Consider the following 288,358-nt stretch of genomic DNA (forward strand, 5'->3'; position numbering starts at 1 on the left):
GATGGTAGGAGATCTATTGTTCCAATTACCTTCCTGATACCTTTACTAGTTTTTTTTGCCCTGGTAGTACCTTGGCACCATGGGTCTATGATGACTCTCTGTCTACTTTCCTGAGGTGTCATGGTGATCTCTTCACTCTCTAAGTATAGGTTGGGCTACTGTGTCCTAAACTTGAAGCCTAAAGTCATAGACTTAGAACTAGAAAAGATTATAATAGCCATGTAGTCCAAACTTTTCATTTTACAGATGAGGGAACTAAGGCCAGAGTGGTTAAATGATTTGCCCAAGTTCACACAGGTAGTAAGTAACAGAGATAGATTTGAACCCCAGTTGTCTGAGTCCAAATTCAGTATTCTTTCCACTGAACCATACTGCTTCTCCACTTTGGCTGTACAAGGTTAAGCCCCTGACTTGGTTTTCTTCTCCCTCTACAACCAGAGTTCTTAACTTCTTTTGGTCATGGACCCCTTTGGCAATCTGGTGAAACCTACAGACTGTTTCTCAGAAAAAAATGCTTTTAAATGTGTAAGGTAAAATACATTAGAGTACAAAGCAAACCTATTATACTGACATACAGTCATCAAAATATTAAAAAAGAAAACCAAGTTCGTGGACACCAGGTTAAGAATCCTTGGTCTACACCCTCTCATACTCTTCTCTTGATAAGAGTATTATTCATGTCCTCAGCTCCAAATCTGTCCCCTAAATACCTAACTCCAGCCTTGATCTTTCTTCTGAGCACCAAAGCTGTATTTCCAGCTTCCTGATAGATATTTCTACCTGAATGTACTGCAATGCCACCAAATCAATTAATCATTTCCATGCCTTGTCCTCAAAACAACCTGGCCCCACAGCCCAATACTCAGACCTGTCAGGGGCACCATCATTCTCTCAGTTTGAAACCTTGGTGTCATCTTTGACTCATTCTTCTCCTTCATTCCTTATATTAAGTCCTATAGGTTTTTACTTTCAAAATGTCTCTCAGATCCATCTCAGCTGCCAGATTAATCTTTCATCATGTCATTACCTGTTTTTAAAAAAAAAACAAAACTTTCAGTCATTTCCCATTCCATGTAAGAAAAAGCCCAAGCAATTTTGCCTGGTAATCAAGCTCCACCCCTCCCACCCCTGATCTGGCCTCCTCCATTTATCCAAACTCATCTCCCACTACTATCTACATGTGTCCTTTGTGTGAACACATGTTGAACTCTCCTTTATGTGTGTTCTCCCCATATTAAAATGTGAACTTCTTGAGATCTGCTCTCTGCTTTTCTATTTGTAACTCCAGTACTTAGTACAGTATTAAGTGCTTAACAAATGCTTATTCACTCATTCATTCATTATTCCTTCATTTGTTTGTTTGTTAGTTCACTCTTTCATCCACTTCAACCAGGCTGATCTCATTGTCTCTATAGTCAATATGCTTATACAGATAAAGAACGCTCCACATGTATAACAAGGCCCTCTGTGTGTAGGATTTTGTCTTTGTGTAGCTTCAAGGGAGACAGCATAGACATCCCTAGCCTCTTCTCCCCCTACTCTTCTCCAAGGGAGACTTTTCCTTCTGCCAGGAGGGGAAGCAGAAAGTTGGGGCTAGAGACCATTCTGCTCTCCTTAGAGAGAGGAGTACCAGGCTAGAAGTCTATCTAGCTGATTTTTATATTTTGTTAGTTCAGGGAGGGCTTTTTAAACTTTTTCCACCTGTGACCCCTTTTTGCCAGAGTAATTTTTATGTGGCCCTGGGTATATGAGTATATAAAATAGGAATACAAATCAAACATTTACTGATAAGAAATCATAAAGAAATTCATTTAAAAACAATTCTTTAGCATACATATAATTTCACCATTTATTAAAGATGAAAGCAAATTTGTATTCTAATGAGATGGCTCTACTTGTTTACTTTTACATAAAGAATTAAATCTTGTCAGAATATTTGATGCTGCAGGATGTAGAGCAACTTCAATGTTTTTCAGAGTTGATCAATATTTTCATTTTATAATTGTCAGTGCTGAGAGCGTTGCTTTGCATAAATGCATAGTACAAAATGGCAGAAGTACAGTTAGGGCCATTTCAGAAATTGTTGGAAATTCTCTTCTAATCCTAAGCCAAAATTCATTTAACAATTTTTTTAGGAAACTCAGTTTTAAACCTATGTCACTTGATAAGTTGGCAAATTCTTCTTGACCTTTTAATGGCAGATGACTAATGTTTTTAAATTCAATTGAGTATGGTTTATGAACCCAACTTAGTTCTTTAGAATCAAAATTTGAAGGGAAGTGTTTCTGAAACTATGTCTCCAGGCACTTCAGATAATCAATTATAATTCTTACAATTAAATCTTTGGGAAGGTTATTTTCAATTATAAAATTATCTGTAGCTATAAACATTGCTAAAGAACAATTTTCCACCCTATTCTTCCATATGTTAACTTTTTTAGTAAAACTTTCAATTTCATCTTTTAACATAAGTATGTTACAATTTTTTCCTTGAAGTGACATGTTTAAATCATTGAGTTTTTAGAATGGTTTTAGAAAACATCATTTTGAAAGGCATAAGTCATTATGAAAAAATTACATAATCAGATTTCTGTTCAGTCAAAAATATAACATCATCTTTCAATTTCAATAATCTGTTTGAACTTTACCCTCTTGGGAGCCACCTTACCTCTACATGTAGTAATAAGCTTTTATAATCAGAGTCTATGTCTTTGCAAAAGTTCGGGAGAAAAAAAAAACGACTGGTAAGGGCATGGCTTTTAATGAAGTTAATGATTTTGATAGTATCACAAATCACAACATCTAACTCTGGTGATTTTTTTTTTGGCTACAAGTGCTTTCCTTGGATCATTCAGTGAGTAAAAGTAATATGCTCATTGCCACCAGCTTTAATTCTTGCTACAAATCCAACATTCTCACCCATTGTTTCTGTATAGCGTCTGTACCGACTCCAATGCAATTTTCCCATTGTAAACCTTCATTTGTGAAAAATTAATTGACTTTAAGATATATATATCTTCCCCTCTTGTGTATCCTTCCAAAGGGTGACAAAAAATAACTCCTCCTGTATGCTTCCTTCATAAGTATATCTTACATAAAGTAAAAACTGTGCTATGCTAGAAATATCAGTTGTTTCATCTAACTGAATTGCAAACTAATTCCCTTAAGCCTGGGAATAAGCTGCTGGAATTGGTCCTTACTAATTTCAGAAATTCTTTTAGAAACAGTATCATTCAGTAAAGGAATTTTATGAATTTCATCCCCACACTTTTTCCCATGAACTATTACTGATATTTTAATGGCAGCAGGTAATATGAGACCTTCCCGTATTGTGTAAGTCTTTGTAGTTTTTGCAATTAAATAAGAAATTTCATAAGATGCGAGTAAATACTTTGTGTTGACAGTAACAAATTTTTCAGAACATTATTTTTCTTTATTTGAAGATTTTAAAAGTCATTTAAAATATTCCTTTTGTTTATTGCAGTTTGCTGCAAACTTGGTATTAAGATGTCGTTTTAGTTTGTCTGGTTTCATGTCCTCTGCAGCCAAAACTTCTTTACACATTAAGCAAAGAGGCTTTTCCACACCATCACATTATTAGAAACAAATCCGTATTGCAAAAATGATGCAACATATTTGCTTTTTTTTGGTCAATTTAGATGTACTACAACCTGGTAGTGAAGACTCTGCCATATCATCATTAGTATTTTTACTTCTTTTGTCTAAATTTAGCCACTTATTCATAACTGAAAAATATTTTGTCCTAAAATATAAATAAATATTTCTAATAATTTCTCAAATAAATACTAGCTTTAGTTTATGAAATTACATTTGTTTGTGCTTAATTTTAAAAATTGATGTTCACACTTAACATACATATACAGCTGTGATGGTGGAGAAATATTATTAAAGAACTTTTGTCTTTACTTGCTGTAATTAAATACACATTTCTGTAAAAGGAGAAAACAGCGATTTTTAAAATCAAATGTTCTAATACAATACAATCCAAAGATATACTAATGTGATACTTACATACTGAGGAATGACAGTAGGAAAATATTAACAGTCTTTATTTTCTGTAATTAAACTCATGTTTCCGTAAGAGCAGAAAATTTTGTATGTACAGTTAAAATGTTGCAATTTATAACATGTAATAGTCTGGAATATGAGCTGAGGTGTTTCTGGCACCATTCATTGGCACCGCATGGTATGATGGCATGCACAATGCAAAGTGCGCATGTTGTACGTTCAGAACCAAGGCTTCAGTTAAGTCACACAATGCAACATGGACAAGTGTTGCCAGAAACACTTTAACATCATTACACTTTCGATTTTGAATTAATTTTTGGTCATTGTGCATTCAGAAACCTTTTACTGTTGCCAAATTTTTCATGACCCCCACATTCAGTTACATGATCCCATACAGGGTTGCAACGCATAGTTTCAGAACCACTGGTCTAGGGGATACGATCAGGTTCCATTTATTTTACTTTTGATCACTTTGTAATCTCTAGGGGTAAGGGGAACCCCAAGCTCTATACCCAAGACTTCTCCCCTTTCCCACCTAATACCAGTTTAACAATGAACACGCATAGCAAATACTAAAGACACTCATTTATCCAAATCATAGAAAAACCAAAATCAGAGAAAGTATACATAGGAGGACATATACCAGACAATACAGAGCGAGGGAGTACTCTTATTGGGAGAAAGATAACTCATTCAACCAGGACAGATTGTCCTTAATCTCACCCAAAGGGAATACTCACTGAAGTCTCTAGAATAGGAAGGTGGTGATAAGCACATTATGGAGACTGCCAATTCCTCTCATGTTGTCCTGGAGTCTTTCCCTTCAGAACATAAAGTGGGGTTGACCTCTTCCCTCTTCCCTCTTAAAGCTAGAAGCCAGGAACATCTGAACGATGAGTCCTGAAAGGGGAATTGACTGAAAACTGAAGCTCTTGCCTACCAGCAAATCTGACCCTTCCCTCACACAGATCAGGGCCTTCATCCTCATCAATAAAAAGAGAGTCCCATATCAATGGGCTTTGGAATAGTTACACTTATCTTATTATCTTTGGTCATGCTGTTCCTCCTTGCTTCAAACATTCTCCCCCTTTGCAAAGTTTATATATCCTTCAAAGCTCCATGTAAGTCCCGTTTCTTTGGTGAAGCTTGACTCTTCCAGCCTATGGTGATATCTCTCTTCTGATCTAATAGCACTTGCTGTCTGTACTACACATATGCATATTCAATTCATATGCTATCTTATATTGTTATTTAAATGTATTTTGTATATCTTGTCTGTTTAATAAAACTATATACAATTATCCTTCCACATCATGACTTTTCCCATTGCAGTTTTGATATATCACGGGTTGGCATAAGAAATTAAATGGGAATTTTTTTTAGAATTTTGTGGAAGCTGCAGATGACACAGAAAAAGTTTAGAAACTCAGAAATGCATAAAATATATGTGTAGTATTATATAAAATCAATATATTTTACTTTATCAGACTTCTCTGGTACAAAGGGAAGGTCAAAAAATTTTAAGTGGATTTTCCAGATTGCAGAGGTGCCTCAGCCATATCCCCCATCCCAAAGTGAAAGAGATAACTGTAATTTTTTTTAAGGCGAGGAGGACAAAACACTATTGGAGGGGAGGTGGTAAAGGGAAACCAAAAATAGCAGCATCTTTGCCCTCAAGGTGCTTATAATCAACTGAGAATGACAGCATAGGGCGGGGGAAGATAGGGAGGTAGGGGAATGAGGGAGATGTGTTCTGAACACAGATAACTATAATACAGGGTAGAATGTGATGATGACAAAGTAGAGATACAGGTAAGGTCCTCTAATAAGTTAGAAGAGGAAATATTCACTTTCCACTGGGATGATCAGGGAAGATTCCATGGAAGAAGTGGCATCTAGTCTGGGTCTCATAACACTCTAGTATGGAATTGAATTGAAATCAATAGCAAACCTAATGACACACAAGAATATTTAATGTAAAGTCATTGAGTATTCTTTCAAAAATATGTATTGAGCATCTATTCTATACAGGGAATGGCTCATAGAGCAATCATATAGGATCCCAGCTTTCATTTCTATCAGTTTCTTTAGTTCAAAGCAAAGATGAAATGCAATTCTTCATGAGTCAACGGCAACCATGTCTTTAGCATGATGGCACAGTGGATAGAGTGCTGGACCTGGAGTCAGGAAGACTTGAGTTCAAATCTGGCCTCAGGCACTTACTAGCTGTGTGACCCTGGACAAATCACTTAACTCTGTTTACCTCAGTTTCCTTATTTGTAAAATCAGATGGAGAAGGAAATGGCAAACCATTCCAGTATCTTTGCCAAAACAAAACAAAACAAAAAACCCCAAATGGGGTCATGAAGAGTTGGACATGACTGAAAAGACTTGCAGCTAGGTTCAAATTTAGGTTCAAACCTCATCCCTAAGACATGTGACTGTGGATGTTACTTCCTTCTCTGAGCCTCAGTTTCTTCATTTGTAAAATGGCAACAATAACATGTGTGCTGCCTATCTCACAGAAACCTGGAATTAGAACATAAATGTGAGTTGTTATCCTATGTACATTTCGTAATTGGAAAAACTAGCCATAAGCTACTACTTGGTTGGCCTCTATCATTCCTTCTTCTAAAGAGGCAGAGGCAGAGGCAGAGGCAGAAGTAGCTAGCCCTGGATTTGGAGTCAGGAAGCATTTACCCCAGAAATTCTAGCTCAAAATGAGCAGAACCAAGAGAACATTGTACACAGTGACATCAATATCATTCAAAGAATGGTTGTGAATGAGTTCACAATAAGTTATTCTGAGTACTATAAACACTCAAATCAACTATGAAGGACCTATGAAGGAAGATACTACCTATCTCCAGAGAAAGAACTGATAAATAGAATATACATAGTATGGTTTTTCATCTGTTTATAAATCAGTGTCAAATGGTGCAGGGTGCGGAGGGAAGGAGGAAGGCAGACAGTTCAGAACTTAAGATGTAACAAAAATAAATTAATACAAGAAAAATAAAATGAATTAACATTAATTTTTTTTTTACTAGTTCTCTGACCCACCCTGGAGAAGTCTCTTAACCTCTTCCAGCCTCAGCTTCACAATCTGTAAAATGAGTAATAATTGAACCTACTTCATAGGATTCTTATGGTTATCCAGGATAAAATGCTTTGCAAACATTAAAGTACTAAATAAATGGTAGTTATCACTATTATTATTTAAAAAGAAATTAGCCCTAGGAGTTTGATGACTGATTACATATGGTCACTTCATTTTGCTATTCTATTTAAACTACAAATGAATAGTTCAAGCAAACTCCCAAGGTGACATTAAAGATGAATTTCAGTTAGACCTTCTTTCCAGTTGATGCAAACTCAGTGAAAGAGTTTCTGGAGTGGGCAATGTCTAGGTGCTCAGACAGGTTCTGAGCCTCCCTCTGTTATTCATTGGTTTGTTATATGACCTTGACCAAGGTACCTACTTCTTGGTCCTCATCTCTAAAATGGAGGGGGGCTGGACTGAGTGGTCCCCAAGGAACCCCTCAGCCGTATGATTCTAAGTCCAAGTATTTCAAGTGCTTAGGGGAAGAAGAATCTTTTAGGCCAATATTCATGGTGCTAGCTTCTTACAGTTGGAGGGTTTGCATTTGGCTCACTTCTGAGCTGAAATTTTTGCCTTGGGCATTTAATGAGTGACGTGATTTGAGCTTTTAAGTCTAGGACCTGTGCCTTCTCTGACTTCTCATAGCCGTTCAACACTCTGGCAAGTAGCTAGTCAATTTGGAATTCTGAGCGTGAAGGAGCAAGATTAATTCAATTGGGTAGAGCTGTCCCCCTCCTCTCTGCCCCATGATAGTTAAAGTTTCTCTTCCAAACCTATTCTGGGTCAGACTCTTCCTTAGAAGAATATCAACCAGAAATTTCACCTTTTCAACCCATAGGCATATAAATGTATATTCACTCTCCTACCCTCCCTCCTTCCCTTTACCTCTTTCTCTTTTCCTCAGAAGTAGGAAGAAAGGTTAAACTCATGCTTTTTAAATAACTGAAGAAAATGATAAATTTTAATGAGAAATTAGTGAAATTCAGTGCAATATTTGGAATACAGAGATAATTTTCTATAACTATAGAAAGAACTACAATCCTGCCAAGCTTGTTGGACTTTGTATTAATGAGACTGCAACACATCTACTCTGATTAAGGGTTCAACAGTTTTTCCACCCAGGGATTTTTATTATCATTGGCCAATTGGGATTCCTGACAGGTTGAACCCTGCAAAATAAACACACAATTTTGCTCAAAAGATAAAGGCATTTAATTGGACATATTCAAGCAGAGTGGGTAGGGCCTATTTCACATTTTTTGGTTTTTTGTTTACATCCTTGAAACTTACCACAATAGCTGGTACATTGCAGGCATTTAATAAATGAGTATTGCTTGACTGATCATCTAAATCAAGGGTTCTTAACCAGAGGTACATGGAGTTCCAAGGGGTCTGTGGGTAGATTTAAGGGGGTCTGTGAACTTGGATGGAAAAAAATAAAATCTTTGTTTTAACTGAAAGTTACTATTTCCTTCACTTATTTTAAAAAAAATCCAGGAAGACATAATTCTGAACAGGGACTCATAGGCTTCACCAGACATCATACACAAAAAAGATTAAGAACCCTTGATTTAAATAAAGCTTGAATAGGCATTAAGGAAATGCTTGTGAATGATAGGGATGAATGCTTTCCCAATTTTCATGATCTACTCAACATTATGTGATAGGGAAGTGGGAAGAAATCACCCATCCCTCTGGCTTTTTTTTTTCTAACATGACAACTCTCATTATTTCCCAGGGTTCTGTTCCCCTTATCCTCTTTTTTTTTTTAAGTAGAAAATCAATTTCTTCATTTATAGTAGGGGAATAAACATATCCAAGTGCTCATCATGTCAGCACTCCAGAGCATCTCCTTCTTGGTAGCACTTGGCCCTTAACCAGAAAGATGATCTGTGCCACCCTTCCCTTCCATTGGGAAGGGGTCAAGTTCCCTCCAGAAGTATAGCAAGGGATTCAGGCCCGATAGGAAGGCTCCCATGAACCAAGAGTTGGGAGAGGCTGGTTTCTGTGGCTTTTTCCTACCCTTGGTTCTGCCAGAGCTGGAACATGGTGAAGACTCCCATGATGGTGGTGGGGTGGTCTTCTATCATTTCTAGTTAGTGCAGCTGAAGGCCCAGATACATTATGCCTAGTTTCCACAATTCTTGCTCCACATTCTGGGCCAACTTCATCTGCTTCTTTTCCCTCACCACTAGCTCACCTGATCTCACTTGTGCTTTGGTCTGTTTAAGAAGGCTAAACCTCCCCCTTATCCTCTTAACTCTAATCCTGAGCCTCACTCTCATGATAGCAATAAGCCAACTTTTTCTAGATCTCATCTGTTTTACCCTTCAAATTCTAAAAGTGAAGAAAGAGAATACCCCAGGAATGGGGAACAGCCTGGGCAAAGGCCTGGAGAGAGAAAATGGGGGCTTGTGGTATATGAGGAACAAGAAGTCCTGTTTAACTAGGTTATAAAATTCATGAAGGAGAATAATATACAATGAGACTGGAGAGATAGTTTGGGGACAGAATTTTGAATGTCTTTAAATGACAAAGAAAGGAATTTTTATTTGATTCTAGAGGTAATAGGAAGCCATTGGAGCTGTGTGGATTTCTTCAACGCAGAAGTAAGAGAGTTAATAGGTAATATTCCTTCCTCATTGATACACAAAAAGTTAAAACAATTTTGACTTATCACAGCCATTACTATATAGTCAGCTAATAATAAATTTGTTGGGTGATTAGCTTTTGGTATGGTTTGGGGGACCTTTTATGTTGCCCAGCATGCCTATAATATACTTTCTCACCTTTGCCTCTTGGAAACCTTAATTTCCTTTAGTTAGTCAATTGACAAGCATTTAATAAGATATTACTATGTGTAAGACACTGTGCTGCTAATTGCTGGGGATATAGAAGGAAAAACATGGCCCTTGCCCACTAGGAACTTGCATTCTAATAGGAGAAACAACATGAAAATAATTGTACATATAAGATTTATACAGTACAAATAGAAGGCCATATCAGAAGGAAACTGGTACTAGTAAAGGGCCTCTTGCAGGAGGTGGAATCTGGGCTGAGTTTGGAAGGAAGTCAGGTCAAGAGGGGGATCATTCCAGACATGGGGGTAGCCAGAGAGTATGGAAATGTAGTGTCATGTTCAAGGAATATCAAGGCCATCATCTCTGCATTGTAGAGTATGTAGAGGATCAGCTCAAATGCCACCACTTCTGGGAAGTCTTTCCTGATTTCCCCAACTGTTAGTACTCTCCCTAGTACCCTCCCCAAAATTATTTTATATTTATTTGTACATATTTTGACAGAGGCTTGCACTTATCTGTGTACATATGGTTTCCCTCTAGTAAAATGTAAGGTCCTTGAAAGCTGGAATTCTTTAGTTTTTTTTTCTTTGTATACCCAGAGTCTCACATACAGTATATGCCTAAGAAATGCTTGTTGAATTGATTTCAATTGAATCGCATAGCATAAGTCTTCATTCATATTTAAAGATGAAGTTAGTTCCACATTTAGTTAGTTGTCTAGCCAGCATAGAGAGTCATAGTGAAATGATGGCGTGAGTACTGGAAAGGAAATCAGAAGACGTGCATTCTAGAATTTCTCCCATTACAAATTCATTGTATGAGCTTGAACAAGTAACCTCTCTTTATGGGCCCCAGTTTCCCTATCTGTGCAATGAGGAGTTTGAAATCATTGATTTCTAAGGTTCCTTCCAGCTCTAACATTCTATGAGTCATCTATTTGATGGAGACAAAAATGATCAAAAAGAAATTAATGTAATAGGAGATTTTAATAGATGATTGGGATTGTACCTGCATAAAATTAATAATCAACTAACCAAAAAATCGTTAAGTGTTATGATTTTTCAGATCTATCCTCAGTGTTGTATAAAAGGCCTGGCCGGTTAGCCAGACAGAGCTAGGAATCAATTCATCAACCAGCAAGCATTTATTAAGTACTTTCTGTGTGCCAGGAAGAATGTGCCAAACTTTGGGGATTTCAAGAATAGCAAATGCACAATCCTTGATCTCAACAAATTCCCCTTCTAATGGGGGAAACAATATGAAAACAATCATGTACAAATAAAATACATACAAAGTAAATGAAAGGCAATTTTGAAGGAAAGGCACCAGCAGTGGGGAGGACTGTTGAAAGGCTTCCTGAAGAAGGTGGAATTTGAGCTGAGTCTTGGCAGAAGCAAGGGAAAAGTTCAAAAAGAGTCAAAAGTGAGAAGGGAAAATATCTCATGCATGGGATGCAACCAATGAAAGCTACATTAGGAGATGGAGTGCTGTGTTTGAAGAACTACAAGGAGGCTAATATCTCTCAACTATAGAATCAGTTTTTGTTGTTGTTGTTGAGTCATTTCAGTTGTGTCTAACTCTTTGTGATCCCATTTTGGATTTTCTTGACAAAGATGCTGAAGTAGTTTGCCATTTCCTTCTCTGGCTCATTTTATGGATGAGGAAACTGGGCCAACAGAGTTAGGTAAGTTGCCCAAAATCACATAGCCAGTAAGTATCTGAGGTTGGATTTGAACTCATGAAGATGAGTCTTCCTGATTCCAAACCCAGTGCTCTACAACATTGAGCCACTTAGTTGCCCTACAGAATCAGTAGAGAGGAATAAATTATCAGAAGGCTAGGAAGGTTTGTTGGGGCCAGGCATGTGAAGGGCTTTAAATGCCAAATAGAAGATTTTATATTTGATCCTGGAGGTAACAGGGAAATAATGGAGTTTATCTAGTGGGAGACTGCGGATGGTGAGAGAACCATCTGACTACCATATCTTTCCCCCAAAATGACCTCATGCCCCTCAAGTTTGCCTTGCCTGCTCCTATTGGGTCTGTCAAAATTAAGTAAAAAGCTTTATTTGAGATAAACAAGCTTCAGGATGTTATTTCCCAGAGGTACTTACAGAAAACAGAAAACACAAAGTCATGTTGGAGGGGAGGAAAGAAAGCTTTTTAATCTGCTAGGCTGCTATTGGCTTTGAGGACCTGAGATGGAATGGATCTAATTTGTCGTTTTGGTTGATATGCACAAGAACTGGTGGTAGAGAACAATAAAAACCCTGGGGGTGAGACGTGACTCCCTGTTTATACTGAAATGAGGATTATTCTAACATGGCACTGCTCTCATCAAGAAAGACAGGTACTCCCTACTCTTCCAGTTCCTTTACCTACTTCAAGTCTTTGGCCTGGAAGGAAACTCCATAATATTTGGCTGGAAGTTTTGAGTTCCAAGCATGGTGTTGTGGCCTGGGTGGAGGTTCTCAATTCAAATGGTCTCATGTGGAATCAAAGGATCACAGATCCAGAGCTAGAAGGCATCTCAAAGGCCATCTAGTCTAACTGCCTCATTTGACAGATCAGAAAACTGAGGCCCAAGAACATTAAGTGACTCACCCAAAGAAACACAGGTAATAGATCTTAAAGGTGAAATTTGAACACAAATCATCTGAGCCACAATCAGTGCTCTTTTTTTGATGCAATAGATCCCAAAGTCTAAGTGGAGTTTCTCTGTGATCTTTAACCAGGAGAGAAGCAACGAAGAAGCCAGTCCAATGGGGCTACATATAGGAGTTCTACTGTTGGTAAAGCCAGTTGAAGGTGAACATAACCATCAAGGTTTTTATTTCCATTAAATTATTGTAAAAAAAAAAAGTTAACAGGATGAAAGCTGATCAGAGGAGTGGAAAACAAATCTGGGATTTTCAATCTTCCCACAGGAATATTAATAATACCTTTCTTTCAAATGGTACTTCCTAGTCTATATAATCATTTCAGTTCATTGTCTCCTTTGCTCCTCACAACATCCTCTTGAGGCAGTCAGGGCAGGTGTTAATCTAGCCATATTACAAAGACATGAAGCTACGGCTCTGAGCAATTCAGTGGACTTTCCGAGGTCGTGTGCCAAATACATGATGAAACTGAAACTAGAACTCAGAATGCCTGACTTCCAGTCCAGTGTTTCTCACTCTACCGTGCTCACATCTGAACCCAGTAGAACGAGAGGGGCTGCAGATTTTTCAGGCACACACAAGAGTAAGAGGTTCATCATCTTGGCTGAGAATTCTGAAGATGCCAACACATTTTCCCTTGTGACAAATCTACAGTTCATTTCTTTTTCTTCCCCCCCCCATTTCTCTCCCTCTCCCTCTCTTTTTAGCAACTTCAGAATATCTCTCTATGAGGTGAGAAAGAAATGTAGCATGATGTTAGCCAGGGTTAACGTAAGGCAGTTCTAGAAATATAGGCCTGCAAATGTCACCAGTATGTGTTAAGTGGAAAATCCTTGGAGTTAAAAACACACAGTCTTGAAATGTGTGGAGGTAAAAAGAGAATTTTCACTTTCTAGAAGAAAAATCACCCTAGTGTGGAATATGTAACTTTGTCCATGAGAAGATTCGAAGTTTGTCACCATTTATATTATTACCATGATACCAGGGAATGAAATATTATCTTCTCCCTGTATCATATTTCTGCACCATCATCATACTCAACAGCACCTGCTAAAAGCACCATTAGCTACTTTTTATAGAATAAATGTATGTTCTAGACTTTAAGACCCATATGGATGTGTCCTCTCCAGTAGGCTAGATGTAATCTTCCTTAAAAGCTGCAGGAGGATTAAATTACTTTTAAGGATCTGCCCTTTTCTGATTATTTTAAGAATGAAGCAACATAAAGTCTCAAAGCCTTCATCTAATATCAATTCCTTATACATAGTCTTCCCATAAGACAAATATTGATGGACCTGGGCAATTAGTGGTGAAGACAGTTAGGTGGGCTAGTGAATAGATTTCTGGACTTGGAGTCAGGAAAGCATAAGTTCAAATTCTGTCTCAGACACTTACTAGCTCCTTGAGTCTGGGCAAGTAAATAAATTAATCTCTCTCACTCTGTTTCCTTATCTATAAAGTTAGCATAATAATGGCATCTACCTCACAAGGTGATTGTGAAGATCCAGGGAGATTCTGTTGCCAATCTGCAAGTGTTATGTAAATGCTAGTCATTATTAAAAATGGTAACCTAACCTGTACCATGACCAAATACCATCCATCAGCCTTGCCAGATTCAGAGGATAATTTGCTGAAGACGTTTATAAAGGGAGGGACTCCTGGGACCAATAAGGGTGGGATGGGAGGAATGTTTAGTAGTGATGATATGTTTCATTATTCTCTGTTCAGGGAGCAAATGACTGTGCAGAGGAGTGAGTGTACCTCCTGGTTTCAGGAGGAATGCATTGTACCTCTCTGCCTTTGATATGCCTTTGATGTTAACTGGCTAATTCATGTTGGAGACATGTAAGCTGGTTAAATGATATTTAGGAAATAGACTAGATGGAGATTTATGAGCAACAGGAATAGGGAAAACTCCCTATCCCCTCAGTATTACCCCTAGATCTCTAAAGGGAGAACTAGCAGTCATCCTTTGATGATATAACTTGACAGTGTGAGAAGTAGTAGTAAGGAGAGTAAGATCAGAGCATGCACTCCATATATATTTAGCATTCACTTATACTTGAATATATTGTTTACCCTAATAGAAGGTAAGCTTCTTGAAAGAAGTTTCTTTTTTTTTTCTGTATCCTCAATACCTAGCATAGTATGTGGAACATAACACTTAACGATTGTCATTGAATCAATGAATGAATCCATTCTCAGTCAAGAATCCCTTATACAGTATCACTGAAAAGTGATCTGACTTTTACTTTAATATTTTCATGGACACGAACATCACCATCCCATGACGTGTTTCCAGCCTTTCTTATTTTTAGAAAGTTCTTCTTTAGGTTGAGCTGAAATCTGGCTCCCTGTAAATCTTCCTCTGTGTAATAACCACCCAGCGGATATAGTTCTGCCATATGTCTACAGATTGTACAACATTGGTCTACCCCTCCCTCCATTTGACTGCTTCTCAAATCTTTGAAGACTGAGAGTATACTCCACTTTAGACTCCTATAGTCTAAAACACCCCCAGTTCTTAGAATTGTGGAACAACAGAATCTCAGAACTGGAAGGGACTCCAGTGATCATCAAATCCAAGTCACCTGAGCATAACTTTCCTACATTGTAGACTGGATAAGTGTTCATCTAGCTTCCGCTTAAAGACTTCTGGTTATGGGAGAACTCATGACTTCCAAAGGAAGCCCATTTCAATTTGGGACAGATGTCACAATTTGGAAGTTTTTCTCATATTCAATCCAAATCTGCCCCTCTCTCTGTTACTCCTAGTCCTTCCCTTTTAGAAGAAACAAAAATTATACAACTGTTTTTCATGACAGATTTTCAAGTCCTTGAAGACTTGAGACAGATGTTACACCCCCTTCCCCTTACCAAGTCTTCTCTTCTCCTAACTAAACATCCCAAATTTCTTCATTTTTCACTTCTGTTTTAAATCTGCTTGCCATCCTGGAGTCTTCTGGATACCCTTCAGCTTGTCGATATCCTTTTAAAATGTGACAACCCAAACTAAACTCAAAACTCCTTCAGTTGTGGGCTCCCTAGGGAAGAGAATAATGGGACTAGCTTCCCTCCTTCTAGAAACTGTGAAACTACTAATGTAGCTCAAGATCACATAGTTTTTTAGTGGCCGTGTCACACTGTTGACTCATACTGAGCTTGTAGTTAACTAGAACACGTAGATCTTTTCCGTGTGACATCAGACAAGGAGTTTACCAGGAAAATATATATTGTCTAGGCTTATCTTCCTTAATTTATGACTATTACTGTTCATCATTTGAACCCAAATGTGGGCTTTAATATTGACACCTACACTGCAATAGGTATTTCTTCCAATAGTGCAGAACTCAATGCCTTCATGCCTTCTCATTCTGGACAAATTCTTGTCCATGTTCTTCCACTGATCCTTCTGAAGAAGATCTTTCTAGCATTTTTTATGACCTCTTAACATGGTATGGGTAACAATGCCAAACTTGGATGGTCTATTACTTTTGATATACATGGCCCTCTCCTTTTCCTATCATAGGTTTCTTCTATACTATATCTTACGCCATTTAATGCCTGCAGGTCACTCTTGGAAATATGTTGAAGCCTGCATGTATCCAACATGTATTTCATCCCTGCCTTCTGAGTCTCCTTGAAGTTTGGATTTTTTTTAGCAGTTGTGTATTCAAAGATTCAAAATCATTTTGAAGCTAACAAAGGAATAATATTTATATTAAAAATTTGGGGGTTTGCATTGCGGAGCAGCTTGAAGATCATGGAGGAAGCGCTGTGAAACTTCCCAAATACAATCTAGCCTAGTCTTCATTCAATACTAGGTTCAACTCATTGTCTTTGTGTAGTTACTGTCCAAGATATGTGTTCTGATGTACTAACTCAGTGGATTGGTCATCCAACCACATGTCATCATCTAGACATTAACCATCCATTTTTTTCCTGTTTGTACTTTTGGCTGGTATTTTTTGAATAATAATGCATCTATTGAGGAAGACCTGAAATGTCCTGAAATTTAATACAAACATCACAATGATACCTGCAAAGAGAAACATCTGAGATGCTCACAAAGTACATAGGGCATATCTCTCCTATTCTGATCTTTCATAGGTTATCCTTCGTAGTAATGATGATAACCTTTGGTCAGAATATATCTCCCTGTCTTGTGCCTGGTTTGACTAGAATAGCTGCAGGGTCATTGAATGGTTATATCTGTTGGAAACTATTTCAAGGATTCTAATATCATATTAATATATACATGTACTCCTTTTTTGAGGGAATGTCTTTTTTTTGCATTTTTTCTCCACTGAGTCAAATATTTCATCATCATCATCATAATAAAAATAATAATAGTAATAATTTTAAAAGCCCACACGCAGCAGTTTTGTATTCTCCTTAACTTTTAGTCAATTGTGTGACAGTAAAGATGTGGTCAATTCAATTCAACAAACATTTCTTAAGCATCTGCCATATTCAATGCACTATCAACATAAATATAAATGAAAATATTCCCTGTCTTCATGGAGCCAAAATTCTATTGCCAGGATGTTTCATGTACAAAAATAAAAAATGTAAAAGCTATTTTGATATGTTAGATTAAATCATTTATCTTTTTATATTTTCATCAAAGTTTATATCTATATCTATTTATATCTATAGGTAACATTTATATAGTGTTTACTATGTGCCAAGCACTGAACTGTCTTTTAAAATTATTATCTTATTTAATCTTCATAACATCCCTGGGAGATAAGTAAGAAATCCCCATCTGGGTTTTTCTTGGCAAAGATACTAGAATGGCTTACTACTTCCTTCTCCCGCTCATTTTACAAATAAGGAAACTGAGACAAACAGTTAAGTGATCTGCCCAGAGTCACACAGACAGTAAGTATCTGATGCCAGATTTGAACTCAGGTCTTCCTGATTCCAGGCCTGGTGTTCGATCCACTGTACCACTTACATACCAAGTGTTATTAATAGCTCCATTTTACAGATGAGGAAACAGACCAACAGAGGCTAAGTGATTTGCCTAGGATCACCTAGCTAGTAAATGCCTGAGGTAAAATTTGAACTCAGGTGTCCCTGACTCTAGGTCCATAATTCTATCCACTGTGCCACTGGTTGCCCCCAACTTGTGTAAATATTCTTTGCCTGCTTCCAATCTAACCATGTGTGGAGGTTTTGTGAAGCTACTTTTGGCCTTTAGTCATAAAGGATTGGTCCAGTGTGGTGACAAAGAGTCTTCTGGTTACCTGGAGAGCCAGAGGACTGATGACTTATGAGTTGCTAAGCTGGAATTGAGTGTGCTTTCAGAAAGAATGGTCTGACCTTCCACTGGCCCTTTTGTACTTTTTCTTCCTGGTGGCAAGTAAGGCAAGAAATGCTCTGAGCTGCCTGTTGAGGAAGTGGCAGAAAGCTTCATCATCTCACCTAGCTGCCACATATCCACATGCATTTGTCTCTTTCTCTTGTATTCATCCTTGTTCTCAGATAAACCACTATTTAGAGATAGAATTGACCGGGTTATGGCCTTGTGAAGGTCAAAAAAGTTGGGAAGAACCGCCAAAGGTACTCTGAACAATGGGAGTTATTATTAGAGCCCTTCAGAGGTGGGAATAGTGGATAATGGAAGAAATGCCTACGGATGAATGCAGACAGCCAGCAAACTAAACATGGCAGCAACTTCAGGGATTTGACCCTTGAAGAGAGTTGGCCAACTATGGACTCTAGAAAGTTACTGATACTTGAATATCAGCAGAGAGCTACACCTAAGGGAAACTGTGGGGACTCCACAAAGAGGAAAAAACCTCCAAAACTTCCAGGGCCAAGAGTCAAGAGATGCTCCACGACCATGCAAGTTCTCTACATGTTTATCCCTGCTTTTTCATTTTTAGTTTAAGCCTACTGTCCTCAGGGACATTGTATCTGTAAAGAAAAAGAGTGTTCCCAAATTGGAGGGAATCCTTTGAAATAATTTGTTTTCTCTTTTCTAAAAGCTAATAGAATTCTACTGGTTGATAGAGGATAGGGAACATGCCATATGGAGGCTCAGGAGCTATCGTGCTAAGAACTTTAACTTCTCATGGTGATGCCATGAACCTTTTGGGTGAGTAGTATTCACCCACCATCTGGGGACCAAATTCATCAGGGTAAATGGGAGTTAGGAATTATTGACAATGACCTTTTATTACCATTTTTGGAGTAATAATAACATCCTTATTTTCCCATTCTTTGAGTATCTTTCCTTCCCTGAAATAACTTTTTAAGTTAACTCTCAATATTTTCAGAAATGGAATGCCTCCAGTGTGAATTTCTTTGGTGTGTACTTATTCTGCTATACTTCATCTTCCTAACTTTGTTTCTTTTGTGTCCATTCCACATTCTCATTCAGTATATCAGGGATTATGGTATTCAGATTCACAAAAGGAAGTTCATTTTAGCCAACATGCTGAGTGAGTAAATCCCTGAGAGATACACAAAATAGGAAAGCAAAATTGGGATGTAAGAGGGTGAGGGCAGAGTAGCCAAGCTATTTATGTTATTTTTGGAATTAATCTATTCCTCTAAACTTTAAATATAGATTCTTAGAGGCACCAAGGATGGCTGGGACATCTAAAATATTTGAACATATATAGTTGGAAGTGAGCTGACATAACAAATTTCCAATGCCACCCAGAGGCTCTCTATAGATATAGCACCCCAAGCAGCTACTTCAAGACATACACCTTTGGTATTAGAAAAGGGGTTTGGATTTTGTTGGCTCAGAGTGGGTGTGAATAGTGATTGTTTCTTAAAAAGGCAAGGTCTTGCTCTGTATCTGGGGCCGTCTCCAGTCATCCTTATCTATGTTTGCCACTGGACCCAGACGGCTCTGGAGGAGAGAGTGAGGCTGGTGACTTTGCACAGCCCTCCCTCACTTAAATCCAATTCATGTGCAAGTCAAGACATCACCTTCCTGATGTCATTGGTCCTCTTTGAGAATGAAGGAGAAACAACAACACCCTTTGGGACCCACATTGTTCTGTGTTGGGGCAAAAGTATTTCCTATATAACAAAATATTCATTATAGCATTTAGTGTTAGCAAAAACCAAATAAAATAAAACAAAAACTGGATAGAAAATGAGGCCCATTGATTGAGGACTAGATAAACAAAGTTGGGTTCAAGTATAAGAAACTATTATTATTCTACAAGAAATAACAAATATGCGGAATTTAAAGAAACATGAGATTTCTATGAAATGATGTAGTATGAAGCAAACAGAATGAAGAGAAGAATATATGCAAAACTAGAATAACTTAAATGTTAACAACAGTAAGGGGAATTGATAAGGAAGTACACTTTTTCTCTCTCAAAAGAGAGGTGGGGACTAAGAATGTGAAATGTGGTAAACACTATCAGATGCAGTTTGTTATTTTGGATTTACTTAAATGTTTTTCTTTGTTTCAAAACACCAGAACAAAGCACCTTTTTCTGGCCACTGCTGTTCTGTATGTGTTGTCTTTCCCTATTAGAATGTAAGTTCTTTGTGGGAAGGGACTGTCTCACTTTTATGCTTAGCACAGTATAAACACTTAATAATTATATTTCATTTGTTCATTAATTCCAAAGAAGGGATCAATGTATGTATGTGTCCAGGGAGCAGGGACTAAAAAGGGAAATGATTTTGATGTAAAAAAAAAAAGATAGAGACAATATTACTTTTAAGAAAAGACATGTAAAGAAGGTACAAACAAGGATGGGTAACAAGGGATGGATTCAAAAATATGGCATTCCTGCCTGGACTGTACTTCTGACTCTGTACAAGACTTGGTCTACTGTGCTATAGAAATATCTCCATCCTAGAATTTCACTACATCCTGGACTCCTGCTCATGTTAGAAGTACCTTCCATCCCTGTGACTTGTCCTTCTGATTAGTTCCTCCCAGAATTTCTGTCTTAAGCTGAAAGTCCAGGCCAACCATGTCTTCATTTCTCTCCAGGCTGCACTCCTGATTCTCCAGTAGTAGACTTTGTCTACTATGTCCCTGCTCCTAGCACCTTCACACACTACCCCACTTTCAGTTCCTTTTAATGTGTTATCTTTGTCCATTATGAGGTAAGCTCCTTGAGGGCAGGAGCTATCTTTACTTCTGCTTGTATTTGTATTCCTAATGCTTAAGAAAGTACCTGAAATATAGTAAATGCTTAATAAATGCTGTTACTTGCTTGCTTGGTGCTTTAAGACCAAGTTAGGAGTAGGAGAACTAAAGCTCAAAATTATCTGAGACTGGCAAAAAGAACATAAAAATAACCAAAAGGTAGTTTTGGTGGAGCTACTGAACTTATTTTGTGTCTCTTTTCACCACTAAGGGGAACGACCTTTGACATGGAAAAGAGAAGAAAAAATAGCTAAGAGGGAGTGAAAACTCCAGAAAAATTGGGAGACGATTAAGAGAATACTTAGTTGTCCTTGATGAGTTCAAGAGAACAGGCTCAGATCCACTGAATCCAGAATCCTGAAAGAATTCAGGGTATGTTTTTTGAGCTGGCTTTGGACACATGTCCCTATTTTCATGAGTAGAGTGTGTATGTATACTATAGGCCAGTGAGCTTCAATTCAATTCCAAATAACATCAGGAAAGATGTTAAATGTAAGGTGAACACCAGTACCACGGAACATAGCTTGAGGGTAATATAAGGAGTCTCTATTGTTGGCAATGTGTTCCGTACTCTTTTGTTTATACATCTAACATTATATAGATTGTATCAAGTCCCAGAATATTATAAAATCTCTTTTGAAAAATACATTTATAGCACTGAAAGATTCTATCAATATTAAAAATCAGATTGGACAAAAATATGTATTGCCCAGAGCATAACATGTAGCTAAATGGGCAGCCCATTGAATTAGTCCACGACTGTGTGTATACATGTTCATGTGTATATCATGCATGCATGTTTATATCATGTTATATATGTGTATGTATATAAACATACGCATCTGCCTATCTATTTCTATGTGTAAAAGAGATATGATGAGATGGAATCAGAATTGAGTAGAAAAAGGTTACACTTAGGATGCGGAGCAGAACCCCTAAGTATCTCAATAGCCTATCACTTAACATTTCTGGGCCTGTTTCCTCATCTGTAAAATGAAAGGGTTGGTTTCCAAGATTCCATCCCACTCTAGAACTATGTTCCTGTGAAACTGTCTCTCTCCTGTGCTAAATCTGCCCAGAATGCAAAGGCTTTAGTCTTCTTGCTCCTGGTCAGGGAGAGAATGGAGCTATAGCCTCAAAGTTTTCCTGGGGTAAAGAGGACATGGCTCAAGTTGCAATGAGACCAGGCAAACAAGGGTGTTGAATTAAGCCAGAGGACTTCAAGCAACTGAATTGAGGGGTCTAGACAAGAGGTAGGAAAACAAATTTTGCAGGGATTGTCCAAAGTCAGGGAATTCAGCTGGGAGTCACAGTGAACATAATATGAAGGTCAGCATCTGTGTTTTTGACAGTTTGTCTCATGCAATGTTTTTACCTGAGATAGCATCTTCTAAAGCAATAACATTCTAGTTGTGCCCCCTACTTGCTTTATGGGACCCCTAACATCCCTGATAGGCTTAAGGAAAGGAGAAGCAAAAGAGACAACCAAAAAGTGTAATATCCCTAGAGTCAAAAAAAAGTATGGGGATGAGGGAAGCAGAGGCTCCCTGTTAGAGACATAACTAGGGTAAGGCCAGCAGAGCTTTGAGTCAGAGTGGTGAACTGAAGGAGGAGCCTTTCTTCTCGTGCCAATTCCCTACTCAGGGGAAGGGAGGGAGACTCTAGGTTCTTGGTAGGTTGCATTTGGGAAAAGGCTGGTAAAGGAGACCACTAGAGGAAAGTCGATCCTATAGACCAGGTGTGGCCTAGAGCAGAGTGATAAGAAAATTCCAGGGCAGCCTGCAGACAAACTTCACAGTAGTGTCTTCAACACCTTCTTCTGTGATGGAAGGGGTTCTTTAGAGGCTCTAGTCTTAGAGGAACAAGGGCTGGGCAGCTAGCAAGGGATTTTTTTCCCCATACCACATTATAATCTAGTGAGAAGAATAGAACGGCCATATATTTGCAGGGCAGCTAGGTGCCACAGTGGATAGACTCATCTTCCTGCCTTCAAATCCAGTCTCAGACACTTATTAGCTGTATGATTCTGGGCAACTCACTTAAGTCTGTTTGCCTCAGTTTCCTCATCTGTAAAATGAGCTGGAGAAGAAAACAGCAAACCACTCCAGTGTCTTTGCCAAGAAAACTCCAAATGGGGTCACAAAGACATGACTGAAATGACTGAACAATGTTTGCTACAGGATTGGTAGTAGTCTGGGAAGTGATTGCCCAGACCACAATCCCAGATCCCTTCAACTGAATTGAAGAGAGACACTAGAATTCTTAGTTATTGCTCTGTTCTGTGAATTCTCCTGGCATATACTGCTTGCACCTGCTTGCAGAGCAGTCCAACAAAACACAGACTCTTCTGCTTTTCTGTTGATGTGTACTGATATTGCCAACTTGTTGGCTATTCACATCTGATGGAAAAACCTGGGTGAAGAAAGAATCCTCCACCGCAACACCACTCCATCTTTCCAAACCTAAATGCTCGGCCCGGTTCGGGGTACGAGTACCTGCAGACATCTTTCTCCGTCTTCCCCCTGCACAAACCTTGAGAGGTGGGGCAGTCCAAAACCTCCCAGTCTTGTTGTTAAGTCATTTTTTCAGTCCTGTCCAACTCTTTGTGACCTCATTTGGGATTTTCTTGACAGAAAATACTGGAGCGGTTTACCATTTCCTTCTCTAGCTCATTTTATAGATGAGAAACTGAGGCAAACAAAGTTAAATGACTTTTCCAGGGTCACAAGCTAGTAAATGTCTGAGGCCATATTTGAACTCACAAAGGGGAGTCTTCCTGACTCCAGCACTCTACCCATGGCACCACACAGCTGTCCAGAACCTCCCATAGCCAGAGGATAAATGACCCCTTTCTTAGAAGACATTGTGGGCTCCAGCAGAAAGATCTCTGAACTGGGTTTAGATTCTCACTCAGCTATGCTCTGAGCACTTGACTTTCTTCATCTGTAACATGAAGGGGGTTGGTTTACACAATCTTCAAGTTCCCTCCTCACTCTAAGATTCTAGGATTCCATCATAGTTGGAGTTTCCATTCTCCACAATTGTATATCTGTTTGATCCCCACCACTGTGCGTGCTCGATCCCCATCATTCACTTTGACAATTTTACAAATGCCACCAGTCAACCCTTGTCAACTCTGTGCCAATTTAGAAAAAAAAAACCAACCCCTAAAATAGCTTTATTTCCCATTTTTCAATAAAAGCAAAGCAGTTTTTTTTTTCAAAAATAAACCTCATCCTATTTTTTTTAAAAGTGGGTTAGATGGAGATTAGAGCTGAGGGGATGTTATAAGTCAGTTCACACGTCCCTGAATCCAGGCTGCCTGCCTAAATTGAAACCAGAAGGGTAAGTGATTCTGTGCTCTCTCCGTTTGGGGATTGCTACTGTTCCCCTCCACCCAAAGACAATGGCCCCAAAGGGCTTCATCATAACTCCAAGCCCAGCCTTTTCTTCCTCCCCCTCCATATCACCTATGTAATGCAAAGCATGGTTCAAGGGAGCGTTCCCCTTCCGCCTCCCCCTTCACCCCCATCTTAGTTTTGTTCTTTGCAGCATCAGTGACAGACCTGCAAGGATTAGATGGAGACAATCTCTGTAATCTACTGGTAAGATGAAAATCTTTTCCCTTCATCCTGGAGCTGTGGTGGCAGTGATTAAATAGAGGGAGGGAGAACTGCAGCTTTTGGGGTTCTTAGCCCCACTCCATTCCACCCTGTTTAAAAATACATTTTAGACCCCACATGTTTCTTTCTTTATTAGGGGTATTCCAGACCCTCCCCACCAAAGCCCAGAGAGTTTGGGAAAAGCACACTGAACTACCAGCTTTTGCCTTATAAGGTGGACTTGGTACTTGAAAGTGGCTAATGAGGTGGAAAGAATCTCCCTTTGTGTCCAAGACATTCTTGGGGGGATTCACTTCTCCAGAGGACTCTTTGACAAGAGTCTACTTATCTCCAAATTTGGGGATTTTTAAGCCCCTGACATTTAGAACTAATAAGCAAGCTGATTTGTTTTGCATGTGGTCAGATCACTAATTAAGTTGCCTGGCAGAAGAGAGAGCAGGCTGGTAAAGGCCTGGAGCTAACCATGCAGAAAATTTGCCTCTCATTGGCAGCAGAAAATGCCTGGAAATCAGTAAACTCTCTTCCTCTGTCATGGTAGTAGACTGGCTTACTGGCACTGCCTTGGAAGAGGGGATCCAACAGAAAAGAATGAGGGGGGACCCAAGCTTTGCTAGGCTCATGGGAGAAAGCATTTAGCAAACGTTTGGACTCTATCTTGCATATTTAGCCATTTGGCAGAGATGCGGTTTCAGGCTGGCTCCTACTCATTCTGGAATGCTTTTCTCCAAGAATAAGAAGGGATTTATGTGAAAAAAATGAAGGTCTTCCTTCAGGCAATAGAGCATAGAGTCAAGCTCCCAGGGCTAAGGAAGCCTTAAAGGTCTTCCAGTATGACCTCTTTGACCCATGTTAGTTACCCCTTCAAAATACCCCCAACAACTACTTTTGCTTGAACACTTCCAGTGACAGGGCTCTCACTGCTTCATAAAGCCCACTATCCCAACCTAGAAGAGCTCTAATTATTAGGATATTTGGTTTTATATTGAGCCAAAACCTGTCTTCATGTAACTTTTTTCCATTGTACCCATTATGTTTCTTCTAGCACCTCTAAGTCCATTTTTTCTTCCATTGACAATCTTTCAACTATTTGGTGATAGCAATCATGCATTTGCTTATTTGTGAATGTGTTTTATCTTTCCAGTAGAATGAAAGTCCCTTGGGGGCAGGCATCACTCATTTTTTTTTCTTTGTGTCCATCCCTAGAACTCAGCACAGTACCTTGCCTATAGTAAGCATTTAATAATTATTGCATTAAATTAAGTGTCACAACAATCCTCGGAGGTAGATATTATTATTATCTACATTTTAAAGATGAGGAAAGTGAGGCTCAAATGGGGTTAAATAGCTAGCTAATGGTCACACAACTAATACATGTCAGAGGTAAGAGTTGAGCTCAGATCTTCTGGACTGCAGGTCTAGCATTCTATTCATTATGTTACAGAGCAATGGAAGCTTGCTTGTGACATAATGCCAAGCTTTGATCAGGGGAGCCCAAATTCGTTTGAAAAGAGTCATGTGGAAAGGGACATATCTGTGCACCACAGTAAAAGGATGATGATAGGACAACAGAAGGAACCAAAAAGTGATAGGACAATAGATTTAGAGCCAGGGGAGTCCTCAGGAGTCCAGCCGTCTCATTTTACAGAAGAGAAAATGAGGGCCCAGAGAAGTTGTAACTTGCTCAAAGTCATATAGTTAATAAGTCACCAATGTTGGTGTCAAGGCAATTAAGAATAAGAGTGTGGAGCAGTGTCAGATTATGGCACTCAGTTGCAAAGGTCTGTGGGCTTTAAAATTAGGGCCTGAAGACCTCGATGTCTCAGGAGGAGCTCTATTGAAGGCAGCCATAATTAGTATGAGTCAACTGAGAGCTTTGTCCTAGGGCGCCAACATCTGGTGGAGTTTACTCCTTCCTCCAGTGGTGACTACCTCACCTCTTCATATGTCATCACCTTTATCATCTCCAGAACCCCTTTCCAAGGGCTTCCTCCCTCCTACCTCACATCCCTACCTGGGTGCCATGCTTTTGAGAGGAAGAGCCACACCTCTCTTGCTAAGATTATACTTGTAGTCAGAATGTCTGTATTGGCATAGCCTTGCCCTTTTCCCCTGCCAGTCAACTGAATTTTCCCTAGGCACAAGAATCCCTAGTTACTGCTCTGGATTCAGATGGTAATGCTTCTCCTCTTCCTTCTTTCAAACAAAGGAAACTATTAGGGCCAGTGGTGGACAGTCATCCAGTCTATTTGGGAGTTTCTTCTCAAACCCTCTTCCTAAGTCATGTTTGGTGTGTATGTGTGTGTGTATGTGTGTTGTAAGTAGCATTGTGCATAGGTAAATTCTTGAGGGCATTATACTTTTACTTGTTTTCAAGTCTAACATTTAGTTAATTAATATAATATATACCCTGTCATTTTGCCTAAAACTCCACCATTGGGGATTTATTCCTTTATATTGTCCATCTTAAAATAAAGGCTATTGCAGTGGAATCCTATAGTGGTCATGAATACTTCCAACACAGTCCTACTCTTACTGTAATACCAGATGATGCTGGATTCTCAAAGGGTCAATGAGCACAAACTCTGGAAGGTCCTGCCAAGTTGGAAAGACTTTGATCATAACATGGAGATGGACTATAAGAGTGTTTTCCAAGAATCAGTTTAACTCAGTTGGAGAGCACCACCATTAGGTTGGCTGTGGGGTGATGACTTTGACAACAGTAACTCTCAAAGACTATTTCCCAAGATGGAGAGCATCTTGGATCTACATTGGTAGTGGGATTTTTCACATTAAAGGAATCAGGAATTCTTGAACTATTAAAATATAGTGGGGGCAATACAGTTTCAAACTCCCCAGCACATGCGTGATATTTTTGGGTACTTGACTGTCTTCCAGTCCCATTTCCCTCTTTAAATGGTGAAGGAATCTACTTTGGGTGTTTTGAATGTTTTCTTACCCCAACTGGTCCAAGTGAGACTCACAATTGCTATGGTAGGGAGGGGTTAACGATATATTGAGCTTCTAAACACATGGGATAGGTTGATATGGATAGGAAGCTATGCTTTCTATGTGAACTAGAACACTTGAAAGCTGTTTCTTCCCTGGTTAGTGTTATTATTGGCAGGGGATTCTAACTGATTCTTCCTATGGTTATCCCATTACAAAAAAGGGTGAGTGTAATCAATGACCTACCATGCAAAAGAAGCTTGCTGTCTCCAAGCCACCTTTATAGTTTTACTTGGCCATAATTCTGTTTTGCATTTATATCTCTCATCACTTCCTAATATCACTTTTCTTGGTCCCCCGCTATACTAAAGCCTCCATCATCTGTGTGGCAGGGGAGAAGACAGAATGAGAGGGAATTTATAAGGAACAATCTACAAATAATCCTGTTTTTTTTTAATTAACTGGACTAGTGATTTCATTGATATAGGGAGTTTCCAGTGAGGAATGCCTTCTACCAATGTGGGTCTGCATCTCAGGAGCTTAAGAGGATAAATAACTTGCCCAGGGTCACTCAGCCAGTTATGTATCAAAGGTAGGACTTTTACCACTATTCCTGATGCTGAGGACAACTCTCTATCCACTCTGCAATATTATCTGTCACATGCTCTCAACCCCCCCCCTTTTTTTTACACATTGAAAAACAAGCTAATTGGTCATAGGCTGTTGGTGGTCATTAATGAATGAAATTGTATTGGGTTCTCTCAGAAGCCAATTGCAGTGTGTATTAACATATCTCTGGACAGAATTTCTTTAAATAAACTAACATTTAGCTTATGGAAGTTTGGGAGAACGAGGTGCTGTGAATTCTTGCATTCCAGGGTCAAATTGATTGAACAGAAAGAAATATTTTCCTAAAATCTGAGCTTTTCTAAAATGTGGTAAATTCAATAATTCTATGATAGGAATTGTTCAGAGGCTGGATGACTGACTCCCAGTGTGTGTGTGTGTGTGTGTGTGTGTATGTGTGTGTGTGTCTGTGTGTATGTGACTTGAAGACTTCCAATTCTGAGATGCTAAGATTGTCTGATTCTACCAATTTACTAGCTCTTGCTTTGGGCAGCATTAATCCTCCTTGGCTTTTGTCTATAACAGGGACTATATGTGGGCATGCTCTGAGACACATTTAGCAAGTCACCAGGGAAAATCAGTGCATGTCATTAGTAATTGTCATTAGTAACTGTTTTTTTCACTAATTGGTAGCCTGTTCAGTCATTGGGTCTGTAATATACACATTGCTCTTGTCACTGCTGGGTTGGGAGTAAGAGGTGGTCCCTGGCCTAGGCAGCAGGGTGCCTTTTCCTAAGGGTGCTCCCTTTATAAGTATAATCAGCTTTGAATTTCCCCTTTACTCCCTGGCAGCAGGCATCATTTGCTTAGGCATAGGGAGGAGGGAGGGGGCTGCCAGGAAGGCAGACAATCTTTCAATGCCCTAGTGTAGAAGCCCTGCATGAGAGTTTCTGGTCTTAATTCTTTAATTAGAAGCTTATTGGAGGCAGGGGAATGAGTCCATGAGCCAGAGCTATTTTGAACTTTTCATTCCATTATTAAAAAGGGGGATGGGAGTAAATGTGGCTTAGAAGATAATGTAATGACTGTAGTCAGTGAAGAGATGAATGTGAGGCAAAAGGAGGACTCGGGGCGGGGGAACACCTCCAGAATTAGGGGAAAGGGCCACATGTGAGCCTGAGCTTGTGTTTTGTAAATGTGTGGCTGATGAAATTGTTAAAGCTTTTCTCCAATCTCATCAAGGCGAAAAGAATGTCAGATAAGTAAGTTGGGATCTAATGAATTATCTGATGCTTATTCCCTGCATGACCTTGGGGCAAGACACTTACAATTCTTGGGCGTCAGTTTCCTCACTTGCAAAATGATAGGGTTAGACTGGATGGCCTGGGCTCTCAGAGCCTATCCTGATGCTCTGATCTGATGTCTGAGATCCTTCACTGAAGTCCTGTGACAAGGCTTTATTTGTGGTGCAGCAATGAGCCTGGTCTCTCAAAGGCTATGTCCTCCCTCCTCACTTTAATCTCTTGTAATCCACAACTCCATTCAGGACTCAGCTCAAATGACACCTTCTACCTAGTGCCTTTCCTGACCACCCCCAACTCCAACAAATATGCATACTTTTCTCTCCTAATAATAATAGTGAGTATTCATATAGTGCTTTGAGGTTTGGAAAGCACTTTATGAATATCTCATTTTATGCTCACAACAACCCTAGGAGATAGGTGTTGTTATTATCCCCATTTTATAAGTGAGGAAACTGAGGCAGACAGAGTGACTTGTCCAGGGTCACACAGTAAATTTCTGTGGCAGGATTTGAACTCAGCTTTCCTGACTCCAGGTTCAGTGCTCTATGTAGTTGCCTTGATAACACTTTGTATGAATTTGTGTGAATTTATCTTCCCCAGTAGAACTCAAGGGCTCCTCAAGGGCTGGAATTATTTTACTTTTTGCTTTTGTATTCCCATCATCGAGCACAGTGCCTGAAATATTGTTGTTGTTATGTTCAGTTGTTTCAGTCATGTCCAGTTCTTGGTGACCCCATTTGGAGTTTTTTTGACATAGATACTAGAGTGGTTTGCCATTTTCTTCTCCAGCTCATTTTACAGTTGAGGAACTGAGGCAAAGCAGGTTAAATGACTTGCCCAAAGTCACACAGCTAGTAAGTCTCTGAGGCCAGATTTGAACTCAGGTCTTCCTGCAGGCTTGGCACTTTATCCACTGTGCCACCTAGCTGCCCTGCCTGAAATATAGTAGGGGCTTAATCAATGCTTGTTGAATTGAATTGAGTTGAATTATTCCTGGAGACCACAAGCTCTAGAAGGTCCCATGAACGTAGGCTTGACAACACACTGTGCATGTATCACCCAACAGCCAGTCTAGCTAAGTAGAGAGGCTTCTAAGAATGCTGAATACTAGGTAATTGATTTGTTTTGTGTTTCTGTTTTTTTTTTTAACCACAACATTCCCTAAAAATAATCCACTAAGGAAAAGAGGAGTTGTGATCTGAGTTAGAGAAAGAATTCACAGGATGAAGTATTAAAACATGTCCAAAGCACTGTTGTCATCACAGATGGGTGGAGCTCAGCATACAGTGTAGGAAAAGCAAAGCTAAAGAGTAATAATGTATCTATCTGTATATGTATCTGGCAGGGTCAGGAGAGAGGCTGCTCTAATTCCAACGAGTAGTGCCAGGTATAGAAAGAACTAGTGTAGGTTCTAGATTTAGAGCTGATAGGGAGGGACCTGGGAGGCATTCTATTCCCATCTCATTATTTTACAGAAGAGGACACTGAGGCTCAGAGAGGTTAGATGATATACTTTGCCTCAACTCTCTCCCCACTCCAGTCCATCTTCCACTTGGCTATTCAACCAATCTTACTAAATTTAACACGGGTCTGACCTGGCCACATTACTCCTCTATTCAATGAACGCCAGTGGCTCCCTATTACCTCAAGGATCAGATATAAAATCCTCCAGAAATCAAAGCCCTGCACAGCCTGGCCCCCTCCTCCCATCTCAGTCTTGTGCTTTCCCACATACTCTGTGATCTAGTAGCCTTGGCCTCTGTTCCTCCAAGAAGACACTCAATCTCTTTTCACTGGCTGTCCCCTATGATCAGTATTCTCTCTCTTCTTATCTCCATCTCCCGACTTCTCTGGCTTCCTTAAGCATTCCAGCTAAATTCTCAGCTTCTACAAGAAATTTTTCTCAATCCTCCTTAATACCAGTGCCTTTCTTCTATGTGACTTATAGGTGGAACACAGCACCTCGTAGGAATGATTAGCTCAATTTATTCTGTATGTATCTTATTTGTACACAGTCATTTGCATAGTGTCCCCCATTAGACTGTGAGCCTCTTGAGAGTAGAGACTATTTTCTCCCTTTCTTTGGATCCCCAGTGCTTGGCATAATGCCGGGCACATAGCAGGTTGTTGACTTGGCTTGACTTGATTTGCTTAAGGTCAAAAAGCAGGAAAGTAAGTAGTAGAGCCTTCAAACTAAGGTCCAATGATCAAAAGATGTTGGTGGCCATTAGTGAATGAAATTGTGTGTGATTCTCATACCAGATTTGGTTCCTCTGCACCAAGCTGTCACCCCAGAGGAGAGGGGAAAAAAAAGCAATTCATCAAGTTATCACAGTTTGATGGAAAAAACATCAAACTCCCATTCTGCTGACTCTGGGTTTATTGAGCATGCTTCTGAGCTGCAATTTGGTCTTTTGAGTGAACCTGCTCATAAGGAAGGAGTGTCCTATACAAAAATTAAACAAAATAAAACGAACAAAAATCGATCTCCTTCCAGTAATCCTACAAGATATATCTACTACTATAAATTAAGAAGTCGGTGTTCTCATTTATTAAGCAAAATGTTGGTGAGATAGGGTAGTGTTATTTAGTTTTTAAGACCCTGATAATTCATAAAACAGAAAAGTTTTACTTAAAAAGTTGAGGACCAAAATCTGGACCTGTAGTGATGTTATCAGCGGTTGCTGCAGTTTGTAGTTCATAGGAGGACACTAACATGATAGGGCTGCCTGCAGCAAGCAAATAAAGCAAGGAGAAACAGGCTTTACATTGCTGGCATTTATGAGACTGGACCTAAGGATATTGCTTATGCGGGTCTTGGAAGACAAATGGAGTGGGAGACAGATGGGACTTGGTTGCAGTGGAACAATGTCCCTGAGAGCAAAGGATGGGATGGGCTTGTCCAAGCGGCTTTTTCGTTGTACTTGTGGGTTTATTTCCCCTGTGGTGTGATTATTCCTCTGATAAAGGGTCTTGGATATCAGTTCTTGCTGCTGAACTGTCTGAGGTCTTGACCATAGAGAACATCAAAGGGAACTAGTATGATCAATCTGTGCCACAAAATCAGCAAAGTTTTCATTCTTTGGCAGATCTAGAGATGTTCCCTCTCCCTTAGGACAATCCATATTAAAGACTGCTAGCACTGCTGCTCCCTAATAATTGACCCCAGCACATCACCCCTGAGCAGCAATCTAGCAATCTGATTCACCTCTGTCTTTTTTCTCTCCATCTCTGTTTTCCCCCCTTTCTCTCCTTTCTCTGTCTTGTCTATCCACCTATCTTTTCCCATTCCTCTCTCCCTACTGTCTTCCTTAAGATTGAGACACGTTCTTCCCTTCCACCGCTACTGGTTGTAATAGCACCTCTTCCGGGGTGAATAAGGGAGGAAAAAAAACCCAGTGGTCAGTTTTGTCAGGAGTGGTTCCAACTTCCCTCTCCTAAGGTAAACCAATAGAAGATTTTCCTACATGGTGCTGTGTTCCACTTACATGTCACAATCTCTACTCAATTGATTGGGAACACCAGGATTCATAGCCCAACCAAGTTTTCTTCTTGCCCTTGGCAAATGATTAAATGTAATCTAGGGAAGACAACGATACTAGTTATTCATTATTTAATTTTATGCCTGTGGCTTAGTGCATTTTGTTATATATAACATACAATACTTCTCATGTAAGCTACATAAGGGTAGAGATCATGTCTAACGTATATTTTCTGATGACATAAAGACATGATTCTATGTAATATGTATAATATATAATGCATATTATATGTGATAATATAATGTAAAATATATTATGATATAAATTACATTACATTATAAAATATATCTTATATGTATAAAAGATCATGTCTTATGTAGTATTTGTATATCCATCACTACATCTGGCAGAGGGCTGGGAACAGGGCAGCCTCCTAATTGGTCCCTCTGACTTTAAATTTGATTTATGTATTTTTTTGTTTAGACTGGGTCTCCCTATCTCTTCTAGGCTGGAAGAACAGGGGCCCACTCTGATTGGCACAGGAGCTTTCACTGGCTCTGTTTTCTGACCTAGGTTCATTCTCTCCTTCTTAGGCAATTTGGTGGCCCCCTGTTCCTGGGGGCTCACCACATTGATGCCGAACTTAGTGTGGATACTAGATTAGCTTAGCCCACTGCAGTTCAGAATTCCTGAACTCAACGTCTCTGCTAGTCTCACACTCCCCAGAAGCCGGAATTTCAGGTATGTGCCACCACTCTGACTTAAAGTGATTTTCCTAAAGTACAGATCTGACTATGTCCCTTCCTTGCTCAAAAAAAACCTCTTATTACCTCGAGGACCAAATGCAAACTTCTCTGTTTAGCATTTAAAGCCCTTTACAACTTGGCTCCAACCCATCCTTCTATCCTTAGATACATTATTCTCCACCACGTATTCTTTGGACCAGTCAAACTGGCCTTCCCAATGTTCCTCACACATGACATGCCATCTCTCATAAATACATTCCCTCTGACTCTTAGAATCCCTATTTTTCTTCAATGCTCGGGTCTTGCCTGAGGTTTTTCTTGATCCCTCCAGCTGCTAGTGTTTGCCTCTGAAAAATACCTCATTTTCATTTTGCTTATATTTGCGTGTGCATCTGTTGCTTTCTCTCGTAGAATACATGCTCCTTGAGGGCTGGGACTTTTCACATTTGTCTTGGTATCCCTAGAGCCAAGGACAGGGACTGACACATTTTAGGTACTTAATAAGTGTTCATTGGTTGATTATTGATTGGTAGGCATCCAATTAGAAACACTTATTGATGGATTGATTTATACCTAACTATATGGAGAGATGGTAAGATGTGCTAGATTCAAAAACTGGCCTTGTCCCCCACTTTTAGCTTTGTGATATAGGGTCAGTCACCTCTCCTAGCCTCAATTTCCCCATGTGTCATATGGGAGTAATAATATCTGCACCAGTTTTCTAAATAGAACTATTGAGGGGATCAAATTGGATCATGCAGGCAGAGCATACTGTAACCATAAATTACTATATAAATGTCAGTTATTCTGATTAGATGTGATCTTGATTCTCTGTTTTTCAAAAGTCACTATGTAAATTATTTCATTGTATCCTTGGCAATTCCGTGTGGCCCCTCTCCTGCAGATGAGGCAGCTATTTCTAGGAGAAGTGAAGTGAGTTATCCAAGATTACAAAACAAGAGAGTCACAGATGAAGCTTTAGAAAAGAGGTCTCTTTATTCCAAGGACTCTTTCCTTTAGACCAAGCTGCCTCTGGGTTATTAACTGAGCTAAGTGTTTGCAAATATGGAGATTCGCTCAAATATATCAACTCATTCTATCAATAATATATGATCAGCAACACCAATTTACAATGCAATAATACACAGGATGAGTCATTTGTTTTCTCTTTACATTTTTAAATAAAGCCTGTCTTTTTCCATCAATAGAGATACATTATGTGAGTGGGGGAGGAAAAGCAGACTTGTGCAGTATAAAGAAGACTGAACTGGGAGTCAGGAGACATGGCCTCTTGGCTCACTTGGTTACTAACTAGCTGGGTGACTTTGAGTCTGTCACTCACCCTTGCTATGAAATGAGAAGGTTGGACTAGATAATTACAAAAGATTCTACATTCTAAAGTCCCCCCCCCGCCCTAATATTCCATATTCTGCATTACAAAGTCCCTTCTAGCTCCAACATTCTAAGTTCTAAAATCCCACCCCAGCCCTGGAATTCTATAGTTCTCTCCTGAAGCCCTTTCCAGTCTATTAGTCAAGGAATCTGTGATCTTATCAATACTGGTATTTCTTATAATGATACCAATTATAGCCCACCCATGCCTACCCAGCCTAAACCTTCAGTTAAATTACAAACAAACAAACATGGAAATAGACGAAATCTATTCTTTTTATGCTCACTGTTTTAAAAAGTCTTAGCTTTCCCATCCTTACTTGCTACTTAAAACCTTATTTCTGGAAGTTGCGTTGGTCAAATTGGCAATGTGACTTCTGGGCACCCTATACTGTTGCTTTTGTCTCTGTAACTGGTAATGTCTCTTCAGACTGCTCTCCACCACTGAAAGAAATAACAATAACAATAATAGATAACATTTATATAGTGATCACTATGTACTAGGTGCTATGCTAAGCACTTTGCAATTATTTTCTCATTTAAGCCTCACAACAACCGCGAGAGGTAGATGCTATCATTGTGCTTGTTTTACTGATGAGAAAACTGAGCCAAACAGAAGTTATGTGACTTTCCTAAAGTTGTATATAGTTAGTGACTGTCTGAGGCTAGATTTGAACTCAGGTCTTCTAGACTGTAAACCCAGATTCACTATACTACCTAATTGCCCCATGATGAAAATGAAAAAGTTCCCATTTTGGGGATTTCTACACTCTTTAGGAGCAGCTAGGTGGTATAGTGGAGTCAAGAAGGACCTGAGTTCAAAGCTGGACTCAGACGCTTAGTAGCTGTGTGACCCTGGGCAAATCATTTAACCCTGCTTGCATCAGTTTCCTTACCTATAAAACGAGCTGAAGAAGGAAATAGCAAAGCACACCAGTATCTTTGCCAAGAAAATTCCAAAATGGGGTCGCAAAGAGTCAGATACAACTGAAAGGACTGAACAACAAACAAGACATTCATCCCTTCCTGTCCCTTTCTCCTTACTACCAGTCCCTCCCCTTACTGAAATGGACAAATTGCTGCTTACTGCATTACCTCTCTCATTTCTAATCTATTTAAGGAACTAAATTCTATTTTCCTCCTCTCCCCTCCTCACGGCACTCTGAACCAAATACCAATGAGTCACTACTCCTCTCCTACTCCCAAGACAACATGGGGCCGATGCAGCCAACAGAGTCTTCTTAAATAGGAGACCTTTGGCAGAAAAATTAAGTCCTGCAGAGTGGATGCTTTTGGAACATGGATTCTGGCCGTTGACACCCTCTGCATGCCAGTTGTGAGAATGACATTTAGGATACAGCCAAGCGTGTGAAAACTGAATTCCCACAATCAGTCACACCCTCATGACAAGTGAGCAGGAGAAAATCCTTTTTCTGTCCAGGCTTGCAACTCAAGGATCATCCACAATTCTAGACCATAGATTACTTGTACAAGATCAGCCTGTGCTGTGCTTTCTCTAGAGCAGTTTTGGCATTTTGGAGTCCTCATCTGGGAATACTTAATTGACGCTTTTTGAACCCCTGCCATAGAAGAGGCGCTATATTTGATGCACTAAATCATGGCACCTAGGGTCAGAAAGCTTTGTAAAAGGTCATTTGGCCAGTCCTTCTAAGTCTCTGATGGAATTCCACGTGACTTATTGCTGACAGACGGACGTCTTGCTTTTTGGGTGTCTTACACATTAAGATAGATTGTCTGTGGCTGTATCTATTGAATGCCAACAAAACAGACCACATCCTGGTAAAACAGTCCATATGTTTTGCAGCTATGCTGACCTGATCAATACAGATTGGCCCCCACTGGCTCCAGTAGAAATAAAATGTCACAGGGAAGTCATATCATCACCTGATGATGATGACAACAATGAGGATGGTGATGATAGCTCATATTGATATAGTGATCTAAGGTTTGCAAAGTTCTTTTCATACATCATCTCATTTAATCCATATAACAATTCTATATGGTAGATGCTGTTGTTATTCCTATTTTACAGATGAGGAAACTGCAGCTCAAAGTGGCAAAGTAAATTACCCAGCTGGTAAGAGTTTGAGGCAGAATTTGAACCCAGGTCTTCCTGACTCCAAGTACAGTGCTCAATGAAATTCTTAGATACTGAGTTGTGTCATGGAGAGATTTATAGGAATTTCTCATGTTCTTGCTGGTGAATTGACTATACACACACACACACACACACACACATAAAGACCATGGGGGTTTAAGGTTTAGGGTTATTTTAACTGGAAATGAAAAGACTCAGAGATTGTTAGAGGTGGATGGGAACTTAGAGGTCATCAAATTCAACCCTGTGTTTATACAAAGGAAGAAATCAAGACCTAGACATGGTAAGGCCTAGGTAAGACCTGGAGATGATGCCGCAATGCCACAATGCCATAATAGAGTAATGGCTGACCAGGACTAGAACTCAGGCCTGAGTCCTATTCTGGTGCCCATTTTGTCAATTCAGTGAGCTTTTATTAAGCACCTACAGTGGATTGGGGGCTGTGCTAGGAGCTGGGACACAAAGAAAAAGAAAATTGGATCTGCTCTCAAGGAGCTTTTGTTCTACTGAAAGATCCTACATGTACACAGATAAGTAAACATTAAGGCTTTTTCAAAAAAACATGACTTATTATTTTATTAGTATAAGCAAGGAGGGCTAGTAAATGTTTAATGACCAGCTCTCTGGGGAAAAAAATGTATATGACATACTTTTAAATTTAATCTGTGTTATCAACATTTTCTCCATCGCTTTCTTGATTCTAGGGGCAGTCAACAACAACAATAAAAACCAAGCCCTGATTTCTAGCATTTGCTGATTTCTGAGGTATAAATGTTCACGATGAAAGTTTAACAATTGACTTTAGCATATCCTTGAACATAGGGGACTTCCTGGTTAGGGAAATTCCCTCTATCACTGCAGATCTGCAACTGTTCTCCAACTGTGTGTTAAAGAACATATGCCTTTGGTTCTGAGAGGTCAAGCGAAGCCCAGGGTCACACAGACAGTGTTTGTCAGAAGTAGGACAGTAGCCACTGTTCCTGACATTGAGGCAAGGTCTACATCCACTCTACCATGTTTCCTCTCTGTAAAAAGTTAAACAAAGTCATTTCAAGAGGGAGAGAATACTACCAACTGGGAGGCTCAAAAAACATTTTCTGTGGGAGGTGGTAACTGAGCTATGCTTTAAAGTAGGCTAGGGTGTCTGTGAAGCAGAGGTGAAGAGAAAGTACTTTCCAAGCATGGGGGACCAACTGTGCAAAAACACAGAGGTGGGAGATGTCATGAATAGGGAAAAGCTAGCCTGTCAGGCTGGCTGAGTCCAAGGAGGCTGATATTCCCAGACCATATAAGTGACAAAGCTCCTGGGCTGATGCAGGTACACGACATCTGATTCATTCTCCCTGTGTAGTTGGTAAGACTGGCCACATGGTTCAATTCTTACAGGATTAAAAAAACATAGAGGCAGTTTGCAGGCTACAGAATCAAAACGTGCTGAATGACATACACATTAGAAATAGAAAATTGGATTAGCAGTGACATTTTGGCCCTGAGGCTTTTTTAGGCTGTGGAAATAAATTCTAACCTTGATCTATTCTACTCAGAACCTGACGAAGACATCAAGGCTAAAATATTGCCTCTAATCTTGTTTGTTATTTCCAACATGTATTTTATTGGCTCTTTTTCCTCCTCCAGGACAGGACCATGTGTATCTCTTGACAGACATTTTCTGCTGTTTCTATTATAACTCCACATCTAAAGCTTTACTGTGTACTTGCGTGAGCTGCCCCCAAGTGCATTGTGGGTGGCAGAAGACAAGTGTGACTGCTGAATGGAGCACCTTGCTTCAGTTCTTTTTTTTTTTTTTTTTGGTTATTCCTGCCCTGTTCTAGGGCTGCAAGCAGGACTTTTACACTTATAGCACAACAAGAATTTAAATTAACAAGTGAGTAATTAGATGGGAGGAGCTTCAGATGGGGACCCAGGTATCTATGGATGGATCAATGCCTCCAAATAACCCAGTGTGGTTGTCCTTCTCTGCCTTATCTTCAACCTGCCTTGCCCAATGCATGCACATCGCCTTAGTACTGTTTTACTTGGAAACAAGGAAACTCTACCTACCCCTCTGTCTCTTAGAATCCCTTACTTCCTTCAGGACTCAGCTAGGTGGTGCCAAATGAGTTTGGGACCAGTCTAGAAGATCTGCCTCAGCCATTTTCTTAGCTGTGTGATGCTAGGCAGATTACTTGACCTCTCAGCCTCAGTTTCCTCATCTATAAAATGGGAGTAATAATAGCACCAACCTTGAAGAGTTGTTATGAATCAAATAAGATAAAGCATGCAAAGTACTTTGCAAATCTTAAAGTGCTACATAAGTGCTGGCTCTTATTATTTATTAAGCACCTACTATATGCCCGACACTCCTAGGGGCCAGGGGTACAAAGAAAGCCCAAAACAACATTCTATTAATTAAAATGTTAACATTCTCATTAAGGAGATAACATACAAACAAATAAGTAGACACCAGATGACATTTCTCAACTAAATTGTATTTCTCTCTCAGTCCTAGCCCAGTAGCTGTATGAATTAATAACTGCATAATAAATGTTTGCTGATTTTAAAGACTACAGACCTCTGATCAATTCAATGACAAGCCATTAATTCAGAAGTCTGAAGACTAAACATGCCATTCGCCTCCTACCAGAAAGGTGATGAACTTAAAAGGCAGAAGGACATACACTTTTGAGTATACCCAATGTGAGAATTTATCTTGCTGGACCACTCATGTTTGTAATAAGGGTTTTGTTTTGCATTTTGTTGTTGCTGAAGCAGGAGGGGGTGGTAGGAGGGACAGTTTCAATTAATAAAAAATAATTTAAAAATTAATGTTTCTTGATTAAATAAAGGATCCTTTTCCCCTTAAGGAACCTATAATATGGTTGAGAAGATGTACATGTAGAAAACAATGAGCCAACCAGACAAGACAGCTTATGACCAAATGCTAGCTAATGTGCTAAGGGAGTTAACAAAAGAGAAGATTCATTAAATCTGAGTGACAACAGCAATTTACATTGATACAACACTTTATAGTTACCAGGTACTTTTATATATTAACCTATTTCATCCTTATAACAACTCTGAGATTGAGCACAAGTATTTTACAGATGAGGAAATCGAGGTTAAATGGCCAGCTTAGGAATGCACAGCAAGTTAGTTGCAGAGCTCAGACTTGTACCTTAGGCTTCTGACTCTACCACTTCCTCCATTACCCCCATATTACTTCTGCCTCATGCTATCTGGGTAGCCAGAGAAGGCTTCTTGGAGAAGGTAGGGCTTAAGCTGGATTTGAAGGATGTGTAGAGGGGACTTGGGGTTGGGTGTCATAATTCTCACTCTCTGCATTAGGAAAGCCAGGATTTAAGGGGAATTACAAGTTAAGCCTTCTTGTGTAGATTGTCTGAAGAGGTGAATGTTGAAGCCTAAGCTGGGTTGAGGGCTAAGAGTGGTTTGAAGTCTGCTTCGTTGAGTGTTGTCTAGTTTAGTTTGAGATCGTTTCTTTCTCCTTGGGTCTTACTGGTGCTCTACATAAAGAAAATAATTCTTTAAGGCACACTATACCATAAGTATAGCAAAAATGGGGGATGTGTGAAGTTATTAGGTTCCAAAGTCAGCTGGAAGGGAAAATGACAAATATTCCTATTATCCCTTGAAGTTCATCAGCTGCCACTTCCATGCCCAGTATCCTACAGCTGCTTCTCTCCCTCTCTCTTCTCTCCTTCTACCTGTGGGAGAAGGCCTCGATTTGGGTGGGAGTGGGATGGGGAGGGGGGATGCTGCAAGACCAGAAGGCATCCAGCAACGTTGGCAAGTTTGGCTATGAAGGCCTTTCCCAATTGATAGCCCCACATATCAGAGAAATTGCAGCCAGATCTATGGGGGGATGGCTTATGGAAGATCTACATCCTGTCTGACATGGCTGGCTGGTGTTGAGTACACAACTCTATACTGCAGTACAATCATACTTTTACAAATGGAAGGGATCTCTGAGGCTATCTACTCTAATCCCTCATTTTACAGAGGAGGCTCAGAGAGGGTAAATGACTTTCTTGAGGCTAAACAGATTGTAAGTACCAAAGGCAGAATTTCAGGTCATTCAAAACAAGGGCTCTCTTTACTGAACCATAGGACCTTTCTAATATATATGTACATTCCTCTGTGATTCTGTTTCTTTGCAAAGCAGGTTTAGTTGAATTCATGTAAATTAAAAATACATGTGATGGAACTCCACTGTACCAGGATGACTTTCAGCCCAAACCCCATTGATAAGCCCCAAAGAATTGATACATTGGATAGCTCTCCTTTCTACTTAAATTTGTCCCCAAAGGGAGTTCTCCAAACAAGTGGTTCAAATTCAAATAGAAATGGGGACCACTAATCCACACATTATGATCCCCAGAGGCCATGTATTGACTTAGTTTTAAAATGTAATGTTGTCTAAATTTGGTTATATTTTTATTTATTTATTAAATATTTCCCAATTACATTTTAATTTGGTTTTTTGGATATGCTCAGGAGTGTTGTTGGTCACATGCTGCCTTTGAGCTGAGTGTTTGCATCTCTACTCCAAATCACCTTTCCTTTCCTCCCTCTAACTCTCAAACATAACAACAAAAACCTCTTTTTTTTTTCTTTGCCCCTAAAGAGCTCCAGAAGTATAGGATAATTAGGAGGGGACAGTAATCTACTTTCTCTTTCTCCAACCCCCTCCACTTCCCAGAGGATGAGTCTTTAGGATCTTCCTACACACAAAAGGAAGAATTGAGCACATACTATTATTTAATCTGTGTAATATTGCAGAATCATGAAATCCCAGAGCTTAAAAGGAAGCTTATTTTATAAAAGAGGAAACCAAGGTCCAATGACATAATGTCTTGCTCAAGTCCCCCAGCTATTGGCTGGCACAGTTGAGACCAGAATGTGGGCTATGTCATTTTATGACTGTGAACACATCAATAAGCTTTTTGGGACTATTATTCCTCTTTTCTAGGCAAGATACTGACAAGACTAAATTTTGATAATTTTTTTTGAAAGTAAGAATTGGTTGGTGATAATGAATGAGGAAGAATCCTGAAAGAAAATAGCCATGTTGAGCATGCAGGACATAGTCAGACATGTGTTCCAGACTTCAAGGAAGCTGTTTTGAAAAACAGTCAAATAAGAGGAACTAGTTTCAAGTCTCAGCTCTCCCACTTACTACTTGTGACCCTGGGCAAGTCATTTAAGCCCTCTGGCTCTCAGTTTCTTCATTTATAAAATAAGAGGGTTGGACAAGTAGTTTCTAAGATCTCTTCTAGCTCTCTCTATATGATTCTATGCTCTTATTAGTGAGAGAAGCATGGCATAGTGGACTGAGAGCTTGTCTCAAAGCCAGGAAGACCTGGGTTCAAGTCCCATTTCTGACACATACTGCCTATGCAACCTTAGGCAAGTCTTTAATCTCTGAGTGGTATAGATGTAAGCAAAAACTTCCTGAAAATTAGAGCTCTCCCAAACTGAAAGGACTGCCTCTAGAGTCCCCATCATGTAAGGTCTTCCACTTTGGCTAGATGACCACTTATCAGGTATGCTATATGGGGGTTTCCTGTCCTCTTAGAAGTTACAACAGATGTCATCTTATATCCCTTTCAACTCTGAGAATCAGTGGTGGAGAAAACATAGCCTGTAGAAGAGAAAGGATAGGGAAGATAATAATTTTCTTCAAGAACCATCATATGGAATACTTGCTCTGAGAAGCTCCACAGGGTAGACGAGGTTGCTAAAATGGTAGGGCTGTGATGTTGATATAGTTTGCCTAGATTTTAACAAAGCATTTGACAAAGTCTCTCATACTATGCTTGTGGAAAGATTATCTCTCTGACACTAACTGTAAGACCTTGGGCAAGTCACTTAATCTGCTTGCCTCAGTTTTCTTGACAGTAAAATGGCGATAATAATAGAAACTACCCATCCATCCATCCATCCATCCATCCATCCATCCACCCATTGACCCACTCATCTGTCCACCTACTTCACCCACCCACCCATCCTTCACCCACCCATTATCTATCTATCTATCTATCTATCTATCTATCTATCTATCTATCCATCCATCCATCCATCTATCCATCCATCTATCTATCTATCAAATTGTTAAACTCTTATTCTGTGTCAGCCACTGAGCTAAGTGCTAGGAATATAAACATAAGCAAAAATAAAGACAATTTCTGCTCTAGAGGAGTTTATTCTAATTTAAGGGGGAGAAAACACATAAAAGGGAGCTGGAAATGGGGGGATAGGAGAATATTGGGGAGAAGAGTCAAAAAGCCCAGAGAGTCAGGAGCAGAGTTGGGCTAGAAATGAGCATGGCTGGCTGGAGCATTTGCTCAAATGGAGAGTTTGGTTAGGAACTCAGAGAAGGGGGCTATGAGGGTAGAGACAAAGATGTGGATGAGTTAATCATACAATTATCATTTAATTATTAACATTGATTAAATTGTTTTAAAAATCAATTAAAATATTAATAATGATTAAGTTATCATTTAATCATGTAATAATACATTTATTAGATTCAGAACTGGTTAAATAGCAATGCCCAAAGAGAAGCCATTAAAGGTTCAATGCCATCTTAGAAGGAGATAGTCATGGAGAGCCCCAGGGATCTGGGCTTGGGCCCATGCTGTTAAACATTTTTTTTTCATCTGTAACTTGAATAAAGATACTTATCAAGTTGGCAGACTTCACAAAGTTGGGAGAGCTAACTAGGGTGCCAGATAAAAGTTCCAGGACTGAAAAAAGTCTGGACAAACAAAACATTGGGCTGAGTTGAATAAGATGAATTTTACACAAAATACTTATAGGAAAAGCATGATCTCATCGTTACGGATTCAGCTGCTCTCTTCAATGATGGGGCTTCCTTCCCATTTCCCCTCTCCCCAAGCCTTCCTTAGCTGTGTGACTCCTTCCAAGTCCTCTCATCAGTTCCCCACAGGGGATCCAGCTAATGTGCTACAGTTGGGGGAGGGGTGCCTTCTTGAATTTCTCCTAAAATATCAAATAGAGCAGTGTGGTATATGTATCCATTGGTTATGCCTCATTTTCACCCTGGGACCAGTTCATCTTTCTTTTTGATCACAAATTTATTTGATAATAATACTGATATCTAGCATTTATAGAGACTTTGAGGTTTGCAGAACACTTTACTAATTTATCATTTCCTTTGGCTTTGAGCTAGGTGCTATTATGAACCTAATTTTTCAGATGTGGAAATTGAAGCTGACAGAAGTTAAGTGACTTGCTCAAGGTCACATAGCCAGTAAGTATATAAGACAGGATTTGAAATAAGGTCTTCTTGACTGAATGCAGTGCATTAGCCACTCAAAATTTACTTAGAAGCTCTTTATTTTTTTATGTATTGTAGCTGGCTCACATTTCTACACATCTTTATGTAATGAGGAGGTGAAGGTGGGGTTAGTACTAGATGACCTCTAAGGTCCCTTTCCACTTTACTATCTATTATTTTATGGTTCTGTGATTGTAAGACTATGTAATACACTGAATACAAGTTCATCCTGATAGTGGGAAGTCTGTGAAGCAATATAAAATTTAGTGCTGGGGTCCCAAAAGAGTTAATGTAGCTTTGAATGGTGCCCACCATTGGCGCTAGGATGGATTGAGGTCTAAGGAGATCCTAGAACTGTGTACAACCTGGAGATACAGCAAATTGTAATGAAAGTAAAGCTACTTTGGAGTGAGTCAGCACAAGGCTCACATAGCTCTGCTTTTAATTGCTGTTTCCTTCTTAAACTACAATGTAAAGAAATTGGCTCTTCTGATCAAAGTACGATTGATTGATACATGAGATTTTTCACCTTAATTCAAGAGGCAAATTCTGATAACAAACACCTTAGAGTATGAGAACTCATCTCCTCAACTTGCATCTCTGCCTTCCCCGGCAAATCCCAACCACCAGTTTTTCTTCTTCCCCACCCCCAGCTAGATGGGTCATATCCAGTCCTCAGGGGGAAGGGGATTCCATTCCATTGTCAGCTTCATAATGGAATTGAGACTTGAACTTGGACTATACGTAAAGAATAGGCAGGGTTTGGCTCAGTGGAGGAGGAACAGATGAAGGGAACATGTACAAATCTATAGTGATTACTTTAAAGTATGTGTGAGCATGATTTGTAACAAATTGGTAGGTAAACTGGAGTAGTGGTAAATTGATATATTATCTATACAGTCATTCATGCCTTTTGGAAAATCAGTGCTATGGAAACCTGAACAGACACTATAGCAATATGGATATAAGCTAATATTAAAGGAAACCAAAGATCTGGCCAGCAAAGGGGCCCATCAGTGAGCAGTTCATCCTCATTCCTCAGTCTAATGACACTTGCCAAGGCCAATTCATTAAATAAGGACTCTTTGGCAAAGATGGCTCAAAGATTGTTTAACAATTCATGGAATCACAGGATGTTAGATCTGGATAGCTCTTTAAAAATCATCTTGTCCAGCCTCCTCATTTTACAGGGGAAGGAAAAAAAAACCAAAAGAGACTAAATGTTTCAGCTAAGGTCATGTAGGAGTAGCTAGTGACAAGGCCAGGACCAGAACCAGTCTCCCATATCCTAGGGCAGGGTTTTAGAAGTCACCATGCTACTCCTAGGACCTCATTATTACCTCTGGAGGGATCTTTCTAGGTTGATAAATTGGTACTGTTTCCCACTTCCATTAGTTCAAAGCATCAAAGCAGCTTTTCCACTTTCACTATGTCTCTGGAAATTTAGTAAAGGAGAGGTACTCTCCCATTGTACAGAGGAGGACATTGGCATATTGAGAACTGCAATAATTCCTCTATTGCTAAAGTTATGGCTTTCCCTGATCAGAGTAGAAGCTGGTACCTGACATCCTGCAGACAGACAAACTATGAACTCTCGACACAACCCACTGCTCCCTCCTCTGTCCTCTCCTTTCATCTGACACTTACCCAGGGGAAAAAATTATAGGTTTTATCACGTCTCCTCCATTGGCAAGTTAATAAATTCCCTGAAATGAGCTATGACCTTTCAGCTAATCATATCCTGAGAAAGGAGTTGGGGGTGGGGGAGGGAGATGGATTAGGGTGAGGCAGAAGCTGATGGAAGTAAATTATCCAGTTTTTTTCCCCCCCAGTAGCAGCGTTTCCCTGCAGTGGTGCCAGCCTTCTATTAGCACCACGGCCAAGGCCCAACAGTACCATGTGAGCAGGGAAGTGCTAGAAAGCTGTTGTTTGTGTGAAATGGGGTGTAAACTGCAAACATGTTAGTGAGGTGGAGGCGGGGAGGAGGGAGAGAGGGAGGGGGAGAGCCAAAAGCAAAGGACAGAAGGCAAAACGACCCATTTAGGGAGAATTCTTCCCTCTGCAAGTGGGAAACTCTGGAGGAGTTTCTCCATCTTTATTTATACAATATCAGCTAATGTTGCCAATCGCATGCCATGTGTTTGCTGCCGAGGCTCTGTCAGCACATGGAGGTAATAAAGTGGCTGAAAATGGAAAAGCCCGCTTGTCTGTGGCTTGGCTTTGGCAGTCTGTCACTGCACAGGCTGGATGCTCATGACTGATGAGACTGTTTCCTTTTCTCCCAACACCTTTCCCATCAGCGGAGATGATAAGTGGCAAGAGATGAACTGCAGAGTCATTCTTTTCTTTTCACCAGTAAAGACAAAATGGCAGGGTGGCCGCCAAACATTCCAGGGTATCCTGGGAAGGGAGAGAACCATTGGCCAGGTTTGTGGGGGGAAAGGCTTATTGACCCTGCCTGACTCACCCACCTGCCCATCTGCTTGTCTCCTGGCTTGTCTGTCTGTCTGAAAGACTGTCTTCTGCTTGTCTTTCTGATGTTCTGCCTGTTTGTTTGCCTGACTTCCAGGCTAACCACTAGTTTACCTGACTACTTGTCTACCTGTCTGATGTTTTGCTTGACACCTCGTCTTTCTGTCCAGATTCCAGCCTAATTGTTCTTATACCTGCTTGCCTGATCTATTTGTTTTGCCCATCTGATCTTGTACCTGACTTCCCATCCCACTATCCCTCTTCCTACTGCCCATAAGCTTGTTTTCCTATTTGCCTTGACTGTCTGTCTGATTTCCTAACTATCTATTTATCTGCCTGTATGACTTCCTCTCTGTGCACTTGCTTCCTGATTTCCTGTCTACCTGCTTACCTCCTGACTTCCTATCTACCTATCTGCCTCATGTCTTCCTGTTTATCTGCTTGCCTCTCTACCTTGCCTGTCCTGTCAACCTAATTGTTTGATTTATTTGGTGCCTATCTGCCTTTCTAAATGCCCGCTTGCTTTTCTGCCTATCTGCCCAAATAACTACCTGAATGTCTAATTGACTTGTGCTGACTAATTGCTTCATTGTCTGCCTTCCTTTCAATCATGACTGTACATATGGGCCCCTCTGTATGGTAGGCCTAGGTCTCTGAAGTAGCCTTGAGAAATGAAGATTTCAGCTTTAAGGAGAAAGTCTCAAGTGAGCACTTGGATTCCCTGAAAGGACTTTTCCCTGTAGAGCTCTATAGACTGAGACTGATCTGTAAAAACTAAATGTGAATGCTGTCTTCAAGACTCTGAGGAAAGAAGCAGGCCAGCATGAGGAGACAGACTCCGCGTGGGAGGAGTATACATCTAAACCCTAAGATTGGAATGCATTAAATTCCCCAAAATGGTGATTCCATTTTGGGGGCTCTAAAAAACCACTCTGCATCCTAGGACCATAGCTAACATCCCTGAGCATTGGCTTAGAAAGTTGGTTCTTGGGCCTAAAGCAGGTGCAGGAAAGGTGCTCCAAAATTGTGTGTGTGTGTGTGTGTGTGTGTATTCACATGTACTTAGAGAGACAGAGTTACCTTTTCCTCAAAATACAAATTGAAGCCTGGATGGAAAGTTATCTGGATGATTCTATCTAGATATCAAAGACATAATGTTTCCTGTGTTCCTATTCACATATTTAAAAAAAACAAACGAACAATTTTTTAAATGGCCCATGGGTAGTATGCAATATATGGTTTTCAGAAAAGACCTTGAAAATCCTAAGATTTAGTGCTGGAAGTGACCTTAGATATTATCCAGATATCAATTCTTCTCAATTTTATCAATGAAGAAACTGAATCGAGAGTTTTAGTGATTTGCCCAGGGGTGCATAGGTACTAAGTAGGATATATATTATTTATATTGGATGTACTGGGATGTATATTATTTTAATAGCCACATGGGCTGGGTCTAGAATTCTAGGCTGGCAAGTAAATTATCAATAGATATGTATATTTGTGTATATATTAACATGGTTATGTGTGCAAGTGCATGTATATATTCCTTTCTGTGTCTGAATATTCCTGTGTGCATGGTTTGGCTAATGTCTACAGTTTCCACTAGCTAAAAGAAAAATTAATCAGGAGATTTTCCCATCCTGAATGATAATGGCCAAACTCTGTAGCCAGAGTTAGAAATCTCACCTGGATTTAGCTATTTTGGATTCTGACCAACTGCAATCATAAAAAAAAAAAAGATTGAAGAACAAAGTAAGGATGTGTCTATATGGGGCAACTGAGGACTTCTTTCATCATCTTTGAATTTTCCTTCTTAGATAGAGGACAATTAAGAACCTCTGTTGGGAGTATCAATCAGAGTGAACAAAGCCCCCTCCCTCTTTTTTCCACTGCCCTCCTCATTTGCATTTTTTAGAATGGAGATGGTGGCAGCGACACAGTTCTGATGGCCATAGCTGGTACTTTGGATTCCACTAGGGGAAGGGCAGGCTGCAAACAATGAGACATGAACTATGGCTACTTCTAACTGGTTAATGCCAGAAATAGCCAGCACCATAACTGATAGTGTTAGAAATATCTATGAGCTGTTAGAGTTGTGAAATCAGACATGCCATATACCCAAAATTGTTTTCTTGCCTAGCAGTGATCACATGATTTAATTCTTTCAACAAGCATTTATTAAACACCTGTTGGGTAGTCAGTACTATGAGAGACACAAAGTCCCTGTCACTGAATAGTTTGTAATCTCATTATAGAAATGAAAATAGCACAGAGGAAAAGTTAAATAATAATACTATTCAGGAATTAGGCACTAAGGCAAGGACTAAATGAATTAGGAGGAGGAAACAGACAATATGAGCAGTAGTGGTTAGGGAAGTCTTCATGGAAGAAGGGTGATCAAGACATGGCTCCTTAAAGTAGCAAATGAAATGAAAATGAGTGATTTTTTTTCCTCCACCACTTTTCAATGTATCACAACATGGTCTGGTCCCTGTCTGTGTCCTGGGGGCAAGTGTCCACATAAATGTCTCTCATTTGACATTTGCATATGGAGCCTGGACCATCTCATCTCCTGATTTTCCAAAGCATGAAGGAATCCTGGGATCATTGCATTTTGGGCAATACCTTAGTGATTATTTAATCTAAATAACCACATTTGATTAATGAAGAAATTGAGGTCCAGGAAGGTTATGTGATTTATTTGAGATTAAATAGTCACTCTAGAGACTAGTCCTGAGAAGAGCTAAGGCACCTGATTTGCAGGCTCTTTTTACCTGTCCCCTCCCCACAGCTTCCCATTTTTACTCCGAGAATTGTAATCAAATCAATACTACCATTTCCTTTGAAAGACTGGGTCATTGGGATGCCCTATTGTTCAATTTTGTTGTTCAGTTGTTTTCAGTTGTGTTGACTCTTCATCATCCCATTTGGGATTTTTGTTTTTTTGCAAAGATACTGGAGAGGTTTGCCATTTCCCTCTCCAGCTCATTTTACAGATGAGGAAACTGAGGCAAACAGAATTAAATGACTTGCCCAGGGTTACACATCTACTTGGCACACATTTAATTGACTGAAAAAATTGATTGACTATATGACTTAGTTCCTGATCTCTTCACATTCTTAGATACTTTCCTCTGGGCTTTCTCTAACTTATCAATTTCCCTCTTAATATATAGTGCCCAGAATGAGAAACAGCAATTCTGGCAAGAGCTGAGCAGAGAAGAATATACTTGATTATCACCTCCTTTGTGCCTACCTTAAATCCCTTCCTAGGGTATTTACTAGCCCTAGGTAGTAATCACCACCCTAATATAAGTAGATTCCACAATTAAAATGCAAACTCCTTGAGGGTAGGGACTTTGCCTCTTTTGTATTTGGGTCCCCATCTTTTAGCACAGCTCTAAGTAAGCACTTAAATGCTTCTCAATCTAATAGTAAATCCAGTGCTCTCTCCTCCATATTGTTATGTATTGTCCACAAAATGGCTTTCTATCCCTCCCTTAAACTCTGCCCAACCCAACTCACATGCATGAAAGTGCACACAGAAGCACGTGTGCCTGCACGTGGGCACGCACACACACACACACACACACACACACATCCCTCCAAAGGCTCATGTTGAGAAGAGAGGAGATCATCTTCTCCTTCACAATAGCCCATTTCCTAGATTGTTGTTGCTTGTCCTTCATTCTCCAAGAGGACGTGACATCAGGAAGGTGATGCCATGACATGCAAGTGTGCAAAGTCACCAGCCTCACTTTCTCCTCTGGAGCCATCTGGGTGCAGTGGCAAGATATAGAACAGGATGATTGTTGATGACCCCAGATACAGTGGGATCCCTTAGCCTTTTTAAGCTAAGGTCTTTTCCAGGTCTCAGTTTGACTGAGGCAATGCCCATTGAGTGATTAAAGCTAGGTAAGAAATGAGGCAAAGAATGGCTTCTTTTACCTAGTCAAAAAAAATCAATCAATCATCATCTACATATAGCCAGCTTGAAGCATAACCCTGGGCACTTTCATCTGGCTTTCATCCATTGTATATCATAATGTCCCAAGTTACAGGTATGACATTGTAAAGATTATTTTTTTTTAATTTCAAAATACCTGGCTAACACTGACATTGACCAGAACATAGGTTATGGATTTGGCTAAGATAGACAAATGTGTAAGATCAAAAACAGATGTGTAATTCTATGGAATTTAGCACAGTTATAACTCCGTCTTCCATCTCTGTATCTTTGTGTTGGCTGTCTCTCGTTCCTGGAATGCTCTGGTCCATTACTTCTCCCTTGTCTGCCTGGTTTCCTGCAAGGCTTAATTCAAGTCTCACCTTGTTCTGGATCTTTCCCAGGTTTCCCATCCCTACCCACCCCAAAGCGTTAATGCCTTTGCCTTTCCTATTACCTTTATCTACTCTGTATATATCTTTTATAGTTATTAATATGGTTTCTCCCTTCTTTAAAATTGTTTTTTTTTGCTTTGCTTCAAATACTCAGCATTTAGCCCAGTACCTGGAACATAGTAAGCACTAAATAAATGTTTGTTGACTGTTTTTTAAATGCACAGTGAATACTAGATAAAAAGCCTGTGAAGTGAAGCCTTCTAAATTAATAGATGTTACAAGCAGTAGCCAGACCATCTTTGATTACCAAGGCTCTATTCTGTAGGGTCCTGATTCTAGGTGATAAGCATATTGGGTGTGACTACTTTAAAAGTAATTTTCCTTATCCAGATCCATGATGCTGATGAAGAGAAGAGAGGAATGGGCACCAGGTCAGGTTCGCAGAATAATGGCATGAGAAAGTGGGTTAAGGGACTTCCCTGGGATTGCAAGTAATCCACAATAGATAGTATTAGCAATGGACATTTTTTTCCTTGGAGATACATGGTAAAAAAAGAAAAAAAAAGAAAAGAAAAGAAAAGAAAAGAAAAGAAAAGAAAAGAAAAGACAATTAAAATTTAATAGCATATCAAAGAAGTTGGGAATAAAAGGGAAAAATGAGTAATGGTAGGAAAAAAAATAAATCAACAAGCTTTCAGTAAGCCCTTCTTATGTGTCAAGCACTATGATAAGCACTGGGGATACAAAGAGAAAAAAATATTCCCTGCCTGAAGGGTGCTTATCTTCTAATGGTGGTGGCAACATATGCCTATATGTCATATATGTGATAAATGTAGAATAAATAGAAGATGACTATAGAGACAAAAGCATTAATAAATAGCTAGATAGATGGGAAAAGTCAAGTCAAGTGAACAAGCATTTCTTAAGAGCTTACTATGTGCCATGCACTCTGCTAAGCGCTAGAATACAATTATGAACATAAAGATACTTCCTGCTTCCAAAACAACTGTATTCTAATGGGAGAAGACAACACAGAAAAGGTATCTGAAAAGGGGATGGGAGTTTGAAACTTCCTGCTGGGGGTATGGTAGAAAAAAAGTCCTGTGAGTCAGCAGGGCATCTGGGGAGGAAGTAAGACACAGTTGGCCTACGACTCTTCCTTAAAGGTGGAGGTTCTAGGGGGAACTAATCAATCAGAGGAAGACCTGCAGGAGTGGAGGGTACTTCCAATGTGAGAAGTAGTCCAGGAGTGCAATGAGCTTCTAGAATAAGGAGGTTTCTACGGCATGGTAGAAAGTCTGGTGGAGATGAACCAGCAATGTCACCCAGAAAAGAAAGACCTCTGGAGGAGGTGGTGTTTGATCCAATCTTAAAGGAAGTGATGGAGTCAATAAGATAGATAGTGATTAGGAGGAAGAGCATTCCTGGCATGAGGGACAACCAGTAAAAAGTCACAATGATGGGAGAGAGAACATTGAATGGGGGGAGTTACAAAGAAGTCAATATGGCAGGATTGTAGAGAAAGAACTGGAAACAAAGTAGGTGCCCATTGATGGCTAAGCAAATAAAAGTCACATAGCTAGCTGGCTACTTGTTCATCTTTCATTCTCAAAGAAGACCCATGACATTAGGAAGGTGATGTCTTGACTTGCAAGTGAATTGGATTTAAATGAGGCAGGGCTGTGCGAAGTTACCAGCCTCAATCACTTCTCCAGAGTCATTGTAGTCCAGTGGCAAGACACAGGTCAGGATGACTGGCAATTACCCTGGATTAGCTGGGTATGTAGACAGGATCAGAAAGCAAGGGGCTTTCACTGCCAACTCAGTACTAAGATGAGGAACCTAAAAAACAGAACTATTCATTGATTTGCTGTAGGTCATATGGGTGGTAATAGAATGCAGCAGAATATTATTGTGCAGTAAGTAACAATGAACATGAAGATTACAGAGAAGTCTGGGAAGGCATGAACTAAAACTAAGTAAGCAGAATCAGGAAAACAATACGGACAGTGAGGACAACCTATGTCAATGGGAAGAATGACAGCAGCAAAAAATGCAAACTGGGGCTGTGAATTTACAGTGCCTAAGCCTGGCTCCAATGAAGAAGTATAAAAATGTCATATGAGAATTCGTTGAAAGAAATGAACATGTTTAACCTTGAGAAGAGAAGACTTAGAAAGGACATGATAGCTGCCTCCAAGTGTCTGGAGGACTGCCCTGTAGAAGACATATTTGATTTGTTCTGTTTGTCCCCAGAGATGGAACCAGGTATAATCATTGCCCCCAATTCTTTTCAGCAAGCTTTAAATTTCCCATCCCAATCCCTACTACAGTATCAATGTCTCCCTTCTAAGGCCCTCTCCTCTCTAGCAAAATCTGCTCTCTAGAAAGTGTCCAATAAATGTCTGAAAATAAAAGCAAAGAATAAGATGAAATTCAGAGAATAACCAAATAACAGAATTTTTGAGTTGGAAGGGATATCAGTGGTCATCTTGCTCAACCCTTACCCAAAAGGATTCCTTACAGGAAACATGGGACATATGGTCTTCCCATCTCATATAGGTACTTGGTTATAAAGACGGGACCTGAAAGCAGGGAGTTCTCACAGCCAGTTCAGTACTCAGATGAGGAACCTAAGGACCAGAGTTATTTAGTGATTTGTCATGGGTCACACAGGTAGTGTGGTAGAGTTGGGATTTAAACTTCATTTCTCTGGTTACAGATTACAGCAGCAACCAACAATGGTAACAACCATTAATAGAGTGCTTTAAGGTTTACAAAGCTGTGCTCTTTTCACTGTACCATGCTGAAATCCACCTTTTGGGTACTAAATTTCCTGGATTACCATCATCTCAGCTGCCCTTCTCAGAAAGGGGATGTTTGAGAATAGATATCACTTCTCCACTGACCAAGGAAGTCCTGAATATTGACCCTAGAGGACGGGACTGGGACAGTAATACCATGCCAGCGATGCACATGATTATCTTTGATCACCTGACATGCCTTGCATCTATGTTCATAAATTCAGTGTTAAAAATGGAAAAAAAACTTATCAGGTAGGGAATTATGAGTAATAATTATATATATTATATAGACATATATATGGAGAAAGAAAAGACAGAGATCTGTCACCGTATCATGGTATGATTTCACCTGTTTAACTTCATAATTTTAACAATTAAAAGGAGGCTGAAGGAGTAGCAAGCTTATGGAGTGCAAATTATTGAATGGATATATTAAAACTTCTCTCACAACCTGTGGATCATCAATGCTTTAGTACTCCCTCACCATTTTGTTGGATGAATTTCACGGCTATGGGAAGGTGCCAGATTGGCAATGTGAGGAGCTATCATCTGGTCCTCTAATGCCCAGCTCTCTCCTTGGTCCTGATAGGGCTGGATCTGGAATCTAGAGGGCATAGAATGCTGTGACACATAGGGGAGCAGACATAATTTCTTAATATACTTCAGAGCAAATGGGAAGCTAAGCCCAAGCATTCCCATGGCCTCTTTCTACCCTATGGCCCTCCATGTTTTCCCTAGAATCAGAGGGTTGTAGATCTTGAGTTGCCAGTGACCCCAGACGCAATTTATTCCCATTCCCTCATCCCATAGATGTTGAAATTGAGGCCCAAAGTCACACACATAGTGAATGCTAAAAATAGGATTTCAACCTGTTGACCATTTAACTTTTTGTTTTCTACTGGGAAGATAGGGAGTCACTGAAGATTCTGATGCAGGGGAGCAAACCGAACAGTTTAGTAAAATTATCCTGACAGTTATTCTCCTTATTATGTACTTTCCCAGAATGACTGTACTACTTTGTTGTCAGGAAAACTAGATTCAATAGGATTCAATTCAGTAATAATTTACTAAGCACCTACTATGTGCCGAGCACTGTGCTAAGCATCAGATTATGACTCAGTTCTATGCAATTTCAGATTTATATCATACTGAGAGGCGATGTGACAGTGGAAAGAGCAGTGGATTTAGAATCAGAAGACTCAGGCTTGAGTTCTACAGTCCTCAGTTTTCTCATCTGTAAAATAATCTGGTTGGACTTAATGATCTCTAAGGTCCCCTCCAACTCATGATCCTATGATCTTGGGGAAAATATGTCAGTCAAGAGGGCCTCCCTACTATGGAGCTTTCTCAGTCTTTCCACTGTTTATAGGTTTAATGTCCTGTCTGCATTTTAAAAATTCTAACCAGGCTCTGTTGTGAATCCCTGCCCTTCCTATTTAGTTTTGTTGATTCACTACCTGCCTAACCCACTCCCAGTCTGCCTAGTGCTGTCCTCATTCAACAATTCCCTCTCTTAGTGCCCCTCTTTGGCTTACTTCTTCTACTAACTTCTCACCAGAGTTCCTGGTTATCCCCCCAACTGTGAGCGGCTGCAAATACCCCAGCCACTCATTGAGGCTACTGCTGCCCTCTGCTGGTTTTGCTGCATCCTACTACAACACCTCATGTGTTTCTGTCTCCAGTCACAGGGCAATATAGAATCTGGGTAAATTTCCTTCTAATTATTTGTCCACTAAATGTAAATTCAGCCACAAAATGAGTTTTGAGGTTCTTAAGTATACTGCAGTTTACTTTCAGACTCATATCCAGCATAGTTAACAGCAGAAATTTCTGTATTCAGGAGAACGGGAAACTGAAAATTGTCTTTAATTTTAATAATTAGGAATAACCATTTCTTCTCTTACTGATTCAATAATTATGCCCCAAACTTACCTTTTATATTTAGATTTCTACCAAGGACTCATATCACCAGCATGAACTAAAACCAGAAAAGGATAAAATAGGAACCTTTTGGTTTTAAAAAAAAATTTATTATTATGAACCTTTGCAAATAAATATATAGTGCTCATGTAAATAAACATATGCTATATGTCATGGTCTTTTCAACAATGCCCACGTGTGAAGGAAATAACATTAAGTAGTGTCAACATCAAGCACAAATGAGAATTATAAATAAGGTCAAATTGTCAGTAAACCCTTGTTTTTCATAGACAAGTTCAATTCCTTAATGCATATTGAATCATACTAGTTTATGCTGACATGAAAACTAGGTTAAGCTAGCCTAATTATCATTTTCAAAAACTATTCCCTGATATCTGTTACATATATGACACAGTAATCTACACATATCAAACTACAGGTATCTATGAACACATATATACACATACACATATGGCTTTTGTTACTCTATACTCTCATCTCTCCTTCTACATCTCTTATTACGCTTCCTCAGTTTCATTTCCTAGATCCTATGTGTTTTAAGCCTTCTCTTCTGTCTTTATACTATTTCTATTATGCCTAATATTTCAATGGTTGCCTTTGTAATCCCTGTCCCAAAGCCCACTGATATGGGATTCTCTTCTTATTAGTGGAGGTGAATGCCCTGTCCTGAATTAGGGGTAGGGTAGAGTTGGGAGAGGCCAAGATCCTGGGAAGCCTTCAGTCAGGGAAGGACATTCATCTCTACCCATAAGGGGAGAGTCCCATACCAATGGGCTTCGGGACAGGAGTTACACCTTTATAAGGTTGACTCTGAAATCTAAAAATCTTGACCTACTATTTCTTCTCACCATGTTCCCAGCAACAGAAAGTAAAAAAAAAAAGATGGAGTCCTATTCAGTTCACCCTTTTTGCTTTTCTTTCCACATGTAGTCACCGAGTCCTGTTGATTTTGCCGCCAGAATCTCTTTTATATCCCCCACACCTACAACTTAATTTTTCTTCAGCTACCTCAGCCTGAAAATGGAAAGAACTGTCATTAGCTCTTGAGGCAGCTAGGTGTTGCAGTATATATAGCTCTGAGCCTAGAATCAGGCAAACCTGAGTTAAACCTCAAACAAATACTAGCTGTGTGACCCTAGGTAAGTCACTTAACAGTTGTCTGCTTCAGTTTCCTCAACTGTAAAATGGGGATCATAATAGTGCTCATCCCTCAGGGTTGTTGTGAGGATCAAATGAGGTAATATTTGTAAAGTTGTCTTGGCACATAGTAGGTGCTTAATAAGTGCTTATTTCTTCCCTTTTCCCTTCCATTCTTGCCTAAACTCAAACATTAGCCTTGACCAGCTCTCTCTGATTCAGATCTCTTCCCTTGTCCCAGTCCTCGAAGTTAAAAATGTACTTGATTGGCCAACAATACATCCTAGGCCAAGTCCCACTGATCATTGTTTGGGCCCTGATTGGCTCAGAGTGAATGTAAACAGCATTTTGGCTGTTTTGGCCAGAAACCCTGAGAGTCTTTCCCTCCCAGATTGATTTTTTGTTTTGATTAGGTAAAGAGGCTTCTTTGCCTCATTTCTTACCTAGCCTTAATCACTGAATGGGCCTTGCCTCAGTCAAAGTGACCTGGGAAAGACCTTAGCTTAAAAAAGGCCAAGGTGTTCCACTATATTTGGGGCCATCTCCAGTCATCCTGTTCTATATCTTGCCATTGGACCCAGATGGTTCCAGAGGAGAAAGTGAGGCTGGTGATTTTGCACAGCCCTCCCTCCCTTAAATCCAATTCATTTGCATGTCATGGCATCACCTCCCTGATGTCATGGTCCTCTTCGAGAATGAAGGACAAACAACAACCTCCAAGTTAAGCACTTATCCCACTGCAAGCTTTCCTGTCTCTATGCCTTCCTCATATAATTGTATCCTTGGCATGGTTTCTTCCTCTACAAATCTTATCCCCACCTCAAAGCCCAGTTATAATATCACATTTGTGGGTGTGATCTCTACCTTCTCTGAACTCCCTTTATACCTGGTTTGTCTGAAGTTCTTTATAATTAGGGCAGCCAAAACACTGTAACAATCACCAGGCTGGCCATCTGAATAAAAATGAATTGCTTTGCTTTCAAATCTCTTCTCTATATAACTTGAGGCAAGACAGCAGTTCTATGAGCCTCAGACTTCTCATCTGTAAAATAAGCATAATAATAATAAGTGGACAATTGAATGAGAAAATGTAGGATCAAATATTTGATGCCAAAAAACACATTAGAGGTTATCTAGTTCCTGAGCATGGATCAACTCTTTGGTATCTCTGATATAACTTCATTTCAAAGATGAAGCCCAGAGAGGTTAGAGAAGAAATGACTTGTCCAAGGTCATGAGTAGTAGATGACAGAACCAGAATTTGAAATGAAGTCCTCCAGTGCTGGAATCAATGTTCTTTCCAATGTACCAACTATTTTTGATAAAGGAAGTAAAGTGTTTTGGAAGCAGAAACTACATAGGTAGATATATACACATGTATACATACACACATACATATATGTGTATATATCTTCTATAATTATTTTGTACATGTATTTCTTCTTTTACTAGATTGTAAGCTTTTTGAAGACAGTAACTAAATCTTTGAATCTCCTGAACCAAGCATAGTGTCTGCACATAGTAGGTACTTAATGAAGGAACAATAATAGCAATAGCTAGCTTTTTATAGCTAAAATATTTTATTCCATTTTGGTTTTAGTAGTATTTCATTTTTTCCCAATTACATATCAGGACAATTTTTAGCATTCATTTTTACAAGATTTTGAGCTCCAAATTTTTCTCCCTCCCTCTCCCTTCCCCTCTTCCTAAAATGGTAGGCAATTTCACATAGGTTATGCATGTAAATAGCTAGCATTTTTATATCACTTTAAGGTTTGCAAAGGGCTTTACAAATATTAACTGATTTTTATTGTTAAAAACAATTCTGAGATGTAGGTGTCATTGTTATCCCCTTTACACAGATAAGGAAACTCAGGCAGCCAAAGACTAAGTGACTTGCTCAAGGTTAAGTGTCTGAGGCAGGATCTGAATGCAAGTCTTTCTTGCTCCAGGTTAAACACTATCTACTTTACTGCCTAGCAGGAATGAGAAAGCTGTTAGACTGATACAGTGAAAAGAAGCAATTAGGGCAACCAAGGTATTATAACAGTCACTGAACTGGCCAGCAGAATGGAATTGAATTCAATTGCCTTCAAAATACCATTCTTCCCTCTACTAGCTGCATAACTTAAAGCAAGACACTTCAGATCTAGGAGTTAACACGGGAAACCTAGGTTCAAATTCTTTCTCTGCAAGCTTTCTAATTATTTGATTTTGGATAAGTCACTTAACTTTACCTCTATTTCCTAATCTGTAAAATGGGTGGCCTCTGCTAGATGGTCTCTGAGGTCTTTTCTAGCTCTGCATCAGGGCTTCTTAACCTTTGTTTCTCCATGTCAGTCACCAAGCATTTATTAACTGATTACTATATGCCAAGCACTGTGCTAAGCACTGGCAACAAAACTACAGGTAGAAAAACAGTCTCTGGCATCAAAGAGCTTACATTCTAGTGAGGGAAGACAACATATAAAGGAAGCTGAAAAGAATGAAGGGGTATATAGTACAAAGATAACCAGCACTGAGCCATCACATAGAGAATCAGGGTGCCCTCATTAAACGGCAGTTCTAGCATAAGCCATCCAATCAGGGGGAAAGGGATGAGGAGAAAGGGTATTTCTGGCTAAAAAAGGCCTGAGGCAAACGCCAGGGATCTGGTTTCCTGAAATTTGTGGGAAAGTTCAAGGACCCCCTTTTAAGGGTCCCATTGCCACATCAGCCCCATCACTTCCATTGTGTGAATTCTGGGTTGTTTTGGGGTTTTTTTTTTGTTTTGGTTGGGCAATGCGGGTTAAGTGACTTGCCCAGGGTCACACAGCTAGTAAGTGTTATGTGTCTGAGGTCAGATTTGAATTCAGGTCCTCCTGATTCCCGGCCCGGTGCTCTATCCACTGCACTGCCTAGCTGCCCCCTCCATTGTGTGAATTTCAAGGCTGGAATGAACTTCCAGGATGAAGAAGTTTCTGAGTTATGGCAGAGAAAATTCAAGTACAGCCTGGAGAAGAATGAAAACTCAATTGGCTTGTGTGTCTTCCTTAAATGGAGGTTTAGGGAGTAGCTCTGTGTTTCATAGACTCCTTTAGCAGTCTGGTGAAGCATATGGACCTCTTCTTAGAATCATACTTTTATGCATAAAATAAAACACATAGGATTATAAAGGAAACCATATTATATTGAATTACATTGAAATAGAGTTAATCAAATATTTATCAAGCAAGTTCATAGGTCTCAGGTTAAGAACCTGTGCCTAGATCTTTGTTCCTATAAAGAAAGGAAGGAATATGTTACATAGGATACGCTTGTACATAGGCTCTTGTTTTAGTGTTCAATTCTATTTGACCAGGTATATTGTCTTGCATGTTTCTAGACTGAATATAAATTAATTTCAAAAAACATTTCCGAGATTTCAGCATCCTCTTTAATTATGGTTTTATCTTTGTGACCACTGGCACCCATCCTAAGTTGCTTTCATTGTAAAATGTAGATGTCCTCTCCTTCCCCCAGGGGAGACCAAAATTCCCAATGGCTGTTTTTATTTATTTGGCCTCCAGCCCCACTGTCTCAGCAAAGAAAAAAGCACCTTCCTGGACCTAGCTAATAGAAAGATTGAGGCTATCGCAGGTTAAATGCAGAAGGAAGAGATACCAGGAAAGGCTGTAAGTCAGCACTATATTGTGTGGGAATGGTAATTTGCTCTCATTCTGCAAGCCTTTCTGAACATAGCGTCCTCCTTAGAATTCTTCCGCGAAGCATTCTGACCCATGCTGGATTCTCAAATGACTGGTACCCCGGGGTCACCACCAAGAGATGAGAGGACCAGCATCTGACATTTCTAGGCATGAGAACTGGTTCCTTGGAATGCATTCCCGCCGCTAGGGGGCTCCCCTTTGAAACAGACGAGACAAGCTTTTATTAATTTTGGGGGGCGGGCGGGGGAACAGTGTCTGGGACCTCAGTTCTCGGTTCAGTAGCGAGAGGGTATAAAGTTGTGTATGAATGAGTATGAGGATGTTAGTGCCTCCGCGTGAGGATGTGATAGCGTGAGTGTGGACGTCATAAAGTGTGAGACAGTCTTGAATATGTATGTGTGTGTGTGTGTGTGTGAGTGAGTGTGCGTGAGTGTGCGTGATTCAGTGTCTGAGAGCTGATGTGTGGCTCAGATATTCGCACAGGAAACTGATCCTAATTTATTAATGATCACCGAGCTTCCACATTTAGCCTTATCCAGACTCACCAAAAAACACATAACAGAATAGCGACGGGTTTGTTGGATGGGACGTGCTTGTGTCCCTGGAGGGTTTGTCTGTGTGTCTGTCCTGGGAACGTGTCTTCGTGAGAGGGCTGCGTGTCTTCTCTGAGTGTTAGAATCAAGTGTGTGCGTGTCCCTATTCTGCCTGTCCTGTTTTCTCTTATGTCAGATGGATTCGTATGTGTGTTTGTTGGAGCATTAGTATTGTGTGTAACCTTCTTAGGATGTGCGATAGTTGAGTAGGTGTGTAGGTGAGTAGGCGTATATCCTGCTTGGGTGTGTATTTGTCTGTATTCCTGTCGGAGTGTGTATGTGTGTGGGTGTCTGTGCTGGGCGCTTGCCTCGTTGAGGGGTGTGTGTGTGTGTGCGCGCGCGCGAGTGTGTGTGTGTGTGTGTGTGTATGCTTGTGTGATGTTCAGCTCCTGGCTTTCGGGGAGAGGGCGGGGGTGCGGGGGGAGAGGATGGAACCTCCTTGCGGGGCGGGGGTGGCTGTCCCATCCTGGGAGGGCAGGCTGGGTTTGTGGGCTAGTTCTATGTGTGCGTGCAGAGCCTCGGGCGCCTTCCCTCCGCCCTACCCGGCCCAGCCCCGCCCGTGGGTCCTGGGGAGCAAGGGGCGGGGAAGGGCTCCCCACGGAGCGCACCGGCCAAGCAGGGATTCCCGCTGGGGCGCACTGAGGAGCTCCAAGGCACGGACGGAGGCTTCTGGGTGGGGGCTGGAGGGTGAAGGGGAGCAGAGCTGCTCGTGGTTCCCCAGAGAAGTCCAGGGTTCATGGGAGAAGGGGCCCCAGTCCCTGTTGGCGGGGCGCGGGCTCCAGGGACCCGGGCCGCTGACGTCAGGCTGCCCCTTTAAATAGAGCCAGCAGCGCGTTCAGCTCGGCATTTCCCGGGGAGCCAGTGAGCCGGCGCCGCCGCAGCCGGTGGCCGCCAGCAGCTGCCGCCAGCGCCGGGATTTTACGCCCCTACCCGACCCGGATTACCCGTTTGCGCTTCCCTGGCCCTTGGGCTCCTCAAGCACTGAAAGAGATGAAGGTTTAAGACTCTAGACTGGGGGCGGGTCCTGGGCAACGCGGGACGGGGATGCCTGAGCCGGGACACTCTGGGAGCCTCCCCAACTCCCGGTAGCCTCTTCTCCTAAGACTAGGAGATGCGGGAAGAGCCGCCGCCTGGTCCCAGAGCTGCCGCCGCCGCCGGGAGTCCCGGGCAGCCGGGCATGGTGGGCGCGCAGGCTGGCATCGCCCCGCGAAGAGGGCGACCTCGACGCCCAGCCCGCAACTGTTGCTCCCCAGTTGGGGTCGCGCCTCCCATGCCCCAGCAGGTCCGGAGCAATCCCGCCGGCACCCCCCAGGAAACCATGCCCCCTGCTCCGGGCCCATGGAGACATGGCCTGTAGAGTCCTTGGCTGGGGCAGTGCCACCTCCCCCCCGGCTGACGCGCAGGTTCCTCTTCATCTTCACGCTCTCTCTGTCCTGCACTTACCTGTGTTACAGCCTTCTCTTCTGCTGCGACAGCCTCATGCAAAGCCGTGGCCTCGGGGAGCACCGCTGCCTCCTCATCCGGAACGTGGGAGGCAAGAAACTTCTCCAGAAGTCCCCTTACTGCAGCCTAGAGGGGCCGGCGCCCAGCGCTGCCTCCCCTGGAGCCCCCGCCCTCAGTTCCGCGCCCGCACCCGCTCCTCGCCTGGCCTCCACCAACCATTCCAGCACCCCGAAGCTGGGCACGAAGAGGCTCCCTCAGGCCATCATCGTGGGTGTGAAGAAAGGGGGCACCCGAGCGGTACTGGAGTTTATTCGAGTACACCCCGACGTACGGGCTGTGGGCACTGAGCCCCACTTCTTTGATCGAAACTACGACCGGGGTCTAGACTGGTACAGGTAAGTAGAGCTTTATCCGTTTCCTTAGGGTTTTGTAGGGGTGAGACTGGCTCGTCAGGAGAGAGCTCTGCAGCCCACAGCCCTCGGGCCCCAGGCAGCTACTGTCTCGGTCCCTGAGTGTCTTGTGTCCCCCATTTCTCCTCCACTGAGAGGGAACCGCCCTCCCTGGCTGTGTGCGTTCTGGAGAGTCGAGAATACTTGTTAGTCTCTGCTCCCATCTGGTCGGAGTATTTTCATCAGCGCCCCGCCAGTGGCAGACAGGATTGAGTGGGCCCGATTGAGGGGAAAGGGAAGAAAGTGGCAGCCGGGTGTTGGATCGCAAGAGGCACAGACGTGGGTTCTTTGCCGCCTCTGCAGTAAGTGAAGCAGCCAGGATGGGGAACTCTGCAGGATGTCAATGGTTAATGGTATTAGCCATGGACTGAGATTCCAGGGCTTAGTGGCTTTCACAGTAAGTGTAGACTATGTGGTATCTTTCGCCCCCATCTCCCACCCCACACCCTGCCCCCAGTCTTTCTGTGTGTTTCTAGACATCCAGAGAGGTTTGGGAGTTTATTTCCATCCCCATCAACCTTCCTCACCCGGTTCCCTGGGGCTGGATGTCACTCCTCCCAGCAGATAGTGCTCTACTTTTAATTATGGTAGCAGCCCCCACTGGTGATGCTGAAGAAATTCGTGGGGTGGCTGGGGCTCCTGACGGTCTTTGAGCACAGAAGATTGTTTTGCTGAACTCCTGGTGGTGGGTCTACAAAAGGAACCGCTGGAGCCAGCGTCTGGAGAAGGGTCTCTGGGGGAGCTCATCAGGGTGATCTGGAAACTACACTATTAAAAAGTAAGAGCACCCTGTACCCCTAGGAGCTCAGAGTAATGCTGCTAAGGGGTTGCTGAGATTCCTGGGACTAAGGTGTTTGTGTGTGGGGGTGGGTAGGAGGGGAGGTTTGAGGCTTCCTTAGACTTGGGTTTTAGGAAGCCTCAATGGTGGAAATTGAACAGGCTCTCTGGATTCAAGGGGTAGGTAGCTCTCCCAGACTGTCAGCAGAAGCTGGGATCTTTAAGGATTGGGGGTTCCTGGGGCTGGCCCCAGGGAAATAGGTAACTCCAGACTGGCACCAATCCTTTTCATGCAGTACACCCCAAGAAACAGGACCAGGTTTTTTCTCATCAAATCCCAGCCATATTTCCATATTCCTACCTCCACCAGAAACAGACAAGCCAAAATGAAAACTGAACTAGTAGCCTATGAACTCCATTTTGAAGTCAGTCAATGCCCAATGGGCCCTCAGCTCTGGAGGTCAATGAGTGAGATCAGGCATAGAACTGAAGGTGAGAATTCTGGAGTTGAAGGGGGCCTCAGAGGTCATTTACTTCAACACATTTTTGTTTTGAGCAGGTATCTCCTTTATCATATCCTTGATCCATTTTTGCTGGAAGACTTCCAATAATGGAGAATTCACTACCTCTTTATCTCTTCCATTCTACTTTTGGACAGCTCCAATTGTTAGGAAGTTGTTTCCCCCCCTTATGTTTAGTTAGGCAGCAGCTCTCCAAGGTGGCATTGACAACCCTGCAGAGCCCCATCTGTTGTTCCCAGGAATCTGCCCATCTGCCTGAACAATTAAGAACCTTCCTTCAGCCTTCCGTGGTGGCAGTCACTGTCTTCCAGCCTCCTGAAGTCAAGGTCCAGGCTCCTGGTATCCCTTAGGGAGGTTTCTGGCTCTCTCTTTCAGAAACTTCAAGAATCAGGGTTTGGCCAACTTCCTTCCCCATCTTCCTTCAGTCAGCCACTAAGCATATATATATTCCTCACTTTCTTTCTATTCTAAAGAGAAGTGTCATAAGTCACTTCTAAGACTTATTTCCAAGGAAAATCCTGCGACTTCTAAGACATTTTTTGGGTTCCAAGCTTTATTTCATATTCCTGAATGCTTTGCTCTAGCAAAGGTTATCAGGCTAATATTGAATCAGCCTATTTCATGAGACTGGAATTCTAACCATTAAAATCACCCCTAAGGGATCTTCTGGAATATGTGGATTGTATCTGGGTTAACGCATTATTTTTGCTAGAAGAAGTAACATGTTAGATAATAGCAGGTAAGAAGTTCATATGTATTGCTTATTATGGGCAGACGGAAAAGGCCTATGATTGGTACTCGATTGATGTAGAAGTTTGTATTGTAAATAAATGCTTTACCCAGTTGCAGTAGTGGTGCATATAGTCTTCGAGGCATAATAGAAAGAATGTGCTGGGCTGGATGACAAGAGACGTGAGTTTTAGTCCTACTCTACCATTAACTAGCTTTATTTCCTTAGGCATAAACTTCATCTCTCTAGAACTCATGATATCATAGAATAACATAGTAGGCAGTTAACTATTTGTTGAATAACATTAAATAGAATCTAAGTTCCATGAGGACAGGGATGAGTTTGTTTTTACTTTTGAATCCCCAGCAAACTAGCATGATAACTGTTTGATGATTAATTGAATTTAATAGATTGAATAGCATATTGGAACTGACAGGAGACCTGAATGACTGCTTAGTCCAATTGTTTTATTTCATAGATGTGGAATGTGAGCTGCAGAGATCTCAAGTGACATATCCAAGGGTAGCCAGTTAGAGGTAGAACCAGAATTAGAATCTGGTGACCTGTTTCCCCATGTATTGATCTTTAGATTAGCCTCACTCAGTTTCTTCATCTGCTAAAAGAGGAATTTGGGCTAGATGGTCTTTTCAGTCTCTAACAGTTATTCCATGACTCAATAAGGACATTGGAAATTGGAGTGAGGGAGTTTGTTAGGGTTGGCTTTGCCAAGAACCAGCTTTGCCAACTCTGATATTTAGCTGTACCCTGGTTCAACAAATCAGTGTCACCAGACTCTTCTCTGTCCTCTGAAGGAAAAAAAAGACACATTTCTACCTGGGGGTAGGTAAAGTAAGAAAGCTGAGAAGTGATTTCTGCACAAGTTGGGAAATATTTGGACCAAATGCCCCCTAGGATCCATTGCAATTCTGAGATTAATGTGAAGTAGGGAGCAAAATGGTATAACTCTCCCTCTGTCTCCCCCAAGACATACCTTACCCCATTTCCAAACCAGAGTATGGAGAATGAGGGTAGTCATGAGACTAGAGTAAGGTTTTGGGATTAGTGGAAATCTCATTCAGAGGTCAAAATTGATAAGCTAAAGGGAAGGGACTGCCAGATTGTAACCCTGAGCTAATCTGTTTCTTCTTAACTGTGTGGATGTGCAACAATGCCCTAGGTTTGGGAGAAAGGCATTGGGTTGGTCACTAGTGCTCCTTAGTATATATTGGCTATAACCAGCTCCCTGGTGGAGGCTAGGGCTTCCTTGATGGAGTAACCAATAAATGGTTGTGAAGCATACTGCAAATGCAGAATAACAATAATCAAGGGTTACAGGCTCTTTATTACCCTCTGCTCTTACTCCAAACATAGAGCCTCCTAGGAACCATACAATACCCATACACCAAGAGAGGAAGAAACGAGGTTTCTTTTTTACCTCCAGACCAGAAGCCCCTCTCCTTCCCTCCCTTCCTCCCTCCTTCCTTCCTTTTCCCTCCTCTCCTCTCCTCTCCTCTCCTCTCCTCTCCTCTCCTCTCCTCTCCTCTCCTCTCCTCTCCTCTCCTCTCCTCTCCTCTCCTCTCCTCTCCTCTCTTCTCCTCTTCTCTCCTTCCTTCTTCTGTCCCTCTCTCCCTCCTTTTCCTTCCTTCCTTCCTTCCTTCCTTCCTTCCTTCCTTCCTTCCTTCCTTCCTTCCTTCCTTCCTTCCTTCCTTCCTTCTTGTCATTTGGAGTTGGCTCATTTTTATTTTTAACCTTGGCATACATGAGTTTTAGCTTGCTAACTGTGAACCTTGGGTATGGGGGCAGTGTGTTTTTTTTTTCAAATTGCATTTTGATTCTGTTAAAATCTCAGCTGATTAACACTGTGGTGGTGGTCGTGGTTGCTATTTCTTTCTTGTCTCCTTTCTTTCTCTTTTGGGCATTAATTGCTCCCACCTACCAAATGACTCTCCATAGAAAGGATTGGGGGAACTCATCTCCTACTAGTACAACCTTTGTAGGAAGTGACCCCACACATACCTTGATGATTGATTATGTCAGGTGGGCCAGGCACCCTGGGATCAGGCATTCTGAGAAAAATAATAACAACAGGTCTGATACTGTTACCGACTTTCAGTTCATTCCATTTCAAACTTAAACTCCTCAAAACTGTAAGTTGTAGTTGTACCACATGCAATAATACCTAACATTTCTATGATTATTTACAATTTTCAAAATACTTTGAAATTAATTATCTCATTAATTCAACAACTTTAGAATAGGAGGTCTCTCCCTGACTGCAAATTGGTAGCTCAGCTAGGACTAGGTCCAGGTTTCATCTCTGACATTTACTGCTTTTGTGGCCCTAGGCAAATCACTTGGCTTGTCTAAGCTCCAGCTGCCTCATCTATGAAATGGGAATACTTCTCACCCAAGGGGAGGTTATTGTGAGGAAAGCTCTTTGTAAACCTTTAAAGAGATAGCCACATATCAACATGATTAGTCTTATTACCTTCCAAATTACTGTACACTTACCCTTTGTATTTATTCTCTTTATCATTCTGTATATGCATATATATTCTGTTATCTCCCCTGTTGGAATATAAGCTTCAGGAGAGTAGGGAATGTTTCATAATATGTACTATGAGGGCCTAGCACAGGCCTGGCACTTAGTAGGTACTTAATAAGTAGCTGTTGATTGATTGGATAACTTTTCACCAGGGAGAAGTTGGGTAGGGAAATCTATGAAATGAGGGGGAAATTTTCACTTTCAGCACAATAGATAAACTCCTCTATTCTCTGAATAATCAGGGTAAATGAGGCCTGACATGCCTGAAATTTGGACGTGAGGTTTAGGAATTAGTGAAAATCCTATTCAGAAGCCAAGATGATAAGCCAAGGGGAAGGGGCTTCAAGGTTGCAACCCTTAACTCGTCTACTTTTCTTAATTGTGTGTATGTATGGACATGAATAATGCCTGAGTATAAGCCATTTGCCCTGAAACTAAAAGAATTGACTCTTACCTTCCATAAATCTAGAACCTTGGATATCCAGAATGGCAGAACATTCCTTTTTTTAGTGCTGTGGGATGTGATCTCCCTTCTTGGAATAAGAAGGAATGTTTTAGATTTTCAAAGAATCATATATGGACTTGGAAAATTGTAGTCTTGGTAAAAGGGATGTTAGAGGTCATAAAGTCCAACTCCTCCTCCCTAGTTTGACAGACTATGTGATTGAGTCCTAGAAAGATGAAGGGATTTGCCCAAGGTCACAAAGATAATAAGAAGCAGATAGGGATTTGAATCCAAGTCCTTTGATTTCAAATTCTTTTAATAATCTTCAGCGTTTCAATATCCCATTGACATGAGTTTCCAGGAAAAGTTACCTGGCATTCCTCCCTTAAGTGGAAACTTCCAGGTTTTTCTTTTTTTGGGGTGGAGGTGGTAGGCAGTTGGGTTAGAGCTGGAGATAAGGGAAAGGTCTGTGGGAGGATTCTGGGATAGGGCAAAGAGTTGCTGGTATTAGCCAAGTAGCACTCCTAGTTCCTATCCTCATGTCTCTTTCTTTTGTATTTATTTGGATTCATCTGTATCTCTCAGTAGACTGTAAACTTCTTGAGGACAAGCATGATTTCATTTTTGTCTTTGTATTTTCAGTGCTTAGCACAGTACATAGTAGCTACTTAATAAACACTTGTTGAATGAATCTCTAGACTTATATTAATTCAATGTAAGATTGAGATTGGAATAGAAAATCCCATGGCAAGGTATGAGTAGGAAAGAAGCCCTGGGGTATAGTGGTAAGAAAGAGAGATTTGGATTAAGAGGATCCAAGTTAAAATTCTACTTCAGCCAGTGTGGTTATCACCTGTATGACCTTGGCTAAGTCACTTAACTTATCTTGGCCTCATTCTTTAAAATAAAGGGATTGGACTCTTCTTAAACTGTGGGTCATGACCCCATATGGGGTCGTTTAAGAAGTTTAAGAAGTGTTGAAAGGGTCCTGAGCAGAAAAAGTTTAAGAAGCTCTGGACTAAATGACCCCCTCATGTCTCTTGCAGCCCTAAGTTTATGACTCATGAGGCTGTGATAAGCATCATAGGCAGTGAAAATAACACTGTTCTGGGAGTCCCAGAACCTGGGTTCTAGTCCTCACTCTACTCGGATTGTATAACCACTAGCAGGTCATTTCACGTCTCCAAGACTCAGTTTCCTTATCTGTCATATGAAAATAATGTCCCACCACTGTGAAGATGAAATGAAAGAACAGGTGTAAATATGCTTTGAAAGGTATCATGCTATATTATATCTCTGTTTAAGTAAAGGCTGCCCAGGGTCTCCGGTGGGATGAGCTATGTGCTGCCGTGTAGTTTTTGGCTTTTTTTCGGTGAGGCAATTGGGATTAAGTGACTTGCCCAGAGTCACACAGCTAGTGAGTGCCTGAGGCCAGACAGGTCCTCCTGGCTCAGGGTGGGTGCTCTATCCATTGCGCCACCTAGCTGCCCCTGCCCTGTAGTTTTAAGGGTCTTAAGAAGCCCACCAAACTCAGGCTGCCCAAATTACTATAAGATTTGGCTTATTTTCATGGAGAATCTCACCTTTGATGACATTTTGCAGGACAGGGTTACAATATACGAATGAGATAAGGATAATAGGTGACAATTGGCTCAGCTTGGTATGATGTCACAATATCAAAAGATGAGTGTGTTCTGTAACTCTTGGAATCTGGCTTTACTGTTCAGGTTATTTATTATTTGTTGAGCACCAGTGGTGTTCTTGGGGCTACATAAAATGTCGAAGACACAGTCCCTGCCCCAGGGGCCTACAGTCTAAGTAAGAGAGACAATAAAAGGCGCAATAAAAGGTCCATTACATTATCCAGCTTGTTTAAATCAAGAAATCAAACTGTAAAAACATGGCTGATCTCCAGTAAATCAAAACTTTACCCAATAATAAACCCAGAGGCAGAAGAAAAGAGGACCATCTGCATGGAGGCTTTAATGCAAAACACTTTTCTCATAATTTTTTTTATGCACTGTTAAATATCTGAAACTCAGAGACTGAGCCAGGCCTGCTGTGCACAGATGTGCACGCAAGCACACACAATTACAGATGTGAGCACATATGTGGAAGTGTAGCCTTATACAGACACACCTGGCCTTTTTTTTTTCTTGACCCCCACCTCTCTGGGCTCTGAATGAAAAGAATGAGTTCATAAATCCACTATCAGCCTTGTAAGTTCTCAGTCACCCAGGCAGCATCCAGGAGATATGACAGTTATTTCCAGCATGTATACAGTCATTGTAATGCAATGTGGAAAATTAATTATGGGTGAGCAGAGCTGTCATAGCCCAGGGAGGCTTCCCTGAAGGGTTAGCTTGGCTGCTTTCTCTGCTGCCTTCCTGAGTGGCCAGTGCTGAATCCTTGATAGGAATGGCTAGAGAGCTGTAATTCAGGAGTATGGGAGATGAAGGATGTGTTCTTTAATAGATGTTGGTGTTTGATTTAGGAGTGAGGCCTACTTGTCTTACAGGAAGAGCCCTGAAGGTGTGCCTCCCAGAAATGGGGTCAGGCCTAATGAGAATGAACACCTAACTGTAGCTAGCTATGGGAGGGATTCAGAGTGATTTTCTGCCCAGGTTTTTCCTCTTGCTGGGATCTGACAAACCCTCCCAGGTAAAGCAGTACTTCTGTCTTTCCTCATAGGTACAACCTTGGGCAAACTATTTAACTTGGTCCCAGTTTTCTGATCTGTGAAACTAAAGGAGATGGATTAGATAATCTCTATAGTCCCTTTCCAGCCTCTAAATTTACGACATATAGAACAGTCAGTTAGCAAACCTTTATTAAGCATCAACTATGTACCTACCAGTCACTATGTTGGGGATACAAAGAAGGCCAAAAACAGTCCCTGTTCTCAATAAGCTCGCAGTCTAATGGAGAGGTAACATGCAAGCAACTATTTACAAGCCAGACATTTACAGGATAAACTGGACATAATCAACAGAGGGAAGGCATTAGCATTAAAGGAGATCAGAAAAAGGCTTCTTCTAGCCAGTGAGATTTTAGCTGGGACCTAAAGGAAGCCAAGGTGTTTAGGAGATGGAGATGAGCAGGGAAAGTATTTCATTCCCTCTCTCAGGGAATGCTATCCCCACCATTCTCAGTGGACCTTCCTTTTCAATTGTAGGCTATTTTTACTATGTTTAATGTAGGGCATGGCACATAGTAGGCATTTGATCTCTTGTTGACTCATAGATGTATTCTTTTTTATTATTTCTGATTGAGAGGAATGGAAATTATTATTATTAAATTCTGGTCCTATGAATTGGTTGGTTCTGGGGTGTGGGACCTCGGTAATTACAGTTTCCCCAGGGTGGCAACAAAATTTCTGGTCACTCCAGAAGAATCAGTTTAAAGTTAAGCATCTTCAGGGTGGGTCCTCCCTTAGTCTGGAGGACGTGAAGTCTTTCTGTCTTCTCTAGAGACAATTTTTGCTGAGGATCCTGTTCAGCTGCCATGATATACTGATGGATTGGACTAATGGTTTAATGGGCTTTGTAGTCTGAAGGCAGTTTGGATAGGTGGGGGAAAGCCATCAGCAAGTTGGAAATACCATTATGCTTCATAACTAATTTTTATCTGTCTAAGCTGCAGAGCCATGGAATGTGTTTAACATTACACTGGCAGGGTCTGCTTTGGCAGATTGACAGGAAAGGGGATGAGGCAAAGTATTTTCAGGCAGTTTTTTTTTTAGAGGGAATCAGATTAGCAGCACTTCCTGGGAGGGCTTAGAATTTAGAACCACTGTGGATTTTTCAAATCATGGATTGTTCTTATTTTATTATGACTAAAAATTAAAAAATAATCCCTTTTACCTAAGTCCTACTCTTAATAATCACCACTTCCCCAGGCTGGGCAACTGAACCCTATGCCTGGGCTTAGAAAATAAGTCCTTAACCAAGACCTTGGAGGTAGGCCTGAGTAGTTGAAGGCTATGGCAGGGGGGTGAAAGTTTTGAAAGGTCTTAGCAAGCTAGAAAATCTTCTAGTCTGAGGCTGGAAGGGATCATAGAGAATGTTTAGTCTAACTCCTTTATGTTACAGATTCAAGAATTGAGGCTCAGAGGAATTAATTGATTTGTCCAAGGTGATGAAGAAAGAGTAAGTGATACAGTTACAGGTTGTCCGATGCTAAGTTGAGGTCTTTTCCTCTATACCAAGGGTTCTTAACCTGAGGTCTGAGAACTTACTGTTTCTTTTTCTCTAAATCAACAACTGCATTTCAATTTAATTAGCTGGAAATATTAGACATTTTATCGTATGCATTTAAAAACATTATTCTGACAAGGAGTCTATAGGCTTCATCAGATTGCCCAAAGGGTCCATGACATAAAAAGGTCAGAACTTCTACCCATGAAGACCACTTATTACAATATATCCTTGAAGATCTGAAATATTTTAATACTTTTCTTTTGTATTTCAAAATTTTTACATCTCTTATTTCATTTGATCCTCAGAAATCTCCTGTGAAATAGTGAATTTATTATCATTTTCCACGTTTTGGATATGAAGAATCTGATGATGCAACTAGGTGGTATAGTGAGAGGCCTTGACCTCAAGTCAGGAAGACCTAATATTTACCTCCTGTGTGACCCTGAGCAAATCACTTAAATTCTGTTGGCTTTAGTTTGCCCAAGTGTAAAATGGTGGTAATAATATCTACCTTACAGGATTGCTGCCAGGATCAAATGAAATAATATTTGAAAAGTGCTTTACAACCCTTCAGGTGATAGATAAATACTATTGATGATGATAAACAAACATAATAGGTGACTTGTTGAAGGTCATACAACTTGACGAAGCCTGGGAAGACCCAAACCCAGTTCTTACCTATACCCAAATTAGAATGATACAGGCATTTTTTGGATTTTCTATTACATCAAGACTAGTGTTAACTAAGCTTAGAGATATTCGCTGGGGAAAGTTAGCCACCAGACACTTAGAAAAACCAGCAGATGATTTTTTAACCCTATGTATCCTACAAGCCATTATCAAACGTCTACCATATAGTAGGCACTGTGCTAAGGACTGGAGATCCCAAGACAAAAAGGAAATGGTCTCTTTCCTGAAGGAGCTGACATTCCATTAGGAAGAAACAACATATGAAAGTGAATCCAATCTAATTTCTTGTGATCAGTATGGGCAGTAGCTACTGAAGAGACCAGAATAGTCCTCCTCTGCGGAAAGTAGTACTTAAGCTAAGACTTGGAGCGATCTAGGGATTTTAAGAGACAGAGATGAAGAAGGAGTGCATTCCTGACTTGGAGAACAGACTGTGCAAAAGCCCAGAGAAAAGATCCCACCGCATTTGCTCCTGTTTTCCTTTCATCGTCAAGATCTCAGAAACTGAGAATCCCGTTTGTCAAATCGGGGTTTGCCCTGTTAGAGAGTTCTGTTAGTAAGAACTATTAGTGCCGGCGCATGCCTGATGCACTGCATCTTCTGAGCAGTAGGGGGAGCTTTGTTTCCACTTTCCTTTGGGGTTTTCCCAGGTAACACCATTTGAATAAATACAATTGTGTATTTTCAGCTCATCAGATTCTTTTTTAATACAGTAATTAATGGGAAGGATACTTTGATACCCCAGAACTGGGAGGGGAAGCTGATGTTTTTCTCTTGTAAGTCCCTTAGTTGAAATGATGTTGGCAAGGTAAATGAGCTCTCCATTCAAAAGCAATGACTCCCCTGCTTTCCACCTTCTTTTAATTGAAGCAAAGCAGTGGGTGTCTGCAATTGCAGAATATCATCGTGCTAATCTTTGATTGGGCAGATAATTATCAAAACTGATAATGGTCTGATTTAGTTCCAGCTCTGAATAATGACTATCCTGGGCCTGTTTAGATATCAGTGGTACAAGCCCAATAAGTCCCAGATAAAAGCTGAGCATGAAAGGTATGGGGCTCCTTGGCATGCATAAAGCTGGCTGGCTGGCTGCTGCTGCTGCTGCTGCTGCTGTTGTCACTGCTGCTACTACTTCTGCCATGGAGGTTCTAATTATAGAGATGGAGGTAATGAAATAGGAGTGTCCTGGGATGAAAGAGCTTTGGGGATCGAGGGAAGGAATGAAGGTATTCATTCCAGGGTAACTGGAGGAACAGAAAGGTTACAATGGAGTGAATCTGCTAATGAGAGAGAGAGAGAGAGGGAGAGAGAGAGAGAGAGAGAGAGAGAGAGAGAGAGAGAGAGGGAGAGAGAGAGAGAGAGAGAGTAGGTGAATGCCAGGGAAATGCTCTGCATAGAAAGAACAAATAACATAGGTAGTTACTAGTCACTATACTTTCCCTGTATTTTGGGAAGATGTCTGGGCTGGTGAATTCAATATTTAAGGCTCATGGTAAAGTGGCCAAGCTCAAAGAGGAAAGGCTAGTTCTAGATCCATAGAATAAACTATCTTTTTCACCAGCCACTCTTCGTGTTTATCACTAAGGAGACTGTTTTTTCGAGAGACTCAGGATGCTTCATTATAAACCACCACCACTACTGGAAAAATGCTCCCCCTCCTAACTTTTGTCTCATAGAATCCCTGACTTCATTTAAGACTCACCTCAAACCTCACGTCCTACAGAAGGCCTTTCCCAGATACTCCTAAATGTTCATGCCTTCCTCTATAAGTCTACCTTCCATCTATTCTACAGGGTATCCCAAAAGGCTTTTGTTCACTCATTTTAGTCATGTCTGACTCTTCGCACCCCCGTGTAGGATTCCTTGGCAAAGATACTGGAATGGTTTGCCATTTCCTTCTCCAGCTCATTTTATACATGAGAAACTGAGGCATATAGGGGAAAGTGAGTTGCCCAGGATCACATAGCTAGTAAGTATCTGAGACCAGATTTGAATTCAGAAAGAGGAGTCTTCCTGACTTTAGGCTCAGCACTCTATCCAATGTGCCAGTAAAACTTTAAACTTTACCAAGACTTTTAGGACATCAAAACTATTAGCACTAGAGCTTAAAACTACAATGAGACTTTTGGGACATCCTGTATATTTATCTTGTATGTAACAGTTTATATATTGTTTGTCTTCTCCACTGACAATATAAGCTCCTTGAGGCTAAGGATAGCTTTTGCTTTTTTCTTGTATTTCTCTGCATTTAGCACAATGCCTGGTACACAGTAAATGCTAAATAAATGAAAGTGAGGATAGATTAGGGACAGTCTCTTTATGCTCAAATACTTTACTAGATCTGTGATGTGATTATCATAGGTTATTGCTTCCAAAAAGCAGATTACAACCCAGCCATGGCTGCTCAGACTCTGCAGCTCTTGCCCAAATCTTCCCATTGATCAATAACAGGGGATCCACTCAATGTACTGGGTGACTTCTTTGCTTCCTTTTTACACTTTGAGGATACCAGTGGAACACATGGGATGTCCATTGACTTTTGCTCTAATCACATACTTTATGCGGGTCTTCTACCTTCTCAGGCATTGTCTCTCAAAGCTTGGTGACTGACTGGTGGGCAGACTTAAGGTTCAAACTCTTAAGGTTTGAAATTGCGTATGAAGACACCCATCACATATAACAATGAAGGTTTCTAATAGTATTTTATTTTTTCCAATTACATGTCAAGATAATTCTCAACATTCACTTTTATAAGATTTTGAGTTTGAATTTTTTTCTCTCTCCCTCTCCTCCCCCCTCCCCAAGATGGCAAGCAATTTGATATAAGATATATATACATATACACACACACACACACACACACACACACACACAATCATGTTAAACATATTTCCACAGCAATGAAGTTTTCTTTTCTTCATGAATGGCTCCAGACCTTGTAAGGAGTATTAGGCTGCTTTCTAACCAACAGGCTTTTAGAGAAAGTACTGGCTCAGTTGAGGGAGATAGGTTCCTTTCCCCAGAGCCCACCAGTCTTATATGAATTAGGTAAGATCTCTATGCTCTCTCTCCCCTTTTCACTCTCATAAGATAAACATGAAGGTGCCTGAATTGAAGACATTACTTCAATGGAGCTGCTCATTTTTTTTTCTTCTTCTAAGCAGTAGTGACTCTTGTTCATCATCCCTTCTTCTTCTGAGATAATCTGGCCCCAAATATTTCTAAACTTCCCAATGCTGCCGCTGAGAGCCGGGGAAGACATTGTGGTGTGGCAGCATCTTTATTTATTTATTTATTTTGCATCATGTTTCTGCTTTGATGGTTCTAATGCAGATATGAAATCATCTAATAACTTACATTTTGCCTGAGTGAGGTTGCTAAAGTGGAGGCAGCAGCATTTCCCAGGATCAATCCCCATCTCAGAAGTGGTTGGTTAAGCCCTCTGTCGGCTCTTGCCGCTTCCAGCTGAAACAGTGTGGGATCTGAATTATTAATTCCGTGACAAATGAGTTAAGTCATTGCAAAGCCCTGTAGCTGCAGAACTCCTCATTTAGCTTATTTCCCCCAAAACTTTCTGAGCCAAACAGCAGCTCAAACATCTCCATTAACCTGAAATTCACCACTAAAGTGTTGGAATCTCTGGATATCACTGTCATTATACTTAGGGTGGGGAGGGAAGGTAAGAGATAAAGGGAGAGAGAAACATAGGAAATGGTGGCTTCAATCAATGGCTTGTCTCCCAAGGACCAAAGGTAAGACTTAAATCAACCCAGGAGGGATTCATGTGATGTCCATTGTATAAAGAAGATCATAGATTTAGAGTTGGAAGGAGCTATAGAGGTCACATTCCCTTTGTTTTACTGATAAAGATAAAGCAATGGAGGGCCACAAAAGTTAAGTGACTGGCCCAAGGTCACACAGATGAGGAGGGACAGAACCATAACAATACTAAAGAATGAGGTTGGCAGCATCTCAGAGAGAAGAAAAGTCTGGGCAGAGAACTGTTCCCAGAACTTCCCATGTTACAGTTAGGTCCTCTTTCTCCTTAGAGAAGGGGGTCCCCTGTTCCAATGACCATACCTGCAGGATCTCTTCTATCTTGTAAGATACAAAGGTTTCACACTTAAATCAAACAATGGCATCAGTTGAGAAACACAGCCTGACTAGATTTCTTTGTTCTTCAGATGCAGAAGGGAGCAACTTTGCTATTTGATTTTTTTAAGTGGACACATTGTGATATAAATGTAGATATAAAAAAAATGCATACGCACACAAAAAAGAAACACAGCCTTTATCTGCAAAACTCCAGAATTATGGATAGATTAGATAGAAAGATAAACCATTAGGCAGATAGATAGATAGATAGATAGATAGATAGATAGATAGATAGATGGATGGATAGATAGTTAAAAGATTTAAGGGCTTACTCCATGCCAAGCACTATGTCAGGTGTTATGGCTACAAATACAAACAAGATGCCCCTTCCCCTCCAGCATCTACATTCTAAAGGGAGAAGATACATACATGGGGTGTTAGAAAGAGAGGGGCTCTAACCATACCTATCAGGGATTCAGCTACTGTCCACTCAGGAACACAGAGGAGAAAGCAGCTAACCTAACCCTTCAGGGAAGTTCCTCATGGTCTATCAGAGCTCTGCTCACCTATAATTGGTTTGGGCAGACTTAAATTAATTCAGTGTACAAGCAAGCAAGTTTGGGAATAGGACTTGAACATTAGTGTTCTCTGCCCCAGTCAGGGATATGAATGCTCTTGGCTGGGAGGAGAGCCAGGGAAGTAGGGGGAAGCCTGTGAAAGCTGATTCTAAACCTGGTTCCTCTGAAAGGCAAGAGACAATGCCAACAACAGAAACTATCTTTTGTCTTCTTTCCTAGTTATCTGTAAGGGAAGCTTGGTCACCTTGGAGCTGTTGAAGGTTGTCCTAAAGTGAGTAAGGCCTTCTCCTGCTCAGTTCTCCCTCTCTGTCTCCCTTATTCATCATAAAGGTCCTTCCAACCCTAATTCTGGCCAAGTTGAGGGCCTCCAGTAGCAGCTTCTTTTCTCCTTTCTCACTCTGATCTTATTATTTTCTGTTCTATGAATTCATCTTTATAGAACTTACTGGCTCTATGACCCTGGTAAAGTCACTTAATTCATCTGTGCCTCATTTTCCTCATCTGTAAAATGTCTGGCCTAGACTTTGATAACCTCTAGAGTCCCTTTCATATCTAAATCTATTATTTATGATCTATGTTCTATGACAACTTGGAAGGAAAGTTCTGACTAGACAATACTGGGTTGGAGTCCCCCATTTTGGGGATCTGTGAGGAGATAGAATGGTTTTCCTATATCTCACCCCATCTCCTGCAAATGAACTTCCTGGAACTGGCTCCCTCTAGTAGGGTTCTTGATGTATTTTGGTGTCATTGACCCTGCCTTGGAAGTCTGGTGAAGCCTATGGACCCATTCTCACAATAATTCCTTTTAATAGCTAACATTTATATGGTAATTTAGGGTTTGTAAAGTATCTTATAAATATTATCTCATTTTATCTTCACAACAACTCAAGGAGGTAGGTGCTATTATTATTCCTGTCTTGTAGATGAAGAAACTGAGGCAGGAGAGGTTAAATACTTGTCTAGGGTTGCACAGATTCTAAGTATCTGAGACTAGATTTGAACTTAGGTCTTCTTCACTTGACTCCTTGATTCTATCCCTTAAGCTCAAGGCATAATTAAATGGGGAAACTGGAATAGAATAGAGGTACTTCAAAGTAGAATCATAAATAATTGAGGGGAATGTTAGATTTTAGTTAGAGGTTAGTGGAAAATAAAGATGCAATTTTGTCCTTATTCAAGTTCATGGCCTCCTTGAAATCTCTCTGGGGTTCCTGCACTCCAAGTTAAACTCCTCTAACCTTTAAAACTTGGGTCACTTTACCCATTTCACAACACTACCAATGCCTGGAACCCAATCTTGCCTACATCTGGGATGGGGGAATGTAAGGAGCCCTAGGCTCCTGGTTCAACGGTTCTGTCTAATGGCTCACCCTGCTTTAACTTTGGGCACTGTTATCAGGAACCATACTCTGGCCTTCTGAACCTGTGACCAAGACCCAGCCTTATAACCCAGTTCCAGTAATTGAGTTCCTTTCTTGTCCTCCAGTGCCCAAGTTCCTGTCATGTTTTCATATGGAGTCAAGGACTTGCTTTCAAATCCTAGCTCTATCACTTACTGTGTGGCCTTGGGCAAGTCATTTAACCTATCTGTGCCTCAGTTTCCTCATTTGTAAATTAAAGGCCTTGGAAACTCTACCTCTAAGGTCCTTCCAGCTCTGAATCTATGCTCTAAGATCTTAGTTCTCTGAGAGTGTGCTCTTGCTTTGCCCTACCAGTTCCCTTGGTCTTAGCCCTAAACCCCAATTCTCTTATCTGGGTCCCCATTATTTGTTGCCAGACTTTCCTAATTCTGATTGTCAAAGTGTCTTCTTTGTCCCAATATTTGGGAGTCTGTAAGCAAGTTTGCCTTCCACTCTCCATCTGGGTTCTTTATGATTTTAGAGTTTCATCAGGTCCCTTACTAGTTTTTCTCTTTTCAGAGTGAAGAGTCCCAATCTTTTTAGTCTGGCCTCCATTTTATTATCTGCTCCTAGGGCCTCTCATAATCCCTTGATCAGGTTTTCAGACTGTCTGGTTTTCAGGCTGCAGCCATCCCTCTTCTGGCTCTTCCCACCGCCATCTGAGCCCAGTTATTCCCCTTTCCTTGCTTCTACTCTACACCCTCTCTTCTACCAGTCTATGGGCTGGAAAGATCTCCCCTCCCTAATGGCTTTAACTGAGCATACAGAAGGAGCTGCACTAGAGCATGGGCCTATATGCAGGCCTGAGCCCCCGGCTCTCGCCAGGACTCTTCAAGTTTGGGGTTTAGTTAAATAATAGTCATTAATGAACATCTGCCATGTGAGGAGCCTTGGTCTGGGCAGTCATGATGTGTGTGTGTGTGTGTGTGTGTGTGTGTGTGTGTGTGTGTACTGTGCACACATGCTTATGTGTACCTGCTTGGGATGGGGAAGGGTGCCTTACTCCCACTCCATCAAGCCCAGAGACTCAAGGGATGTACTGTGGGAAGACCTGACTGTCCTCCCCGACTCAGCTTTTAAAGGTCAAATATAGACCAGCTTCTCTCAGGAGCCATTTATGATTCTGTCCTTCATAAATCTGTCCAAACTCTTTAAAAATCAATTTATATTTCCTGCCATGTCACCTATTGTGGTAATGAGTGCCATGGGTTTATCACCCACTCTACAAAGGAGCACTTCCTGTCATTTTTCCTAAGCTGACCTTCCTCAGCTTTCTAAGGGTGCCCTTTCTCCTATCTCCTACTAATTGGAGGCACTCTAAACAAGTGACTATTCATCTGCTTCATGTTGTATCCAGGCTCTTCTCTACTGTGATTTCATAGTTTGATAATGGCTGCTCTCAAATTTCAACTTTTCAGGGTGAAAATCCCAATTTTTAAAGTCTACCCTCCTATGGCAAGCCACTTCCCCCTTCTTATTTTCTTGAAGAAATGTTATTTTAAGGGAAATATTTTAAAATTATATATTTTATATGAAGAAAAGCGCTAAAATGATATGGGTTTTGGAAAACAGTTGAAGGCACCGGATGTTTAACCTGAAAAAGAAAATGTTGGGAAGGGGACATCAGTGTTGTCTTTAAATATTTGCTGGACTTTAATAGTGATGGAGGGAGTAGGTATTTTCTGTTGTTCCAAGGGCTAGAACTAGGACCAGTAGTTAGTCCTTTCCTCCCCAACCCCAGTCTCCCAAATTACTTTGCATTTTCTTTGTGTCTGTTTTATTGACTTATCTGTGCACATGTTGTTTTCTCTTGGTAGAATATAAGCTCCTTGAGGGCATGCACTATCTTAGTACCCCCAATACCTGACACACTGCTTGGCATATAATATACATTAAGAAATGTTGCTCATTGTTATTGGGAAGACCTGGAATCAAATCCTGCCTCCGACACCTAGTTCTGTGAACATGTAGAAGTCACATTCTCTCTGAGCTTCAGTTTCCTCATCTCTAAACTTAGGATACCACTACTGGTACTACTACTACTGCTAGTACTACTACTACTACTACTACTACTACTACTACTACTACTACTACTACTACTACCTGTAGTGCCAATCTTGAGGCTATGAAACCCAAATGAGATGGATATGAGTGCTATAATGTGGTATGTAAAGTGTTACATTTTGCAAGTAGTTAAATAAAGTACTTGATAAGCTCAAAAATAAAAAGAAAAATGTTTGCTAGATCCATTTAAATCACAATGCCAGATTTCTTCTTAATGTAAGGGAGAACTTCCTAAAATGGAACAGGTTGTTTTGCAAGTTAGTTAGCTCCCTATCACTGCAAGTATTCCATAAGAGTCTAGATGACCACCCATTAGGAGTATGGTCACTTGTAGGGGATTTTCACACTTAAAGGGGAAATTGGACTAGATGACCTTCTAAAGTCCCTTCAATGAAGCAATTGACATCATTTATTAGGCATCTACTATGTGCCAGGCACTGTGTTAGGTGTTGGGGATACAAAACCAAAAATGAAATCATCCCTGCCCTCAAAAAGCTTACATTCTATCTAAAGGAGAAAACATGTACATATAAATATGTACCAAACAAATGCATTTTTTTTTTTGGTCAAGGAAAAGCACTAGGAGATGGAGGGGGTCAGGACAGGCTTCATGTAGACCTCTTAGGTTCCTTCCAAATTTGAGATTCTCTGATTCTATAATTCTGCCTTCCTGCCACTGAATCTATGGATATTAACTATATTAAGGTTCTTCTTTGCTACCAAGTACAAAAATTCTCCTCAGTGGATTATTTAGACTTCTGCTATAGGTATAGAAGTGTTTATGTAACTTTGTTTGTCTCTGCCTCTGTCTCTATGTGTTTCTCTGTTTCTGTCTCTTTCTCTCCTCTCCTCTCCTCTCTTACCTTCCCACTTTCCCCTTACTTTCCCTCCCTTCCCTTTCTCTCTCTCCATCTGTTCTTTCTCTCTCTGTCTGTCTTTCTCCGTCTCTCTGTCTGCTTCTGTATGTCTGTCTCTGTCTGTCTCTGTCTCTATCTCTGTCTTTCTCTGTCTCTGTCTCTCTGTCTCTATCTCTCTCTGTTTGCTTCTGTCTGTCTCTGTCTCTGTCTTTCTCTGTCTCTTTGTCTCCTCTCTCTGTTTCTCTCTCTCTCTCTCTCTCTCTCTCTCTCTCTCTCTCTCTCTCTCTCTCTCTCTCTCTCTCTCTCTCCTTTCCCTCTTCCCAGAATTAGAATTGGAAAGGATTTTAGAGGGCATGTAGCCTAACCTCCTCATTTTACAGATGATTAAAATGCAGCCCAGAGAGAAGAACTTACTTAACTCAAAGCCACTCAGCTAATAAGTAGCAGAGCTGGGGGATTTGAACCCAGGGCTTCCGATTCTAGACCCAGGGCTATTCCTACTTGTGAATGGCCTCAATTCTACCTGAGTGTTACTTTTTTGGAGCCGGGACTCTTTTACCACATTCCTTCACATCTTTAGTCTTCCAGTTTACTTTGTACCATAACTTGACCCCACCTAGAGACAAGGGTGAGTAGAACTTGAAATGAATGAATGAATAAATGAAATGAAATACATTACATGCTTACTGTGTGTAAGGCATTGTGCTAAGTGATGTGGACACAAATAGAAAAATAAGACAATCCCTGCCCTCAAGGAGCTCCTATTCTAATGGGGGTGGCAATTCTCCATGTGGATGGTTTCAGCTGCTAATGAGAAGGAAAGACCTTCTAGTTCTTAGGGTGTAGTGACAGAGCAGATGACAATGCCTTGACTTTAATGTTAAGAATCATTTCCATCTTTGAGGTTGAAGCATTCTCCACTTCCAATGACTTTGATAGCAAGAATGTTCTTTTGTGGGTCTTCAGGGCTAGCTCACCTGCAGAAGCTTTTCCCCAGGATGTATCTCTACATCCTCTCAAGGGTGAGGGCTGGCCTGGAAGAAGGAGCAGGAGACCAGGAGGGGATGGTGTTGACACTTGGGCTCTTGGGCTTACCTGCCCATTGGTAGCAATTGGTCAGCAGTTGGTGTTAGGGGTGAAACTATTCTGACTGCTTTCCTCAATTATGACTGGCATAGGGCAAGCTTCAAAGCAGATCCATTGTTTGGGAATGGGATGCTTTTCCCAAGGCTCTTGACTTCAGGGTCCTGGGCTATCTTCAGTGTTGTCTCAAGGGAAGTATTGGTGGTGGTTTGACTTGCCTGATACACACTATCTCATGTCTTTCTGTCAGGGTACCTAGCAGGCTTGATAGGCCAGAATCTGGCTGCTTTCCACAGTGGGGTTGGTTCACAGTATCTGCAGCCGGACAGTACCAGCAGGCAGAGGCCCATAAATTGTTAATATGGAGCCATGGGTCAAAGTGGCTAGAAATTAACCGATATTCTCAGGAGTGCTAGAGAGCCTTATCCTTTTGGCCAGCAAAGGCCAGCAACCATGTGGGCATTGGGCTTAAGAAAGCATGGGATAGTGGAAAGAGCACCGAATTTGGAGTCAGGGGACCTGGTTCAAATTCCAGTTTTGCTCCTTGCTAACTCTGTGACCTTGGGCAAATCACATAAGTAATTGAGGCCTCAGTTTCCTCATCTATAAAATGAAGGGGCTTGGGGCAGCTAGGTGGTGCAGTGGATAGAGTACCGGCCTTAGATTCGGGAGGACCTGAGTTCAAATTCGGCCCCAGACACATAACACTTACTCACTGTGTGACCCTGGGCAAAGTCACTTAACCCCATTGCCTAGCTAAAAAAATAAAAATTAAAAATTAAAAAAAAGTAAAATGAAGGGGCTGGACTAAATAATTTCCAAAGCTCCCTCCAGCTCTAAATCTATGATTCTAATTCCAGGTGAAATTAGGAAGTCCCACGCTGACAACGTGAAAATATGCAGAACAGGGATATTGAGTCTGGAAGCCTAGGACCCTCTATTACCCTCATCATCCATCTGCCTGACTGCCCCACCTGTCCTTTCTGAGCTGCCCAGTCTGGCCCTAGCCACACTTCTCCTCTATGTCTGGGGAGCTACTGGGCACCTACAGGCAGACTCAATTCAATCATGCCTTCTTTTGAAGCATGACTTTGTTCTCTGAGGTCTAGGAGTTCTCTTTCTTGAGCAAGCATAGGAACTCCCCAGAATCACTCAGGAAGATCACTAGGTCACAGAGCATGAGACTGGACCCACCCCATTCCTTTGTGGTTCCTATGGAAACCAGGCTCTGGCCCCAACGTGGTGGTCTGGGCCTGTGCTCAGATCAATGTGTAGAGATAGCGGGCAGCACCATGTTTAATTAGTGCAGATAAAACAGTTCAATGCCACTTTCTCTCCATAGCCTTGTTTGGGTGCCAAGCTATAAGAGCAGAGGGCATGAAAATATAAAATGCTGAATTGATTTTAGCCTCCTAAAGTGGTGCAATTAAAAAACGCTGTTGGATGAGTTTTGTAACCTCAGCAGCGCGATAAGCTCCTATTTTCTTTGCCCACAGACCCCCAGAAGTCAATATGAGATTTGGTGTTGACACCCATATCCTGGAAAGCAATTGTGAGACCCAGGTAGCCAGCATCTTCTATTTTCTTCATTTATGGACCCATCACAAACTGGAAGCAGTTTAGGGATTTGGTAGAGGGATACTCCCAATGACATAGCTGCCTGAGCCAGGGTGAATTTTAGTAAACTCTTCCATTTTGATCTTCTTGTAACATGGTTCTGATCATATCACTCCCTCCCTCAAGAAATGTTGGTGGCTCCCTACTTTCTTTAGGATAAAATCTACACTTTGTGGAAAATATGCACTATTTGGCATCTAAAGTCCTTTGCACTATGGTCCCAGGCTACTTTTCTATTATTTTTTTATTTTTGCACTTTATTTCTCTTCATACACTCTTGTGTTCTAGCCAAGTTGCTTTATTTGCTTTCCTCATCCATCACTTTCCTCTTCCTGGTTCTGTGCCCTTGTATAGGCTCTCTGTCCTCTCATGTTTAGGATGTACTAATTCCTTACCTCCACCTTAGAATCCCTAACTCAGGTGCCACGTCCTACATAAGATCTTTCCTGTTCCCTTCTAGCTGTTAGTTCCCTCTTCTTGGAAATTACTTTGAATATGTGGTGTGTGTGTGTGTGTGTTGTGTGTGTGTGTGTGTGTGTGTGTGTTTTTATCCTCACTTATCTGTGTTTATAAATACCCTTCCCAATAGAATATAAGCTCCTTAAGGGCAGGGACTGTTTTGCTTTTGTCTGCATATCATTAGTGCCTAGTTTAGAGCTTGGTCCATAGTAAGTGCTTAATTAAATGATTATTAAATGAATGAATTTGGTTTGGAAAAGGGACATTTGGAGAAAACATCTTTAATGAGTTTACCATGATTTTTGTGGATGTGAGGTTCCTGTTTCAGGGACAACCAAGCTATTTGAGAGTCTGGTGGTCTTGTGAGTTGCTGAGCCCGTAAGAAAAAAGCAATTACCATTTAGCACAGCATCTAGCCAGACACCTTTGAGGGTGCTGAGGCCATAGTGACTATCTGTCTTTGATAATCCTTGTCAAAAAACAGTAGCTGCCCTTGAGGTTTGTCCTGGATTCATTTTTTTTTTTTGCCCCAGGGTCACCAATCTCCTCAATAGGGGAACTAGGGTCCCCAGTGTTTCATTCTAACCCCACCTCGGATTGCTGAGGAATAATTCTGTTTTTGCTCTAGTCCAAAGGGTCCTACCTAACAAAGGGGAAGGAAATAAAAAAGGTACTTGGAGTACAAATGTGAATCAGGTAGGGAAGAGAGCTTTATTCCCACTTAGAAAAGGGAATGCTAAACAATAAAGAATCATAGAATAATGACAATCAGTTGAGAAGCTAGTATTTAAGCCTCATTGGATAGGTATATCAGGGTGACTAATAGCTGTTTTTAACATTTTACCTCCATTGAGAATAGCCCAGTTGGTTAAGTGGGCTCTTTCTTTCCAATGGATAGATGCTCTCTCTCTCTCTCTCTCTCTCTCTCTCTCTCTCTCTCTCTCTCTCTCTCTCTCTCTCTCTCTCTCTCTCTCTCTCTCTCTCCCTCCCTCCCTCTCCCTCTCTCTCTCTCTCTCTCCCTCCCTCCCTCCCTCTCCCTCTCTCTCTCTCTCTCTCCCTCCCTCTCTCCCTCTCCCTCTCTCTCTCTCTCTCTCTCTCTCTCTCTCTCTCTCTCTCTCTCTCTCTCTCTCTCTCTCTCTCCCTCCCCTCCCTTAAATTCTCTCTCTTCTCTTTCCTTCCCCTTTCCTTCCCCCTTCCCTTCCCCTTCCCTTCCTTTCCTTTCCCTCTTCCTTCTCCTTCCACCCCTCTCTTCTCCCTCTCCCTCCCCTTTTCCTTTTCTTCTCCCTCTCCCTTCCCTTCCTCTCCTCTCCCTCTCCCTCTTCCTTTTGCTTTCCTTTTCCTTTTCCTCTCCTTCTCCCTTCCTTTCTCCTCCCTTTTCTGACTTTCTAACTCCTCAGCTGATCTGCCTTTTCTGCTATTGCCACTGCAACTGTTCCAATAGCTTATAGCCTATAGCTTGAGTGCTCTGGAAGAGGAAGACACCAGCTGCATTTTGAGATCTAGCAAGGCCCACTGCCAAGAAAAGAAGACAAACTGGAGGTGGACCTATCCCAGACACCAGCCTGCCCAGGAGACCTCAGCTTGTGGCCATGACAAGGGAAATGAATTCCTCTACCTGATCCTGTAGAGCTCAGTTTCATCCTTACATTTCAAATGTGCCATGAAGAAGAGGGCCCAGAGGTGGCTTTTAGTATATACAAGGAGTTTTGGCTCATCATCCAATTAAGAGTTATCATGACTAAAAGGAAACAGAGGATATAGGCACCTGCTCTGAATTGGGAGGGGAGAGAAAGGATGGAGAAGGTGGAAAGGACTGTTCTATCACATATCCCCAAAGGGATGTTACAACAGTATTTGGTAATAGTTGAGGGACTCCTCAGGCAAGTTTTCTGAGGAAAGCTCACTTCTTAGCCAATTTAAAAGGTAAGCCACTTCTCCTTAGAGCTGCCAGGCCAGCCTCTGCTTCCTTAAGTGTTATGAAGATGCAGCCTATTATTCTACCAAGTATGAAATTCTGCTTGATGCCTGGAGGAAACTTCAGAGCCCATGGCTTCCCTTGTAAACATGCAGGGTGGTCTTGGCTGATTCTTCCTGGATTGAAGCCTGGATCTCATAACTAGCAACTCCATAACTCAAAATGGGGCCAATTCCTACAATACACAGCCAGAGACTTGTCCTTCCATAAGATATCACCAGCAATTTGAGGGTAGGGAGCCATAGCTCCTCCTCTCCCACCTTTTCTGAGCTACTGCTAACCCAGAATCAAGAGAGGGAATCAAAAATGACAGTGTGGTATGGTAGAAAGAGTGCTGGATTTGAAATGGGGAGATCTAGGTTTGAATTCTAATTGATTCACTTAACAGCTGTGTGACCTCAGGCAAGTTACTTAACCTCTGTGGGCCTATCAGGGGTTGAACTAGATGACCTCCAAGACCCCTTTCAGTCTATGATCCGATGTTCTTCTTTTTGGCTTTCCAAAATCAGATGATGATTCATGTGGTGACCATTTTTTCCAATGATCCCCTATTATCTCTCACATCCCCTGCTTCTTACATTGCTTATCTTTTGCAATGATAATCAGCTTCATCTGGTGATGGAAAGGTCTACCTGAGGCTGCCAATGCCAAAAACCCAACCCAAGGGAATATGATTGCATTTTTCACTCAAGACTCTCCACAACACAGTCCTAATCCTACCCACCTTTCCAGACCTATTTCATATTAGTCCCCTTCAGATACCTTAGGTTCAAGTTAATTTGGACTGGCACTCTCCCATCTCTGTATATTTGTACAGATTGTCACTAGTATCTGAAGAATGATATTCCATTTTCAATCGCCTTTGCATACGTTGGCTACTGCCAATGCCTGGAAAGCACTCCCTCCTCACTCCTGATTCTGAGAATCTCTAGTTTCCATCAAAGATCAGCTCAGTTACTATCTCTTACATGAAGCCTATCTTAACTTATCCTGACTCACTTGTTAGTTGCCTTCCTCCTGAAATTAGTTCATATTTACTTTGTATTACCTCATTTGATATTTGGTATTTACTTCTCTGTAAATTTATTTCTCTATTAGAGTGTGAGTTCCCTGAGGACAGGGTCTATTTTGTTTTTTTGGTCTTTGTATGCCTAGTATCTACCATAGTCCCTGGCACATAGTAGACACAATTAATGCTTCTTGAATGAATGGTGACCAATGCCACCCCTAGCCCTCCACAGGTGTTGAGAGTGATAATGATCTAAATTCCCCTGTACATCAGAGAAAGGCATGACACCTATCCCATCCAGTACTGAACGGACCCTGCCAAGCTCTGAGTCTTCCAAGATGGGGAGTACACAATGCAGGCGTTTTGTAGGATGTGTTAGCCATTCTTAGTCAGGTGGGGAGGAGGGTCTTGAAAAGACTCAGGAAGTCTCTTTGCCCTCACACCACCCAATCTATTCTCCTTTGTCTTTGCCTTCTTTAGTATCTCTACTTATACCCTCTGCCCTCCACGAGGCACTGTGCCTTTTATTGTCCCCACAGGCAGTTAAATTTGTTTTTTGGGAAACACTTCTAAAAAGGCACTCCTGCCTCTTGATGGGTATTTCTCCCTCTTTCCCCTCTCTGGGTTTTCCTTGACTTAGACACCATGAGTATTTGTAACTTCTATAACATTAGGACAAATAGATAGCTCATCATCTTTGGCAGGCTTTTAATTAGGAAATAATTGTGGCAGCTGTGGCTTATTATGTGATTTAAATTTTTTAAAATGGACATTAATTTTTTGGATGCATAGGATCATGCTTAACAAGGTGGAGTCATGAAGTAAGGGGAGCAGCCAAGCACCAGCTGCCTCTGCATAGCAATCTCCACTTGCTGAGGGCCCTCAGGTCTGCTTTACTCCCTGCTAAGTTAGTATCTCTGACATGTAGTTATCGTGCTCACACTAGCCCTCTGCCTGAAGCTCCATCAGTTGCAAAGTTAGCCAGGCTCAGTAAGACAAGGACGTCAAAGAACCTGCAGACCTCTCTTAGATCAGTCACTGTGTGACAAATGCGTGGTGACTCTAGAACAGCATCTGAAGATGAAAGGGACTTTAGAGGTCTTTGAGCTCGGCTTTCTGCCCCATGCCCAAATCGCTTTCGTAGCTTCTTTGATGGATGTTCATCCAAACTATACCTGAATGCTTCCCGTAACAGAGAGCTCAGTGCCTCGAAGGACGTTTATTCCATTTCTGGAAAATCTAATTGTTAAAAAGGTCTTCTTCAGAGTGGATTAAAATGGGACTTCCTGTAATTCCCATTCATTGATCCTACTTCTGCTAGCTCTAGCTACACAAATACAAACAAATGCAATCCATATTTCATATGGTAGTACTTCAGATATCTGATGGGACATTCTAGCTCTGGTCAGAAAGACTTGCTTCTTCAATAAACAAGGGGAAAAGAGAGGGGGAGGGGGGAAGGAGAGAGAAGACAAAAGAAAGAAGAGAAGAGAGACAGAAAGACAGAGGGAGGGAGGGAGAGAGCAAGAGAGAAGACAAAAAAAAGAAGAACTTTTAGTGAATCAGTAAGTATTAAGTGCATGTGTGTCAGGCCCTACTGACAGTGGCAAAGCCAAGAACTTCAATCTCTGGCTCAGATTCTCTGACTCCAGATTCAATGCATTTTTTTATGAGCACCACTGTTCCTGGAGTATTGCACTAGTCTCCTAACTGGTATCTCAGACCATTGTCTCTCACCTTTCTCTTCTATTCCATACCCTGATGCTTGATGAATCTTCTAAATGCATTGTTCAGATCACATAACCCCCCTTGCTCAAAAGCTCTTAGCGCTTTCGTATTATCTGCCATATCAAGTTTAAACACCTTAGCCTGAAACCCCAGTCTTACCTTAGATGTCTCTTCTGTACCGTAGCCTACAGTGAAACTAGGTGATTTGATGAGAGTCAGAGTGCACCAGAAAACTTAGGTTCAAATCCCAGTTCTACCATTTACTGTGCGACTCTGGGCAAATCACTCCATTTCTCTAAGCCTCAGATGTAAAATGAAGAGATTGGGCTACATGACCTTAAAGATTCTTTCCATGTCTGAATATATGACTCAGTGTCCTCTGAACATATTTTCCTACCTCCATGCCTTTGGGGTTTTTCGCATGAATATTTTTCTTTTTATTTTAGACATATGGTAAAATTTAAGTACGTAATAATAAAATAAAAACAAACATTATAAACTTAAATATAAAATAAGAAAAAAGAACAAAAAAAATGTCATGTGCACAGCAGAACATAAGAGAGGATTCAAATTATATAGTAATAACTTTCCATTTCAAGAAAGCCTACATATTAAGTACTGTTTATTATGTTGAAAGTTGTCCATCTTTTCTTTGCTTCCTTGTAGGTTTTCTTTTGTTCTCTGCTGTACACTCACACCTTTGTTTATACTCATTTTCATGCCTGGCGCATTTACTATCCTCTCCATTTCTGCCTTTCAAAATGTTATTGTCTCCCTTTCTACCCTTCCACAAAGAAATTAATAGAAAGGGAAACTAGAAAACCAGTGAAGTAGTTAAGTGAAGGGAAGAAGAAATAAATAGGAAGGATTGTAATCAGGCAGAAGGAATCATCATTTTGTAAAGAGTCCGAAGGTCGTATGCTCACATTTATAATAAGGGCATGTCCCTCAAACCCTTAACAAAACCTTGCAATTTTAATAAGGAGAGGACATGATCTCAGTTGTGGGTATAACATAAAGATGACAGTGACAAGCCATGCTCTTCATCCACCCCAAGTCCCTGCCCCAGCATTAGAGAGCCATATGAATTCCTGCCGGACCAGCTGAAACATCAGAGCCAATAGCAGAAGACATCCTGAATCTTCTCGCTTGCCGCCTGGTATTTCACGGAGCAGCTCAGTGCCAAGTTCAGGCTGTGTCTTTCATCTATGCCTGAGGGTGATCAGATTTAAAGCTTAGAGGAACCTTACATGGTGATTACAACCCCATAATTTTACAGATAAGGAAACTTTGACTAAAGAGTCGAGTGACTTATCCACAGTCACACAGCTAGTATGTATCCAAGTCCTTTCTGACTCCAGGTCCAGCACTTTATCCACTGTAGCACTTAGATACCCAATATATGATTTGACACATCTGCATAGATCCAGTTGTGTGGTGATCCTATGGGAAAAGCTCACTTTTTTCCCCTCTATGCTGTGGCAGCAAGTCAAGAAGTCAAGAATGGGTGACCCCTTGGGGAGAAAGGGTTTAAAATTTATCCCACATAATTAATAGAAATCTCTAAAGTGAGGACCCTGAACCCTGTTGAGTCTTTTAAAGTACTTGTACTTTAGAATCTTCCTGTAATCCCCTTGGAATATGGTCACATCTGAGCCTTCCTTTAGCAGAAGCAGAAGACTTCACTTGTGTAGTCACAAAATGGTAGGAGTGCCTTGATCACTGTAGCTGTATTTCAGGGAAGGTGGAGAAGGGAAAGGAGGGTGATCCTTTAACTCACAAGAGTATGGTTAATTCTTTTGAATCACAAAAACAGACAAAGCATTCATGACATATTGTCTCAAACGAGCATCCTTCTTTATAGCTCACTCTGGGAGTTTCATAGCTGGACTGTCTGTGCCAGAGTCATAGCCAAGGAGAAGAGTGATGAGGAACTATTGATCTGGGATCTTTGGATTCTGTGCCTCATGACAGATTGCTCCAGGGAAGGGGACAAAGAAGTGTCAAAGGAGTGAAAGGGAAGGAGCAACAGAAAACGGAACAAGAGAGAGGAGGTTATATATGAGGTTGGCAGGGAAAGACCTGAAAATGCAGGTCTTGGAAATGATGAAATGGAGAGGATGGTTTGTTCAGCTCTTAGATTCAATGTGAGGAGGATTTTGGAGAGATCCTACCTGTGGGAGTGGTGGTCATTGCAGGGATTTCTTTTATCTACTAAGGATATTTCTGCTAGATCCTGCTGATGCCAGAAGAGGCAAGACTTTGGGACATCTCTGCTTCCCTGGGGAATATTCTTTCAATCATTCAGGTTCATACCCTAGAAGTCATCTTCAACTCTTCACTCTCCCTCATTATCTCCACCCCAATGTCCAATTAACTGTTAAGTCTTATCTTTTCCCCTCTTCAATATCCATTAGTTCAGCTTCTCATCACACCTCCTCATCACCTAGACTATCTCTGCATCCAGTTTCTCTCCTCTCCATTCCACCTTCCACAGAAATAGCAAACTTTTACTCCTATAGTACACATCTGACCATGTCACTCCTCTGCTAAAGAAACTTCAGTAATTTCCCATTACATTTAAATTAATATAGAAATACCTTTGCTTGGCATTAAAATATTTATATCTTTTGTTTTAACTTACCGTTTCTCTGATGTTTCTCCCTTGTAACATTATCATAGCCATGGTATATGTAGTTTCATTGGTTCTACTTACTTCACTATGCATCAGTTCATACAAGTCTTCCTAATACTCTAAATTCCTCATATTCATTGTTTCTTATGTTGCAATATTCCATTATATTCATAATAAAAAAGAATTACAAAAAAAGAATAAAAAAAAACAAGGAAAAAAAGCAGTTCAGCAAAATTAGTTTACACCAACCAAGTCCAAAGTTATATGCAGTGTTCCACAGCCATAGTTACCCACCTCTGAAAAGAAAGGAGGGAGGTACATCTTCTCCTGTCTTCTTTGAGGCCAGGTTACATTTATTTTTTTTTAATTGTTGTTACTACTTCAGTTTACATTTCTGTGATCACTTCACATATTGTTTCTCTGGTTCTGCTTACTTTACTTTTTATCGAATCTTTTGGGACTTTCCATGATTTCCAAGACATCCTGCTTTCATTCCTGTAAATGATTTTTCCTATTCATTGTTTCTTACAGTGTCTGTTTGTTATTAAAGTCCTTCACAATCTGTTTCCTTTCTTTCCAGGCTTATCACCCTCCTCTTTGGAAAGTCTCTCAGCCACATGGTCCTGTTTGCCTTATGTACATTGTCCTCATATACAACACCGCATCTTCCTGTGCATTTGCATAGACTGTACATCCCCTTTACCTTCCCCTTGCCAGCTATAGCCTGGAATCTTCTCTCTTCTCCCCTCCATTTCTCAGAACTCTCACTACTCTTCAAAGTTCATCTCAAGATCTACCTCATTCAACAATGCCTTTCCTGATTTCCCCACTTATTAGCACCTCTGCCAAATCACTTTGTAATTATTTTATAGAAATCTGGCATTTACTAATCTGTGAGTATGTTACACACTCTGATCTCTGAATATAAGCTTCTCGAAGGCAGGGACTGATTTAATTTTCTTTATTCCCTATGGACTTATCCAATGCCTGGCACATAGTAGATGCTTAATAAATGCTTCTTTATTGATTGGTTTCCCCTTGATGAACTGTACTGCCTAGCTGCAGTACTTGATCAAGACCACACTATCTCCCTATTGCAGCACATAGTAGGTGCTTAATGAAAATCAGCATTGTGATAATGCCTAGAGCATTGGACCTGGAGACAGCAGACATGTATTTGAATCCTGTCTCAGGCACTTACTAGCTATGGGGTCATGGGTAAGTCACTTAATCTCTCTGACTGAACCTAAGTTCCCTCATCTGTAAAATGAGGATGATAATGCATGTGGGGAAGTCCTGTGCAAACCTCAAAGCACTTTATAAATGAACACTTGTTATCATTAATTTTTACCAATGTAAGCTTAGGGAGAGGAGAATAAAGGACATGGGGGGAGCTGGGGGAAAATATTTTTACCAATAGGGGAGCATGTGGATGCAATATGAGCAAGACATCTTGCTTTCACTACTGTAGGTGATTTATGAAGAAGCTGTGTTCCTAAAAAGTATATCAAAGTTTATATGTTAAGTTCAATCTTACACAAATTAGGAGAATTTGGTATTTCAAGTAATCCTATCCAAATGCTTTGATTAAAGGAACTTATTGCTGTATATATATCCCCAAGTATTCAAAGGCAGAAAGAAAGGTCTCACATATACCAAAATATAAATATCAGTACTTTTGTGGTAGCAAAATAGTGGGAACAAAGTTAGTGGCCATTGTTTGGGGAATGGCCGAACAAGTTGTGGTTCTGAATATAATAGAATATTGCAACGTAAGAAATTATGAATATGAGGAATTTAGAGTATCAGGAAGACTTGTATGAACTGATGCATAGTGAAGTAAGTAGAACCAATGAAACTATATATACCATGGGTATGATAGCATAGACAAAAAAACCCCAATAAAATAAAGGCAAACACTATATAATAACAAGTCTTTGGCCCAGAGAAGAGATGAGGAAATATACTATTTAAATTCCATTGGGGCACTGTGGATGTCAAATGTTGTATGCATCATATGTGGTTCCTGAATTGCTACTTTATGAGAGAAGGCTTACTGATCTCTCTGTGTGTGTGTGTGTGTGTGTGTGTGTGTGTGTGTGTTACATCCAGAAATGGCTCTCATTTAAAAACAAAGTCCATCGATAAAACTTTAAAAAAGCAATCTTCTAGTGAATTCCACTTTAAAGTAGGTAATTCTCTCCCCCACCCCACCCTGATTTATCACTTTTGGAAATACTGATTTTTTCACACATTGGGCTGGCTAAAAGGGAGAAGAAAACTATACCTTTTTATATGAATGAGGCTGTGAATATTCTTTTCTGGAGTTTTTATCTTAAACCTAGAAACCATCCAGAGATGGTTCCATTTCCCAAATTTGCTAAAGATTTTGATCTAAGCATGAAGGAGGCTTCAGTATCTGCAAGATAAATTCTTATGTGCATATGTCCTTGGGAATGGACATTCTCTGAGACACTCCATTACTGCTCCTATATGCTGCACATTAGGAACAGTGAATGGCACAAGAATAGGTAAGGCCAGGACCATAGACAGAGGCCATTGGCTGTGTGGGGTAGGACTTGCTGAGGAGGTTAAAATATTTGGGATTCCTGGGTCAGGTTCAGCACTGGGTTCAATTTCATTCATTTTAATTCAACAAACATTTCATAAGTACCTACTCACACTGTGCTAGGTCCTGGGTGCACAGATGAAATTTGCATAATCCTAGCACAAAATATGAGTGTGGTTGTGGTTTGTGTGTGTGTGTGTGTGTGTGTGTGTGTGTGTGATAATTAAGTGCAATATAAAGTACAATGTGACAAGAAAACTGAGGCCCAGAGAGTTTAAGTCACTTGCCCAAGTTTACACAGATAGCAAGCTGCAGGGCTGGGATTTGAACACAGGACCTCTGAATCCAAATCCAGTACTCTTTCCACCATACCCTAATGGAAAAATGAATGTAATATTATTTAAGGTTAAATATTTCAGTTCCTCAACCAATCCTTGCATAACATGGTTTTCAGGCTCAACACTTTCCTGAGTATATTTCTCTGGATTCTCTGCAGTTTGGTAATGTCTTTCAATTTTGGATCCCAGAACCGGGAACATTGCTTCAAATGTGGTCTAATCAGCACCGAGAACATAATCACTGCTTCACTTTTTATTCATCCATTGCTTATGATTATGTCTGTCTGTCTGTTCCTTACTCTCTGTCTCCCTGGCATGCTGTCACCTCTCTATGGCTGACTAATCCCACCAGATCCCCCTCACCCCACATTTGTGCAATCTTTATTTTCTTTTTTGGCTGACATATCATGCACTCATTGAACTTGCAGTTCATTCTAAATTTCAGGTTTTTTTCTGCATGAGCTGTTGTATATCTATGTGTCCCTATTCTGTGCTTGTACAGTCCATGTTTTAAACCTAAGTAAAGGACTTTACATTTATTAATTTTAGATTTCATCTCATTACATTGTGGGGTGGATAGAGTGCTGCACCTGAAATCATGAAGACTCATCTTCCTGAGTTCTAATCTGGCCTCAGGCACTTACTAGCTGTGTGACCCTTGGCAAGTCACTTAACCCTGTTTGCCTCAGTTCCTCATTTGTTAAAAAAAAAAAATGAGCTGGAGGAGAAATGGCAGACCACTCTAGTATCTTTGCCAAGAAAACACCAAATAGTGTCAGGGAAGAGTTGGACATGACTGAAATGACTGAACAGCATTATATTACATCTAATCAATGTTCCTTTTTGATTATCCACTTATCTCTAAAAAAGCCCTTTTTTATAGCTGTTAACATTCATAGCCAAATTTACCTCATCCTAGGTTTCACTCTTCCTGACATTATTAGTAGATTCAGCCCAATATTTTAGCCTGTTGAATTTGTTTTAGATTGTTATTTTATCATCCAGTTTATTATATCTCAGCTTTGTGAGATTTGCTGAGCACATTTTCTATGCCCCAATCCAAATAATTAGTAAAAAATATGGAATCGGACAGTGTCATAGATACTTGAGGTACTTCCTGAAAGATAACCCTATATTAATCCAGTAATAACCACTTTGGTGGTAAGACATTCACCTTCATGTACTGTTTTTCAGTCTGTACCTCTCCAATTTATTCACAGGAGACTTTTTCAAATGCCTTGCTGAAATTCAGGTATACTATACGTGTTACATTCCTCTGATCAGGCAGCTTAGTAAGTGTATTGAAAAGGAAAATTAGGTTAGTCTGGCTTGATTTGTTCTTAATGAACCCATGCTGTCCCAAAGTGAATGCCACTTCCCTTTCCAAGAGCTCACAAACTATTTCCTTGATAGTGAGTTGTAGAATTTTGCCAGGAATCAAGTCAAGTTTTCTGATCTATAGTTTGAAAAATCCTCTTCTTATTTTTTAAAATTGGGATATATTTGGGTTTATTTTCTATTCTTTGATTTGAAGGTTCTATTTTAAGAAAATTGCCCAGGCCAGCTATACTCACTCCTTTATTCTTCTCTGGACTTCTTTTCTGACTCTCCAGACATTGAAAGGTTGTCCTTTCGGCTCCCTCAACTTTTTAACCTCATTTTATGTGATGTATTCCTGCATTAGATTGTAAATTCTTTGAGGACAGAGACTACCTTTCATTTTGCTTTTATTTGTATTGCTAGCACTTAATACAGTGCCTAGAACATAGGAAGTACTTAATAAATGCTCTTGACTTGATTTGTCCTGCTGCACCTCCCCCGATTCTAACCCTGCTATACCTTCTCCGTGATTTAAAAAAATAAACAAAAAAATTATTGACCAGGGCTTATTAATCCCAGCCACAAATCCTGCCCTACCCCATAATATCCTGGGATTTAGTTCATACTAGCCTGATGCTTTGTAGTCATTGAGGGCAGGAGGGTATTCTCTTACCACCTCCTCCTTTATTTGGCTTTCAATTTCCTATTAATTGAATTTGTTTGATACTTACAATCATGAGGATGATATCCTTTGGTAGAGAAGCCAAATAGAAGTTAAATACTTCTACCTACTCTCTGTCATTCCTTCTTATGTATTCCAAGCAATAGTCCTCTTTGATGTTCCACTTGCCTCTAAAAAAGCCCTTTTTTATTGCAGTTGTATTCATAGCAAGATTTATCTCATTCTAGGCTTTACTATTCCTGACATTATCCTTACAAGACTGTGCCACTTTTCTACTTTTTTTCCTCTGTTTTCTTCCATGACTTTCATCTTTTCTATATTTTCTCTTTAACATCTCAGTTGGTCAATGAATTTCCTTTGATGCTGAATCATTCTCTTTGGAATGCTCCCTTTTTTCTGCCTGATTGGAATCGTTTGTGCTTATGGCATGAGAAATTTATCCTATTGCACATCCCGTCCTTCTTTTGCTAACTTCTCCTGGTCAGTCTTAGCCTGTGGGATCCTACTTATCCTTTCTTTGAATTCTTTGAAATCTGGTCTCTCAAAAATCTTGAATGGAGTAGTTACATCTTCCTAATGTTCCAGTCACTTCTACTACAGCTTCCAGCTACTCCTTATTGGTCCTAACTGTGTCCAGAATAGGCAGCCCTCTGGTTTTTTTTCCCCTTTATCTTTAAAAAGCAAGTTAAACACTTTTTTGTTCCTATGCTTTTTAGTAAAGTGGGACCTCTAGTCAATGTATAGGTAACTGAAGTTTCCTTTCCCCCACCCCATCATTGCTATATAGTTCCCTTGTGCCAGCTTTGTGATCTGTTTCTAGAACTCCCTGTCCATTTCCTCCTTCTAGCACAGTGGTCTGGAATATACTTTCACTCTCTTCTTTCTCCTTTCATTGATCGCCACACTCTTCTAATGCTTCTCCCCTCCAGTTAATAGATTTTTATGAAAAGAATATATCTTCTAGGTATACAATGCTATCCCACTATTCCTTTGTACCTATTCTGTTCCTTCTGAATAAGGAATAACAACCTTTCATTGACACATTCCAGTTGTGGGGAATACTCACGTGTGCACATGCATAAACACACACACACACACACACACACACACAGAGTCTCTGCCATGCTTCTGAGATTGAATTTTACTCATTGCATTAAGATTTATCATTTGATTTATTATCTATGCTCTCTGCCACTCTCAGTGATATCAGGTCTAGCAGTCATACATGGGCCATTTTCTCCCTTCCTATACATTTGAAGTTTAAAGCTCTTTAGATCAGGTTCTTAAATCTCCAGGCAAATATTCCTGACACATCCCTAACTAAGAGCCCACCACTCCTGTATTTCAAATCCTGGCCCAGAAAGCTAATTCCCTTCCTCTGATAGCATCTTCTTAAGCAAGCCTTCATTTCCCACATCCTCCCTTCTCTCCTAAAATGCCTACCTTTATTTAACATCAACAATGAAAAAACTACCTATGCCTCTCAGGTTTTCATTTTTCTGACTAAGGACATCATGAGAAGGAAACTGGATAGAATGGAAAATTTGATTAAGACATGGTCTCTGCTCTCACAGTTTTTTATTGTATAATGGAAGGGGTTGAGGTGAGGGGATATGACACACATAAACATATAAGCTATAATACAAATTAATCCATGATGTATGTTAGGAGATACAGTCTTTTTTGTTTTTGAGGCAATTGGGGTGAAGTGACTTGCCCCAAGTCACATAGCTAGTAAGTTTCTGAGGGCACATTTGAACTCAGGTCTTCCTGACTCCAGGGTGGGTGCTATATCCACTATACCACCTAGCTGCCCCCTAGGAGATACATTTTTGCTGAAAAGGCAGATGACAGCTCATGAGATTAACATTGCTGTTCACCCTTAGTTTTCAAAGAGGACCAATGACAGCATGGCCTCTAGAATTGGGTAAAATGTACCTCTCAACCTCAGGAAGTGTACAGGGATGATCAGTGAAGGAGAAAAACCTCATGTTTTTGTTACTTGCAAGGGAGGATGGGAAGGTTGGGAGTGGGAATAATCTCTTAAGTCTAGAAGAAGAGGAGAGAATTAAGAGGAGAGTTAAGGGACAGAAGAATTTTAGTTGAGGAAAATTAGAACATAAAATTTGGGCAAGAAACTTAGACTAAAGAAAGATATAGACTCAGGGTATGGTAGTGAAATCCAGTAAGTGAAATCCACCAAGATTGAATTCTCACTTTCTCCAGGGTACATGCAATTACCTAAGCAGTAAGTAGTTTTCCCCCATCTTTAGTGCAGAATCTGTAGAGCAGGAAAGGAATCTCTGGGGCTTCCTAGGAGACTTTTTAAGTTTTGCAGGTAGGTTGGTAAGGAGGGCAGGAATTGAAGTTGCATTCCCTAGAATGCAACTATAACCAATTCCTTGCCCCATCCTCTCAGCAATGGCAGTGGATGCAGTATCCAACAACTAATTTTTTTTTCTTTCTTTTAAAAATTTCATTTGTTATTTATTTATTTTAAACATTCATTTATTTTTAAATTTTGAGTTCCAGATTCTCTCCCTCCCTCTCACCCTTCCCCCACCCACTGAGAAGACAAACAATATGATATCAATTATACATGTGAAATCCTGCAAAACGTATTTACATATTAACCCTATCAGAGAAAACAAAAAAGTGAGAAAATAGAACTTCAGTTTGCACTCATTTCATCAGTTCTCTCTCTGGAGGTGGATAGCATGGTTTTTTTCTTAATAAATCCTTCGGAATTGTCTTGGATCATTGTATTGATCAGAGTAGCCAAGTCTTTCACAGTTGACCATCATTACAACATTGCCAGCAGCCAATCTTCATACCGCCACCTTGAGACCAGACTTGGGAAGAGTTCTTTCCCTCTCATCTCAAGTGTCTTTGTTGCTTGTTCTCTAGTTAAAGTTACATATCTTGCCAAGTTTTCTTGACCCAGGATTCATTCTTTTACTCTTCTGACCAGAATAAACAAACAGGTTTACCTTGGGGTCCTCTGAGACATGAAGCAAAATACTACCCACAAAGAATCATCAAATCCTACAACAGGAAGGAACCTAGCTTTCTCCTTTTAGAATTGATCTGTTAGCCATTACATATTAGGAACTTACTTTTCTCCCACAATTCTAGCTTTGCAAACATCCCACCAGTGCCTATTTCTGACCTTAATCAATTAATCAGCAAGCATTTATCAAGTAGCTACTACTTTCTGTGAGCTATTATGTTAGGCTCTGGGGATATGAAGACATTTTTTGTTGTTCATTCGTTTTAGTTGTGTCCGACTCTTTGTGACCCCTTTTGGGGTTTTCTTGGCAAAGATACTGGAGCGGTTTGCCATTTTGTTCTTTATGAAGACAATAGCTAGCATTTACAATAGCTAAACAATATTTAGACAAAACATGGAGCAATGTGTGCCATCAAAGAGCATTCTGTTGGGAGGAGATGATAGATACATACGTAAGTATATATCCTATATACTCAGAATAAATAAATACAAGGCATTTGGCAGTAGAGGGCACTTAGCAGCTGGAGGAATCATGAGAGGAAAAGTTTTTTCATTTCAGCTTCCATATCAATGAGGCTGAAATAGCTTGGAGTGGGGGGCAGGAGATGACTTCGAAAATTGCACATGTCATTTTGTTTTCTTTTCAGGGTTGCACAGCTTCTTTCATCTAGTCAGGTGGACACACTCACCACTAGACTTGTTCATAGTATGGGAAACTCATGGACAGAATCAAATAGCCATTTCCAAATCATACTGCCTGTATTTTGGCCAGCCACTTTCTGGAATGTGGACTTTGCCCCCTGGCACCCTGAGCTCTGATAGGTGAGCCTTCACCTTATTTTGTCCCAGACCAGGCCTCCAAGCTATTTCCTAGCCATTTCCAAACTATGGTGCTGTGTTTGTACCTCCTCCTTCTTCTAGCTCCCCTTTTCATGTATTCCCCATTAGAATGCTAGTTCCTTGCATGCAGAGACTGTCTTATTTGTATTTGTATCCCCAGTTTTTGTTTTTGTTTTTTAGCATGTTGCCTGGCACATAGCAAGGCTTAATCAATGTATTTTTCATTCATTTAATCAGGTAGTTAAGCAATAAAATCACCTTATCCTCTGAGGACATCTTTCTGTTCATACCCCGAGGCAGATGAAGGTGCCTGTATATGACATGTTAGCTGGGAGGGAAAGATGGAAGGAATGTTGAGCAAGGATTATGCACATTAATACGTAGATGGCAAAGCCTGCATGGAGTACCAGAGCTGCCAACTCCAGAGATTAGAGTTTGCAGTGCAGTTGAGTTAGGGAAAATGTGGTATAACAAGATGGCATCATTATCAGTTTTGGAATCTCTGCCCTGGCAGATTCAGCACCAGCTTTTGGGATATCAGGTTCAAGTTCACCCTCCAGAGAGTGTTTTTTATAGGTTTGACATCAAAGGGCAGAGAGCATGTGACTCTTTAATGTGCAGGCATTATCAGGGCTGCAGGGTGCTGGCGGGTAGATTATCAGGAAATGAATAATTCAGAAAATGGGAAAGTGGCCTGAAGAATAAACTGTTTCCTATGGTAGGGCAAGGCAGGGCAGAAAAGAGTAGAACATGCTTAATCTGTTATAGATCCTGTGATTCAAGTACACAGGAGACAGGCCTCTCAAGATCATGTCTCTCTGCAACCAGGTTTCCACTCATAGAGCTTCTCCAAAGGACTCACTTCTGTTATCAAAGTTGATTCTACCCAGAACAAAGTAGGTAGTTATGTGCCTGTTGTGACTCAAAGGACTTTACAGATCCCCCTTACCCCAAATTATCATTGGTACCAGCCATTTCTAGAACCAGAAATCCCATCATTAGAAATGAATTGCTTTGGATCAAGGCATTGGTGGTCCTCTGAAAATGAAAACAAATTATGAGGAGTTAACCACAGAATTGGGTATACCCTTAACCATGAATGTGTTAGGTAGAATGTGAATTCCTTGAGAGTGGTGATTGTCTCAATTGTATTTGTATTTCTAGCACCCAGCACAATGCCTGGCATAGTAGACACTTAAAGGCTTGTTGATTGATTGGATGCACTGGAATTAGCAAAGGATTTACTAGAGAATCTGCATGGAAAGGCATGCTTTTATAATCCCATGTCTCAGCAATAGGAAGGTGCTAGAGGGCTTACGGTTTATTTTTGGGAGGGGTGGGACTCAAAGTTTGGGAGTCCACATATAAAGTGTCTTCCAACTGTGCCTCATGCTCCCCCATCTTGGAACAAAGCTGTAGGAGTGTGAATTCAGACCCCACCCATGACCCAATTGTTACAATCATTTGCTGCTTTGGGGGTGAGTCTCAGACCCATTATCTATTCCTAACTTTAAGGACCCAGAGGCAGACAACATCCATTGCCAAAAGGACTCATAACCTGATGGGGGCATAATGATTTAGTAAAAAGTGTATTGGACTTAGAATCAAAGGACACCTGCATTCAAATCTTGCCTCTAACTCTTACTAGCTATGTGATTTTTGGAATATCATCTAACCTCTGACCCTCAATTTTTTGTAAATAGAGATAACATCTGTAACCTTGGATCATTGTATCTCTGAGAATAGCTAAGTCGTTCACAGCTGATCATCACACAATATTCTCTTACTGTGTACAATGTTCCCCTGGTTCTGCTCACTTCACTTTGCATTAGTTCATGTAAGGCTTTCCAGGTTCTTCTGAAATTATCCTGCTCATCATTTCTTATAGCACAATAATATTGCATGACAATCAAATACCACACTGGATTACTATGGCTATTTATTACTATGTCTTGTAGGACACTTGTAGGACACACTCCTGATCTATTCCACTGATCCACCACTCTATTTCTTAGCCAGTTGTTGTTTTGATGATTACTTCTTTATAATGTAGCATGAGACTTGGTATAATTAGGCTGCCTTCCTTCACATTTTTTTTCATTAATTCCCTTGATATTCTTACCCTCTATTCTTCCAGATGAATTCTGTTATTTTTTTCTAGCTCTATAAAATAATTTTTGGTAGTTTGACTGGTATGGTGCTGAATAAGTAAATCAATTTAAGTAGAATTGTCATTTTTATTATAGTGGTTCAGCCTACCCATAAGCAATTGTTGTTTTTTTCCAATTGTTTAGATTTGACTTTATTTCAGTGAAAGGCATTTTGTAATTGTGTTCATATAGTTCCTAGGTTTGTCTTGGCAGGTAGAATCCCAAGCATTTTATATTGTCTACAGTTACTTTAAATGAAATTTCTCTCTCCATCTCTTGCTGCTGGACTTTGTGGGTCATATATAGAAATGCTGAAGTTGTTAATTATTTCAACTAGTGTTTTAGTTGATTCTCTAGGATTCTCTAAGTGTGCCATCATATTTTCTGCAAAAAGTGACAGTTTTGTTTCCTCATTGCCTATTTAAATTCCTCCAATTTCTTTGTTATCTTTAATTGCTATAGCTAGCATTTGTAGTACAATATTGAATAATAGCGGTGATAATGGGCACTCTTGCTTCACCCCTGATCTTGCTGGGAGGGCTTCTAGCTTATCCCCATGACAGGTAATACTTGCTAATGGTTTTACACAGATGCTACCTATCATTTTGAGGAAATCTCCATTTATTCCTATGCTGTCTGGTGTTTTTAGTAAGAAAGGGTGTCATATTTTGTCAAAAGCCTTTTCTGAATCTATTGAGATAATCATGTGATTTCTGTTGGTTTTGTTATTGATATAGTCAATTATGCTGTTAGTTTTCCTAATATTGAACCAGTCCTGTATTCCTGGTATAAATCTCCCCTGATCCTAGTGTATGATCCTTGTGATATTTTGCTGTAATCTCCTTGCTAGTATTTTATTTAGAATTTTAGCATCAATATTATTAGGGAAATTGGCCTATAGTTTTATTTCTCTGTTTTTTTTCTTCTTGGTTTAGATATCAACACCACATTTGTGTCATAAAAGGAACTTGGTAGGACTCCTTCTTTTGTTATTTTCCCAAATAGTTTCTATAGTATTGGAATTAATTGTTCTTTAAATGTTTGGTGGAATTCACCTGTGAATACATCTGGCCTTGGGGATTTTTTTCTTAGGGAGTCCACTGATGGCTTGTTTAATTTCTTTTTCTAAGATGAGATTATTTAAGTATTTGATTTCCTGTTCTGTTAATCTGGGCATTGGTGTTTTTGTAAGTATTCATCCATTCCATTTGGGTTGTCACATTTATTGGCATATCATTTAGAAAATAGCTCCTAATAATTGCTTTAATTTCATCTTCATAGGTGGTGAATTTTCCCTTTTCCCTTTTGATATTAGTAATTTGGTTTTCTTCTTCCTTTTTTTTTGAAATCAAATTAATCAATAGTTTATCTATTTTTTTCATAAAACCAGCTCTTACTCTTATTTATTAGTTCAATTTTTTTTTTGCTTTCAATTATCTTAAGTTATCTTTCGATTTTCAGGATTTCCAATTTGGTTTTTAATTGTAGATTTTTAATTTATTGTTTTTCTGGGTTTTTTTTTTAGTTGTATGTCCAATTTATTGATCTGATCTTCCTCTGTTTTACTGATGTAAACGTTTAGAGATATAATTTCCCCCCTACATACTGTTTTCACTGCATCTCACAAATTTTGGTATGTTTTCTCATGGTTGTCATTCTCTTTAATGAACAATTTAATGTTTTTAATCAGTGAACAAACATTTATTAAGGGCTTACTATGTGCTAGGCACTATGTTAAAGTGCAAGGATATTAAGAAAGACAAATACAGTTCATGTCCTCAAGAAGTTCACATTCTAATGGGAGAGACAACATGCAAACAAGTATATTTGTACAAGATATGTACAGTGTAAATTGGAAGTAATTTCAGAGGGAAGGCACTAACATCAAAGGGACCATGACAGACCTCTTGCAGAAGGTGGGATTTGAACTGAGTCTAGAAGGAAGCCAGAGAAGTCAAAAGTTGGCCATGAGAATGGAGACTATTCTAGGTATGGGGGACAGCCAGTGAAAATGCACAATCAAGAGATGGAGTGTCATGTGTGAGGAAGAACAAGAAGGCCAATGTTGTTTAATCATAGAGTATGAGAAGAGAAATAAAGTGTAAAGACTGGAAAGATAGGAAGCAGCCAGGTTTTGAAGGACTTTAAAAGCCAAACTACATTTTATATTTGATCTTGGAGGAGGAAGCACTGGAGTTTTATAGATATCTGTCCTCTAGAAGCATCATTAGTTATTGCATTTAATCTGAATTTTACTGTCTTTTGATGCTGTCTTCATTTCCACTATCACAAGTTATTGTTCATTTTGTTCTTTTGGTTCTGCTGTCTTCATTCTACATTAGTTTATATAATTCTTCCCATATTTCTCTAAGTTTTTCATATTCATTATGACCAATCATATTCTATAACATTTAGACCCACAACTTATTCAGCACTTCCACAATACAGTCTCTAATTTGAACCTCATAATTATAATAATAGAAATAAAGACTTCACAAATATTATTTAATTTTTTCTGTGAGGTTGATAGTGCAATATTATCATTATCCTCATTTGACAAATGAGAAACAGAGAAGTTAAGTTCAAGGTCACATAGCTAATAACACCTACTTTGTTTCTATTCTTTTTGTATAGTTGCTGTCATTAATATTTTGATATCTAAGACCTTTCTTTCTGTTGTTGACTTCTGATGACTTTTGCATAATTCTCCTCCTACTTTGGACCTCCCTGTACTATTTGACACTGTTGAACACCACCTTCTTCTGTATACTCTCTTGGCTTCTGTGACACTGCTCTGTTGTTGTTCTTGTCCTTCTTTTCTGGGGATTTTCTGCCTACTAAATGAATATATATACGCCAAAATTATGTCCTATGTCCTTATCTCTTGCTTGTATATGCATTTGTATTACTAGGAAGTAGCATAATTCCTGGTCCACAGTAAGTATTTAGTAAATGACTGCTTCTCCCTCCTCTATGCTTCCTCTTTTTCTTTTCCCTCCCCTCTATCTCATTCTCTTTGCAGCTCCATCCCCATCTCTCTGTCTTCTGAGAGTTTAATCACCTTTCCCCATGACAGTGTTTCGGGCACTCAAAGAAAGCTTTCGTATCCTTAGGTATAGAATAGCATTAAAGCTTTTGCTGGTGACTATGGGGAATGCCCCATGGTTCCCCTCCTGTGGGATGAAATGACCTTCACCCTTATTCTATAAAATCATCTTCCTTCTGGAACACATGGCCATTCTCAGTTGTGCTTGAAACCATAATAGAAAACTCTAAAAAGGGTACAAATTGGAGTTTCTCAGGAATAGTGAGAGTGTAGTGTCCTATTGGAAGGGAAGAGGCCCAAGGGATCCAGCACCTGTGGAGCATATTAGCAGAAGTAAAACTGAAGGAGAATCAGGGAGGGTTATCTCTGATACTCTGAAGAACCTGTAATATCTAGTTTATAAGAGTTTGAGTCATAATTTTAAGATCTTTGGACTTTACCCCTCTGTTCACTCTTGGTTGAGGAGACATGGAAGGACTTTGTTAACACTAAAAGCACAGTAGTGAAAGGAGAAAACAGGTATGAATTATGGATCTATATTTGGGCTGAGGAAGGTGAACATTTCCCAATGGTGTCATCAGAGAATTGAATTTACTTGGAGTTAAGGAATGAGTTAAGTCAGGACCACTGCAGTTGGTTTTTGCACAAGGTATGGACTGTGTACTTACAATGATAGAACTCCTTGTGTTTTGTGACAAGAAGGATAAAACCCAGAGGGGAAAGCAGATGAGGCAGTGTCTCAATCCTTTTTGCAGGGAAGTGAAACTCTGAAGTTTCTGGGAACAAAGAGGTTAAACCCAAAATAGCCTTCCCGACAACTAGGAGGTGAAACCTGAAATTGTCTCATTTCAGTTGTCCAAGTGTGAAGGGATCAGGTCATAGATTACAGGAATAGCTGCAACAATTGAGAGGCAATATGGTTCAGTAGATAGAGTGATGAACCTGAAGTCAGTAAGATCTGCCTGGTTTGGAATCCTTTTTATTTCTCAGGCTAGTAGTATGACCTTGGATAATTTTCACTTCACTTATTTGAGATTAGTTTTATCATCTATAAAATGGGAACAATACCTGTGGTTCCTACCCTAAATACTTGTTGAGAAAATATAAGGTGCTTTGTAAACCTAAGTAACAAAACTTCATATAGGATAGAGAAGAATAAAAAACCAAACTCCAAAGTTTAAAGATGTGTTCATTTTGGGTCACTGGAAAAAGGAGGACTTTATTGATAGACACATGGGACTTGGGAAGGTGAATGTGTGTGTGTGTGTGTGGTGTGTGTGTGTGTGTGTGTGTGTTACAGGGAAGATAATGAGTTTGATTTTGGATATGATGAATTTGAAGTGCTGGTAAGATATCCAGGTGAAAACATTAAGCTACAAATGTGAAGGTTTCACATATAAATCTGGAAATTTTCACCCTTAGCTGTAGCCATGAAAATAGATGAGAATGGGGTAGCTAGGTGGCACAGTGGATAGAGCACCAGTCCTGAAATCAGGAGGCCCTGAGTTCAAATCCAGCATCAGACCAAACACTTGACACTTAACTGCTGTATGACCCTGGGCAAGTCACTTAACCCCAAAAGATGAGATCCTCAGGAGATAAGTACAGAGCAAAGAGCAGGGGGCTGAGGACTAAGTCTTGAAGAAAATACATATTTAGAAATTGGGGAGGGAAAGGAGTCAGTAGAGACTAATGTAATCATTAGAGATGTAGTTTTGTTGTTAAGTCATTTCAATCATGTCTGACTCTTCATGATCCCACTGTGGTTTTCTTGGTAAAGATACTGCAGTGTTTACCCATTTTCTTCTCCAGCTCATTTCACAGATAAGGAATTGAACCAAACAGGGTTAAGCGACTTGCCCAGGGTCATACAACTAGTAAGTGTTTGAGGCCATATTTGAACTCAGGAAAGTGAGTCTTCCCGACTCCAGGCCTATCGCTCTATTTACCATGCCACCTAGCTGCCCAGAGAAGTAGTAGAAGAACTAGAAGGTGAAGTGGCAAAAGAATATTTTTCAGTAGATTTTTGGTGGTCAACAACATTGAACACTGCAGAGACATCAGGAGGGATGAAGAATGAGAAAAGGCTTTTGGACAGTGATTAGGCAGTTAATATTGGGTGAGTTGGTAGAGTAGGATATCAGGAGAAAGCTGATGATGGAAGCCAACTTGTAGATATCAAAGACGTAGAAGCAGCAGCCCCTTTCTCTGAGTATTTCTTTCCTCCCAGAACCTCCATTTTAAGGAAGGTGCTCAGGCCTTCATTCCACCCTGGGCTTTATTCCTTACTCTCAGGACTTTCTCTACCATGCCTTTGTGTGAATACCACCTCCCTTCCCCTCCCCTCTTGCCTCTATATATTGTCATAAACACAATTACAGATATCTGTCTTTTGTATATTGCTTTTCCTGATTAGAATGCAAGCTCTTGAGGGCAGGGACTGTATTTCTTTCTGCTTGTTTTTGTATTCTCAGCACTTAGTTCAGTGCTTAGCATATATATTAGGGGTTTCATGAGTCCTTGTTGATTTGACTTGCATAGACCCCAACTTTAGACTTTTTGTCAGCAAAAGGAAGAAGTTTGGTGGTAGATAATGTGCCTTTCCAATATACAACTACTAAAGTGATTCTGTGATCTCATCAATTGGAAAGTTTTTTTTCAAAGATAGAGCTCCCATCCCGTCTATGCCTGCCAATCCATGGCAATCTCCATCCATGTCCTCTTAAACTTCAGCACAGGCAATCCACCCAATGTGCTGGAAGCCTTCCTCGTTTTGATCATTATTGTGAGGGTGCCAGTAGAGCACTTTAATCATCCACCTACCATCCCTAGCTGCTACATGGCCAACCCATCTTCTCTTCTTATCATTGTTATTTAATGAAGTCCTTTCCTCATCTTCTTTGGAATTTCTCATTGGTTTTAGCCTCCACACATACTCACTATGTATCCTTTTCATTTCCTTCTGTGTGATGTTCATTTTAGTTCTTCTGAGGTATAGGCCTGTAAAATGATTATTCTTATATGATAAATTTAAACTTCACATTTCACAAAATCATTCTTCCCATCACTGCTCCCCATCCGCACATATATTTGCACAGATTCCTTCCTTCCTTCCTTCTTTTCTCCCTCCCTTCCTTCCTAACTTCCTTCTTCCTTAGACCCTTTGAGAATTTTCTTCTAAGAGACCTTCCCATGGATGGGTTTTTTTTTAATTAAAGCTGTCTTTTAACCATTTCAATGATTTAAAACATAGAGGAAATGGATTAATGCATTTCTTTCAGAATCTTATGGTTCACAATGAAAGAAGTATTTGTAAAAAAAAAATAACATATGCTTAGCTTTCGGCCAAATCCCAAACATTTGACAAAATTTAACAGACACAAGAGTCGTGTCGCTAGATTCCTTTATTCCTAATTGAAACTTCCAAGTCTTTGGCTTTCCACTGGGGAAAGCTCTTCAGATGACAAAATTGTTGATAATATCTCAAACATCAATAATTGAATCTAAAAGACATTTTCCTAATCGATTATTTTTTTCAACTGATTTAGATTAAAGAGTAAGAAAATATAATCTACTATTTAGCCCAAAAGCTCCATCTGCTTCTTCTGTGACTTCTGGAGGCTGGAGCCCAATTATGGCTGCTTTATCAATTTTTAATAATCTACTCATGATAATGCAAACACAGGGCATGATTATACCAACATCAACTTCTGTTTCAGTGCTTCCATTTCCATTTATAATTAATAAGTCACTCAGAGCCCCTGAGAGGAACAAAAGGAGGCCTAGAGATATGGGAGATTCTTGGTGATGCATATGTAGTTTTCACATAAAGTGAAAAGAAAAGTCATTCATATAACATGAAAACCACACATTCATATATTCATAGCCCACTCCTAACTTCTAAGACTTAAGTTGCTTTCTTCCCTGGTAGTAGAAGAAGGAAAATCCTCATCACTACACTCAAACAAGAGTAGTTCTCATTAGTAGCTGTGACCCTTCTCATTCTGACCAACTGGATCTGGTACCCAGGTTCCTTCCTGTTAGCCAGAAACAGACACAAATGGGCAAGTCAACTACTTAGGGGTCTAGGGATAGGAACATAGGGCATATTTTCCCATCTTGTATTAATAGTAGATAAGCAAACCCACAATAGAAAAATTGGGTGAGGGATCTCAGAAACTCAAGGTAAGGAATTCTGAAGTTTATGTGATTCTGTTCAAACACTTTAACTAGGAAATCACAGAGTTCTGGCTCTGAAGTAATTTGTGTCGGTTTTCCTGAAACAAGTGGTTAGATCAGAGCACCAGTCACTGGAGGTCTCTAAAATGCTGGTTCTTATAGGCAAATACCTAATTGGTTCCAACAGCTTTTCTACCTCTGCCCCATGTGTTAGATAGTCAGCTCCACTTATTGTCATTATGTGTGGTGGGTATGTTTTTGTTTGTTTGTTTTTTCTTTTAAATTTTTGACTGTAAGTGGATTTATTTACCTGCTATGAGCATGTGCAAACTGAAAATTTAGGATCTTTCCAATTTGCAGACTTTGAAAAGCTCAAGCTTCCAAGACACTCTTTTCATAGTTAAACACCTTAAAGCAAAATGACTCACAACTTGCCTCCCAAGCAGTGGTTAACTAGCCCCTCACAGCTCAAACCAAAAGCAACCACTAACACTAACAGCAACTCAGGCACACTGTGTTTAGAATAAATAATAAATTAGACATGCCTAGCATGGTAAAAACAACAGTTTGAGAATTGGTACATGTCTTCATTTTGATGAGCTGAAGTCAGGTGCTTTCTGGAACAACCTCTGCTCTGTAAGTCCTACCCCAACTCTGTGTTCTTCGTTGTGTCCTATCTTCAAGCTTCTGGCCAACAATACCTGGGCATGGGTTCCTTCTTTCATAAGAACCATACAAGGGCTACTTGCCAAGCCTCGCTTTTCAAGTGTTTCCTTATAGAAATGTGACATAGTGTAGGGAAAAGGGACATGGAGTCAGGACATGTGGATTCAAACTCCACCTTTGTTACTCATTAGCAACAGTGGACTTAGACAAGTCATTTAACTTCTTGTCTTCCTCATATGTTAAAAAAAAGAGAGATGATAATAATGCTTGCACTGTGAACCTCATAGAGTTATTTTGGGATTCAAGTAAAATAATGTACGCAAAGTACAAAAATATATGTAAACTGTAAAGTGCTTTATAGAAACATGGATCATTATTGGTGTCTTGAATCTGTTTGCTTTGGTAGAAACTGAGGTAGCAGAAAATCTTCAGGTGCTTGATCATTTACTCAGATGTTTGGTCATTTCCATTGCTTTGCCCCTTCATTTCCTGGCTCTTTACTCGTTACATGACCATTTGACCATATACTTAGCTTTGCTCCTCTCAGTTCCTGATAGTTGGTGGCACCAGGACTTATACAGTGAGGGAGTGAGGGAGGTTTAGATCATAATTAAGGTAGGCAGTGTCCTATGTCAGACTTCTTGGCAGGACAGAGGCCCAGTAAGTATCAGGAGGACACAAATACCATTTTGGCCAAAACAGATAGACTAGTAGCATAGTGCAAGTGAACAGACAAGGTATATTAATTGAGATTTAGGACAAAACAGGTGGTCTCATACAGGGTGCAAGTTTTAAGTGCATATGCTATGTTTAGGATATGGGAGTTTGTCCTGGCCAGTGGGTCGTAGATCAAAAATAGATATTGTGTATGAAAGCTAGGTTTAGAATCCAGGAATTTGGAGCAGATAGGAATGAATATAAGGGAAGCTAGGTAGTGCAGTGGATAGAAGTCCTGAAGTCAGGAAGATTCATCTTTGTGAGTTCAAATCTGACCTCAGGACACTTGCTTGCTATGTGACCCTGGGCAAGTCACTTAACCCTGTTTGCCTCAGTTTCCTCATCTGTAAAATGAGCTGGAGAAGGAAATGGAAAACCACTCTAGCATCTTTTACAAAAAAAAAAAAGGGGGGATCAGGACACAGTTGAAATGACTGAAAAACAACAAAAGGTATGAGTGTACAGACAGCAGAAGTCAAATGAGATAAATCAAAGAGTACCAATTAAGCACCCGCTATGGTCTGGACACTAAGCATACAAGAACAAAGAATGAAACAATCCCTAGTTGTAAGGAACTCACATTCTGAAGAGGGAGAGAAATACACATGTAAATATATACAGCATAAATGTAAAAGTGAATAAATGTAACTATATGCAAAGTAGTTAAATACAAGTAATTTGAGAGGAAGGGTACTAGCAGTTGGGAGGGGAAATCAGAAAAGGCCTAGTGTAGAAGGTGGTTACTTGCACCATATCATATAGGAAGTGAGATTTCATGAGATGAAAATAAGGAGAGAATGCATTGCAGGAAAGCATAACAGCCAGTGAAAGGATATCAAGACAGATGGAGTTTTGTGTGTGAGGAACCGAGAGAAGATCTGTTTTGGCTTGTGACGCATGAAAAGCCTGAGAGACATAATTTCTGGGTAATTCATCATTTTATTAATTATGACTAGTGAATAATTTAAAAAGGATGGTCATTTGGCTTTCTCTCATAAACCAAAGATAAATCTTGGGGCCTCTGAATGTTTAAAAAACCTTTGGAAAAGGGGGTATACCTGAGGGTAGAAATCAACTCTGCTTAATAGTGAGTGAAGGAGTGGACATATGAATGAAAAGAGCATGACCTAATCATAAGACTTAGCCTCTTCCAGCAATCAGGACAAAAGAATACATTTCTATCCAGACCTTGCTGGTTGGTTTTCCCCTTCATAAGCTAAGTTACACTAAATTCTAATGGAAGATTCCAAGGACAGATAGGGACTTATTTCCTAAGGGCAATAGCCTGCTTAGACTGGGTTCTGTTTGCAAGGTCTCCTAGTTGCCTGGAGTCCCACCTGAAATCAAAAAGCATGTACCCTGAGAATTTGGGCAATCTCATCTATCAGCAATGTCCTTCAGATGCTGGCTGAATAACCTTCAAAGGGCTGATTTTTGAATGAGGGAATAGAAAAGGAAAATCTTCAACTCAATTAATAATTGGTCATTAATGTAAGAGAGAAATAATCACTTCTTTCAGGCTAGATTACAGAGTACAGGAAGGGGGGTAATGTCCAATGAGACTGGAAAGGTAGGTTGAGGCCACTTGTATCAAGCTTTAATGAAATAGGCAAATTGGAATCTGAGCTGGACAAGACTGCAAAGCAGGGCAAGAAGAATGCATGATTCAACTACAGATTGACTCTAAAGGTCCAAGACATCAGCAAAGGCAATGGCTATTTGAAAGATAGCCAAAGATCAAATTGCTGAGTATAGGAAATCAAGGACCAAGAAGACAGGGAGATTGCAATCCAGAGAGAGAAGGAAGCAGGGATTATGAACCAAAGGCTGAGTAGGTGACTAAGCGTACAGCACTAGCCAGGTTGACTTTTCATGATGAATCAAGTTTCTCTGAATTAGGGGCTCCTTGTCCTGTGCTGGACTGGATGCCCAGATGGAGGGGGGAACCATTCCCTCTGGTAGGGACAAGCTGATGAACCTGAACATAGTAGAAAAGAGAAAGGAGCAGACCAGGCTGTCACCAATATTAATAGACTTGGTTTTGCCTTGATTTTAAACCTTATACTTTGTTTTGTCCTCTGGTGTTTCAGTCTTCCTATTTCTAGTTGCCTAGCTAACATCTAACACATCTTCCTTGCTTTTAGTTAGGAACAGCTTGAGAAATTCTTTCCCAGAGGCCTTACCCATGTTATTTTTTCTTCCTTCCTTCCTTCCTTCCTTCCTTCCTTCCTTCCTTCCTTCCTTCCTTCCTTCCTTCCTTCCTTCTTTCTGCTAGGCAATGGGGGTGAAGTGACTTGCCCAGGGTCACACAGCTAGTAAGTGTCAAGTGTCTGAGGCCAGATTTAAACTTAGGTCCTCCTGACTCCAGGGCCAGAGTTCTATCCACTGTGCCACCTAGTTGCCCCTACCCATGTTATTTTCACCAAAGTCTCTTGATGACCATTTCAACGGTCTTAAACATTCATAGGAAATAGAACAATTTCTCCTAAAATTCTTCAAAATAAAATGGGAAAGTGCAATCTTTGTTGTTTGTGCTTCATTTCCGACTGCTCTGCCTAATCCTGACCTGTCCACCTTCTCTGACCTCCAGTAATTACCTATCTGTAACAATCTTGAAATTTTTATCCATCCTTCTTAAATTCATCCAATAAGTAGAAACTTGGATCATCTTTCCCAGTCCTATTTAACAGTGAATATTCTCAAATCATTCCCATCTACATGGTCCAGGGAGACAAATGCTAAGTCACATGGGGGTATTTGGAGTATTTAATTTTCCTGCTCTTTTTTTTTTTAATCTTCCTTCTAGGAAACAACAGTGTAGGCAGAGGAAGTGGACATTAAGAACAAAATGATATTAGCTTTATTCACTTCAGGTAATTACCACCAACAAAAACAATAGGCAGCTGTACTAAAGGGCAAGATTGTGAAATTATGAAACAATGAATGGTCTCCACAAGAGAAAAGTAAGAGACGAGTCTGATCACAGTGGTCACATCACAAAAAAGGACTCCTGAGCCATTTTCTAAATGTTCTACTTGACTTTTTAAAGAAAGTTTATCTTGTGACCATTTTGGACAACTTTTTAGCACATTAGCCAAGCTATATTTCTTTTGGCAAGCAGCCTTTGTCCTTCCCAGAGAGGCAATCCAAAGCCTGCATATGCTACTGAAGTCTAGGAAATTGGTCCCATTGACATGCATTGACAGTTTCCAGTTCCCGTTCACAGCTTTGCCCCTTGCTTGATCAAAAGCCTTTTGAGTTTTAAATTTCTCTGTGGAACAGAGTTAATAACCCAAAGAAGTACAGGCATCATTATTTGGAGCATCTGCTGATGCCTTCCCTTTAATCTATTACCAATTCAAGAGTCAATAGGTTTTCCTGTTGAGGGAAGTATATCCTTTAGGGATAGAAGAAAGGACCACAGCTCCTATTTCAAGGTCATAAAGTCTAATTGTGATACACCCCTAATTCCCTGAAGCATTATGATCATCCCTGTGGCCATGGAAGCAATTCTTCACCCGCTTCAGGAATATTTTAAAATGTTTTGTCTGGAGGAGACATAGTACTCAGTGTCTCCAGACCATCTTCTATAAGACTTCTCCATTTAGGCCTATGGATTTAGGATGGAGAAGATACAATCCTGCTGCAGAATCTTCCCTTTGTACTTTAGCCATCCCTCTAATCTAGACACTGATTGGGCAGTGCCACAAAGGTCTGAGCTAGTTTTTCACGAACTTCAGCTTTCTCCAGTTGGAATCAAAGTCTCTCTTGCAATTAGTTGACTCAATCATCCCAATCCAAGAGTCCAAAATGTGCCAACATTGGCTGGATTTGGGTATTTCCCTGAGGCCTTACCCATGTTATTCTTTCTTTCTTTCTTTCTTTTTCTTTCTTTCTTTCTTTCTTTCTTTCTTTCTTTCTTTCTTTCTTTCTCTTTCTTTCTTTCTTTCTTTCTTTCTTTCTTTCTTTCTCTTCTCTCTTTCTTTCTCTCTTCTTTCTCTCTCTTTCTTTCTCTCTTCTCTCTCTTTTTTCTTTCTTCTTTCTTTCTTTCTTTCTTTCTTTCTTCTTTCTTCTTTCTTTTCTTCTTTCTTCTTTTTTCTTTCTTTCTTTCTTGGCTAGGCAATGTGAAGTGACTTGCCCAGGGTCACACAGCTAGTAAGTGTCTATAAATTATGTGCCCTCAAAGGTTTGTTATAGTTGATGAATAAAAGGTCTAAGAAACTCCAGCACTAGGCTTGAAGTCATGAGATAGGGCATGGTCCAACGAGCAGCATATTTCTTTAGAAAACTGATTTAAAAGTGAGCCAGAATCCATTCATTTAGGAATTCTTTGGACATTAGTCCAAAATCACAAATCTTGACTATATGTGTATGTGTGTATGTATGTATGTATGTATGTATGTATGTGTGCGTGTGTGTGTATATATACATATATACATATATACACACACATACACACATATATACATATACATATATATCCACACAAATATAATAAAATGTACATATGCACACATATTTAAGTATATACATAATAAGCAGGTTATATACATATATATGTAGAAATAGATATAGAATAAGCCAATTATATGCACATGTGTATATATAATCTGCTTATTCTATATCTATTTCTATATGTGTGTATACACACACACATTTATATATAACACGCGTATGAAATTTGCTTAATCTATAATTATTCATCTACTTTTAGGTAGGACCAGACCTGTGAGATTATTGTTATAAGGGTACAAGGAGGTCCCAGTGAAGAAATTTCCTCTACCACTGGTAGAGGTACCCCATCGGCTGAATTCTGGTTCTGCCATTTTTACTGCCTCTGTGACCTCAGGTACATTATTTAACTTCTCTGGATCTTAGTTTTCTCACCTTTAATGTAAAACAGTTGGGCTAGATAACTTCTAGGTCCCTCAGGAGGCTAAATCTATCATTCCATGGTTCTTGAACTGACTGATTGGTTATTGCCTTAGGGAGAAGCTTTAAATAATGGCTTTATAGGTTACCCCTTCCAGAGAATATATTCCTTCAATGCCTTAACCTAACAGAGAATTTTTGAATCAGAAAATACAAGTTGGGGGTGGGGGGATGGCTTGTACATGTATTCTAACCTCTTTGTTTTATAAATGAGGAAACTGAGGCCCAGGGAAGTGACATGACTTTCCTAAGGTCACAAATCAAATTAATTGCACAGCCAGTGCTAGAACCTAGGTCCCCAGAAGCTTAATCCTAGGCTCTTTCCATTACATGACATAATTTCAGCTACTTAATCAGATCTTCCAGGGGAGATTTTTAAAAGGAAAGAATGTCTTCTTTTTAAATTAACATCCCCTTTAAACCACACTGCAGATATGAAAGCTACTAATTTAATTAGATTGACTGAACTGATAAGTTGTGTAAGTGTCTTGTTGATTTAATATGGTACAAGTACATGGTATTGAATGGGAATTCATTATGGCTGCTCATGTGTGGGACACTCTTTATAATAACTCTAAGTGAGTCACTGGGACTGGTCACAAATATGAATTTCTCACTTAAAAAATAGTATTTTATTTTTTTCCAATTATATATAAAGGCAATTTTTAATATTCATTTTAAAAAAATGAGTTCCAAATTTTCTCTCTCCCTTCTTCCCCCTTCCTTCCCTAAAAGGTAAGAATTTTAGATAGCTTATACATATGCAATAATGTAAAGCATATTTCCGTATTAGTCACGTTGTGAAAAAAGAAACAGACCAAAAGGAAGAAAACACGAAAAGATAAAGAAAGTGAAAATAGTATGCTTTGATTTATATTCAGACTCCATCAGTTCTTTCTCTGAAGGTAGATAGTGTTTTCCATCATGAGCCTTTTGGAATTGTATTGGATTATTGTATTGCTGAAAGGATCTAAGTCAATTATAGTTGGTCATTGCACAATGTTGCTGTTACTGTATACAGTGTTCTTCTGGTTCTACTTACTTCACTTTGCATCAGTTTATGTAAGTCTTTCCAAGTTTTTCTGAAATTTGCATGCTCATCTTTTTTACCTTTGTCATGACTGATCTCTTATGTGGTCAAGGCAAATGCAAAATGTTCCATACTCTCCTAGGAAGTGGAATCTAACAAAGTACTGGGAACTGGGTAATTAGGAGGACATTGTTAATATGTGGCTGAAATCCAGACTTTTCATCCCACTTCTGGATAAGAAAAAATATAAATCAAAAGTGTTATTTCCTACCCTTCAAATTAATAAACATTTATCAGTCCTCTACAGTGTAAAAGGTATTATTCCAGATGGTGTGGGATATAGAGGTAAAACATTATCTTGCCCTCAGAAAGCTTGAATAATTTAACTCTTTGGGCAAATGATGCAGAGATAGAATAATTGTAATGCAAATTAGAACGTGGTAAGTTCATGAGAGGCACAGACAAAAATGCTGTGAGACATGTGAAAATGGAGAGAGATCATGCCTCTGCAACTTACTACCTGGACCTTGGATAAGTCACTTTAACTGTAATTAGCCTCAGTTTCCCCCTCTGTAAAATGAGAAGGTAGAACCAGATGGCCTCAAAGGTCCCTTTTAGCTCTAGATCAGTGCTCTAACTGGAAGCATATAGCAAGGCTTCTTGGAGGAGGTGACATCTATGGTAAGCCTTGAAGGATGGTTAGAATTTTAACATAATAAGGTAGATACAAGTACCAGAAAATCCCAGATTAGGAAGTAGTTTGAGCAAAGTCACAGAGACAGGAAAGGATAAGAAGAGGGCCAGTAGAAACTGTCCGGTATACTGCTTATACTTATCATGTAATAATGAGGAGAATAAGAAAAGCTTAATTCCCCAAATTACTGCTCTCTATCACTTTCAGATTAACTGCCCTTGTTTCAAAAATCACTATTAGAAACTGGTAATCAGAAGCTTTTCTCTCCTGTGAATGGTCTTATTGACCTGTTGATCATATTCCTTCATCTCCACCAGGGTAGGATTTGGATGACCTGTGTTCCCCATTTATTTATCATACTGCCCATTCAACCAAGCACTGGTGTAGATTCCCAGAGCTAAGACCCAAAGGGGCTCCTAAGTTGTAGTACAGGGCTCTGGGTCAGCTTTTGTTGAATCTCAGAATAATTGGATGCAGTAAGATTTCAAAGCTACAAGAAAAATAGGGCTTACAAATATGTGACATGTTATTTGTATGTAAATAAGTTAGAGAATGCAAAGTTGGAAAATATCATTTTGAAGTCAACCGCAATTAAATTTCCAATCCATCCCTAAGCCTGTTTAGTCCCTAACATCCACTATTCACCTGAAGATGAATGTGTTGATGATGAAGCCCCACCTTGCCATTCCAGGTGTTGATTTATTTCCCTATTTGGAGGTGATTGTGTTGCTTCAGCATTCTGAGGAGCTCTGAGCTGGGGGAGTCTCCTTAAATAGCAACCCCTTGTCTCCTGGCTGTAATTTATTCAGCAGTTATTTGGTATTTTTCATAATTGATTAGAACCTGTAATTTCATTTTTTAAATACGTAGGCCTATTACCTCTTGTAATGAAACTGTAACAAACCTGAAGATGGGTCATTAATGAAACAGCAGTTTTACGAGGTGCCACCGATATATCCTACTCGGAAATCACTTATAAATGCTGCCCCTCACTGATTTATGGTGGAACCTGTTTGTGATAGAGAGATAAAAGCAGTGAGGCCCACAATGAAATTAGCATTTTCCTGACAGATATTAAACAATGGGAACTGTAATCAGAATTTATATTGTCTAAAGAGCAATGAGGAAGCCTAGGGAATCTGGAAGCAATAGTGAGGCAAATTAATGTTTGCCTCCTAATGAGAACTCAATTGAGTCTGGGTCAGGTGACCAGTGAAGATGAGGGTCACATAGTCTCTAGATTTGCCATCTAGGTCAAGATGGTTTAAACACAATAGACAAGGCAAGAGTAAGTGAGATCTGGCAGGCTAGGTTCATCATCTTAAATCCTAGAATCAGGAGGAGAATGAATGAGTGAACTAAAAAAGCATTTATGAACACTTGCCATGTGCCAGGCTTTGTGCTAGGGTAAAGAAGCACAGTCTTTACTGATTCAAGAAGTGCCTGGGGAAGTCTATAAGGCAGTGTCAATGCTAAAGACTAAACACAGCAGATGTCTAAGGAGGCTGTAGTCATAACAGCCAGTCATTGTTCTGGTGGCTGCCAAAGAACCTCTGCTTTTAATATGGAGCAATTCAGCACCATAGACAGCACTACTGAATTAAGAGGGCCCCAATGGTCTCTATCTGAGCTCTCTCACCATTAATAATTCTCTAGTGAGAACACCTTTTTTGTACGGATGAAGAGGACACAACATTCAAATATCCTGGGACTTTGTCACTTTTTGAATAGTGAGATCTCAAAAATCTTTTGTAGTTATGGATGAAAGAGATCATCTGAGGTCATCTAGTACCAATCTGAGAGCCAGGAGGTAAAGTGATTTTAGGTATGGCATTGGTGTACAATCATGGCTACAGGCCATTGAACTATGGGAGCAGGAATGGAGCAGCTGCTGCTGGTAGCTCTAACGATTACATCAGTCTCTCTTCCACTCTGAGGCTGCCTATGGGCAGCATATAAAAGCAGTGAGAGCTTGGATCTCTAGGCTGATGTTTCCTAAATTTACTATGTCTGTAGATCTGATTGTATTGGAAGGAGGGAGAGCAAGAGAGCCAGATGAGACCTCTTTGTGATGAGGAAGTATAGCTCTATGAAGTCTGGCCACCTTGGGGTATTTCCCTGGTGTGTTTGTGTTTGCATTTTCCCTGTTGTGTATGTCCTTGAGAAAAATCATGTGTTTTGCGCTGTGCTGGAAAGCTAATTGAAGTCTTAGGGACCAAGTATAGTAAGGGGTCAATTGATGTTTTTGTGACACAAGGTCAGCAACAGCTGCATTTTTGGCAATACCTTCTGAGCATTTCTTTCCTTATTCTCTTGCCTATGTCTGTATCAGAGGTCGTAGATCCCTGACATTATGTGTCAGGTAATCATTACAGGTAGGGGGTTCATAGGATGATAGATTTATAACTAAAAGAACCTTAAAGGTCATCAAGTCATGACCCATCTATCACTCTGTCTTCTTTTTTCTTCCTTTATTTTTTTAAAGCAATATAAATCCCCAATGGGAAAGCAGAAGTTCAGGTAAGTACACTTTTTAGGTTCTTAGTGATAAAATCTCGGAAGATCTCAGCCTTGAGCCAATTACGGTATGGCTAAGATTTTTCTAGGATGGGACTGGGAACTCACCATTTGGAAAGTACCCAAGCTGGGTCTGCCATTCACAGTCATTGATTGAACTGAGATTGAATATCCAGGAACAGAATGTGGAGCTAGAACTGGATCAGTCATACTGTCTGGAGAAAGCAAACTGAGAAAGAATTTGAAAACAGGGAAGGAAATGCATCATCAGGGGCAGGTGGGTGTACCTCACTCTGTGGTCATGCTGACCACATGACAGGTGAGGCACAAGCCAGGGTGATTCCTAAAGGATAGATTTGTCCATGTGAAAGCCAAATACCAGTGGCCTCTAGTACTTGTGCCTTGCACATAGGAGCAATTTGACAAATATTTAATTTAATGTTTGCAAAATTTGGGTCTTCCCAGACTATCCCATGCTAGGATAAATGTAAAACTAAGATTCGTTGGAATTTTATTGCCCTTGGTTTGTGGATCATCTGTGCGAGTCAATTTAATGTGATAAGCGTAGTTATCATAGAAATAGAAAAGCTCCCTCTCTCTCCACTGCTTCTTTCTCTCTCTGTCTGTAAGCACCAGAAATCTTCACTGCGAAAGCCCCTGTTTCAGATTGTTAGTAGTAAAGTCCTGCAAAATCTTTGACCCTGGAATTGGAAAAGGAATATTTGCTGTCCAACAGAGCCTACATGTCAGAGAGTCACTTGATGGTCCAGTTTGGCAAGAGGGAACACAACCCAGTTAAGCAGAACATGTTCCCAGTATCATATTTGAGGTTTGGACCAGGACTCCCCCTTAGGAGCAGATCTGGACTGGGTCTGGCATGTGGTTTGGCATCTGAATAATGAAGAACAGAGATCTGGGCTAAGTCTAGACAAGAGAGGCAAGTGCAGGGGCATACACAGTAACATTTCTTAGAGCAAGCAGGCTAGGGAAGAGGTCAGAGATAGGGAAGTGAATTGGTTCAGATATGCGGACAGGCTATGGTCAAGATGGGAAAAAATCAACAGAGGCAGTAACTAGATCAAAGTCAAAGATAATATCTAGGATTCTTCTTAAAGGGATAATTCACATACATGGAAACTGTTACCAAGTATCACTTAGCACTGTTCCTTGCACATATTAAGTGCTTAATCAATGTTTTTTGTATTTTTTTTTTAGTTGGGCCTTTCTGGATAGCCCCACCTCAGGGTGTTCAGCCCTAACTTGAAATGTGGGGAAGAATATCTAGATGTACTGAACCATCTGCTTCTCCTCCTTAGATCCAGGGTTCTGTCTCAGGTGGTAGCGCTGTATTCTTAGGGTAGTTTAGGAACCCCCAAGTTCCTATTGTCAGCCACTGTCTAATTCATCAGCTGGGACATGGTACTTGCTTCAAGACATTAAACTAAAACTTTGACAGATATCATAACAATTATTATATTTTTCTGGGGGGAAAAGCCCTTCTTTGGTAACTGGTTGACCAAAATTGCCTATTTCTAGTTGGAAATTTGGCCCAGCATCCAGAAGGAAATGGCATATTTAAAATAGATTGGAGTGTTTGTGGGACATTAGTATTGTGATATCCAATTGGTGGTCTCTTGTCTCTGAGATTCTTAGCAATAAGGGCTTCTCTGTGTGTGTGTGTGTGTGTGTGTGTGTGTGTTTATCTTCAAAATCTGGCACAGTTACCTGAAAGATGATAGGTAGTTGATAAATATGTGTTGATTTTTATTGAATTGAGACTTCTAAAGTATCTATTGTCCGTGAAGAAATCCTGGAAATGCTTTAACAGGGAACTGGATATTAATAAGTGAGTTATTGTCTACTGGAGAGCTTAGCCTTTCCATAACCTTACAAAGAAGAACAGCTACACATACTCCAAAGGAAAGGCCATGCACTGCAGACAGTGCTGCTCTGAACAGAGAGGCTTCAACACCATCACCAGCAGTTGTAGCAGAACAGTATAGCTGGCTAGTTCAATAATGAGGCAGTAGATAGCGCCAAGCTCTAAGCCTCAAAATTCAAGTCCTAACCAAAGCAACTATGTTATCAAAGCTATTTCAGGAAAAAGAAGGGAATTGTGGGGGTCTTTAGAATTGGTTAAATTGCACACTTTTGTACCCTTTGGCAGTTTAGACTATCTTATCTGCAGAACAAGAGTAAGACCTGGATGAACCTTTGGGGTTTAGGAAGGACACTACTACATTGTTTGGGCTTCCCAAGGAGACATTTCTCTTAGTCTGTGTTCTTTCATGCCCTTGTGGGGAAGTATAAGGTTGAGGGAGGAGAGAGAGAGAGAGAGAGAGAGAGAGAGAGAGAGAGAGAGAGAGAGACAGAGAGAGAGACAGAGAGAGAGAAAGAATTCTGTTTTGCATGGTACTTAGAACTGATTTCAAAATTCTTGACATAGGTTGACAAAACTAAATGTTACATGTATGCTCTCAAAACAATACCTTTCATGTGATGAGGGAGATGCCTCAAAATAAGAAATGTGTTCTCATCATAGACTCAGGCCTTGCCAGAATGCTGACACTTTGCCACAAAAGGTGCCAAATGGTGCCAACTACTGCAATTAAATACTTGTCAACATGTGCCAAGAATTTTAACATCAGCTCTTGGTACCATCAAATTTCTCCAGGAGATTCACTGGATATTCAATGAATTAAGATGAATGAGTATCCTAGGGTGATCTTTGTTTATGTAAGACAACCTCCTTCCCCACTGAGTGGTAGAGTTGCTTTAGCAGGGCAGCCTTTTCTTTCACCTTTAGCTGAGTTGACCTTGGGGGATACTGTTCTCATTGTTGGAGCTGGCCATGTAACTACTGTCATTAGGGCCAATTTTCTGCACAACTGAGTTTGAAAAGGCTTTCATGTTTGGGCCATCCATGAATGATTCTGTCTTAGAGATATACAGTCCCAAATTCCGGGTTATAATGGAATAGTCTAGGGATGAATGTTACCTGGAAAGTCTACAAGGCACTGTCAGGGGTCAATAGGGAAGTGTTCTTTGTAGATATGGTCATAAAAGACAGGATATCTTTAGAGCAGCACAGGCCTACCTAAAAAGTCCCACTCTATCTTGCCAGTTCCACTGAATTTTAAAGGGCTTTCTTCTAACAAGACTACACTGTCAGTGTATCCTCTGATAGGGTTACTTTCTCTGATTGACAAGGTAAAGAGGCATCTGGATGTCTTGAATACTCAAGTACTCATTTAGTGGTAGGCTTCTGGCCCACCACAGAGACTGTGACACTCCAGGTGGAGAGACAGAGAGACCTTATATAGCTATGTCCTAACTTGGCAACCTCCTCCTCTCTTGGGGTAAGGTCATCTCCCACCACATAGGATATATAGATAGAGGTAGGAAAAACTTCCAAACTTCAGAAAGATAAACCTGGTATCCTTGATTATAGAATTATTTTTCTGGAGTTAGGATAAAGAATGGGTGCCTATTATAACCACAATTGAATGACTTTTTATGCAGTCCTCTAAGGAGAAAGAAGTGTCCTGGGAAATTACTTGTCCTAGGTTGAGCTCAGCTGAAGAGACAGAGCCTTGCTCCTGGGATAAGAGGTCCTGGATACTGATAGGATTGCTCTTGCTCCAGGTGTTTTCTTTGGATATATAAGTTTGTAGCACTATGAGAAAGAGCATTGCCTCCACTTCTGGGAGGACCTGATCTCATTTCCTGCCTCTATCACGCTGCCTGTATGATATTGGTCAGGGGATTTCATTTTCCCTGGTCCTCAGTTTCCTCACCTGTAAATTTAGAAGATTTGATTCTGTGACCTCTGAAGTTCCTTTTAGACATAAATCTATGATTTTATAGTCCTATAAAAAGGCTCTGACTTCCTTGAACTGAAAGACAGCCACTCTTTGCATGGGAGTCATCCCTGAACTCACAGAAGTAACCTGTTATTAGCTATTAGGTTCTGAATTACCTCTGACTTTTGTCTGCTCTGGGAAACTAATTTCAATGTTGGTAACAAACCAAAAATATTTTTTGTACATTGTTGATGATTCTATTACCACTAGTTATAATTGACTAACTTACAGGCCTACAAATTGAAATTTTGTAGTATTCATTCTCAAGTGACGTTTATCAGGAGGATGCAGCAATCCTAACATAATTGACTCACACTCATGTTCTCTATGTATGCTCCTTCTAACTACCCTAAAAATTATAAAGTTCTTAGGAGTTACACGTATCATCTTCACATATAGGAATGTAAATAGTTTAATTTTATTAAGGCCCTTATGATTTGTCTTTCATGTTTACCTTTTTATGCTTCTCTTGAGTCTTGTGTTTGAAAGTCAAATTTTCTATTCAGCTATGGTGTTTTCATCAAGAATGTTTGAAAGTCCTCTCTTTCATTAAATATCCATTTTCCTCCTGAAGGATTACACTCAGTTTTGCTTGGTATATTATTCTTGGTTGTAATTCTAGCTCCTTTGCCTTCCAGAATATCATATTCCAAGCCCTCTGCTCCTTTAATGTAGAAGCTGCTAAAGCTTGTGTGACCCTGACTGTGGCTCAATGGTCTTTGTTTCTTTCTCGTTACTTGTAATATTTTCTTTTTGACCTGGGAGCTCTGGAATTGTCTTTATGTTCCTAGTTTTTGTTTTGGGATCTCTTTCAGGAGGTGATCAGTGGAGTCTTTCCATTTCTATTTTACCCTCTGGATCTAAGATGTTGAGGCAATTTTCCTTTGTAATTTCTTGAAATATGATGTCCAGACTCTTTTTCTATCATGACTTTCAAGCAGTCTAATAATGCTTAAATTATGTGTCTTCAATCTATTTTCCAAGTCAATTGTTTTTCTGAGGAAATATTTCACATTTTCTTCTATTTTGTTTCTTCTTTTGACTTTATTATACTGTTTCTTGATGCCTCATGGGGTCATTAGCTTCCACTTGTCCAATTCTAGTTTTTAAGGAATTTTTTTCTATGGTTAGTTTGGTATATCTTTTTCCATTTGCCCAATTCTGCTTTTTTTTGTCAGTTTCTTTTTTTCCAATTCTGCTTTTTAAGGAGTCCTTTTCTTCAGTGAGTTTTTATTCCTCTGTTACCATTTGGTCAATTGTGCTTTTAAGGTATTGTTTTCTACAGTATTTTTGTGCCTTTTTGCCAAGCTATTAATTGTCTTTTCTTAATTTTCATGTATCATTCTCATTCCACCCCACACCCCAATTTCTCCTCTGCCACTCTTATCCCTTTCTTTAATTCTTCCAGGTATTTTTGTTGTTGGGCTTGTTTTCAATTTTCATTTTTCTTGGGACTTGTTTTCACATTGTTTTCTTTTGAGCTTGTTTCCTGATTTTCCCTGACACCATAGTAACTTTTTGTGGTCAGGTTCTTTTTTGTTGTTGTTTGCTCATTTTCCCAGCCTATCTCTTAATTTTTAACCATATGTTAAAGTTGGGCTCTGCTCATTTGGGTAGGGGGAGGCACTGTGCCAAGCTTCAGACTTTTTGTGCTATTGTTTTCAGAGTTAGTTTTGCAGGTTTGCAAGTTTTACTACTTCCAAGGTGGGGTTATCCTGGGAGAGGTGTGGTCACTGCTCTCTTGGTATTTAGCCAAGAAGGGTCCCTGCTCCCCATCAACCACAAACACTAGCATTTTTTCTCAGCCCTGGAGCTATGATCAGGGACTCAGCTCCCTTGTGACCAATCACAAACATTCCTCTCCACCCTGGAACTGTGACCCAGAACTGCATATGGGCAATGGAATTGCCAAACAGTACCCAGTCCTACTCCCAGTGTCAGCATAGACTCCCATATTTACCTGTGTTCTGTAACCTCATTCTGATCATTTGTGCAATCCTCTTGCTATTTCCAGGCTGAGAGCTCCCAAAACTGCTGCTTGTTGTCACAGTAGCCTTCAAGGCCCATCTCTAGTGTTGCTTCTGTGTGCACTCTGGGCCAGCCCCTACCCCCACGTCATAGACTTTTTCTGCTGACCTAAGTTATCTTGGGCTGGAACAATGTCTTTATCTTTTGTTGGCTATGCTGATTGAGAATTTAATTTGATCTGTTCATTTAAAGTTGTTTGGGAGGGAATGTTGGGAGAGTTCATCTGGGTTGCTGCCTCTACTCTGCCCATATGGGTGCCAATGATGCATGTTTTTGAACATAGTCTACTAAGACATGAAAGAACTGCAATCTTCACCTATGGAAGGTGTATCCACACCAATGCTTTCATTGAAATATTGAATTAAGTAGCAAATTTGAACAAAATGGTAAGATCAAAAAATCCTCATTTAGTTCAAATCCCTGTGTTAAGAGTACCCAAAATACTGATCCTGAGGAATTCTTGCTGGACAACTGGGCATTTCTTCTCTTTAGATTCAATTTAACAAGTATTTATTAAGCATCTACACTTTGCTAAGCACTGAGGGTACAAAGGTTTGAAAAAAAAGATATAGATCCTGCCCCTAAGGATCTTACAGTCTTAATGAACTGTCAAAGTAATTATTCCCTCTGTTTGACACACTGATTCTTCTCTATCTGTTACCTTGATGGCTTAGAATTTTCTGACCTTGAATCTTGCTTAATCTTCTGCTGTCATGACCAGATTGATGGTAGCCATGACAACTTTTGCTTGTGAATCCTTCCTAGCATTGCTTTTCTACCATGACTTGTGTGACCCATTGCTTCAATGACACTTGCCTGCCTGACGCTGACTCTTACTTACCCATCTCTTACCACCATACCTGTATTTGCTCATATTCTGATGACCATGCCTATTCTTCTGAATGCCTCTGGATTTTTGCCCTGTTCTGTACCATTGTTGTGCCCCTGTGAGGCAGTATCATGTGATGGAAAGATCATTGGACCAGGAATCAGGAAAAGATAATTCATCATATACTGAATATACTGTCTGACTTGGTGATGTGTTAGTTACTTTTGCTGAAATGCTTTCTTTTCTCTCTATTTCTTTTTATTCTTTGTTATGACGGATCCTTTCTGAGGAGGGGAAATGAAGGTAATGTAAATACAAAAATATATCAATAAAAAAAGAAATAACTTCAGATTCCAGTTCTTACACTTAGTAACTTTTTGACCTTAGGGAAGGTATTTTTTCTCTTTTGAGTCTCAGTTGCCTCACCTGCCAAAAGAAGGCAATAATATTTATATACTTGGTAGTTCAGTGGATTGCACACTGGACTTGGAGCCAGGAAGACCTGACTTCAAATCCTGCCTTAGACTTACTAGCTATATGACCCTGGGCCAGTAACAACCTCTTTGCCTTACTTTTCTCATGTATAAAAATTGGAATAATAATAGCCCCTTCTCAGGATTGTTGTGAGGATCAAATGAGATAATATTTCTAAAGCACTTTGCAAACCTTAAAGTACCATATAAATGTTAGTTATTAGTAATAGCTATTATCACAGGGCTGGCATGAGGGAATCAGTTTAGACAACTTGAAGCAAGCTGTCATTGTGAGTTGGATTGCCTATCCTTCTCTGATACACTAGAAATAGCAGCATGGTTGAGTAGATTTTACTTTTTCTTTATGTCCCCAGAACTTAGCAGAATACCTGTTATAGAGTAAACACTTCATAAATGCATGTTGTTTGCTTGCTAGACTTGGAGTCAGGAAGATCCAGGTCCAAAGCTTGTCTCTAGCATTTATTATCTAGCTGTTTGACCATTTAATGTCTCTGAGCCTCCATTTCTTTATCTGTAAAGTGGGGATAACAACTCACGAAGTAAATGTCATAAGATGATTGTAAGGCTCAAATGAGGTGTAAACATAAAGTATTTTGCAAATTTTAAAATGCTTTTTTTTTTTATCAGTGTCAGCTATCACTGCTGCTGCTAAGTCCTTCTAGAGGAATGAGAAATCACTGTTGACTGGGGTAATCAAAGCAAGATTCACAAAGGACATGGAATCTGATTTGGGCCTTGAAGAAGAAATAGGATTCTTGTAGGCAGAGTGGCAAAAAAACAGTTCCTGACCTCAAGGAACTCATAGTCTAATGAGGGAAACAATATGAAAACAACTTCATGCAAATTTTACATATATATATATATGTATATATATATATATATATGTATGTATGTGTATATATATATATGTATACATATGTATGTGTGTGTATATATATATATAAATACGCACATATATATGTATGTGTGTGTATATATATATATATATATGCACATATATATGTATGTGTGTGTATATCTATATATGTATATATATATATATATATATATAGATATATAAATACACATATACAGGATAAATTGAAGATAATCAACAGAGGGAAGGCAGCTAGCATTAAGGGGGATCAGGAAAGGCTTCTTGCAGGTTTAGAAATGACATTTTGTCAGCTCACCCAGGGGTGTCCAGACTTTGGAAAGTTAATTCAAACCACAGAACTGACCAGAGGTTGACTGAGAAAATGGAATGCCAGTATATTAATTTACATGGGGGAAAAAGGAAGCGGTTGATAACTTTCTAATACTTGCTTCTGCTATCTAGGGGATTGCCTCCTTATATTTTCTTATTACTGTTTGTAATATACCTTCTTCCAAAAGGATCTAGAGGTGGTTTATAAAATTAAAAATAATATAAAACATTTGAGAATAAAAGTTGGACAGAGACCAATGAAGAAAGGTAGAGGGAGTAGAAGTTAGCAGGCACTTGAGATGATCCGACTACTAGGCTTAATCTCAGCTCTGAGTTTCCTAGCATCTCAGGCAAAAGGGAAAGCAGGTTGAGTTAGAGAATTCATTGTCTGACAAAATGAAGGCATACAGATTTACCCACAGAGACAAAATTTGACCTGGATCTAGGCTCAAGCATGAATTTTTCATGTGGGTCAGGGCATTCTAGGCCTCTCACAATCTTGTGCCATCTTGTTTTTCCAGGCCTATCTCATATTATCTCCCATTACACCTTTTCTACTCCAGCCAAAATGCATTATTTATTTTTTCATCCCTGAGGTCATTCCATACTTTTCTGCTTCTTCGCTGTTCTCTTCCTTTGCTGATTCCATTCCTTATGCCTGCAGTGTCCTCCATCTTTCTCTTCACTGTCGTACTCCTGTCCTTCCCTTAAAGGTGGTCTCAAGTGGCACTGTCTTCATGGAGCCTTCCCTGCTACCTGTTGTTGGTCATGACTTTCCCCCTTCAGCTTCATGTGATACTCGTGTCATTCCTCTACAAAGCATTTACCATGCAATATTACATATCGTAGCTATTTATATATTTGTCTTATCATATCTCAGAGATGAACCTGAATTTTCAAAGGCGATACAGAGAGTAGGATTTTGAACATCCTACCAAGCTTGAAAAAAACTTTTGAGTTTGGAGCTAATGATGAATTGCATGCTATCAAAGGAGCAGCTAAGTGGCTCAGTGGAAAGAGTGCTGGTCCTAGAGTAAGGAAGACTCATCTTCTTGAGTTCAAATCTGGCCTCTGACACTTGGTAGCTGTGTGACCCTGGGCAAGTCACTTAACCCTGTTTGCCTCAGCTTCCTAATCTATAAAATGAGTTGGAAAAGGAAATGGAAAACTACTCCGGTATCTTTGCCAAGAAAACCCCAAGTGGAGTCACTAAAAGTCAGACACAACTGACATAACTGAACAACATACTATCAAAAGAATGGCCTAACTAAATTCACCAAGAGTTGTCATCAAGTTGGCTACACGATGATGAATTTTTCTGCCATAGCAATTCTTGAAGACTATGAAATTATTCATAAGTTCTACTCTACATTGGTGGAGGGAGGAGCCCTACTGATGAGAAGAAGTGTTGTGTGGTGAAAAGAACAGTGGCTTTGGGGTCAGAGGCTCTGGGTTCAAATTTCACACCCGTCACTTTCCTGTGTGACCTCATTTAACCTCTCTGTGCCTCAGTTTCTTCATCTCTAAAAAAGCTAGACAGCTTCTAAGGTTGTTTTCCCCTCAGGACCTATGACCCTATGAATTCACAGATCCCTGATGCTCACATGTGTTTTGTCTCTTCACTTAGAACATAAGCTTCATGGGAACAGGGACTATGACTTTTTGAAACTTTATACTGGGCCTAGTACAAGGCTGTGCACATTGGAAGTGCTTAACAAATATTTTTGAATGAATTAAACTACATTCGGGAGCTTAGACACCATAAGTCAATATCCTCCATCACATTTCTCTCTGTCTTCAGCTGCCCAGTTCAGCATACACACAGATACTGTGATCTCGCCAGTGTCATGTCTCCACATCCCACTTTAGGATGGCTAATGTCTGGGGAGCCTTCCTGCTGATAGATAGTTAATCCCCTCCATGATTTGTGACACAGACTGCAGTTGAAGACTGAGAAAAACTCTTTGAATGAACAATTCTTGTATCGACCCCCAATGTAGAGGCTGAGGAGATAACACTAAATTGTATTTCAGCAAGGGTGATTCTGCAGGGGACTGAGATAATACAGTCCAGGTGTTTTGCTTCCTGGTGGTCTGGGTCCAGGGCCATAACTCAGGGAATCCATATGAATGAATAGTTAACATGCCCATTAGGCCGCCTTTCTCAAATATCAGATGCCTGAAGTGAACCTCTTCACTTAAGTTAGCAGCAGCCAATTTATCATTGAATTATCTCAACTCCAGATCAGCCAGGAGTACAGCTATACTAAGATGGTCCAAGCAAGAGCTGTACGCTTTAGAGCAAAGATGTGAGTGGCCATGTGATCCTTAAGGCCACAACTGCATCCCAGTCAGGCAGTTACCAGCTGTATTGTTCCAGACAAGACCCTTCACTCCTTTGAAGCTCAGTTTCCCTTATCTAGAAAAGGTCATAAAAATACACTACCTACCTCACAGAGTTGTTGTGGTGAAAATCTTTGTACTCTTAATGCATATAGATGTGTGTATATACATGTATACACATATATATCATGTATACAAACATACATGTGTAGCTTTTGTACATACAGACATCTTATGTATTATTTCTATTTATATGTACATATGTAACCACACAGATATATGTACATATATACGTATATACATGTATATATGCATAGACACACATCTGTGTTAGAAGCAGAGCTGGGAGAGGAATGCTTGCTTCCATTTCAGATAATGATGCTTCCTCCTCCTCCATATATACACACACATGTATGTATGTATGTATGTATATATGTATGCATGCATGTATATATGTATGTGTATATGTGTATATGTGTGTGTGAGTGTATAGTATTGAGGCCTAAAATGTCCTCACATGTACGCATATATTTTGAGGAAAATGCCTCAAATGTGTATTCATACACACATGTACGTATGCACATATACATGTACATACACATACATGTGTTGTTGATCAGTCATTTCAGTTAGGTCTGACTCTCCATAACCCCATTTGGGGTTTTCTTGGCAAAGATACCAGAGTGGTTTGCTATTTCCTTCTCCAGCTTATTTTACAGATGAGGAAACTGAGGCAGACAGGGTTAAATGACTTGCCCAGTCCGAGGCCAGATTTGACTCAGGGTTTCCTTCCTCCAGGCCTGGTGTTCTATCCATTGTGCCACCTAGCTGCTCTCCACTGCTCCCCCACCCCATATATGCATTAAGAGTGTAGAGCACTTTCCTCACAACATGTATATGTATGGCTGAGGATTTTCCAGGCCCCAATACCATGCCTCTGCATAGTCTTACCCTGCAATGTCCATCAGCCTCTACAGCCTTCTTACCTTGGAATATCCCTCACCTATTCCAGTTTCCTTCTCTTGTTGGTGAGCTCCTCTTGGGTCCTTCTTTTTGGGAACAGGTCCAGATCAGCCAACCTCCTTTCCCTTCTGGCCTTTGCTTCTGACTTTCTGGACTTCAGCCTCATGCTTTCTCAGGAATACCTTCACCCCATTCTCTACTCCACTGTCCATATTCCTTCTGTGTCTTATTTTCCCCCATTAGATCTTAAGCTCCTTCAGTAAAAGGGCTCTCTTTCTTTTTTGCTTATATCCTTAGTCATTAACAGTGCCCAGCACGTACATAATAAATACTTTTGGCTTTGCCTTGTTATGAAAGTTAGTGAGATGGTCTGGTGCTGTCCCTGAGACATAAGGGCAGCCATCTTCCATATGGGCATATACAACAGGGATGCTTGTAGGTAGAATTAATATTTTCCTCTGAAAAGAGGTTTGAATCTTTTCAAGCACTTGGCATAAGTACTCAGTTGTGACCTCAGAGCTAACTTCTGCTTGAACAAGTTTAAGGACAGATGTCAGCAGTAGTCTTCTTCATTCATGCGAAAACCTTTGGTAACTACAACTTGTCATATATGTACGTATATGTGTGTGTATGTATGTATACATGCATGCATCTGTGTATATGTGTATTTAAATGAAAATGCATCCTGATGGTCTTGCTCTGAGGAGTTAGCTATAAAATAAATCTACAGGAAGTTGAATGAATGAATAGATGAATAGATAGTCCCTACCCTCATGGACCTTATAGTCCAGCAGGGAAAGAAAACACATACATTAATACTCAGATGGCGTTCTTTTTTCTATTTAATTTCAATTTCATTATTTGTCCAATGGATTTGTCCAATTGATATTTCCTTTCCCTCCTCATCTTCCTGATTGATTAAATGATCAATTTAAAAATAGATTTAAAAATCCTCAACAAATACACATAGCCAAGAAAAACAAACGTCCACATTGGTCATGTCAAAAAATGCATGTCTCTTTCTGTAAGATCAGTAGATGGCTTTCTTGAAGGTTGTTCATTTTAGTGTTGCAGAGGCATCATGATGAAGTGGAAAGAGTTCCGTATTACCAGAGCTGAGTTTGAATCTGCACTTTGGTACTTAGTAGGTGTGTTCAGGTGCAAGTAGGTGACATAATGGATAGAATGGCCAGCCTGGAGTCAGGAAGACCTGAATTCAAATCCAGTCTCAAATACTTGCTAGCTTTATTAAACTAAGAGGTAGGACAACCAGTTTCTTAAAGCAAGGGACAGTCAAATAGCTGGTTTCAACCTATGTCTTTGCTGCTGTATAATTCAAAAGTAATCTACTTCCAAAATAGTTTTGAACTTTTAACAACCTGCATTTACAAAGGGCTTTAACATCTTCAAAGAGACCCATAGGTGAACAGACATGGATGGATTGTGAACCATATTTTGGAAGCAGTACCCTCATAGACAAGATCACACATCTTTTGAGTGTTTGAAGTTCACAAAATGCAATTCTGGTGGTCTGCCTTGAAGGACAGGTAGTGAATATATTACTATGCTCATTTTATAGATAAAGAAATTGACACCAAATGGTTTGCCTAGGGTCACCCAGCTAACGAGTGTCAGGCCCAGAATTTGAAATGAGGCCTTTGGACTTCAAGTCTAGTACTCTTTCTACTACACTATGCTACCCCTCTCTTTGTATTTGATAATACAATATTCCCTTCCAATGTTTCAACAGTCTTGATGACACATTGTAAACAATCCCAACTTTTTAAGTTTTTAAAATTTTATTCTTTTGATTTATTGATTTTTTCATCATTTTAATTTCCAAATTATATCCTTCCTCCCTTACGTAGAAAGACATCCCTTATAACAGAGAACATAAAAAAAGAAAAAGGAGAAATAGTTCAGCAAAACTCACCAACACATCAAGTGAATGACATTTGCTTAGAGTTCCACAACCATCTCTTTCTTTGGGGAAAATCTTGCTCATTATAATTACATAGTTTCCAATATCCTTTTTTTTTTGCTCTTCCTATTTGTAGTGTTACAGTACATTTATATACCCACATATATACATATATATATTCATATGCTGGCTCTCCCTATTTCTCTTTGTATTAATTCATATAAACCTTTCCATTCTTCTCTACATTCTTCATATCCATCATTTCCTATGTCACAGTAATATCCTATTAGTTCCATGTACCACAATTTGTTTAATTATTCCTAACTGATGGACATCCATTCTGTTTTGAGTTCTTTACTACAAAAAGTGCTGCTATACATATTTTGTTGTATGTGGGACTTTTCTTTCTGTCTTTGACCTTGGAGTATATGTCCAGCAACAGAATCTCTGGGACTAAGGGCATGCATATTTTAGTCATTTTCCTAGCATAATTCCAAATTATTTTCTAGGATGGTTGAGCCAACCCACAGCTCCACTAACAGTGTATTAGAGAGCTATCATTCCCAGCTACTCCAATACTGACGATTCTCATCTTTTGTCATCATTGTCAGTTTGCTGGGTGTAAGATTACAGACTATTTTTCATCTGTTATCTTTTAGGTTGACTGTTTTAGGTAAAGAATGAATGCCACCATAATTTTAACAGTAACCTGTTGTCCCAAAGTATTGTAAAACAGGTCATGTTGGGGAAGGTTTCCTATCAAATAACAATGCATGTGTTTTGCCCTCTGGCTAAACTGAAATGTAAACTCTTTGTAGGAAGGGACTTTTGTTCTTGTTTTCCTCAGCACCTAGCACAGTACCTGACACATAAATGCTTGTTAATTGTATGATCAAGTTTCATTTGTGGTGTATGGATTTTTGTTGGCTTCATTCTTTTAAAGAGGTATTTTCTGACTGTGTCTCTAAATTTGGGAGCCAAAAATACAGGGGCCTTTAATCCTTTTCCAAATAACTCTTGCCATTCCTTCTAGATCTGAACACTCAGGTGTTCAGGAGCCATGATTGGGGAAGGAACCATTTACAGTCACTGAGAAAGGTCTTCATGCCTTTACAACTATAGCTAATTTTAATAAGTGTTATCTTGGTGATGGATTCTTTGAGAAATCTGGAGCCAACTAGTTCTTTATATCTGAGATTCAATTTTCACATCTAAAATAATACTAGGAATTCTGACTTCCTATTTCCTTCTAGTAGGGGAAGCGTCCACATAAAATTGTGCCATGTGGCCAACAGTGGCTAAAAAGCTCATGGAGTGATTTTGGACGTGCAGCCTTCTATGTCTCAAAGGTTGGCATCCCCTTGGATTGGGCATTCCACTGGGAATTCAGGAGGTGCCTGATATTTAGTTCTGCTTTTTAGTTGGCCAGGACATATTTATTGAGCAAATTCTGTCAGAATGAGGTTGGGTGGGAAGCAAAAATACACCCTATGTAATTATTAGTGGTCAAGCTTGGCCCTAAATATGAGCTGAGAAAAAGTACCTCCCCATCCCCTTCCTTGCAGAGGTGTAGACATGGGTGTAGAATATTATATGTATTGTCTGACACAATTGATTTATTGATTGGTTTTGCTCAGCTGCTTCTTTCTTTCTTTTTTAAATATTGTTAGAAGTAACAGCTTACTGAGTAAGAGAATGAGAGGGACATATTTAGAAATAGATCTGATATAGAAACAAAAAAAAATCAGCGAAAATAAATTTTTAAAAATCTTATTGATTGATCCTAAGGCTTACCACATATGAAATTAAATATCTTTGCAGCTAAGACCATCTCCTCCTCCTACTCCTCCTTCTCTTCTTCTTCCTCCTCCTCCTCCTCCTCCTCCTCCTCCTCTCTTCTTCTTCTTCTTCTTCTTCTTCTTCTTCTTCTTCTTCTTCTTCTTCTTCTTCTTCTTCTTCTTCTTCTCTTCTTCTTCTTCTTCTTCTTCTTCTTCTTCTTCTTCTTCTTCTTCTTCCCAGACCTGGAGGCTTAGAGGAGTCAATAAAAACAACTCTACCACCTGCCTAATATAAGTAGTATAAAGGAAAAGACAAGTTGTCATTTGCCCAGTTGGAGGCACAGATGTTTTCTTTTGTTTGGCAGATCATTTGGCCCAAAGGTTCTCATCTACTTCTCTTATCCCTCCTGACCTTTTACTCCCTTTGGAGAAAAGCTATATTATATTTCCCCCTTAGGTTTGTCATTCAGGGTATTTGCCACTGGCCTTTACCCAAGTGTCCATCTACATAGCACTGAAATTGTTCTGAAAAGTGAAAAATTTCATTCATAAATCTGTGCCCAACAACTAGCTTGAATGATGTTTTTCATTGGATTCCTGTTTGTTTGTTTAAATCAAATTAACCAATGCTTTTGTATATTCTTAGTCTTAAGATACTCTTTACAATTTCTTTCCCTAGAATGAAGATTCTTAATTTGGGGGTTTACAGACCCCCAAAAGGTCCATGGAAAGATTTCAGGGGATCTATGATTTTGGATGAGATAAAAATTACATCTTTATTATCACTATCCTTTAACTAAAATTTAACATTTTCTTTAATTATTTAAAAACACTCTTCTGAGAAGGGAGTTCATAGGCTATATCAGACTCTGCTATCGGGGCCCATGACATAAAGAAAGTTATGAACCTTTGCTCAAGCAGATCAAGGATACAAAGGACAATCTTTATTAATCTCATCCCTCACATATCTCCCCATTACAAAGGCCATTCCATTATATCTGAGAAGTTTTTCTGTTGACTGTTAATCCTGCACATGGTGTGTGACACAGACTGCAGTTGAAGACACAGAAAAGCTGTCCAGATGGACGATTCTGGTATTGACCCTGCTGTAAAAGCTGAGGAGATAACATTAAATTGCAATTTAGTGAAGGTCATTCTTCAGTGGACTAAGGTAATATGGTCTAAGGTGCTTGCTTTCTGATGTTCTAACTTAATGCAGGGATTGTGACCTTGGGGAAGTCACTAAACTCACTAAATCTCAGTTTCCTCATCTCTAAAATGGGGGTAATGATACTTTTATTATCCACTTTATAAGGTTATTGTGCTCAAAACACTTTGTGTACTATTATCAATCAATCACCTATTAAGTACCTACTATATGCTAAAAACTGGGCTAAGCTCTTGGGATACAAATGTCTTCAGAATAAATTTTTACAAAATAAATGTGAGATAGTTAAATATAAAGTTAGAGAGGGAGAAAAGTAGAAGTTGGGATTAGGAAGAAAAGGAATTCTTAACCTGCAATCCTGTTTTAAAGCCTGTTTTTTTTAAACTTTTTTATAAATATTTTAATATAATCAGTTTCCTTTGTAATCCGATTATGAATCCTACTTCATGCACTGAAAAACCTTATTCTGAGAATGAATCTTCAGGCTTAAGCAGACTGTCAGTGCCAAAAAGGTTAAGATCTCAGTGTAAAAGTTGACACTTGAGCAGAATCTTGAAGAGAGTGAGGGATCTTGTGAGAAATGGGGAAGGAGTGCATTCTAGGCAAGGAGGAAGGCCAGCATGAAGATTCAGAAAAATTAGGCCAGTGTGGCTGAATTTCAGAGTACAAGAATGGGGAAGTAATACATAATGAGCCTAAAATGATGGGCCAAAACTAAGTTGAGAAGGACTTTAATGGTCAAAAAGAAGAGTTGCTATTATCTGTAAAATGTGAGGTTTGGGCTCAGCTTTCATTAAGGTGGTATTCAGCTCTAGAATTCTTTGATTCAGTAACTATTGGCACAACAAGTATGACATTTTAAACCTTGCTATTCGATAGGTAAACAAGACAGAACAAAATACTAACAGTGTATGAGGTCATCTCAACAACAGTAATAATACAAATTTGGTTAGGCAACCAAAGCCACAGAACAGAACCAATTACAGAACCTAGCTGAAAAACCAAGGTCTGTGGAAACTGTTGGCTGTTAGGAGCTAGCCTAGGGAGAAGTGGGACAGTGAAAAAGGCCATGGACAAAGAGTTAAGGGACCTGTGTTTTGATTCCAGTTCTTCCACTGACTAGTTTTGTGACCCTGGGCAAGTCACTTCCCTTTTATGAACCTCAGTTTCCTCATTTATAAAAAGAGGCAGTTGGATCCATTGACTTCTAAGGTCTTGTCTGGTTCTGACAACTTATGAGTCTGTAAGATCAGATTTAATGCAAGACCCCACTCTCCTCCCTACCTTTCACTCCTCACCAGTCACCATTCTCACAAGAAGCTGAAGGCACAGGGGCTGCAGGCCTGGAGGGAGCCCCTTTTGCTACGGTCAGCAGACTAGCCTGTAGTCCGCCTCAGGGATGGCAGTTAGCACCGATGGTGCTAGACACTGAGCCATGTTTTACTTGAGACAAACTGTTTACAAAGTGTGGATTGTAGGGGCGAGTGCCAGCAGTACCGCTGCTGGGCACCCAGCAGGCACTGCCATCCATCAGGTTGTCAGGCTCTCCGGGGCTGCTAGAGTGTAAATTAATCTGGAGGCAGCCACTCCACTGCCTAATTCTCTCTCATTGCTCCCTCCAAATATGTTTGTGGTTGAAATATTGCTCCAGGCCCTTAGGGTAGTGAGCCAGAGAATGTAGGAGCTGTCTCCTCCTGGCTTCAAAGGCACATAGACTTTCCTTTGTACACATAGTCCCGCAAACAGCCCTATTAGCTCTGGAAAGTGTTCAGATGCTATTTGGGGCATTGGGCCAATGGGGGAGGCACTGTCTATGGCCTCACTGAGCCTTTCAAGAAGATTAGAAGATGGAGACCAGGACACTGGAGCAGAACCAAACAGCTCAGTCTGGTTTATAATAGAATCCTAGATTAGGAAGCAAAAGACCTGAGTTCTAGTCTCAGCTCTGACATCATGTACTATGACATTGACCTCAACATATAACCTTTCTGAGCTTTAGTTCTCTAACCCATAGGAAAGGAATACTATTTATTTAAACAATATAGATTTTATTTTTATTATCATAGGAAGAGTGATCCAGAGGCCATAGAGTCCCCTTCTTTTGGCAGATGAGAAAACTTTCTCTGGTGTAATGGCAGTAGGACAATAGGAATGATGTCTCTCATCCTATCCTCATGTGATTTAGATCTGCTAAGTTACGTCTCTATATCTTGAAAGCTTTTTATTGCATGTAACTTAAAGATTATGAGTATTTGGTATGGTCACATTTATTAAATATGTACATCTTGGTATTTTATAGATTATTGCTTATCATTGGGTCATTAGAAGCAAAATTCCAGTGGCTCCCTTCAAATCCTAGCTAAAATCCCACTTTCTGTGATCCCTATTTGTTCCTGATTCTCTTTAGTGACAGTTCTTTCCTCTGTTGATTATTTCCAATTTATCCTGCATATATCTTATTGATACATTGTTGTTTTCACATTTTCTCCCCCACCAGGATCTGAGCTTCTTGAAAGCAGGGACTGTCTTTTGCCTCTTTTGATCCCCAGTGCTTACAGTATGTGAAGTGATAGCCAAGCCAATGTGGTGCAGTGGGAAAAGCAGGAGATTTGAAGTCAGAGGACCTGGGTTCAGATTCTGATTCTGACACCTGATGACTCTGTGGCTTTGGGACAGTCACAACCTCTATGGCCTCAATTTCTTTACCTGTAAAATTGATGGAGGGAGTAGACAAGATGATATTTAAAGTCCCTAAATCAATGATTCCATGTTTTTAAGAGACCAGTCCTAACCCTGCCCAGGGCAAATTCCAAGAAATACTGAAACCTTTGGAATTTCTAGAGAAGAGTAAATGGTAAGATGCAGATAGGAGAGGAGCTGCAACTACTCTCCCGATACCGTAGACTTCACTTTATGCCATAGTTGCATTCTAGAAAATTTGTACATGAATCAAATATTTCAGAATCATAGAATGTCAAAGTTGGAAGAGACTTTAGAGGACTTCTATTCTATCCTGCTCACTTTACAGAGAAGAAAACTGAGGCCCAGCAAGGTGGAGTGATTTTCCTAAGGTCACACCTCTATTAAGTAGCAGGGATAGAAGCCACAGCCATTGAAAATGTACCAGGAACCTTGCTATTTAAGGGGATTCTATTGTGAATACTTTTTTAGGTAAATTTTCTCTCCCAGCTGAGTCTAAAGGAAAATCCACACTTTAATAATCTGGGGCATTCTATTCCAATTAAATCAAACAATCAAAGATCTTTAGAGGATACTTAGAGCCACGTGACATATTGCAAAAATCCTCCTTATGGTAACTTGACATACATGGCTTCTAGTCTTTGCTCTAACAGTACCAGCAACAGGGAGCCCATCTTCTTCCTAAGCAGTCTGTGCCAATAGTTGGGTAGTTCTGATGGTTAGAAAGTGACTTTCAATATTGAACCAAAATCTGTCTTCCTGTAACTTTCATCTTTTAGGACAATGTGTGACTTCTTTTCCTTTTTAAGGCTGTCTTTAATGCAATTTTTTTTTTTCTTTCTTTCTTTTTTTTTTTTTTTAGGCAATTGGAGTTAAGTGACTTGCCTAGGGTCACACAGCTAGTAAGTGTGAAGTGTTTGGTCTGGGGCCAGATTTGAACTCAGGTCCTCCTGGCTTCAGGGCTGGCGTACTATCCACTGTGCCACCTAGCTGTACCTTCTTTAATGCAGTTTCAAAGCTTGTATCACCCACATGAAAATATTCTTGGGGATGGCCCTGGACTCCACATCCCTTAGGAATAAATGGGCACTGTGATCTCTGGCTCCAGGGGCATGGCCCAGTGATCTTCATGGCCCCTGGCACATCCCAGAAGAGGTGTCTGGAGCAAGGGGTCATAGCTTCCCATCTGGAGGACAGAGATCACTGTGTACCACCTCTGACTTGGCCTACCTATTTAGCCTCTCTCTGATAGTTGGATCACCCAAGCATCCTCTTCTCTGCCGCCTTTCCAAGTAGAGGAAAGGAAGACATGAGGCCCTGCAGAATGGCAGCATGGTATGCATACCACGCATAGGCCTGCTCAGTTAAACATATGGATTCTCTTTTAAACAAAGCATTCCTAGAGGCATAGTTCCTTCACTCCCTCCAAAACCTCCCCAGGCAGCCATGGAGTCCACTTTATAGCATGAGTTTAGCTCTATAATTAAATCCAAAGCTGCAAGTTTATGAATCTGAATCTCCATGTTTCCCTGCAAAGGAGAGAAAAATAGCAGGTGCTTTGGGGCAATAAACAAATTGAATACATAACCTTCCCTTTTTGTTGCTACCCTGCAGAACTAGTACCTGTCTAGGGAAGCCTTGTTTGGGGGGCACAGATTACAGTATCATCAGAACAAGCATTAGATCTTCTTTTTCATTTTTTTTTGTATTTCCAGGACTTATCATAGTGCCTGGCACATAGTAGGTGATTAATAATATTTTATTGATTGACTAACTTCTAATGTTATTATGTAGCTCTGTTAGGATCATGACAATCTCCAAACAATCCAAAGTTAACAATCACTCAAAAATGCAGAAGAAGAACATCATGGGCTTGAGTTGGATACCACACACTATAAACATCAATGTAAGAAGTAATGTAAAGGAATGTGTCACTCACCACCTGTGCAATGCATGGCAGAGCAAGCATTAGACCCCAGTGGCAGATCCTCAAGGTTCCCACACACATACATAGACACACACTGCCCATGGTTCCCAGCCTGATGGTTTCCATACTTCACACCTTCCCTAGAAAAGGCCTCTGCTTTAGCACTGAATGCCTGACACACTTAGTGTCAAAGGGGATAGCAGAGAGGAAGGAATCGTGGAGCTGGTGGGGGCAACTTTCTTTTTGAGTGTTACATCTTTAACCTCGTCAACCTTTAAGAGAAAATGAGCAAGTCATCTTTCATTCCACTTAAAAACACATGTACATAAATATACATCCTCCTACTTGCTCAAGTAGACATGTGATCTCACCAGCGTGGGTATTCCTTCCAACAATGCAAATATCAACTCATCCATGCTTTTTAATCTTGAGTGGCTCTGATCTTCCTATAAGTTCATCGCTGGGAGCCTTCCCAGTGTGCTGGGGTTCTTCCTTGTTTTCTCTAAGTATGGCAAGACTAACAACCCAAGAACACCAGTGGAGTATGTGGGCTGTCCCTTTTCACAGGATCATAGATATAGAACTAGAAAGGGCTCTTAAGGATATCTAGCCCAACCACCTCATTTTGAGATTAAAAAATTGAAGCATAGAGAGACCTGACCAGGGACACAAAGCTAATATGTGTTGGAGGTGTGGCAAGATTTGACCTCAAATTTTCCTGACTCTACACCCGTACTCTAACCACTGAGCAATTAGCTACCTGTCCCCTAGGTTGCACAGGAGTGAGAGACCGAGGCAGTTAGCTCATCCTCACCATGTGGCCAGTTCATCTTCTCTTTCACTCACACATTTCTTGGGTGACATCCTGATGTTACTTCTCTTTCTTAGATTTATGTTTATAGTGTGTGGTAGTCAATTCATGCCCGTGATGCTCCTTTTCCTCTTCTACATTTTCTGAGTGATCATTAACTTTGGATTGTTTGCAGACTGTCATGTTCCATAACTCAGAGCCATATAATAACACTAGAAGTCAATGAATTGATAAAATGGTATTAATTACCTATTATATACCAGGCACTATTCTAAGTGCTGGGAATAAGAAAGAAAGAAAGAAAGAAAGAAAGAAAGAAAGAAAGAAAGAAAGAAAGAAAGAAAGAAAGAAAGAAGAAGAAAGAGAGAGAGAAAGAAAGAAAGAAGAAAAAGAAAGAAAGGCATTCCTTGCCTTCAAGGAGGTTACAATCTAACAGAGGAAGATAATGCACAAAAGGAAGCTGAAAGTGAGGGGTGTGTGGATAGAGAACAACTGGTGAAATCCAGAGGAATGCCACTGGGTGGGAAATGAAGAGAAGGTTGGTAAGGAAGCCTTCTTTAAATGGAGTTTCCAGGAAGAATATTGGTATTGAAAATTGGCCTTTGTTTTAAGGAGACATGCATGCAAAAATACATATACACACGTAGATATACCCAGCCACACATGCACATGGGTGTACATACATGCACAGACACACACACAAACATTTTCTCATACCTTTTCTCTAGCTAGTGCCTTAGAGGATAACAGTATTCTTAGAGCCACAAATTATTAAAAATACTTCTAGGTTGAATAGAGGTAGAAGAAGGAGATGCTGCCCTCCAAAGGTAGTGTAAATATGTGAATGGCCACCCACCTAAGAACATCCCTAAGCTTCATAGAAGACCATTAGACATATCCTCTGCCCAACACATATTCTTCTCAGCTGACTTTCAGTGCTATAATTACTTTTCATTTTTTTTTCTCTCCCTACATGCCAGAACCTTCCATCTATACCAGATACGTATGGAACCACTAAAAAAATGAAAACAAAGGTTTCAGAAACTTTTTTCTCTATGGAGAATGTGTTTAGAATATTGCAGTATACTTCAATTCAAGATTAAGGACAATTGGCTATATTAAAACAACAGCATTTCACAAAAATATAACACTTTTAGGCACTTAATTGACCTACATTTGCCTTAAGCCTGTTTCCTCACCTGTACAATAATAACCCATAGCACTTATCTAACAGGAGTGTTACAAGGATCAAAACAGACAATGCATGCCAATAATTTTGCAAAACTTAAAGCACTATATAAATGCCAGTTGTTGTTATTGTTGTTATATGCAAAATAAATTACAGGAAGCAAGGCATTTTCATGGAATTGCTGGTAAAGCAAAGTGGTAACCAAGGAAGCTTTTTACCTGATTGGACAGAAAAAATCATGGAGGGGGATGGATGGAAATAGCCTCTAGAAGTTTCTCTTGGGCTCCAAAACATGAGGAAAGAAAGCAGAGAAAATAAAGAGGAAGTAGCAAGGCTAATCCTGAGATGACCAACACACAGATGGAAGCAATGAGTTGTCTAGACCCTTTGCTTCAAGCTTCACCATCAGGAGGAGGCAAAAATGATGTCTCATTCTGAGAAAATGAGTGGCTAGATAAAAGCAATCTTAGAGGCTTTTTCAGTGTGGAGCAAGCCCCCAAAAGTACTGGAGCAGCCTACCTGTAGTGAGGAGAACAAGTAGAGACAGTAAATGCTCAAGTTATAGCTCCATAACCTCAGCTTGGAGGATCAAGCAAACCTTGTGAGTACTGGGGACTCTTGGCATTAAGGGATTAATCAGAGTAAATGGGCAACAAAAGATTGTTTGGAACTATTGATAATGAATAAAATTGGCATGAGCAGGGCACCACATTGTGTGTAGGTCTTATGTTTCTTAAAAATCTTGTTATAAATTCCATTTGTGAATTTATCCACCTCCCACAGAATACAATTAACTTGTCTTTAAGATTCTCCTTAATGAAATTATTGTAAGAACACAAAAGTTCTATTCTGATGCCTCATAATTGGCATTGAGGTATCCAGGGTTCTCAAAAGGCTGTTAAAATAGTACAAAGCAAGTTAAAATCCTACCAAACTGGAGTTCAAACATGGCCACAGACACTTACTAGCTGTGTGACCTTATGCATGTCACTTAATCCTGTTTGCCTTAGTTTCCTCATCTGTCAAATGGGCTGGAGAAGGGAATGGCAAACCACTCTAGTATCTCAAAAAAACCCTCTAAATGGAGTCATAAAGAAGTTGGACATGGCTAAAATTACTGAACAACAGCAAACCAAACTGGAAAGGCCTTCAATAGACTTTGGGTCATGGACTGCAGCATTCTTGTCTGAGGACCAGTTAGGAGAAGTTCATCTCTAGAAGGTTAGTTATTAATAGATAAATGTTTTAGTCACAACAACTCACTAAGATTGCCATCAACTAATCAAAGAACAAACATTTATTCAGTGCTTATTCACTACTTACCAGACCCTGTGCTAAATGCTGGGATCCAAAGAAAAAATAACAAATGAAAACAGTCTCTGCCCTCAAGGAGCTTATATTTGAATGAGGAAGATAACAGAGATAGATAGATAGATAGATAGATAGATAGATAGATAGATAGATAGATAGATAGAGATGGTAGAGATAGAGATAAAAAGATAGAGATAGAGATAGATAGATAGACAGACAGATATAGATAGATAATTAGGTACTTACAGAGTAGGGGGGAAAGGAAAGAAAGGAATACACATTTTATGTAGCTCCTACTGTGTGCCATGCCCTGTGCTAAGTGTTTTTGCAAATATTATCTCATTTGATTCTCCTAAAAACCCTTCAAGGGTAGGTACTATTATTATGCCCGTTTTACATGTGAGGAAACTAAGATAAACAGAACTTAATAACTTACTCATGTGTCATAGTAAGTGTCAAGCTACATTTGAGCTCAGGTCTTCCTGATTCAGGGCCTAGCTCACTGTGCCACCAGCTGCCTCTGGTAAGTGCTCTTATTGGAGAAGTCTAGTAAAGCATAGAAGGGTTGCATTCTATGTCACTAAAATATCCATATTGATAAAATCATGGATTCTTGAAGTATTTATTCAAATATAGGCCACATTTTCCCTCCAAACTTACCTGAGCTTGGCCTATAATCATACTTTTATCGGCTTTGTTTTCCCTGCGCCTATCCTTCCGTGGTGAAAGGGATAGTTGACTCAAATGTAGAATTTTTAGATGGTCTCTACTGAGCTCCTTTTTATTTTGCTTATAACTTAATGTAGCTCTGTAAATCTGCTGACCAGGCCCACTTACAACCAGAGACAGCACCACTAGCCTCACCTTAATTTTGCCTAAAGTAGTTACAGAACAAGCATAAAACCACTCACTCACCCTTGTCTTCAACTGTCCTATTTTCACAGAAAATATATATTGATAGGGCAATTGTACCATCATTTTTCTTACTGTACCTATTTTTTGCCTTCAGAGTTTCCATTTTGAGGTTGTGGTCTGTATTCAGGGGTGGCCTGTATTTCAGCCAATATAGCATAATTCTATGGAAAAAGCATATTCAACTAGATTGTATACACTAGTTATGGAACATTAGTTATGCATGCCTGGGGTAACTGCACTCACAAGTCCTATACAACTCTCAATGGTACCACCATCCATCTAATGGCAACTTCAGGAAATCAGAGTGAGAGCCTTAGGAGGAAATAACCAACCTCAAGGGGCCATGCCTTATAAATCTAGCCTGTTTTAGTAATGTCATATGTTACATGTGGTGACAGTAGTGGGATTACACTGCTAAAGCTACCCTGTTTCCTGGAATATGTTTCTTGATAAGAAACACATAATCAATGACTAGCTTTGAAGCAACGCTTCTTTTCCCCCAAGCTTAATGTCAGATAATACCTAAATAATGAATACCTAGTTCAGAGACATGTTGTAGCATCATAAAAATTTAAATTTGGAAGAGACCTTCATTATCATCTAGTTGAGCGTCCTTATTTTTATAGATGATGACCCTGAGGGCCAGAGTGGAGAAGTGACTTGTTTGCTGTAGGGCATACAGATCATATAGCCATAATTTCAGTACTCTTTCCACTACCCATTTTTATGATTAAATAAGAATATTGTTCAATCAGGAACACAATTTTTCAAGGATATCTGTTAAAACTTCTTGTTAGGTAGGTGGTACAGTGTATAGACAACTGGACTTGGAATCAGGAGATTAGTTCAAATACCACTCATGACATCTACCTAGCTGTGTGACCTTGGGCAAGTCACTGAACTTTTCTCAGTTTCTTCATCTGTAAATGAGGTTAATAACAGTGCCTACCTTGCAGGGTTGTTGGAAGGATCAAAAGAGATAATATTTATTTGCTAGGTGTGTGTGTATATATATAAATATATATGTGTATGTGTATATATATACACACACACCTAGCAAATTATAAAGTGCTACATTGTTACTAGTTATTGTTATTATTATTATTATTATGATACAGTGAAAGTTATTTTGTGTATTATTACTTAAAGTTACATGGTGATGATGGCCATGATGATGATGATGATGGTGGTGGTAATGATGATGGTGATAGCAATAATGATGACAGTGATGGCAGTGGTGGTGATGATGGCGGTGAGAACAGTGATGATGATGATGGTAATGGAGGTGGTGGTGGTGACGGCAGAGATACTTTATGCTTCCCAAGTGCTCTATGCTTCACTAAGTTTTCCATATCTGTCATCTAATTTGCTTATAACATCATTTTAGCATTTTTCCCTTTTCTTCCCAGCTTCTTTCTAAATGAGCTTTCCATTAAATATTTCTTCTGGATCTTTATACTTTTTTTAAAGCAGGAAAAAGCAATACTACTTAAATGAATTATTTGGGTTATTTCCATCTGTTTCTAAATCAAGAAATTTAAGAGAAAACTCACTGGACTGTTTGTGAACTCAATCCTGAACATAATGACAGCAAGAGTACAAATAACCCTGAGACTTATCCTGGTCCTTTGTAGACTACAGTAAGATACCACAACTCCCTCCACCTCAATGATTGATGTACAAAGTTACCTAATTTTCATTTCCTCAGCCCCCTCCCCATGCTGTCACACACCACATCCCCCATCCAGCCCTTCCAGAGCAGAACATCTGTTCTGGGTATCACATCCACCAGAGTTGGCCTGACTGCATAGAGAGGGAAATGCCTTGGATTGGGTTCAATTCGCCTTTGGATATTGTCTGACTCCTCCTTCCCCCCACCCCTGACAACATATTCAGCTTCTTGTTAAAGTCACTGGTCAGCAGACGGGTCTGTGTTTAACAGCAAACATGTCATAGCTGGATGATACATTGAGTAAGGCTGCATGGGAATTTTTAATGAGCATCCTGGGTAATTAGTTGGGGATTCTAAAAAAATGAACAGATGTGCCACAGTAAAATGTGTTTTACCTCGCCAGGCCCCGGGGAGAGAACGTGTGTATGTTCTGCGGGTGTGCCTGTGCTTATATATCTTGATTGAACACCCAGCAGCACATTTTGCAAGGCCCAGGTATCCTGGCTAGGTTCCAGCTTGGGTAATGACATTCTGCTTGAATTCCCCCTGCAGTGTCACTTGGTTACAAGGTTCTCCCTTCTTTCCTCTTCAGATTGACTGTATTAAGTTGCTCAGGATCTATTATTAAAAACTGGTGGAGGAAGAGCCAGAGGGAACTATGGCTCTGAACTAAGTCGATTCCTGTTCACATGCTATGAAGGGCCTTGGGATCTGAGGGATGAAAGATTCCATGTGAATGTCAGACAAGGAATGGGTAGTCCTGTGCAAGTGCTCTAAGCATCCCTGGCCAAGGAGAGTGAAGAGCACTGCTTTCAGCAAAGCTGGGGGAAGCCAAGGAAACGGCTGCTGCCTCCTTTTCAAGGATCCATCTCTTCACCAGCTCTGTGAAAAGGGTATAGTGAGCATAAAACATCCTAGAATTATGAAGAACATCTCAGAGTTCCTCCTACAAAAGGATCAAGGAATAAAACAAGGACAGTGACATGGTATTGGGGATAGAATATAGGACTTGGGCTCAGAAGCCTTGGACTCAAACTGTGACTTGAATATTTATTAGCGATCAAAACATGGAGAAGTCATTTGATCTCTCAGAGCCTCAGTTTTCTCATCTGCAAAATGATGCTTTACCTACTTCACAGGGATGTTATGAGGAAAGTGCTTAGTTAAGTTCCTAACCTTGTATTATAATTATGAGAGAGAGACAGAGACAGAGAGAGGAGAGAGAAGAGAGAGAGAGAGAGAGAGAGAGAGAGAGGAAGAGGGAGAGAGAGAGAAGGGAGAGGAGAGAGGAGGAGAGAAGAGAGAGGAGAGAGAGAGAGAGAGAGAGAGAGAGAGAGAGAAGAGAGAGGAGAGGGAGGAGAAGAGAGAGAGAGAGAGAGAGAGAGAGAGAGGGAGAGAGGGACAGAGAGAGAGAGAGAGAGAGAGAGAGGGAGGGAGGGAGAGGGAGAGAGAGGGAGAGAGAGAGAGAGAGAGAGAGAGAGAGAGAGAGAGAGAGAGAGAGAGAGAGAGAGAGAGAGAGGGAGAGAGAGGGAGAGAGAGGGAGAGAGAGAGAGAGAGAGAGAGAGGGAGGAGAGAGAGAGAGAGAGAGAGAGAGAGAGAGAGAGAGAGAGAGAGAGAGAGAGAGAGAGAGAGAGAGAGAGAGAGAGAGAGAGAAGGACCCTCATTTGAAGAGCATTCTGGGGAGAGGGTCCTTTAGTAGAGATACAAAAGCCAGAGCTGTCAAGTTATCCCTACTTTCTGCTGAGTGATGACCAGCCATCCCTTTATTAGAATCCCAGCTTCAGCTTGGTTTTAATTAGAATTTGGAGAAACAGGCAAGGATCCAAAAAAAGAAACAATAAAAATGATGGAGGAAATGGTGGGTCTCTAAATTACTGGTCTTCCCCCCACCACCCACACTCCAAATCTGCCCTGCATATTGTCACCAGAGTAATTCTCCTTTTATAGCACCATTTTGATTCTATCACTCCCTTGATCAACATTTTTCAATGGTTCACTGTTGCCTGTTCCTTCAGGTATGATCCCTTAGCATGACAATTTGAACCCGCAATCTGACCTCAATCTACTTTTTCAACCCTGTCTCTCATAATTTCTCTGTGAACCCTGATTCCAACCAAGCTAGTATTCTTACTCTATCCTGAATGCTCCCCACTTGTTTTCTCTATTGTGGATTCCCTACTGAATCCAAGGGCTAGGCTTGAACTCAGAGGATCTGGGTTCAGATCTTGTCTCTGCCAGTTACCACTTGAGTAGCCTTGGGAAAATCATTTAACCTCTCTGGGCATCAGTTTCTTCATTTGTAAAAGGTGGGGGTTGGCCTAAATGTAATTTGTTGCCCCTTTCAACCTTCTATCTGTGATCCTCTGTGACATGATTCTGTGACCCCCATCTAGAATGCTTTCATACTAATCCCAGCTCCAAGTACTGAAGGTCAATATAATACAGAAGAAATAGCACTGAACTTGGAGGAAAAATGGAGAATTGAAATCCTGGTCTTGCCATGAGGCAGCTGTCTAATTTGGAGCAAATCATCCAACCTCTCTGAACTTCAGCTTCCTCAACTGTAAAATGGGCACAAAGATTATTGCAGTACCAACCTCATAATGTCATTAGGAATATCATATGAAACATTAGATAGAGAGTATTTTGTAACCATAAAGCATCATATAATAGCAAATAATTTCTCAGGTTTCGATTCAAAGGATCTGGAAATTAATTCTCTGTTCTGTTTCATTTTTAAACCATATTTTCCTTAAGGGTTAGAATAGTTTTATTGAAAAATTCAACATGGGTCTTGGGTGAACTAAGGGGAAAGAAGGCAGCATCTGTGCGAGGCCAAAAAATCTGGGGAGCAATCAGGAAATCTAATGACTGGACTTGGATAGTGGCACTAGTAGAAATATAGAGAGATACAGTAAGGGTTGTCACCCAGCAACTGTGAAATATAAGCCCGGTAGACATTGAAAAGAGAGAAGAACAATCCAGTTCTGCTATGAGACTTGCTCTTTTTTCTTCCTTGGAAAAGATGCTCCTAAGAGAACACTAACTATAGTTACTTTGAGTAAATTTAAATCTCTAGGTTCATTCAAATTGCATCTCAGGTTACTGAAAGAACTTGCAGATGTGAGCACAAAAACTACTGTTGGCAGTCTTGAAAGAATCATGGGAAATGGCAAAGTTGCCAGAAGACTGGAAATGGACAAGTGTCATCTTGATTTTCAAAAAGGAGAAAGCTACAAACTGGTGAGCTTGATATTGATCCTCGGCCAGGTTTTACAACAGATTGCTAATTGGATATCTTGTGACCATTTAGCAAAGAAATGATCACTAGGAGCCAGCATGGGTTCATTAAGAAAAAGACATGCCAAACTAACTTCATTTCCTTTTCTGATGGGGCTATTAGACTAGTAGATCAGGGTAATGACAGACAGAGCGAATCAGCAAAATAAGACATCTGGCCAAGTCTCTCATGACATCTCTGTTGACAAGATGGAGAAATGGGGGCTGGATTATAGCAGGTGCATTTCGTAGCTTATTGAATACTGTCCGAGGAGTATTGATTAGCAACAGCTCACAGATGGGAATAGAGTCGAAGGGTAGGGGACAGCAGGAACAGCCTCTGCATATCATCTCCCCCACATGTATAATCCAATTAGGTGTCTCACTGCGATCTGGAAGTATACAGTGGTCCAGAATATTAAAGCTAGACTCCCATCCCAAGTGGTTTTTCATTACGCAGCTGCCATATCCTTTAGGAATACCTTGCTGACTGGGTTATCTCTTCCTCTTCTCACCTTACTCCTTTCTTCCCTGTCTTTTTCTTCCTTTTCTTTCTCTATTTCTATTATCCTCTTTTCCTTCTCTTCCTCCTCTTCTTCCCCTTTCTCTTTAATCTTTCTCCTTTCTTTCCCTCTCTATTCTCTTCGGTTTTCTCTTATCTTTTCTCCCCTAATCTCCTCCTCTTCAGTTTCTCTTTATTTCTCCTCCTTCTTTGATGGCTTCTCCATTTTCTTCCCTTCTTTCTCCTCCCTTTTTACTTCTCTTTCCCTCTCCCTTTCTCTCTTCTTTTTTTTCTCTTTCTCACCTCCCCCTATCCAAGGGAAAGCCTGTACAGAAGAGCTTGGAACCTGGAACAGTGACCCCTGTAGGATACTCCTCAATTCACTTTTCAGATAGTGCCTCTGTTGCCAAAGCAGGGTTTGGAAGTTCTGACCTGCAAGGCTTAGTTATGGGTCACAGGACAAGCTAAATCTGGATTCAGATGAATACAGAAGACCATAAGATGAATACCTTGGTCTTCATGAACTTTTTTCTACTAGTGGATAAACATCAAGTTACTTTGCTTTTTGCTTTGGGCTCTGGAAGGCTTTTAGGTTGGTCCAGAGAGCTCTCATTCTCCTGCTTCTGGCTAGCCACACCCAGACCAGGGACAGATGGTGTTGCTTCTTTCTTAGACCAGCTGTGAACACTTGTTTCACTCAATGCAAATCCTTTTTGAATAATCTTGGTTTCAGCTGATTCCAACATTCTCCTTCCCCTCTTTCCACTCTCCATACCTTTATCCTTCCTCTTCTTCCCTCCTTCCCCCTTTTCCTCTTCTCCCTCTTCTTTTGTCTCTTTCCCCTTTTTCCCCTCTTCCCCCTTTTCCTATCCCCTTCCCTCCCTTTTCCTCCCTCTTTCCCCTCCCCATTCCCTTCTTTGATCTTCCCCCCTCCCCCTCCCTCTCTTTCTCCACTTTCTTCTCTCTCATTGCTCTTCTCTTTTCCCTCACCCTCTTTCTCTTTCTCCTCTCCTCAATTTAGTCTCCTTCCTCTCTTTTCCTATTGATCACCTACTACTATAAGCAGGGCAGTGCACTGAGAACTAGCTAGAAGAGAAAATTAAATCCCAGGTCCTACCCTTAAAGAACTTAAACTCCAGTTAGAGAGAGAGGGAGAAAGAGAGAGAGAGAGAGAGAGAGAGAGAGAGAGAGAGAGAGAGAGAGAGAGAGAGAGAGAGAAAGAGAGAGAGAGAATTCACACTATGAAAAGAAACCTAATTATACTGTTAGAAATAGGCTTGACACCAAAAATTTAGTATCAAGAAAATTTATTACAAAGAAAGTCCAGAGGATTTAGACGTTTCTGGCCAGAAGCGGGCTCCACCTCTCTTCAGGAGGGGTGGGCCCTGAGTGCAAGGGCAAGTGTGCTTTTATGCAGCTGAATTCGGGAGCGAAACCTCCCAGGCCTGGATTGGTCCATCCCTTCCCAGGTTACACCTTTCCTTACATGTTTCCCCTTGATGTGCTCAAGTATGTTCCCCCTCCCTTGGTCATACGTCCCATGACTCGTTAATGAGGCTCTAATTTTATTCGGGGTGTGTCAGATAATAGTAATGAAGTTCATTAAGCAGGCGCACCAACATTTTTCAGGTGTCCTCAGGCAAACTGGTCTGAGCTGGCTTGACCCTTATCTTGACTTTGGGGTCTTTTTGGAACCATCAACTTACTTTTTATTTGCTAAGCCCAAGCCCACCTGCAGTGTACTACTTCCTGGAGTTGTTCTTCTTTAAATCTCTGCATTATTCTACCTGTGGAAACATAAGCCCTTCTAACTCTAACAATACAAAACAGTATTCCATAAATGTCAACCAACAATTCCCTCATAGAGGATATGGGAGTTGAATTGAGATTCAAAACATAGGTAGGATTTGGATAGGTAAAGAATGGGAGGGGGAGGGAGATTCCTGGCAGGAGGAACACAGTGGACAAAGATGTAGAAGTAGGAATGCACAAACCATGATTAGGTAGAGTAAATAAATACTTCTCTGTGGTTGGAGTAGAAGGTTCTTGAAGAGGAAAAATAGGAGATAATTTTAGAGAGGTATATAAGGGCCACATTGTGCAAAGCCTTGAATGTCCTGTTAAGTGGTTTCAACTTTCTTCTTCGGTCAATAGGAAGCCATTGAAGGCTTTTGGATTTTGTTGTTCAGTCATTTTTTCAGTTCTGCCTAACACTTCATGACCTTATTTTGAGGTTTTCTTGGCAAAGATACTGTACTGGTTTGCCATTTCCTTCTCCAGCTCATTTTACAGATGAGGAAACTGAGGCAAACAAGATAAGTGACTTGCCCAAGGTCATACAACTAGTAAGTGTCTAAGGCCATATCTGAACTCAGGAAGCAGAGTCTTCCTGACTCCAAGTCCAGCCCTCTATCTGCTGTACCACCTAACTTTCTGAGTATTGGAGAGTTGCACCCTTTTCAAGAAGTCTTCCTCTCTGTCTCCTCTTCACTACCTTTCCTTCTGCCCCCTCATTTTCTGGCCTGTGTATACACAGTGATCAGAGCTGGGGCTTTGAAAAAGGAAACACCATAGATAACAGGATTTCTAGCTAGAAGAAGACTTTGAAAATCAGCCTGGACCCCACATTTTTACAGATAAAGAAACTGAGGCCCAGAGAGGTTAAGATCACACAGATAACATGTAATAATAGCTAGAATCTATTCAGCATTTTAAGATTTACAAAGCAATTTACAAATATTATCTCATTTTATCCTTACAACAACCTAATGAGGTAGATACTGTTATTGTTCTCATTTTACAGATGAGGAAACTGAGGCAAACTTTCCCAGGGTCACATAGTAAGTATCTAAGTTGGAATTTGAACTCAGGTCTTCCTGACTCCAAATCCAGCACTCTATCCTTTGAGGTTTGAAACCAGACTCTCCACTGTTCAGTTCAACCACGAGTTAGGTTCAGAGCAGACCATTCACATGACCTCTCCAGAGGCTTTCTTCCCAAAAAGATCCTTCTGGGAAGAACTCATCAAGGGGGTTTAGCTCTGTCACTTATTACTGGTGTAATCTTAGGCAAAAATTTCACCTCTTTGAAAGGACTGGATGATAAATTGCCTTCCAGATCTCAAACTGTGATACTCCTATGATTTCCCTGGACCTCAGTTTTCCTCATCTGTAAAACAAGGAGGCTGAACTAGATGAGTTAAAGGTCCCTTTCTGCTCTACATCTATGATCCAATGAAGGACCAGAATTCAAGAATACCTCAAAGGGCCAAATTACAACAATTGAATCAGTGTGGTTATTTTTTATCCCTACAGGAAGAAAATTAAGATATCAGAATAAAAAAAAAAGTAAAATTATAATATCTGCTTGTAATTATTTGCATTTAAAGTGTTTTTACACAAATAAGAGAAATTATAATAAATTTTAGTAAAATTATTTTTAAAATGCATCAATTGATGTGCCTAGCCCTTCTAGTGTTTTTAAGTGGTGAAGATACTGGCTGCCAGATATGGCTTCTGTCAAAGTTCCCAACCCTGTTATACGTTGACTTGCTGGACAACTGTCAACAAGTCTTTTCACTTCTCCAGACTCCCAGTTGTAAAACAGCAGAAATACATTTCCCCAGTAACCAGAGAAATATTAGTTTATTTGTTTTTTCCTTCTCCAGGTGATTTTTCTTTTTTCTTCCTGGTACATCTCTAGCACACCAGGCTCAGTTCCTTGTTTTTGTAGTCCTTTTCTTTTGCCTTGTCATGGCCCATATTTCCTGGGCCACCGTTTGGCTAAAGCAGGATTGATTTACACCAAAGTCCCCTTGTGGATGTCAGCTGTGGCCTGGATTGGCAGCCATCGATATTTCTTTCCTCTGGGGTGGTCCTGAGCCTTGCTCATTAGCAGGCTCTGCACAGCCTTTCCTAATGGCCCAGACCCTGAGCAGGGAGCATTCCCACATCCCCCGCCTCAGAGCTTCCTCAGGCAGAGACAGAAAACCCACACCAACAATTAGCCTCTTGTCCACCTGGGGAAAATGATAATTAATTTTCCAGGGCAGGATTCTAAGTAGGAACCAAATGACTAATCAAGGCTAAACCCACTGCTGAGCAGCGAGTCAGTCAAATAATGGTGGTGAGAGGGAGCCAAAGCTATAGGCCTCAGGGTAGGTTCCATGTCTGATTTGGGGGTCAAGGTTTTTCACTTGCAGAGAACAAAGATGAAGGACTAGAAGGCTGTGGGTGGTGGGTGTTGAAAGAGGTGGATGGAGTTGAAAGAGGCCTTTTCCAAGCTAGAAGTGTGATTATTGTGCTGTCCTTCCCCTATACATCCCAAGCCTTTCTCATTACCTGGCCAGAATCCTGACTAGGATGGGGAAACTGAGGCTTTGCCCTAGGGTACCAAAATTTAAAGGGTACTAACAGCACTTGCAGTCCTTCTATACCATAGAAATAACTAAGCTTAGCAACTGGTTAGCAACAGTCAGTTAAAATAGGAAGCAACCATATAGAGCTTCCTCTCTCTAACAGTTGCATCCCTGCTAAATCCTTCCTTGGTCTGGCCCTACCTGAAACCTTCGATAAAGTGAAGAGTTTGACTAGATTAAGCTGGTTTGACTACTAAATCCTAGGATTCTATCCCCTAGTATTCTTGACAGTTAGTAGCCAATGTAGAGGATTAAAATCCTTGAGTTTGAAGTCAGAAAATGGGTATTCCATGTCCTGGTTTTGCCACTTAAAAAGTTGTGTGACTTTTAGTAAGACATACTTTCTGAGCCTTATTTCTACGAAGTGGGGATAATAATTCTTGCATCACAAAGTAATTGTGAAGAAAGTACTTTTTTTTAAAATCTCAAAATGTGATAGTAATAGAGGCAGTATGCTGGGGCAATAGAATTATCTCTGGACTTGTAGCCAGGAAACCTGGGTTCAGAATCCTGGCTCTGTCACTTACTTCCTGTAGGCCTCAGGTTTGGTTTTGGGTGTTTTTTTTTTTCATTTAAAACCTGTTATGGTTCCTGCTAGCTTAATCAACCAATAATCATTTGTTACACATCTACTATGTTCTTGGTGCTTAGAATATAAAGAGAAAAAAAAAACAAAATAGTACCTTACTTAAAGGAACTTAGATTCTATCAGATATTGAGGTATTACAGAGATATTGCACACACATAGAGTTATCTGGAAGGTGATTTTGTGCAGGGAGTGCTAGCAGCTGATGGGGAAGACAATCAGGGAAGGCCTCATGAAGGAGGTAATACCAGCAGGGCTTTGGAGAAAATGAAGGAGTCTTAAGAGACAAAGATGAGGAGGGGGTACTTGGGAGCTAGATTATATAAAGGCTGAGACGGGAGGGGAAAGGAAATGTCATATGTAAGGAATGACAAGAATGCTATTTTAACTAGACCATGTATGTGAAATACTTGACCGTGTGAAGGGGAGTGTCAAAGGAAGATCCCAGGCCCAAAAAGAGAGACTTTAAATAAAACAGAGTCCGATCACAGATTACAAAGCGTTAAATGTCTGAGAAAAGCTTGCAGAGGAAGAGAAGATTCTGCAGTGGAGCAGAGGGGGAGAGAGAGTTCTCACCAGGCCAAAGGGAAATGGAGAAAGGGTGAGATAATATAGTTTCTAGAGGCTTTCTGCTGGGGAGGGAGGGGATTAAGAGAGAAGACATCTGTAGACACAGTAAGCCAGGCAGCAGGGTGTTTAGAAAGTCCCGAGCAAGTTCTTGAGTCTACAGCTGACTTTCAAGGTCCCCTTGAATTGGTCAAGGCTAGTTCTGTGGTTTCTGGCAGCTGCAGGCATCTCCAAATTCGGCTAGAGTTCACTCACAAAGGATCACTGGTATGTCAAGCAGCTTTGAACCTCAGAAATCCTTCTAATTGGCTTGTTGTTGTGTGACTCCATTGTCCTCCCCTGTGAAGAAGGGAAATTCTAACACATAGTACAGCCATTATAGAGTCCATGTGAACCTCGAGGCATAATAAGGCTGGAAAGTTAGGTCCAATTCAGGTTATAAGAGCATTAAGTATGAGACAAAGGAGTTTGCATTTTATCTTAGAGCCAATAGGGAACCACCAGAATTATTAAGCAGAGGAGAGATATAGTTAGACGTACTTTAGGAATAGCATTTTAGTAGCTGGGGCAGGGGAGGGGGGAAATTGATTAGAGAGGGGAGAGATTTAAGGTAGGGAGATGAATTAGGCTATTGCAATAGGTCAGGCAAAAGGTGATATGGACCTGAAGGAGGGTGGTGGGTGTACCAGGATAGAAGGGCGCAGAAGTGGTAGAGTCAACAAGACTTGGTAACTAGACACGAGGGGTGAGGAAGAGTGAGGATGACACTAAAGTTTGTGAATCTGGGTGATTGAATGGTGCCCTTACCAGAAATAAGAGGCTCAGAAGAGTGAAGAAGATGCAATTCTAGCCACCTTATTCCTCACTCAGGATCCTCCATTTCCTGACTCAAGGCATTTTCTCTGACTCTACCCCAAGCTTGGAATACTTCACTGGCTTCCTTCAAGGCACAGCTAAAACTCTACCTTTTGAAAGAAACCTTTCTAAATTGCTCTTAATTCTAGTGCCTTTCCTCTGTTTATTATTTCCAATGTATCCTGGCTATATCCTGTTTATACGGAGTTGTTTGCCCACTGTCTGCCCATAAAACTCTGAGCCCCTTGAGGGTGGGGACTGTTTTTGCCTTTCTTCCTATGCTCAGGGCTTAACACAGTGCCTGGCACACTACAGGTAGTAAGCACTTAGTAAATGTTTGTTGTTGACTCGACTTGAAAGCAATCTATAAATCTTTAAATGCTACAGCAAACACAGGCTTTTGCTGCCACTTCTACTTAAGTCCACTTCCTAGAGCTAGCAAAGGAAAAACAACTCTCACAGGACTGTGAAATGTAGGTCAGAGAGAAGTGCAACAGTTTGGTCACTGCTAACACAAGTCCTAAGCCTACATTTTCAGCTCTGGAGGGAGCCTAGGGGACTTAGGGTTGGGGAAACTGTGACCTGCCTTGGGATTGACTTTCTAGGACATTGCAGAATGGACGAGGACATTGGAGGGACCTTTCAAGCGCTGAAATTCCTGATCCTGGTCCCTTTAACTCTGACTCTTCTGGTCCCAGCTATAATATATGATAGAGATCCTTCCCCCTCCACCTTCCCAGGATTGTTTATTTATCTGTCATTTTTATTGATAACTTTTGCTTCCACATCACCTGCATTATTAAATATATCACTTTCCTCCCCAGTGTGCATCGAGCCATCTCTTGTAACAAAGCAAAAAGGGGGAAAAAGTGGTTAATAAAACCAGCCAACACATCAGCTGAGTCTGATTATGCCACACCCTCAGTCCTCCCACCTCTGCAAGAAAGGGAGAGAGATGCCTCAGGATTATTTTCATGAGTTTACTTGATTCATGTTTTGAATGGCTGGAGAAACACCTGCTTTATCTCTGTAAGAGAAAGCCTGCAGTTGCTCCAGGCAGGCCTTCCTTCTCCTGAAGCTACAAAGGTTGTGCAGTGTGCCATCTTTTCAGGCTTAATTACCCCAGGGCTGGGGAAGTGATCGAGCACTCAGGTTGCCTCTCCAATGATCACCCCACCCCCACCACCTGTGTTCTATATCGAGGTAGCATTGATTTCTCCAGAGTTCTTTCCGTTGTGAAGGACAAGGCTAGAGACACTTTATACAGATTATTGTGTTCCCTCTCGGAGATTACTGATTTGGGATATGTTTATATGTGTGTAGCATCTTACAGGGATGAGGGAAGATAAAAGCACATTCCATATGTGGAAGGGAGTTGTCTATGTGATAAAACGCATTCTTCCATAGCTCGGTTTGAGTGGGATTGCAGAGGAGAGACTGATATTCATTGCATTATGTGTGTCTATACCGTTGTGTGTATTGGGGTACATTTCTGTGTGTATCAAAGTGTGTTTTGGGGTTCAATGTGTACATGTGGTTGCATGTGAATACGTGTATATGCATATAAGTATATGTGCATGTTATATAAAAATATATGTGTGTGTGCCTCTGTATACAATGGTGGTGAATATGTATATTTGTGGGGGTATGGCTCTGAGCCCTTCCATTAGGAATCCAAAATATGGTATGCAAAGTACCTTATAAACCTAAAAGACCTAAATAAATATCAGCTTTTATTATTAGCTATTGTGATTATTAAGTATTTTATTCCTTCTTGAGTTAAGAGATCAGATTTCTGGCCAGTTTCAGAGTTTAACTTCTTGTCCTTTTTGGCAGCCAGTTCACATTTGTCCCTTACACATCCTTCTATGTTTCCTCTTTCCTTTCTTTTTCATTGTCTCCTAATCTACCTCTTTTCTTCTTCCTCCTCCATCTCCTCCACACATTGCTGATTGAATCTATCCATAAAGACTAAGTGGCCTTTACAAATCCACTCTTTCCTTTCCATTCCCACTACTACAGTCCAGGGTCTCACTGCATCACCTCCTCCTCCTCTCCTACCATGACTCATCCTGACAATGAAAGCCCTCCACAATCAGGCAGGAGTCCACATCTCTAAAGTTATCTTCCACTGGCTCTTAGGATCTTAGGTTTAGAGCTGAAAGGGACTTCAGAAACTGTGGAATTCAATTTCTTATTTTACAAATGAGGAAGCTGAGGCTCCTCTCTTTGGGACTCACCTAGGTCATCCAGAGCCATTTCCAGTCATCCTGATCTATATCTTGCCACTGGAGCCAGATGGTCCCCGAGGAGAAAGTGCCCTTGCACAGCCCTCCTTCACTTAAATCCATTTCACTTCCCAGTCATGGCATCACCTTCCTGATGTCATGGTCCTCTTTGAGAATGAAGGACAAACCAGAACAAGTCACGGACTAAGCAAGGTTAAGTGACTTGTGCAGTGTCACACAGCTATTAAGTGTCTCAGGTAGGATTTGAACCCAGGTCTTCCTGACCTTTAATACAACACTATCCTCTATTCCATGCTGCCTCCTCAACTATCTCCCTTCCAATCTAGGCTGCTGTCAGAACTGTCCCCCACATACACCATTCAATCCCCTCTCCAGACTTTTGCTTCTGCTGGTTCCCTTTCAGGAAGGCCTTCCCCACACCTTTCTACAAGTACAAATGCTGTACTTCCTTCAGGGTCCATCCCCAGTCATTGCTCTTTTGGGAAGTTTTCCTAAATGTTCCAGCCTATACTGATCTGTCCCCAGTTGTGTGTACCACACAAGTGTGCACTTATTTACTGTCAAGGTTTTTCTCCCTTACACGTATGATACATTTTTTGAGGGCAGAGATGAAGCCTTTTTTCTTGACCTCAGAAATCCTCCTCCAACATAGCCCTGTTAATTTTCAGTGCTTGCTGACTGACTTTCCAAGGATCATTTCTGAATAACCTAAATGAAAATAAAAAGAACAGTCAAAGGTCCTGAGCAAGGAATAATAATGTCTCACATTTCTATAATACTGTAGCTCACTCTTCTGTTCTGCCACACTGGCCTTCTTGCCAGGCTCATGAACCCCAGGACAAAGATCTTGACCAGGCTCGTAGATGCCCATCTACCACCTTCTTCTGGTAACTTCAATGAGGCAGGCCTCTGGACACCTCCCTAGACACAGTAACAGTTTCACAGGAGGCTGTTGAGGGCTGTGCTGAAACCTTCTGTTACCTCCCTTCATTGGCAAATCCACCAATACATTTCTTGGACTCCTTCCCTCCTGGATAGCATACTCTTACTCTCTTTTATTCTCCCCACCCCAATAACACTAAACTCCAGATCACCAAGACCAAAACCTACCCATCCCCACCCCCACACCTTGGTGACCCCAGCTGACTGCTCTCTCACTTCTATCCACTTCAACCCTACTTCTGCAGTGTCTGTCTTCCCTTTCTACTGTCCCTCTGGAACTTCTGTTACATAATTAGCAAATTTAAACCTTTTCCTCTCTTGCTCCTTCCATCATCTGGCACTCACCAAGGCTCAACTCCCCCAGAATGTCACTGCCTCTCTGGACATCCTTTACTAATATTGCCTGCAATTTTTCTCGTTCCTGGCCCCATTCCACCACAATTCACTGGTTCCAGTGGGTGAGTCGGAATATTCTTCACTCCCCACTGCTACCCTAGACACTCAACCTCCATCATTCAGCAACCTATCTTCCTTTGAAGTTCATATTATTCAAACTCATCACCCAATCCATGCCCCTGCTTCTCATTATTTACCAAACTCTAGGACATTTCCCCTCTTTTCTCGATGGCTGATTTCACAGTCTTCCTCTTCACCCCAACTCTTACCCTCACACTAGGGAAATTCAAGATACATATTGGTATTCCCACAAATCCTAAATTCCCAATCCTCAAACTATTCAACTTTCATAACTTATTCCTCCATTCCACATCAGCTACATACAGTGATGGCCATACTTGTGGTCTTACCATCTCCGGCAAGTGATATGTTTATACCTTCCATCTCTTGAGTTTGTGATAAGACTGATGCCTTTATTGATCACAGTGGTTTACAAGTGATTGTTTAGAGATGACCAGCCCAGGATTTCATTGAAATTTGAAGCTATTCTTCATTGTGGTTGCCTAAAACAATGTTTTTTTGTTTTGTTGTGGAAGACTTTTGTGGAAGGCAGATGTTCAAGGTATTGCCTCCAAATCTCCCTAGTTCACACAGCCAGAGAAGCCAGACATCCCTGGGCCCCTCTCTCTTTCACCCTTCCCAGTTCTGCACGTGGCAGATACCTACTAGTGGGGAAGGCACAGCATTCTCCTTTCACTCTCTGGGGCTCCTGTGTGACGCCAACTGGAAAATCAGCATCTTCACCCTACTTTTCCTAACACTGCCCTTGATGAGACATTTTAGCAACTTGTCTATCACTCTCTTACCTATAGGGAAAGCCAGAAAGATATCCTGGGTGTTTTCTCCCTTCTTCCACCCCACCATGAGGATTGGGACATTCAGAGGCAAGTGAAAGCATTTCTTCTCTCAACTGATAGAAAAAAGGAGAGCCGACCTACAGAACTGCAAAAACACAAAGCACTAAAAGAGAAAGAGATATTAGAGATCATCTCATTAGCTAATTGGCACAGTAGAGAGGGCACTGGACCTAGAGTCAGGGAAACCTATGTTCAAATTGAGCCTCAGACACTTACTAGTTATGTGACCTTGGGCAAGTCACTTGACCTCTGACTGCCTCAGTTGCCTTCTCTGTAATATGAGGATAATAATAGCATCTACCTCATAGGGTTGTTGTGATGATTAAATGAGGTAATATCTGTAAGGTGCTTTGTAAACCTTAAAGCACAATGAAAATATTAGCTATTATTGTGATTATCTAATCATTTTGCAAATGGGAAAACTGAGGCCCAGAGACAGAGTGACTTGCTAGTTAGTGACAGCTGGGATCAGAACTCAAATCTCCTGGGTTACTTTCTCATGTTTTTTCCCAAAGAATCAGTCCAAACACATGTCTTTGTGCACAGATATTGGCAAGGTAGGCCTCATCCCATCCTCCCACTCCAGCTTAGACAACCCCCACCTCCCAGGGAACCTTTTGTCACTTTTCCATGTTTGTCGTCTTTTTGGTATAAAGTAAGTATTTAGTTTTCATTAAACTAATATTTTATCCTTCCTATCCCTCCTTTTCTTGGTTCCTTTTCTCTCATAGTGTGTGAAGCATGATCCCTATTCCCTCACCCAACCCCCACCCAACATACAATCAGATACTGCCTCTAAGAATACAAGTCTCTCAGGCCCCTAAGGATAAATAATGGTGACACTAACAACTTTCCATATATAAAACTTATTTCTCCCTAGGGACTCAAAGGACTTTTCCAATAATGTTCATCTTTACAACCTCCTGGAGAAAGAGGAAGATTTTATTATTCCCATTTTATAGGTGTGGAAACTGACCCAGAGAGATTAAAATGACTTTTCCCAAATCACACAAAGAGTCAGTAATAAATACTTCCAGCAAAGTCATTTGTTTCCTAGCCAGGCTGATGTTCAGTTCTTTCCTGCATAGGATCCTAGAGGCATGATACTAAAGTGGTTTTCCATTTACTTCTCCAGCTTATTTTACAGATGAGGAAACTGAGGCAAACAGGGTTAAGTGACTTGCCCAGGGTCATATAACCAGTAAGTAGCCATGGATGAATTTGAACTCAGATATTCCAATTCCAGTCCTGGCCTTTATCCACTGCTCCACCTAGCTGCCTTTCAGATGACTTTGGGACCCACTAGTTTCCTTCTTGTACTTGAGAGGTTAAGTTTTTTGAGGCGTGTGTAAGACTTTTCATTTATCCATATCAAATTTTACCTTAGGAGACTGTGTTGAACAGCTCAACATTCCAACCTGTTGAGATCTCTTTGGAATTTGCCTGTCTCCCAATGTGTTTGCTAATCCTCCCAGCTTTTGGTCATCTGCAAATTTTAATGTGTTATTTATGCCTTTTCTGATATTTAGTACTTATGTAACCTTAGCAAGTTGATTAAACTCCTTGGGCTTCTGTCGTTTTGTTTTGTCTGTAAAATTAGCAGGTTGGACTAGATGACCTCTGAGGTCTTTTCCCCACTCTTGAGCTATGATTTTATGATTCCTTATCATGGCTCAGGAACAAAGACAGAGCACTCCTCTTGTGACTGTCCAAACTGACTACTCTTTGGATCTGGCTATTCAACCAATTCTGAACCCTTGTTAGAGTTGTCAATAGGAATATTTCTACCTATGGTAGAGCAAAACAAAAAACAAACAACAAAAACCCAACAAAAACAAAAACAAAAAAAACCCATAAACAACCCTCCCACACACACACACATAACAAGTGAGCCAAGGAGATGCATCTCAGGATGTGGAACAGAGACAGTCTGACTAGAGATGCAATTGTGCCCAAAGAGGGAGGGAATAATTCAATTTTTGCCCCAACCATGTTTAAAGAGGAAGGAAGGCCCTTTGAGCTATAGTGACAATACCAAACCCAAGTGGCCTGGGATTTGGGAAGATGTTTACACCACGTGGTAGAATATGCCAACAGAAGTCTGTAGGGTAAGATATGGAGAAGGCAATTGCTCTGCGGTTTGAGAGAGGGGCTGTATGCCCTCCTGGAGAAGGCATATACCCCAGCATGTTAGCACCATGGGGCAAAACCCCATTCATCTCATATAAGTTACAACTCTGCTCATGCAAATATATCATTCCTTGTATCACTTTGTATTATTCACAAGGATAGCATAAGAGACTTCTTGACTGTTCATATGGCTTGGATGAAATGGGAATCACCAACTATATTCCTTCAGTGAGATAAAAGATCATCAGGTCTTACTATATGTCCTGCAACAGCTTCCTAAGGTTATCCAGAGCTTTCTATCAGCCCTGCGACTGGGCTTTCCTTTATATGTTGCCTCCCCCAATTAGAAGGTGAGCTCCTTAGGTGCAGGGGCAGTCTTTCTTTTTCTATTTGTATCCCTAGCACTTAGCATAGTGCTTTGCTGGTACTAAGTGCTTAATAAATGCTTTTTAAGATATTCATTGTCAAATGCTTTGCTAAAATGTGTAAGGTAAACTATACCTACAGCAATACCCTGATCTCCCAGTCTAGTAATCCTTACCAAAAAAAAAAAGGAAATAAATTTAGTCTGTAATGAGCTATTCTTAATGAAGCCATGCTGACTCTATGATCATGGCTTTCTTTTCTGGATGCTCACTAACTATTGCATTAAAAATGTTCCAGGATTTTACCAGGAATTGAGGTCAGGTCTAGTGGCTCCATTCCCTTCCCTGATTTGAAATTGATCTGCCCTTCTCCAGCCCTGACGTACCTCTCTCATTCCCTGCAGTTTTTCAGCGATCCCAAACAGGGGCTCAGCAATCACAATGTCCAGTTCTTTTAGTATGCTGGAATGCAGCCTGTTAGAGAGAACTCCTTAATGACAGTTACATTCTCTCTTATTTTCTGCTTATTTATTTAGGGTTTCAACCATCTCTGGTGCTAGAGTAGCACAATCCCTCCCTTGCCTTGGATACTCAATCTGTCTCAACTTCAGGTTCTACTGACAACAGCGCTGTCAATAGCCCCCTTAGAAGCTACCACTGAGAAGGAAGCCAAGCTGGTCTTGTCAGGAAAATACCATGACTACATTGACGTTTTCTGTCCAAATGAAATGGTTGCCCTTTTATAACAATGTCATATTACTTTTCCATTGAACTAAGTTTCAAGTGCTCAGGTTTTAGAGAGGTATATATCTTTACTCTCCACACTCAAGGTCAATCTCCTTGGAAATCTGGTTTTATTAGACCCTGATTCCTTGTTATTTGTAATAAGAACAACAATTGGGTGATATCGCACTATCTCTATGATTACTGGATCTGACTGTTATGATATGAAATCAGTAGCTCTGGTTCCTAACCCTAGATGTCTTGGACCATGTTCTCCTAATTTTGAGAACAAGACTGGACTTTGAGGGGAGTATAACCAGCCTAGTCCAGATAGACGTGTATAAATTGAAGATGGCCTTCTACATCTGATACAATAACTCAACATGCAGTGGTGCTTTTTGACCCATGCAATACCCTGTTGGTTTTCAAATATTTAAAAGTGATATCATATAGTGAAAGAGCAAAGGATGTGTTTAAATTCCAGTTCTGAAACATCTATTGGTATCCTTGGCAAATTGCTTAACTTCTCTAGGTCTCAGTTTCCTCAAATGCACAATTAGGGAGTTGGACTAAATGATCTCTAAGGTCCCTTTCAAGACTAAATCCTGTGATTCTATAATCCCTTTTTGCTCCAGGACATTCTGATCAAATATACCATGCTGTATCTGGGTACTCACAAGCATGCATACACAAAACATACATGATCATTTCAAATTTTACATACTCTAAATATGTTCAGATAGGTTTCTTTATGGGTCAAAAGGCACTATGGTATGTTGAGTTGTTGTATCAGGTATAGAAGGCCATCTTCAATTCATAGTGTTATACACCCGGATGACTTGTGGCAATTTTGTAGCTCTATATTAATAGCTTGAACAGATGATCATCACTCTAAAGACAACTAATTTGCCATTTACAGGGCACTTGTATGGTCACCTGAGATAAACTTTAAAAAGCAATTTATAAGAGAACTTCGAGTATGCTTGTTTCTTAACCTAATCAAACCCTTTATTATTAACAATATCTTTGTGTGGGATGGGTAGTAAAAACGGTTTCTCTTATATCGCTTTTTTGATCCCAAGTTGGTCTTTATAATTTCTCAGCATTCTAGTTCTAATTGTTTTGTCGTTGTTGTTATTTACCTTTATTTATTGATGTAGTCATTGTATATAGGGTTTCCCTGATTCTGCTCACTTCACCTTGCCTCAGTTCATCTGTGCCTCTCTTCATTCATCATACTCGACAATTCTTACAGCCCAGTAATAATCTATTATCTTTATGAATCACCACTTGCTTGGCCATTGCCCAATCATCAGGCATCCACTTTACCCGCCCCCAGTTCTTTGCTGCTACAAAAAAATAAATGGCCTCCTTTTATAAGAAGGAATTTTAAATGACACAAATAAAGCTCTCAATAAAACTAACCCAACGCATAATTGGAGTTGAACAGAATGTGCAACATTCCACACCTCTTGTCCTTTGCCTCTCATATAACTAATTTCTTAATAAATATAAGGAATTGATACAGATACAGCACAATTTGTGTAAATAATCAAATACCAATTATTCACAAGACCTTTTAATTAACTGTAACTTTTTTTAGCAAAGTCACCAGCTGTTCATTTACCATTATCTTTAGGCTTGCAATGATGAGTTCCTGTAGGTCAGCTCTTTCAAAGTATCTCTCTCTGTTTGGGTTTCTGTTTTTCTGTACTGTTGCCCACTAACTTTTTACAACTTGCCCTGAAGCTAAGTTCTCTTCATTATCTAATTGTCACTTGTTCTTTGAATTAAATGGTTTTGAACCTAATGTGAGTTAGCACAGAATGAGAAGCCTCTCTTCAAATATAAAACTAAACTTAAAACATAGCTGCCCCCCCCCGCCCGGAATTTCAGTCTACCTCACTGATTAAGTCAATCAAGAGAATCTTTGAGTCAGAACAGGATTTAGGTTTAGGTTGAAAGAACTTGGAAGCTATTTGGTCAGACATGGCTAAACTGCATTTCTTATAGGATGGGGAAGGCATGGCTAGATAATAATTCCTGTGAAAGATATCTGGGAATTTGTGGGGCTGTGAGATCAATACCAGCCAACATTATGCCATGACAACCTTGAAAGCAAATGTGGTCTTTGGCTACATTAATTCTGTGTCCAAAATTAGGGAGGAGACCATTGTGTTGCATTCTGCCCCAGTCAGATTACATTTGATATATTGTGATCAGTTTGAGGTGCCGCATTTTATGAAGAACATGGAGAAACTGAAGCTTGTCCAGAGAAGGATTGTAAGGGATATGAGAAACATACCATTTAAGGACTGGTAGAAGGAAAGGGGAATATTTGCAATGGAAAAGAGATTTGGGGGGAGTGGAGTGGGCATGATAATCATTTTCAAATATTTTAAGGCTGTCATGTGGAAGAATTTCTTACTTTGTCCTCAGAAAGCAGTACTAGCAGCAATAGACAGAAATTGGAGAAAGAGACACATTTGGGCTCCATGTAAAACCTTCCTGATTAATCAATAGATCAACAAGCATTTATTAAGTGTCTGTCAAGCACCAGGCTTTGTGCCGAACTCTTAGAACTGTCCAGAAGTGAAGTGGCTGCCCCTGGATCTAATGGATTTCCCCTCCCTCACACTGGATGTCTTTAGGTAGAAGCTAGATGACCCTTTGTCAAGGGTATTGTAGAAGAGGTTGTAATTTAAGTTCCAACTGGGCTGGATAGATTCTGATGTCCCTTCTAATTCTGAGTCTATGAAAATGGTTTTCTGAGTTACTCATTAAGTCAGTTCCTTTTGAAAACCAACAGGCAAATTGATTGTTTGAAACCCACACTGCTTTCTTATGACCTACACATAAGTAGCCGTAAACCAACCATACATAAAAGCATACAACATAAATTGAATGGATAAGATGCCATTTTTCCATATGCATCTCTCTAGTGTGGTTAGCTATTGATTTATACTGTGAAGCCTAATGTGCTTTAAACATTTACCCTTCCCCACATTTTTCCAGTGATCCATCATTCAGGTATAAGAAACTATGACCTCCAAAGAGAGGTGACTATGGAGACTCGGTTGCAGCTATTCAAGTCCCAATGTGGTTACTCAGCTTTACCCTTGAAGTTGAAGATTCTGAAAATCAGAAGGTGTCTCCAACACCATATAGATCAGCCTATTCGCAACGAAGAATTATGCTATAATATCCTTCCAACCAGTAGTCATCTAGCATCTGCTTGAAAACTTCAAGTCACTTTTGTGGCATAAAACTTCAATATGAGGCAGTAGTATGACATGGCAGACTACAAAGCTAATGCTTGCTCTCCTAGGTAGAATTAAGAGAGTCGTGATGTATAGGAGGAGGGATATATAAGTTTTACAATATTCTGCCTTGGTTTGACCATATTAGTGGTTCTGAGTACACACTTTTGGAAGGACAGCAGAATAATAATTCCAGAAGAAGGCAACCAAGATGGTGAAAGAACTGGAATACATCCATATGAGGATTAGTATACGAAATTGGGGATATGATATTTGGCCTACAAAAGAGGAGACCAGAGCAGGAAAAAGGGTCTGCCATGTGGGGAAGAAGGATTAGATTTGTTCTCCTTGACCCCAGAGGACTAAATGAAGAACAGTGATCAAAAGTTTCAGAGGGAAATGGAGCCTTGATATAAGGAAAACAAACTTCCTAACAATCAGAACTGTCCAAAAATGGAATGGACTGCCTTAGGAAGGGCAAACATTAGCTTTGTAGTCTGCCATGACATACTACTTCCTCATATTGAAGTTATGTGCTGCAGAAAAGCCCAGATCTTTTTCATAGGAATAGTAGCCCAGCTACAATTATTTTAGATACTACTTGTGAAATTGATTATTTGTACCCAAATGAAGGGCTTTACATTTCTCCCTATTAAATCTCATCAAATTAAATTTAGCTTATCATTTTAGCCTGTCAAGATATTTTTGGACCCTGATACTATCATTCAACATATTAGCTATCATTCCTAAGTTAGCACAATCTGCCAATTCTACAAGCACACATTCTTTGACCTATTTCAAGTCTCTGATAAGAATATCATATATCACAAGAACAGACTTCTAGGGCATTTTATCAGAGAACTCTCTCCAAGTTGAAGTTGAGCTATTAATAAGTACTTTTTGGATTGAGTCATTCAGCTTGTTCCCTAGTTCCAAGTCCACCTATTTTCATTAACATTTAACTTATGTCTCTCCCCCTTGGCCATAAGGATGGCATGAGGCTTTATCAAATGTTTTGCTAAAAATTTAAGCATAATATGTCTGTAACATTCCCCTGATCTATTAGTCTAGTTGCCCAATCAAAATATGACAGACTAGTCTAAATGACTTTCTTGATTGAGTCATTATGGCTTTTAGTAATCACTGCTTTCTTTTCAATATGCCTATAAGCTACTACTTTAAAAAATAAGTCCTAGATTTTTATAAGGAATAGTAAGTCAAGATCGTTAATCTATCATTTGGAAAATTCAGTCTCTTTTCTTCAAAAATTAGGTCACTTGTCCTTTTTCTGTGGTGATTTATTCATTCTCCAAGTTTTAATTCAATTAAAACCAAGAAACCTTTATTAAGTGCTTATGTAGGCTAGGCACTGTGCTATTTCCTGGAGATATAAAGGGAAATAAAAACAGTCCGTTCCCTCAAGAGACTTATATTCTACTGGGGAAAAACAACATGAAAGCAGAGAAATAAATACAAATATATATAATATGTAAATATAAAGGGATCTTGGGGTAAGGGAGGATGCTTAATGAGAAGGAATCTTTCAAAGACCATTGGATACAAAAATCTAAGGTTGGAAGGTGCCTCAGTGGTCATTTAGCCCAACCCCTTCATTTTAAAGGTGAGGAATCTTGGTCCCAGGGAAGTTAAATCACTGCCCAGAGCATCAAAGGTGGGATTACCAATTAGGCAATTTCATATGATGATTGTTTTAATATCCTTTAGTATCCAATCAGTACATACTTGGTCAGGGTCTGGTTGGGGAAGGGAAGAAGAAGGGGATATGTATTTTTGTTAAGTGCCTACTATGTGCCCAGCGCCATGCTAAGCACTTTATAAATACTATCTCATTTAATCTTCACAACAACCCTTGGAGGTAGGTACTATTATTGTCCTCATTTTATAGTAGAGGAAACTGGGGCAGACAAAAATTTTAAGTGACTTGCCCAGGGCCACACAGCTTGTAGTATCTGAGGTCAAATTTAAACTCAGGTCTTCCTGACTCCTGGCTCAGTATTCTATCCACTATGCCACCTAGTTACCTAAATAGTGTCTTATCTCTTATCTTGGTTTTCCTTTCCTACTACCCATTCTCATTCTATCCTTTCAAGTCTAAAGATGATTCTTGTAAGATAAGATAGAAGCAATGTATGTATTGAGCAGTCCAGGGCTGGCACTGTCATTCATTATCTACCCTGACCAGTGATCCTAACCCTCTTTTTTCCTCCTCTTGTCCCATTCTTAGCTTAGCCTTGAAAGCCCTTTTCATTAGTTCTTTCATTCATGACCATCCTCAGTTCATTTTTTTTTCTTTGCTTAGCAGTCCATGACACTATTCTTACAGAATTGACCTACTCTTTGGAATTCATCCTCAGTTAATCACCTTTACCTTCATCTTCCATGCAGTCCCTTTAAAACTCTAAGTTGGTTAGTGAATTCCCTACATAGCTACATGATTCTCTTTAGTCATCCCTTCCCCCAAGGTCCTCTTCTTTTTTGGATCATTTCTCTTTGGATCTCAGAATTTCGTTCTTGAAAGTATCTGATTTTTCTTGGACAAACTTCTCCCACAAAACATTATGACAATGGAATCTGCTATCCTTTTTTTACATCCTTTTATATCTGTTCTCCAAAAGCCTAGGGTGAATTAAGCCCAGCTTTTCTTACCTCTCTATCATGATCTCTATTATCACTTATTTATCCCCAAGGTTTCTGTCACTTTCAATTTCATCAACCAGTTCTTCCTTGTTGGTCAGTGATACATCCAGAATAGCAATTCTCCTTGTCTACCTTTTGATGGATAAGATTCTCATTATAACAAAATTTATCAGCTGCTCTACTTGAGAGAGAGAGAGAGAGAGAGACGGAATGAAGGGAGAATAGATGTCCAGATTAACTAATTCCCCCATCACAACAATATAATACTTCCAAGTCAAGTGTGTGATCTGTTTTCCAAATTTGTATTATCGTCCTATAAGAATATTACATCTCTTCTTCTCCATCCACTACAACTTGTTTAAATGGTCTCTCATCTTTTCTACTTTGGCCACCCTCATTTCTTCTTGAATGTGTCTTCTTAGTATCAAATGCTACACTAGAGCTGGAAGTTTTTGTGGTTGTTTAGTCATTTCAGTCATGTCTGACTCTTCATGATCCCATTTGGGGTTTTCTTGGTGGTTTGCCATTTCCTTCTCCAGCTCATTTTACAGATGAGGCCAGATTTGAATTCAGGAAGATAAGTCTTCCTGACTTGAACCCAGCACTCTATCCACTGTGTCATCTAGCTGCCCAGTAAGAGGGCCTGGGTCAAGTCTTGACTCTGCTTTCTACCTGTGTGTACCTGTTTTCTTATTTTTGAATAAGTTATATATTTTAGAGCCATATTTCATTTATGAGTCACTTTCTGCCAAATCCCAGTGATACTTAATGAAGTCAAACAGTCTCTGAGGTTCCTTCCAACTCTGAGATTCTGTGAAATTCATCTCCTTGAATTAGAATCTTTAGCTGGCCCTGTTTATTTTCCATATTTTGTTCACTTGTACATCATACAGTAGCTTTCCCAACCCACTAAGTGAAGAAGCTCCTGATAGGGAAGCTGAGTCACTCTCTCAAAGTACAACCAATAGTAATGGTCCAAATCCTCCTTTCCTGCTGGCAGGAAGTTTGAAGATAAGCTAACCTGCAGTTCTCCAGGACCTTCCTCTCTCCCCATTGGCATCAATCAGCCACAGTCCCCAGGCCAGGCTCCTCAGTCCCTTTCCCTAATTACCAATCCTCATAGACTCAGATAGGGACCCTATAAAAACCCAGCAAACTTTGCTGGTTGAGGAGAGGATGCCCCATTTTTTCCAGGGCTCCAGTGCAGTGTTCAATTACACCCAGGGGCACAGCAGATATGTTTCCATTCTTCTCTCTGATTGCCCTTCATTTTGTATCTCCCTTTTGATAAAGATGATCTGTTTTACTATCTTATGAACTCCATGTTTCCTTGTTACTGGATATTGCTGTTCTGAACCTTCTTGAGTCTGTATTAAGATAGATCTTTTCTTGGATCTTGTCTTCCACAAATTACTGATCATCTCTTCTGCTATTCTTCTTCCTATATTGTGCCTGCTACTCTCTTTTGTAGCAGGCTCATCAGATATGTGTACACGATTTTCTCTTTCCTTCTTGTGTATGGCCTCTTGTGCTCCCATGAAGGGCGAATAATCCCCTGCATTCATCTATGGTCTCATGGCTGCTACTGACATGATTCGGAGAGTTGGTCCTCTCGTGACTATAGATTTTTTTCTGATCTTTTGTTGTTCACATGATTTCCAGGATTTTCCTTTTGTTTTTGCTTTACCTAGGGGGTAACCTTTGATTGGCAGGGAGAAGTCACTTGATTGTCATGATTCTCCTTTTGTTTTTCATTGACCTAGAGGGTAACCTTAGATAAAAGAGCCTAGTACTTGAATGGTTTCCTCATCTTGTGTTTGGATGATTTCCAGGGGAGCCAAAATGCTTTTCTTCAATAGTGTTTACTTGAGTTTGTATTGAAATGGCTCAGCTTCCAGCTATGCTCCACAGGGAGTGACTACCCATTCCATCCATGTGCCTGAATCAAAAGGGACTCATCTGATCAGAACAGAGCAACTCTCTATTCCAGCCACATGCTCAAGTGCCCAGAGGCTACTCATTTGCTTAGCAAGGGGGAAGCTTTCCTTCAAGTATTGTTCAATTCCCAGATTGGAGCCAATGAAAGTAGCTGGAGTTGAAAAGGGAGAAATTAGGTTCTTTTGTGCAGGTATGTATTTTCAGTATAAAAGAAGACCTTTCTAGAGAGGTTTCCTGATGATCAGTGGGAGTTCATGCTAGTAAAATGTTACCACATTGGATATCTCCTACCTTCTAAAGAGCTCTTGTCATGGGGTTTGCTCAGCTGCAGGAATGGGATGGGAAGGCTAGGACTGAGTGTCTGAGAAGATCCTTAAGGTTGAGCCATAGCTAGAATTCTACACAAAGAGGCAGAGCCTGGGGTCCATTTATCTAGAGATGGACAAAGACAGGGAAATAGGAGTCTGAAAAGCAAATTCAGGATCAGTCTGTGAGGAACAGGTAGGTAAGACTCAAGTGCCACAAGCCAAATATTGTCCTTGAAGTATAGTCCAAGATTTGGAACATCAATCTGGATGGTAGTGAATCACATAAAATGCAAAGGTCAAAAACAGATGTCAAACGATAGAAATACAAATGGGCAGGTTCTAAGCCTCAGAGCGACTAGACAGTGTCAGGAAAATGAGAAGCTGGTACAACTTGGGCCCCGGGGGCCCAGTATGGGTGGATTGAGCCACAAGGACAGAAACCTAAACCACCCACAAGGCTGATAATGCTGAGCCAGAGGATTTTTGAGGTAGGTCCTCACATCACTCATTCCTGGTAAAGGTGACATTCCCTCTCCCTGATGATAGTTTATTCTGCCCAGGGAGCTCTAAACACAAGACAGAATAATGATTTTTATGGATTTGACCAAGGACAATCTGAGAGACTAAAAAGAATTGATTCCCCATTGATAATCCAACTTGAAGATGTCTTTTGGGTATTATGCCTATGCCACTGGCCCATCAGAGCTTTTAGGGATGTTAAGTTCTTCCAAAGCTATTACTGGTGTCTCTGGTCTGCAGTATGCCAGTGTGTGCCTAATGGGATGACATGAATGTGTTCTGTTTATTTTTGTTTTGTTCTTCACTGATGTTGCTTCGATATCACTTAATTATAAAACCCCTTTAAAGATTCATTGGAAAAGGCTCCACATGAAATCACTACAGAAGCAGGAGTAGTTACAATTAATACTCTGCTAGAACACAGTAAGGGTGAAACTGATCATCTTTTCCTCTTAGCCACATGGTATAGTGGAAAGAGCATTGAATATAGAGCCAGAGCTCCTGAGTTCTATTCCTGTCTTTGCTACTTTCTACCTGGGTAAACCAGGGCAGTTCATTTCCTTTCTTTGGAGCTGAGTTTCCTCACCTTCAAAATGAGGAAGCTGGATTAGATGACCTTTAAAGTTCAATCCAGTTCGAAATTCTATTATATTATATACTACTCATGGAATTGACATAGTAGAACACATAGTAGTTTCACAGCATGATCTATGAACTACCAATTAGTACCAAAAGATCTAAACATGCATTCAAGATCTAAATTTGCATACAAATGCAAAGAACTTCTGTACAAAATGTGAACCACAGAAAACAATCTCAAATTTTCCCACTTAGGAAAGGACACATTTCTAAATGATAGCCATCGTAGCATCAATCATAGAATAGTGGAAAGCATGAAAGTCTTGGAGTCAGAAAGACCTGGGTTCAAATTCTGCCTCCACCACTTATTAGCTGTGTGACTATGGGTAAGTCACTTAACTGTTCTGAGCCTCAGTTCTCTTATCTATAAAATGGATATAATAACACCTGTAGTACCTCCCTCACAGAGTTGTTGTGGGACTTACATGAGATCCTTTATTTAAAACACCTTGAAAACTTTCATGTGCTGTGTGAATTTCTGCTATTATTGTTAACAATGCTTTAAAGTTATGGTAAGGTAACTAGGTTATCAAATGTTAGGTTTCGTTGGGAAGAAGAGGGAGAGGAAGAAAGACATTGCTTTGTCATTAGAAAGACAACTGAAAGTCCCTGCTCCTTCAGCCTCTGCTTTCTTTTTTCCTTTCCCCCTTCCCTAATCTCCTCTTCCCTTAACTCCCTCTCATTTCTCTCTCCCCACGTTCTCATCTCTCTCTCCTTCTTCCTCCTCCCTTCCACTTTTTCTCCTCATCTCTTTACCTCCCTTTTCCTCTCCCTCTTCCTCTCCTCTCCTCCCTCTCAATTCTTCTCCTTCTTTCCATTTCCTCATCTGCCTCTCCTTTTTCCTCCCTGTCTCTATCTTTCCCCAAGTCTTTATCTCCTTCTCTCTCCCTCTTCCTCTCCTTCTTCCCCTTCCTCTCCCTCTCATCTCCCTCTCCCCATTTCCTCCTCCTCCTCCTTCTTCTCCTTCTCCTTCTCCTCCTCCTCCTCCTCCTCCTTCTCTCTCTCTCTCTCTCTCTCTCTCTCTTCTCTCTCTCTCTCTCTCTCTCTCTCTCTCTCTCTCTCTCTGTCCTCTCCTTCTCCCATTTCCAATCTTCCTCTACCTTTCCCCTTTCTCTCACCACCCCCCTTGCCTATTTTCCTTTGGGAGCACTGCCACCATACTCTAGCTTGCCATTTTAAACCAGCCTCTTTGTCTTAAGAGTTCTTGGAGGAAATGACTTGCATATAACTATACTTGCTTAACTGATGCAGAGTCTTAACAGGAATCTGCTGCTTGCTCCTATTTGTAGTTGGTATTATATCAGGCTAAGCCCAGTGCTGCCTTTGCATTTTATCTTGGCTACTAAAAGTATAATATTTTCTCTGCTAATCTTCTTATATTTTTGAATGATTGATCTTGGATTATCATCTTTTAATATTCTCTTTGTCAAATCCATATATTTAAAGGCACCCTGTGTCAGAAAACCCCTGACAGAGAAAGGGGTTTCATGCTTGTATCATTTCTTGTAGCTTCTCCACCAACGTGCCTACTCACCCACTTTTGCCAATCTCATAACCTAATGTTTTCAAGCCTGACCAGTAGCATATATATCCTAATGCTGCCCCCTCTGGTCAACCAGAAGCTGTTCTGCTGGCCCCTAAGTCCACATAAAAATAAGACAGGTTTTGAAAAAGCAGTTATATTTTTTAAGTGTTACATGAAAAACAATTATACAGAGATGAATGTGGTTTGTATTAGGCTTGACACAAAGTAGTCTGGACCTGGACGCTGTCTCCCTATCAAAGATATTTGGCCAGCTCTAACTCCTTGGCCCTAGATAGACTTGGCACCATCCATTCCACAGTCCCCATTCCTCTCCTAGTTCCCCTACTTTCCAGCTAATTCCTGCTTTTGGCTTTGCTTCTTAGGTAACATCAGCTGTCTTGCCTTTTATCCCATAGGGCACTGAGCTATTTCCTCAGCATCCATTTGCATAAAATGGAAGTTGCCATATTATCTCTCCTCCAATCATGTAGTAACCTGGCTAGACAGTGGTTCATGTAAACTAAAAACAACAACAACAATAACAGTGGATTTTAGTCAATTAAAAACCACAATGAATCAGCAGCATGTCAGGGATACTGAAATTTAAAAAAAAAATTTATGAAGCACTTGCGTATGGATTATTTTCAAAGGCTTTAGGCATTTTTGGCTTAATTAGTAGAAGTGTAGTGTACAAAATGTGGGAGATAATAGTTTCTCTGTGTCCTGTCATGGTTAGACCATAACTTTGAAGTGTATCAAGTTGAGTTCTTGGCTCCAGATTTTAGGAAGGACATTAAGAAGCATGAGCATGCATAGAGAAAGTTGACCAGAATGGGAAGGGGATTTTAAACCATAATATATGAAGAGTGTTTAAAAGAACTGGACATGTTTATCTTGAGAAGGGAAGACTTAGGTAAAGCAGGATAGCTGTCTTCAATATATATTATATAAATATATTATTCTATATCACATATACCATTATATTATATATGAAGAACATATATAGTCCAGCTCCCTACGTAAAATAGGAATATATATATATAAATATGTATGTACACATATTTATGTATACACATATTATAGGCAAGATCTTGGATATAGGATATATGTTTGAGGTAGGGGACTGGACTATATATATGTGTATATATATTATATATGTTTGTAACACATATATTATTAATATAGAATAGCATGTAACATAATGATGTATATAATATATAATTATATGTGTCGATAAATATGTATACACGCAACTATATGTATATATATGTATACCTCTATGTCAATATGTAGACATACGTCTATCACATGGACAAGATATTAGATTAGTTTTGCTTAACTCTAGGGGCAATAGTGGGCATTATGGGAAGGCAGATTTCAGATCAATGAAAAAAAGAACTTCTCAACAAAACTGAGCTGCCTAACAGTGAAACTGGGATGCCTTGTGAGGTTGTGAGCTCCCCATCACTAGAAATATTCTAGCAGAAGCTAGATAACCATGCATCTGGGATCCTGTTTCAGGTAGAAGTCTGGGCTTTATTGAAGTCAATTCAATAAGCTTTTATTAAGCACCTACTATATGCAAGGCATACTAGGTTCTAGGGATACAAAGACAAACCTGAAAACAGCCCCTGCTCTTAGGAAGTTTATGTTCTCCTGGGGGAAGGGGAAGATACATGGGTAAATACAATATGATCTGAACAAGGAGAGAACATTAAAAACAAGGTGGTGCTTGTTGGATGCTTCATGTCATCAAAAAAAGTATTTCTACATGTCCTTCAGTTCTGTGTATGATTTTGTAGCTCCTTTCCCACTCCTTCGTGCCTGTCTCAAAAGTATCTATTCTTCAAGCCCTAGTTCTATTCCCTTCTTTCTTGAAGACTTTTCTGATAGTTCCAGCCTTCATTGGCCTTTCCCCTTTCTGGCTTCCACAGCACTTAATATCTACTCTATTCCATCCCTCTTTTAGTACTTGGTCATGTTAAAAATCTTTAGGCATCTAGGTGATTCAGTGGACAGAATACTAGAGCTGGAGTCAAGAAGAACTGAATTCAAATCCAGCCTCAGACACTTATTAGCTATAGACTCTGGGCAAGTCATTTAACACCCTGTCTAACTCAGTTTCCTCATTTGCCAGGGTTGTTATGAAGATCAAATGGGATAATCCTTATCAAGTTTTTTGTAAAGCTTGAAGTACTATACAGTTGCTAGCTATTGTTATTATCATTATATACTCATTCATTACACTTTTACAAAGCTAATTTTTAGTCAGACTGAATTTAATCAGTGTTCATTTCACTGGTAATAATAAGATATGGAAATTCTATGACATCCCAATGATAGTCATGCACATACACTTGTGCAAAGTCACATGCTTACAGAAATGTTCACATATAGCCACACTCTCACACATTATCTCACATCTTAACACAGATTCTCAAGGGCAAGTTTAATGCTATCTTCTTATCCTCTTGTCTCTACTAGGTTAGGATGGCCTAATGCATACCTGGCCCATTATAAACATACCTACTAAGGCACCACGTACTCAGTAAGAATGAATTGGGCCCTTGGGTCAGAGGATACTGGTGCCATGGAATCCATCACCAATGAAAAATACAGTCTATATGCCTCTCATGTAATATCTTAAGGTTTGAGCCTTTGTTTTTTTTATTTCATACAAAGAAATAAGGAAATAAGCGTTCTCAATGTTTCAAGTGACCTCAATTTATTCACTCAGTCATGTTCTCTATCCATCCGTCCATTCAGCTAGTGTTTATTAAATATCTGCCATGTTGAAGACACTATTCTAGATCCTGGAGATATAAAGGCCAAAACAAAAGAGCCCTGCCCTCAACAAAATGAATACAGATAAGAAAACATAGAATAAATAAAAAGTAATTTCTGCATGGGAGAACAGGAGTACTTGGGGAAATTTAGATATTCTTCATTCTTGAAAAGCCGCCTAATGGCTCTTGGAAGGCTCAGAAGCCAGGCCCGGAGTAGAAATATTGTAGTTTGATTTCCAGAGGTGTCAGTTTGAGTGCTTCCAGTGAAGGTTTTGGCTTTCTTCTTTTAGACCTAGGAAGCCTGAGAAACCTAAAGTGTGATCAGGAACTTAACACAGGAGGTCATAGAATCCTAGATCTAGAACTGGAGGCCATTGAGGCAGCTAGGTGGCACCATGGATAGAGCATTGGACTTGACATCAAGAAGACTTGAGTTCAAATCCCACCTTTGAAACTTACTAGTTGTGTGATCCTTAGCAAATCTCCTACCCTACCCTCTGTAAGCCTCCATTTCATCATCTTTAAAATGATGAAGCTGGGCTTAATAACCTCTGAAGTCCTTTCCATCTCTAGATCTGTGATCTTTTTATATAGTCCAAACCCCTTCATTTTACAGATGAGGAAATGGACATTTCCACAGACATTAAGTGACTTGCCCTAGGTAAAAATGATGGTGAGTTTCAAAGGTAGAATTTGAACCCAGGTCCTGTAACTCTAGTCAACTTTCCACTATACCCCACCTGTGTTACAGGGTCAGGAGGCTCAGAGCCAGTTGAAGGAGCCCAGGACAGGGCAGATGGCCTGAGATTTTCCAAGGAGCTTTTCCAAAGCCTATGTTACTTTCTGAGGAAGAGGATTTGGGGTCTGTTGACCTTAAAGAGAGCTGACCCATTAGGAGAGAAGGGCCTTCCATTTCTGCACTCCACGGAGACCAGAATAAGCCAGACTATGGCAGGGCTTATCCAGAATAGCAGTAACTATCACAACTCAGGTTCCCCTCCTCAGCATTTTGAGGTCTGAGAGCTTCAACTTTTGTGAACTAGTTTCTTACAAAAAAAAATAGACTCGTTTCCTTACTTCCATCATATAATTGTCCCTCTAGAGAATAAAACCATCTTCAAGGAGGAAGCAAGCTCAGCCTGGCTCTAATACATCACTGCCCCCCCCCATTCCAGGCTGCCACATCTTCCAGAACATATAATGATATCTTACAAATTTAGTGGAAAATGAATAGTTCTTCCACCTAATTTCCCTGGTAATAATCAGAGATATGGAAATTCTGTGACCTAATAATAGTCATATACATGCACATATTCAAAGTCATCTGCTTCCACATACATTTACACACACACACACACATATTATGCATTGTCATACATCTTCATATAGATATTCTCACACTCAGAACTAATGTTTGTGCATACCCTCCTCTCCCCTTCACATCCCTCCTTTCCTTTCCTCTCTTCTCTTATCCTTCCTTTCCTTCTCTCCCCTCCACTTCCTCTCCCCTCTCTTTTCCCCTTTCCCATTCTCCTTTTCATACATACACACAATCAGTTTGGACATTACAAATGATCATTGAGGTTTCTCTACCTCTGTGAGCCAGACTGAATGAAAAGTAGGGTGTTCCTTTCTATCTAAACACTGCCTCGGGGCTCATTCCCCAATGACCAGTTCCTTGGGCTTCCCCCTTCTGTCTCCTGCCTTGGGACCAAGTTTTGTCATAGATGCAGCTTCATTTTTGACAGCTTGCCATTAGGGTTTGAGTCTGTACCTGCTCATTCAGGTGGGTGTTCATGTGATATGTGTGAATCTGTGCTGTTTCCCTTCTTAGACTGTGAACTCCCAAGGGCATGGACTTTGATTGAGTCTTACCCTGTGAATAGACTTGGGGTAGGGGGCAGAGCTGTGTACATGCTAGGAGCCTGGTTAACTACTGAGTTCTCTTGGCCTGGGGTAGATCAAGCTGGGGAGCTGGCAGTTAGGATGGTGAGCTATAAGGGAACTCTCCTCCTCACCTAAACTATGGAGCCTAGAGAAAGCAGAATATTCCCTTTCCCTCAAGGGGTTGGGAGAGCTTGGTAAATATAGGCCTGGCTGCTCTCGCCTCCTTCCTAGCCCCCAAAGCCAAGAGAATATTTAAAAATGCTAGTCCCATATCCCAGCATGAAGGGCTCTCAGGTTCTCATTGTTCTAAGCACTGAGCAAAAGACAAGCCCTACTGTCAACGAGCTAAACTCAAAGAATCTGATGGAGTTGACAACAAGTATCCATATAAACAAGAGTACTAGTCAACTTTCCAACTTTCTCAGTAGTATTACTGCAACAAGAGGACCTACATTACTGGCATCCAATAGGTCTCTTAAAGTTAACCTCTCAATCATATGATCATCACCTGTTGAAGAAGCTACAAGAATCTAGGAAACATCAGTATTATTCATTTCTAAGCAAGCAGGAGGGAACAGCCAGCAACTGACCACTTTCATTTGTTATTGGTAGCAGTACTGAACAATGCATTTGGGATCCTACTTATCTTCCTTATGCTGAACCTGTCAACCTACTAGAAGCTTTTGATAGAATATAGTACTGGCACAAATGAACTAGTATAACTTGATGTTGTTAATAAAAAGGGGGGGGCAAGGAAGGGAGCAAACATTTATTAAGCACATGGTGCTGAGTACTTTATAAATATTATCTCATTTATCCTCATGACAACCCTGGAAGGTAAACCTTTATCTTACAGTTGAGGAAAGTGAGTTAGAGATTAATTAAAAGATTAAATTAGAACTTTATGATGGCAAATGTCTTTTATTCCTACCCTGAAAGCTTCTCTGGGACACTGTTTTTGGAATTAGGGATACCTGATTTCCTGATCAAGGTGATTTCTATTGAACAGTGGGTAAAACAGGTGTGTCTGTTAATCTCTCTCTTTAACTCAATGACATGATTGAAAGACTTCAAGAAGTCAGGTAGGCAGGCAGGCAACAAGCATTTCTTCAGTGCTTACTGTGACCTAGGCTCTGTGCTAAGTGCTAGGGATCAAAATACAAACTTGCATTCTTGTGGGGGGGTAGTAGAGACACAGCACACAAAAGGGAGTTGAAAGGTAGTGGGGAATGAAAGCACCCACATAGGCTGGAAGGTGGATGAAAGATGGCCAGTCTGGAACCCCTCCAGAAAATGGAGGCCATGGAAGGAACTTAGAAATGGGAGGAGGGGGCTATCATGGCAGAGTGATATTCCAGGGTAAAAAGGCCAAAGGGGTAGATGGATGTTCTGGGAAGAAGAGGCCCCAGGTGCCAACGGAGGTTCCAGGGTAAAACTACAGCTAAGGCATGATAATAAAGTTCATAAATTCAGAAGCACACCTGGAAGGATAATGAATGGGATGAGCCAGAATGGGTCTTGCAGAAGATCTAGTACAACCCTCTCATTTTACAGATGAAGAAACTAAGTCCCAGAGAGGTCATAGGTCCTAGCATTTTCCTCCCTTAACTGGCACTTGAAAAATCTCTTCCATTATATGCAAGCGAGACACGGAACATGACTACAATTAGGAAAGGAATGGGGAATGTTCAGCCAGGAGTAGGGAAGACTTAGGGGATTCCTTGTAACAATTTTTCAAACATGTGAAGGGCTGTCATATGGAGGAAGAAATTAGCCTTATCCTGTACTGTTCCTAGGAGCAAAACCAATGGTCATATTACATAGAAAAGCAGATTTTAGAGAACACAATTTGGTAAAATAGAAAAAAAAAACATGGGTTAGAGATCCAAACAGCTGATTTCTTCTGTTTCTGCCCCCAAGATGGCTGTGGTAATTTGAGTAGGATTTTAGTCTTTCTGGGCTTCAGTTTACCTAGCTACAAAATAATAACTTATATTAGCTAACATTTAAATTATGCCTCAAGGCTTACAAAAGGTTTTATATATCTTACCTGTTTTGTTCCTTTCAGTGAACCTGTAAGGTAAGTGTTATCATTATTTCATAGATGAGGAAACTGAGACTAAGAGAGGTTAAATGACTTGCCCAGAGTCATGAAGCTATTAAGTATCTGAGGTGGGATTTGAACTCAACTCTTTCTGGCTCTGAGTCCGGTGCTCTCTCTGCTACCTCACTTATGTGATCTCAAAGGTCCTTCCAACCTCTACAGGTTTAAAGTTCAGGACAAGGAAGGACTTTCTGATCATTAAAGATGTACAACAGTGAAATAAATAATTGTTTAAAGTTATGTGCTTGCCTATCCTTGGACATGTCCAAGCAGATGCTGAATGAAAATCTGACAAGGATTCTGTAGAGAAGATTCCTGTAATAGATGGAAAGTTAAAAGAGATGGCCTCTATGTTTCCGTCAGACGCTAAGATTTCTGATTCTATGATCATTAGCTCAGCTAGGTATTAAAATTCTACTATCTTAAAAACAGGATACACTAAATGTTAGTTATTCCCAAACGAAAGTAATGCATTTGGAAAAGAGACCCAGCAAAATTGGACAGGCTATAAATAATCAACCAACTGCCCTATGCAAGAAATCCAAATAGGCATTTATTTATTGAAGTACTCTCTTAGAAAACTCAGACCAAAATAATAAAAGCCACCCACAGGCATTAGAACCATAAGAAACAAATTGAAATTTTATCACCTCGAAGGTGGTCACCTGGTCCCTCCTGCTTTAAAAATCTTTCAAAGCAAAAGCAGTGGCTTGAATTCTTAATGGCACTTATGGAGTTGGAAACAGCGTGGGGGTATCAAAACTAGAAGTGATATATGTGTGTATACATATGTATGTGCGTGCATGAATGTGTACATATGCACACATGTACACATGTATATCATGTACACACGCACATTTGTGTGTTGCATATAAATGTGTACATGCACATGTGCACATTTATACACACTATATATCAATATGCATACATGCATGTACACACATATATCTATAATAAACCTACACATGCATGTGTGTATGTGTTTATTTTAAATCTTCCTTTTGCCTTCTATCATTTTAGCATCTTTGGGCCAGGTAAAGAGTTGTATGTGCATGTACCTATAATTAAATACTAATAAATAAATAAATCCTGAAAGTCAACCCCTTTCTGGAAGGCTGTCATAATTGTGCTAAGAATTGTGCAGTGAACAGACAGAATTGATAACTCTCACTGGGACCTTCAACTCTCTTTCATTACCAAAACTTCACTGTTGTTTGCTTTTCCTTTGCTCTTGAAGAGGACCAATGAAATCTTGAGGGCAATGTCTTAACTTGTACATGAATTTGAATTTAACTGAGGCAGAGCTGCACAAAGTCATCAGCATCATTCTCTCCTCCAGAGTCATCGATGTCCAGTGGCAAGACACAGGTCAAAGTGACTGGCGATGACCTGGGATGCAGCGGGTGACCTTGGCCTTTCTAAATTGAGGTCTTTCCCAGATCTGAGACCCCAAAGGCCACTTCACAAGAAGGCATCGATCTTTTATATTCCATTATATTAGGTAGGAACTTTTCAAAATGGCATAAGTCAAAATGACCATGGTAGATCACTATCTTGTCATTGTCATTTTTCCCAAAGTCAGATAAACTGAGATTCAAAGGCATAGAGACAATGAAGACTTTCAGCTCTCTGCACTTACGTTAGAGGCCTCCTTGTGAAGACGAGAATGTTTGATAAATTCTTGATTTGCCTTGCTGATAACTTCATCTTTGAGAAAACAGAGGTGACCAAGGGCAGGGCAAAAGAGTAGTATGAAATCAAGGGAAGACCAAATATTCTGGAATGAATTCCAAGCAATAAGGAAGAAAAGAAATATATAGAACTTTGGTAAGTAGTGGATAGAGAGTCAGGCCTAGAAACAAGAAGACCTGAATTCAAAACTAGCCACCAACTGTCTAATCCTGGGCAAGTCATTTAACCTCTGTTTGCCTCAGTTTCCTTATCTGTAAAATGGTAATATTACCTACCTCCCAGGGTTGTTGTGAGGATCAAGTGATATATTAATTGCAAAGCACTTAGCGTAATTCCTGGCACATAGTGAGTACTAGATAAATAGATGATAATGATATCTTATGTGGGGTTCATGGTGAGGAATGCTCTTATCTAGCATGACGTGTGCCCTGGGCTTTGGGAGAAGAGTTTTGTAGAGTTTGGGAGGGTTTCAAAAATGAAATTCTGAGGACTCACACCCCAATTATGCACATGAAGAAGGGGAAAAAGGACATAATTAAATAGGCCCATGTATTGCTAAATGTTTGCAGAGTTGGCTGTTGAATTGAATGCGACTGCACAGAGAGCTCAGTCAGAATTACAGAGGCACACAGAGTGCAGAAACCCGGGCCTCACTCCTTCAGGAAAAGGCGGAAAAGTTTCAACAGATCCATAGGAGGACAAACAAGATGGCATAGGGATTGGAAGCACAAGGATTATAACATCCATTTGGAAAACTTAGGTATATTCAGACTGAAGAAGAGAATATTTGAGGGTTGGAATATGATGACTGTCTTTAAATATTTGAAGGTCTATCATGTTTGGGTTTTGTTTTTTTGGTTTTTTGCTAGTCAATGAGGTTAAGTGACTTGCCCAGAATCACACAGCTAGTAAGTGTCGAGTGTCTGAGTCCACATTTGAACTCGGATCCTCCTGATTCCAGGGCCAGTATTGCATTCACTGCTCCACCTAGTTGCCCTGAGGGTCTATCATATAGAAGTGAGATTATATTCATTCTGCTTGACCTTAGACAACAGATCTAGGAATAGCATGTCGATGTTATGGGGTGGCAGGTTTTGAGTCAACATCAGGAAAGCTTTCTAATAATCAGAGCTATTCAAGAGTGTACTGGAGGTAATGAACTTCCCTATTTCCCAGTTCAGATTGGATGGCTACTTATAGAGGTTTGTCAAAAAGGAGAAATTTTGGTTCTGGGGTAGGTATACACCAGATAACCGTTGAGGTTCCTTCTGTCTTCAGCCAGATTTTAAGCCGTTAGAACAATCAATTTTCTAGACTGAACCTACTGCCATGATCAAAGCAGGTATCATAGGATTTCTCTGGCCCAATTAAAATGAACCTGAGGAACCCCTGAGACAGAGGATCTTCTATATTGTCCTTTATTTTTGAACCCCATCAAAAGTTACTCTGGGTTATTCATTCAACTTAAATGGGTTATGTACCTATGCTGGACAAAGTACTGTAACTATAATTTGCATTCCCTCCAGATCAATTCCAGAATAAATGTTACTTACCATTGGAATCAGCTATATACATTACTCTTATTTTGTCTTGGCTGCCTGAAAAAAAAAAATCAGAGCTAGTTTGCTTATAGCTACTAGCGATTATCTGAATGGTCTAATGATTTCTATTGGGAAATTACTTCTGAAATGCTAAAAACAAAACAAAACCAAAAAACCCTTCATGCTCAAAAATGTTAGTATGGTAAATCACACCAAAGATTATATTATACCTTGCTCTTTGCTCTGTTAAGTCTTGTTTCAACCTTTTGCTGAAAGCATTAATTTCTAACCTGTAAAATGTTGCAAAGATCAAAGTTTGATTTGATCACCACTAACCAGCCAGGGCAGCTAGGTGATGTAGTGGACAGAGTGCTGGGACTGGAGTCAGGAAGACTCATCTTCCTGAATTCAAATCTGGCCTCAGACACTGGGCAAGTCACTTAATCCTGTTTGCCTCAATTTCCACATCTGTAAAATGAACTGTAAAAGGAAATGGCAAACTATTCCAGTATCTTTGCCAAGAAAACCCCAAATGGGGTCACAAAGAATAAGATATAATTGAAAACAACTGAACAGCAGTGACAACAACCAGTCCATGGGGTCCTGTTACATTCTTAGACTTAGGTTACTGATCTGGGACACCAGAAATCTTTAGGTTCAACCAGAGGTATAACAAACACAGGGCCCTCTTGACTTTGGCATAGGGTAGGAACATCCAGATGGCAATTTTCTCCCCATTGTATTCATTCACAAAGAGAAAGGGAGAAGAGGGAGACTCCAGGTCCTTGGCAGGCTTCAACAAATGGGTATGAGATCAACTGAAGAGATATTAGTCCTTCAAATCTGCCCTGGGCAGAGGGTCAGCACAGTTCTTGGTCGAGCCCAGGAGTGCAGTATATTGAACCACTTACTACCATGTGTGGGTGGCATTTCAGGGTCTGGGCCTTCTGAGGACAGGAGTAAGGTGCTCTCAGGATGAGGAAACATTCTTCCTTAGATATAGGGTTCTTGTGGAGAGTAGGACCCTTCCGGAGCCTCTTAACATGTTCCTCCCAGGAAGAGGAAGAAGCAAAGTCTGAGACATGATCCAGCAGACCACCTTCTGCCCAGGGAGAAGGGATCTTCACTGTACAAGTGCCAGGAAGACAGCAGCAGGGAAGGGAGCCATGTTCCCTTGTACCATGTACAGTCTGGGGACAGGACAGCCCCAGCACAAACAATGGGCTAGAAAGGAGTCCTTGGACCTCATAGTCTAACCTCCCCCACTCCCAATTGAATTAGCCTCAGATGACAGTGTCTTCACAGCCCTGAGGTCAGCTCCCAATTAAAATGTATTTCCCTTAAACTAAAGAGGAGTCCCATTTATGTTACTCTGGGTTACTTTCCCTCATCCAGGCTCCTCCATGTGTATCTTTGCAGCTGGTGGTCCCAGATTCTCACATGCTGAGCAGTGAATTACCTTTGTACTTGACTCTTAAACAAAGACATTTCTAAACACATTACAGTTTTAATGGTCACTTTTGGGCAATAGGCTGCCTGACTCCATATTGATTTGGTCCTCTCTCCAATTCCTGGCCAGGCTGGCCTGTACTAACTGGCAATTTGCCATGCTTGGGACTGTTCACTTATAGCCAAATCCAAAACTCCTTCAGAGACCCTTCATTTTCTTTTACTCCATACCCCAACTTGTAAAATTGCCTTCTTTCCCCTACATTTGCCTTCTACAGACTCTACACTTGAGTCCAAATGGACTCACAAATGCCCTGCATACATACCTTGTGCTTTCCTGCTTACACTCCTTTGCTGATACTGTTAAGGATACCCTCCCTACTCCTCAGCCTGTTGGATTCCAACTCAAGTTTTATTTTTATTTTATTTTATTTTGTTTTGTTTGGCAAGGCAACTGGAGTTACGTGACTTGCCCAGGGTCACACATCTAGTAAATGTCTGAGGCTTGATTTGAACTCGAGTCTTCCTGACTCCAGGGCCAGCACTGTGCCATCTAGCTGCCCCTCAAGTTTTAAAGTTTAAATCAAATGCCACCTTCTCAGGAAGCCATCCCTGATCCCTTTCCCCCATAGCAACTATGACTTGTCTTTCTTTCAATGTCATATAATCCATTGCATTATTCTAATATACTTGGTTAAGTCAACAGGTATTTATTAAATATCTACTATGTGCCGCACTGTTCCGAGTGCTGGGGATACAAGGAAAAACAAAAGACAGTCCATGCTCTCAAGGAGCTTACAATCTAAAGGGGGAGACGATATGCAAGGAGCTAAATACCAACAAAGTATAGACAGGAAAAATTGCAGCCAATCTCAGAGGGAAGGCCCCAGCATTAAGGCAGATCAGGAAAGGCTTCTTGTAGAAGGCTAAAATTTAGTTGAGACTTGAGAGAAGTCAAAGAAGTTAGGAGGTAGAAATGAGGGAGGCAATTCTAGACCCAGGCAGGGGACAGCATCTTATAATGCTTAGAGTTGAAAGATAGAGTGTGCAGTGCAAGAAACCAAGAACAGGCCAGCATCTCTAAGTCACAGAGTGTTGGAGACAAAGAGGGCATATGAAGAGTAAGAAGACTGGAACAGTAGGAAAGAATAGGTTGTGGAGGGCTTTAAAAGCCAATACCAAGGAGGCAGCTAGGTGGTGCAGTGGATAGAGCACCAGCCTTCAAGTCAGGAGAACCTGAGTTCAAATCCAGCCTCAAACCAGACACTTGACAGGGACACTGTGTGACCCTGGGCAAGTCACTTAACCCCAATTGCCTCACCCCCCCCACACACACACACAAAAAGCCATTACCAAGGGTTTTATATTTGATTCTGGAAGCAATTGGGCACTACTGAAGTTCATTGAAGAGAGAGGGTATCATGGTCAAACTTGTATGTATTATTTAGTCATAATTATTTGAGTCTATGGTATAATTCTATAGGGCTATAAGATCAATGAAAGTGAAGATTACCTCTAATTTAAACTTTGTATCTCTCCTAGCATCTAACACAATGCCCTGTACACAGAAGGTGCTCAACAAATGTTTATTGAATCGAATTATTGAATTTCATGCCCCATAGTTTGGCTCCTGAACAACCCCAAGGTTGATTCTGGCCAGATTTCTTTGCCCTTGATTAGCTTATCTAGGAAGGACCTTTTATGGTAGTCATTCTCTCTTTATTGCCAGTCAGTAAAAAAAAAAATCTGTATACACTGAGAGTTCCATATTTGAAGAGTCATAACTAAGGTGGAGTAACTAGGGTTTTGCCCTAGAGTTCCAAATTCATGGTGCTGTGGTCCTTATAGAAACAACAGAGCTTAACATCTGGTTAGCAAAGATACTTAACCAAAACAGGAAACTACCAGCTGGGCTTCCTGGCCTCCTTACCCGGCTGTTGCCTCCCCAGGTGAGCTCCTGCTTGGCCAGGCTCTGCCCTGTCCCTCCCACAACTAAATTTGTTTTACTAAGTTGAAGAGGGTATGTGCTTTGCCAAATACCTCTGTTGTGTTGTGGTCCTTTGTCCCAGGTATAAAAATTGCTAGTTATGGCTCTGCCTTGGGTGCATGTGACTGAATTACCAGAGAAGAGAAAAAAGGCATGTCATCTTGGGGAGCCTGCAGAAAACTCAGAAAATATGTGCGAGTAAAGAAAGACTTTTGCAAAGCAACAAGGGTATTGGCAAGGGGAGTTCAACAGCTGCTAACTTAGGTACTGATGAGGAGCAGGACCAGGTGCTGCTGACAGATGTGATATCTATAGCATCCTCACCGCTGCAAAACATACCCAAGCCTCAGCAAGCTGCTTGCTCTGTAGCTGTGAAGGTGACATCCCCCTGCTTCTTACTTGTAGCTAATGTAGCCCCCATGGACAGCCTTCAATATACCATGGCAGAGGAAGAGAAATGAATCCAGGACAAGTTGCTGGAACAAAGCTAGTAAACCCTAGCTCTTACCTTCTGTTCTGCTCTAGCCATAGTCCTCTTCTTCTTAATAGTAAGGCTGAGACTGTCCTTCAGCAGAGAGTAGACGTCCCTTGCTACCAATCCCCATTGCAGTGATGACCAGGACACGCTCACCAATATTAAAGCCATTCTGGTCCCCAGGCAAAAACTAGCACTTCTATTCATTAGGTGAAAACACAACCTGAACCCCAATTTCAGGCCAACCACTTGAACCCATAGTCCACAGTAAAGAATCAAGAACCATCCCGGCTTCTTACCCAGTTCTGGGGAAGGGTTTCTTCAGTGTCTTCCACATTCACCCCCCTCCTTCTATGGCCATCACTGCCATGATTTAAGCCCTCATAACCTCTCACTTTAACTACTATATTCACTTCCCAACAAATCCTCAGGTCTTTACTTTCTTTCCTCTTCCAATCCATCTTGTATGTTGATGCTAGATTAATAGTCTTTATGCACAATCAGTTTGTCAGTCAAACTGGCATTTATTATGTACCTACTATGAATCAGTCACTGTGCTCACCATGGTGGGTAAGGGGGATGGATTTCAAAGAAAAGCAAGACTGTCACTCTCAAGGAGTTCACAGTCTAATGGGGGAAACAGCATGAAAATAACTGTGTATAAACAAGCTGTATATTGGAGGTGATCAATAAAGGGAAGAAGTCACCATTAAGGGAAATTGGGAAAGACTTCTCATGGAAGGTGGGATCTTAGTTAGGACTTGAAGGAAGCCAGGGAAGCCAGGAGGTGGAAATAAGGAGGGAGAATATTCCAGACATGGAGAACATCCAGTGAAAATGCCCCAAACCTGGAGATGGAGTATTTTGTTTGAGGAATGGCGTACATCTGTTTATGTCGCTACTCTGCTCAAAATCCTTCTACACCTCTCTATTACCTACCAAATAAAGTCCAGACTCCTTTGTCTGAAAGTCAAGTGCTATATAAGCTCCTCTAGCTTTCCAGTTTGGTTTAAAACTATTTTTCTCTTCTGTAAGCCCCTCCCACCCCCACACTGTATACTCCAGTCAATCTGGACTACTCTTTCTCGTTAGAATATATGCCATACTTCCCCGTGACTATGACTTTGTTCTTTCCTTTCTTTAGGCCTGGAATGCCCTTCCTCTCCAACCACACACACACTTCTCTGTTGAAAACATCCAACTAAATAATGTTTAAAAGCCACTTCTTCCAAGACGCCTTTCAGATCTTCCCATTCAGAAATAATCTTTCCTTCCTCAGAAATAACATAGCACTTTCTTTATGCACAGCATTTGGAGTCAGAAGACCTAAATTCATAACCAGATTCTGAAATTTACTTGGCCTAGAGTTATTTACCTCTCTTGGTCTTAATAGTCTCATCAGGAAATAATTATATTTGCATTACCACAGAATTATGGTAAAGGAAATGCTTTGTAAAACTTAAAACAATAAACAAATTCTGTCTCAGTAGAATGGAAGCTCCTTGTGAATAAAGACTGTGCCACTTTTATATTTCTACTCTAACATCTAGCACAGTGTCTGACACATAGTAGGCACTTAATAAACGCTTGTTGATTAATTTAAATTCAGCCTACTCTTTTCTTATTCTGCTCCTCTCATCTATGTTTCCTCTAGACATGATGAATGTCAATCTGCTAACAAATAGGAAAATTTTTGTGGTTATTGGACAGTTTATTAGTATTCTATTTCCATTTTTTTATCATATTGCTTTTTTAAAATCCATTAGTAGTTTTCAGGAGACCATTTGAGTGGCTTGTCCTTAATGACCCAGCAATAACTGTTCAGTAGACTTTTGGTTATGATTGTTTAGCTCAGCCAATGATCATGCTACCTTTTCATCCTGCTTTTTGAATGGAATCCGTTTCAAGAGAAGATCTACAAATCCTCATAAGACAGTTTTAATGTCAAGTAACTATACATCACTTGGCCAACCACAGGAGGAAAAGAGCATATAGCCAGCAATTATCATATTTTATTTTGTTTTATCCTTAGTCATCTATATGTCTTATCTCCCTTAAACAGTTATAAGCTCCCTGACGGGAGGGACTGTGTATTGTATTTCTTTTTATCTATTCCTGATCTCTAGAATAACACTCTACCAATAAGTTTTTGATAATTGTATCTTTAATAGAACAGATAAACATAAATGTTAAATATGAATTTAGATGATTGTATTCAAAACTTTTAAAATATTTAAAAGGTTTGAATGTTTCAGTTTCATCTTAATCTAAGCATAGTCTTATTGGCTTGATTGGAATGTTTCCTTCTTACTCATCCTAAATCTTTATATTGGATTCAAGCCTCTCCCAACACTGATACTGGGTTCCAGTACAATAGTGCCTTCAAACTTAGGACTTCAGACCAGCCTGGCATCAGAGTATTAATGCTGCATCTTCGTGACAACGACAAGAATAATATTCTCTGATTAGCCACTTAGAAGTCATTAAAAAGTATCTATCCTCAGTTATCCTGTCCAGCTCAGATATATCTTCCATTCCCTCTGATCACCCTCCTCCTCCTCCTCCTCCTTCCCCTCCTCTCTCCCTCTCTCCATCCTCAGAAGTAAAAAAGGAAAGACTGTAGCTATGCCTCAATGATAAGAACCATGACTGATACTTTTTTTTATCATAATTAATGAATAAGTATTAAGTATCCACTGTGTGCCAGTGCTAGACACTGGACATACAAATACGCACATGAGACAACCCTTGTCCTCAAGGAGCTTTTTATCTTGATGGGGAAAAGAGGAGAGAGGGAAGGATGGAGAAAACAGAGAAGGATAGACACAGAAAAAGACATAGAGAGAGACAGAGAAAATGGTATAGTAGAAAGCACATTGGTCTCAGAGTTAAAAGACATGAGTCAGAGTCCCTGTCCTGACAGTGTGGAAGGGATATTGAGCAAGTCACGCAACCTCTGTGTGACTCAGTTTCCTCACTTCTAAAGTCAAGACAATAATACTTGTATTAGCTACCTCACAGGATTATTGTGATGAGGAAAGTCTTTAATAATTGCTCTAAATAATATAGTATATAAGTGTTTAAAGTACTGTAGAGAGACGTTTTCCACTCCCAAATTTCAATGATTAAAGATAAAAGAAACATACTTCTTCCCATCGTGAATCTCCTGGATTAGTTTATGGGATAGGTATCACATGAAAATAAGATTCAGTAACACCCTCCCCTGTTCAGGTCACCCCTAGCAACCACCTTTTCCATATGACAAGATCAGAAGTACACAGCTTTAGCAGAACTGATTTCCAAAAAAGTTCATATCCTGAACAAAAAATTAATAATTTACAGAAAAAAACAAGTGTTTGAAAACAAGGGTATAAGAATGATGGTTACCTATGTAAGTAAGGGAAAAAGGTAAAGGGAGAGGCTAGGTGTGTAAAAAGATAATTTTTTTCCTGCATCACCATCACTTTCCAAAAACACTTACCTCCCAATTTATTCAATCAACAAACATTTATTAAATGCCTACTATGTGTCACAAGTTTTGCTAGACAGTAGAGATACAAAATATAGAAGGGAGATAATTCCTGCCTTCAAAGATAATACATTCTAGTGAGGGGGCATATAAAAAGTTAAATGATAAGTATAAGATTTATACACAATGAATATGAAATGATACGAGATTAGGGGACACTAATGATTGAAGGAAGCAGGAAAGAACTCTTAAAAGATGCGGCATTTAAACTGATCCTAGAAAATAGGTAGGGGTTCCAAAACATGGAGTTGAGGAGGGAAAACATTTTAGACACAGGGGATAGCCTGAGTGACAACAGAGAAGTAGGAATTTGAATGTCCTGTCCAGAGAAGGGTAAATAGGTTATATTAATGTATGATGGAGATGAATGTGTAATTATCACCACACACACCCCAAAGAAGCTGGAGCCAAATTGGAAAAGGTTTCAAAAGCCAAAAAGAGGAGTTTGCATTTTATCCTACAGACATCTGGGAGCCTCTGAAGCTTCATGACCAAGGGAGTAGAACATCAAGAACTTCCCTGTGCAACACAGAAATATAATTAAGCCAAACTGACCTTGAACTTATTCAAGTTTAACAATGTACACATTCACTCTGTATCCAATTCCTCCACCTCTCTGCTAAGAGGGGGAGGTACATTTCACCATCAGTCTTTTGGAGCCAAAATTTGTCATCATGTTGAATAGAATGAAGACACACTTTGATGACTTCATAACTTTACATCCTTAGGCTGTCCTTGGGCTGGTCCAAGAATCTGATCAAACAGGTGTCTTCATTCTTAGTGGAGGAAAAGAAATTTTTTCTTTTTTTCTTTTCTCTGTCTTTTTCTTTCTTTCATCCATTCCTTTCTTTCTCTCTCCTTTTTTCTCTCTTTCCTTTCTTCCCTTCTCCCTTCCTTCCATTATTTCTTTCTTTCTTTCCTTCCTTCTTTTTCTCTTTTTCTTCCTTCCTTTCCTTTATTTTTCTTTTTGTTTCTTTCTCTTTCCTTCTTTCTTTTTTTCTTTCTTTCCTTCTTTCTCTCTTCCTTTCTCTCCTTTCTCTTTCCTCCTTTCTTTTCTTTTTTCTTTCTTTTTTCCTTTTTTCTTCCTCTCTCTTTTCTACCCTCTCTCACTTCTTCCCTCCCTCCTTTCCCTTTTTCCTTCATTCCTTCCTTTCTTTTTCTCTTTCTCTCATCTTTTCTTCCTTTCTCTCTCTTCCTCTTTCTTTTTTCTCTTTCCTTCCTTCCTTCCTTCCTTCCTTCCTTCCTTCCTTCCTTCCTTCCTTCCTTCCTTCCTTCCTTCTTTCTATCTGATAGGGAAGAGATATTTTCTACTTGCTAAGAACTAAATGGAATACACTATGGTCTTTCTTAAAAGCTGTAGAATCTCAGAAAAATAAAATGAATAGGTCTTAGGTTGAGTATGCATGCCCACTAGGATCTGACTGTGTGTGTGTCTTTTCTTTGCAGAAGCCTCATGCCCAGGACACTTGAAAGTCAAATTACCATGGAGAAAACACCCAGCTATTTTGTCACCAAGGAAGCCCCAAGGAGGATTTTCAATATGTCCCGAGATACCAAACTGATTGTGGTTGTCCGAAACCCTGTAACGCGGGCTATCTCAGATTACACTCAGACTCTTTCCAAGAAGCCAGACATCCCAACCTTTGAGGGGCTCTCCTTTCGCAACCGGAGCCTGGGACTCGTGGATATGTCTTGGAATGCCATCCGCATTGGCATGTATGTGGTGCACCTAGAGAGTTGGCTTCAGTACTTTCCACTGGCCCAGATCCACTTTGTCAGTGGTGAGCGCCTCATCACAGACCCTGCTGGGGAGATGGGCAGAGTCCAGGATTTCCTGGGCATCAAAAGGGTCATCACAGATAAGCACTTCTATTTCAACAAGACCAAAGGCTTCCCTTGCTTGAAAAAAACAGAGAGCAGCATTCTTCCCCGCTGTCTGGGAAAATCCAAAGGGAGAACTCATGTACAGATAGACCCTGAGGTGATAGACCAGCTCCGAGACTTTTATAGACCTTATAATATTAAATTTTATGAAACTGTTGGGCAGGACTTCAGGTGGGAATAAACAGCTTGTGATGGGAGTGTACTCTTCAGGCACCAATGAGGACAGCTCTTGAGTACACATGTTCTACTCCTAGCCACCACCATCACACATGTACCCATGAGTTCCATGTTACTTAATGCCTCATATCACCTCATCCTTCCTTCCCCTCAACCTCAACACAACCATAGGACAGCCAACACAAAACATTTCTGGGGCTAAAAGGGCCAGGAGAAACCAACCTGGCCTTTTCTGACCTATCAGATCTCCTGAAAAAGGAAATCAAGGCAGGTCTGTCCCTGGTCCAACAAGGTTCCTGTTTACCTTTGGACCTGTTCTGCTACATGGGAGTCACCCACAGAGCCCTTTAAAATGGGATGGGTATGACTTCCCTGCAGTAAAGGGGCAGCCCAGGACAACCTGCCTGTGAAGAAAATGAATTTTCCCAGAGATTACAAATATATTGCTATGTATACACAAGTGTATCCCCATTGCTGTCCACACAGAAATGGGCTTTGTAAACTCAGTTCCTAATTGGCATGTGCCCACCCTTTATGCCCATGGAGAGTTCACTGTCTCAGACCTCCCAATTCGGTCTGGGGGAAAAGAAGAATCCTTCCATCATAGCCCCACCCCACACCCTCCAGACCCCTGAGAGCAACTTTCCTGCCCTGTCCTCCACCACCAGGAGCTAGAGAAAGGAAAGATTCTCATCATTCCCAGGAAGGCTGAGCTCTTGACCTCTGAGAGAAACCTGGGACCATGAAGATAATGATGGAGATGTGTGGGAAGCAATGTCTTTGAAAGCCACATTGTAATGATAGCTGGTCCTATGAATAAAGCACAGATTTTTGTGGTTACGGGTACTTCACTAGCACTAGTATTCTTGTTCAGCATGTAATTCATGCTTGTTCATGTGAAATAAAGATGGCTCTCTCTCTCTCTCTCTTGTCCTTAACAATGTGCTTTTTTTTCCCCCTTCAGGACATATCTTGGTAAACTTGGGCATGCTATCATCATTAACAATCCGATGAATAGGAAGGTAACTTTTCCCTAGGGGTCATGCCAGAAAGCAAGGGCAGGGGTTGGGGGTAGCTCTTGGCTGGCAAAGCTGATAGTGAGCTATAGATCTACACTGGCAAAAGTAGGGAGCAGAAAGATTGACCTCAGAAGTATCACTGCAATCCATGACACTGGCCAAGCAACAGATGAGTATGGCCAGGACCCTCAGTCCTCCTTCCCCTTCAGATCCTCTTACTATTGCCTTCATAGCACTTCAGAGTGGCCAAGAGATCTCTCTCTCTCTCTCTCTCTCTCTCTCCCTCTCTCTCTCCCTCTCTCTCTCCCTCTCTCTCTCTCTCTCTCTCTCTCTCTCTCTCTCTCTCTCTCTCTCTCTCTCTCTCTCTATCTATCTCTATGTCTATCTCTCACTCTCCTCCCACTCTTCCCCTCTCTCCCCCCCATCTCTCTGTCTCTTCCTCCCTCCCTCCTCTGTCTCCATACAGACATACATACATACATGATATGTATATATATATCTATATATCTATATATATCTATATCTATCTATCTATCTATCTATACATATATATATATATAGATATAGATATATATAGATATATGTATCTATATATCTCCATCCCTTGCCTTTTCTTTCTTCTTTGTTGGACAAGCAAAAAAGTCCAAGGAATTTTAAGATCTGACTTAAGAGGGGGAAGGAGAATGTGGGGAAATCTCAGACGTTAGTCCCAGAACCTTTCTTGGTCTCACTAAACCAACAAACTAGCAGGAAGGAAGTCAAAGGACTGGCTGCCTTTCCCTAGGTAATATGACAGTTTCACCCCCAAGGACATGGTCACCTCTGTAGTCTGTTTCAATGGAATTCAAGAAGTTGTCAGAGATGAGGAGGGTTTTGGAATGAGACCCCTCTGTCCCCTAATAGACCACTAGATTGGAAGCTAGGGAGGGGAAAACGGGGTAGGGCATGTTTGGTTATTAAGGGGCTTTCCTCATACTCCTGGGTACCATTTTACCCCTTCCCCCATCAAAGCAGACATTGGCCATCACAAAAGCTTGGGTATAGCCTGGTTGGAGAAAGAGGGAGAGAAGGACTCCTTAGGAGGGTTACACCTATTTTACTTGCTCCCAGAGGTCAGAATGAGGACCAATGGGTAGAAGTTACAGGTAGGAGGGTTTGAGGTCAACATAAGGAATAATTTCTAAATAATTAGAGTTGTTCAAGAGTGGAATGGGTTATTTCTAGAGCAGTATTACTATTACAACAATGACAATGATAACAGGCAGCACAGGGGATAGAGAGGAAGATTTGAGTTCAAATCCAGTCTCACACATTTACTAGCTATGTGACCGTGGGCACACAAGGTCTATTCACCTGAGTTTGGCCTCAGGCCAAACTGTCTGCCTCAGTTTCTTCATCTGAAAAAAGGGAATAATAATAGCATCTAATTCTCAGTGTTTATTATGAGAATGAAATAAGCTAGCATTTGTAAAACGCTTTAAAAATCTTAAGATGATATATAAATGCTAGCTGATATTAATATTAATTCATATTTACAAAGTACTTTCCTCATAAGAAGCCTATGAATTAGGTAGTGCCTATTTTATTATCCTCATTTTACAGATGACGAAATTGAGGCTCCTAAGTACATATGTGACTTATCCAATGGGGTCATAGAAATCAAACCCAGATCCTCCTAATTCCAGTGATATTCCCATTACATCATAGAGCACACATGATTTCCCATATATACTGGGAGTGCTCACATAGATGCTGGTTGACCATGTGATGTGGTAATTGTATTGAAGATCCTCTTGCTTAGGTATCGGTTGAACTGGATGGCTTTGGAAATTCCTTCTAATTCTGACATTCTATATTCCTCTGGGTCAGTGGGCATGCTAACAACACATTACAAATGCAGTACTCAGGGACAAGGGGGACTTATTTCCAGCAAATCCAGAGCTACACATAATAAACAATGAAATGGAAGGGGAAAACAGAGGAAGAAGAAAGAAAAAGTAGATGAAACTACATCCATTGGGTCTGGTTTTATTAGGGAGAAAAATAGGCCAGTTTGAATTAAAGACATTTGTAAATGCAATTTTGCTACTTTCAGGCGCATACCTCTACTTATTACCAATCAAGGTCTCTGAGGTTGTACTTATTGAATTAATTGAGTACATGCAAATGAAAGACGCTAAGTGCTTTTAAAAAAATCTTCTTTAAGAAGTTTAAACAATAGTTTAACCCCAGGCTGTAGTCTACTAAAAGATATTATGGTAGAAGCATGGAGTAGAAGGCAGAACTACTCAATTCGTTGTCTACCAAGCCAGAGAAATGATCTATCAAAGGAGAAGAATAGAATGAAAATGGTTAGTGGTGAGTTAAAGCCCAAGACAATTGGGGAGATTGGAAGAGAACAACTACTTACTCTGAATTCATTTAGGTTGCCGGGTCCAGAGGAATTGAATCCCAGAATACTGAAGAAACTACTGGATATAACCAGAAGTATTCTAGTAAATGTTTAACAACTGGCTCTCTTGGGGGTGGGAGAAGTACTACAGGACACACTTTTAAGGTTAATCTGCATTATTAATGTTTTTCTCCATTGCTTTCTTAAGTCTAGACAATCAACAAAACAATACATCAATCCCTGATATTCAATTTTTGTTGATTCTGACAGTAAATGCTCACATTGAAATTTTAACAATCAGTTCTCATATGCTGGACTTCTGCTTCCGGGAGCCAAGATGGTGGAGTGAAAAGGTAGTCACTCTCACTCTCCCCTATCAACCTCTGAAAACCCAGAAAATATCACCCCAGGAAAAAAAACCCTGGAACACCTGAACTAGAAGAAAGATGAGAAACAGCAGTGCAGCAGCCCAGCAAACGGGTCTCCCAGTGCCTCAGCAAAAATAAGGGAGGCAGAACTACAAGGGGCCCCAGGCAGACAAGTACCCTGCGGCATTCATCTGAACGGAGGTGAAGAAAACAACCTAAAGGTTTCCTAAAGCCCGCCTTGCTGATTCCAACCCAACACCAGGTGAGCTGTAGGAGCCCTGAAGCTCCAATTGTGAAGAAATCCTGAAGCCCAGGTGGTAGAGCAGGCAAACACCAACACCTGGACCTCCGAGTGCCTCAGTGAGGGGGGGGAACCGTGGAAACCAGCTCAGAAAACCACCAGGAGCCTCGCACTCCACCAAAGGAATCTCCCAGTGCATTAGCAGAAAGAGGGAGACAACACTGCAGGGGCCCCAGGCAGATAAACACCTGCAGCACCCATCTAAAAGGAGCTGAAGAAAGCTAAAGGAAAGGAAAAGCAGGCAACCTAGAATTGCCTGAAAGTTCCAGCCTTGCTGATTCCAGCCCAACACAAGGTAAGCTGCCAGAAACCTACAGCCTCCAATTCCAGCATAAGAGGCCCCAGCACACAAAGCCAGTGACCAAGACCTAGGCTCCCAACACCAGAAGCTTGGATCAGTACCCTCTGTTCCCCAGCAGGACAGCTCAATCTCTTTAAAGGCCAGGGAATAAAGAAACACCATGAGTAAAAAGAAACGTACCATAGATTCATATTATGAGAAGAGTGAAGATCAAGACAGAAATTCTGAAGAGGACAACATTGTCAACAAACCCACATCTGCAACAACAAAAGGGAATATGAACTGGTCTGAAGCCCAAAAAGCCTTCTTAGAAGAGCTCAAGAAGGATTTTAATAGTCAAATGAGAGAGGTAAAGAGTCCTTCAAAAATACAATTGGCCAATTGGAAAAAAAATACACTGAAGAAAACAAGTCCCTAAAAAACACAATTGGCCAAATGAAGAAGGAAGACAAAAACTAACAGAAGAGTACACTGAAGGAAACAAGTCCCTAAAAAACACAATTGGCCAGTTGAAGAAGGAAGTACAAAAACTAACAGAAGAAAACAATCTGTTAAAAACTAGAATTGGACAAATGGAAACTAATGTCTCTATGAGAGAGCAAGAATCAGTCAAACAGAAACAAAAAAATGAAAAAATAGATGAAAATGTAAAATACCTCATCAGTAAAACAACCGACCTGGAAAATCGACTCAGGAGAGACAATTTAAAAATTATTGGACTACCTGAAAATCATGATGAAAAAAAGAGCCTGGACAGTATCTTTCAGGAAATCATAAAGGAAAACTGCCCAGAAGTCCTAGAACCAGAAGGGAAAATAACCATAGAAAGAATCCCCAATCACCACCTGAAAGAGATCCCAAATTGACAAACCAAGAATATAATAGCAAAATTCCAAAATTACCAGATGAAAGAGAAGGTGCTGCAAGCAGCCAGAAAGAAACAATTTAAATATCATGGAACCACAGTCAGGATTACACAGGACCTTGCAGCTTCTACATTAAAAGACCACAGGGTGTGGAACATGATATTCCCTAAGGCAAAGGAGCTTGGAATGCAGCCAAGGATCAATTACCCAGCAAAAATGAGCATCATTTTTCAAGGGAGGAGGTGGATATTCAACAAAATAGGAGACTTCCAAACTTTCCTGATAAAAAGACCAGAGCTCAACAAAAAATTTGATCTTCAAGTACAGGACTCAAGAAGGACTTAAAAAGGTAAATGGGACAGAAGGATACAATATGTTGTTAATGGGGGGGCTGTTTAAACCCCTACAAGGGAATATGAGACTTGCAACCCTTGAGAACTGTATTGTTATTACACCTTGTTAAAGGAGTATACATAAAGAGGGTGGATATTAGTTGACTTTGATGTAATGATAAAAAAAAATCTAATCAAGTGGGTTAAATGGATCCAAATAAGTGGATCAATCTGATCTTAGAAAATGTACTGAGAAAGGAGGAGGCAGACAAGGGTAAATTACATTACAGGAAAAGACACAAAATCCTATTACAGCAGAGGGAAAGAAGGGGGGGGAGCATTGTTTGAACCTTACTCTCATCAGATTTGGCTCAAGAAGGGCATAATATAATCAGTTAGGTATAGAAATCTAACTTGCCCTATAGGCAGTAGGAGGGAAAAGGGGAAAGAAAAGGGAGGGGGAAAGAAAAGGGAGGGGGGAAAGAAGGGAGGGAAGCAGCAGTAAGACTAAAGGGGAAGAAAAGGGAAAGGGATAATAAAAGGGGGAAGGGACTGAAGGAGGCGTGGTCAAAAGTAAAACACTAGTGAAGGGGGAAAGGAAAAAGGAGAAAGAAAAGCATAAATGGGGGAAAAGGATGGAGAAAAAGACACAGATAGTAATCATAACTGTGAATGTGAATGGGATGAACTCTCCCATAAAACGGAAACGGATTGCAGAATGGATTAAAAACCATAATCCTACAATATGTTGTTTACAGGAAACACATTTGAAAAAGAGTGACACATACAGGGTAAAGGTAAAAGGCTGGAGCAGAATATATTATGCGTCAGCTGAAGTAAAAAAAGCAGGGGTAGCAATCCTGATCTCAGACAAAGCAAAAGCAAAAATAGATCTAATCAAAAGAGATAAGGAAGGAAACTACATCCTGCTAAAAGGCACCATAGACAATGAAGTAATATCATTACTAAATATATGCACCAAATGGTATAGCATCCAAATTCTTACAGGAGAAGTTCAGGGAGTTACAGGAAGAAATAGACAGCAAAACTATACTAGTGGGGACCTGAACCTCCCCCTCTCAGCACTAGATAAGTCTAACCACAAAATAAACAAGAAAGAAGTTAAGGAGGTGAATAGAACATTAGAAAAGTTAGGTATGATAGACCTCTGGAGAAAACTGAATGGGGATAGAAAGGAATATACTTTTTTCTCAGCAGTACATGGCACATACACAAAAATTGACCATGTACTAGGGCATAAAAACCTCACAATCCAATGCAGAAAGGCAGAAATATTAAATGCATCCTTTTCAGATCATGATGCAATAAAAATTATATGTAATAAAGGGCCATGGAAAGATAGACTAAAAATAATTGGAAACTAAATAATCTAATCCTAAAAAATGATTGGGTCAAACAACAAATCATAGAAACAATCAATAATTTCATTCAAGAGAATGACAATAATGAGACAACATACCAAAACCTATGGGATGCAGGAAAGCAGTTCTTAGGGGAAGTTTTATATCTCTAAATGCTTACATAAATAAAATAGAAAAAGAGGAGATTAATGAATTGGGCATACAACTAAAAAAACTAAAAAGAACAAATTAAAAATCCTCAACTAAACACCAAATTAGAAATATTGAAAACCAAAGGAAAAATTAATAAAATTGAAATTAAGAAAACTATTGAACTAATAAATAAAACTAAGAGCTGGTTTTATGAAAAAACCAATAAAATAGATAAGCCTTTGGTTAATTTAATTAAAAAAAAGAAAGAAGAAAACCAAATTACTAGTATCAAGAATGAAAAGGGGAAGCTACCACCAAGGAAGAGGAAATTAAAACAATAATTAGGAATTATTTTGCCCAACTATATGCCAACAAATTTGACAATCTTAGTGAAATGGATACATATTTACAAAAATATAAATTGCCCAGATTAACGAAGAGGAAGTAAAATACTTAAATAACCCCATCTCAGAAAAAGAAATTGAACAAGCCATTGATGAACTCCCTAGGAAAAAATCTCCAGGGCCAGATGGATTTACATGCGAATTCTATCAAACATTTAAAGAACAATTAATTCCAATACTATATAGACTATTTGGGAAAATAGGTGAAGAAGGAGTCTTACCAAATTCTTTTTATGATACAAATATGGTGTTGATACCTAAACCAGGAAGAGTCAAAATAGAGAAAGAAAATTATAGACCAATTTCTCTAATGAATATAGATGCAAAAATTTTAAAAAAATACTAGCAAGTAGATTGCAGCAACTTATCACAAGAATAATACACTATGACCAGGTAGGATTTATACCAGGAATGCAGGGTTGGTTCAATATTAGGAAAACTATCAGCATCATTGAGCATATCAACACAAAACCAACAGAAACCACATGATCATCTCAATAGATGCAGAAAAAGCTTTTGATAAAATACAACACCCATTCCTATTAAAAACACTAGAAAGCATAGGTATAAATGGAGTCTTCCTTAAAATAATAAATAGCATATCTAAAACCTTCAGCAAGCATTATATGTAATGGGGACAGGCTAGAAGCATTTCCAATAAGATCGGGGTGAAACAAGGATGTCCATTATCACCACTGTTATTCAATATTGTACTGGAAACCTTAGCTTTAGCAATAAGAGAAGAAAAAGAAATTGAAGGCATTAGAATAGGCAAAGAAGAAACAAAGCTATCACTCTTTGCAGATGACATGATGATATACTTAGAGAATCAAGTAAAAAACTACTTGAAATAATAAACAACTTTAGCAAAGTTGCAGGCTATAAAATAAACCCACATAAATCATCAGCATTTCTATATATTACCAACAAAGCCCAACAGCAAGAGATAGAAAGAGAAATCCCATTTAAACTTACTGTAGACATTATAAAATATTTAGGAGTCTACCTCCCGAAACAAACCCAGGAACTCTATGAACACAATTACAAAACTACTTTTCACACAAATAAAATCACATCTAAATAATTGGAAAAACATCAGTTGCTCATGGGTAGGCTGAGCTAATATAATAAAAATGACAATCCTACCTAAGCTAATTTACTTATTCAGTGCCATACCAATCAAACTACCAAAAATTATTTTATAGAGTTAGAAAAAATAATAACAAGATTCATTTGGAAAAAGAAAAGGTCCAGAATATCAAAGGAACTAATAAAAAGAAATGCAGGGGAAGGTGGCCTAGCAATTCCAGTTCTCGTATGCCATTTCAAGCTGGCTCCAACACACCCATGGGTATAAGCCAGTGTCCAACAATCTTTGGAAAATCATAGTGAATTTGAATGGCACCATGGAATTGGAAGCACTGTGCTAGAGTGGAAAGAGTGTTGAGATTCTGATTCAGGGGGTATGATTTGCTTCTAGATTATGCCATTTACTCCTTGTATCACTTGAAATCACTCAATCTCTCTATGCCTCAGTTTCCTTGTCTGCAAAATGAGGAGTTTGGATTAAATGATCTCAAAAGTTCCTTTCAGCTCAAGTTTATTTTCTGAAGGGCAAATTCCTAATTTTGAAAAAGAGAAAAAGAAAGAAGTCTGCAAACTTTAAAGCAATGAATTTACTTGGATCCCTGACAAAAATCTAGACAGTAGAAATGCCTGTCTAACCTCATTTCCCTTTTTGACAGGATAATTTTATAGATCAGGGAAATGCTATAGACATAGTATAGCTAGATTTTAGTGAAGCATTTGACAAAATTGTTCTTACTATCCTTTTGGACAAGATAGAGAGAACTAGGCTAGAATATTATATAGTTAGGCATATTGTGAATTGGTTAAAAGAATGCACCTAAAGCATAGATAGATGAAAATCAATGACATTAGTGAATAGATAGCAACTTTGAGAGAGTTCTCTTGGTGGAGTATCTCAAAAATCTGTCTTTAGCTCTGAGCTGTTTAAAATTTTTTCTCAATCATGGGAATAAGGTCATAGACAGCAAAGCTATGAGAGAATAGCTAATATATTAAATGATAATGTCAGGATTCAAAAGGATTTCAATAGGCTAGAATGATGGACTGACTCAAATAAGACAAACTATAAAAATTTCAGCTTCAAGAGGAGACGTAAACAACCGTTCATTTGAAAAGTAGTTTGGGCTTCTTAATAACATGACATGACAGTCAAAAGATGCAAATAAAAATTGAGGCAACATTAAAAAGAGAAATGTCCAAACAAGGGAAGTCTGCCTAGGTCAGACTATGTCTAAAGTATTATATTATATTCAGCTTTGGGGTTCAAAATTTTATGAAAGACATTAATAAGCAGGAATGAATCCAGAGGAGAATAGCCAAGATGGTTTGGGGGTTGAAGTCCTTGCCGTATCTGGACTAACTGAAGGAACTTAAGGTGCTTAGCTCAGAGGAGAGATCCTCAACACCTAGCATTCTACTTGGCACTTACTAGGTACTTAACAAATTCTTGTTCAGTGGCTGATTGGTGGAATGCTTACCATCAATCAATAAGCATTTATTCAGTGCCTGCTACATTCCAGGCATTGTGCTAATCATAGAATGTCCAAGCTAGTCCACTCTATTTATTTGTTTGTTTGTTTGTTTTTTGCAGATGAAGCAACTGAAGTCCAGGGCTTAGAAGCAGGGATAGGTGTCTTCAAGTATAGGAAGAATTATCATATGGAAGAGAACTTTAGATTTGTTCTGCGTGAGGGCAAAAGTAGAAGCAAATAGCGTAAGGTGCAGAGAAGCAAAGAGTAATTGATCAGATGAAATTGCAGAGAGGCTTAATATAAGAAAAAGCTTCCTAACCATTCAAGCTATGCAAATGTGGAATGGGCTATCTTGGGAAGTAGTGGGTTCTCCCATGGTAGAGGGGTTCAAGCGGCATCTGAACAACCGCTTGTCACAGTAGGAATTCTTGGTCAATTATAGTATGGACTAGATGGCCTCTGAAATCCCTGCCAAACCTGAGACTCTGTGAAATGATTTATTTGCCTACTTCATGTAGTCTGCTGGGTTTCATTTCCTGATAGGATTTTGCAGGCTTATGCAGAGCTCTATTCTGTCAGAACTATGCCCTCAGCTTATGCTCAGCCACACTCTCTGAATATCTATATTGGTTTAGTTGTCCCAGTGAACATCCCCTCCACTTCCTACCCCTCCCCAACCCTTTCCAACTTACCTCAAGATGGCCAGTTCCAGGAGTTCCCCTCTTGGCATGTCATTTCCCTGAGTGACTCTGACAGACAGCTCACTGCTTTCTTCCAAATGGAGAATCATTCCATTAGTTTCTTTGAGAAGTGCACAATTTGGACAGCCTAAGTCAGCATATTATAGTACTTATGTCTTAAATTTAGCTCTGCATTTTCTGGGAGGTAAGGCAAGAAGAGGAACAGGTTAGTCTTATTTTCTAGTAACAGAAATCATCCAGCTTGGCTTGAAAAAAAAACAATGGAGCATTTCCTAGAGGAAAGCATCATCATTCTTAAATTCAACAATGATGACAGTAATAATATTATATGCATTTAGTGAACAAATTCAAGACACTCTTAAAAAATGCCTACTATGTTAAAGGTACTCTGCAAGGCACTGGGGATACAAAATAAAATTTTAACTGTTTTCTGCCTTCGTGGAGCTTCTCTTTAATCTATTATATCGTTTGATCCTCATAACAACCTGCGAGGTTGATAGGATAAAAATTATTCTCCCCATTTTACAGATGAGAAAGATTAAGACTCAGAGAGACAGAATAAGGAGTTTACCCATGTTTACACAACTCATAAGTAGCAAAACTGGTATTAGAACCCAGGTTTCCTGATTCCCACAAACCCCAAACTCAAACATGGCAACAAGCATATTTCATTTCATTTCTGTCTGGTATGAAGAAAGTTGTCCTTATGCAAAACTATTTTTCAAATAAAGAAAATGAACAAAAGCAAAAAAGAAGACCATACCCCCAGCATTTCCCCATCCATCTTCTAAAGTCTTATTCTTCATTGGAAAACCATTCTGTTCTCTCCCCTCACAGGTATACCCACCCTTTCCCAACGCTACATCACTGGAATGGTGGAGGTAGAATACCTCCAAAATTGAGACTTTTGGAACCCCCTCATCATCTACCCCCACCCCAAGTGCCTATAAATACTAATCAAGCAGGGATTATTAGGGAGAAAAAACATTTCATTTAGCTTCTGGGAAGGTGAGTATGTGCATAACTGAGTTTACTTTGGAGCCTAGGGAAAAGAGATATATTTTTAAATAATTTGTCCACTTTCCTTCATGACAGAGGAAGAATAGTATAGTATAGTATAGTAGAAAGCACAGTTGGCTGGGAACCAGGAGACCCAGGGTGTAATCTCAGCTCCTCCTCTTAATGGATCTGTGGCCCATGGGCACATCCATTCCCCCTCTGATGTTCATTTACTTTCTCTCTGCAGAAATAAGAAGGATGGGTTAAATGATCTTTAAGACCCATCCCAGCTTGGAACTTCTGTGATTGTAAGGTTTTAATCAACCATCAACCAACAAGCATTTATTAAGTGTGTACTATGTGCCAGGCACTATACTAGGTGCTGGGATACAAAGAAAAAAAAAAATAAAGCAAAAATCGCTGCCCTCTAAGAGCTTACATTCTATCGGTGAGACAACTTGAAAAAGAAATAAGTATGTTGAAAATAAATACAAGACAGATTTGGTGGGGAGACCACTAGCAGGTAGGGATGTGTTATCTTCTTCTTGGTAGATGATGTTTATCTCAAGAAGCCTTTGCCCACAGCTGTTTGGGGAAGGAATTGAGGATGAAAGACACAGCCTCTGGCCTTTTGCCACATCTCAAACCTGAATGCTCTGCTTCCAGTTCTTTTCCATTCCCCCCTTCCCCGTCCCCACCATAGTGGCACTGCTAAGAGGGCAACAGCCTGAAGCAGGGGGAGAGGCAAACTGAGGCCCAGGGAAGTTGGGTCCCTTCTAATTTTCCCACCAGCCTTTTATGCTCACTTTTTACTGGCAAATATAGAGCAAAGGTTCGCTGAGAAAGCTTATTCTTTAAGTCCTCTCCTGACTGATATATGTACAATAGTTTGGCCTGATGTAGTATGTGACTTGGCTGACATGTGGCCAACCTCTACCATATGGCATTGTTTCCAGCTGGGTGCCCCTCAGGGCACCATATTACAGCCCATGCCTGTAGGCCCTGTGCCTTTGTGTTGTGGTAGATCTCCTGGACTGTGAGTCTGCTTTTCCAAGTTGGAGGGAAGGGGAGTCTGGGCATACATTGAAGATGGTTCTATAGCCCCCCAAAAAAAATCTCTTCCTGTCACCATGCTCAACCCTGTTATCCAGAAACAATATCACAAGTCCTTGAGATATGTTGCAAGCAGATTAATTATAAGAGAAATGAACATGTATGTTGAACCCTATGCAAGTGCAAAGAGTTTGCAATCCAGACAGAAGCTTACATATTTATGATAGCAGGACAAGGGAAAGAGGAAGAAACAGAAATCTCCTCCTAAATGGGAGTGGCATAGGAGGAGGAGGGATGGGAAAAGGACTAAACCCCTCCCAAGGGGAGGAGCAAGGCAATGGCAAAAGCAGCATTCTTTTCCATTGGGAACTGCTAGACCATGAAGATAGGATGTTCTGCTTATCTACACGGGTCCCAGTGGCCCAAGCAGTTTTCTCAGTCTAGTGCAGACTGACTGGCACCTGTCCTGACTCCCCAGGACACACAGTGAGTCCAGCTTGGGATGCAAACAACAAATTATGTCAGCTCAGGGTGGGAGGGAAGGGGTACCTTTGTCCTTGACACATTCAGGGCCTCTTGCATACCCTGGGTCCAGTGTTTCTGGGAAATATGGCGACTCAAAAAGACAAGTTCAGGGAACCCCCTAACATTACATTCTCTTCTAATATGCCATTTCCTCTCAGTAGATTGGCTTCCTGGCTTTCTCTCCTTGATTCACACTGAAGACTTTTACCCTGGCTTAGAGATCTTTGTTGCATAGACCTGTGAACCATGTAATTTGAGCCGCAGTATATGCAAACCCCTGGGTTAGAGAGTTCTGTTAAAAGAAGGAAGTCTTATCTTTGCATATCTCTCTGTGCATACAACATACTCCTGCCAAACTGGACTACTCTTTGTCTCCTGAAGAAACACTGGATTTTCCTATTTCTATGCCTCTGCTCACACTACATCTTGTGCCAGCAGAGGAGAGGAGAGAAGAGAAAAGAAGAGAAGAGAAGGAAGGAAAGAAGGAAGGAAGGAAAGAAGGAAGGAAGGAAGGAAGGAAGGAAGGAAGGAAGGAAGGAAGGAAGGAAGGAAGGAAGGAAGGAAGGAAGGAAGGAAGGAAGGAAGGAAGGAAGGAGGGAGGGAGGGAAGGAAGGAAGGAAGGAAGGAAGGAAGGAAGGAAGGAAGGAAGGAAGGAAGGAAGGAAGAAGAAAAAGCAGTTTAGCAAAATTAACCAATGCCTTGCCAAGTCAGACAGCATATGGAATGTTACCACCTAGGTATACATAAAGTGTGAACCAAGTATGCTAAACATATGCACATACATGTACACTCATGTTCTCCTCATCTCTTTTCTTATCTCTTTTTTGGAGGAGAACACCTCTTTCTTGAGCATAATCATTGCATAACATTCAATTTGTTTTATTGTTTTCTTTTCTTTGGGGTGGTGGTGGTGGTGGTGGTGGAGGAGGGTTTTATAATCATATGTATTGATTTCCTGACTCTTCTTGTCCTACCTTATATCAGTCCAATGATTCTTCCTAGTTTTCCTCTATCTTCTTTATATTTATTAATTCTTACTGCATAGTAATATTATCCCCTTCATGAGGATTATGGGATGTCTGAAACTGTACTGGATTATTGAAAGAATAAACTAAGAGAAAGGGGCTGCTGGTGTTTTTTGGTATTTGTTTTTGATTTAATTTGTTCTTTCTATCTCACTCTTCCCCACACCCCTACTAAAAAGAGAAAAAGAAGAAAAAAATCTTCTAACAAATATGCATTATCAGCTAAGACTAATTCCCATATTGGTCAGGTCAAAAAAAAATACTTCTCAATCTGCACCCTAAATCCATTCCCTCAACTGGAGGAAGTGGGCAGTCTATTTCATCATGCTCCTTTGGGACTGTAGTAGGTCATTTCGTGGATGGGAGTTCTTAAGTCTTTCAAAGTTCTTTGTCTTTATAATGTTATTGTTATGGTCATGATACCTTTGAAGAAAAATGAGCTAAGATGAAGTATAATTGGCATTGGATGAGTTTTTAGGGTTCTTTGGGAGTTTAAGATTCTAAGGTTGTGCTACCTGGGTAGGACTGCCAGGCCAGGCCAACCCCTTCCACCTACCTGGTTGGGTTGAGGGGTGGGAAGGGTAGAGGTGTGGAGTGAATACTCCCAGTTTGATTCCAATGAATTTAGTATCTTTTATTAACTTGATTGAACATTGATTAAGTATTTCTTAAGTATATGACATACTCCTATGAGCTAGGGATGAAAAGAGGATGAAAGGAAATTGAGGCCCTGTCCTCAAGAAGCTTACATTCTACTGATGGGAGGTGTATGTACACAGATATATAAGAAGCAAGGTTGGAGTTAAGGGGACAAAGAAGTGATCCAAGGTGTGCTAGGCTAATTGGAGAAAGGAAAGAACACTTTCAATTGGAAGGAAAGTACTTAAATAAAGAAGAGTGAAATGAGCAGAAATGATAGAAAATAGTATCCAGTAATAGCAATATTGTTTTAAGAACAACTTTGAGCAAATAAGTCACTTTGACTATTATAAATGTACAAATTAACTACAAAGGATAGAGGAAGGAAGACATTATCTGTATCCAGAGAAAGAACTGATAAATAGAAGTACATGCAGAATGATTTTGCACTTATATACTTATGTGTGTATAATGGTAGCCATCTCTAGTGTGAGAAGAGGGGAACAAAGGAAAAACAAAGAAATTTACTGGATAACTTTATTATATATTTAAAAGGAACAGCATGTCCAATCATTTTTATAATTATACTATGTTATGGAAATGCTTATTTTATTCCATAAATTAAAAATAAAATAAATAAAACATAAATAATTCAGAATATCAAATATTTTAATTGATATCCATGAATTGTGTTGATGACTGGTCGGCATTGGGGAGAGAAAGGGGGACTTTATTAGATCCTAGAGAATAGGGACCATGTTTTTTTTTTTTTATCTTTGTATTTTCATTGCCTAACACAGCTCTCTGTACATATTACATGCTAAATAAGTTTTTTTTAGTTGAATGCACATAATGATTATAGGTGTGTATTGTATATATGTACACACTTTTGAATGTGTATTTGTACCATGAGACATTTTTAAGTACATATGAGAGTTTATCTAGAAGGTAGTTAAAATTCTAAGATCAGCTAGGCTGGCCAATTTTGAAGAAAAACAATTTCCTTCCTTCCTTCCTTCCTTCCTTCCTTCCTTCCTTCCTTCCTTCCTTCCTTCCTTCCTTCCTTCCTTCCTTCCTTCCTTCCTGTCTTTCTCCCTCATATTCTTTGTATAAGGAACTGGAAATTGTATGTCAAAAGGAAAGGGGCAATTCAGGAACTGGATCTGGGGGACAGAAACACACAGTAGATTCCCCAAATATAATGCACAGCTATTTGCCAATCCTCCAAGGAACAAGGGGTGAGGTGACACAGAGACATATTCCTTCCTGTTAATAATTGTCATTATCCCTGGCATGAGCTACTAAGCGAACAGTATATTCCACACAGCAATAATAATTTATAGTTGCAGTTAATGGCCTGTTTTATAGAACCCACAATTATAATTGAATGTCAAGTGCTGTGAATCTCAGCGGATGGAATCCTCCAACCATTCGCACCTGGTGTTTAATTTTTCAATTTAATTATTAGATTCCTCATCTCTTCCCGCCCCTGCCCTCTTTCAATGCAGCTCCCAGCTGCTCAGAGCTTCTACCCATCACTCTCAACTTTCATTGTGCCCTCCAGGTCTAAGCACTAAGTACTCAGAAGCAGTGATTCACAGGACACTTGACCGGGTGTCCAGAATGGCTGTTCTTGATCCATACCTGGTTTGGTGGCTGGTTTGTGGCTCTGAGTCCTCCTCATTGGTAAGCCAGGAAAAGAACCTATGGCCAAGATAGCAGAGCAGAGGAAGCACTCAGCTCAGCTCTGCTAACATTCTCTCCATGCCTCAAAGCAAAATCTGGAGTGGCAGAGCTAGCAAAAGATCAGGTGAGACAGTCATCCAGATCAAATCAACTTAAAAGGTGGGAAGGAGAGATCTGTGACACAGGGGTGGAGGCTGGCCAAGATCACCAGTGATAGGATTAGGTGGTGGTGACAGAGACAGCAGCAGCTTCAGGAGTTCTCAAGCCAGTGACAGTAAGGGGACCTGGCAACTGGTCAGAAAGAGATAGTAGGACCCTTGTGCTAGTACTGGATGAAGGACTGGAAACTGTTTGGCAACTCCATTGCCTATACCCACTACTGGGTCACAATTCAAGGGCTGAGAGGAACACTTTTGGTAATGAGAAAGCAGGGGCCCTTAGGAGTAGTATCAATTCTTGTCCAAAGGGAGCACAGGCCCTGAGGAGGTCCCAGGAGAGCAAGGGCCCTTAGAAGCAATCTCAATAGCAATACCAAGAGATCAAGGGCCTTTCCTGGGTAAGGGCCAGAGCTCAGCCCAAGAGAGCAGTGACTACACTCCTTCTCAGGCCACACCACCTTGGAAACACCTAAAATTTCCAAACTCCCAGAACTAACTTTGAAAACATCAGTGTGAAAAAGCCTGAAGCTAGGGAAAGTGCCGCTTTCCCCAGCACTGAGAGCAGAGCAAACTTTAACATAAATTCAAAGTCAAAAAGAAACAGGCTGACATAACAAGCAAGCAACAATAACAACTAAAGAATCTGACCATAAAAAGTCACTATGGTGCAGAAAAGACCAAGACTGGTGAGCCAGACCAAGGCTTTGCCACCAATACAGACCCCGAGTGCAACCATTTCCTTTACTGGCTATGGGCTCCAAACTCTTGGTCAACATAAAGTCCTACTCTTCCCCTTTAGCTCTGCATTGTGTTCTTGGATGAATGAAGGTGAAAAAAAAACATTTAATAAGTGCTTATTATGTCTGTATTAAGAAGCAGCTAGGTGACTCAGTGGATAAAGCTCTGGGTCTGAAGTCAGGAAGACTTGAGTTAAAATCCAGCCTCAGATACTTACTAGATATGTGACCCTGGGCAAGTCACTTAACCTAGTTTCCCTTAATCAGCAGGAGAAGGAAATGGCAAAGCCCTCCAGTATCCTTGCCAAGAAAACCCCACAACAGGTCATGAAGATTCAGGTATAACTGAATGACTGAACAATGAACTCAGAACAATGTCTGAGTTAAGCACTAGAATATAAATAGAAAAGATAAGGCATTGCTTGCTCTCCAGGAGCTCAAATTTTATATAGAACATAGAGGAAGATTCCATTTCAGATGAATGGAAGGGCCTGGCATCTTCAATATGTAGTACAAAGGAATATAGTAAGTCCTAGTAGGGTACAGTGATAAGTCAAAGAATGGCTAGGGGTCTTCAGGTTATAGTAGCAGTGGAGATGGTAAGACTCTGTGGTTCTCTGTCTTACTGGATGGATTGTAATTGGTGATTCTCTGATTCAAGCAATGTGAATGGCTAGGTCTTCCCAATAAGTGGGAAGGTGAAAGTGGTAAGAAGGGGTAGAATGGAGCAGGAACTCTGATTTCTCTCCTCTAGGGGTATGGATGGTGTCCATTCAGTGTCCATTCAGAAAAGGGAGAGGAGAAGGGAACATTGTCAGAAAGGTTAAGAGGAGGTCACTCCATTATGTCTGCTCCTGTTGGACCCTCCAAGGAGGTCTGAATCAGCCAATTATACCCTCTGCCTCCCCTCTCTGTGCTCCTGGTGGTGTTCAGAAATTCACTCTCAACTTGGTAGTCATAATACCTTCAATAAGCATGTCTCTTTAGGGTCCAGGGTATAGATTCAGCTAAACAAGATTGTTAAACAATAGATGTAAAGTTGGAAGAGACCTTAGAGGTCATCTAACCTAACCCCTCATTTTACAGATAAAGAAACTGAGACCAAGAAAGAATGCATTACCTTACCCAAGGTAACACAGTTGTTAAATGAAAGAGCTGGAATTTGGACACAGGTTCTTTAACTAAATATTATGTTTTGCCTCAGGAAGCTAATAATTTAAAATAGGAGCATTTTATCTATAGACTCATAGGGACTAGGTACATACCAACCACAAGACAACACAGAACACCAAGTTCAAGCTGACACCAACATCAAGCTAATGTTCCAGGACTTGAGCTCCTAACCTGAACTTTGAATATAGTTGGTGCTAGGAAGGAAGGAAGGAAGGAAGGAAGGAAGGAAGGAAGGAAGGAAGGAAGGAAGGAAGGAAGGAAGGAAGGAAGGAAGGAAGGAAGGAAGGAGGAAGGAAGGAAGGAAGGAAAGGAAGAAGAAAAGAGAGAGAGCTACAAAAAAGAAAGAAAGAAGGGAGGAAGGGAGGGAGAAAGGAAGGAAGGAGAGAGAGGAACAAAAAAGAAAGAAAGAAGGGAGGGAGGAAGGAAGAAAGGAAGGAAGGGACAAAAGAAATAAGGAAGGAGGAAGAGAGGGATGAAGGGAAGGAAGGAAGTGACAGATGAAGGAAGAAAGGAAATACAAATTTGGGCAGAGTAGGCAGCAGGGAAAAAATGAAAATTATAAAAGGTTAGAAAATCAAAAGGAGTTTTCTTCCAATTCATAAGAAAGACTTCATAGAGAGGGTGGCATTCTAAGAGAAGGTATAATGAAGATGGTGATAAGGGGAAAGCTTGACAAACTGGAGTGAGGGGTACACAGCCCAGGAGAAGGCATAAGAAATAGCCCACTGCCCAAATTGAGCACACCAGGACAAACAGCTGAGTGAGCAGACCAGCTTAAAAGTCAAGGGAGACAAGGAAGGCTACCTGCCATGCCCTGAAGTGTGTGAATTAATGAGGGGCTGGAAAGAGCAGAGGTCAGAGTGAATAGAGGAGGAGGCAGCTGCATTTAGTAGTTGGTATCTAGCAGGGGTGGCAAGGTTGGTGTTCAAGGCAGGGAGTCTGAGGAAGGAACTTTAATGGAGAAGGTGTGCAGGGCAGGCTAAAACCTGCAGGTATACAGCTGGACAGATTCCACTCCAAGGTGCCATATTATCCCTCTGTTTGTAAGGCCTCTTAGGGACCAATGCTGATTATCTTCATCTATCCCGCTTGCTTTGATAAACCCAAAGCTGATTGCCTTGGGAAAAAGCACCATCACCCCATCCACCCCGTTGGCACCAAATACTCATTTTATTTTGAATGAAGTAAGCGTAGGACAAATAACAGGAAGTTATTTCATACAGGAGGTAATAACTGAATAGAATTCATTATCCCAAGAGGAGGCACAGGCAGGAAATGTGGATGGATACATTTTTTTTAATCCATGAATGACAAAGCCATCAATGGCCATTTAGAGAAACTGTTCAACACTACATAGTGAAAAGAAAGCTGGAAATTTGGAGTCAGAAAATCTAGGTTATGAACTAGGGCACAGGTTCTAGGTCCTTTTTCTAGCCCTCAATTTCCTCCTTGATGAAATGAGGGTTTGAACTAGAAAGATCATTTCTATGGAACTGCCTACTCTCTCCAACTTGTATTTAATTTCTTCCTTCCTTTCTTTCATCCCTCTCTCTCTTCTTCCTTCTTTCTTTCTTTCCTTCCTTCCAAGCACCAACTGTTAACTCTATTCATTTCCTCTCCTATCCATTCTCCCAGGCCATCTTGCCATCTGCTATGCTACTTCCTTAGACCAGCACTCTTCAGATCAGACCTCCAGAATCCATGGCCTCAATCTCTAGGAAAGTTACTCTGTTCATCTTTATAATTCTAGCCCTGGCACTCTGCTGTCTTGATTGGTGATTGAGTGAAACTAGCCTTGTTTATCCCACTATATCTAGTTGGTTCCAAGCCCCACACTAAGCGTCATCTTCATATCCCTATGCGGACATTTACCCAGACCATCTTGTTTATATGCCTTATATCACAAATATACACGCCAACCTTTTCACTGATTGTTCTGGGAACAGTATTACTATCAATAGTCTCATTACTTCTGGAAAGGATGTCAGTGGACTACACTAGTGATCCCCTCCCCATTTACTGACTCCCCAGACCAAAACACCACTTTTGCATGTGCATTGTTCCTCTACGTTCTAATGTTCCTCTACTAGAATGTAAGCCTACTGAGGGCAAGCTCTATCTCTTTTTGTATTTGTTTTCCTAGCACTTAGCACAATGCTAGCCACATAGTGCTTAGTAAATGAGTCTTCATTCATTTATTCATATTTTTTAAAGTCGACAACAAGAGGACAACCTGGAATCCTTCTCTCCTCACCTATACTTCTTAGTTTCCCTGCCTTTCTTTATGGTCTAGCTCAAACCTCACTTTCTGTAGGAGATCTCAGGCCCTCCCACCTTTAGTACCTTCTCCTCTCAGATTACTTTCCACCTACTCTTTATATATCCTTTACTTACCTGTTACTTACATGGTGTTTCCTTGATTTGAATACGTTAACAAATAAAGCATTTAATAAGCATTTTGGGCAAAGCACTGTGCTAAGCACCGGACACAAATAGAAAAGATAGTCGCTGCCCTCAAGAAGCTCACATTCTAACGCGGGAGACAATGCATATGGAAGTTTTCAGCTGCAAGTGAGATGGAGAGGTCCAATAGTCCTTAGGATGTAACAGCAAAGCTGCAACAATAATAATAAATAATAGTAAGAGGCAATGCCTCTTATTTAATGTAATTTCCACTAATAAAAGCACATAGGTTTCTGATATTGAACCATTTGAACAATACTAAAGGCTTTGGCAAGAACTTTCTTTTCTGGGTTGTCAATAGAAGTGATTGCAGCATCTGCAGGAACCATTGGCAGGGTGTATCTCTACAGGGTCGTTTCCTAGGATGATGGTTACAAACACGGAGCTGGAAACAGTGCTAGTCCAAAGTGGTATTTGAATCCAGGTTTTGCTGGCATCTAGGCCCAGTGCTTTTTGGACAACTTTATGCTGCTTCTCTAACCATTCCTTGTCTATCTTCCCTCTCCCCTGCCACCCTTTCATTGGGGTATGTAGGCACGACCTATAGGCTCATAGATTTAAAATCTGAAGGGACCTCAGAAACCATCTAGTCCACCCCTATTAGTTTGCAGATGAGGAAACTGAGACCCAGAGGGGCTAAGAACACATATAGTAAACATCAGAGGTAAGATTACAACCCAGGTCCTTTAACTCCAGAGAGTGACCACTTAAGTCTGGAGTAAGGTGATGCTGTTCAAAGTCCCAGCCTGAAGCCAAAGACAGGTGATTACCTGGGATAATTCATGACTGCTTGTGGGAAGGCCAAGACTCCACCTCATTTTGACTTTGAATTATTCTTCCTCAGGGACATGCTTTGCATATAAGGAATTTAAGTGTTTTCCTAATTAATTTGTCAAAAATTGCTTGTGACAGATGGTTCATTCTCCCTAATTATTCAGTTTTCCCTAGGGACTTCACACAAAATTAGCCAAGAAGAGGAGCTCTGAGTCCTGTTGCTTCAGAAGGACACAGGCCATTCTGGCCTCACAACCCATCCATCCCTCCAAACCCAGCCTGACTGAGCAGGCTGACAAAGCCACCTGCTTTTAGTTATGTCCGGGAGACTCACAATCTATGGGCAACTTCCATCAGATTCCTGTTCCCCACAATTCTATTGGCTGGTTTTAACTTTGATAGGATCTACTAAGACCCTGGCCTGGTACCCAGAGCTATAAGTTGTAACTTTAGGGAAAGAGGTCTAGTATAGCCCAGCTAAACCCTGAGCCCCAACAAAAATTATACCTCAGCCCACTTCAGAATCCAGTCTAGCCCAGAGCCTAGCTATATTCAGCCTCTAGCTGAACCCAGACAAGCCTAGAAACCATATTAGTCTATCCCAAACTTAACCTAGGGCTCTGATCAAAATTCACTTTAGTGTAGCCTACTTTAGCCCATAACCCAGCCAAGTCAAGCCCAGCCTAGACAAAATGTGGGGATGAGGATAGAGGATGTTCCTACTGTTACTAGTTCCTAGAAACCAACTAAATTACTCGGTTGTTGCTCTTTGCTTTTTGTATATGTTTTGTTGCTTATTTATATGACATTTATCCTTTCCCCCAATGAATTATAAGCTCCATGAAGGTAGAAACTCATTTGTTTTATATCTCTAGTATCTAACAATGTCTGACACATTGTTATTCAGTCATTTCAGTCGTAGCTGACTCTCTAAGACTCCATTTGGAGTTTTCTTGGCAGAGATACTGGAGTGGTTTGCCATTTCCTTCTCCAGCTCATTTTACAGATCGAGAAACTGAGACAAACAGGGTTAAGGGACTTGCCCAGGGTCACAACTAGTAAGTGTCTGAGGACAGATTTGAACTCAGGAAGATGAGTCTTCCTGACTCCAGGGCTGGAACCCTACCCACAATGCCACCTAGCTGCCCCATCTGACATATATACTAAGTACTTAATAAATACTTATGAAAGAAAAATTAAAGGAGAAACAAGAGAAGAAAGAAAGAGAAGGAAGAAAAAAAGTAAGGAGGAAAGGAAGGGAAGGAGGGAGGGAGGAAAGAAGGAAGGAAGGAAGAAAGGAAGGGAGAAAAGAAGGAAGGAAGGAAGGAAGGAAGGAAGGAAGGAAGGAAGGAAGGAAGGAAGGAAGGGAGAAAAGAAGAAGGAAGGAAGGAAGGAAGGAAGGAAGGAAGGAAGGAAGGGAGGAAGGAAGGGAGGAAGGAAGGAAAGGAGAGAGGGAGGGAGAGCAAATAGCTGTTGTGCATCATGAACTTGTTAGGCTTCCCACTCAAAGACAGAAGCTCTTGGCTTCCCCTCTCTCATTCTGCACCTTCCTAGTACAGCTCCTCACTGAAGGTGCTAGGGCATAATTATTTTCTTAGAAATCACCCTAAGTAAAGCATATCCAATGTCATAGCTCTTGAGTCCCCTCCTGAGTCCTGGCTCAGCTGTATTTTTTTCCTCAGCGTGTCTGCATCCCTCTCTCTTGGCAAGGCACTGAACGATCATTTTTACTATTCATCACTCTAACAATCTCTCTTCTGCTCTTGGCTCCCTCCTCTAAATCACCTCTGCTGAGTCTCATCTCACTAGCCATTTGTCTTTGCCAGGAATTCAAAGGCAGCAATACAGGCTTCAGGCTTCTTTCTCTAACAGCTCTACAGTGTTCCCTGGGGAATCCCTGACTTTCCTTCTCCCTACTTCCTACTGCCTCAGGAATAGAGACACCTAGAGAAGTCAAAAGATTTGCTTTTCTGAAGCAGCTCCAGCAGTCCAGGCTCAAACATAAGACAAGGACCTGGCCTCTCTTCTTCTCCACATTTGTCTGGACCATAGGGTAAGGGACTGGGAGAGTCAGAGGATCAAAACTGAAAGGGAACTGAGAGACAATTATTCCAATTTACAGATGATAAGACTGAGACACAGAAAGGTTAAGTTTATTGCTTCAAGTCAGGCAGGTACTTACTGGCAGATGTGGAATTCAACCATGTTCCCTCCAAATCCAATTCTCGTTCTACTTTATCACTCTGGCTCCCTCTTTCTCAGGAGAAGCCTTGCTTTGACCTTGACAGACCCTCATTTTCTCTAGTTTCTTGAGTGCAAGGCCTATTTCAATTTTGTCTTTGTTTCCCCACTGCTTGCACAGGACTTGGTACATAAGTAGGTGTTTTATTGTTGTTGAGTAATCTCTCAGTCAAATCCAACTCTTTGTGATGCCATTTAGGGCTTTCTTGGTGAAGATACTTGTTTGCCATTTCCTTCTCCACCTCATTTTACCGATGAAGAAACCGAGATAAACAGACTTAAGTGACTCACCCAGGATCACACAGTTAGTATGCATCTCAGGCTGGATTTGAACTCAGATCTTCCTGACTCCAGGCCCAACATTCTATCCACTGTACCACCTAGGTGCTTAAGATATGCTTATTAAATTGAATTTCATAATTTCACACTTCCGTGGAAAATCTAGGTGACCATTATCAAAAACACAAAAACATAATCATAGAATGCTAGAACAGTAAAGTATCCTAGGAACCATCTAGTTTGAACCCTTTGTTTTACAAGGGAGGAAACTAAGGCCCATAGAGGTGAAACCATGCATTTACTTTCATGGGAATTTAGTAGCAGGGCCAGGACTAGACCCTAAGTCTCCCATTTACCAATCCATTGCTTCTCTTCTGTAATGAATTGCCTATTAAAAATAGATAACAGCAAAATTTCCATTAGTCATAACTCTGCTTTCAACAGGGGTTGGTTAATCTTCAGCTAACTAGAACATGTAATTTTCCAGACCCCTTGATCATAGAAGTTTTTGGCCTATTCAGGGTTGGTTGGTATTCTACCTGGTTGGTTGCTATCCTACTTAAGGAATATAAAAAAAAAAAATCACTGACTTTTCCCAGCAAAACCATAAAAGAATGAATTCCCTGAAGGAAGAGCTAAAATAAGCTCTGATGCTCTAAAGGATGAACATATTCCTATAGCACCATTTCCTCAAATGCTGAAGTTCTCACATAGGCTCTCTACTTCACCTTCACGTTCCCCCTTCAGGGTGATCTTTCGTCACTACCCCCCAGACTCCCCGCTCATCTCTGATTCTCAGGCCCAGTCCTCCTTTCCCCAGAGTTCATGGGCCAAGCCCCTCCACACCTTCACCCAGTGGCTACTTGTGAACATGTTCGCTCACATCATTTGAATGAACAAGGGCATTACCAATCTTTCCAGTAAGACAGAGGATCACTAGGCCTTGCCATCTGCCCTATAGTTACATCCTTCAGATCTCCCAACATTGCTATCTGGCCTGTACCCTAAGGACCTGGGAGCCTTCCCACATTATCCTCCTGAGGGAAATAGAGGTAGTTACTACCCTTCCTTTTTACAGATGACCAAACTGGGAAACAGTGTTAGTATTTTGCCCAAGGTCACATAGTGATTTGATGATGGATTCTGGATTGAAAACCATCTCTTCTGATTCACAACCTAGTCACAGTATCATGTTGTCCAGGGATGGAGGAAAGGAAATCAGGATATCAAGTGAGAGTGTGATAAACAACTCCCAAATTATCTCTGTATTCTCAATTCAGCCTTGTTTGGCTGAAGCAAGAGTGATCTGAATGTGAATGTGGCTGTTTTATAATTGTAAATCTGTATTTGGTAAAAGATCACCTGGAGACCAGCAGGCTAAAGAGGGAACAAAGGGAGACAGATGGCAGGGGCCCCAGCCAGGTGTGGGGACTGGGATGGGAAAAAGAAAAAGAAATGTGACTAGAGTGTTGGGGGAGAGGACTAAAGGAATGAAAAGGATGAAGCAAATGCAGGAATAGGAATGAACAGCAGGTAGGACAACAGCTGATAGTGTCAAAAAGCAAGAGTTAAGGTTAGAGATGGAGGAGAGAAGGTCCCCAGGAAACATGATCTGTGAAATATGGTGGTGAGAGCAGCCAGATGAACAGGAGAGCAAGAATCTCCTCTAGATTTAGGTGACTGCGGAGGGAAGTTTTGACCTAAAAATGGAGTTGACACCAAAGTGCTGCAAGAAAGGACTTGACTTCCTTAGGAGACAATCTAAACTTGTCTAGAGGTGAGACTGGCTGGAAACGGAAAAGCCAGATGCAGAAGTCAGTCTGTTTCAAGAGAGATCTGCGAGTTAGGAAGATGTTCCATGGCTCAGGGAACCAAGAGGTTCCAGCACCTGATCAGCTTGGCTTAGGCATATAAAAGGAGCTTCTCCGAACGGCACACTTTTGGGATTGGATGACTTTATAGGCCTTTTTTTCCATGCTGACTGTTAGTTGGCATGATGCTTCTATGAGAAATACAGAGAGGGCTCTTAGGATATAGACAGGGGCTACTGGGTCAGAAAATTGCTTCCGTTCTCGGACCAGTCATGCTAGGGGTTGTTGCTTTAACTACTTTTTTTGTTCAGAGTTCAGAAGTGGTAAGGAGACAAAGAAAGAAGTTGGAGAGGGGGTGACAATATTTTCAGAAACGAGTAATGTAAAAACAAGAGGTTTCAAAAACCATTATTTTATTACAAAAAAAATATGGAGATGACCTCACCACCACCACTCAACCACCATCAGGTCTGGATCCAATCTAAGATCAAAGAGAACTCCATGCTCATAGCTATGGAATCAGTGCAAGGTGCTGGGGATGGTGGTGGCAGAAAGGGCACGGAAATATAACAGGGACAGATAACACCGCCATGCCATTTCTATTATAGTTAGATGGAGCATTGCTATAAATTAGTCCATGTTCCCCCTAGTCCTCAAAATCCAGAAAGACTTCATTAGGGAGTAGGTCGAATGGGCCAGCTAAGGTAAAGAAAACCTAAATACAACTCTGGCTTATGGATCCCCAGAGGAAGACAGTTCATGTGACACAAAAGGACCTTTCTGCATTTTAATGAGATCAAGTTTGCAAGGGTCAGAAGTGTCTGCACAAAGACCAATGTATTCTTCTGGAAGCTAAGGGAAGAAATGGGGTCCTTTTAGTGCCCAAAGTCTTCTATGTTCCCTCATAACATTGTGAATGTCCCTAGTTGGAAATCATCTGTATACCACTCTATGTGACATGTGCAAGTGACCTAGCTCTGAATGCATGATCCTATCATAAGATGGAGTAAATGTCTCGGTCATTCTCCCTTCCTTTCTTCCATCTCTTCATCTCTACACCTTACTCCTTCATTTATGCTCTTGATTCTATTCACTTTAGGCTGCTCATGGACTTTGCTCCATCAGTCACCCCCTCTCTATCTAGAATCTCCAAGTTTTCCCTCTTTAATGACTCATTTCTAATTGTCCACAAACATATTCACAACACACTTATATTGAATGAACTTTGCATTGGCTCACTTATCCCCTCAAAGTACCATCCTAATTCTTGTCCTCCCTGTACTACCAAGCTTTCCTAATGAATGATCAACACCTTTAGCCCTCACTTCCTGTGGGCTCCCTTTCCTCCTCAACTTTACTTCAACCTAGTTCCTCCTCTCAACACTGTCCTGAGACTGTACTCTCCAAAGTCTCCAATGACAGGGTTAAGTCCTCTCAATACGGCATCTTCAGAAAACTACCCTAAGATCAAGGCATGCTTTGGACAAGGATACATTTAAAACCACAGCATATGAACTCCTCAAAATGTTTCTTTTGCCAGACCAACTAGAGAGTACACTAGTCAAAGCAAAAGACGTTTAATTAAACAGTATTACACAATAGATTAATCAATCAACAAACAGTTATTAAGCACCTACTCTGTGCTGGGCACTGTGCCAAGCACTGAGAATACAAAAAAAGTCCAGATAGTACCTGCCCTGAAGGAGCTTACAATCTAATGATGATGAGGAAAATTCCCCACATACACCCAGGAGTATACTCTTCCATACAGAGCACATGACCAGGAAACTCACACAGGAAAGGCCCATGCATTAAAGAACATGCATGGCCAGTGCAACACATGTGAGAGAGGGAACACATATAGGTACTATGTAAATAACATTGAGTAGCCATAGCACCAAATGATCTCACGGGGTATGCCCAGTGGACATCTTTCTGCTCTGAGCTGCTGCTTACTTTTCCCCAGAGCTGCCCAAGTTATCTGCTGGTCAGGTGATGTTATTCACTTGTGAACAGCTTTCATAGGCTGCACACTCCTGGTTGGGAATGGGAGTGGGGATGGGATGCCTTTTAGTCTGTTTTCTCTGCTTCATTGCCATTGGTGTCTCTGCTGAGTGTCTGTCTTCTTAATCTCTGCTGCTGCCCTCTTCTGGTGCTTGGCTGAACTGCAGCTGCTATATTATCTGGCCTCCCCACCTCATGGCCCTGCCCCACCACACCAAGACAGCCAGAGAATCCTCCAGGCATTAAAGCATATTTTCTCTAACTTGTTTTCTTCTGCTTCAGGCACTACTCTGGATCCAACCTACTCTTTGAGTTAGAGTATGAACATTCCTTCCAATTCCTATAGTGCTCCTAGTCACTACTTGAGACCATGCAAATAACTTTGGAGACTTCACTTTAAAAGGTATGGGAGCAGGATGCAGCTAGCAACTTTTTGTTCAGCATTCCAGCCTGTGACAAAATTGTTGCACTCCCTTTGGTCATGATTACCAAATTCAATGCCTTTTCCTCAGGCCTCATTCTCTCTGACTTCCTATTACATTTGACCTTGTTCAACATCAGGCTGTCATTTGAAGTGAAACATTTAGATTCTTACACAATGGTGGATCTTAGAGTTCAAGCTCTTTTGAAACCTGGAGAAATATCTTAAATAGATATCACGTGAATTCCCATTCTGGTAACAGAATGAGATAGCCAGTGAAGGAGAAGGGCTTTCTGCCTGACATTGTCCAATTAGTATGAGTACCTCTTCTTCCCTGGGGCAAGGGCACACAAGCATTACCAATTTTACTTTCTTCCAGGATCAATCAGGAACATTGCCCACCATTTCAAATGTTTTCCATACCTGTCAAGCCAGCTGTATCATTGCCCCTTTCTCATAGTTAGTGGCAGACCTAGTCTCATACCTTCCTTTTAAAAATATTTTCAAAAATTAATAATCATTTATTTTCTGTCTCACCACCTTCCCACCTTACTGAAATAAAAAAAATCTCTTGTAATAAAGATGCATAGTCAAGCAAAACAAATTTCCATATTAGCCGTGTCCAAAAATGTATTTCTCATTCTGCAGACTGAGTCTATAGCATCTCCATAAGGAGGTGGACAATCTGCTTCATCATCAGTCCTCTGGAATTGTTGTTAATCATTATATTGATCAGAACTCTTTTCAATGTTTTTCAAATCATTTTCACTATATTGCTATTATAGTATAACTTGTATTGCTCACTTTCCTTTGCATCAGTTCGTACAAGTCTTTCCAGGTTTCTCTTAAACCATCCCCTTCATCATTGCTTGCAGCATACTAGTTTTTCATTATATTTACACACCGCAATTTGTTCAGCCATTCCTCAATGAATGGGGAATTAGTTTCAAGTTCTTTGCCACCACAAAAGGGCTGCTATTAGGATCTCATATTTTCCTAAGAAGATAAAGATCATCAAGACCATGAATTCCTTCAAGGCCTCCTCACAAGCTCAAAATTTCCTCTCCCTCTTTTGCTCCAATTTCTGAAGAAACAATGTCCTTCTTATCTTTCCAGGATGGTTTTTCCTGATTTGTACTCGTTATCACATCTTCTTACATCTCCTTCAGGATGTGGTTGACTCAATTCAATAAATATTTATTAGTAACCTACTTTGTGCCAGGCACTATGCCAGGAATGGGGAATACAAATACAAAAATAAAACCATCTGTTTGTCTCCCTTAAAGTGCTTACATACTACTAGGGAGGCAAAATATAAAATGTACATAGCTAAGTAAATAAAATTTGATTTTAGCAAACATAGTGCATTAAAAATACTCTATATATAATAATGTCCCCCTAGTAATAGTAGGGATCAGGGAAAGCATAATAGAAGAGGTGATATCTAAGCTGAGCCTTAAAAGAAGGTAAAGATTCTGAGACAGAAAGCAGGACTTTCCAGGCATGGAGAAAGGCTTATAGAGTGAAATAATTTTCCAGCCCAAGACAACTTAGAAGATCAACAGGAAAGGACTGTACTCCCATGTATACTGAACTATATTCCCATGCAAGTGGCATCCAAGCAAGTCAGCAGCAGGTCATACCCCAGCTAGCCAGTGGCAAAGTCCCGAGCCTGGCACAGGTCAATGGCTAAGCCCCACAGCCTCAGCAAAGCAGGTCCCATGACCAGGGTACAACAGACCAGCAGTGAGGGTCCACACTCTAGAAGCTTGGGACAGTTCTCCCTCCACCCCAGGAGGAGAACCAAACTTTAAAAGCCAAAGAATAGTCTGGGAAATGAGCAAAAATAAATAAATAAAAAGAACCTGACCATAAAAGTTGCAATGGTGACAGGAAAAAACAAAACACAAACTCAGAAGAGGATAACAATGTCAAAATACCTACATGTGAAGCCTTAAAGAAAAATGTGGATTGGTCTCTGGCCCAAAAAGAATTCCAGGAAGAAATTTAAAAGGATTTTTAAAAAATTAAATAACTAGAAGAAAAATTGGTAAAAGAAATGAGAGTAATGCAAGAGATCATGAGGAAAAAAAAGGATCAACAGCTTGGTAAAGGAAGCAGAAAAATTGGGGGGGAAAATATGTACAAAAATTCACTGAATAAAAAGTAGAGTTGGCCAAATGGAAAAGGAAATAAAAAAGTTCACTGAAGAAAATAATTCCTTAAAAATTAAAATTGGGCAAATGGAAGCTAGTGACTCCATGAGACATCAAGAAACAATAAAACAAAATCAAAGAAATGGAAAAAAAAATGTGAAGCATCTCATTGGAAAAACTACTGATCCAGAAAATAGATAAAAAAGAGATAATTTAAAATTATTAGACTACCTGAAAGCCATGATAAAAAAAAAAGAGTATGGACATCATATTTCAAGAAATTATTAAACTAAACAGTCTTGATATCCTATAACCAAAAGGTAAAATAGAAATTAAAAGAATACACCTACTACCTCCTGAAAGAGATGCCAAAATGAAAACTCCTAGGACAATTATAGCCAAATTCCAGAACTCTCAGGTCAAGGAGAAACTACTGCAAGCACCCAGAAAGAAACAATTCAAGTATCATGGAGCCATAGTCAGGATTACACAGGATTTAGAAGCTTCTATATTAAAGGATCAGAGACCTTAGAATATGATATTCTGGAAGGCAAAGGAGCTAGGATAACAACCAAGAATCACCTACCCAGTGGACCTGGGTATAATCCTTCCAGGGAAAAATTAACATTCAATGAAATAGAAGTGTTTCAAGCATTTGTGATGAAAAGATTAGAGCTGAATAGAAATTTTGACTTTCAAATACAAGACTCAAAAGAAGTATAAAAAGGTAAACAGGAAAGAAAACAGAAAGGATTCAGTTGAGGTTTAACTGTTTACATTCCTACATGGAAAGATGATACTTGTAATTCTTAAGAACTTTATCACTATTAGAGAAGTTAGAAGAAGCCTATATAGACAAAGGGTGCAGGTATAAGTTGACTTTGATGGGATGATATCCAAAAAAAATTAAAGGGTGAGAAAAAGAATTGCTCCGGCAGAAGAGGGAATGGAGAGTTAGATGAAGAGGTGTGAAAGACCTATTACAGTGAAGGGAAAGAAGGGGAGGGGTGAGCACTACTTGAGCCTTGCTCTCAATAGATTTGGCTCAAAGAGGGAATAACATACACACTCAATTGGGTATAGAAATCTATCTTACCCTATACAGGAGTAAAATGGAGGAGGATCATGGAAGGGGGAGGGACATATATAAGGGAAGGTGGATTGGAGAAGGTGTTAATCTGAAGCCAAACACTGCTGAGGAGGGACACAGTGAAAGGAGAAAGAGAGAGGGAGAGAGGGATGTGGAGGGAATAGGATGGAAGGAAATACACAGTAATCATAACTGTGACTGTGAGTGGGATGAATTCATCCATAAAACAGAAGAGGATAGGAGATTGGATTACTAGCCAGAGTCCTACAATATGTTGTTTAAAATAAATACATTTGAAGCAGCAAGACACATACAGAGTAAAGGTAAGGGGCTGGAACAGAATCTGGTTCAGTGGAAGTAAAAAAAAGTCAGGGGTAGCAATCATGATCTCAGACAAAGTGAAAGCAAAAATAGATCTAATTAAAAGAGATAAGGAAGGAATATTAATTCTAAACATATATGCACCAAATGGTATAGCATGAAAGATTTTAAAGGAGAAGTTAAATGAGTTACAGGAGGAAATAGTAAAACCATACTGTTTTTTGGGGGGAACCTCAACTTTCCCATCTCAGAATTAGATAAATCTAACAAAAAAAAAACAAGAAAGAAGAAATAGAATTTTAGAAAAGCTGGATATGATAGACCTCTAGAGAAAATTGAATGGGGATAGAAAGGAATATATCTTTTTCTCAGTAGTGCACTTACACAAAAAAATTAGCCCTGCATTAGGGCATAAAAACCTTACAATCAAATGCAGAAAGGCAGAAATATTAAATATATTCTTTTCAGTTCATAATGGAATAAAAATACATTCAACAAAGGGCCATGGAAAGAAAGATGAAAAAATTAACTGGAAATTAAATAATCTAATACTTAAGAATGAGTGGGCCAAAGAATAAATCATAGAAACAATCAATAACTTCATTAAAGAGACTAACAACAGTGAAACAACATACCAAAATTTATAGGATGTAGCCAAAGCAGTGCTTAGGGGAAAATTCACATCTCTAAATGTTTATATTAATAAGATGGAGAAAGAGCAGATCAATGAACACACAACTAAAAAAGGCTAGAAAAAGAACAAATAATATCCGTAATTAAACACCAAACTGGAAATCCTAAAAATCAAAGGATGGATTAATAAAACTGAAAGAAAACTATAAAATTAATAAATAAAGTAGGAGCTGGTTTTATGAAAAACATAGACAAATCATTGGTTAATTTGATTTTAAAAAAAAAAGAAAGAAAACCAAATTACCAGTATCAAAAATGAAAAGGATGAATGTACCATCAATGAAGATGAAATTAAAGCAATTATTAAGAGCTATTTTACCCAGTTATATGCCAATAAACCTGACAATCTAGGCAATCTAGGCAAATCTAGGCTAAATGGATGAATATTTACAAAATAATTACTCAGATTAACAGAAGAGGAAATAGAACACATAAATAACCGTATTTTACAGAAAGAAATTGAACAAACCATTGATGAATTCTCTAAAAAAAATCCCCCAGACCAGATGGATTTACATGTGAATTCTACCAAACGTTTAAAGAACAATTATTTCCAATACTATAAAAACTATTTGAGAAAATAGGCAAAGAAGTCCTGCAAAAATTTTTTATGATACAAATATTATACTGATACCTAAACCAGACATAGTGAAAACAGAAAAAAATTGTAGACCAATTTCTTTAATGAAAATTGATGCAAAAATTTTCAATAAAATGTTACCAAAGAGATTACAGAATATATCACCAGGATCGTGCACACTATGACTAGGAGGGACTTATACTAGGAATGTAGGGCTAGCTCAATATTAGGAAAACTATCAGCATAATTGGCCATATCAACAACAATAACACCAAAAATCATATGATTATCTCAACAGATGTAGAAAAAGCTTTTGACAAAATACAACACCTATTCTTATTAAAAAAACACACAAATAAACAAACATTAGAGACCATATCAATAGGTGGAGCTTTCTTTAAAATGGTGGTAGTATTGATCTAAAACCTTTAACAAACATTATCTATAATGGCAATAAGCTAGAAGCCTTCCCAATAAGATCAGGAATAAAGCTGGCATGCCTATTGAAATATTAGCTATAGCAATAAGAGAAGAAAAAGAAATCAAAGGAAATAGACTATGAGAAAATAAAGCTATCATTCTTTGCATATGATATAATGGCATACTTAGAGAATCCTAGAGAATCAACTAAAAAGCTAGTTAAACACTAACAACTTCAGAGAAGTTGCAGAATATAAAATAAGCCCACACAAATCATCAGCATTTCTATATATGCCAACAAATTCCAGCAGCAAGATATAGAAAGAGAAATTCCACTTAAAATAACTGTTGACAATATAAAATACTTGAGAGTCTATCTGCACAGACAAACCCAGGAACTATATGAACACAATTATAATACTTTTTACATAAATAAAGTCAGATCTAAACAATTGGAAGAATATCAATTGCTCATGAGTAGGCTGAACCAATAAAATAAAAATAACAATTCCACCTAAATTAATTTACTTATTCAGTGCTATACCAATTAAACTACCAAAAATTATTTTATAGAGCTAGAAAAAATAATAACAGGATTCATCTGGAAGAACAAAAGCTCAAGAATATCAAGGCAATTAATGGGAAAAATGTGAAGGAATGCAGCCTAGCTATACCAGATCTCAAACTGTATTATAAAGAGGTAATCATCAAAAGAATCTGGTACTGGTTAAGAAATAAGAGTGGTGAATCAGTGGGATAGATTGGGTACACAAAATATAAAGTACTAAATGACCATAGTGACCTCATGTTTGATAAACCCAAAGACCCTAACTGTTGGGACAAGAACTCACTATTTGACAAAAACTGCTGGGAAAATTGGAAAACAGTATGGCAGAAACTAGATCAATATCTTATCCCATATACCAAGATAAGGTCAAAATGATTTATACATAAAAGGGGACACCATAAACAAATTAGCAGAGCAAGGAATACTTTAGTTGTCAAGTCTATGGACAAGAAAAGAATTTATGACCAAAGAAGAGACAGAGAGCATTACGAGACATAAAATGTGTAATTTTGATTATGTTAAATTAAAAAGGGTTTGCACAAACAAAACCAATGCAACTAATATTAGAAGGAAAGCAGAAATCTAGGGGTGAAATTTTATAGCAATATCACTAATAAATGCCTCATTTCTCAAATATATAGAGAACTGAGTCAAATTTATAAGAATACAAGTCACTCTTCAATTGATAAATAAAGAGGCACTTTTCAGATGCCTCTTTCAAAGCTATCTTTAGTCATATGAAAAAATACTCTCAATTACTATTGATTAGAGAAATGCAAATCAAAACAACTCTGAGGTACTTCCTCACACCTGTCAAATTGGCTAATATGACAGAAAAGGAAAATAATAAATCTTAGCCAAAGTGTGGGACACTAATTCATTGTTGGTGGAGTTGTGAACTGATCCAACCATTCTGGAGTGCTATTTGGAATTATGCCCAAAGGGCAATAAAACTGTTCATACTCTTTGATTCAGCAATACAATTACTAGGTCTGTATCCCAAAGAGATCAAAAAAGAGGGGGACAGGAGCTATTTGTAAAAACAAAATTATAACAGCTCTTTTTTGTGGCAGAAAAGAATTGGAAATTGAGGGGATGCACATCAACAGGGTAATTTATGAACAAATTGTGGTATTTGGTTGTAATGGAATACTATTTTTCATAAGAAATGATAAGCAGAGTGATTTTTGAAAAACCTGGAAAGACTTACATGGACTGATGCAAAGTGAAGTGAGGAGAACCAGCAGAACATTGTATATAGTAACAGCAATATTGTATGATCAATTGTGAAAGACTTAGCTATTCTCAGCAATGCAAAGATCTAAGACAATTCCAAAGGACTCATGATGAAAAATGCTATCTACCTCCAGAGAAAGAATTGATGGAGTCTGAATGCAGATCAAAGGATACTATTTTTCACTCTGTGTGTGTGTGTGTGTGTGTGTGTGTGTGTGTGTATTTGGTCTAGGTCTTCTTTCACAACATGACTAATATGGAAATACATTTTGCATTATTGCAAAGGTATAACACACCAAATTGCTTTTCATCTCAGGGGGGGATGCTGAAGAGAGAGAGAGAGAGAGAATTTGAAACTCAATTTTTTTAAAAAATGAATGTTAAACATGTGTTTTTCCATGTAATTTGGAAAAATAAAATATTATTTTTAAAAAAGAAATAATACTATAAAGGCAAGTTGAAGTCAAAAACTTTCAAGTGAAGGGCCTTAAATGCCAAGCTAAGGAGCTTGTATTTATTAAACAGCAATATTGGAAGCAGAGAGGTAGGTGTTCCACTAGGGGTTCAACTGTAGGAAATATATTGTATTTAAAATGCTGATGCAATGAGTAGCCAATGACGGTTTGATTCAACAAGTGAGTAACTTGGTCAGGCCTGTACTTTAGGAAAATTATGTTGGCAGCTAGGTAGAAAATGGAAATGGATTAAGATGAGAGTGGAAGAACAGAGACCTATTGGGAGATGGTAAGGGCCTAAACTACAGTGAGCAATGAGTAAGGAATTATCCCTTCTCTAATCTTCATTATCTTCTTCTTCACTAGCTCCTTCCTTATCATAAAACAAAAACAAAACACTTTCCTTCAATCCAGGTGCAACAAGCTGTGGTCACAGGGTCATAGAATCTGAGTTGAAAGGGAAATCAGAGGCTCTTTAATTCAATCCTTTTCCTTGCCATCTTCATTTTCTTTTCCTAGAATATCTTCTCCCCCAACCCAATATCTATGGAAAACCTATTCATCCTTCAAGGTTTAGCTCAAATCCCATCATAGCATGGAGTATTCCCTAAATGCCTCATCAGAAAATGGTCTTTCCATCCTCTGAATTGCTATTGCATTTTATCTATATTACTTTTATGACACATTTATTAACTGGCCATTTGTCTCAAAAAGATTTGAAGGTCTTAGTGGGCTAAAAGCCCAATATGTCAACAGTATGACATAGCTAAAAATTCTAGTACCCTGTTAAGGGTGCATTAGGAAAGGCATAGTTTAAAGGACACAGGAGATAGTTCTGCTGTATCCTGTCCCAGTCAGACCATATATCTGATCTTGTGTCTATACTGAGTGCTACTTTGAAGGAAGGACACTGACAAGCTGAAGCAAGGACAGGAGCAGTCAAGATAATGAAACCCCTAGAGACCGTGTCATATGAAGGTTGGATGAAGCGCCTTAGAGATACTTATTCTGGAGAAGAGAAAACAGAAGAGGGACAGAAATAATCTTTAAATGCATAGAAGTCTCTTATGTTGAAGAGATATTTGAGGCATTTTGTTTGTTCCCCAAGGGCAGAACTAGAAACATGGGTATAAGTTGTAGGAAAGTATATTTAGGCCTGATAAAGGAAAAACGTGAAAAGGGAGAGCTATCAAAATGAAGATGCTTTGAGAGGCATAGGATTCTACCCTACTTGAGGTCTCCAGGTAGAGTTATTAAAGGAGAGATGTAACTCAAGAGAGTGGGGCTAGTGAAATGTGGGGAATAGGCCCTTTAAGAGCTTTTTTGTAGCAATAACCCAAAGAATAGCTGCCACCTTTGAAGATCATAGTGATTGTACAGGCCTAATGGATCAAAGAATACATGATAGACTATAAGATTTGGAGGTGGGATATAACAGTGTTGGAATTGTTTCAATGCCATCTAGTATAGAAGAGAAGGTGCTGATGAAAAGGCTGATTATAGTAAGGACCCCACAGAAAAACCATCAGAGACTGATAAAAATTGAGAAACAGTGACAAAGGAAAAAGAAGGAACAAACAAACAGCAGAGGGCAAGGGCTAACACAAATGAACAGACTTACTAAAAACTTCCAAGGAAGGTGAAAGAACTAAAATAAATTCACAAGATCCCTAGAACTGATATGAAGCAATTCCAGATAATAATATCTAGAATGGCTCAGAATGGCAATAAAATAATTGAGAGGGGATCAAAGAAGTAAGGACAGAAACTAGTGCTCTCAAGGAAGGAATCAATAGCCAATAAGAAAAATAATTTCTAACAAGTGACAGAGACATTCAAAAACAGTAAGTTCTCTGAAAAAGAGAACAACAAAATATGAATGCAAAAATGCAGATATAGAAGGAAAATTAACAAATTAAAAGACTTTCAATGAAAAGATTATAATAACTCATGAGAGCTCTACAAAACAAGACCATTGAACTTCAAGATAGGATATAAAAAGAATCTAAACATAAGATACCATTCCTTTCATGTGTGATTGCTAAAAGTTGCAGAAAAATAACATATATGTAAGAAAAATGACAAAATTCATTTATGAAGAAACACAATCTCTCAGACAAAATACGGAGGAAAAGCATAAGATGTTCTGAGGATGAGATGAAGAATTACCCTTAAGATGAATATATTGAAAGGACATATTTTAGGGCAGAGCAATGGCTGACATAACTATAGCTACAGAGCATTGTAGTCATCAGCTTCATTGCATATGGTGTTTTTTAGAGTTTTGAAGTTTATGGTTGAAAAATTATAAATCAAATAACTGCTTGGGGGCTCTGAAAAGATTATGCAAAGGTTCTTGGATTCACATCTGACAGAAAGATGCATTCTCACATTAAAGCAATGGTTCTTGACCTTGTTGACCCCTTTGACAACCTAATAGAATCTAGGAACCCTTTTCAGAATAAAGTTTTTTAAATGCATAAAACAAAATTGATAAGATTCAAAAGGAAACCAATTATATTGAAATTCACAGACCCCAGGTTAATAATCCTTGGATTAGAGGCAATTAAAAAAAACAGAGGGTGGTAATCAAGAAGACTGGGAAGAAGCAAAAGAGTAAACTGAATGCAGGAGGAATCACAAAGAAGGTCTAGCTGAGATAGGTGATTTTTGTCTATTTTTCTAGGAGCTTAATGATTGAAGACAGACACTGCTGATTGACTAGAGAAAAGCTGAAGCAAATTCTGGAAGCTCATTGACTTGGAATTGATTTCTATTGTTGTATGCAAAGCTTATTGTTCTCTGGTGCTATGTAAAGCCTGAGAGACGAGAAACTTTTCAGTGGGGCCTACATTGCTCTCTACTTCCATGTAGGGTTTGAGAAGAAAAAACACAGGGGGAAAGACAAGCTTTGTATGTGCTTTGCTGTGTGCTGTGCTTTGCTGTAGAAAAAGTGCATGGAACTGGTTGGGCAAAACAAAATCTCCTGCTATTTGCACATCAAAGCAGTCTGGCAGTTTTCCAACATAAGGGAACTACTTGACACTCACTAACACTTTTCTCCAGGACTCTCCTATTAAAAATGGCTACGAACAAAAGGAGCTTGCCACAGCTGTATTCACTGGAGAAAGAAAGGGAGCAACTTCACTGAGTATGAGAGAAGTGCCGATTAGAAAGAAAGCAGCTAGCAGAGAAATGACTTTATTCGGTGTCAATTGTTCCTGAAGGGAATCAGGACATAAAGACCGGAGATCCAGAGTTTTGAGTTGCACTGGGTACAGTTTTTCCCATTTATGTTTCTCTCTGCTGGGTTTCTATAAGTTGTGCATACCGTCCTATATGTATACTATATGCATTGATGGGAGGATGTTACCTAGGCTCATGAGTAGACTGTGATGTTTTGATTGTTCTTTTGTTTTGAGTAACTATGGTGTTTGATTATTCTGAATTTTGCCCTCTGATGAGTAAATTTTATGACAATTTCTTCTTTTGTTTTTGAAGTAAATGTTTTATCTTAATGGTGTCACGTTGATTGATTTGTGTAAATGGGGAGTACATGGGGCTCAGAAGATCAAACAGTAAGTAGTGGAAATACCCCCTACATGCACACATGCACACATGGTTAACCCTGAGAAAACATCAAGTTATGGAAAGGTGGCATGTCTCCACTAGAAATCTCAGTCCTGGCAACATGAGTTTAGGTTTCAGTGAGTGAGCCAGCCTAGAGAGCTAAAGTGGGTTTCTACACCACATGTGTTTTAGATATTCCAGAAAAATATAGTTTAGAAAAATATTAAATATAATACCTTAGGAAATAATGAAGGAAAATTGCCCAGAAAATTGGAATCAGATGTCAAAATATAATATAAGCTTCCCGGAACACTAACAGAAAGAAACCACAAGTTTAACTTACTAAAAAACACTACCTCGAGAATTGGAACATCAGATGACAAATATTGCAGGCAATTGAGAAAAACTTTTCACATCACAAGGAAAATCAAGCTCAGGTCTATTGTTTATTTATGAGAAATCAAAGCAAAAAATGAAACATGATACTATGAAAAACAAAGTAGATCAGTTAATTTTCCCAAACAATATAGTCTGCAAAGCTGTGGTTAATCAAAATTTTTAAAGAAGGGAAATTTGAGTCTTTCTTTTAAAATAAACTAGAAATGAGATGAATTTTCAACATGCCAACTCTTCAAAGAAAAAAAAGTTTAAACAACTTCCGATAGCAATAAAAGACTATGAGGAATTAAGTAAATATTTTTATGTGTCTAAAGCTAGACGGCTTCAAGTATGAGGAGTTTCATTTTTAAATTTTTCACTTAAAAATGAGAGATATTGGGAGAATGAAGAGAAGACATCTCTTGGGAAAAGATATAAGGAGCAAAGAAGCAACAAAAAGAAACAAACAGGAAATCATTAGGAAGAAGAGATGAACTAGTATTTCACAGGGTTTTTTTAAAAAAATGAAAGAATATCTTAATTAGTAAATCAATATTTTCAGCAGTGGGAATTCCTCATGGGTGAAGGAGGAAGGTTTGGGAGGAGATTAGCTAAGACTTGAGAAAAGATATGGAATGGAGGTTTTCAATTACTTCCCTTTCCTTGGAGACTGGGGAAGAACGGAGAGACTATTGTGAGGCAGGCCACAAAGGAAGAATTAGGAATTAGATCCCATCTGAAGGGATAGGATCACTCTGGCCAGCATTACAGAATAATCCCACAAAGGCAAGATGGATGTTCCATTTGGTGGGGTTGGATATTTTAGAACAGCTTCCCTAAGCATGGGCCATGCTTCTTGGGGCTACCTCTGATTAGGGGGAAAATTATTGGGACCTCATAAACTATACATTAGGAGAGAGATAAGCAAGGGAATCATAGAATCATAGATTTACAACTGAAGTCAACCTTACAGGTCATTTCTTATTTTATACACTGGGAATCTGAGGGTCAGAGAGGTTAGTGACACAGGACCACATAGCTAATAAGTGTCATACCTAAGACTTGAACTAAGGTCTTCCTCACTCTAAGTCTGGCAATCTATCTGCTATACCACACTGCCTCCCATAGATCCAGAAGGAGAATGTTATAACACCAAATGGAATGGATAAGAAGGGAAAAGGCAAAGAAAAGAATCCTCACACTCAGGTCACAGAGAATTTCCTACCAGAGCATTGCTGGGAATCAAGTTCTTAAAAATAGCCCTTTTGAGGAAAAAAAGAGTGAGACATGTAACATTGAGGTGAGAAGATCTCTAATCATAATTACTGTGGTTTGGTCAGAAATAGGGGCAAAGAATAGGCCCCCTTGAGGCCCCAATTGACATAAGCACAGAGATAATAAAAAACAAACATAAGCACAGCACCTATAAAAGGAATATTAGATTTCAGCATATCCTAGAAGGGGAAGAAATAAAAAAGGGGAGAGGAAGAACTGAAACATTTATTGGAAAGAGCGTTACATATTAATGTCATTGCAATTAACAGAATTATGAGGTAGGTATATACGGGGATGGGATAGTGTCATGGAGGATTCAGTACTGCATTATTATCTGAGATGGGGGAATAAACAGGTAAAAGAACTTTGAGAAGAGGTGGATAATATCACCCGTCATACCCCTAGCTGTAAAGGAGAACACAAGACTTGATTTTGCATTGCTAATTGGGCACTTAGGTCATCATGAAAAAATATGATGCTTGCTGCTCCCCCTCTCCCTGGGGATCTCCGAACAACTGCAGAGAGCCAGAAGATTCACTAAATAAACCTGGGAAGATCCATCAATCACCAGGTTTCATCAAAGTCACAAGTGGGAAATGGCATTCCAAACAATGTATAGACAATTCTGTTGACATCATTTAATGCTCTTTGGATTTCTTCAATGTCTCAGCAGCTTTCTAACACCTCATCCATGTTTGTCTTTAGTCAACATATCTTAAACTCAAAACAGTCCCTTTTATGAAAACTACACCTTTTACGCTTCCACCTACCCCCACCTTGTCTCAAACCCCTTAATCATTCCCACCATCACTAGGTGAATGATCATCCCTACCACCTGATCTGGCAGTTTAAGACCAAACAAGCCTATAAAAACAGGTCTCCTATCACTACTGAGCAGAGCCTCTGTTTTCCATGGGAGTCAAATTCTGGCAGTCTCTTTAACACTATCAGACTGGGGACCCTTCTTCAAAGCTTGATTTTCAATATTAAGGACCTATATAAAATTTTGGCCATTGAATTCAAACTCCCAGGATCCCTTGGGATTTATTATATAGTCTTCTATATCTCCTTCCTCAAAACTTTGCTGGGGAAATCCTTTCCCTGTTCAGATCCCCTCTCCTCTGGAAAGAGTTCAGAGGCAGGAAGAAGGTCAAGTCTGATGAAGTATTGCTTTCAAGAATCTTAGATGTCACCACCTTTATTTTATCCTAAGAGCACAAATCTAGATCTGGAAGGGATCTCAGAGGTTATCTAGTCCAACTGGCTTATTTAACAAATGGGGAAATAGAGGTAATTGGAAATTAGGTGACTTAACCAAAGTCACACAAGTGGTAAGTGAGGTAGAATTTGAATCCAGGTTCTTTGACTCCAATACCAGTGAGCTTTCCATACTGTTGTAATGGTTATAGGCCAGGATTCTGATCCTAGTAAACTTTGCAATATTGCTATAACTTCTGACAAGTCTACTCTTAAAAGACAGGGTTATGAAGAGGGATGAGAACACTACAAGACTGGGTGAGTCTTACTATATGCTTTCTCTTGGAAGGCTCAACCTTAACTAATATTAAGAAATCCTATCTCTTTCTGACTCCAAATGCACACCTGTAAGGCCTTACCTATGCACATACAGTAGGGCACATTTCAAAGAGGAAAGAGAGCACATAGCCCCTCTCCTAGGAACTGAATTTGTTTCCCATATGTGCTGATCACTACTGGTCTTACCTGCCAACTCTCTAACTAAGTGACATGTCAAGAGTCACAAAGGTAGTAAATATCTGCAGTGGGATTTGAACCGAGGTCTTCTTGACTCCAAATCCAGCATCATATCTGCTATACTACTTGGTTCTCATAGAGGCACAGAAGGTAGGGAGCAGGATAACAGAACTAACTCCAGATCTTCAGAGACCTGAATGCTGGACACTATAGTACTATCGTGGCTACCCTATGTAGTTCAGCTCCCTTCACTCCTCTTTATCTCAGTAGGTTCTTTTGGATAGTGAAAATAATGATATTTGCTCAGAGGGGTGGAACAAGCTATTATAGGGAAAGTTTTGGAGTGTCTCAGCTACATTTTGAATGTAATGATCATTCAGCATATTTCTCCAAGGAACTCAGTGCACTTACACAATAATATCTAATTCTTCTTTCTGCCATTAAGTGCAGAGCTATCAAAGAACTCTCAGATTCCTGTAGCTGATATATGTGCCTGAAAGGACACATCACCCATTCAAAGCACTCAGATGAAGACAGCATAGAAATGTGTCCCCAGGGTAAGGATTTGTTGTACTTTACAAGATCTGTAGTGAGAGAGGCTCCATAGCTTTTAGCCATTTTTGATAATCTCTTGTCAGGAAGTCCTTCCTAATATCTCACCTAAATCTTTGTATTGCAGTTCCAGGACTTTATTCTCTTTATTCTCATGGCCATCTCCATGTTATGCCACCTGGGCTATAGACTCCACCTCTGAGGAGAACTTGGACTCATCCCTGGGAAGCTGGGCTTCATTGTTTAGCATTTACCTTATCTTTCCCAAACCCAGACCCACCATGCCACTTCTAGATCATCACCATGTCATGAAGGACTTTCTCTGCCCTGCCACCTTTCAACTGAAGCTAGGAAATCAATAATCAAATCAATATTACCATTTAGTCCATCACTGTATGATTCCAATCACTATTTTCTCTGGCTTCTCTGCCCAAGACTTCTCTGCCTATTCTCATAGGTGTATTGCCTTCTGTTAGAACATAAGCTCCTTGAAAGCAGTGATTGTCTTGCTTGTATGTATTTGGAACTCTAGCATGTAGCACACTACCTAGCACATAGTAAATTTTCAATAAATGATTTTTCATTCATTTACTCATCCATCATTCCATTCAAGTTCTTTCTTTTCACCTATTCCAGATCCTAAAATACATCTTCATCATCACCCCCTAACTTTCACTCCTCTTCCACTCCAATATCTAAGGAAGAGGTGGTTCTTCTTGTTTCCAAGGCCCATTACATCTCTTCTAGGATTTTGCCCCTTTGATTATTCCTATATCTCTTTCAAAAACCTTCATTGGAACTTGCAATTCCCTCAAGCTATTATAACTCTTCTTCCTTTCATAGTCAAAACACGAAGTTCCACTTCTGGGAGCCATGATGTCAGAGTAAGAAGTAAGTTGCTCTCATCCTCCCTTATTGACCTCTGAAAGCCCAGAAAATATTGACCCAGGAAAAACTCTGAGTCAGCAAAAATACAGGGCATGGCAGTTTTGTAGCCCAGGAAGCTAGGGTGAGCAAGAGCCAAACATTCAAGTGCAAGGCCTGGGTGCGTAGGAAAAGGAGCTTGGGTAAGTGCCCCTTCGCTCCAGCAGGAGAGCTCAACTTTTTTTTTTAAGTCAGGAAATAGGCAAACACTATGCACAAAAAGCAGAAATGGACAATGACCATAGATTCCTATTATTTGGAAAGGAGAGACCAAGGCACAAACTCAGAAGAGGACAACATTGTCAATATACCCACATCCAAAACTTCAAATAGGAATATGAACTGGTCTCTAGCCCAAAAAGCCTTCTTGGAAGAGCTCAAGTAGAATTTTAAAAGTCAAATAAGAGAGTTAGAAGAAAAATTGGAAAAAGAAATGAGAGATATGCAAGAGATAATCAATAGCTTGGAAAAGGAAGGACAAAAATTAACTGTAGAAAATAAGTCCTTACAAAGTAGAATTGGCCAAATGGAAAAGGAAGCACCAAAACTCACTGAAGAGAAGAACTCCTTAAAAAGTAAAATGGGCCTAAAGGAAAAGGAGGTACAAAATCCAGTAGAAGAAAACAACTCATTAAAAATTAGAATGGGGCAAGTAGAAGCTAATGACTCTATGAGAGAGCAAGAATCAGTCAAACAGAAACAAAAGAATAAAAAAAATAGAAGAAAATGTAAAATACCTCATTGGTAAAATAACTGACCTGGAAAATAGATCCAGGAGAGACAATTTAAAAATAATTGGACTACCTGAAAAGCATGACCAAAAGAAGAACCTAGACAACATCTTTCAGGAAATCATCAAATAAAACTGTCCTGAGCTCCTAGAACCAGAGGATAAATTAGTCATGGAAAGAATCCACCAATCGCCTCCTAAAAGAGATCCCAAATCAAAAATTCCAAGGAATATTGTAGCCAAATTCCAAAATTGCCAGATCAAAGAGAAAATACTGCAAGCAGCCAGAAAGAAACAATTTAAATGTCATGGAGCCACAGTCAGGATTATGCAGGACCTTGCAGCTTCTACATTAAAAGATCTTAGGACAAGGAATAAGGCGAAGGAGTTTGGATTACAACTAAGGATCAACTACCCAGCAAAATTGAGCATAATCTTTCAGTGGAGGAGATGGATATTCAATGAAATAGGGGACTTCCAAGCCTTCCTGATGAAAAGACCAGAATTCAACAGAAAATTTGACCTCCAAATATAAGACTCAAGAGAGGCATAAAAAAGTAAACAGGAAAAAAACCCCAACATGTTATTAGTAAGAGCAAACTGTTTACATCCCTACACAGGAAGATGACATTCGTAACTCTTAAGAACTATAATGTTATTATGACATTTAAAAGAGATACACTTAGACAGAGGACATGGGTGTAAGTTGACTTTGATGTGATGGTAAAAAAATATAGTTAAGTGGTGAAAAGGAATTGTACTGGAAGAAGAGGAAAGGAGGAGGCAGACAAGAGTACATTACATCACATGAAAAAGTACAAAAACCTAATACAATAGAGGGAAAGAAGGGAGGGAGATGAGCATTGTTTGAACTTTACTCTCATCAGATTTGGTTCAAAGAGGAAATAACATAATCAATTAGGTATAGAAATCTAACTTACCTTATAGGAAATAGGAAGGGAAAGAGAAAAGAAAATGGAGAGGGTGAATAGAAGGGAGGGCAGACTGAGGGAGGCAGTGGTCGAAAGCAAAATTCTACTGAGGAGGGAAAGTGAGAAAAGAGAGAAAAGCATACATGGGGGGGAATAGGATGGAGAGGAAAACACAAATAGTAGTCATAACTGTGAATGTGAATGAGATGATCTCTCCCAAAAATGGAAGAGGATAGCAGAGTGGATTAAGAACCATAATCCTACAATATGATGTTTACAAGAAACACATTTGAAGCAGAGGGATACACATAGAGTAAAGGCAAAAGGCTGGAGCAGAATATATTATGTTTCAACTGAAGTAAAAAAAAAAAAACAGGGGTAGCAATCCTCATCTCAGACAAAGCAAAAGCAAAAATAGATCTAATTAAAAGTGATAAGGGAGGAAACTACATCCTGCTAAAAGGTACTATAGACAATAAAGTAATATCATTACCAAACATATAGGCACCAAGTGGTATAGTATACAAATTCTTAAAGGAGAAATTAAGGGAGATACAGGAAGAAACAGACAGTAAAATTATACTAGTGAGGGACCTCAACCTCCCCCTCTCAGAACTAGATAATTCTAACCACAAAATAAACAAGAAAGAAGTTAAGGAGATAAATAGAATTTTAGAAAAGTTAATTATGGTTGACCTCTGGGGAAAACTGATTGGGGACAGAAAGGAATATACCTTTTTCTCAGTGGTACATGGCACCTACACAAAAATTGACCACATACTAAGGCATAAAAACCTCACAATCTAATGCAGAAAGGCAGAAAGATTAAATACAACCTTTTCAGATCATGATGCAATAAAAACTACACCTAATAAAGGGACATGAAAAGATAGACTAAAACAAAGACTGAAAAACTAAATAATATAATACTAAAGAATGAGTAGGTCAAACAACAAATCATAGAAACAGTAATTTCATCCAAGAGAATGACAATAATGAGACAACATACCAAAACTTACGAGATTCAGTGAAATCTGTCCTTAAGGGAACTTTATATCTCTAAATGCTTACATGAATAAAATAAAGAAAGAAGAGACAAATGAATTGGGCATGCAATTTAAAAAAATTAGAAAAAATGCCTAGAAATTAATTTATTTTCCTTGCTTCCACTTCTTTATTTTCCACTAACATTGAAGTACCTCAATTTCTGGTTTCTGACCCCACCACCTAAGTGAAACTGCTGTAAGGTTATTAATGATCCCCTAAATAAAATATATAATAGCCTTTACTCTGTGCCCATTCTAACTCAAAGAGAATATAAGCTTTTTGAGGGCAAGTTCTGTTTCATGTTTGTCTTCGTATGGTCAGATCTTAGTATAGCCCCTGACACATAATAGGGGTTTCATATATGCTTGATGGTGAATTGATATAAAATTGACATCTCTAGAGCTTTTGAAACTACTTATTGCCCCCTCTCATGGCTATTCTCTCCTCTCTTGGCTTCAGTGATGCTAATCTTCCTTGGTTTTCCTCCTTCCTGTCTGTTCATTCCTTATCAGCTCCTTTACTAGCTTATCATTCTCCTTCTGCCCCTAAGTGTGGGTGTCCCCTAAGCACACTTTTGGCTCTCTTATTTTCTCTCTCTACACTCTCTTCCTTGGTGGTCTATCAGGTTCCATAACATCAGTTTTGATCTTTATTCAGATTATGCACAAATACATACATACACACATAAATTCTGGGCTTACTCTTCCAACCTACACTCAGACTAATGGGTCAGGTTCAGAGAGCAGAAATAGTAGCTCTCCCCTCTGGGTTCCAGGGGTAATCCCAAGGAGTTAGGGTTTTGTCTAGTACCTTTCCTTATGAGCCCCATCTGGTCTGCTCCCCCTTTAATATCAAATGCCCCATTATTTTACCTCCAATGACAGTTAAAATCCATTCAGTTAGCATCAACTAGCATTTACAAAGGAACATTTACTGAAAAGGTATAGCTAGGCCAGAGGTACAAAAACCTCTGAAACTTGGAGCATACTATCTTCTACCACGTTGGTCCCTGGGACAAGAAGATTGAAACTCAACATGATTGCTAATATATATTTCTTCTGCCAAATTCACTTCTGGGTGTGGCATAGCCAATGGACAGGGTGCTCCCTTACTTGTAGGACATAGTTGATGTCTTAGATGTGAAATCAATTTAAATGCTGGATTGGGTCAAACAGGTCACCCTTGGAGTTGGCTCCGCACCAGCCTTTTGCTATGGACTTCAGTTGTTGATTTCTGGTGTTCCTTTGACCTTTTAAAGCTCCAAAGGTTATAAGCTGGTCTGTTCTGTCTCTAAACGTATTCATCTACAATAAGGATGGAAACAATAGTACCTCGTGTCCATAGCCAGTTTGAACAGGATATCAGTTTGGCCAGTTTGAAATGTCCAATTGGACATTGGTGATGTGGGATGGAAGCTCAGAGAAGAGACTAGGACTAGATATATTGATCTCAATCAATAAACATTAAGCACCCACTATGTGCTAGATACTATGCTACACACTGGGGATACAAAAAAGAAGCAAAAGATAGTCCCTGCCCTCAAGAAGCTTACAATCCTATGGAGGAGACAACATGCAATCAAATATGTACAAACTACATAACAGGATAAATAGGAAGTACTTAAGAAATTGTTGTTTGTTGCTTGTTCTTCATTCTCAAAGAGGAACGAAACATCAGGAAGGCGATGCCAGGGCTTACAAGTGGATTGGATTTAAGTGAGTCAGGGCTGTGCAAAGTCATTAGCCTCACTCTCTCCTCTGGAGTCATCTGCGTCCAGTGACAAGATACAGATAAGAATGACTTGACACGGCCCCAGATGTGGTGGGAGACCTTGAAGTTAAGTTATCTTAAGAGAGGGAAGGGAACTAATTGGGTTTTGGGAAAAGCTTTCCATATAAGATGGGATTTTAGTTGGTACTTAAAGGAATCCAGGAAGGTCAGTAGGTAGAGTTTAGGCAGAAGAGTATTCTAGGCATGGGGAGACAGCCATAGAAAATGCCAAGAATTAAGATATAGAAGAGTACATTAGTCATGGAACAACCAAAAGGCCAGTGTCACTGAACTGAAGAGTACATATAAAAGTAAGGTAAAAGTAAGGCATAAGAATACCAGAAAGGTAGGAGGGGTCTAGGTTATGAAGGGCTTTGAATGTCAAACACAACATTTTATATTTGATCCTGGAGGTAATAGGGAGTTTATTGAACAGAAAGGTGACATGAGTGGACTTGAACTTAAGTAAAAATCATTTTGGTGGCTAAATAGAGGATGGATTGGAATAGAGAGCCTGCACTGGAGTGGTGGCAGTGTCAGAGGAAAGAAGGGGAAGTGTTCGAGATGTTACAAAAGTGAAATTGAGAGGCCTTGGCAACAGATTGGATATGGAAGGAATGGCATAAGAATTAAGAAGCCTGAGAATGACTTCAAGGTTTCAAGCCTGAGGAACTAGGAGACTGGTATTGCCCTTGGAAGGTAGGTGGGGAGGGGGTGGTTAAAGAGAAAGACAAAAAATTCTGTTTTGGACATGTTTTGTTTAAGATGTCTACTGAGCATCCAGTTCAAGATTCTGAAAGGTACATGGAGATGCAAGATTAGAGCTCAGCAGAGAAATAGGAGCAAGATAGGTAGATTTGAAAATCATGAGCAGAGAAGGTATTTAAGTCCATAGGAACTAATGAGATCAATAAGTGAAATAACATAGAGGGAGAAAAGAAGAGAGTCCAGGACAGAACTCCATGGGATATTTACGGTTAAAGGGCATGATCTGGATGAGGCTCCAGCAAAGGGGCCCAAGGAGTGGTCTGATAATAATCTATGTGTTATCTGCATGGAAGTGATAGTTAAATCCATTTAATTAAGCCAATCACCAAAGATAGATACATAGTTATAGATGATCTAGACATAGATTCTATGGTCTAACTCTAGAAACCATTGTTTCAACCAATGGTGTTTTTACACAACCAATTTGCAATGTTAGACTGAGTATGCTATGAAAGACATCTCAAAATAATCTCATCTCAATGCTTAAATAATCACAGTTCACTCTAATTCCTCAAGTACTCCCCATTCCCAAGATGCTCTCAGCTTCCATGAAGTTCCATCACCACCTTGTGAAATCAGGTTAAGGAATGATTACTTTCTTCTAAACAGAAAGCTCTTAGAAGAGGTTCAAATTAGAGGATAGGAGTCAATCTCACAACGGATTTTTTCTCTCCTTCCTGGCCGGGCCATCCCAACCTAATGCTGGAGAAGTGGCATTGGAGAGGCACCTGCAGGTCACCCTTCAGGAATAAGATAAGTAAACCAGCAGCTGGCATGAAATGATTATGAAGAGAATTCTCTACTGGAATGGCTATAAATAGGGGAAGTCAATGGAGTGGAAAAGCAAGCACTTAACGACTAAATATGCTCTTGCTACAGTAAAGTAGGCTCACACCTCTCTTTATCAGATATTATTTACAGAGAAGAAAGTACCATGGAGCGTATGGAATCATTTGAAATGGATTACTTCCCTTAACAATGAATATGAGATCCAGAACTCCTCAAGGACAACCAGGAAATAAAGTCCAGGCTCACTACATCGGTCAGTTCCCTGCTTGTCAGTCAGTCCCGAGTCACTCAATCAGCCACTCATTCACCCACTCTCACCGTCACAGCTCCCTCATTTGATCATTCACTCAGTCACCTCAGTTAGTCCCTCTACCAATCCTTCAGCCAGTCACTTAGTCATTTGCTCAGCCAGCCATTCTTCATCAATCTCCCAATCAGTCTGTCACTCCATCAGTCCAATGGGCCAATAAACATTTAGGAAGTACTTTCTGTGTGTAGTTATCGCATGTCTTTTCAGATATCCCAATCTATGCATTTAAGACCAGTGACCTAGTATATTTTTAAAGTATCTTTTAAGGGTAATTAAGCAGGTCTACCTGCCCTAGATTTTCCAAGCAGTCACTAATTATGGAGATTTGGACATAAGGTTTGGATTAGGCAATAGATAGATGATGTTCCTAAAGGACTGAGAAATGAACAGTGGCGCCCACAGTGGTTTAACAATATTGCTATTTGGGCAGCTAGGTGGTATAGTGGTTAGAGCACCAACTCTGAAGTCAGGAGGACCTGAGTTCAAATCCAGCCTCAGACCAAACACTTGACACTTACTAGCTGTGTGACCCTGGGCAAGTCACTTAACCCCAATTGCCTAAAAAAAATTGCAATCAATGTTCTTCCTTGAGTTTAAATCAGTTAGAGTATACACAGAGGGTGCAAATATAAGTTGCCTTTGATTGGATGATACAAAAACAATTTAGGGGTAAGAAAGAGGATTGTACTGGGAGAAGAGGGAAGGGAGAGATAGAATGGGGTAAATTATCTCACATGAAGAGGCATGAAAGACCTATTATAGTGGAGGGAAAGAAAGGAGACAGTGAGCATTGAGAGTTTAAGTAGGTTGGATAAGATAGACAGCCAACAGACACAATTCTTTATTTGACATTTTCTCTGTCATTACTCACCATAGTGGCTCAGTAAAACATTTCAGCAGGTTATGGCTACCATTGTACAGATGGTGAAACTGAGTCATAGAGTACTGACATGAATTGATTAAACCAATCTAGTTTCAACTACATTGGAAACCAATGTTTCCTGTTTTCTCTCTCTCGGTGTCACTTACCACGAGACTCCTCTCTAGATGTCATTTAAAAAAAAAGGAATATTTCTATCAAGTCCTTAAGACCAACTCCCAGTCACACTGAATAACTTCACAGATAAAAGCCACTCACCTCTCGATACCAAACATGAGTATCAATTACAGCATGGTGCTCAGTTCCATTGTAGCTTTAATGCATTTCATTATATACAAAACAGATGTGACTTTTTACTCAGAAGAATGGAAGAGTAAGGAACCTGTAGAAGTATAAAAGGGCTCCATGTCTGGCTCCCTTGTCAGCACACTTTGCTATTCTCCTTTCTTCACACTCCTTGCATCATTTATGGGAGGATAGATTTACTAGAAAGGTAATTACCAGGGAAAGTACAAAGTCACCAGCAAGGGGGAGTCCCTCAAAGATGTCTCAGGAACAAAGAGATTAGAGATCTCTGAAGACAATGAAATAAATAACACATGAAGAACAATTGGTTGGGGAATAAGGGACCCAGGAGTCACAGAGCATCAGAAAAAAAAATAGTTTCAACTCCTGAAATGTTCTTCCCCTGCTTTCATATGCATGAGGGGACTGTGTGAGGGGCCCATTATAGTGGGGATAGGCAAGAGTCCATGGTTTGGTTAAAGTATTAATAGGGTCAGGCTGCCCAACAGGGCATTACATCTTCAGGACCAGCCTGGCAAAAGTGGGTAGCTGCTACTCATTGGAGAAAGTCCAGGGAATCAAAATCTTGGGCAAGTTACTATAGTAGGCTCAGAGATTGTCCCAGGCAATGTGAACTTGGCAAAGAAAGAAAAGAGTGGGGAGCCAAAAGAATGGAAAAAAAAGACAGAAAGAAACAGGAAGTAGCAGGGGAAGGCTACTGGGCTTGGTCTGAAGATTCCTAGGGTTTTCCTGAACCACTGTGAGACAAAGAGGCAATGTGCAGAGGCTGTAGTTGAAGATGAGAGATGGTAGGGGGAAGAATATAAAGGGATATTGCCCCCTCATGCATACGAAAGCTGGGGAAGAACATTTCTGGAGTTGAAACTATTTTTTTCCCAATGCTATGTGACTCCTGAATCCCTTAGTCCCCAATCAACTGTTCTTCATGTGTTATTTATTTCATTGTCTTCAGGGATCTCTAATCCCTTTGTTCCAAGCTAAGAGGGTGTATATATTTCAGATTGCCCAGAGAAGTTAGCAGATCTCTATTCTGGCCACAGAAAGCACAATGAGGAATCCATCCATCCTCTGAGGAACAATATCCCCTCTCCATCTTTGTATGTTTTCCCTGAGAAGTTTCTGCTCCATCATCTTCCATTTGGGGAAATGTAAGCTACTGCATTCATTTGTGTACGGGACAGAGAATGGCTCTACTATGTGGTTACCTTTTATTGTTTGCATTACAGCTAAACTAAATGTTTTGCTATTCAATTGGTAACTGTTGTGCAGACTGGTAATAGAGAAAAATGTATGAGGTGGGGATTTGGACCATGCTTTCCATACCTGATTATTCAAAACAAAATGTAAAGAGACTCCAGTGCCAGAGACATCAGAGATTTCAAGGAGTCTGTTTATATGGGACTACAAAGAAGGCGCGCCTTCCCTTCAAGTCAAAAAATAGTCCTAAAAATAGGAGAGTTGCCTCTATGTTTAATGCATAATCTTGGTTCTCTGCCTGGGCCTGGCCATATAGTTCTAAAGTCCCTAAGATCTGCCTGTAACTATCTCTGAAGTTCTTTTATTCTCACGCCTGCAGAGGCCCCAAGCTGACAAAGTGGGTAAGAGCTCTGGGCCTGGAGTCAGAAGACTATAGCTCAAAATCTGCCCCAGACTAGCTGCATGACCTGGAGCAATTCACTTAACCTCTCTCTGCCTCTGTTTGGTCAACTATAAAATGGAGGTAATAATAGCTCCTACTTCCCAGAGTTGTTATGAGGACCAAATGAGATAGAATTTGTAAAGTACTTAGAATAGTGCCTGGCACATAATAAGCACTTAATAAAACTTATTTCCTTCTTTCCTGGCCTTATGTGGTGTCCCAGAAAACTCTATGTGCTCCATCCCTGATGCCTCCACAAATTATGTCTCAGGGCCTTTGTAGGCCATCACCATGGTCACTTCCTTCCCCACCTTCCCTTACACCATTTTCAGGTCATCCCAAGGACAGTGTCAATGAACTTTCAGAGAGTCAGAACTACCTGCTGGCACTTCCTTTACTTGAACACCTATGGAATCCACATATACCAACATGTCTGATAGGGACAAATACTGAAATATTTTCTTTCTTGCGTGGTCATAGTAGTTTTCAATTTTTTGATCATAAGCTCTATCAATTAATTTTTAGAGCACACCCCAAATATATTGCTGTTGTTAAGTTGTTTCAATTGTGTCTAACTCATCATGACCCCATTTGAGGTTTTCCTGGCAGATATACTGGAGTATGCCATTTCCTTCTCTAGCTCATTTTACAGATGAGGAAACTGAGACAAAAATGGTTGAGTGATTTGCCCAGGGTCACACAGCTGGTAAATGTCTGAGTGTCAGATTTGAACTTAGGAAGATAAGACTTCCTGACTCCAGGTCTGGCACTCCATCCATCACACTACTAGCGCATGTAAATTTAATTACATATAAATAAATTATATTCATGCCCAAATCTGCCTTTATTATGTACATTGTAAAATATACAAAAATGGACATTTACAAAGATGAGCTAAAGATGAAATAATATCTGATCCCAGAGTCAATAGGGAGCTAATGGAGTTTGTTGAGTAAGAGAATGACATGGTCAGACTGTGCTTTAGGAATACCAATTTGGCAGCTGTGTGAAGGATGGATTAGAGTAGAGAGTGACAAGGCTGGGAAGACCATTTAGGATCATGTTTCAGTAGTTCAAGCAAGAATTGACATTGTACTGAAAGAGAGGAGTGGCCTTGTGAGTGGAGAGAATGGCATGGATTTGAGAGCTATTATGGAGGAAGAATTGACAGGATCTGAGAAGTGATAGGATATGGAAAGTAAGAGAGAGTGAGGAGTAGAGTGACACTTAACTCTTGAATGTGGGTGACTGGAAAGTTGGTAGCCCTATTGACAGAAATAGAGAAGTTTGGAAAAGGGCTGGGCTTGGGGAGGAGAACATAATATAAAGATTTACATCTGCGATGAATAATGAACAAATCAAGTTCCATTAAGAGTTTACTATGTACAAAACACTGTGCTGTTGAGACTACAACTGGAACATACCTGCTCATCCTAGCTGACTCACATTGTCTTACTGAAAACAAAAAGGGGTGGGGCAGGGAAGACAGAGCCAGGGCCCTTACTTATTGCTCACTGCCCAAGAATGCAGAGCCCACAACTGAGGGGCACCTGCCATAGCCACAAGTGATCTGGAGGTCATGACACAGGTATGCTGGAGGCAGGGGATATTTGGTTTGAGTAGCTGCTGGTGAAGTGCTTGAGTCTTAATTAAGTTATAATTACCCTAAGGGACCTATGTCCAGAAGAGGAAGGGAGATGTTGGAAGCTTGTACAGCCACAGGAAAACAAAGGGAAGAGCGAACAGAGTGGCACGGTTTGGAGTAATAATCAATGAAAGGTTATACTGGTGACAAGCCTTACAATTGGCTATCATGAGGAGAATAATATATGACCCGTCTTCCTATTCTCCTATTGATTACATCTAGGGTCATGTCCCAGCCCCCTAGGGATATATGGCTACCATTTTGGAAGCCACTGCCCTAGAAGGGTGGCCCTGGAGGTTCTAAGGAGAGAAATAACATGGGACACTTTCCTCTCAAGAGACAAAATAACCAGACATGTTCCTGCTAGTGTCCTTCCACTGCCTTCCTATTGATTCCCTAGAAGATATTATGGCCCACACAGCAAGTTAGGGAAAGACTTGCTTATTGGAACATACTAGGAAGTTTTGGAAGCAAAGCAAGGCCTCTTTGGACAATACTTTGTAGAGTGGATAGATGTGGCTGCTGTTGCCTTAGTGTTGCCCTCCCCCATCCAGGCCTAGGAATGATCTTTCTCTCCATCAACCTCATATTCTTCAGCTCTCCAAGCTGTTGGACTGTGGGAATCAGCTATTGATTCTGGCAATAAATCTTGGCCATTTCTGTCAAAGGCTGCAATTTACCACTAGCATCTAAATCACGGTGGAAAAGCACGGCCGCCCTCCAGTTCTTTTATGCGATTGTAAAAATAGTTTAAAGTGCCATTTTGTAAACCACTGAGTTGCTTTTACCTGGGGAGGAGAGAAGGAGCGGAAGCCCAGAATGTCCCTATGTGTCATCTCCTCTTTGTTGCCTGAGGACAGACAGGCAGAAGTACCCTTTCAGAACCACTGTTGACAACCCTTCCGCACATTCAATAGCCCTGGGCTCAATGGCCAGACACAGGGATGGCACCTGAGAGAGAATGTCACCCCCTTTAGAGGGCTCAGCAACATACCTTAGGGCTCAGAGATGAGCTCTGATCTAAGCTCCCTGGGCTTGATTTCATAAGTGTAAAATGGGAATTATCACAGTGTCTCTTAGTAATACATCAGGAGAACACACATGGGTATAGGGAAGGAGGAGAAGAACCATAGAGGGAGAGCTAGAAGGTACTTCAGAGGTCATCTAGCTCAACCCTTTTATTTTACAAAAATGGAAATGAAGGACTAGGGAGGTTGTGAGACTTGTGCAAGATCACACTGGTAGTAATTATCTGGGGATGGGATCTGAGTCATGGTCCTTGGAATTCAGACTCAGTCCTCTTTCCCCAGTACTCTGCTGCCTCCTGGGGGAGAGCAGAAATTGGGAAATATGTTCCTGGATCCCTTCCCACCCAAAGTTCCTTGCCAAAGTTATAGCCGAAGGCCTGAGTGTACTGATTTATCATTATGGTCAGTGCCTAATGGTAAGTTAATGACTGTACTTCCTATTTCTCCTCCTCCCTCTATGATCACTTAATTCATAGAATTATAGAATTCTAAAATTGGAGGGGACCTTAGTAGTCAATTTAGTCCAATCCATGCTTGATGCTTTTAATGTCTTCCACAGCATTGCTAATACCCAGTCATCTAGCATTTACTTGAGCACTTTCAATGACAGGGAGCTCTCTACCTCATAAGGCATGCCACTCCATTGCTGGACAGCTCTAATTGTTAGGGAGTTCTTTATGTTTAATTGAAATCCACCCGCCTGTAACACAGAGCCATGGGAATTAGTGCTAGAAGGGAATTTAGAGATCACCTACTCTGATGGTCCATGAAGAGCTTGGGGATTTAGAGGGTTGTTTAAGGGGTTCACACTAAAAACTATATTTCCTTAAATAATAAATACTTTCTTATGAATATTATGATTAGATTAAATTACACTAAGGGTTCACAACACATTGTTGTTGTTGTGTTGAAAAGAGTTTGTGGAATAAAAAGCAATTGGGAACTACTGATCTATTCCAATCCATTCCTTTAATAAATGAGGAAACTAGACACTTGCTAGCTGTGTGACCCCGGCAAGTAACCTAACCCCAACTGGCTCCCCCCCCAAAAAAAAAAAGTGACGAAACTGATACGCAGAGGGATTAAGCAACTTACCCACGATTACAGTGAGCAGCAGAAGTTGGATTTGAACCCATCTGCTGGCTTCAAATACAATTTCTGTTTTATTATACCATCTGTTAGTCCTTGTTCTCCTTTAAAGTTACACAGAATAAGTCTTAACTATCTTTCATGTGAAAAACATTTGAAGACAGGAATCATATCACACCTAGGTTATCTCTTTTCCTAGCCAAATACTCCTATATCCTTCATGTTTTCCTCATATGACATGCTTTCAGGTCGCCCCCACTGTCCTACTTGTCCTTCTCTGGACGTGGTCTAGTTTGTCAATGGCCTTCATAACATGAAATACCTGGAACCAAATACAGCACACCTGATGTGTTCTAAGCAGGTATAAGGACTGTGAGGCTCTCAGTTCCTTCATCTTGGACACTCCTCTTCTATTCATGGGCATTAAGAAGACGTGAACTTTTTCTTTTTCTTTTTTTCTTTGACTATTACATCACATTGCTGGTGAATACTGAGCTTGTAGTCAAATAAAATCCTTAAGTATTTTTTCCACATGAATGGTGGGGTTTTTTTAAATTTTATTTTATTCTGCTGTTAAGAAATAAAACAAGCGTTTTCATAACATAGTAGAATAGGAAAAAAAGATGATTGTACATAAAACTACAAATCTATTATGTACAACTTGGTATTGCTTTTATATATATATAATAAAGTTATCTTGTAACTTTATTTTTTTTCTTTTTTCTCTTCCCTCCTCCTCACCCTAGAGATGGCTACGATTACACACACACACACACACACACACACACACACACACACACATACACACACACATAATGTAAAATCACTCTGTACATACTTCTATTTATCAGTTCTTTCTCTGGATGCAGATAGCATCTTCCTTCACAGGGTCTTTGTAGTTAATTCAGATATTTATAGTAGTCAAAATGACTTGGTCACTCAAAGTTGTTCTTGAAACAATATTGCTGTTACTGTACACAACGTTCTCTTGGTTCTGCTCTTTCTGCTCTTCATTGTTTCAAGCAAGTCTATCCATATTTTTTTCTAAAATCATCAAGCTCATCATTTCTTACAGCACAGTGGTTGTTAATGTCTCATCTCACAGATCAGAGCCAGAAACAATGGGTAGACATTGCAAATATAAGCCTTGACACAAAGTAAAATTGTCCAACAATTATAGTTGTCTAAAAGTAGAAGTGGGGCAGCTAGGTCACGCAGAGGTCAGAGTGCCAAGCCTGGAGTTAGGAAGACTCATCTTCCTGAGTTCAAATCTGGCCTCAGACACTTACTACCTGTGTGACCCTGGGCAAGTCACTTAACCCTATTCGCCTCAGTTTTTTCATCTATGAAATGAGCTGGGGAAGGAAAACACTCCAGTATCTCTTCCAAGAAAACCCCAAATGGGGTCATGAAGAGTCAGACATGAATGAAAAACAACTGAATAGTGCAAATAGAATGATCTCCCTTGGAAGGAGATGAATTCCCAGTCACTAGAGGCTTTCAGGCATAGGCTGGATGACTGCCCATCAAAAATATTATAGGGGCGGCTAGGTGGCGCAGTGAATAGAGTACTGGCCCTGGAGTCAGGAGGACCTGAGTTCAAATCCAGTCTTAGACCAGACACTTGACACTAGCTGTGTAATCCTGGGCAAGTCACTTAACCCCAATTGCCTCACACAAAAAAAAAAATATTATAAAGGAGGTTCCTCTTGGTTATGAGTTGGGCCATATTATCTCTGAGGTCCCTTCCAGGACTATGATTCTGTGATCTCCTCACTGTTTGTAGATTTTTTTCAAAACTAAGTGCAGTAATCTCTGTGGGCCCCAGATTTTTTCATCCGTAAAAGGGAGAGTTGAACTAAATGAGAGCCTGAGGTAACATAGTCGCTGAAATGGTTGACTAAAATTATTTTCTCTGAATTTAATATTACAGAGCCTTCTTTCCCTCAAAATAGACATTTTGAGCTATTTAACATTTCTTTTCTTGGTTATCATTAACTCTGAAATGTCATGGTCATTTTTTATAAAGTTTTTAGTGCATTTACCAACTATTTCCTCTGTGTTGGTCAGGATTAGGTTCAGAGGAGTTCTTATTTTTATTTCCACCTTTTTAGAGGCAAAACTACCAGCAATCATCAACATTTATCAAATGCTCTGCTTTTAGTGGTATGAGACTTTCAGTAAATGGCCAGATAATTAATGTTCCCAATCCATATTACATTTTGCTTTGGTGTTTGGCCTGTCATCAGGAAAGCATCAACCATGTTTGCTTTCTGGCTGAGTGGAATATGATGTACTCTCACAATAACTTCATTTCTGTTCTTCCTTTTATTCTTACTCAAATATTCTTTACTATGCATCTATTCTCAAATTAGATTTCCATACTGGTATGTATACTTTGAGACGTAACGTTTTTACCAATATTAATACTCCTTTCAGTGACACAAGTCAAATGCTTTTATGATTTAGAAGGATCATAGATTTAGAGTGTGGGGAGTGGTGGGGATCTTAAAGGCCATCTAGTCTAATACCCCCATTCTATAGATGAGGAAATTGAGACCCAGAGAAGTTAAGTAACTTACCTATAGGCACACAGTAAGGGTTGGAGTGGGATTTGAAATCAAGTGCTCTAACTCCAAGTTCAGCACTCTTTCCCCTGTACCATACTACCTCCCTAGATAGTCTTCATGAGTTTCCATGGCAATCAATCAATCATTCAAACTGTCTCATAAATGATACTCTGAACTTATCTATGCTAATCCCCATATGGTAGACATACGTTTCATCATTGGATTTATAGCCAGGGGTGTGCTGGAGTCAGCTCATACCAGCTTGCGAAAGCTGATTATTCAATTTTCAGTATGAGCATTTACATCTCAAAAATTGGCAAATAGTACAAAATTTAGATAAGACAGGGTCCTTGTCTCCATGAACTTACAATCTAGAAGGGAGATAAGACACAAATATTGGCCTTCTAGGAAGGGGCATGAGTAAAGTCTTGAAGTTAAGAATGCTCATCACTGTAGGGGTTGGTAGAAACAGTGAACAGACTCTATGCAGAAGGCTTCAGTAGATTATTATGTTGGGGAAGAGTTAAAGAGAATGCCTCTATTACATTTGCCTGCAGTGAAGCATCTTTGGTCCTTTGGTTGCTTCCCTTATGTTCTGGGTTAGATGTCTATTTGGATTTTTAAGACTATGCTTTGTTTTCTAAGGTTAAAAATAAATTTTAAGAGTTTAGTGGTGCTTCCTTTTCAGTTAGTGGCAGCCATCAGGCAGGGGTAAGCCAGGATAGGGGGCTACAAATACATCCAAAAATCATGGAGAAAGAAACAGCTGGATGTCATGTGGTCCCTCCTGCAAGTGTGCTGATGATAGCACTGCCAGTTATCTGCTCTGTACCAAGCCCCCAGATAACCAGACCCAATAAAGCTCACAGACTGGGACACAAGGCCAAACAAGTTTATGTCCTCTGATATTTTCATTATTGCCATGGTGAGCAAAAGCATTCAGTTCCCAAGGGTGAAATCTATGGCAAACCTATGCATCACGTATCAATCCACAGAAGTTTGCAGGCACCTTCAGTCTGTAGCAAAAAGAGTGTGGTTGGGCCCTGTGGGCCCTAAAAGAGTTGAACTATTGGCAGATAAAGATTCATCCTACAAATTCTTTGAGGTTATTCTCATTGACCCAATCCATAAAGCTTTCAGACAAAGCTCTGACACACAATAGATCACCAAGCCAGTGCACAAGCATAGAGAAATGCATGGGCTTACCTCAGCTGGCTGGAAGAGCCAAGGTCTTGGAAAGGGTCTTAAGTCCCACCATACCTTGGGACATCTTGTTGTACTGCTGGGAGAAGGTTCAATATTTTTTCAAATGTATCATTACCACTAATTAGTGCACATTAATTTGTAAAGTAACTTTAATAAATAAAATTTAGGACAGTGGGGAAAAAATAGTTTAGTGGCTAAGAGAAAAGTTTCAGCTGGAAGAAGAGATAAAAAACAAGTAAACAACAGCTTCCCCAAGGAGATGGGTGACACTAATGGAGAGAAGGAGAAAACTTCTGGGTAGTTTTAGGTGATCTGAGGGACCTGTTCATAGAAGAGTAAAAGGAATTTGACAGCTTGGCCTGAATTGGCAGAAGTTGGAGTGGGAAGAATTGGATGGTATGGTACAGAAGTAACCAATATTGGAAAGGACTCAATAGAGAAAGCCAGAGAATTCAGAGGCACCTAGGCCTGAAAGAATCCTGGGGAGTAAGGAGAAGACAAATGTTTCCACAGAAGAAGTGCTGAAGACAGGAATAGGTGAGATTTAGGGGTGAGGACTGAAATTTTCAGATATGAAAGGTCCCTGTGTGAAGTTAAATAGAGTCAGTATTATCGTATCTGTTTACATAGATGAGGAAAATGAAAATTTTGAAAGTTGTTACTTGCCCAAGGTCACAAAACTATGAAGTTATGTGGTAATGACCAAAACCTAGTCCTTTAGACTCTTAAATCCAGTGTACTATCCATTCTACCAAAAATGCCACCCATGTGGGCTGCCTCTGTAGCCCTGTATATAAATAATCTTAATTAATGATAATAGTAGCTAGCACTTATAGAGCACTTTAAGGTTTGCAAAACACTTTACAAATATTATCTCATTTGATCCTCACAACAATCATAGGAGGTAGGTGTTATCATTATCCCCATTTTACATATGAAGAAACTCAAGGTAGACAGTGGTTAATTTCTCCACAGGATTAACAGAATGATCATTTCCCACAGTGACTCCTTCATTGTTGTTGTTCAGTTTTGTCTAATTCTTCATGACCCCACGGACCATCACACATCACTACCGTCCATGTGCTTTTCTTGGCAAAGATACTAGAAGGGTTTTCCATTTTCTTCTCCAGTGGAATAATTCCTTAGTCATCATTTTTTTGTGTAAGGCTTCTTGGAAATTCTTGGAGTTAAAGACTCAAAGTTATAGAGCTTGGTATCCCATTTTGAGGAGGCAGCAGCAGCAGCAAGGTTAGAAAAGTTCATCACTGGCTACAAAGTGTTGAATTTTTTTCCTAGACTCAGCAACTCATAAAGTACCATTTACTAAGTCATTTGGGGAGCGGAGAGGTTGTGGTCACCTTTGAGTAAAATCATAGATGCTGTAAGTATATCATCCTCATTATCATCATCAAGTTCACATTCCCTTGTGTTATGATGAGGAAACTGTGTCATTAAAGTCAGTCAGTCAAAAAGCATTTATTTGTTAAGTATTTGCTTTGTTAAGTACTTACTTTGTGCTGCAAATACAAGAAAGAAAGAAAGAAAGAAAGAAAGAAAGAAAGAAAGAAAGAAAGAAAGAAAGAGAGAGAGAAAGAAAGAAAGAGAAAGAAAGAAAGAGAAAGAGAGAAAGAAAGAGAAAGTGAAAGAGAGAGAAAGGGAGAAAGAAAGAGAGAGAAAGAGAAAGAGAGAGAAAGAAAGAAAGAAAGAAAGAAAGAAAGAAAGAAAGAAAGAAAGAAAGAAAGAAAAAAGAAAGAAAGAAAGAAAGAAAGAAAGAAAGAAAAAGAGAGAAGAAAGAAAGAGAAAGAAAGAAAGAAAGAAAGAAAGAGAGAGAGAGAGAGAAAGAGAGAGAAAGAAAGAGAAAGAAAAAAAGAAAGAAAGAAATAGAGAGAAAGAACAAAAGAAAGAGAGACAGAAAGAGGGAAAAACATGTACTCTGCCCTCAAGGAGCTCACATTCTAATGGGGAGACAAGGAAGGAAACAAGGAAACAAGCATTTATTAAGCACTTACTATGTGCCTAGCACTGCACTAAAGGCTGGGAATTCAAATACAAGCAAAAAAAAAAAAAAGACATGTAAAACAGTTGTTGTCCTCAGAAAGCTTACATTCTAAAGGGGAAGACAACACATAGACCAAAAAACAGGATCTGAAAAGGAGAGTCAGGGGAGCAGCAAGATTAAAGTACCCAGGAATTTTGAAGTCCAGAATTCGGTAACAGGGCTGAGAGAGGAAGATATAGAACTAGGCATATCCAGAGTAAATGGAAGGGTAGGCACTGGCAGTTCATGGCAGAGTTGGGTTAGAGCTCAGATCTCCTGACTATCAGCCCAGTGTTCTTTCACAATACCCCCCTATGACTAGTACTTGTTTACTTGCCCTTACTCCTGCCCTTGCTTTTATTAGAGTACTGACACCCTCCCACAAGGAGCTGAGAGGAAATGTCAGGCACAGCTCCATGTGGTCTCTCCTTCTCCTCTGACCCGCCTCCTTTCCCTCTCTTTCTCTAAAGAGTTTGTGTTGGGAGCACTTGTCACCCCAGTGTTTGTGTGATGACCTACCTCTGGGGAAGTGGGGGGAAATATGGTTCCCAAAAAGAACATAGGATAGATATAATCTCTGATAGGTCAAAATGAGATCATACATATAAGGTGCTTTGCAAACCTTAAAGTCTAATATAAACATTGGTTATTATTGTCATTATTGTCTATTTTTCTAATTAACCTATCATTTCTTTGCTCAGTGGATAGGGCACCGGACTTTGAGTCAGGAAGTCCTAAGTTCATATTTCACCTTGGACACTTATTATCTGTGTGACCCTAGGTAAGTCACAACCCCTCTGGCCATCAATTTCCTCACCTGTGAAATAGAGTATGTGTGCTCAATGGCCTCCAAGGTCCCTTCCAGATCTAAATCTATGATCCTATGATTTCTTGATGCATATAGGAGCAGCTCAGACACCTGACATTCAAGACCTTCTAAAAACTAGCTCCAATATACCTTTCCAATCTAACTTAGCTGACAAATCTGGCCAATTGTATGCACTCTTCCTTAACTACATGTTGATTTTGTTGCTGGTGCTGTTTTGTTTTAATCTCTATGTCTTTGTATGTTTGGTATATAGGATAAGCATTTTTATTTCCATTTTTAAATGGTGAAACATAACTAGTAAGGGTGAGGAACTAGGGACTGAATCCACCAACCTTCTCCCTCAGGCTGAAAAATTCCTACTCCCCATCTAAGGTCTACCCATCTTTTAAGGCCTATCTTAGTCCTACTTCTTCTGGGAAGCATTCCCAGACACTAACTCCTCTCACCCCAGTTTAGATAAAGAGCGATCTGTGGCTTTGTTGACCAATTGAATGAAAACAGCTCAATTGTACGAGTATGTATCAATTATCTAAACAAAAAGCTCAGTCTGGGATTCTGATAGAGCTTCTCAGGGCAGTGATGAGAAGAAGAGACAGGCTTCTCTGGTAAAAGGAAGCTCTAGAGGCCTGACCTGTTGAAAAGGAATTTTGTAAATGATTATGCATCTCCAATAAGCATCAGAGAGCTTTCTTCTTCAACAATCTAATGTAGAGAATAATACGTGTATTGCCTACCTCTCAGGGCTGTTGTTCAAAGTTCTTTGAAAATCTTCAAGCACGATATGCATCACAATGACTGCCATTTAGATAGACTTTAAAGTTGGCAAATGAGAGAGAGAGAGGGGGGGGGAGAGGGAGAGAGAGAAAGAGAGAGAGACAGAGAGAGAGAGAAAGAGAGAGAGAGAGAGAGAGAGAGAGAGAGAGAGAGAGAGAGAGAGAGAGAGAGAGAAATAATTTCTTTTCCTCAGAACAGCCTAATGGCATAAGTACTATCATATCTATTTTATAGATAAGGAAGCTGAGACTCAGTAAAGCCAAGTGTCTTGTAAGCAAGCATCAGAGATGGAATATTAACCCAGCTCTTCCTGGTTTCATGATAGTCACAGTAGTCTAACTATTTTCCCATACATGACTGCATGTGAGCTATTATTATTTATAGAATATACTTGGAAAAAAGGCTCCCATTTTGCACAAGCTGTTTATTTCTGTTCATCCATTCACTAACTCATCCATAAAACTATATGTTAAATATCTGCTATGATAGTTGCATTAATTAAGAACTAATTGTAAAGTGTTATAACTAAATGGCAGAGTGAGAATGTAAAAGCATAGGACTAGAAGCCAAAGACCTGGATCCCAGCTCTGCCACTATCTATCTGCATGATAACTCATTTCACCTGCACACCTCTCAGTATTCTCATCTGTAAAATGGGATAGTAGAACTAGGCGATTTCTAAATTCCTTTCTATGTTTGACATTCCAAGAGGAAAACTGTGAGATAAGAGACACTAAATTTGGAAAAAGAAAATGTACAGCAGGCACATAGACCTTGCTGACATTCAATTTAACATTTATTTACATTCAATGCAACAGAAAGTAACCTAGGCCTACTGTTCTACTTCCATGTTCATTAACTCTGAAATGTCTTTATCTAATCATAAAATTTTATCATTCCGTCTTTCCCTTTGCCTTACGATCCTTAACTTTGGTCTCTATTCTCACGATGACCTCCAATCCCTCCACCCTCCAATTCTCTCTCAGGTCATCAGTCACTCAGTCTATAAACATTTATTATTTATTATACTCCAGGTGCTATACTAAGCATTGGGAATACAAAAAGAGGCAAAAGACAATCTTTGACCTCAAGGAGTACACAATCTAGTGGGAGAATCAACAAGCAGACAAATATGCACAAACTATGTACAAGACAAAAAGGAAATAAATAGGAGAAGGAAGACACTAGAATTAAGAGGTGTTGGGAAAGGCTTCCTGTAGAAGGTGGGATTTTATTTGGGACTTAAAAGAAAACTAAGGGAGCTAGGAGGCAGAGATGAGGAGGTAGGACATTCCAGGTATGGGGAAAAGTCAGAGAAAATGACCAAAGCTTTGCGGAACAACCAGGAGGCCAGTGTCACTAGATAAAAGAGTATGTGGTGGGGAGTAAGATGTAAGAAGACTGGAAAGGTAAGAACTAGGTTATGAAGGGTTTCAAATTCCAAAGAAAGGGTTTTGCATTTGATCCTAAAAGTTATAAGGAACTAGTGGAGTTTATTTAGCAGGGGAGTGACATGGTCAGAGCTGTGTGATAGGAAAATCACTTTGGTGGCTGAATGGGGGATGTTTTGGAGTGGGGAGAGACTTGAGGCAGGCAGACTCACCAATAGGCTATTGCAATGGTCCAAGCATAAGGTGCTGAGGGCCTGCACTGGAGTGGTGGCAGCACCAGAGGAGAAAAGGAGAGCATTCAAGAGATGCTGCAAATGTGAAATTGACAGGTCTTAGCAACAGCTTAGATATGAGATGACTCCTAGGTTGAGAGCCTGCTAGAGTGAGAGAATGGTGTTGCCCTCTATAGTAATAGGGAATAGTAGGAGGGGAGGAAAATTATTTTCATTTTAGACATGTTGAGTTTAAGATGTTTATGGGAAATGCAGCTCAAGATGTCTGAAAGGCAATAGGAGATGTGAGAGGTCAGCAGAAAAGTTGGGACAGGGTAACTAGATTTGAAAATTATCAGCATAAAGATAATAATTAAATCCATGGGAGCTTATGAGATCATCAAGTGAAGTGGTATAGGGGGAGAAGAGAAGAGGAACCAGGGCAGAACTCTGAGGAACATCTACGATGACAAGGCATGATCTGGATGAGGTCCAGCAAAGGAGACTGAGACTGAGCTGTCTGACCCAGAGAGAAGAGAGTATCAAGGAGAAAAGTGTAATTAACAGTTGCAGAAAGGTCAAGAAGAATGAGAACTGCGAAAAGCCCATTAGATTTGACAGCTAAGAGATCACTGGAGAGAGCAGTTTCAATGAAATGATAAGGTTGGAAGCTGGGTTATAAAGGGTTAAGAAGAGAATGAGGAGAAAGAAAGTGAAGGTACCTACTATATATAGCTTTTTCAAGGAGTTTAGCCACAAAAAGCAGAAGAAATATATGGCGATAGTTAGCAGGGTTAGAAGGTTTATTTTTTTAGGAATGGGGAGACATTAGTATGTTTGTAAGCAGTAAGGAATAAGCCCCTAGACAGCCATCACCCCTGCACTAAATAAACCACATGCCTTGCCAAGCCCTTACCTTTGAATGCTCCCACCATACACAGATTTGGATGAATATTTACAAAAACATAAACTGCCCAGATTAACAGAAGAGGAACTAGAATACTTAAATAACCCTATTTTAGGAAAAGAAATTGAAGAAGCCATCAACGAATTTACTAAGAAGTAAATGAGAAAGAAGACAACAAAATGAATAGAATCTTAGAAAAGTTAGATATGGTAGACCTCTGGAGAAAAGTGAATGGGAATAGAAAGGGGAAGATTTTCCTTGATAATTGCTTGAAATATGTCTAGGCTCTTTCTTCCATCATGGCTTTCAGATGATCCAATAATTCTTAAATCATCTTTTCTGAACCTATTTCCCAGGTCAGTTTCTTTTTGTTATAAGATATTTCACATTTTCTTTTATTTTTTTTCATTCTTTTGACTTTGTTTTATTGTTTCTTGATGTCTTATGGAGTCATTAGCTTCTACTTGCCCAATTCTAATTTTTAAGAAATTATTTTCTTCGTTGAGATTTTGTACCTCTTTTCCCATTTGACCAATTCTGCTTTCTAAGGAGTTGTTTTCATCAATGAATTTCTGTACCTCTTTTTCCTTTTGGCCAATTGTGTTTTTTAAGTTGTTATTTTCTTTAGTATTTTTGTGCCTCTTTTTACTAAGCTGTTAATTGTCTTTTTATAATCTTTTTCCTTTTATTTCTTTACCTAATTTTTCTCTACTACTCTTATTTTAAGTTTGAAAATCATTTTTAACTCTTCCAGGAAATCTTGTTGGGTCTATTTCACATTTTTCTTTGAGGCTTTGCTTATAGATGTTTTGGTTTCATTTTCTTCTTCTGAGTTTGTGTCTTTACCTTTGCTGTCACCATAGCAGATTTTTATGGTCAAGTTCTTTTTTTCTCTCTCTTTTTCCCACCCTATTCCTTGACTAACCTTATGTTAATGTTGGTCTCTGTTCCTGGTTGGGTGGGGGAAGGAGATTTGTCTCAAGCTTCAGACTTTTTTTCACTACTATTTTCAGAGCTAGTTCTTGGGTTTTGGAAGTTTTCGTGTTTCCAAGACAGTGTGACGTGGGGAGAGGTGTGGTCGCTGCCCTCTTGTTTTGCAGTCTGGTCTTTACCCAAGAAGAGTTCCTGATGCCTTGGGTTTACAATCAGCACTGTTCCTCAGAGCTCCTCCTCCCTTGGGACCAGAACCAATGCTATTCCCCCAGGGTCTCTGATCCCTTAGGCCCAGAAGTGATTCTGTTCTTTAGGATTTCTACTCCCTCTTGACCAAAAGTGTCCCCTTTCCCCCCTTGAAGTATGATCCAGAAATGAGTATAGGCCAGGGTGGGGAACCTGTGGCCTGGAGGCCACATGTGGCTCTCTAGGTCCTCAAGTGCACCCCTTTGACTGAATCCAAACTTCACAGAACCAATCCTCTTAATGAAAGGATTTATTCTGTAAAACTTGGCCTCAGTCAAAAGGCCACACCCAAGGACCTAGAAGGTCATCTATGGCCTTGAGGCCACAGGTTCACCATCCCCGGTATAGGCAATGGAATTGCCAAATAGCATTGGGTCCTTCATCTAGCATTAGCAAAGGGGTACACTGTGATCTCTTTCTCACCAGTTGTTAGGTCCCCTCACCATCTTTGGCTTGAGAGCTGCTGAAGCTGCTGCTGCTTCTGTTGCTACCACTTAGTCCTACCACTTGTGTTTCTTCCACCTGGACTCTGGGCCATACTCCTCCCCGTGTCACAGAGCTCTCTTTTTCTGGCCATTTATGTTGTCTTGGGCTGGAAGAATGTCTCATTCTGACCTTTCATTGGTCCTGCCACTCCAGAACTCTATTTGATGCTCTATTTTAAAGTTGTTTGGAGGGAAATGTTGGAAGAGCTCAGCTGGGTGCTTTCTCTACTCTGCCAACTTCCAAATGCTTTCTAACAACTGCTTTAAGTTTGAGCCTACTCCTCTCAGGGACCAAGTTGGTAGAGGGGAGAATATGTTCCCACCTTGTGAGGGGGAAGGGGGAGGAGCAGATTTTTAAAAAATACTTCTGTTTCTGCCTTATCTTCTCGGTAAATATCCCTTTATAAAAGCTAATTGAAGTTAATTGGCTATTGATATTGGAAAGATACTAATTGGCATTGATTAGATGATATTAAAGAGTTTATTTTATTTATATTAGGGACAATCCACCAGAATGGAGATTCAAGTTGAATTAGAATCACACTAATCTCTCAGGGTTACCCTTTGAACCCTGAACAAGAGATAGAATCAGCCAAGTTCTGAAGACCCAACCTACTAGTGCAAGTGGGAGTCAAAATGAAGATCTTAAAATGTTCCCTACCAACATATTTACATCTATACTGTATATACAACTGTACTACACTACACATTATTGCATTATCATAATAAGTAAACATGAAGAGCATTTTCAATATAGGACTTACCATGTAATCAAAAGTATATCATAATAACAGTATATCCACTTAACCAAAATAAAAGTCCCATGTGCCACACAATACTTTGCATATATATATTCAAATATATTCAAAACTGTTTATTATTGTATACAGGAATGTACTGTAATGCAAATGCAAGGCTTAGAAATGTGTAATTCATATATAGAACACATAATACATAGGTCGCAGTTATATACAACAGATATTGCATGTATTCTAATAGTGTATTGTCTGGCTATGTGGGTAACCACTTCTCCCATTTCCCTTGAAATATCATAAGTTAATGGTGAGAATAGACTTGGTACTTAGAGCATGACCCTTGAACTTGTGGATGGCCCAGGATGACTATTATCATCCTAAGATCTACTTGCTGACTGCAGTTCCAATCTTAAACTTGTCAATGGCCTGGCCTCTATGGCCTTTTCCCTAGAGGCCTCCTCAGCGGAGTATTAGGCAGGAAAGGTATAGCCTTTGAGTTCATTACTTTCCCTTCTCTGAAACTAGATCCTTCTGGGATTAGGATAAACTTGATTGAGTTCCCCCGACACTTTGGGTGGCACCACCATTCAAATTCTTCCTCATCTGAATCATCATTTGCTCAGACAATCTCTCTGAATCTAGGGGTGGGGTCTTTTCCAGAGTCTACTTTTACTAATTTTACTGATCCCTCTTCTTTTACTCACCAAGGAGTCAATTGATTTTTCCAATGGGCATTGATTTTTTGTTGCACAGTCTTTTATTTCCCCACTATTATCTGAGGCTATTTTATAAATTGAAAGTTTTTTCCCAGTTATTCTATAATATAATATGAAAGAGATGACACTTTACCAAACTGCAAAGGAAAATAAGGCCACTGAGCAGCTAAGATGAGAAAAAGTGCCCTCCAGGCGTGGGATAGGGTTGTGCAGCTATATGGAGGCAGGAGATAGCTTGGAAAAGAAAGTTCTAGAAATGACCAGTTGTATACTTTGGCTGAAATGTAAGGAAGTATAGGGGCATAATGTGAAGTAAGACAGAGAAGCAAATTGATACCAGATTATGGAGGGATTTAAGTGATGACTAAGGAATATAGATTTTATCTTAGAGGCAACAAGCAACCACAGACGGATTTTTTTGTAACATGGTCTGACCTATGCTTGAGGACAATTATTCTGGAAGCAGTGTAGAAAATGGGTCAGAAAAAGGAGAAAGTGGAGAAAGCGAGGCAAAAGGAGACTATGGCACTAGGTAGGTCAGTGAGAGGTGATAAGGACCTGAAGTAGGATGGTGGCTGTTTAAGTGGAAAAAAGGGGAGATGCAAATAGGAGGACAAAGGGGGTGAAAGAGGACAAGCCAAAGATGACTCTAAGGTTATAAGACTGGGGAACTGGGAGGTTGATGACAACCACAACAAAACCAGGAAGTTTTGAGGAGGGGTACCCTCCTCAAATTTAGGATGGAAAGTGATCGATTTAGTTTTGAATATGTTTGATCACTCAAAAAGCATTTATTGAACACTTATTAGATGTTATGTGTAGCATGGGCTGTCCCCCACATGTAAAATGGGGGTGTTGTTGTGTGACTCTCAGGACAGCAGAATAGACATCACTAGCATTCTCTCCCCCTACCTTCTCCAAGGGAGGCTTTATTCCCTGCCAGGAGGAGAAGCAGGAGGTTGGGACCAGAAACTTGTCAATTCTGCTTTCCTCAGAGAAAGGAGGCATTGGGCTAGAATTATATCTATCTGCTCCTTCAAATATAATTAGTCAAGGGGGTGAGGTTTTCAGGTTCAATCTAACTTTTGGTTGCTGCTCATTAATGGTGAAAGGAGAGTACCAAGCTTTCTATTCAAGCCTTGATTGTTTCGTCACTAAATATCAGTTCCACAATGAGTACACATAGGACTTAGCCAAGAAACCTATTTGTTATCCAAGTTGATAGTACAACAGGAAGAGAAAATATACATATGAGAATATATGCCAGGCAATACAGAGTAAAGGAACCCTACCACTGGGAGTAAGATAACTCTGTTCAACCAAGAGAGTGAGAGAGTCCCAGATCTCACCCAAAGGGAAAATTCCCTGAAGTCCCTAGTGTGGCAAGCTAGGGATAGGAAAAAGAAGGAGATTTCCAGGTCCTTTCATGTTGACTTCTTACCAGTGTCTTTTCCTTCTCCAACCTGAAGCAGAACTGGTGTCTTTCATCTTCTCTTTCAAAGCTGGAAGTCGGAAGCACCCAAAGCCCAAGGAGACTGAAGAGCTTTTTGGCTTGAAGTCAAAGATGTTCCAAAGACATGAAGAGACTCAAGAGCTCAAAGAAAGCAAGCCTTTCCTCTCTCCCATTCTCACTGACTCTACTCCGTCCCTCATGCAGGCACAGAGAATTGATCACCACCACTGAGGAGAGAGTCCCATGCCAATGTACTTCAAGACTCAGATTAGATATGCACTGGGAATACGAAGACAAAAAGAGAAGCAGTTCTTGCCCTCAAGCAGCTTTCATTCTAATACAGCATACATATGGAGTGGTGGACAGTGAGGGGAGAGTGGAGCCAAAGTGCAATAGATTATCATTTCCCTTCCAATAACAATGGTTACATTGGTTTCATTTTTGTCTTCAAAGCAACAGGAAGAGAAAGAGATAGAAAATGGTGAGTGGGAAGAGGGCAGTGGGCAGAATATGAACACAGCAGTGGGACATATGGCAGTGATTTAGTCAATAAGCGTTTATTAATCGGCTACCATGCAGTGAAGCTGTGCTAAGCTCTGAAGATACAAAAAAAAAAAGGCAAAATATAGTTCCTGGTCTCAAGGACCTCACAATCTAATGGACAAGATACCTAAGCTGGGTAAACCCTGGCATCCTAGCAGATGTCTGGATGGGATATGAAGCATGGCCTGAGGCCAGTTAGATAGTGGGTGAAATGAGTTTTTCCTCATTCGCCCACCAATCAAGACAACTTAGACTCTGAGTAGAATCCCAAAACTGAATGAGTTAACTCCCATTGGGTAGTTAACCATTGGGTCCAGAGGAGTTTGTTGAGTTTGAGATGGTCAGAGGATATACAGGAAATATCAAATAGGTCTTTGGAAATGCAGGTTTAGAATTCAGTGAATTCTATGAAGGTAAAAGTTGGGTATATTGATTTGAGAATCACCTGCCAAGAGATAATAATCGAACAGAGGGAAACAGATGACATCAAAGGATCCTAAGGACCATAGCTTTATAGTTGGAAGCAATCAAAATAGTCATCTAGTCTAACTCTCTCATTTTCCAGTTAAGGAAGCTGATAGAGAGAGGGGTTAAATGTCTTGCCCAAAGTGATTGGTAGTAAATGGAAGGACTAGGATTTGAATCTTAGCAGTCGGGAGAGGTATCCAGCAAACAAGACTGGAGGTCAGTTAAATAGGTCAGAAGACCAATGAGTAGAGAAAAGTTTCAGATATCCCAGGAAGAGAAGGTATCCAGTACAAGAGCAGTGTCAAAAGCTAGAGAAAGATCAAAGAGAAAGAGGACTGAGGAAACGCCATTAGATTTAGCAGTTAAGAGATCACTGATAAGCTTTGGAAAAGTGGTTTCAGCCATTTGGAACTGTGTCCCAAAAGTCACCAAACCCTCCATATCCTTAGATCCCAGTGATACTACTACTAGGCCCATGCCCCCAAAGAGATAAAAAGAAGAAAAAAAGGTCCATATATTTAAATATATTTCTAGTATTTTTTTGTTCTTGCAGCAGAAAGCTGGAAATAAAAGTGGTGTCCATCATTTGGGGAATGGCTGAAAAAATTATGGTGCATGAATTCAATGAAATATTATGCAGTTAAATAGTGAAGTAGGAAGACATATTGAAAGGTATTGGGAAGTGAGTGGGATGTAGGAAAGGGAGGCACCAAACATAGACAGCTCCTTCTAAGATGATGATAGTGAAAAGGAAGAGATATATGAGGAGAACTTGAGGGAATAGCAGAGCCAAGCAAATGGTTTTTGGTTTGTTTGTTCATTTCTAAACAAGGTTGGGAGACCCAAGAAAGTATTGAGCCTACAGAGGAGCCAGGAGAAAGAGGGGGAGACAGACAGACAGACAGACAGACAGAGAAACAGAGACAGAGACAGAGACAGATAGACATAGGAAGACAGAGATACAGAGACAGAGAGATTTGGAAGATGAGGGAGAGAAAGCAATGGGCACATCTCCTCCTAGCCCTGAGCCATGGAGAACTGTAGTAAGAAGAGAAGGGATCAAGGACACAAGAAGAAAGGAAAGGAGAAGGACAATCTCTTCTTAGAATCTGGAGGAAAGAAGGTGAAGACAGGTAAAAATAGTGTGGGGTTAGTAAGTTGTGGAATAGGGAAGGTGAGGGGGCTCACAACTGATGATTTATAGGTAGCATATGGCCAATAGCATGTATATTGCACTCTAAGTTTTGTAAAAATACTTTACATATGTCACCTCATTTGATCCTCACAATAGTTCCATGATGTAGGTACTCTTTTTATCCCTATTTGACAGATGAGGAAACTGAGGCCAAGAGCAGTTAGATGACTTGCTCAAGGTCACACAGATATTAAGTGTCTAAGGTTGGATTTGAACTCAGGACTTCCTGACTCCAGTTCCAGCTCTCTACCCACTACACCATCTAGCTGCCTATGCAACATTTATCTACCATATTCTATATAAAGAGCCAATTTCAGGGCAGATGCAAAGAGGTAAGGTTTGGCCCCTCTTCTTATCAAGTCTGTTGAATGGCTACAAAATATATACAAATAGCTATGACACAAAATATAACATAATAAGTACACGAGAGAAGTAAAATCTAAGCATTGTTTAGCAGAGCTTTGAGTAATAGCAAAGTAATAATAATTTATGCACTTATCAAGTTTTAAGTTTTGCAATGCACTTTCTTCACAGTCCTGTGAAATGGTGGCGGGGGTGGTGGAGGGAAGAAAAAAAAAGAAATTTGCATGATAAATTTATTATGTATTTTAAAAGAATAGCAAGTTGTGTATAATCAATTTGCAGTTTCATGTGCAATCATCTTTTTTTATTATACTAATCTATAGAACTGCTTGTTTTATTCCATAAATGAAAAATAAAATGAGTAAATGTTCTTAAATGAAAGAAATGGAGCTAACATATATCAGAAAATATGATTTAATTATAATTAGCAAATATAATTTAATTGCTATTAGCAAACATTAGATATTAGCTATTATTATTATCCCCATTTTACAGATGGAAAGACTGAGTCTCAAAGCCATGAATCGACTTGCTCAGTCATACCAATAGTGTCAAAGCCAGGGCTCTAGGCCACATTCTCTGACTTCAGGTCCATTCTTTCTGCTATGTCACATTGCTCCACAAATCCCATGAAGCAAAATAACGTAAATGACATAAAAGACTGGTTTCAAGCTGACAAGGAAGTTAACACAGAACATTGCACTGGTGATACCAATAATAAAAGACAATGTCTTGATCTCTTTGGATAAACCAAAGGCCACTAATAAAGACAGTAAAGAAGAAAATGTCACAGAGGGTAAGAAAACAACTTGGGGTTAAGGATGCTTCAGTCTTTAATTCAAATATTCCACAAAGGCATGCTTCATAGGACATAACGAGGTTGTAAACCCTTTACTCAACTTGGAAGAGAATGAGGCAAGTGGGGAAAAAAAGTTGATAGAGATTTTTAAAAGAAGCTATTTCCTGCATATCTCTGATATTATCCTCTTAGAGAAGGTATTCATGGTTAAACACAAATTGACTACAAATGACCTCTAAGATTCCTTCCAACTTTGAAATTCTGTGGTCTCACAGGAGTAGAGGGGAATAGGGCAGAGTATGGAATAGCAAACCCAATTCTTGAACATTCAAGCATGTCCAAATAGGTGAAGGAGAAGGAAGTCATCAGAAGCTGTCATAAAAGGAAAAGAGATTTGGTAAATGAGATTGAGTGATACAAATAGCTTCTTGGCTTCCTGATTTCAACAGGATTTTCCAACCTGAATCTTTTGCACCAGTCACTGGTCTTCCTGTTCACCTTAGTTGCCTGGATTTTTAGCACTCTGTTGATACTCTGGTACCTCTCTGTCCTGACTTTTCAGTTTATTCTTGTATTCTTCTCAAATTGGACCCTACTTCCTCTGCCTCAAGGAGCGATTTCCTTTCCCCTACCTGGGGATTTTCCCAAATACTGCTACCCATAGACTGTGCATTAGAGGAACATAAAATCTCTTAGGGTCATAATACGTGTTCACCAAAAGCCCAATGTTTTCTTAAGTTATAGTCATAGTAATATTCACTTGTGTTCATAATGGTGACTGAGTCATCAGTAATGTGGGCTGAACAAGTTGTGGTATATGAATATAATGGAATACTATTACGGAAATAAGAAATAATGAGCAAGTGGACTTTAGAAAAATTTGGAAAGACTTACATGAACTGATGCTAAGTGAAGTGAGCAGAACCAGGATAACATTGTACACAGTAACAGCAACATTATACACAGTAACAGCAACCTTGTGTGATGACTAACTTTGATAGACTTAGCTCTTCTCAGCAATTCAAGGATCTAATATAACTCCAAAAGACTCATGATGGAAAATGCTATTCACATCCAGAAAAAAAATAAACCAACTATGGAGTCTGAATGCAGATTGAAGGATACTATTTACTTTCTTCTTTCTTTGTTTGTTTCTTCTTTCTTATGGTTTCTCCCATTGTTTCTAATTCTTCTTTACAACATGACTAATCTGAAAATATGTTTAATATGAATGTATATGTATAGCCTATATCAGATTGCATGCTGTCTTGAGGAGAGGGGAAGGGAGGGGAGGGGTAGGGAGAAAGCTTAGGATTCAAAATCTTATAAAAGTGAATATTGCAAACTTAAATAAATAAATGAAAAAAAAAAAAAGAAATGTACTCTTTCTACTAAGAAAAGGAAGCATGAACTCTATTACAATATGACTTCCACCAAAAAAAAAATGTTTTCCAAACTATGGCACTTGGAGGATTGATCCTCAATTCAATTATCCAGGGCAACCATTTCAAACAAGGAGGTTTCACTGTGCCAATAAGTAATCTCAGTTGATACTTAGCCCTTTGAGATATTTTTAGTTTATTTCCAAGACAGAGAAACCCTCTCTGTTTGTCCTATTTGAGCCAATGCACCAAAAAGTTTTGTGAGGAGAAATTCTGGGCACATCAGCCAATATTTGGGAAACCATCAGGCTTCTACATGGATATTTGGCAATTAAAAGAGAAGTTACTTATTTACGAAGGCTTTTCCTTCTATGCAGTACTGTTTCCTATATGTATGCCTCTGGCTCATATTGGACAAGATGCACTCAGATCTTTCTATGGACCCCAGGCTGCTGCATCACCTCTCTGAGGGTAATTCCTCTCAAGCAAGTCTTCCTAGAAGCAAGAAGCCCCATGGAGGGTAAGTAGGTCATGATCTAATACCTTCTCTTACCTTCACTGGGTCAATCCACTAGCTCCCTGTAGATGTCTGGCTGTGTTCCATTCCTGGAATGCTCTCATCCCCTTCTTCCTCTTAGAATCCCTGGCTTTCTTCAAGTTCAAGTATCACCTTTTGCTGGAGGTGTTACAGTTAACCTAGAAAAGTGGTGCAGTAGAGAGACCACCAGGCTTGGAGTCAGGAAGACCCAAGTTCAAATCTGGCCTCAGACATGTACTAGCTGTGTGACCCGGGGCAAGTCACTTACCCCTGTCTGCCTCCATTTCCTTATCCCTAAAATAAGCTGAAGAAAAAAAAATGGCAAACCCCTCCAGTATCTCTGCCAAGAAAACCCCAAAAGAGTTGTGTATGACTAAAACTGAACAACAACTAAATGTCTTCCCCACTATGTATCCTGTATATATACATAGATATATATATGTCTCCCCCATTGGAGTGTAAATTCCTTGAGGGGAGGCACTGTTCTTGCCTTTCCTTGTATCCCCAACACTTTGAATAGTGCCTGGAATACAGTAAGCACTTAATAAGTGCTTGTTCATTGACTGATTGACAACATAGGTGAGTCTTTTTTTTTTTTACTTCCTCAAGTTCTGAATTACCTATTCAGTGAAGAAACACCCTTTATTTTAGACTGGTCTTTGCCAGCATTTCAATTCTTAAAAAAAGATATCACAAATACTTTTTTTAAAGTTCTACTGATAACTTTTATTTTGACTTCATTGTCATTCCAAATAAAGTTAAGCAAAAGCAGCTGAAGCTTCATGTTCTTGTGGAGTCCTTTTAATTGTGTCCAACTCTTTGTAGCCTCATTTGGGGTTTTCTTGGCAAAGATACTAGAGGGGTTTGCCATTTTCTTCTCTAGCTTTACAGATGAGGAAACTGAGGCAAACAGAGTTAAGTGACTTGCCCAGGGTCACACAGCTAGTAAGTGTCTGAGGCCAGATTTGAACTCAGGTCTTCCTACCTCTGGGTCTGGCACGCTATCCACTGTGGCACCTTGTCCCCAAAGAAGACAGTCCTCCTTTATTCTCATGCAGAGTACTGGCTATCCATATTCCATGAATAGAGTCAAAGCTATCAATAAGAAAAATAGAATCTAGATCTGGAAGAGACTTTAGAAGTCTAGGTCAGTACTGCCTCCTTATTTGTTTTACAGATGAGGAAGCTGAGGCCTAAGAATGATGAAACTGTAAGATTTGAACCTTGGTCCTCAGACTCCAAATCAAGCATTCTTGTCACTATACCAAATAGCAGTTGTCATTTCTATTCTCCTCTGACATTCGTTGATGGTCTAACTACTCCTAAAACAGCTCCCACATCTTCAGACCTGAGACAATCCAAGCAAATCAACCATTTTTCTTTTTCTAACTCCAGACCTTATAAGGATTAGTGATATGTCCAATTCTACTACAGCAGCTTTTAAAAATTAGGAATTGATTTACACACCAAACCTTTGTTGTTCTATCTTGTGTTTAGAATTCTGGTGAGCCAAGGATAGTAATACTGTTCCCTCCAGTGAGATCCTTCATGATTGCTATGGGGAGCAGAGGCTTGTTTAGTACAAGATGAGGCCATAGTGGTGTAGTGGGGGCAAAGAGAGACACAGAGACAGAGAAATAAAGATGGGGAGAGGGCAGAGAGAGAGACAAAGAGAGAGACAGAGAGAGAGAGAGAGAGAGAGAGAGAGAGAGAGAGAGAGAGAGAGAGAGTTAGAGACAGAGAGAGACAGAGACAGAGAGACAGAGAATTTATTAAAGACATGTGCTGTGCTGAGTGCTAGGAATAAAAATGTAGGAAAAAAGAAAGACAGTCCCTGGCCTCAAGAAGCTTACATTTAGTGGGGAAAGACAACACATAAAAAGGAGTTGAAAAGTAGAGGAAGGAAGGTACCTTCATAGGGGGCAAAACAGAGAGGTGGGCTGGGGCATCATAGGCTGATCTGGGTTTGAAGAGAGCATTATGGGGGATGGGGCATGCTTCTCCAAATGGAAGTTCATGATGTTGCGAACATAATAAGAAGACTACTGAAGTCAGAAGTCTGCTGGGTTCAAATTTCAGATCCTCCACTTGCTTATCTTGTACAAGTGACCCTAGACAAGTACTTTACCTCTCTCAGCTTTAGTTTCCTCAACAGTAAAATGAGAGACACCATGGTATGATGGCTAGCTTGTTGCCAGGAAGATCTGGGTTTGAATCCACTTACTAGATTATGACCCAAAGCAAATAACTTAACTTCTAGGCTTCAGTTTCCTTACCCCTTGGGGAGGGGGGAGGTATAGCACATGAGCTGAAATTTGAAGGAAGCTAGGAATTCTAAGGTGACAGGAAGGAGTGCATTCTAGGGATGGGGGACATGCTTATGCATGGATGGGGGAAACTGGAATTCTGATGGGAGAGCCACAAGTAACTTAGCTGGCTAGAATATCATGTGTATGAAGGAAAATAACATAAAATAAGCCTGAAATGTAGGCTGGAGTCAGACCATGGAAGGTATGAAATGTCAAGATAAGGAGTACGCCCAGAGGCAATGACAGTCCTTGGAAGTTCTTGGACCAGCGAGTGCCAGGGTCAGAATTGTGTTTTTCAAAAACTATGTTGGCAGTTATGGGGAGGATGAGTCAGGAAGGTAGTCTAATTAGGAAATTATTAGAATAGTCTAGATGAGAAATAGTGAAGGGACAAACTCTAGAGTGGTAGTGGGGAGAAGGGGATTGATGCAAGAGATGTTAAGGAGGTAGAATTAATAGGACTTGACAACTGACTAGATAAAGAAGATGTGGCAGAGAGATTAGTCAGGGATGACACTGAAATTGCAAATGTGTGACTGGAAGGGTGTTGTTGCCCTCAATAGAAACAGGAAGTTTAGAGGAGGGAGAGGGCTGAGAAGTAGAATGGGAATGATAGTGAATTCTGTTTTAGGCATGGTGAATTTGAGATGTCTGAATGACAACCAGTTAAATATATCCAGTACTCACTTGGAGATGGAGGACTGATGCTCTAGAGAGAGATTGGGGCTTTAGGGATCATTGGCAAAGAAATGATAAGTGAGTCTTCAGGAACAGATGAGATTGACAAGAAAAAGAGGGTCAAGTCAGAAGAGGACCTAGGACAGAAACTCAGCTGGGGGGTACAGGGTGAGATAGGTACAGTTAAAGGAAGGATCATAGCTGATGATCCAGTAAAGGGGGTATGAGCAGAGGTCAGATAGGTGAGAGGATTCCCAGGAGAGAGCAGTACCATGAAAACTGAGGCTGGGAGTATTCAGGAAATGGTCAACAGTGTCAAAAGCTGCATCACAATCAAGAAGGATGAAGACTGAGAAAGGATCATTCACAGTTAAAGAATCTTTAATAATTTTAAAGAGAGAATTTCATTTGAGTGGTTGCAAATGGAAGCCTGATTACAAGGACTTGAGAAGTGAGGGAAAGGAATACAGAAAGCTTTTTGCAGGACTTTGGTTATGGAGGAGGAAATAAATCGGTCAATTGCTCTCTATTTTAAATGATTATTCTTGCTAACTAGGTGTCAGGTCATATATGGCCTGTCCAGGGTGCAGGTATATGGGGGCAGGAGGGAGGAAAGTTGGATACTTTCCCACCTACCTACCTCTGCCCTCTGCCCTCTGCCACTCTTATTCCAGTTGGCATGCAAAATTAACCCTGGGGACTCACTGTTCTCTTTCCAAGATGATGGTGGGTGAGGTCCAGCCCTGGGTGGTTAGAATAGGAGCTTATCTCCTAGACAGTAAGATGGGAAGCAGCTAGAGCATTATACTGGGAGTCATAATCACCTGAATTCTAATTCTACATTAGATAATTATTAGCTGGGTGACCCCAAGCAAGTACTTAACCTCTCCATCTCAGCTTCTTCCTCTGTTAAATGGAGATAATGAGCTCCTACCCCACAGGGTTGATGGGAAGCTCAAATGATATTACTTATATAAATGCTAGCTATTATTATTATCTGCCCACTCCACCCTGTCTGTGGGGAAGAAGAGACAGCAGAAAAGAGACCATCATTATAGGCCATATGGTGTTTCCCCTGGGATGACTACCGGCCTCAGTGCCTCTCTTCACCCCCCCCACCCCCAACTTTTGGAAGGCTCAGTCTCAGGAAAGGGACCTAAGAGGTCATGTAGCCCAATGCCTTCAATTTACTGACAAACAATAAAAGCCCAGAGAGGATCAGTGACTTACCTAGGGTCATACATCTGTTAAGTGGCTGAGGGAGGATTTAACCCAGAGCTTCCTGGCTCCAAGCTCAGTTCTCTTTTCACCCCACCATGTTGCCTCTGCAGTGGTGTAGGTCCTGGATTCATGCCAAGTCCAAGCCTGCCATCCCCTCCATTTCCTCTCCCTAGGTCTAGGCTGGGTCCAAGGCCAGAACTGGAAGGGTAACAGAAGGCTGAGGTCCCACTGGAACACCCACTTGGAGAAGGACAATGCTTCACTTTCCCCTCCTCTCTTTCCCTTTGTCCAGCTGCCTACCTTGATCTCAGCAGGGAGTTTTAAGGATTGCTACTCCTATCCTATCTCTGGACTTCAGCTCAGACAAGAGGTATCCAAAGTGTTGTAGCTAAGGCCAACAATAATAAAAGAAAAGGCACTCAGGTGCTGTTGGGGCGCAAAGCCAAGAGTATAGTGATCTTAACTCTACTGAGCCCTCCTCCTCATTTTGGACCAGAAGGACCATAGCCTATCCTTCACCAGTGGTCCCTAGAAGAGAATGGAGCTATTCCTTCCAGGAGGATCCTGATTCCACTCTTCTTTGCTCCTCACCATCCAATCGCCATCCCCAACTTTTCCCAACACCAGCTCTACTCCCACCCAAACACCGGGCTTCACCCCTACCTTATTCCTAAGGGAAGTAAGAGAGCTATAAGCAGCCCTCTAGATTTCCTGCCCTGAGGAAAATCCATCTCCTGGTCAAAGCTTTGGTTGCCCTGTTCCGATTTGTGGATCCCATGTCCTGACCTCTGAATGAATAAATCAACGAATGAAAACATGTTTAAGTGCTTACTTTGTGCAAAGCATGGAGAATACAAATACAAAAGGATCACAGCCCCCACACTGAAGGAGCTTATATTTTTCTAGGGAGAGACAACATGTATAGGGAAATGGTGCCTCAGGAGGGGAGCATCTGGGTCCGAGAAGTTACAGAACTGGTGAGCTGATTATGTCCTTTCTAGCAGTTACTGCCCGGAATGAATTGCTCTGCTGTCTGGCACCAGGAGCTCACTTCACCCAGTCCACAGGTCATGCTGTGAGGTAGGTGCTATTATCCCCACATTACAGATGATAAAACTGAGGCTTAGAAAGATTAAGTAACTTGTTCTGACCTATATATCTAGAAAGTTTCAGAGGCAAGATCTGAACTCAGGTCTTCCTGACTTCAAGTATATCACTCTGCTACATAATGCCACTTTGGCTACAGATCAATTAATCATATTGGTAAATTAATTAATAATTTCATATGCTCATCCATTTCTCAGATCTCAGTCTCCAGCAATATTGATTAGACTACAGTTCCAGAGCTGGAAGGGGGTAAGGGACTTTTCTTTTTCTTTTGGGTGAGGCAATTGGGGTTAAGTGACTTGCCCCGAGTCACACAGCTAGCAAGTGTTATGTGTCTGAAGCCAGATTTGAACTCAGGTTCTCCTGACTTCAGGGCAGGTACTCCATCCACTGCACCACCTAGCTGTCCCAGTAGGGGACTTTTCACTGAACCATTCTTCCCTCGAAGATGATTAAGGTGGAATGTAGAGTATGACTGGGGCCGGCTGGAGATCTAAGGGCACATTGAACCACTTCTGCTCTCTTGAGACGTAAAATTCTTGGGGACATGTCATAAGGAAGGTACATTGAGACTGCCTCCTTGAGCCACATACAAACAAAGGGTAAAAAGAGGGGCCCAAGCTTTCATTTGGGAGTAGTTACTGCCAAGAATGAATTGCTCTATTGTCTGGCACCAGGAGCTCACTTCACCCAGTCCACAGGTCATGTATCAGAGTAGAACGTTGGCAAGTCCAGAATGCTTCCCTGACTGCAAAGCACTTTGAAAGTTCTATGTCACAATAATGAGGGGTTTTATTAGTGACTGTATTTTCTCTTAAGAGAACTGAACAGCTTTCTAAAAGTTCATTTAATTAAAAAGAACAGGAACAAGTGAAATGGCTGTATTGGTAGCAGCATTTCTCTGCCAAGGAGAAAATTACAGTTATGTTTTCAAGCCAAAGAGTTGGTGTTTGTTTCCCCTTTGTGTCTCACCCATGGCCTGAGTTCCAAACTGATGAACCAGGCCAGCCCAGCCTGGCTCAGAGCCCAGGGTCCAGAGCCCAACCCACCTCCTCTCACCTCTTGCCTTCTCTTCCTTATTGGGATGTTTGTTAGACAATAGGGCCAATCAGGAGAGTATTCTGAGGTCCACCTCCCACTGAGAACTTCAGCAGTGAATGAAGTCAAGCCTTTATGGAACATGATCACAGTTACATGTTTCTCCTTGACTTATGGCCTCTAACAACAGTACCCCCAAAGCTATGGAGAATTCAAGTGTCAATTCAGTTTTCTGATATTTTCGTATTTTAAAACTATACTTATATGCTCATCCACTGACACATGTGAGCAAAATTGGGTCTATGTAATGCCAAGGGAGGAGTGGATAATCATCCAATTAATTTGGACTGTATGGAGAATTAAAAGGACAATTCCAATATAACAGATGTGATGATGGTGACAATGGATGGGATATAGTGCTTTTTCTTTGCTAAGAGTTTTTTGGACATTATTTCATTGGATCTTAATAATACTGTGAGGCAGGTGCTATTATCCCCACATTACAGATGATAAAACTGAGGCTTAGAAAGATTAAGTAACTTGTTCTGACCTATATATCTAGAAAGTTTCAGAGGCAAGATCTGAACTCAGGTCTTCCTGACTTCAAGTATATCACTCTGCTACATAATGCCACTTTGACTACAGATCAGTTGATCATATAGGTAAATTAATAAATAATTTCTTATGCTCATCCATTTCTCAGATCTCAGTCCCAGTAATCCCTGTCTCCTTTCAACTCCTTCACCATCTAGTATCAATAATGCTGAGTTGGCAGTTAACTGTGTCTTGATTTTGTTCTGCAAAGCCATTAGTTGGTTTTCACATTGTTATTTGACCTTCTGTAGGCTGAGGGGCTAGGTGATCTCAGTGGATAGAGTTCTGGGCCTCGAGTCAGGAAGACTGAGTTCAACTCCAGTCTCAGACACTTAGTAGCTATGTGTTCCCCGGGCAAACTCTGTTTGCCTCAGTTTCCTAATCTGTAAAATGACCTGGAGAAGGAAATGACAAACGACTCCAGTATCTTTGCAAAGAAAATCCCCAAAGGGGGCACAAAGACTTGGACATGACTGCAAAGGATTAAACAAAGCAAACAAAGAAACACCTGAGCTGGCCTTTTGAATATGCAGAATTTGGCTAACCTGGAGGTGCCTGGCTGAGTCCCTACCACATGGTTTCCTTGATTGGTTACTTGCCTCTTTAAAAGAGGTGAAAGAGCTGCTTGCTCTTTTTCTGCTCTCTTTTCCACCATCTAGTTGGCTGTATTTCACCTAGTGTGTGCACCAAGAACTGAATTCATGAAGGGGCTGGACTTGCCTTTCCTTGATTATCTGTCTTTTAATCCAGCTCTGAGAAATTGCCATGAAGGTGTCTGCACTCCTCAGATTCAAGGGCTGGAGGTGATCCTCACAGGGTTTGAACCATGGAGACCTTGAAGCCTGTATTATAGGTGGGGTGGTGTGCTTAGGCCTTGTTGTAATGGAAGCCCTGAGAAGGCAGGGTTCTGGGGACCAGAGCCTCAGGAGGGTTTTGGATTTGGGACTGGGATTACTCTTACTAAGAACCAAACTAAACTATACCTAACCCCCTTCCTCTCCCCAGAGACTGTGGTGGTGTAAAGGAGAAGGGGGATTATGCTTCCCATATGTTGGGGAAGTAAGTTTGTGTAATTGTAATTATACCATTTAAAGTAAATATTGCTTTTGTAAAAAAATCCACTATTACACTTCTATAGATGTTGGTCTAACAAAGTGAACTATAAGCTTCTTGAAGACAAAGACTTCATCTTGTGTATTCTTCTATCCCCCATAGCACTTAGCACAAGGTTTTGCACATACAAGTACTCAGGAAATTTCTCTTTTTTAAAACATTTATTTTATTTTTCATTTATGGAATAAAGCAAACATTTCCATAAAATAGTATAATAAAAAAAATTGCACATGAAACTGAAAATCTATATGTACAACTCGTATACCTTTATATATATATATATATATATACTTATATATAATAAAATTATCATGTAAATTTCTTTTTTTCTTCTTTTCTCTGTCCCACCCTAGAGATGGCTACCATTAGACACAAATAGGCATGTGTGTGTATATAAATTTGTATGTATGTGTAAATATATATGTATATATGTACATATATGTACACACACACACATATATATACACATGAAATTATTCTATACACACTTCCATTTATCAGTTCTTTTTGTGGATGCAGATAGCATCATTCTTCAAATGTCCTTTATTTTTAATTTGTATATTTACAAGTCAGAATGACTTAGTCACTCAAAGTCGTTCTCACAACAATAGTGCTACTACTGTATACAGCGTTCTCTTGGTTCTGCTTACTTTGCTCTTCACCTTCACACTTCATACAAGTCTTTCTATGCCTTTCTAAGATCATTGAGCTCATCATTTCTTATAGCACAGTAGTACTCCATCACAATCATATGTCACAACTTGTTCAGCCATTCCCCAATTGATGAGGATCCCTGCAGTTTCCAGTTCTTTGCCACCACAAAGAGAGCTGCTATAAACATCCATTTGCATTCAAAGTTATAATTACTACTTTTGAATTTCTCTCCATCTTATTTTTACTCATTATTTTCTTTCTCAGCCTCTTTTTTTTACTCTATCCCTGTTGTTACCTTATCTTCTCTTAATCATTTTTTCCCTTTTCCCTTATACTCCTGTGGCCATATTTCTATAACCATGATGGGACCTATGGAGAACAGGATCTGAGCCAGGCAAGTCAGGATAGGAGAAAAGGCAAAGATTCTACTTCTCTCTCTTCCTCTCAGTCCAGGCTGAGGTACTGTGCTGATATGGGAATGGAATGAGGGACTATCAACCCAATGGAGTCTCATCACCTAAAAGAATGAGGATCCTTAAGGCTATGAAGAGTGCTTTTCCCCCCCTGTAATCTTTTAGAAAGTGGTTGTTTTCTTAGGACAAAAATATAACCTTTAGTAAATCTCTTAGTTATTGTGACATAGAACTTCTAAACACTTTGCAGTCAACTCTAAATGATCATTCAGTTTGAAAGCTTATCTTGAAAGAGCACTGGAGTCTAGACTCTGGAGGGAAAGGACCTGGGTTCAAATCCCACCTCTGACATTTAAACCTGTGTGACCTTGGGCATCTTCCCTACGCCTCATCTATAAAATGATAGGGTTGAACTAGATGACCTCTCAGGTTTGTGCCAGCTCTCCATCTACAATCTTGTGATCTTTCTCCCTAAATCTGCTTCTCTTTTTGACTTTACTATTTCTCTCTATGGCATTACCATTCACCCTAACTCTCAGCTTCTTAACTTTGGGGCTATCATCACCTCTTCCCTCTCCACTTCTCATATACAATTAGTTATCAGGTCTTGAACTTTTACAGCTTCTCTTTCATCCATCCCATCTTCTCAAGTTTCATGGCTACCACCCCACTACAAGTAGGAATTTAACATTTTAATGTAGTTGTATAATTATATAATACAGGCAGCTTGGTGGTACAATGGACAGAGCACCAGACCTGGAGTCAGGAAGACCCAATTTCAAATCTGACCTCAGATACTTTATTAAATGTGTGACCCTGGGCAAGTCACTTAATCCTGTTTGCCTCAGTTTGCTCATCTGTAAAATGCACTGAAGAAGGAAATGGCAAGCTGCTCCTGTATCTTTGCCAAGAAAACCCCAAATGGGGTCATGAAGAGTCAGACATGACTGAAAACAACTGAACAACAACCTAATACAGGTTCAAAGGTAGTTGAAGAATCAAACACAGAGAGTTTATTCAGTGACTTTGTGTCACGTTGGAGAAATGTCCCTCGTGGCATGACACAATATTCTATCCCTGGTGCTTTCCTAGTTAACATTTTTCTCAATGACTTGGATGAAGACAGAGATAGCAGACATCAAATATTTAGATTACATGAAACTGGAAGGGAGAGCTCCCAGCAAAGATGACATAATCAATGTTCAAAAAAGGATCTCAAGTGACTGGAATTTTGGACTGAAACCAAGATGAAATCTAATAGAGATAAATATAAAGTCCTGCATTTAGGTTCAAAGAAATCAATAGTACAAGTACAGGATGGGGGAGACGTGGCTTGGCAGCAGTTCATGTGAAAAAGATCTGGGGGGGTTAATTGACCACAAGCTTAACATAAGCCAACGGAGTGACACAGTAGCAGGAAAAGCTAATGTAATCTTAGGTTGTGCTAGTAAAAAATTCCCAAGTCAGCAAAGGGCTTCCTGTACTCTATCCCGGTCAGACTTAGAGTACTGTGTTCAGCTTGCTACATTTTTATAGATTTTGACAAAAGGAAGCATGTCCAGAGGAAGTGAAAGGATGCTAAAAAAAAAAAAAAGGTCTGGAAGCATTGTCAAATCAGTATTTGGGTCATAAACTACGGATGCTTCCTTGGGAAAAGATAAGATTTAGGGGGGATGTGTTAAACTCAGCTCTCTTCACACATATTCAGCATTCATAGCCTGTTTCTCAATGCAATGTGCTCATCTGTTCATACATAAAAAATTAGAGAGAATGTGGCTGGTGGGGGGTGTAGGAGGGCTGAGCTCCCTGACTGTTTTCAGAAGGTAGAGAGAGAACTGTTTGGCAGATGGATTTCACTCTTTGGAGAAGGAGTCTTGGCAGTGATTGGGTTCCTGCCACTCTGGCTGTGCATGAATCTTTCCCACAAGGTCATTGACTGTGACCCATCAGGAGATATAATGTCCTGTTTACCTCTGTATCATCCCCAGTGCCTAGCATTGTTCTTTGCATATCGTAGGCACTTAGATGTGTGTTGAATAAATTAGTGGTGAGACTGAAAGAATCCCACCTGGCCCATGATCCTCTACGGGCTGATTACCCTCATATTGAAAATGATGCCCAGTTGGCAGATTTCCACTAAGAACAATAGATAAAGTATGAAAGATGCAAGTGTCCCCATGGTCTCTCCAAAGATCAGCTTAGCAGATATTGGGCCAGGCCACATGCGGGTTGGAGGATCCTAAAGCCCTACTAAGACACAGGATCCAGGAAGATGCTGCCAGCATTAGCAGGGCACTTTTGGGTCAGTACTATTGAACCCCACAGAGGGATATTAGCTGAGGAATTAGCCAAGCAGAAGGGAGTGAAACTAACTCCAACATAGGTCAAAAATGAGTTTGTAATTCCAACTGCAGACTGAACCCTATCCCACTCTCCAATTCTAGCCAGCTCCTTCACAAATGTGGCCCTAAAGTTGAAACAGACAAGGGAGTGCGGATGGCTCAGTGTCTGCCATTTCTATTAAGTGCCTACCCTTTGGATAGCTTCATCTTGAAGCATTGATGTGGAACAGCCCATTGTCATATTTCCCTCTGGCCTTCCAATGCACTTTTATGACCCCATAATGATAGAGAAATCCAGATCTCCTTGTGAAAGGGATACATCATAGGTAATACTCTCAGCTGTTAACTGAAAGTCTGTCTGATTATCTGCCTTCTCCCCTATCCTCATTCCAACTCTGAATATTCTAATGATAGCACCTCAACTTCTGGCTGTTTTCAATTACAAACTAATAAAGGGGAGAAAACACATCTTTGTCACTGACTTTGCAGACAAACTACAGCATAGCCCAGATAAAAGGAACTATTTTTCTTGTATATTTGTTCTCTTTCAATCAACTCTGACATAAAAACAAAAATTAGTTATTATTATGTATTCCATATGATTCCATTTATTGGGGACACCCCATAGTGTTGCCTTTTCAATGGTTGCATAATTCAGAATTGCTCCAAAATCTAACATTTGGTGCTCCATTGAAAAAGCACTTGACTGTCTCATTCCCATTTATATTCTGTCTAGAACATAAAATATAAAAGATGGAAGCAGCCTTACAAATCATCACATCCAACCTCTTCACTTTATAGAGGAGGAAACTTATGGTAAAGTGATGATATACAGTGACTAGAACAGAGCAAGTGGTTACTATGGGCTTACTGAACAGAGCAGCTTGAGCTCTGGACTTGGAACAAGGAAGATATGGATTAGAATCCTGTCTCAGACGTTTACTGACTGTGTGATTTTGGGCCAGTCATCTAGCCTTTCTAGGTCCCAGTTTACTCATTTGTAAAATTAAGGCTGGACTTGATGACCTCTAAGGTCCTTCAAGCTCTACCTCTATGATATTCTGATCCTTGAAAGCTCATGACTTGCCCAGTGCCACATAGTGAATGTCTTCGCACTCCTCCCTCCTTCCCCATGTCTTGGAGACATGTCATGGGGGACTCATTTGCTCAACCTGTCGAGGTCTCTTCTTCATCTGAAGAAAGACTTGTGGAATGGCACCACCTCCATGAAACCTTTCCAGATTCATGGGGAATGAATGGCCATCTTCTTCACCTACCACTTTAAATCATTAATGTATAATTCCAAAAGTTCATTATTATGGTTTTTACATGACACTTCAAGATTGGCAAAGAGCTTAACATCCAAGCTTAAAGCTGCACAAAGACTTCTGGGACATGCTATGTTTTTCTACTTAATTTGAGCCCTCACAACAGCCCTGTGAGATAGGTACCAAGGGGATTATTATTCCCATTTTACATATGAGGAAACTGAGGCTAAAAAAGGTTAAGTGACTTGCCCATGAGGCATGAGGTGAACCCATGTCTTCCTGATTCCAAATCCAACATTCTGCTATGCCATACTGTCTATTTATAGCACATAAGAAGGGTTGAATTAGACAGATCGCCCATGAGCAGTGGAGGTGTCTCCTCTTTACCAATCCCATTGATGATCTCTTTTTGTACAATAGCTCTTTTATGCTGTAATTGGAGCCCTGAATATTCAACACTAACAAGGTAATGTTAGAATCTTTTGGGAGAAAATGTTGCCTTTCCTAGTGAATTTTAAAACAGCCCTGATGCCCTATTCTCATGGGCACATTTGTATTGGGCTGAAAAGTGGGTCAATGAAGTGAAGTAGTGTCTTGTATAAGGGAGGTAGTGAGGTCTCCTGGGGAAGACTGTGGTAATAACTACTTGATGGAAATTCCCCTTGCCCAGAATAACAAGGGAGATTTTTCTTTAGTGATTTTATGACCACAGAGAGAGGCAACCAGTGTGTTAGAGTACCCAGAGAACTGGCCTTGCAGCCTGAAAGAATGACGTTCAATTTCTGCTTCTGATACATACTGGCTGTATGGCTCTGGGGAAGTCAATTAACCTCTCAGTACTCTAGGCAACTCTCAAAGACCATTGTTGTCGTCATTGTTCAGTCATTTTCAGTTGCATCTGACTCTTCTTGACTCCATTTGGGATTTTCTTTGCAAAGATACTGGAGTAGCTTGCTATTTCCTTCTCCAGCTCATTTTTCAGATGAGGAAGTGAGGCAAACAAGTCAAGTGACTTGCCCAGGTTCACACAGCTAGTAAGTGTCTGAGGCCAGCTTTGAACTCACAAAGATGAGTCCTCCTGACTCCAGGCATAACACTCTAACCACTGCACCACCTAACTGTCCCCCTAAGACTATCAGTTGCATAAAAGTTACATTGGTACAAGAAGTTTCCCCATCTGGTAGCTCTTTATATCAAGAAAATCATAGGTCTAGTTCCTATCCTTACTCCATCCATTGTCATGACTGCAGATGCCAGGTTAACATTACTGAGTGCAGTTCCACATGGAAGAAAGATTACCAGGGGTAGGAAGCCTGAGGCCTGGAGGCCACATGTGGCCCTCTAGGTCCTCAAGCATAGCCGTTTGACTGAATCCAAGCTTCACAGGGCAAATCTCCTTAATAAAAGGATTTGTGTTTTAAACTTGGACTCAGTCAAAAGGCTGCACCCAAGGACATAGAGGGCGACATGTGACCTCAAGGCCACAGGTTCCCCACCCCTGGATTAGCCTATAGGAATAAGAGGTCAGACATCCAGATATACAAGACAAGGGAAGAGTGGGTCTTTGGAAGCACCGTACAGATGAGTTAGCTATTTGCCTCCAGTGGCTGCCCACATACAAATGCTTCAG

At 40.1% G+C, this 288,358-nt stretch overlaps 1 protein-coding gene and 1 pseudogene across 1 annotated transcript; both read left to right on the forward strand.

Annotated features, from left to right (window-relative positions):
• Positions 1-62,294: 62,294 nt before the first annotated feature.
• Positions 62,295-197,503, forward strand: HS3ST2 (heparan sulfate-glucosamine 3-sulfotransferase 2). The gene is made up of 2 exons (XM_020977037.2): positions 62,295-63,040; positions 195,963-197,503. The coding sequence occupies exons 1-2, from the start codon at positions 62,541-62,543 to the stop codon at positions 196,579-196,581; spliced, it is 1,119 nt and encodes a 372-aa protein (XP_020832696.1). The 5' UTR covers positions 62,295-62,540; the 3' UTR covers positions 196,582-197,503.
• Positions 197,504-253,343: 55,840 nt separating this feature from the next.
• On the forward strand, positions 253,344-268,934 carry LOC110201440 (large ribosomal subunit protein eL15 pseudogene; annotated as a pseudogene).
• The last annotated feature ends 19,424 nt before the right edge of the window (positions 268,935-288,358 follow it).

The sequence above is a fragment of the Phascolarctos cinereus genome, unplaced genomic scaffold (assembly GCF_003287225.1).
Source record: "Phascolarctos cinereus isolate Bilbo 61053 unplaced genomic scaffold, phaCin_HiC Scaffold_4;HRSCAF=312, whole genome shotgun sequence".
NCBI classification, from domain to species: Eukaryota; Metazoa; Chordata; class Mammalia; order Diprotodontia; family Phascolarctidae; genus Phascolarctos; species Phascolarctos cinereus.

What these genes read in the sequence shown, in the direction of transcription:
- HS3ST2 (XM_020977037.2), top strand. Translation starts at nt 62,541, where the DNA reads ATGGAGACATGGCCTGTAGAGTCCTTGGCTGGGGCAGTGCCACCTCCC. An exon ending in CGGGGTCTAGACTGGTACAG is followed by an intron (nt 63,041 to 195,962) that starts GTAAGTAGAGCT and finishes TTTTCTTTGCAG; the next exon opens with AAGCCTCATGCCCAGGACAC.